The sequence below is a fragment of the Castor canadensis genome, chromosome 14 (genome assembly GCF_047511655.1).
Source record: "Castor canadensis chromosome 14, mCasCan1.hap1v2, whole genome shotgun sequence".
NCBI lineage: Eukaryota > Metazoa > Chordata > Mammalia > Rodentia > Castoridae > Castor > Castor canadensis.
In genome coordinates this window covers 64,873,718-65,121,594 of record NC_133399.1, presented here as the reverse complement: position 1 = coordinate 65,121,594, position 247,877 = coordinate 64,873,718, and the positions used below count along the sequence as shown (strand labels likewise).

Sequence of the window (247,877 nt, the reverse complement as noted above, 5' to 3'; positions counted from 1 at the left end):
CTTCCCGGGACTGTAAATAAACGAGACGGGCAGGCCGGAGAGGCTCTGGCGGGAGCGGGGCGCGCCAGCAACCAGGAGCGGGACGCTTGTGAGAGGGGGGAAGACCCACTTCCCACGTGAACTGTAAATAAACACGCAGGCCTGACAACGCGGGGCAGTGTCGCCTTTCCCAGTGCTTGGAAAGGGAAAAGCCTGTAGCAGAGGCCCCCCTCCCCCGCACAGGAGAACTCTGAGCAAACAAAGCCTGTGGGACCAGGTGAGTGCTAAGCTCACCCCAGAGATCTGCATAAATAACGCCGCCAGCTACAGGCTGAGAGCAGCAGGCAGGCAAGCCACAGTTGCAGATACCACTCTCAGAACTGTCTCCAGATGCTTTTTTTTCTTTTTCTCCCTACCTTTGATGAGAGAACAACCGAATTACACCTGCAAGCCGAAAAACTTACTGAAACTATTGCATTTGAACTGGGGACACTTGGTGGGGCTTTTTTTTTATTTTTTCTTCTGTGTGTGTGTGAGTGTAGTTTTGTTCTACTTTATGCATCCCCTTTGATGAGACAACTACAGAACAACATCTGAGGCACCAACTCCAGGACTGGAGATTAAGACGGACATCCAAATTATTAAGACTGAAATTGCATTGCATATAAACTTGGAAGTTTTTTGGTTTTTTTTTTTTTTTAATTTCCTATTTTCCATTTTATTTTAATTCATTTTTATAAATAGATATTACTTTCATATACTTATTTTTTATTTTTTTTATCTTTGATTTTCAATCCTCTCTCTGTCTCTCTATTGTCTGTTCAGCTTACTGTCGATTAGTACACTAACACTCCCTGTTTATACCTTTGAAACTCTCTTGTCTGATACCTTGTTCTGCTTTCTCCCTCTTGTCTGTATATTTGTTTTCCCCTTTTCTTTAACTTCTTGCTTTCCATCTCAGCTCACTCTTCCATTCTCAATATTACCATTGTTATTATTACAAGCTAGAAAATACTTAATTACACACAGTACAGGGACAGTAACAACACCAAGGACAATGACAGGAAGACAGAAAAAACAAGGAAACCAGTTTCCCCACAGCAAAAAATTAGTACAGGAACCAGAGGGGAATGAAGAGAACAGAAACTCAGAGCCAGACTCCAACAAAATGAAGATAAACTATGCCAAAGGACCCAATGAAGCCTACAAGAATAATTTAAAAGAAGACATACCACAAGTACTCAATGAGAATTTTATAGAGATGATACTGGATAGGGTCAACCAAAATGTACAGGAGACACTCAAGAAATTCCAAGACAATAAAAATAGAGAATTTGAAAAAGCAAAAGAAGAAATAAAGGAAACCATAGAAGCACTGTATAAACACCAAAGTGAAAGAGAGAACACAATGAATAAACGGATAAATGAACTCAGGACAAAAATAGACAACAATAAAGAAGAAAACAGCCAGGATATGGAAAACCTCAGAAAAAAGAACGAAACAGAACTGCAAAACAAAACGGAAAGCCAATCCAGCAGAATAGAACAAACAGAAGACAGAATCTCAGAACTTGAAGATGAAATGGTAATTAAAGGAAAAACCGAAGAACTATTAATTAAACAACTGAAGACCTGTGAAAAGAAAATGCAAGAACTCACCGACTCCATCAAAAGACCAAACTTGAGAATCATGGGCATCGAAGAAGGAGAAGAGGTGCAAGCGAAGGGAATGCGTAATATATTCAACAAAATAATAATGGAAAATTTCCCAAATCTAGAGAAAGATATTCCCATACAAATGCAAGAGGCCTCCAGGACACCAAACAGACCAGATCAAAATAGAACTACTCCACGACATATCATCATTAAAACAACAAGTTCAGAAACTAAGGAAAGAATATTGAAGGCTGCAAGAGAGAAAAAACAAGTAACATACAAAGGTAAACCCATCAAAATCACAGCAGACTTCTCAACAGAAACATTAAAAGCAAGAAGAGCGTGGGGTGAGATCTTCCGGGCACTGAATGAAAATAACTTCAACCCCAGGATACTCTACCCAGCAAAGCTATCATTCAAAATAGATGGAGCAATAAAAGTCTTCCATGATAAGAAGAAACTAAAACAATAAGTGACCACAAAGCCACCATTACAAAAGATTCTGCAAGGGATCCTGCACACAGAAAGTGACACCCAACTTAACCATGAAAAGGCAGGCAGCACCAAACCACAGGATAAGAAAAAGCAAGACAGTAGAGAGTAACATCAAGTTAGGTACACACAATCAAACCTTCAAACAACTAAGATAACTAAATGGCAGGAATCACCACATACCTATCAGTACTAACACTTAATGTCAATGGACTTAATTCACCCATCAAAAGACACCGTTTGACAAAATGGATTAAAAAAGAAGATCCAACAATTTGTTGCTTACAGGAGACTCATCTCATCGACAGAAATAACCATATGCTTAGGATGAAAGGCTGGAAGAAGATTTACCAAGCTAATGGCCCCCGAAAACAAGCAGGAGTAGCAATACTTATCTCTGACAAAGTAGACTTCAAACCTACATTGATCAAACGAGACAAAGAAGGACATTCCATACTAATAAAAGGGGAAAGAGACCAAAAGGAAATAATAATCATCAATCTGTACGCACCCAATGTCAACGCACCCAATTTCATCAAACATACCCTAAAAGACCTAAAAGCATATATAAACGCCAACACAGTGGTTGTGGGAGACTTTAACACTCCATTATCATCAATAGATAGGTCATCCAAACAAAAACTCAATAAAGAAATCCAAGATCTAAAATATGCAATAGATCAAGTGGACCTAGTAGATGTCTATAGAACATTTCATCCAACCTCTACACAATATACATTCTTCTCAGCAGCCCATGGAACCTTCTCCAAAATAGATCATATCCTAGGGCACAAAGCAAGTCTCAGCAAATATAAGAAAATAGAAATTATACCGTGCATACTATCTGACCACAATGCAGTAAAAGTAGAACTCAACAACAAAAGTAAAGACAAAAAACATGCAAACAGCTGGAAACTAAATAACTCATTACTTAATGAAGAGTGGATCATCGATGCAATAAAAGAGGAAATTAAAAAGTTCCTGGAAGTCAATGAAAATGAAAACACAACCTACCGGAACCTATGGGACACAGCTAAGGCAGTCTTGAGAGGAAAGTTTATAGCCATGAGTGCATATATTAAAAAGATTGAAAGATCCCAAATCAATGACCTAATGATACATCTCAAACTCCTAGAAAAACAAGAACAAGCAAATCCCAAAACAAATAGAAGGAGAGAAATAATAAAAATAAGAGCTGAAATCAACAAAATAGAAACCAAAAAAACCATACAAAGAATTAATGAAACAAAAAGTTGGTTCTTTGAAAAAATAAACAAGATCGATAGACCCCTGGCAAACCTGACTAAAATGAGGAGAGAAAAAACCCAAATTAGTAGAATCAGGAATGCAAAAGGGGAGATAACAACAAACACCATGGAAATCCAGGAAATCATCAGAGACTACTTTGAGAACCTATATTCAAATAAATTTGAAAATCTAAAAGAAATGGACAGATTTCTAGATACATATGATCATCCAAAACTGAACCAAGAGGAAATTAATCACCTGAATAGACCTATAACACAAAATGAAATTGAAGCAGCAATCAAGAGTCTCCCCAAAAAGAAAAGTCCAGGACCTGATGGATTCTCTGCTGAATTCTATCAGACCTTTAAAGAAGAACTGATACCAACCCTCCTTAAACTGTTCCATGAAATAGAAAGGGAAGGAAAACTGCCTAACACATTTTATGAAGCCAGTATTACACTTATCCCAAAACCAGGCAAAGACACCTCCAAAAAGGAGAACTATAGGCCAATCTCCTTAATGAACATTGATGCAAAAATCCTCAACAAAATAATGGCAAACCGAATTCAGCAACACATCAAAAAGATTACCCACCACGACCAGGTAGGCTTCATCCCAGGGATGCAGGGGTGGTTCAACATATGAAAATCAATAAATGTAATAAACCACATTAACAGAAGCAAAGACAAAAACCACTTGATCATCTCAATAGACGCAGAAAAAGCCTTTGATAAGATCCAACATCATTTCATGATAAAAGCTCTAAGAAAACTAGGAATAGAAGGAAAGTTCCTCAACATTATAAAAGCTATATATGACAAACCTACAGCCAGCATTATACTTAACGGAGAAAAATTAAAACCGTTCCCTCTAAAATCAGGAACCAGACAAGGATGCCCACTATCTCCACTCCTATTCAACATAGTACTGGAATTCCTAGCCATAGCAATTAGGCAAGAAGAAGGAATAAAAGGAATACAAATAGGTAAAGAAACTGTCAAAATATCCCTATTTGCAGACGACATGATCCTATACCTTAAAGACCCAAAAAACTCTACTCAGAAGCTTCTAGACATCATCAATAGCTATAGCAAAGTAGCAGGATATAAAATCAACATAGAAAAATCATTAGCATTTCTATACACTAACAATGAGCAAACGGAAAAAGAATGTATGAAAACAATTCCATTTACAATAGCCTCAAAAAAAATCAAATACCTAGGTGTAAACCTAACAAAAGATGTGAAAGACCTCTACAAGGAAAACTATACACTTCTGAAGAAAGAGATTGAGGAAGACTATAGAAAGTGGAGAGATCTCCCATGCTCATGGATTGGTAGAATCAACATAGTAAAAATGTCGATACTCCCAAAAGTAATCTACATGTTTAATGCAATTCCCATCAAAATTCCAATGACATTCATTAAAGACATTGAAAAATCTACTGTGAAATTTATATGGAAACACAAGAGGCCACGAATAGCCAAGGCAATACTCAGTCAAAAGAACAATGCAGGAGGTATCACAATACCTGACTTCAAACTATATTACAAAGCAATAACAATAAAAACAGCATGGTACTGGCACAAAAACAGACATGAAGACCAGTGGAACAGAATAGAGGATCCAGATATGAAGCCACACAACTATGAGCAACTTATCTTTGACAAAGGAGCTAAAAATATACGATGGAGAAATAGCAGCCTCTTCAACAAAAACTACTGGGAAAACTGGTTAGCAGTCTGCAAAAAACTGAAACTAGATCCATGTATATCACCCTATACCAAGATTAACTCAAAATGAATCAAGGATCTTAATATCAGACCCCAAACTCTTAAGTTGATACAAGAAAGAGTAGGAAATACTCTGGAGTTAGTAGGTATAGGTAAAAACTTTCTCAATGAAACCCCAGCAGCACAGCAACTAAGAGATAGCATAGATAAATGGGACCTCATAAAACTAAAAAGCTTCTGTTCATCAAAAGAAATGGTCTCTAAACTGAAGAGAACACCCACAGAGTGGGAGAAAATATTTGCCAATTATACATCAGACAAAGGACTGATAACCAGAATATACAGGGAACTTAAAAAACTAAATTCTCCCAAAACTAATGAACCAATAAAGAAATGGGCATGTGAACTAAACAGAACTTTCTCAAAAGAAGAAATTCAAATGGCCAGAAAACACATGAAAAAATGCTCACCATCTCTAGCAATAAAGGAAATGCAAATTAAAACCACACTAAGATTCCACCTCACCCCTGTTAGAATAGCCATCATCAGCAACACCACCAACAACAGGTGTTGGCGAGGATGCGGGGAAAAAGGAACCCTCTTACACTGTTGGTGGGAATGTAGACTAGTACAACCACTCTGGAAAAAAATTTGGAGGCTACTTAAAAAGATGGACATCGATCTACCATTTGATCCAGCAATACCACTCTTGGGGATATACCCAAAAGACTGTTACTCCAGAGGCACCTGCACATCCATGTTTATTGCGGCACTATTCACAATAGCCAAGTTATGGAAACAGCCAAGATGTCCCAGCACTGACGAATGGATTAAGAAAATGTGGTATCTATACACAATGGAATTTTATGCAGCCATGAAGAAGAACGAAATGTTATCATTCGCTGGTAAATGGATGGAATTGGAGAACATCATTCTGAGTGAGGTTAGCCTGGCTCAAAAGACCAAAAATCGTATGTTCTCCCTCAGATGTGGACATTAGATCAAGGGCAAACACAACAAGGGGATTGGACTATGAGCACATGATAAAAGCGAGAGCACACAAGGGAGGGGTGAGGATAGGTAAGACACCTAAAAAACTAGCTAGCATTTGTTGCCCTTTACGCAGAGAAACTAAAGCAGATACCTTAAAAGCAACTGAGGCCAATAGGAAAAGGGGACCAGGAACTAGAGAAAAGGTTAGATCAAAAAGAATTAACCTAGAAGGTAACACCCACACACAGGAAATCAATGTGAGTCAATGCCCTGTATAGCTATCCTTATCTCAACCAGCAAAACCCCTTGTTCCTTCCTATTATTGCTTATACTCTCTCTACAACAAAATTAGAGATAAGGGCAAAATAGTTTCTGCTGGGTATTGAGGGGGGGGGTGCGGGAGGGGGTGGAGTGGGTGGTAAGGGAGGGGGTGGGGGCAGGGGGGAGAAATGAACCAAGCCTTGTATGCACATATGAATAATAAAAGAAAAATGAAAAAAAAAATAAAAATAAAAAAAAAAAAAAAAAAAAAAAAAACCAAATGACTGGGAAAGACCACAGATCAAACAGCCCTGCTGAAAGAGGTGCCTAGTAGGGACCATGAGGGTAAGCAGAGCATCCTCAGCTTGAAGCACTGCAGCATGGAAAGTCTAGAAGAAGGTGAGTATTAAAGTAGTTGGAAAGAAGAAATAAAGGAAACCATAGAAGCACTGTATAAACACCAAAGTGAAAGAGAGAACACGATGAATAAATGGATAAATGAACTCAGGACAAAAATAGACAACAATAAAGAAGAAAACTGCCAGCATATGGAAAACCTCAGAAAAAAGAACGAAACAGAACTGCAAAACAAAACGGAAGGCCAATCCAGCAGAATAGAACAAACAGAAGACAGAATCTCAGAACTTGAAGATGAAATGGTAATTAAAGGAAAAACCGAAGAGCTATTAATTAAACAACTCAAGACCTGTGAAAAGAAAATGCAAGAACTCATGGACTCCATCAAAAGACCAAACTTGAGAATCATGGGCATCGAAGAAGGAGAAGAGGTGCAAGCAAAGGGAATGCGTAATATATTCAACAAAATAATAATGGAAAATTTCCCAAATCTAGAGAAAGATATTCCCATACAAATGCAAGAGGCCTCCAGAACACCAAACAGACCAGATCAAAAAAGAACTACTCCACAACATATCATCATTAAAACAACAAGTTCAGAAACTAAGGAAAGAATATTGAAGGCTGTAAGAGAAAAAAACAAGTAACATACAAAGGTAAACCCATCAAAATCACAGCAGACTTCTCAACAGAAACATTAAAAGGAAGAAGAGTGTGGGGTGAGATCTTCTGGGCAATGAATGAAAATAACTTCAACCCCAGGATACTCTACCCAGCAAAACTATCATTCAAAATAGATGGAGCAATAAAAGTCTTCCATGATAAGCAGAAACTAAAACAATATGTGACCACAAAGCCACCATTACAAAAGATTCTGCAAGGGATCCTGCACACAGAAAGTGACACCCAACTTAACCATGAAAAGGCAGGCGGCACCAAACCACAGGATAAGAAAAAGCAAGACAGTAGAGAGTAACATCAAGTTAGATACACACAATCAAACCTTCAAACAACTAACACAACTAAATGGCAGTAATCACCACATACCTATCAGTACTAACGCTTAATGTTAATGGACTTAATTCACCCATCAAAAGACACCGTTTGACAAAATGGATTAAAAAAGAAGATCCAACAATTTGTTGCTTACAGGAGACTCATCTCACCGATAGAAATAAGCATATGCTTAGGATGAAAGGCTGGAAGAAGATTTACCAAGCCAATGGCCCCCGAAAACAAGCAGGAATAGCAATACTTATCTCTGACAAAGTAGACTTCAAACCTACATTGATCAAACAAGATAAAGAAGGACATTCCATGCTAAAAAAGGGGAAATAGACCAAAAGGAAATAATAATCATCAATTTGTACGCACCCAATGTCAACGCACCCAATTTCATCAAACATACCCTGAAAGACCTAAAAGCATATATAAACGCCAACACAGTGGTTGTGGGAGACTTTAACACTCCATTATCATCAATAGATAGGTCATCCAAACAAAAACTCAATAAAGAAATCCAAGATCTAAAATATGCAATAGATCAAGTGGACCTAGTAGATGTCTACAGAACATTTCATCCAACCTCTACACAATATACATTCTTCTCAGCAGCCCATGGGACCTTCTCCAAAATAGATCATATCCTAGGGCACAAAGCAAGTCTCAGCAAATATAAGAAAATAGAAATTATACCGTGCATACTATCTGACCACAATGCAGTAAAAGTAGAACTCAACAACAAAAGTAAAGACAAAAAACATGCAAACAGCTGGAAACTAAATAACTCATTACTTAATGAAGAGTGGATCATCGATGCAATAAAAGAGGAAATTAAAAAGTTCCTGGAAGTCAATGAAAATGAAAACACAACCTACCGGAACCTATGGGACACAGCTAAGGCAGTCTTGAGAGGAAAGTTTATAGCCATGAGTGCATATATTAAAAAGATTGAAAGATCCCAAATCAATGACCTAATGATACATCTCAAACTCCTAGAAAAACAAGAACAAGCAAATCCCAAAACAAATAGAAGGAGAGAAATAATAAAAATAAGAGCTGAAATCAACAAAATAGAAACCAAAAAAACCATACAAAGAATTAATGAAACAAAAAGTTGGTTCTTTGAAAAAATAAACAAGATCGATAGACCCCTGGCAAACCTGACTAAAATGAGGAGAGAAAAAACCCAAATTAGTAGAATCAGGAATGCAAAAGGGGAGATAACAACAAACACCATGGAAATCCAGGAAATCATCAGAGACTACTTTGAGAACCTATATTCAAATAAATTTGAAAATCTAAAAGAAATGGACAGATTTCTAGATACATATGATCATCCAAAACTGAACCAAGAGGAAATTAATCACCTGAATAGACCTATAACACAAAATGAAATTGAAGCAGCAATCAAGAGTCTCCCCAAAAAGAAAAGTCCAGGACCTGATGGATTCTCTGCTGAATTCTATCAGACCTTTAAAGAAGAACTGATACCAACCCTCCTTAAACTGTTCCATGAAATAGAAAGGGAAGGAAAACTGCCTAACACATTTTATGAAGCCAGTATTACACTTATCCCAAAACCAGGCAAAGACACCTCCAAAAAGGAGAACTATAGGCCAATCTCCTTAATGAACATTGATGCAAAAATCCTCAACAAAATAATGGCAAACCGAATTCAACAACACATCAAAAAGATTATTCACCACGACCAAGTAGGCTTCATCCCAGGGATGCAGGGGTGGTTCAACATACGAAAATCAATAAACGTAATAAACCACATTAACAGAAGCAAAGACAAAAACCACTTGATCATCTCAATAGATGCAGAAAAAGCCTTTGATAAGATCCAACATCATTTCATGATAAAAGCTCTAAGAAAACTAGGAGTAGAAGGAAAGTACCTCAACATTATAAAAGCTATATATGACAAACCTACAGCCAGCATTATACTTAACAGAGAAAAACTGAAACCATTTTCTCTAAAATCAGGAACCAGACAAGGATGCCCACTATCTCCACTCCTATTCAACATAGTACTGGAATTCCTAGCCATAGCAATTAGGCAAGAAGAAGGAATAAAAGGAATACAAATAGGTAAAGAAACTGTCAAAATATCCCTATTTGCAGACGACATGATCCTATACCTTAAAAACCCAAAAAACTCTACTCAGAAGCTTCTAGACATCATCAATAGCTACAGCAAGGTAGCAGGATATAAAATCAACATAGAAAAATCATTAGCATTTCTATACACGAACAATGAGCAAACAGAAAAAGAATGTATGAAAACAATTCCATTTACAATAGCCTCAAAAAAAATCAAATACCTAGGTGTAAACCTAACAAAAGATGTGAAAGACCTCTACAAGGAAAACTATACACTTCTCAAGAAAGAGATTGAGGAAGACTGTAGAAAGTGGAGTGATCTCCCATGCTCATGGATTGGTAGAATCAACATAGTAAAAATGTCGATACTCCCCAAAGTAATCTACATGTTTAATGCAATTCCCATCAAAATTCCAATGACATTCATTAAAGACATTGAAAAATCTACTGTTAAATTTATATGGAAACACAAGAGGCCATGAATAGCCAAGGCAATACTCAGTCAAAAGAACAATGCAGGAGGTATCACAATACCTGACTTCAAACTATATTACAAAGCAATAATAATAAAAACAGCATGGTACTGGCACAAAAACAGACATGAAGACCAGTGGAACAGAATAGAGGATCCAGATATGAAGCCACACAACTATAAGCAACTTATCTTTGACAAAGGAGCTAAAAATATACGATGGAGAAATAGCAGCCTCTTCAACAAAAACTACTGGGAAAACTGGTTAGCAGTCTGCAAAAAACTGAAACTAGATCCATGTATATCACCCTATACCAAGATTAACTCAAAATGAATCAAGGATCTTAATATCAGACCCCAAACTCTTAAGTTGATACAAGAAAGAGTAGGAAATACTCTGGAGTTAGTAGGTATAGGTAAGAACTTTCTCAATGAAACCCCAGCAGCACAGTAACTAAGAGATAGCATAGATAAATGGGACCTCATAAAACTAAAAAGCTTCTGTTCATCAAAAGAAATGGTCTCTAAACTGAAGAGAACACCCACAGAGTAGGAGAAAATATTTGCCAACTATACATCAGACAAAGGACTGATAACCAGAATATACAGGGAACTTAAAAAACTAAATTCTCCCAAAACTAATGAACCAATAAAGAAATGGGCACGTGAACTAAACAGAACTTTCTCAAAAGAAGAAATTCAAATGGCCAGAAAACACATGAAAAAATGCTCACCATCTCTAGCAATAAAGGGAATGCAAATTAAAACCACGCTAAGATTCCACCTCACCCCTGTTAGAATAGCCATCTTCAGCAACACCAACAACAACAGGTGTTGGCGAGGATGCAGGGAAAAAGGAACCCTCTTACACTGTTGGTGGGAATGTAGACCAGTACAACCACTCTGGAAAAAAATTTGGAGACTACTTAAAAAGCTGGACATCGATCTACCATTTGATCCAGAAATACCACTCTTGGGGATCTACCCAAAAGACTGTTACTCCAGAGGCACCTGCACATCCATGTTTATTGCGGCACTATTCACAATAGCCAAGTTATGGAAACAGCCAAGATGCCCCAGCACTGACGAATGGATTAAGAAAATGTGGTATCTATACACAATGGAATTTTATGCAGCCATGAAGAAGAACGAAATGTTATCATTCGCTGGTAAATGGATGGAATTGGAGAACATCATTCTGAGTGAGGTTAGCCTGGCTCAAAAAACCAAAAATCGTATGTTCTCCCTCAGATGTGGACATTAGATCAAGGGCAAACACAACAAGGGAATTGGACTATGAGCACATGATAAAAGCGAGAGCACACAAGGGAGGGGTGAGGATAGGTAAGACACCTAAAAAACTAGCTAGCATTTGTTGCCCTTAACTCAGAGAAACTAAAGCAGATACCTTAAAGCAACTGAGGCCAATAGGAAAAGGGGAACAGGTACTAGAGAAAAGGTTAGATCAAAAAGAATTAACCTAGAAGGTAACACCCACGCACAGGAAATCAATGTGAGTCAATGCCCTGTATAGCTATCCTTATCTCAACCAACAAAAACCCTTGTTCCTTCCTATTATTGCTTATACTCTCTCTACAACAAAATTAGAAATAAGGGCAAAATAGTTTCTGCTGGGTATTGAGGGGGGGGGAGCGGGAGGGGACGGAGTGGGTGGTAAGGGAGGGGGTGGGGGCAGGGGGGAGAAATGAACCAAGCCTTGTATGCACATATGAATAATAAAAGAAAAATAAAAAAAAAATAAAGTAGTTGGAAACAGCACCCTCAGAGCTTGATTCTATTGGCCTAATTGAAAAAAATAATTCAAATACTGTGCACCAGTCACAACAAATGTGATGCCTTTATAGTCACTTAGTACCCTAAGAAAATTGCTGATGTGTGTCTGGCTAACTATTAGGTCTTGCTGGGAGATGTTTGTGTGCATAAGGAGAAGGTCGTGGCACTTGATATGACTGAAAATCCAACATGATTCCTATGGAAACAGAGGGGCAGAGGCCTCCTGAGAGCTGGGGAGAGTAGAAGCCAAAGTAACAAAATGACTGCAGCTTCTCTGCAATTAGCTTTAACTGGGGGAAAGAGGAGTTGGTGGGGTGTCACACTAACCCTCACTATATGCACTAGGCCTGGTCATTTCTATAATTGATGGGCAGTTCATACCAGGCAGAGGGAAGCTGATTAATTTACATTTTACCTCAAAAGTATTTTCAATACCTCAGATACAATTTAATCTCAAATATTTAAAGACTTCCTGAAACAAGAGAAAGGTACACTTTTTTTTTAAAATCTTCCTTACTTTCTGATGGTCACTCCCAGCCCCGACCCCCTGCCAAGTCTCCATTTTTACCCTGACTTAACAGTCCACACACTTAATTAGACCCTCTGTGCTTGGGCCTCTCTGGAGGGAGGCACAGAGCTCAGCTGCGGAGGAGTTGTGTGACTACCTCCAGATCCTGTTGCATTGAGAACAGGACCTGTATGAATCCACTTCTATCAGGTCATGGTACTGGAGCAATTCTCCATGATGAGCAGCTATACTGGGTCAGAAATTCCTAGCTTTTCCTGTTCTATAAGGACATTGGGCACAATCTTGTACAGCTGAGCAACCAGCATAAATATGGTGTTGATGGCAGGTGTTTCACAGTAGATCACGGATTAGGCTTCCTGAGTACCCAGCGGCTGCATCCTGGCACATCCTGTCCTGAGTGGAGTGCATTCCACTTGTAGTCTCATGGCTTCTTGTTTCACATCTTTGCCCATTTCCTTCTGTAGTTTTATTAGCTAGACAAGCACATCCTGATTTGTCAGTCCTCCTAGAGGCCCTGCCTTCCTGTTCCTGGCTGCTGCAAAAGACAGACAAGGGTCTAAAATGGCTCTGCTTACCACATGGCTGGTATTATTGGGGCCAGCTTGGCTATTTTCCTGGGACTTGTCTGGTATTTACCTTGGTTTCCCCACTTTGAGTCTACAAGCAGCTTTCTGTTAGCTCTGCAAAGTTGCAAGCCTCCAGCTAGCTCTGCAATGCTTCCTGTAACTGTGACTGCATACTATAAGGGGAGGGGTGGTATTAAGGCAGGATAAGGGGCAAACTCTGTAGGTATTTTTTTTTTTTTAGATTTAATAATTTAGGTCTAATAGAACCTTTATTTTTTTTTCATTTTTCTTTTATTATTCATATGTGCATACAAGGCTTGGTTCATTTCTCCCCCCTGCCCCCACCCCCCTCCCTTACCACCCACTCCACCCCCTCCCTCTCCCCCCCTCAATACCCAGCAGAAACTATTTTGCCCTTATTTCTAATTTTGTTGAAGAGAGAGTATAAGCAATAATAGGAAGGAACAAGGGTTTTTGCTGGTTGAGATAAGGATAGCTATACAGGGCATTGACTCACATTGATTTCCTGTGCGTGGGTGTTACCTTCTAGGTTAATTCTTTTTGATCTAACCTTTTCTCTAGTACCTGTTCCCTAGCTCCTGACACTGATCGGGGCTCAGGGCTTTCAGAAATTATTACCCCGAGTCCGCTAGCATAATAAACTCCCTGCTTCCTGTAAAAATGGTCTCAGTGACTTTGTTTCCCTCATTGTTCCCGCAACATTTCTGGTGTATTGGCAGGGAACAGGAGAGACCAAAGTTGGTATTTTTGCCTCCCTGAATGTCAGTCCTGTGGCCCAACTCCTGGGGACATGACCCTGCCAGGGCGTACGTCTGGACACTTAGTCCTGATGGCTAGGGAAGCCTCCCACAGAGTCTGAGGTCTCAGGTCTGTACACAACAAAAGAACCTGAGTAGAGACCTCAAGAACTAGGAAAATTTGGAGTGGTGCCCATCCGGAGCAGGTAGGACCAGGTCCATCAAAATAGGACCGTCCATGAGAGGACAGAAGAGGGGCTTGATCACACCCTAGGTATGTACCAGTACTCCTGATTTTGGTTTTTTGGTTTTTGCTTATTAAGGAGGAAGCTGTGATACCTTCCAGACTAAGTTTGTTAGGCTGGATGAATGTGTGTTGTGTAACTGAGAGCATGAATAAACTGTGACTTTGGTCACCATATGGTGTGCAGGGGTTTGTTCCCAGAAGCCAGGGATGCTCTCATTGGATCTAGGGTGACCCTCCCTACCCCTTGGGGCACTGGTCTGGGGCTTATACAGACTTGCTATGGTCAAGAGGCATCTGAAAGAATGGCTAGGGACAGACAAAGTGAAAGTTGTCTGTCTCCCCTTTATGTCGGAAATTGAGGACCCACTCATTTCCAAACTCCCTGATCCTCTTGTGCTTTGTCTCAATATGGATGGGAACCAGAGTAAACTGACTCCTTTATAATGCATGCTTGACAACTTTAAAAAAAAGATAGGGACATATAACTTGTGTTGTATGTTAAACATCAAAAGTGTTGTTAACTTAATTCCTCTTTTATATGCTACCTTGCCCTATGTTGAGAGGTGCTAACTTAAGCTTTATTAAATGGTAGTTTTATGTTTTGTTATAGCCTGAGTACATATTCTTCACAGTTCAGATCTGCATGTGGTCTAATTTTCAAAACACTATTTATAAGAATAAATAAACATAAAAAAGAATATACAGGTGATTATGAGGTAAAGCTCACACCCCAAGATCTTTAGAAATTCTGTCAGATAGATTGGGTGTCCTTTAAAGTGGAAAGGCCTTCCAAGGGATCTCTAGATCGAGAAACCATTCATAGGGTTTATCAGATAGTTACGGGGTCTCCAGGCACCCTGACCAGTTTCCCTGGCTTAGGAAGTGATTTGAGGACAACTGTAAGATTCTGATGGCTAAAACAATGACTACTGGTACTGTTAAGAAGAAGAAGAAGAAAAAGAGGCTCTTTTTTTTTAATTTGTTTATTCATATGTGCATATATTGAGTCATTTCTCCCCCCTCCCCCGCCCCCCTCCCTGTCCCTCCCACTCTCCCCTCGCTTCCAAGCAGAATCTGTTCTGCCCTTACCTCTAATTTTGTTGAAGAGAAAGTATAAGCAATAATAAGAAAGACAAAGCATTTTTGCTAGTTGAGTTAAGGATAGCTATACAGAGAGATTCCTAACATTGCTTTCATGTACCCATGTCTTATGACCCATGTTGATTCATCTCTAACTGATCTTTACACTGCTTCCTGATCCCCTTCTCATGTTACCTCTGTTGCTTTAAGGTTTCTGTATTAGTTCCTCTGGAGTGGGGACATTAAATGCTTTCATGTTTTGGGTTTTCTACCTATCCCCATACCTCTTGTATGTGCTCTCCCCTTGTCATGTGACCCAAGTCCAACCACATTACTGTATTTGCCCTAGATCTAAAGTCCGCATATGAGGGAGAACATACAATTCTTGGTCTCCTGAGTCTGGCTAACCTCGCTCAGAATGATGTTCTCCAGTTCCATGCATTTACTTGCGAATGATAAGATTTCATTCTTCTTCATGGCTGAGTAAAATTCCATTGTGTATAAATACCACATTTTCTTAATCCATTCATCAGTAGTGGGGCATCTTGGTTGTTTCTATAACTTGGCTATTGTGAACAGCACTGCAATAAACATGGGTGTGCAAGTGCCTCTGGAGTAACCTGTGTTGCATTGCTTTGGGTATATTCCCAGGAATGAGATTGCTGGATCATATGGCAGATCTATGTTTAGATTTTTAAGATGCCTCCAAATTTTTTCCAGACTGGTTGCACTAGCTTGCATTCCCACCAGCAGTGTACGAGGGTTCCTTTTACAACCACATCCTCGCCAACACCTGTTGTTAGTTTTTAGTGATGGCTATTCTAACAGGGGTGAGGTGGAATCTTAGTGTGGTTTTGATTTATATTTCCTTTATGGCTGGAGATAGTGATTATTTTTTTCATGTGTTTTTTGGCCATTTGAATTTCTTCTTTTGAGAAAGTTCTGTTTAGTTCAGTTGCCCATTTCTTTATTGGTTCATTGATTTTGGGAGAGTTTAGCTTCTTAAGTTCCTTGTATATTCTGGTTATCAGTCCTTTGTCTGAAGTATAGATGGCAAATATTTTCTCCCACTCTGTGGTCCTCTCTTCAGTTTAGAGACCATTTCAAAAACAGGCCCTTAAACTATGAAATCTTGAGAACTTGCCAATCTGCTTGGAATACCCCTTTACAGCCAGTCCAAAAGCCAGGCACCAATAATTACTGCCCAGTGCAAGATCTCTGAATAGTCAATCAAACAACAGTGACTTTGCACCTGGTGATTCCAAACCCGTACACTTTTTTGGCCCTGATATCAGGAGAAGCAACCTACTTCTCATGTTTGGACTTAAAACATACATTCTTCTGTATCCAGTTGGCACCTGTGAACCAACCCGTCTTTGCTTTCCAATGGTGGGACCCCCAGTCAGGGGACAACAGAAATTAACCTGGATCCATCTGCCACAGAGCTTCAGAACTCCTCAGCTGTCTTTAAAACTGCCCTGGCATCTGATATGTGAGCATCCCCAACAGAGGAAGCTGGCTGCTCACTCTTGCAGTATGTAAGAGGTCTTGCAAATGACCTCCTTCTTGAAGCAACTAACCACTGGAAATGTCTTAAAGGGACAGAAATTTTCTGCCATCTCTTATGGGAGGCTGGATACAAAGTATCTCAAAAAAAGGCTCAATTCTGCCAGGACCAAGTTAAATACTTGAGATTCCACATATCCTAAGGCCAGCAGAGCCTTGGTACAGAACAAAAGCAAGCTGTCTTCTTGATCCCAACCCCAACCACGAGAAGATAGATCCATGAGTTTTTAGGAGCAGCTGGGTTCTGCTGGATTTGGATACCTAATTTGTCATTGCTAGTAAAGCCTTTGTATAAAGCCAAAAAGGGGGACAAAAGGGAACCCTTAACCTGGGAATCTAAACAACAACAGGCTTTCCATGTCATCAAGGACTTTCAGATGTGAGAAGACTTTCTCTACGTGCATAAGAGAAGCAGCATGACAATTGGAGTACTGACTCAAATTCTGGGCTCATGGCATCAGCCGATGACCTATCTTTCTAAGCAATTGGACTCAGTTGCAAAGGGATGGCCTCCTGCCTGTGAACTATGACAGCTGCAGCCTTGCTAGTATCAGAGACTAGCAAGGGAGGGGAAATAACTATCAGGGTCCCACATTCTTTTGTGACTTTAATGGAATACAAGAGACAATATTGGTTGACAAATACCAGAATGGTCAGTTACCAGAGTATGCTATGTAAAAATCCCCAAGTAAAGTTAAAACCTGTCTGGACTTTAAACCCGGCGACCCTCCTTCCATCAGCTTCAGGGTCCCCAGACCTTAACTGTGTTGAGGTGTTTAATGAGGTCTTCTCAAGCCACCCTAACCTCTGTGAACAACCCCTAGCTCAGCCTAACCACAAACCTTTCACAGCTGGGAGACTGATTACTTCAAGAAGAAAAGACAAATACCTTCTGGTTATTGTGTACACCTTTTCTGGGTGGGTAGAGGCTTTCCCCACCTGAACAGAGAAGGCCTAAAAAGTGGTCCATACCTTATTAAAGGAAATAATTCCCAGGTATGGGATCCCCATCTCCTTTGGATCAGACAATGGACCAGCTTTTGTGACAAAAGTTGTTAAACAACTGACAAAGGGACTAAAAATAACCTGAAAACTTCACACAGCATACCGGCCTCAGAGTTCAGGCAAAGTTGAGAGGATGAATCAGACACTAAAAACTCTGATGAGTAAACTCTGTCAGGAGACTCACTAACTTGGGAACAGATCTTGCTATGAGCTTTACTTAGGATCAGGTACAGCCCCACCAAACAAACTAGGTTATCACCCTATGAGATTCTCTTCTAAAGGCCACCCCCACTATAAAAAGCACTAAGTGAGATATAAAAAAAAAAAGAAGAAAGAAAAGAAAATCTAACCTTGTTCTAGCAGATGCTCAGTTTGGTAGAAGTGCTCAATTACCTAGACTATCATGTTCAAGAAAAACTCCCAATCAGCTTAACCACTGATGTGCATTCCTTTAAGCCAGGTGACCAGGTTTAGATAAAAGTGTAAAATCTTTAGCCTCTCCAGCCTCAGTGGAGGGGACCCTTTTTGGTAATCCTGACTACTCCCACGGCAATCAAGATGGCAGAGGTCACCCTGTGGATCCATCACACTCAAGTAAAGAAAGCAGATCCCAAGTAGAAGAGTCAGCTGGACTCTAACAATTTCCTCAAACTAACTCTGAGAAGGGGACCTTCAGCCTTGCCCTAGTCACAAACCAGAAGCTGACTAGTCAACAGGTAGCAGGAAGGAGGATCAGAAGAAAACAGTCTAGGCCTGAGTCCTGAGAAAGTAGCAGGGAGATAGGGATGGCATAGCAGAGAGATAAAACCTGAGAAATCTGAACATGAGGAAGGTCACGTAGCACCAGGCAGGGGAATTCACATAGCACTAGGGTAAAGTAGCCAATAAAATTAAATATAACCATATATGGATTAGACCTTGCTTTTTGCTTCTGTAGCCTGCTTGCAAGGGTATATAAGGGGAGACCCCTTTGTTCTCGGGGCTCAGCCTTTGGACATGAGTTTGCTGAGTCTGTGCTGGCACAATAAAACATTGCTTCCTGCTAATTGCCTCAAGAGTCCCGTATCTCAGCTAGCAAACTCCTGTAACAAACACATGGCAGAAGCTTGAGGAACCAACTAAACAGACAATTAATAGACTATTGTTTCCCATAGTTAGTATTCTGTAGTGATACTTAAGTTCTGCCATCCCTTGCCTATCTCTATTCTTGGTATTGTAAACTTGCTTTGCTTTGGTCAATAGGAATAGCAGTAACTGCCCCAATGGGATAAAGCCAGATCAAAAGGCTTTCTCTGGCAGTTTTCTTTTTCTCTCCTGCTAACAGGATGTGGTATTGTTTTCGGTTGCTTTTATTCTGGTTCCTTTTGCAAATCTGAACCCCTTGTCCTATGAGTTGTGCTTACGTACTACTCAGACTAAAAATGTTATACAGAAAAGATAATGAAGAGATCACAGATAAAATAAAAAATATTGCTCATGTTCCAGTTCAGACTTAAAAAGGGTGAAATCCTGATAATTTGCTTGGAGGATGGTTCTCTACAATACGAGGATTTAGAACAATTTTTGGGACTGTATTAATTATGGTGTTAGGCTGTCTATACTCCCATGCTTGCTGCCACTGGTCATGAGGTCCATATCAACCCTGATAGAGGCCATAGTGGAATGAAAAACGGCCACACAATTGTATCTATTACAAGGTTATCAAAGAGTAAATTACATCCCTAAAAAAGAAAGAGATGATGCATTTTGACAAATAAAATGTCAAAGCATCAAAGGGGGGATGTTAGGGCCAGCTTGGCTATTTTCCTGGGATTTACTGTGTCTGGTATCTACCTGGGTTTCCCCACTCTTAGTCTATAGCTTTCTGCTAACTCTACAAAGTTGCAAGCCTCCAACTAGCTTTGCATGTTTCCTGTAACTGTGACAACATGCAATGGAGGGGGGCTGGGAAGAGGAGGATATTGAGCAAACTCTGTAAGTATTAAACTCATCTCCTGACACTGATTGGGCTTCAGAGCTTTGCGAAATTATCTACCCTGAGTCTGCTAACATAATAAACTCCCTGCTTCCTATAAAAATGGTCTCGGTGACTTTGTTTCCCTTGTCATTCCTGCAACAGTATGGGCACTGATGTTGCCGCCCTCGTGGTCACTTTGATACTGAGGTACATGTGCATGGGCTCAGTTAGTTGAGCATCAGTACAGCCTACCATGCTGGTGAAGTCATCCAGCTCAGGATCAGTGGTCCCAATACTGCTGCCTCCTTGATCTTTGCTGAAACACAAGGTAGCTTCATCATCAGATCTATTCAGTCCTCATAATTCAGTTCCCAATACTTGATCCTCCCTGCATGTGTTCATGCAAGGTTACTTTCACAGTTGAGAGCTATAATGGCTGCAATGAGCTGAGACATGTGGTGTAGACTGGTTGGAAAGTTGTCCGGCATGGTGACCATATGAGAAGGAGAGAGCTGCCATCTTTTCCCACTGTTTTGTTTGTTTTTATTCGCTAGGCATTTATTTTAGTTTTTTAAAAAAAATTATTGTTGTGCTGGGGATACATTGTGACATTTACAAAAGTTCTTACAATTTATCATAGTTGAATTCATGCTCTCTATCATTCTCCTTTAGTACCCTTCCTCCATTCCTGGAATAGTTTCAGCAGGTCTCATTTTTCCATTTACATACATGTGTATACAATATTGGCACCATATTCACTCTCTTGCCATGTTGATGGCCTGTTCTTAGGTATCAGGTTAACCAATATGTCTTTCAAATTTGAGGAGGAAGGACTGGTACGTTGGGCACCAAGAATAAGACAAGATTTCCCAAGAGCTGGGAGGACACAGTGAGTTAAGCCATGGGAGGAAGGGAGGAGTGGGAGCTTCAGCAAAAAGAACCATTCCAACAGATGAACAGTGTTCTTGCAATATATATTTTTTAATTTTTAAAGTATTTAATTTTTCTTGTAATACAAATTTGACTAAATTTTACTTCTTATGGTCAATTCAGACCCTAATTAGGGTGAGTCCACCCCCTCAGTTTTGAACATAGGGATTAAAATTATTCCCCTCCGAAATTGAGCAAAATAAATACCAATGTCTTACCAGTAGTGGAGGTTAGTTTTTTTTTTTTTTTTTTGGTTAGTTCTTTTTGGTCACAAATGCTTCTGTGTGATGGTGTGACAGCCATGAGAAATGTGCCTCTCATATCTCCTACTGCAGGGAGGATAATTAAGCAAAGGCACCAGCTGCACTGCTGATTTCCATCACTGTGCTCACGCCAGGCCTAGCTTCCCCTGGATTGGGTGCTATTGACGGCTCAAGGCAAGTTACTAACACAGGCCCATTTCTGGAACACACAGAACTTCTTGGAGGGGCAACTTTGGCTTGAGGACCTCCTCTCAGCTTTTCTGAAACTTCTTTGAACAGGGCTGCAGGTTGAGACCTTCTTCTCTCCTTCATAGAGGTCAGATCAGCATCATAGTCTGATGTCTCACCCAGCCTCTTTAGCTGTCCATTTTCTCTCACTAGCATTTGCCCCAGTAAAACTCATCTTGGCTTTGCTTCTCAGGTGACCTGGCCAAGTAAAAGTAGTACCAAGAATGAGCCAAGAAAGTAGGTGGTAAGATGACAATCTGGGATAGATCCATTAACTGTTCAGTTGGTCAAGAGTTTGTTAGCTTGCTTAATAAGTGAGGAATGGATGGTCCCTAGCATAAGTGGTGAGTTAAATGCAAAAGTGATGGTGACTTGTGAAAGTATCCTGACTGAGAAGAAAAATGTAGATGTGATGTCTAAGGAACCTGAAAGATGTGGAGAGAAAAACATCCTCAAAAACAGTAGAGTTGGCTGACAACTGCTAAGTTGAATTGATGCCAGCAGAGGGATAATGAAGGCAGTTAAGCAAGCAGTTAATAACTAACCATGTGATGTACAAGATCTCCTCGGTGACTTACAAAGATGTCCTTACCTTCAGAGAAGACACAGATGAATGGGCTGAGGATCAAGTAGTTGGAATTGTACAGTTCTCTAGATGTTTGAATGTTCAGCCAGGAACAGAGTAAGGAGATCTTGGACCCTGGGAAAATCTGGGACCCTGAAAATTGGGATGAGGGCATGCAGATGGATGGCCTGGAATGAATCTGTATTTTAGGCAGACTCTGCATTCTTTCCTAATCTTCTGGGCTTGAAAAGGGATCTCATCCTTTATCTTAGTATTTCTATTGGGCATAAAGGTACTGCATATACTTCTCCCTACAAGGCAAAATATGCTCCTCTCTGTAGCTGCTTTTGTTTCTTCTCACCAAGACCAAATCTGGGTGTGTATATGTGGGAATTAAGAAAGACACGAGCTTCTAGAATTAGCCAGCATGCACTGACAGAAGCCAGAGGAGTACACTTTGTGATGCAGTTTAAGAGTGTTTGATCAAAGGGCCTGGAATTCAACTTTCTCTGGATCTGAGATCTAGTATTTTGGCAAGTAACTTAGGAAATAAGGGAAGCTCATTACTATGGTGGTCCTTGAAGTCTGGAAAAAGCAATGAGAAACACTCAATGCAGTGGAGATTTCTGAGTTGCTCCCAACAGGAAAGAGTTCTGCAACAGGTCTAGATTGCAGTGTAAGCAAAAGTGATCAAAGGAAGGAATAAGGAGGTTAAGGGAAGTGGGAGCTCTAAAATGTACTTCATGAACATTCAGGATCTTACTGTTTCAGTGAAGTTTTCAGGAGGCCCAATAATCAGGAGCATGCCAGGACAAATAGGTGCATCTCATATCCTTCTATTTTAAGAAAGGTAAGCATCCTGGATTTGGGAGACAAACATATTGCACAGATAAGAATATTGTTTTGGCCCATATACTGTGTGATTTCCTATGTCATACAGTGCTGGTGGGTGTCTGAGACTATCTCTGTCACACAGTAGGGTTCAGAGCAGAAAAGGATTCTGTAGCATATGCAACACCCTACTACTTGGTCCATATGATTGAACTGACATTTGGCTTTGGAGGTGCCAATATAGGAAAAGATGCAGTGGAAAAGGATGGAGATGGGCAAGTTCCAGGGAGACAATGCAGGCTTTGGGAATCTGGAATAAGATTGTGTCAACCACTGCAGAGAATTATACACTTTTTGAGGAGTAGCAGTTGAAGTGCTACTGGGCTCTTCTGGAGATAATGATTCTGGACTATGATTACAGAATTACCCAGTATGATTTTGGTTCTACTGAACTTCATAAAGTTGGACAGGCCTCATGGGAGTCCATGATTGCATCCTGAGCAGGACGAGAGACTATGGCTATCCTGCATCATGAACAGGCTGCCCAACCTGCTTTATCCTTATCACCCTCAAGAGATACACCATCAACCCTCTCTCCTCTCATATTTGTGGGAGTTCATATGACCAGTTGAAAGAGGAAGGGAAAGCCTAAGCTTGGTTTGTGGATGAGGTGACTAAGTACGTGGGAGCAAGCTAAAATGGAGGGTGGCCTTCAAGGACAGTGGAGAAAATCTTTTCAATTAGCAGAGCAGCAAGCTGAACACCTAGCCATCCACTTTGTATTTGCAGCTCCTGGACAATGGTCAATGGCCTGGCTACCTGGTCAGGAGCCTAGAAGGAAAAGGATGAGAAAGTTGAGACAGAAGTCTGGAGTAGAGACTTGTAGCTGGGCATATATAAATGGGGATGAACTGTGTAGAGTTTTGTATCACATACTGATATTCACCACGGGAGAGACACTGAATAACAAAGTAGACAAAATGACTTAGCCAGCTCATAGGACTCATGGTGCCCTTGACCGTTTCAGAATTGGCATGCTGGGCACATGAACAGAGAAGCCATGGTGCTAGAGACAGAGGCAACCGACCAGAGGGTCCACTTCACCGCAAAGGAGATGGATAGGATAGGCCTATAACACAAATACCACACTATCTAGAAGCCAGCCTCATAGAAGGCAGAAATAGCCTATGGGTCAGTTATGGTCTCTGTACTAGAAAGTCTGAGAGATGCATTTTCTTGGCCACCATGATCTACATCTCCACCTAAATTACCCACTGACCCAGCTGCTGTGCTTTGACATCTATCACAACATTTGCTCTGAGAGTGTGCTTCACCTAGGCTGTGCCTAGTCAGTGACTAAGTGTGACAGGGATACTAAGCAGGCTGGTACCTGCAAGATGCTGACCTCCTCTAAGAGGCAACTTTGGCTCAAGGACTCCCCATAAACCCGGCTGAAACTTGCTTAGCACCACATTCGATTTAAGAAGTAGCTTTCTTCTTTCCATCTCTCTTTCTTCCCTCCCTCTGGAGCTTCCTTTCTCTTTTTCACAGGGGACAGACCTGCACCATATTCTGATGGCTTCTTCATTAGTTCCTTCTCCATTTTCTCTCATTGGCCCTTCCTTCCGTAGATCTCTTGCACATCTAAGCTCATCCTGACATCTGCTTCTTGGAGGACCCAGACTCACACAGACAGCTTTGATATGTCCTGGTGGTGTCTAAGACAGAATGGCAAATATGTCAATCTTGCACATTAAGTATGGTCAACTGGCCACAAGACTGCTGTGTTGAGAAAGATTCTGGAGCTGTATCTGGTCTAATGTAATGAATGTCATGGGCTATTGGAAAGGTCCATCATGAGAGAAAAGGAGTGGAGTCTTGTTTTGATCTTTTATTAGTCACTACTGCTGATTTGAAATGTTCCCCAAATCTTTATCAAGGATATTGGTCAGAAAGCTATTCTATGTGAAAATTTTGTAATGATGAATGATATACTTACTGGTAGTGATTGATTAATGATAATGATGGTTAATAAATAATACCATTATTATAAAATGATTACTTAATTATACAATAATGTGATTATCTAATCATAGAGTAATAATAATATTTAATGGCAATTCTAAATGGTATTATATCACTGAGGATCCTAAAGTGATATAAATGTAAGAGAGTGCATGGCTGAATTATATAAGCAATAATATCTCAACGATGGTGAGTCACAAGGAATCTAGAAAAAAAGGTTCAGAGCATAAGGATTTGTTTGCATCTCTGGCTTGGAGTGGTTGTGCTCTGGTGAGCTGAAGTGATTATTCCTGCTTCCTTGGCAGGCTTGCATCACGGAGCCGGTCATAATAGGATGCTATTCATGACTATTATTCATTCTCCTTTGTCTGATTTTATACTTGCCAAGCCACATTCTGATGTTAATCAAATTTTAGAAGTAGATTTTTCTACTGAAAAAATATGCTGTCTAGTTGATAAAGGTATTCTAGGTTATCGAGTATGTCTTTCTTTCCTTAAAAAAGTCACTAAAAAATTTAAAAATAATATGGCTCATTATAAAATAATAATTAACAAGTATAAAGCAAAATTCAAAGTCCACTTCTTATATGCAGCTTCTTTCCATTCCTGCTCTCTAGGAGTAACACTTTATTTCTTGTAAAGTAATTGGTTTCTCCATTGGATATCTGGCGCTCAAGATGTTTCTTTGTGACCTGGTTTAAAAGGAATCTCTTGTGAATTCGTTCATTTCTAAGTACACAAAATTGAGGTCCAGTCCTTTCATTCAGAATTTTATCTTAATGAGCTATTTTTTTGTTAAAGTCTTTTATGACAGCAAAAGCATAAGTTTTACCTACCTTTCAGACAGACCAGTTGAAAGAATAGTGCTGAACCTAATGCATTTCATAATTCATTCAGTCCTAGGAACTCTCACTCATTTATTTTTACTTGTTTTCTGGGAGTCATTTCACATTCCTCTCCCCCAAGGATAAAGTAAGGGATAAGAAAAGTAACTTTTCTGGAAAAAAATTTGGAGGCTACTTAAAAAGCTGGACATCGATCTACCATTTGATCCAGCAATACCACTCTTGGGGATATACCCAAAAGACTGTTACTCCAGAGGCACCTGCACATCCATGTTTATTGCGGCACTAGTCACAATAGCCAAGTTATGGAAACAGCCAAGATGCCCCAGCACAGACGAATGGATTAAGAAAATGTGGTATCTATACACAATGGAATTTTATGCAGCCATGAAGAAGAACGAAATGTTATCATTCGCTGGTAAATGGATGGAACTGGAGAACATCATTCTGAGTGAGGTTAGCCTGGCCCAAAAGACCAAAAATCGTATGTTCTCCCTCATATGTGGACATTAGATCAAGGGCAAACACAACAAGGGGATTGGACTATGAGCACATGATAAAAGCGAGAGCACACAAGGGAGGGGTGAGGATAGGTAAGACACCTAAAAAACTAGCTAGCATTTGTTGCCCTTAATGCAGAGAAACTAAAGCAGATACCTTAAAAGCAACTGAGGCCAATAGGAAAAGGGGAACAGGTACTAGAGAAAAGGTTAGATCAAAAAGAATTAACCTAGAAGGTAACACCCATGCACAGGAAATCAATGTGAGTCAATGCCCTGTATAGCTATCCTTATCTCAACCAGCAAAACCCCTTGTTCCTTCCTATTAATGCTTATACTGTCTCTACAACAAAATTAGAGATAAGGGGAAAATAGTTTCTGCTGGGTATTGAGGGGGGGGAGCGGGAGGGGGTGGAGTGGGTGGTAAGGGAGGGGGTGGGGGCAGGGGGGAGAAATGAACCAAGCCTTGTATGCACATATGAATAATAAAAGAAAAAAAAAAAGAAAAGTAACTTTAGTTCTAGTGTGAATGCACTCACTTCAACAGTTTAAACACACACACACACACACACACACACACACACACACACACGAAGACAAACCTGAAATGGTGTAGATTGGTTTTTTTTGTTTGTTTCTTTCTTGAGATGATTTTAATTTGGGGCTTTTTTCAAAGTAAAGCAATTTCTTTTTTAAAAATTTTTATTTTATTCATATGTGCATACAATGATTGGGTCATTTCTCCCCCCTTCCCCCCCCTCCCTCCCTTAGCCCCGCTTACCCCTCACTACCCAGCAGAAACTATTTTGCCCTTATCTCTAACTTTGTTGAAGAGAGAGTATAAGCAATAATAGGAAGGAACAAGGGTTTTTGCTGGTTGAGATAAGGATAGCTATGCAGGGAGTTGACTCACATTAATTTCCTGTGCATGTGTGTTACCTTCTAGGTTAATTCTTTTTGATTTAACCTTTTCTCTAGTTCCTGGTCCCCTTCTCCTATTGGCCTCAGTTGCTTTGAAGTATCTGCAAAGTAAAGCAATTTCTGATGAGAAAAATTAGTTACCTAAGATGAGTAAAGTGAGGCTCTCAGAATCAAAAAATTGATTCAAAAGATTTTCCTCAGTGGAGAACATATGGATCTTTTGTGAAAATGGTTTCTCACAAAGATTTAGGGAAAACACCTTGAGCTTAACATCTCTAAGGGAAATCATTGTTTCAGTATCAGAAAAGACAACTTAATAAAATAATGTTTAGAAAACTATAAAGACATATAAATATACAATGTATTAAAAACTTAAATCACTTAAAGAGAGACTAAGCATATTCATTTTATAAGGTAGATGAGTTTTAACAATTATTTCCGTACATTTTTTGAGAATTAAATTTTTATTTCATTTTTGTGTCAGAAATATTCAAAAGTTAGTATGATAATGAGATAAACATGCACTGACAAGAAACACTACTGTTATATGAAATTACCTTGATAAAATAGAAGAGGAGAAATCAATGTTTTCCATGAAAAATCTTAAAAGAACAAAAGAAAAGGATGTCGCAAATTATTTTCACATTGTCGGTCAGCATTGTCTTTGCATGGGCTTCTCAGGGTGTTTCACAGCCACTTGGAGTCCACCACCTCACAGAGAAGTTTCTGTTTCATTGTCACCTAACATGGTTTGATCACTGAGCAACAGCCCTTCTGGGACACTGAATCCTGTGTCAACATCAGTCCTGGTATACAGAATAACCATCTGTGTAATACACTGTCAGCACACAGGATCTTTCTGGTCATTAATTGTCCATCCCCAAAGAGATATCCCCAAAAGAATGTCTTCTTTTAAGTCTCTTAAGTGTTCAGGTGTGTTCCCCCCAAATAAGACACTGTGGTATTTGAGAAAATAGGAGAAGCAGGAAAGTCACTCTGCTTTTCCTTCACCCTTTTCTTCTGAAGCCAGCCAGGAAACCTTCATTCCAGACTTGCCCTCCCTCTACCTGGAGGAAAGACATAGGGACAACAGAGAAAAATGTGAACAAACAAGCTTCCTGATTTCCCCCAGTTCATGACCACTAAGTCATACCTCCTTTTTTAGTCTTGCTTGCACATGGCTGTCCACTCTTTATCAGGTTAGCAAACAATGCAATAATCACTCCTTACCCATAGCTTTGTTTTCCATGGTTTAAATTACATCAACTACAGTCCAAAAATGTCCAATGAACAATTTCAGATATAAACAATTCATAAGGTTTAAATTTCATGCCACTCTGAGTAGTGTGATGGGATTCCACACCATTTTGCCTGGTGGGATGAGAATCATCCCTTTGTTCTAGTGTGTCCACACTGTATATGTTACCCTCCCATTAGTCACTTATTAGTTGTCTTGGTTATTAGATCAACTGCTGTGGTGCTTGTGTTCAAGGAACCCTTATTTTGTTCAATAATAGCCCCAAAGCACAAGAGTAGTGGTTCTTGATTGTTATAATTGTTCTATTTTATTATTATAATTGATTGGTGAATTGTTATAATTGTTTCACCTTGAATGTTATAATTATTCTATTTCAGTATTAGTTTTTGTTGTTAATCTTTTACCATATCTGATTTATAAATTAATATTTATCATAGGTATGTATGTATAGGATAAAACATAGTATATATAAGGTTTGGTACTGTCTGCAGTTTCAGGTATCCACTTGGGGTTGGGGGGAGTCTTGGAATGTATCCATTGTGATAAAAAAGTAATATGCACAGGTTTCTGTATTTCTTTGGGTCTCCATTTTTGAGACTCCTTATTACATAAAACTTTCATAAGATAAATTAGTATGCTTTTCTCTTCCTAGTCTGTGTTTGTTTTGGGGGCTCAGCTATGAACCTAGTGATGGGGAAGGAAAGACATTTGTTTCCCTTATATCTCCTACCACCATGGAGGTCATTCTATGATTCTCTGTGCATCTAAGAATCAAGTTGGACGCATATGGACTGAGTGAATCAGAGAAAAAAAAGGGTTAATAACATGAAAGAAGTTGGTGTCAGAGGCATCTCAAGGGATCAAGCACCTGTCTAGTAAGCTCAAAGCCCTGAATACTGAAAAAAAAAGTGTCACTTCACTTGTATGAAGATATATATATATATATATATATATATAATTTTTCTTTTAGGATGAGAACAGTTCATAGTGGACACAGGATTTCGGGAGGTTTTCTCAATTACTTCTGTCATAAGTGAGAAAGTAATATTTCTCCTTATTAAAGGCAGAACATGAAAACCCTCACCAGTACCTGTGCATTACCCTCACAAGGATGCCCACGGGGAGATAAAAACACCATCAATCGCAACTGGCAGCAATTGAAACTTCCCTCCACCCATAAAACACACTGCTTGATTCTGTTTCTTGTTTCAGCTACATGAAGCTTGCAACCTGCAATCCTCCACCCACGAGGACACTGGTACTTTGTGGAGCCCAATGCTGTGTTACAAGGGAAGCTTGGACTTCCAGACCCTGCTCTGTCAAACTCTGGGAAAATGGCTGACCTTGTCCTCTGAGAACAGGGAAGTTCTCTGTGTTCAGTAACATGTCAACAGTTGAGGCAGTCTCGGAGGGGGTGGAGAATTCAGGACGGGCCTTTCACTGGCATTTTCGGGATGAAGGTTGGTTAGCGGGCCTGTTTCTGAACATAGCAGGAACCTGTGGAACAGCTCGGCTAAGAGGAACACAAGAGCTCCTGTTGCAAGGACATGTGCAAATGATCAATAAGAGGTTTAATTGTCCTTGAGGAAAATAGGGGAAGAAACTCTTTCCTCCCTTTTCTTGCAGAATTTCCTTTTTATACTTTTCAAGTGTATGTAAGTCTGTCTAATGACTTCCCAGCTTTATAGTTCTGGTATTGTTTCCTCAAGGACCTGAGAGACCTGTCTTTAAAACACCATTATCAAGGAAGTGGAGTTGTAACTGAAGTCCTAGACCAGAGACAGCCACTCCTTGGGAGAGTTGGGAAGAATACATAGGACAAATACCCCCATCTCCTGTGATGAAGAGGATTTCCTCTCCCTCAGGCTGGAGAAGGTTGGAGATCCTAGGAAAGGATGAGGGACTTGGGCCAGGGCTTGAGGGCTGATTGCTCTGGTGGGAAGCCTCTCTGGTCCTTGGCTGTCATTGCTTGGAAGTTAGTGTCTTTGCTGTGTCTCAGTGGCAAGGGCTGTGTCTAGACCACAAGTACTGAGAATTAATTTTTTTAAATGGCACAGACATTATGGTGACCATTAATATGGAAATCTGCATGACTATAGGGTTAAAATTAGAGATCTTTTCAAATTAAGATTAAGATTTCTTCTTCAAAAGCAACAGATTTATTCTCTCCTTTCATAAAATTAGAATTTTTCTTTACATTATCAGGCAAGATATTACCATAGAAATAAAGACTACCTACTTTCTCTAATGTGGAATTATTTTATAGCACATTTATTGTTCACCAATTTTCATAAAATGGTGTAAATGTAGTTCAAAATACACGATAGAAATATCTCTAGGAGAAGGTATAATTCTAGATTACTAGATAGTAATTATCTAGATTTCGTTCTAGCTCGTCAAAAAGAAGTTAAGCCTAGTATCTACATTGGCACTATTCTCTAAGCTTCATTTTCTGGTGTCAGACATGATTTAATAACATGTGAGACAAGATTAATATCCATAACAAAGAGCCATAGTAGTAAAGGAATGCCATTTCAGTCATCAGACCCAAAAGATTAGATGGGTAAGTTTGATTCCCTTCTGGTGAAGGTCAATGATTTTTGCTTGAGGAGCTTTAATACATTTATTTCCACTATTTCTCTTCTTTTTAAAGTTTAATGTTTCCTGTGGTTAGGCAAGATACCAAGGCTGGAATACAAATTTGCATGCTGCCTTGAATTGAATGCACCTCTGGCTTGTGAGAACAGCACTGCATCCTCATGAAGCAGCTTCGCTTGTCCTACTGCTGTGATTCTTACCCTAGATGGTGAAGTGTAAAATCCCATAAAACCGTTGCCACGAATGTATCTATTACAACATTCTCATGTTATCAGTTTGTTCTGGAAAATTACAATCTATTTTTCAAATCTTATTTTCATGTATGATGAGTGAAACCTTATTTTTTACTTATGCGTTGTGGAACTAGAACTCAAGGCCTCATGCTGTTCTACCATCAGCACATCCCCAGCCCTAAACTCCTACTTTATGAGCCTGTAGGAATGGTCTCTTCAGGACTGTCTCAGCTGAAATAGAGATTCTGAAGGTACACTGTTGTCATGCAAATGTTATATGTTGGCTCAACTGATGACAAAATAAAGTACTAAAATAGACAAAGGTACCCTACTGGCACATTTTTAGTCTTCTCAACTTGTTTCTAGATCTGATAGGGCTACTTTTTATAGATCTTATCTAAACATGACTTTAGAAGTCAGACCAACTGGGTTTAAATTCCTAGACACAACAAATCTGAGGGCACAAATGAAATAAAAAAATAAATACACATTAAGATCAACATTTGGGCCCAGTAGAACTGAAGTGATTTCTGAAAAATAAGAATACAAACCAATTACACATATAAACAAGTTTATTAGATTGTCAGTGATATTTTTGAGACAAATTCAAGTTATTTTATTTTACTTCATATAAACAGAGGAAGGGAGGAAAGTTTTAAACTTCAAGCTTTGTTCAGCATGTGTGCAGTTAGCATCCACAAAAGCACCATTGGATATGAAGGAATTAGCACCACAGAATTTAGGACCTAACTGTTAACATGCATCACTGGAAAACTTGGAACATGAAAACTGAAGTAATACATGGTATGGTCTATTATAAACAATACAAGGCAATTTATGATTTCTTTTCATACAGTACAATACAATCACAGCCAATGAGAACCTTTATAAGTACAATATGGGACAAAAGACACCTTGTACCCTGTTAACACTAAAGCAGTTACAGATTTAAAAAAATGTTTCTTATTAGAGGCAGTGGATTGAAATGATTCCCTCCCAAATTTTCAGTTCAGAGTGATATAGTTACATGATCTCTTAAGAAAGTATTTTCAAATTTATATCTTCTACCTCAATGCTGACAAGTGGTGATTTGAAAACTGAAAGGCTTGATGAATTAAACAAACAAAACCCTCAAACCCAAACCCAGGAGAGTCAAGAAGTATTCCAGAGTGGTGGGTGGTTTTCCACACGAGGTCAGTGTGAAAATGAGGCCAGTGACGTTGACCCTTGTCTTCCCTTCTGTGGAGGAATGCCAAGTATGGGAGCCTTGCATTCACGGTGAGCTTCATTCCTTTCACCAAATGCCTTTATTCTGAAGTGTAACACAAGAGATTTATTCCTTATTCCTCAACTGTTTTTGTAGTACCATACAGCTGTTCCTTATGCTTGGTTTGACAACAGTGAAAAGGGTTGATATTCTCTCTGGATTTAGGGTAATTTGTGAGCTAAAGAAAAAATATTAATTTAAATTTAGCAAATATGAAATTGTAAAGGGAGTTCCACTATTTTTACAGTACAAACCTATAGTAAATATCACTGAAAACCTTTCTATTAGAAAGCATGTAACAAACCCTCAATTTTCACTTGTGCCTAGGCCAATTTTGGCATATGAGAAGATCCTGTATAAGAAATGTGCAATAAGAATTGATAGACACGGGTATATTCAAATCTCAATGCATTGTTGCCAAGGAAAAATACTTTTACTCACCAAGAGAAGAATATACCTCGAAGCATCTATGCAGACACATGAATCACTCATGTATCTGCCCAACTTCTAATTCTGGAATAGTGCTAACAGGGTCATTTAGGAAAAGTACTCAATTACAGAACAGCAGCAATTTTATATTGTCTATATTTAACAGTGAAACACTTTTGAAAATAGAATCAGTACTATATGGCAAGTTTACATTTCACCACTTCTATTCTTGTAATACATGCATTTATTTGTTTTCCAAGTTTTAAAACTCCCGTTAGGACCGACATCTTTCAGAACAACAATCTAACATTAAACAAAACTTTCTAAGGAAAATATTTAGCATCACAGAGATCTGAGAAAAATCTGTTACTCAGCATCACACAATACTCAATTAGATCTACATTTAAGATTGTTCATGCCTTGACATTACACACCTTTGGGTTAATATATCTTATTTAAAAGGGAAAACAAAGAAACAAACAAACCAAACAACTGGAATGATATTTGTCTTTAGTCTTTTCCATGGTAAGAACAGAGCTCATAATGATGACTCTGTCTAGGAAACTGCATTTTCATTTAGTAAAACACTTAAAAATAGAATAGAAATGGGCTACACAGACAAAGACTTAAAAATAAGTAACATTATGAAAAAATGTTTTTTAAATGCTTTTTTTCCCAAAGTCTACTACTCCCAAACAAAACTGGATAAAAGTTAGCTTATCATTAAAAGTCAGATGTTAAGTTTGACTTGGGAGGGTTGAATCCTTTTGAAAAAAATTATCCTGGGCTTTTTCTGCTGAATTAAGTCCGTTGTATACGTCAACCACCAATTTCCTGGAAAGGAAACACTATACACAGTCACACATCTATGTGGATGATTTAAATTTGATAGTTTACCAGGCATGGGTGACTCCAGCAAAGAAGAAACAAAACTGAATTCTTAAATGCCTTATGGTTACATTAAAAAAAAAAAACCTCATCTAAAGCAAAACTGAGTTATGACAGGCTAGCTTAATAATTTTGATTGCCCTTACATTTGACTAACATTTCACGACAAGGTACTAACAATTAAAAACAGAATTTAAAAATAAAAACTGTCCAAAATTGTTTGATACAAATGTTAAATTTTACATTTTAACTTCAAATGATTACAGACTTAGACAGTTTTGCCATCATCACATATACTTTAGTTACTATTTTAATTGTTCATTGGTTATATTATGTAACACAATTTTTATTAAATTAAAAGTTTGATTGATCACATTATAATCTAAGTGGCTTTAGAAAAACATACATGTAGAATAAATTTATAAAAGGATAAAGACTATATTAAGGAGTTTTAGACAATTTCTGTACAGACAAATAGCTAGTTCAAGATAATAAAGTGCCTTTTTTTCCAGATAATTAACTTTTCACTAAAATATTTTAAGGCTTTACAAGAAACCCAACATTATCTGAAATTTGATAGGATATGGGGTTGCATTATTAATTAGCTTTCTTTTGTATTTCTATGCCATTTAATTTCTCAAACCATATGGTGATATTTAATAATTACCCATTTAAAGTTATAAATCTGAGTTGCCAATTCTGAATTTATCTTGTGGAGAAAAGGAAAAGATGGGTCACTTCTAATTGTGATCTATACATAGACTCACATTTTGCTTGTGAACAATCTGGTTTTATCATAATATATAGCAGCCAATATCTCTCAAAAAAGTCAATAGAATATTTGATCCTATGGCAAACAAGGCCATCATTTTGTTCATTCATTCACATATTCTATTGTCTTCACATTTAAACAACTGTTCAGCCTTAAATGAAAAAGGCCACAGAAAACTGACAGCAAATTCTTCAGATACAGGCACAATGAATCCTTTTATTGCAACAGTTTATGCATAATCTGTATTGATGCCAACATGTAATGTTAAGCACTTATGCTCACTTTGCTTCTAATACCTATGGGTATGTCACAGTAAGATACTGGTAACCTAGTAGAAGTTCATCCAAATAATAGTCATAACCATACGGAATTCTGCCTATTACATATTTTCATCAGTTCTCTTTGGGAGATGGGGTGTGTTTTAAGCACACATTGATGGATCTGGTCATTTGGGTAGGTTTAGCTCTTAGAATAAAGTATGTCTATATTGACATCAACTACTCAATTAACAAACAAAAACTAATACAGGTGTCTGAATATTTGTTTTCAAGAATTTAGTCATTTTTATGAGAAAATTACTTAAAAATTAGGCACAAGACTAAATGCCTGTAACTAAAATGTTTTTTCTGATTATCACTGGATTAATTTAAAATGTTCCTTGAGTTAAAGGTTTTGAGGTCTGTGTAGAGGAGAAAAGAGAAAACTAACTGAAAAGAATGGTTTAAGTGAAATGTTCCATGTAATTAGAAAATCAGGAATTATTAGTAGGAAAAAAGTGCTAGTCTTGGATTTGGTTTCAAATCTAAAGCCTAGTAAGAGTAATGCCAGGGTTCAAAAAAATTAAAGTGGAATAAACCTTTATAATTGCACATTACATGACCAAGGTGCCACAGTTACCAAACATTTTCCTAAAATGCATGATTCTACTTTTCAAAACTAAATACATATACAGTTTTTACCTTTTTCATACTAGTATAGTACAATTTCATAAACTTAGCACAAATATAACCAGGAAGATGAATTACACCTTTCTAAAAACAGTATAGTGTGTGTTTGTGTTTAAAAATAACTGTTAAGAGCCTTGGTCATTATGAAGATTCAAAACATTCCACAAAACCTGAAAATGTCAGGGAGAGCATGTGTAAGCCAGTTTTGTAGTACTCTGCCATGCAATGCACAGAAGTCATATGGTTTTAAAAACATACTAGTTTAGTTTCTGGTTTTTATCTATTTCACTACATAGTATATTTACTCTCATCAATCACTGAAGTGACAATATTATCTAATAAACAAGTTTTGAAGACAGTATTATATACTGAGGTTTCTAGCCTTAATTGCTCATTCCTAAGAAGTACAGCAAAAATGTTTGGTGCATGGGTTATTGATTTTAATGCTTCTATCTCTTTAATCTAAACGGAAATACTAAATGGAAATGTATCTCTATAGAGATAATATGATAAGGACAAAAGGACAATAGAGTTTAAAGACCAATACATGAAACAAATAAAAAACAAAAAGTAAGCAACTGCATGGATGTTTTCTATATTATTGAATTTGGTTAATCAGGGAAAGATAAAGATGGAGGCCTCTTCACAAGTAAAAATTGTATTTATATGTATTCCAAATAAACAGCACACAAATAAATTTAAATTTTGACTATTTTATCATTTCTGAGTTCAATGAAATCAAACTAGGAAGTGTCTCATTGTAAACTGAGACCAAAGCATCATACTGTTCAAGGGAGAGTGATGATGTAAGGTCAGGATTCTTGATGGCAGATCATCTGGGCTCTGTTTAGCCTGAGTGCAGGCCAGGCACAGGGGTTTACTGCCCCCTTTAATTAGAGTGCAAATGCTGGTGAAAACAGAAGAAGTAACGTTACAGTTAGGATCGGTTCATAGTAACAGAACACTAAATGGATTTCAAAAAAGGATCCCTTCCTTCTCCTCCAGTTTGAGAATCTCAATCTTAGATACAAGAATGACTTTATAAAAGCATTTGAAAGAAATGCCAATCATATAAACTCTTCATCTTTTGAGGATGTACAATGGATATAAACTGATATAACAGTTTTCTAAGGAAATTAATGAACTTTAAAAATATAAGTGATATCAGAAAGGATCAGGCATGATAAACTTTCCCAAATTCACATGCTGACAGCTATTCATGGATGGAGAGATACTCATCCACAGAGCATTCTGAGTACAAAAACAGAATTCCTTGTTGGTAAAAAATAAGCTTCTGTAGTATCAGCATTTAAAATTTGTAAAAGAAATACTTCAAATAAGGATCGAACTGCAGGAGATTCTTAAAAACCTGCAGATATGGAACTGCCATATTGTATGTGATATTCCAAACTTGCATAAGTCCCAAAATAATTTAAGATCTCATAGTCCTTCCTGCTAATTCACACAGCTATTTTCTTGACTTTGCAAAAGCTAAGGAATTCTATTTAGTGAAAATAGCTTTTCTGTGGTAGTAGACCTAGAGTGTTGACACAAATACTACAAAAACCAGTCCAACTATATTATTAATCTTGTTTTTCATTATTCAGCTGCTTGTAGCACTTTCATTTACAAAATGCCTCACAATAGTTGTGGTAGTCATTTCTCATTATGTCCTGATGAGGAAGGCAAGTTTAGTGAGCTGCCTGTGCAATGGTGGAACTGCTTGGAGCCTATAAAGGTCTTATGTGGCTTCTCTGCTCTGTAGGCAGTTACCTGGCAATGGTCTGTGTTGGGCATGCTGCATGCTGGGCCAAAGACTGGATCTTGCTGTCTAATCTAATATTTGGACCCATCAGAGTGTTTAGCTCATCAAGTATGTAAAATAAATACCTGTTAATTTAATGAATAAGAAATAGGACAAATTTAAAAAAATAACCTCAACCTAATACTCTCCAGCTCTGACTCCCTACACAAAGTCCTGCTGGCCTCCTTTTGTTTCTCCACTACGATAGGGTAGGTAGCATTACTTGTCTTAAATAATAGGGTAGTAATACTCATTCTTTATTCTTTCTTTTTTATGCGGTACTCAGGATTGAACCCAGGGCCTTGCACATGTGAAGCAAGCACTCTACTACTGAGCTTCATCAGGAGATCTTGGCTTTTTGAGACAAGAGTCTTGTTGCACAGCTCAGGCTGGCCTTGAATTTGCTATGTAAACTAGGCTGATGACCTCAAACTTGAGGAAGGTTTTCCTGCCTCTGTCTCCCAAGTGCTTGGACTATAGGTAGGTACTACCATGACTGGCAATTAGCTACACTCATTCTTGAGGCTCTATGGCACACTCATCAAAATGTATTCTTTACAGTACCAGTGACACCCTTGGTTGTTACTACAACTACTCCTATATCTCTGAATTTCTCTTTACCTCTGCCAGGTGTTTGAGTTACAAGTTGTGCTTCCGCATACAGTAGACAAATCTTTTCTTAAACTGATGCAGGCATAATGAATTGAGGAAATAATACTAACAGCTGCAATCACTAGCACGAATATGGAGACCATCAAAGGGGAATGAAGACAGCTACACATATGTAGAAATTGGGATCTGAGGACTAGTAGTTGTTGTTCAATTTTTTGGAAATTAAAGCAGGGAAGCTAAGATCCTGGAGAAGGTACTGATTGTGTTGAATTGGGGAATCTGAGGAGATTAGGCTGGATGATATCAAGTCTTTTCCAGTCTTTATTGTGCTAACTGGGTCTTCCTCTGATAAGATGAGAAGATTCAAATACTTCCAACAGTATTCAAAAATCTATTATCTTTTTGAGAAAAAAGGATGGTTTGATGTTTGGAACTAAAAATCTGCTGTTTTGAAGCTTTCAAACAATTCTGAGAATTAAATGTTTTATTTAAATCACTGTTACTCCTTTAGCAACAATTTCACGAATAGCCTCTTAAATCCTGAGTAACTCCACTTAAATTACATCAGCATAATGTGGATATTATAATACTTTATGTTGTCAGCAAAATTAGTATCTAGGAGTTTGTTTCTAGTCCTAAGCACTTTACATGAACTTGTCACCTAAAGAACAGGTTGGATTTACCAACGAAGAGCAATTCATTTCCCATTTTAAAGAGATGAAGGTGAAATGATTCCTTGTAAAGGTCAGAGTTACAGTTTCAAATAATATCAGTGGAAAATTCTATGGCTTTGATATTAAATTGAATCTTTAACTTAAAATACTACACATGTAAATAAAGGCAGCATTTTTAATAACAACTTTTTGACTGAGAAGTAACAGAAAACCTTAAGTCAAAAACTAGTAAATAAAACTTGTGTGTTCCCCACCCCCAGCTTTGGTGCTAGGTATTGAACCTAGGACATTGTGTACGCTAGGCACACATTCTCCCACTGAGATACACTCCTAGTTCCCTTAAAACCTAGTTTTTGTAGTCTAAGTAGATGGGAGAAGGAAAGATGATTTATGATCACCTTTAACTTCTGCTAAGCTAGAACTTTTCAAAACCTTTCAAGCAGAGTATGCTTACCGAGAAATGAGGTTTATAAATTATTTAACTCACAACCTAAGATCTCTTTACCTTTCTAACATTTTTCATATTCAAATGAAGACATGGGTCCTATATTCTTCTATCTGGCAAGAAACATAATTGGCAGTTAACTAAAATTAATTACTACAACCAAAATGATGAACTGTTTAGAGAATTCAATTTATGCATACTGCTGAAAAGAAGTCATCAGTCTTTAGAGTTGAGAAAATACATCCTGAGGCTTTGTATGACAGCACCATAGATTTTCCTCATGGGTTAAATTAAACTAATGAGGTTCTCTTGGTAATTCAAATTTAACTGCCCTTTTATGAGAAATAAGATGCAGGCCAAATTTTACATGAAAGTAGGTCATGTTAAAGAGAAGTTTCATTTCAGGTATTGCTGGAATTATCAGAATGAAATATGAGCATAGTAAAATGAATTAGAAACCAGGAGAAAATAAGTGTAAGGAGGAGAAGGAAAGTAGGGGTATTTAGTGTTAGGCAGGAATAACTGGAACCTTATTAATATCCTCTCAGTACTCTGGGTAAATTTCTGATTTCATTTGGGTACCCTTTACCACAGAAATGAGATATGCACTTTAGTACTATACGGATATCTTTCTCTTGCTCAACATGATAATGAAAATGATACAGTAACTTTCCATACAGGTAAGAAAGTGCTGTTGTATATGCTGTCAGTATGTGACAATGTTTTGCATTCCCTTTGTATTCCTGGAGAGTCTCCAAAGTGCAGGTGGTTGAGGATGTGGGTGAAATAGACAGAGGTCAGTCAATCCTCTCCTTTAGTTAGGTCAAATTCAGCTACCTTTTGGGTACAAATAGAAATCTCTTGAAAAGACAATAGCAGTAAGTAAATATTCAGCCTTTACCTCTATTGAGGCACAGTATAGTACTACAGCTCCCTAGAATCACAGTATCATAGTTGCTTAAACTTATCACTGCTGCTTCCCAGGATCTCAATGAATCTTTTCAGAAAGAGGCAAAACTTAGGATTTTCAGCAAAACACAAACGCAATCTGGATGTTGATCTTACTGTATCTACTTGTCTTTGATTTATATCTTTGCTAGGAATTACAGCTCAAATTTGAGTTTTTAAATAATAAAACTGAGTTCATCAGGTACATATTATATGGTTTTAAGAGGTCCTAACAGTTGCTGAAGCATCACTAACTTGGTAAACAAAGAAAGCATTTTGTCCCGCATGTTTTAATAAAAGAGAACTATAAGAAGTGTTTCCTCACCTGGGAATATTTTTCAGTTATTTTCTGAAGTCACAGCAGAACTACAAAGTGAAGGGAACTGCAGTGCTATGGCATTGCAACTGCTGAAGTGTGCTCACCCAGTGTCTCTGGTTTTTGTAGAATAGTGTCTTCATGAGAGCATTGCTGATCCATAATTAAGGTGGGAGAGCTGTGTGAATATTAGGAGTAATGTCACTTAATATTAATATTTGAGGGTATGTTCTCCCCCTGCATTCTTACTGTAGGTTTGCTGCCATGGCTTTAACAGTAGCTATATGTCATTTAGATAATCAGTGAAGAGCTTTCTAAAAATTATCATCTGCAATAGAAACTGTCTACTGTTAAACTCAATAATATAGATAACCTAAGAGGCTGAAGGAAAGAAACCAAGTACAAAAAATACACGTTAAATGAAATTCCAGAATACGTGAAACTAACCTGTGGTGATAGAAGTCAGATCAGAGGCTGCCTTTGGATATTGGGGTGGTTGTGGTGGTGGGGCCTGTCAAGTGGGAAGGAGTACCTGGGAACTTTCTGGGATAAGAGAAATGTTTTGTGTCTTCATTCTGGTGAAAACTGGTTGAATGGTAAATTATAAATTTGAGTTTTGTACTATGTAAATTATATCTTGATAAAAATGTTAAAAAGTAGTGGGGTGCTGGTGGCTCACACCTGTAATCCTAGATACTCAGATTAAGAGGATTGGAGTTTGAAACCAGACTCAGCAAATAGTTTGTGAGACCCTATCTCAAAAAAAAAAAAAAAACTCATCATGAAAATAGGGCTGGTGAAATGGCCCAAAGTGAAGGCTCTGAGTTCAAATTCCAGTACTGCAAAAAAAAAATTTAAAAAGCATTACGACTAAATATAAGCATTAAAAACTGGTTATCATTTGGCATTTTTCCTATTCTTTTTCATTTCAAAATGTTTCCCTTCAAACTGTTCCTCAGAGAGCAGCATACCCTGGAGTGGAGTCCAGGACTAATTCTCTGTAGATGACATGGACTTTGTGTCAGGGACTCCTGGTAGAGTGGTGGGATGCCACTAGTACAGAAAGGAGACTGATTCACTTACTGTGTGTGGTTGGGAGGAAACAAGATTTCACCTTTTGCCAGTTGGTACATTGTCAAGTGTGTACACAGTATTTCACATTTTAAAACTATTGTGTGAGTGCCAGTGGTTAGGGCCTAATTTATGATTACTTCCACCACTCTAATGGAATGAGCCATGTGTTCATCAGCTTTAACAAGATTACATTCAGAGTTACATATCCAACAAATGCCTAGTTTCCTATAGAAATAACCTCATTACACTATCTAAATATCCTAAAAAAGGATAGTGAGATTATATTGCTTCTGAGAAGGCAGTAATGTATTGTGATGCTAAGTATTCATGTAAAGTTATAACTGTAATTAAAAGCCAATTATTTCTCCAACTTATTTCTTTTTGTAATTTCAGTTAAAACCTATCAAAAGCTTATGCTATCCGAAATCCACATGTCATACAAAGATATCTAAAATATGTAATTTTAGTACTTGTTATCTCCACCTAAGATTAGAGGAAAAAGTTAAATGTTCCTGCACAATAACTATAAATATTTGTTGAATAAATGGTCTCATTTCCCTTAAACTGACATTTCTTACCTAACATAGTGGCTTCTAACTCAACATTACAAATTCAGATTGATTAAAAACCAAAAATTTAGGCACATACTTAAAAAAGCCAAGAACCCATTAAACCAAATTATTACCATGGCTATTGCTATAGTTAACATAAAATTATATAAATATACATTGATACAATTATAAAAAATAAATAAATACAAGATAGCATGGGCTCTCAGCTACAAAATAATCCTTTTATAAGCTCAACTAATGACACATATTTGCCTCTCTAGAGTGAACAGTAAGAACCAATGCAATCAATAGAATGGGTATTCATGTGATGTTTCATGTACACACTTTTGAAGGGAAGAGGTTTAAAGGTACATAAATATTTTAAAAAGAGTGCTAGAAGATCAAAAAACATAGTTCAGATATGAAAGCAGAAAAGTTCAGTATCAGTATCAAGATGATGACCTGTAAGATTCACTTTATGATAGTCACTGGGGTTCAAATTATAATGGTTCCTTACTGCTCCAAAGCCAAGAGGTTACAGCATTTGCTTTCAAAAGCTACTTTTTTTTTTCAGAATCAAAATCACCAGCAAACAATCTCTTGTAATAATATTTTCGACTTTAGAACAAAGAGGTATGAAAACTCTTTTAGGTGAGAGATGAAAATAGAAATATTCCAAATGAAGCCCACGTACTTCTCACTGATTTTGAAGCAAAGTGGTAGAGAAGGAGATATTGGGTAGTGGAAGAACCACTTAAAGTCTAACTCAAGTTCTGAAGTGAGTAATTAAGTGATTTTGAAAAGGTCACATGGTATCTTTAAGATTTTTCCTATCCAATAGAAAGAATGTTCTTCAACATAATAAATGTTATATATATGACAAACCTATAGCCAACATTATACCTCATGGAGAATAACTGAAACCATTCCCACTGAAGTCAGGAATAAGACAGGGATACCTGTTTTCCCCATTCCTATCCAATATAGTTTTGGAATTCCTAGCCAGAGCAATAAGACAAGAGCAAGAAATAAAAGGGATTCAAACAAAGAAGGAGGAAGTCAAACTATCCCTATTTGCAGATGACATGATCCTCTACCTAAAAGACCCTAAAAACTCCACCAAAAAACTATTAGAAATCATAGACTCTTTTGTCAAAGTAGCAGGATACAAAATTAATATACAAAAATCAGTAGTTTTCCTATATACCAAAAATGAACAGAGAAACAATCCCATTTACAACAGCCTCAAAAAGAATACAGTACCTTGGAATAAAATTAATGAAGGAAACCAAAGACCTTTCCAATGAAAGCTATAAATCACCGAAGAGAGAAGTTGAAGAAGACATCAGAAGATGGAAAGCTCTCCCATGCTTGTGGACTGATAGAATCAACATGGTAAAAATGGCCATACTACCAAAAATAGACACATGTTCAATGCAATCCCTGTCAAATTCCAATGACATTCTGCTCAGAGATAGAAAAATCAATCCTAAAATACATACAGAAATACAAAAGACCTCAAATAGCCAAAACAATTCTGAGCAAAAAGTTCAATGTTGGAGGTATCATAATACCCGATGTCAAATTATATTACAGAGCCATAACAATAAAAACAGCACGGTATTGGCACAAAAACAGACATGAAAATCAATGGATCAGAAGACCCAGACATAAACCCATGCATGTATAGCCAAGTGATCTTTTTTTTTTCATTTTTCTTTTATTATTCATATGTGCATACAAGGCTTGGTTCATTTCTCCCCCCTGCCCCCACCCCCTCCCTTACCACCCACTCCGCCCTTTCCCTCTCCCCCCCCCCAATACCCAGCAGAAACTATTTTGCCCTTATTTCTAATTTTGTTGTAGAGAGAGTATAAGCAATAATAGGAAGGAACAAGGGTTTTTGCTGGTTGAGATAAGGATAGCTATACAGGGCATTGACTCACATTGATTTCCTGTGCGTGGGTGTTACCTTCTAGGTTAATTCTTTTTGATCTAACCTTTTCTCTAGTACCTGTTCCCCTTTTCCTATTTAGCCAAGTGATCTTTGACAAAGGATCCCAAAACACACAATGGAGAAAAGACAGTCTCTTCAACAAATGCCGCTGGGAAAACTGGATATCCACATGTAGAAGACTGAAACTACATCCTTGTCTCTCACCCTGTACCAAAAACAACTCAAAGTGAATCGAAGACCTTAATTTAAGGCCTGAAACTCTGAAATAACTACAGGAAGTAGTAGGAAAAACAGTGCATAGATATGCATAGGGAGCGACTTCCTAAGCAGAATAGAAAAGGCTTAACATCGAAGAGAAAGAATGAACAAATGGTACTGCATCAAACTATAAAGCTTCTTCATGGCAAAAGAAACAGTTACTAGACTCAAAAGACTCCCCACAGAATGGAATAAAATCTTTGCCAGCTATTCATCTGATAAGGGACTAATGTCCAGAATCTATAGGGAACTCAAAAAACTCAGCCCAGTGAAGAAATGGGCACATGAATTAAACAGGGAATTCTCAAAGGAAGAGGTACAAATGGCTAGTAAATACATGAAGAAGTGTTGAACTTCCCTGGCTATAAAAGAGATGCAAATAAAACTACTGCAAGATTTCATTCCACCCCAGTTAAAATGGCCATATTCAAGGTCAATAACAACAACAAATGCTGGAAAGGATGTGGTAAAACAGGAACCCTTTTACACTGTTGGTGGGAATGCAAATTGGTATACAACTACTATGGAAAGCAGTATGGAGATTCCTCAAAAAGCTAAAGTTAGAACTGCTATACGATCCAGTGATACCGCTCCTAGGCATCGACCCAAAGGAACATAAGTCAGAATATAATAGAGACATAAGTACACCAACATTCAGCGCAGCACTATTCACAATAGTCAAGCTTTGGAAACAACCCAGGTGCCCTACAACTAATGAATGGATCAAGAAAATGTGGTATATATACACAATGGAGAATACTCAGCCATAAGGAATAATGACATGTGGTTTGAAGGTAAATGGATGCAATTAGAGGGCATCATGTTAAATGAAGTAAGCCAGGCTCAGAAAGATAAAGGCTACATGCTTTCTCTCATACATGGAAGATAGATCCAAAAGATAAACACATACACAAAAACAAGCATGATCATATACAAACTCATATGTCGAATATGTTTGTAATAGTGAAACTGTTCTATGGAACTTGGGGAAAGAGGGAAAGGAAAAGAGAATGATGGAGCATCAACAATACCATAAAACATAACATCTCTGAAGGTAGAGGATATAATGATATGTATTGAAAGCAGTTGAAAAATGGGGGGGTGGGAAATAAAGGGTAAGGGAGGGTAATGGAAGGAGTCGAATGGACCAAAGTAAAGTATACTCACAGGAGGGATACATTGAGAAAACCTTTTGAACATTGACTTAAATATTAATAATGAAAGGACTGTAAAATAGGTACAGTGTGTGTGGGGGGGGAGAGGGAAAATGACGGAGATTAAGGTGAGGATATATGGTTAATTGACTTCATATAGTTATATGAAATAGAACAATGAAACCTCTAGCAACTGCTTTAAGTGGGGGCAGGGAGGGGGTTGAGGGGGAGAGATGGTGGGAGTGATGTAACCAATGTACGATATAAGCTCATTTGGAATTGTTACTATGAGTCCCCCCTGTACAATGAATGCATCCTAATTAAAAAAAGATTTTTCCTATCTATTATAAATGAGAATGGAGACTCATTCAGGAAAAAAGTTAAAATTGAGGGCAGATTTAGACAAGAAAATCTTAGGTTGTCAGCACACGATGGATATTTGCCAATATTAGGAAACAGGTGGATGTAATTCTTTCAGTGGCTGGGCAATTGGTTCCCAAATCATGCTAACTACCTATGATCATATTTCAAAAAATGGAAATAAAGCAGCTCTGATTTCCTACAGGGATTAGCTATATTTTGATATTTTTCAGTCTGTGGATATTGATTTTCTTACTGTGTCTTTGGATGAAAAGAAAATTTAATTTTGATGGAGTCAAATATATGTATGTATGTGTGTATGTATGTCTATCTATCTACTTGCTTTTGCTATTGTTGCTGGTACTGGGGTTTGAGCTCAGGGCTCTGCACTTGCTAGGCAGGTGCTCTACCATTTGAGTCACACTCCAAGTCCTTTTTGCTCTATTTTTAAAAATAGGGTCTCATGTTTATGCCCAGCCTGTCTGTATTTATATCCTCCAGTCTATGCTGGGATGATAGGAACACACCATTGTGTCCATTTTTTATTGGTTGAGATGATGATTTGAAAACTTTTGCTCACCTCGAACTGTGCTCCTTCTACTCTTCACCTCCCAGGTAGCTAGAATTACAGACGTGAGCCATTGTGCCCAGCTTAAGTTTTGTCTTTTACAGTCAGTGCCTGTAGTTTCTGTCCAAGCAGTTACCTCTTATGCATTCGTGTTCTATTACATCTGACTGAAAACACCTTCAAGAGATTTCAACTTGCCCCACTCCCTTGCCACTGCTATACCTGGGTGGTATATACTTGTGGTAAGTGGGGCCCCTTCCAATTTTGCATAATTTTGTTATGCTCTCTGGAGAATCATCCATTTTATGGGTTGGGAAGAATTAATAATGATATCAATGTTTCTTAAATGCCTATTATGTGACAATTTGCTAACTATTTCATAAATCTTAGGACATTTAATTTTCTTTAAGAGAGTTTTGTTGATCACAGGTTGTATGAAGGTAAAGAAGCTTGTGCCTTGTTACTGGTACAATCCCCTGGACTTAGAAGATTGCCCAGCACATAGGAAGTGATTAATTAATTACAAACTGAATGCTGAATGAATAAAATTTCAGAACTCTCTAAATCACCTCAAATGACACAAGTGATAGAGCTTGGACTTGAATCCAGGACTGGCTGACACCGATGTCTGTTCTATTTACTACTCTGTACCAAGCCACAGAGACAGTCTTATAAGTCTGTTGGATCCTAGTACCTAAAAATATAGCTGAAAATTACAGTTATTGCTTAAGGAAGTGGAAGATGTATATTTATAATTATTAGCTATGTTCCTCATAGTAAAATGCAAATGTGGAACTTCCATTAAGTTCTCCCTTGACAATACGAGGCATATTGGTCTTTTAATATTTATAAATATATAATTTATAACTATATGATACTTTTTGCAGATCGATCTGCCCATGAAACTTTAGGGCCATAAATAAAAGGTCAGAATAGTTCACTGCATGCAATAATTTAGAATTCAACCACTAATTCCTCAGTAATGCTACAAAATCATGGTTAACTGGGACTGCCAAGGATGAAGGTTATTGACTTAATGTAATTTCCTAATTAGAGCTTTAACCATAATGCTATTAATCCCACTGAAATAGAAAACTTTCTTATATGTATTGTTTTGATTTTTCTGCTTTAATAAATAGTACATAATGAATAAAGTTGAACTTTGTGTGCATGAATGAGAGTACTGGAGTGCTCTAGAGTCTTCATTGTTAATAGCTATAATCACCGTATATGATAGAAACGAAGAAGATGCAAGTTTTGACTTAATTTGATAAAAACCTGGAACATTACTTTCAAACAGGTTTTTGAAAAAGTCTTCTTTCAACTTACTACATATTTCTTGCTCATGAGAATGTATGGAAGAGGTTGGCTAGTTGATTTTTTTCCCCCCTTGGGTAAATTATGTGACTTCTCTGAGTTTCAGCCCTACCTGTAAAATGGGCTAACATCTAGTTGATTTTAAATTAACTGAACTTGCAATGCAACTAAAGTCATTAAATTCTCTTATAGAACTTTTTGAGGGCTATTCTACAATGTAGGTGCCATGACAACACACCTGTGATAGCAGGCCAGAAAGGGAATGAATTCTGAAAGGCTAGTCAAGAAGGGAAACTCAGGCAGGTGGATTAAAGCATGCAGGGTCAAAGACTTAGTCTGATGTGTAGACAGTCAGATGCAGTCAAGGACTTGTGCATGGAAATGAGTACCACTGTGCTTTTCACCAGAGATCAAACTAAGTGTTCATTGGGTACAGAACTGAGCCTAGAGAGATAGAAGGACAAGCTCTAGAATGCATTAAAAAAGCCTCGACATTTGCTATCAAGACATGTTTCAATTTACCAAAATTTGATTTCAAGTTCACCATTTTAAATTTCTATAGCTTTATTATGAAGGCTTCAGTCAGCAGTGGGCTTGTTAAAATCCTGATTTTTTTCAATTAAATTTTAGTTTTATTATTATCTAATTCACATAAGAGTAAAATTCATCCACAAACTCTGGTATTTTATTAGGTAGTTAGGTGTTTACAGCAAATCATTTCACCTGCTGGGCCTTGGTTTTCTTTATTTGGTAAGTAGTGACAGTGATATGGAACTAATCTAAATCAATTGTTTCATCAGGATGAAATGAGATTTAATATGTGAAATAGCTTTGGAAATAATTTCAAATTATGTGAATTATTGTAATTTAAAGTCCATGTTCTTTTTACCTTTAATTTAATTAGAAATATTTCATAATTAATGGCCAGCTGTTGGGGAAATTTTAGGACAGCTATCTTAAACCTGTAACTAATTAAGTGAATCTACCGCTGGTCCTTATTGCAATTTTTTTATACTGAGAATGATCACAACTGTTGATTTACTGAAACAACTAGAGTAGAATCAGGCTTATTCTATTTGAATGAGACACTGATGAGCTAGTCATCATAGTTGAGAACACTGATGAATTTTTATAAATCTAAACATGTGAGAAGAGAAGGAATCTGTGAATATATTGTGTATACAATAGGGGAAATAAAATTAAAGTGAGGGTGAATATAGAAGCCTAGGGTGGAGAGGGAAATTAAGTGATATGTATGGTCACTACTCTTTGCCTTCCTCATTTCCTCCCCAACTCAAACCCTTATCCACATACAGAACTCACAGCAGTGTTTTATGATAAACTTGCATGGGACTTCTTAATCATCTCCAAACTGGGGGTTCAGGAATGAACTGGGTTCATGAGATGACACAGAATTGTTATTTTCATCCTAGGACATCAAGAGAAATTTGGAATGGGGAAGACAAAATTACTGTTTAAGATAGTATCCTTGTATTTCTCTAAATCTGCATGAATGAAGTATATCTTAAGCACTCTGACAGAACGTAGATTATTAATTATATTCAAAGAATAAACTGCTAAAAGGAAAAGAAAATAAAGCTTTTTATAATAGCATCAAACACACTTCTTATATATACCAACACACTGCCTGGCATAGGATAGATAAAGGATATATCTGTTGAATGACAAGTACAACAGTTTGACTACGTTTCAAAGGCTGTTTGGAATCAAATAGCTTTGGACATGACACACTTAAAGCTAATGGCAGTGAAATATTTGTCATTTGCAAATAACCGTACCTCTAATCCCTAGCACAGGACCTGGCAGAAAGTAGCCACCCTACCTCCATTGGATCAATAGAAGAACTGCATTATTTAGTAAGCAAACAAAAACTTTTCTGAAGTAAAGTTCATCCCATATTAAACTGCACTGTAATTTGTGAGTCACCTTTGAAACAAAAATGACACAATAGTTATCAAGTTTTTAAATGATCACTTTCATTACTACTTGTCACCATTTAGATTTTTCTGTTTTTTCAGAGGCAGGAAAGGAACAGGAAGAGGAACAGTGGTGATTAAATGAAGAGAGATGATTTAAGCAATCAGCACAGTGCAAGGTGTAGAGGGGAATGCAAAGGAGGAAGAATGGTCTCTGGTTTTAAACTTAAATTCAAGTTAAGGAGACTGTTTAGGATTTTCATATGGGAAACTAAGTTTAAAAATATCTTTAATGGTCAAGTAACTTTTCTGTTAGTTTTAAGATACATGCATACATTAAATGGAAGGTAATAACAACTGCAACTGTGCAAGTCAGACAGAAAAACAATGTACTGATACACTGTAAAGCAGCCATAAGAAAATATGAAGGGTGGTAAGGATGGGATGGTCAATAAATGTCAGATGGAACAAAGAACAGCAGCAGAAAAATGAGAAAAGGCCATAGAAAGAAGTTGAAGAGAATTGGAAGAGAGGTTTCCCTAACCAGGGATACAGCCATTGAATGGGTTCTTAGAGGCACATATTCTGCACCAATTTTCTCAACTGGTGAATAAGCAAGCCAAAACCCACAGGTTAAAGGACTTGCCCCAGGCCAGTTTGAAAGCAGAGATCTGTGGTTTCTGAGCAGTGCCCTTATCTCTATATTACACTATCACACATCAAGAGGTCAAAGGCAAGACTGAAAGAATTCTTTTAAATTCCATGAATGCTTGAATAGCCCAAATAATACACAATTAAATTTTCTGGACTAATTACAGCAAAAACATAGTAATTTAACATTTGTATGCATTTTAGTTTATAGATATCTTGAAATAAATTTACTAATACTGACTTGTCATTTAGAATGAAGTTATTAAAAATCCATGTTAAGGGCTGGGGTGGTGGTATATGCCTGTAATCACAACTGCACAGGAGGTTCTAGAGTTTGAGACAAGCATTTGCAAAGTCAGTGAGACTCTATCTTCAAAACAAAATATAAGGCTAGGGGTGTGGCTCAAGTGGTAGAGTGCATGCCTAGCAAGTGTTAATCGCCAGTACCAAAAAAAAAAGAAAAAAAAACTAGTTTAAGAATCAAGTTTAGTGTTTACCTAAAATTATTTTTTTCCACATAACATAGAAAGTATTTCTAACAAATAGTATAGTAAATTGTATATAATGGTCTCAAGTCAGATGCAAATCACCTTAATGGAATGTAGTGCTTGAATTACATCTTGGTGTATCTTTAAATGTAATATCTGAGCCTTTAAAAAAATGTGTCAAACAATAAATGGTGACTACTAAACCAAATCACAGTTATCTAATAAACCGAAGTTTCTCTTAAGTAGGAGTATAGTTTAATAGTACTTGATGAACAATAATGCAAATGAGCTTTAGTTATTGTAAATAACTAAAGTCTGACAGGCATTCTTCACTCTAGGTAAATTTTATATTGTAAATGATAAGGTAGGTGAATAATTGTGAAACAAGAACTTAGAACTTGGCATTTTCAGACTAGAATTCACTGTGCTGTATAAAGCTTACTATTGGTAAAGTACCAGTGCCTACCTTATGTTAGAGACTACCAACTGAGGGGAGTTAAGTTGGGTGCTGGCAGTTTGTGCTCTCAGGAGTGCAGGACACTGAGTGAACTTCTGTGATTTATGGGTGACAATGATGAATAGTGAAGAAAGATCTTAAAATAGTGAGGGAAGCACTGAAAAGAAAAAAAGAAACTGCTTAGTATGTTACAGAACGGGCCCCACCACAGCTCCTTTACTCAATCTTGTGAACTCAAGGAATTGTTTTCTCCTTATTTAGAAAATTCTTCTAATTTTATAAAGGAAAACAAAGGAGTAATAAAAAAAAGAAAACAAAGCAGCAATGAAAGTTCATTTTAAAGAACTTTCTTTGAAGTAAATCAACAGATCATTAAAGAAAAGTTTGAGTGCTATGAAAATTATGGAAACATTAAAAATGGTTCTAAACAGAATCTGAAAAACTCACAAGATAGCACAGATACTATGAATTTAAAATTCATAAATGAATGATTCAGTTATCATTACCAAAGAGTTTTGATCAACTTAGAATGTACATAGGAAAAAGACACAGAAACTCTAGTATGTAAGCCTAACTGCTCTGGCAACTCTATAACCTCAAACCTGCAACAAACAAATAAACAAGCAAGCACAAAGTGTCCATAAGGAATCACTTAGGTCTCAGGAGAATAAAGGCTTACTGTCCCAGTAAATCAATGGAAAATCTTCCAAAACAAAATATTGTTCACTTATAGTCACAAAGATTATAAGGATTACTTTAATATGAGCACAAATTGCTTTTTAATTGGAAATCTATTTGCCTGTGAGAATTATGAGTACAAGAGGTAAGGTATACTTGGAGATTGTAATGACAACAATTGTAAATATATTATTGACAGGGGATGGGTTAAGAAATCATTTTGTATACTTAAAAAAAAAAAAAAGGCTTGAGAAGAAAGGATGGTAGTTGCCAGGGTTTGGGGCAGGGGGAAGTAGGGAGTTTTCATGGGTATAGGGTTTCAGTTTTGCAAGACAAAAGAGTCCTGGAAACTGATTATACAATAAGGTGTTGAACACTTAGGAATGATTAAAATGGTAAGTTTTATGTTATGTATTTTTTGCCACAATTAAAAAAAATGGACAATACCAGAATTAAGGCATTCAAAAATCGACTAAAGATATTTGCCTACTCTTACTATTTTTTTTTTAAAGGTTGAGAAAATTCATCATTTGAGCCTTAGAGGGTCCACTTGTGAGAGCCTGGAAGACCAATCACCTCAGGCTGGAGAGATTTCAAAATGCTTGTGTTGTAAAATCAAGAGAGTGTGCTGCCAGTTTGAACTTCCATTTAGGAGATGGGGGAGAAAATGGCTTTTTCAGTAATCAATGACTGGCCCAGAAAGCTAACCAATACAATAGGTATTTTATTTAATCTAAGATTAAATACCTGGACTTATGATGTTAGCCTCTCCTTGTTTAAAGTCAGCCTTAAATCTTATTTGCTAATCTTGTAAAAACAACAAAACAATAACAAAATCTTTGTCCCATGGTGTCATGTTAATAGTAATAAAATTTAAGTAATCTCAGTTGGAAAACTGATATGGAAGTCAAAGTCCTACAGTTTAAATCCATGGCAAAGAATGACTTCTACACCATTTATACTAAAATAGGCAAGGCAATTAAAGGTGTCAATTTCTGAACCTCACTCTTGACCAACTAGATCAGGATTTCTGGTGATGAGGATCAGAACTCACATTTTTAATATGCCACGTGCACTAATGTCTGAGCATCACTGAACTAAAATTTAAAGGTAGAAAGTACTGGTATTTTAATGATGTTTATAACTCATTAGAAACAACAACTGAATTTAATGCTCAAAGGTATCCTAGATGATATCATCATGGCCATAATATTTATAGATATTTAGAGGCCTAGCAGAGGTTCTGTGCTGTTTTAAAAAGGAGTTCTCTTTGACGCATTAGAAAAGATACATTCTAGGTGAGTCACATAGTAGTAGGATGTGCTGCAAGTGCCAGCTGTCTGGCTAAACTTCAAATTTTTAGAGTTACAATGAGAACCTTTATAGCTTTAAAGCAAATAATATTTACAAATATTGATAAATAGCCAATATCTGGCATGAATACTCTTCTCTCCCTATAGATGCAGACACAGTGGTTTAGGGCAGCAATCAATTGTAAGTAATAAGCAAGAAGAAATGAAATTTACCATAACTGCATTAGGGAAGGTGGGGACAGGGTTGGCCTTTATGACTTACATAAAAATCATACATATATATGATGCATGTATAATATTTGTGGTGAGCACTTAAATATTTAGAAATATGTCACAGATATGCTTTATAGAACTTGTTGTAATGCATTTCAGCCTATTCAGATCTTTCCACAAAAGGCACTATTATTTGAATAGTACCACTTGAAATAGTGTCCACTTGAAATTTGGAAATGTTACAGTATGACAAGAGAGCAACAGACAACCAGATGAACTGACAAGAAAACAGTGAACAATGCCATGGAAAACTTAGTTTCATACTGGATCAGTCTAGATTATGGATTTAGATATTATGTCTATCCTTTTGCACTTCACGAAGGCTTGAAACTCTAGCAGAGAATAACGTTATTTGCGGTAAAAATTAACTTACTTGGAAACATGTTCTCTAAAGCAGAAAATTTAAGATCAAATCTGTAAACTCATTCTTTCCACAGGTACTTTGGAAAGAGTAATATAAGTATTAAATTTATTCTTTCACATAACTCTTCCTGAAAAAAAAGATTAAAAGTGAAAAATTTTGTTGGAAAAATAAAACAATTTTTCATGAAACCAATTTTAACTTATTTAATTAATAAAGTTCTTGAAAACTAGTTCTTATGTTGTTTTGCAATAACAAGGGGGTGAAAGGAAACAATAAATTTGTTTGAAATGTTTTCAGAATAATACTAGAAAATTTGAAATCATACTTCCTTATCCAATCTAGAAAACCAACAGGTGTCAATGCAAAAATTCCAACTATCATTCCTAATAAATTCTGAGTTTCTTCAACTTGAAAAAAAATCTTTGAGGTAGGAGCAATTTAATTATTTTCTGACATATTAATTGCTTTATGCATACTACATTTAGTTTAAATCTAATCTCTGCATTAAACAATTTCAGATCAAGGAACTATCACTATTCTTGAAGTTTGTCCTGATGTTGAGCTACTATAAATCTATATTCTGTCTGAAGGGTACGTGGATTAAAATTCTAAGACTTAAAAAAAAATTTTCAATCTAAAATTCCCATTGTAAATTGGGCATGGTAGAGGATGCCTGTAATCCGGCACTTGGGAGGCTGAGGCAGGAGGATTGGCAATTCATGCCCACTTGGAATACACAGAGAAACTCTATCTCAAAAAACCTTTACATTGTAGCTATAATTCAAACCAGGAGGAGAATTTTAAAATGTTATTCTGTCTATAATAATCCCTATCTATTATCACTACTATCTCTGTTAATCTTGTTCACAATTGGGGACTCATTCAGTGTGAAGGAGCACTAATTATTGAAGGATAGTAGCTGGAGAGAGAAACCAATGAACCTGCAGAACTGCCAAATTAACTGCCAATAAAGTTAATATTTCCAATAGGATGTGATCCACTAGAATAACAGCTATTAAGAGGCTTATATGTGGTTATATATATTAGTTATATAGTTATCATACATAACATGATTTATTTTGATCAACACATTATAGAACATCTATAAGGATGGTAAATGTGGAATTAATAACATGTTTAAATGCTAGTTATGTTTTGAGATATGCTCAATAAATCCTCAGAGGAAATCTCTCTAAATTTAAGGCAATGGGCCCAACTGTTAACCTAGGAAAGTTTCTTAAATATACTACAGTGTGCAGTTCCTTTACCCTGCACACAGAGTGTATGGGAAGATGATAGGAATACTGAATGCTTTTAAAGGAAATGAATGTATTTCTTATCATTTATATATCTCAAGAGACAGATTATCAGTATTTTAAGCTTTAGCCTTTAAATAGTTTAGTCTATGAATCATTTGGACTACATGATACATATCACAAAATGCAGAAAACAGACTACAGTAATTCCAAGGCCTCTTGAAGGTCTAACACTTAATATCCACTAGGTTTGTTAGTAACTCTTGGGTAGAGAAATTATTCTCTACCCAATTTATATACTAGAATTATTAATAAATTAAAAATACTCTCCATACATTTGAAACATTTTTCATGTAAGTCTTGGCTTTATAATTAATATCTGCCAGACTTACCTCAAGAAAAGAAAACAGTGAGAATTAGAAATGTAATGAAAGAATAAAAAGGGAAGAAAATAATTTTTTTTACCCAAATGCTATTCAATTTATAAAAAATTGTTGCTTAGCATTTGTAAACACCTTTCTACCTAGATAGTATAGTCATTTAGACTAAATTTTTCCTCTACTATCTTTTGTAGCTCAGGTAAAAATCTCATCAGCCTAGAACAACAGTTCTTAAAGTGTGGTCCCCAGATCTGTAACTACTCTCCTGGGCATGTGTTAGACTTGCATATTCTTAGACCTTTCCCTACCCTGTCAGTCCTATGAACAGAAACTCCAGCTGGGGGTCAGCAATCTGTTTTAAAAAACCCTGTATGTGACACTTATTCTCACTAAAGTTTGAAAACCATACTCCTAAATAATGGAGAAAAATACTGTAAATGGAGCAGTTATCCCAATTTATCCTGCTGGAATTAAGGGAAAGAAGAGGAAACTTGGTAATTAACTTTGAAAAGGAATTGTATGATGATGAAGAGCATGGCTGGAAGGGTTGTGAGAGATCAGAAAAAGTGAGAAATAAACAAACCCCTCAGTAATATTGATAAGATTTATTTCCAAACTAATTTAACAGTCAGTTATTTTCAATGCATGAAAATGAAATTGTAGACCCACAGTGAATAGTATTTGTTTTTTCTCTGCTCTTCGGTATAAAATTAGGAAGCTCCTTCTAGTCTTATCATCTAATCACTTTGAAAAATTACCAGACACTTATCTGAAAGAATAGATCAGGATTAGAAATCAAATGAATGGTATTTATTAGCAACAATTTCAACCAACTGAATAAATACTCACGTAAGCAAATGTCTCTTGGTGAGACTAATCCCATACACAGTGGATATTTTGGATAAAATAACTCCCGGTAATCTGAGGCAGATTCATTTTGAGTTAGGTGAGACAGGTTATATGGGGGATAGATTGTATTGTATTTTATTATAGTTGGGTGAGATTAGTTTGACAATAAGTCATACTGGTAGCCTGGCCTAATAGAATGAGCACAATCTTTGGTTTGGGTATCAATTTGGTTCAAAAATATTAGTTATGAAATTCCCAGTCAGTTTCTAAACCTCTGGAAAATTGTATGAAAATGAGGATTATAGTAGGGTTATATAGATCAGAAACAAAAGATGTAAGTCCCCCAGCAGTGCCCAATATAAAGTAGGTATTCCATAAGCAGATTTTTAGTACTAATAAATATTAATTGACTCTTCCTTTTATTACTACCTTCTCTTTAAAAATGGCCCGAGTGCAACTTATCTAGAGGTTAAATTGATTTCTGAAATCACCTGCCATTCATGGTAGTCAAAAACATTTTCTGAAGATTCACTGTTTATTGAGAAGTTGCAGTAACTGACCTTTCCATCTCTATTATCCCAAGTGAAATCTGTTTCCTACTCATCCTAAACTGTTTTATAGAAATATGGCAAGAGTGCTGAGATTAGTGAGGTAGCCTCCCTTCTTTCTTATACTTTACAGATTTAGCCCACAGGGCAATTTAAAAAAATGTAGAGAGCAGCTCTGGTCTTTATCATGTTTCAACTGTTATCTGAAAAAAACAAAAGGATTAAAGTGGAACAATGGTGGCAGTGAGAAATTAATGCCCTTACCCCTCCAATTGAGTACAGTGTATGGAAGGGAAAAAGGGAAGAACATTATGACCCAATAGAATTTTAGGAACCTATTTTCATATCTGATTATAGCATGGGATAGCCTTTTGGGATTACTTACTGTGGTAGATTTTATACCACTAGAGTTCTAGATTGTCAAATCATTGGTATAAATCACACTGCTAGTCTAAAGAATCTAGAAATGAAATCCCAAGAGTCTCTGGATTAAATTAGCAAATGATAAGGAATGTTTTGAATCTAGGTGTGTACACATTTTTTATCTTTACTCTTAAATTGTAATCTTATGATTCTGTTGTTTCAATCTGCTGTGTAGTTTTTGCATTTAGGTGTGTTCTTTTGGTAAAGTTGCTTGGAATGTTTGATGGGAAGCTGAGAAAAATGTCTAAAATGGTGAATGCAAAGAATTAACAAATTTTAAACTATTTTCTCATATTCCACTTACAGTAGATTCCAAACACCACCAAAAGAGAATCTAAATTATATCTGCTTTTTTTGAGGAGAGGGAGAAGAGAGAAAACATTTTCTACTACAGTCAATTCATTCTGTATAATTTGTTCAAAATAGACCAACCAATTTGCTATTGTGAACCACGACCAAGCGGAAGATTGTTTATCAGATGGAATGTTTGGTAACGGAATTTATGTGCACAGTATTTTTGAAATGATCAAAATATGTATGTGCACATGCACTTCAAAATACACTCTTAACATTGTGTTTGATAAACAAATAGACACCATGAGAGGTCTGTGGAGAAAGGAGTCACTCTTTTTAAATTCTCTTTATTGGCAGGGGTGGTGGCACCCCACAGTAGAGGACTAGGATGCCTAAATAAATGCCTCAACAGAAAAACCTGTGTGCTGCTTCTCTTCTCCAGTCATCAACCTTTGCAGTTTCTCAAGGTTTAAACAACAAACAATTAAGATGTTTAATCTTTGCACACCCTAGTAGTTATAGGTCCTCTAAAACAGAACTGTAATGTTCACAGGTCTTTCCTTCCTGGTGTTCTTTGTTAAATGGCATCATTTATAGTGCAGGATATTCAATATGACCAAGGAAAAGAGAATCAAAGGCAGTTATTGATCCTTAGGGACCACTCCAGTGACAGTTACAGTGTTATTTAGCAATTTGTGGTTAATTTCAGGAACAACAGCTTAGTTAAAAAATTTCTTTGCCACATAGAATATAAGGAAAAATTACAGAATGTGGAGAAACAAGTTGTGCTTCTTCCAAAGAATGAGACTATAGATAATAAAAATATTCCCTTTAAAAATTAAAGTATAAGTTATGTAGGTTTGTATACAATTTGGTTTTAAAATAAGGACTAGAAATAAAATTTTGTTTTGTGTGATTAAAGACATAATATACATATAACAGAACTGACATTGCCCCATAGTTTTTTGGGTATCATCACAGGTTGCTACATTACTTTAGTTGCTTTTAACATAAAGAGAATCTTCTATACTTTCTAAAATGGTATTCATCTTTTTTTTTCTTTTACCCTCCACTGATGGAGCATTTAAAAAGTTTAAAGTAGAAGGGAACCTTACCTTTTAGCCTAACTTTATTCTTTTTTTTAATATGAAAAAATGACCTAACAGAAGTTAAATTCTTTCCTCAATATGGTAATATATTGGTAGAATTTATGTCAGACTTTTTTTCTCATACTTTTAAAGAGTAAATAAACAGGGGTTTAGAGAATGTGTTACTTCTCTCATTTCTGTTGGACTGATTCCTTTTGTAATAGAAAAACAGTCACTACATTTCTCTTGTTTGCTCTTTTCTATTTGCTACTTCTGTGCAACAACCTCAACAAATCCATAACAAATAATAAATAAAATCCTAAAGAAGAATATTATTCTACAGAACCATTTTCTTTAAGCAAAATACCAAATATTTCTCAATAGTAGCTTCAGATAAAAGAAATCCTCACTTTAATCTGATTTCAAAAAATGAGATTTATACCATTAGTTTGATAAAGACAAAAATTAGGGCTGGGAGTATGGCTCAAGGGGTACGAGCATTTGCCTAGCAAGTGTAAGGCCCTGTGTTCAACCCCCAGTACCTCAAAGACAAAAAACAAAAAACAAAAAAAAGACTATCAGAAGTCTTTTTTCCTAGTCCAACTTTTGAATGCTAAAGAAATAAGTCAACAATATTATGATGCTAAACTCACTTAGATGAGTTATTTTCTTCATATTCAAGTAACAAAGCACCCTCACTGCAGCAGCACTGATTCATCATGTTTTACTGCCACTGGCCTCAACAAGAATAAGAAATTTTCACAAGGGATACTCAAAAGAAGTAATGTTTGGAAAACAATTTACCAGAAAGCACCAAGATGGGAAACTCTTCAATTAAGGATGTGAAATTGCTAAATGTTTTTGCCTAGAAGGTAAATTTACCTTCCTTTTTGATTCTTTTAAAATAAGGAGTAATACATATTTATACTTGATGTTAAGCTTAAACAAGTGAACATATGGAGGTCTTTGCCCATTTCATAGATTCAGTAAAGGCCAACGAGCTGTTCATCATTGAAAGAATCAACTTCTTTTATGCATAAAATATATTTAACACTTCTCTCATTTTACAAACAGAAAATCACCAGTCATGGAAATATTATTATAAAGCTTAAACCAATGTTTAAAAATTTTTATGTAACACTTTCATAAAATGTACAGATATCATCAATCCATTAGAAATTCTTTCTCAACCCATATTTTAAAAGATATTTCTAATTGAATTGGATCTTTTACTACAATTACTTTAACTCATAAAACTGAAGGTTCAGTACGGGATCATTTATTTTTGTATAATTTTTTCCTGGTGGTCAAACAGAAAAGAGATCTTAAAATGCTCACTTGATGGAAGTGAATTATGACTTTTTCTGGGGAGAGATGGGGAACTATTACAGTAGGTTTTCCATGGATCATCAGGATAGTAATTATACTGACATTATTTTAAAATAATGAAAAGATGTGGCTGAGTTATCCTTGTGATATCTTAGCCTCCCAATTTTTACTCTTTCCCCACGTCATTGCAATCCCAAGGACTTCTGACAGACTATGAATCCTTCAACAAAAAAACCAATGCTGGGTCTGGCAAAATGGATTAAGTGGTAGAGTGTCTGCCTAGCAAGTGTGAGGCCCTGAGTTCAAACCTAGTACCACCACCACCACCACCACCACCAAAAAAAAAAAAAAGAAAAAAAAAATCAATCATTGAAGCAATTAGGCTAGTGTTACCTCTTTCTGTAGACTTGGATTTGATGAAGTTGTCAAATAAATCTTATGCCCTTCTTATTATAAAGATAAAAGCTTCATGTTGATCAATCAAAAGATTTCAACAGTCATAATCTTTCACTATAGTTTTCATACTCATTTGCTCTTAGAATGAAAAATAATAGCATCAGAATTGGTAAAAAAAATCAAAAGTTTTAATTTGTTAAAGCTTTTAAATATCAGTGTCTTTCATTAGTGAGCACAGTTAACTCTAAAAAACACTTGGTTAAAGTATTTAATATCCTGCTACTCCTGAACTATCTTACTTCAGGAAAAAAAGACCAGTATTTTTTCTTTTTTTAGGGAAGAAATAGGCGGAATATAGAAAAGCAGGATGGTTAGGAATATGGAAGTGAAGCTAGTAGGATAAACTGAGTATTTGCACGCATTTAAAATTAATATATACATATATTTGTAATTCAGTAAATACCAGTGATGTTCCCTTGCTGTAATAATATAGCATAAAGTAAGTGATGTTAAGTAGATGCAGTATGTTATTTAAATAAAAGGAAAAAATATCCCTAAAATGCTAGACTAATGTTGCTGCTATTAGGTATGGAACAGAGTATATGTTTTCATTTGTATGTTTTAAAAGAAAATACATCTATACCTGTTTGTATATGTAGAGAAAGTCTAGAAGGATACACAAGAAATTGATAACATTGGTTGCCACTTTTCACTGTATACTCTTGTGTATCATTTAAATTTTGTATATTTTCCCCTCTTTACAAATGTTAAAACCCCACCAAAATAAATTTAAATGATTTAAAATTTGTTAAATGAAGAACAAAGATTGATTTTCTATTCTACAAGAAAATATACTAACACATTATTATTCTAAGATCTACCTACTTAAATTTGTATGTTTTCTTTATGACAGTTATTGTGATGTAAAAACTCAATGTTCATATGACATTAAATTAGGAAACACATTTTCCCCCTTACTTCACTGCTACAGTATTGTAGGCTATGGATTGTCTCATCACCATGTTAACATCCTTATTCTCTTCTTATGGGCTAGACATTAGCCACCATTTCTCTATGAAAGTCAAGTTATCTTGAAGGAAATTTCAGAAAAGATTCAAGAAATCTCATGTGGCAGTGGTAAACAGTACATCTGCATTATTCTGAAGCCACAGAGCAGTGTTAACTTCTGTATGTTAAAACATCCTGCCAAAGATGTTTGGTGTTCTGGTAAAGACAGATTTCAAACTAAGTGGTGATTAAGGAAAACACTTACATAAAGCTTGGAAGAGAATTTCATAGTTTCAATGAAAGTCATTTGGAAATATGAAGGAAAAAAGTATCTCACACAGTAAAAAACTTATTTTCAGACAACCAATTAAAATTCAAATTAAGCCTTGTTCATTTAAATATGAAAATAAACTATAAAGCAAAATTTAAAGGAATGACAATATGTACATCAATTTTCAACAGTAGCTGCTCATTAAAAATGAGTATCTAAGGGTATATTCCAATTTCATCCTCTTAAATTGTGCAGCTCAGATAAATGTTTATTTTACTGAAAATATTTGCAAAATTACAATATAAATACATGATTATATCAAGATAGGATGCTTATATATAATGTATTCTTATCTATAGATATAAAATGCAGTAAATATAGCACACTCTTGATGAATCGTTAGTACACAGTGTTTCTCAGTAAAGCACATACAACCTGTTATTAAGCAACAATTATCTAGATTTCAAATGTACATCTTAGGAAATATCTAGGATGGAAGGATACATTAAATCCCCCAATACCCTTTTTAGTTGGTAAAGGTTAGTACTTTTGCAAATTTTGAAACATCATATTTATTTCTGCAACCTATTAGGCTCTTTGTATTTCCTCAACTTGAAGCTATTTCTTTAGTTTGGGTATTTTTAAGATATCAGCTAACCATACTTTTAATTCTACTGCAGTACCACGTACTGTCTTTTTATTAGTTACTTAAACAGATATCAACAATGAAATGGAATCATGAAATTTTTTTAATCTAGACAAATTCTCAAAATTAACTTTCAGAGTATTATGGGGAATCTCAAATAGATACATTATCAGTTGTAATACTAATCTGAATTAGAAATAGTTTTATATATATTCTAGTTTTTAAGAATACAAATATGAAGTCTATTTTAAAATTCTTTGTTAAGTGCATTGGGATTTGTTTTAAAAGCATCTTCTACCCCTCTCCATTACACTGGTTTAATGGAAACCTGTTACAGTAACAGTTCCAACACAAACATTTGCATGCAAGAGTTCACCCTACAGATTCTAACTACATAGTTATGGAAACACATCTCACCTGTCAAGTGGCATTAATGTACATATTCTATATACAAAAGGTAAAGTGCATTATTAAATTAGTGAACTGACAGATTGTCTGCCTGGACCATATAGCTTTCAAATAGACAAATGTGAAATTTTCTCATTAGAACCAATTATTTCAAGAGGTTCCAACTAGCTTTTCCACCCTGTCATTTGTTTTTTTTGGCCATGCTCTTTAGTGCAAATAAGTTTGTGTTTGACTCAAGTTTAAGGGACATGGCAGTATGGGGCTTTAACAAGAAAAATGATAAAATGTGGCAGAACATTAATACTTTTATAATACATTGCATCTTTTGCATATAAGCAACAGATTAGTGCTGCTTTCAATTGCTAGGAGCACACTGCCGACTATTAAGAGAACCCGTTTCCAGATTTCATGCTATTAGCTTATATTATTACAGTTTGAGTCTGTACCACGTTATGCTCGGATTACTATGTGCAAACACCATTGGTGTTTTAGCATTATACATGAACTAGTAATTTTGGTTACTAACTTCAATGCTCATTTTTTACTTCCAACATCCAGTTGCCTTAAGAGTTTAATGTCTTCAAGGCAAGGATTCTGTTACTTTGAAGAATATCACATACACTTGCAGCTCCATTTATGTCACAACTGACAATAAAGAAGATGTATATTGCACAGATAAAAATAGTAGCTTATTTTATAAGATACATGGCAATATATGTCCTAATACCAGAGGTTTGAACTGGATATTTAATTATGGCTAATGAATTCTTGGGAATTTTAAGTATCAAAAAATCATAGCATCATTCCATTTCTCAATGAATACATTAACTTTGAGAAGATAAAACAAAAGGACTCATAGAAGCCTTAATGATTCTACAGTATATTCATTCAATTGCCTATATGCCATCTGCAGCTTGGCGATGGTAAAAACTCTGAAGTATACACACAAGGTAGAAAATTTGGTTGCTGCACTAATTCTTTACTTAAATAATTAATGCAAAATTAAACTAATAATAATTATAGACAATGAATTAAAGATATTTATCTTTAAGTCTGACAAAGTATTGCGTGTGTGTATATATAGATAGATAGATTGTATATATACACACACTCAAACTAAAAACTAAAAAAAATTATTTAGTGCTAGTGGATATAAGTATTTTAAAAAAGGTTTTAAAAGAGCATACACTCATAGCAATAGTAATAGGAACAATCAAATACTGGAATATTCACAACTCCAGTTTGCCAAAATCTTGACAGGTTGAGTATTCTTTATAGGCACTATGATAGGCAGCAGTAACAATCAGTAGTACAGTAATTCAAGTGCACATCACTCCTTCATATACCAAAAACTACTTTTGAGCAAGCCTACATAGTTATGTTATTTTACAGTTAGGACTGTTTAAAAATCCTTGCTACTTTTAAAGTCTCAACACCCACCATGTGCTATTAACTCTAGTACTAACATTATCTTCTAGCCTTCAGTTGGTTGTTCCACAGGGATCCAGATGGTCCACAATGATAAGGAACTGAGATTCCTTCATACTTGAGGAAACGTGAAATATCATCTGCAAACCAATACCAGTATGTATGTCTGTGTTACTGATAGCTTGTTCTTAAGTAACATAAACCAATGACATTAAGTTTCTTAATTCATTACATAAAGTTTTCTTCATGACCATACTTTAAATGTATCTGGGGACAAACTTCTGGAAGAAAAAATTTTCAAATAATTTTGAATTACTTATAGCGTATCAGAGAAGAGCTACATTCTGATCTCAATCCATGCAGCCAGCTCTCATCAATAAGAGCTATATTTGGGGGGTTGAAATCAGTGTTCTGGCTCTTAAACATGAATATATGGATTTACAGCGAGGGAGGTAAATGAAGCCAAGATAAAAGACAATTTCATTCAGAAGAAAATGTAGTTCAACAGATGAAATTTCAGTCAGTTAATACAGGGTGACTGGGTTGGTACACACATACACTATATCTACTTGTTTCAAAAATTGCTTAGGTGTTGAAAAACTGATGTAGTATTTCCTGGAAAGTAATTTTTAATGCAGGTAACTGGGTGAGTCTTGTGAAAAGTAAACTGCTTTAAGTATCATAAGGAGCACCTTGGAAAATGCCTAATGTTACTTTCAAATGCTTATAATCAATCTTATCTTTAAATAATATTTTTTCAGAATGAAAATTTGTATTCTAAATACATTTTTAGGAAAATTTTTTTTCTGGAATTAAAATATCTGTAAAAGTTAGGTTTGTATTGGAAGTTTGTCATGGTTTTAAGGGCAGAAATTGCAAAAGTGCTACTAAAATATCTAGTTATAAATATATTTTCAAATCAGTTAATTGGTACACTGACCCCTCTGAAATTGTGTTAAAGTAGAGGCATAAGCTATAACACCTTGAGTCCATGATATAGTTTAGGAAAAACCTATCACAATCTCTAAATCACCACGAAATGCTGAAACATCAAGATTTCCATAGCAAAGCCATTGGATGAAGCCTCCCACTCAAAAGTGATGTAAAGGCGATTCCTGAAACTTCTGATAGTCAATAAAAATATATGGTATAATAAACAAAGGTGAAGATGGGATTCTAAGTAGCTTAGAAAAACCAATTAAAACTTTCCCATGACTTTGATATGGCAACCATACACTGCAGGGTTACCACAAAATTTGAAATTATAGAATACTACAGTAATTCTTAAGAAATATTATGATACTGCATTTAGAAGATTTAATTATCTATTAAGATTTGATATTTTAGTGCTACTATTTTATATTAAGGTATTCAATGGACAATATATTTCTACTTGTACTTTTATAAATAAATATACTATACTTGAGGTCAATTTCTGTTTCTGTGGTAACTGTCCTACAGGAAAGCTTAGCAGCTTTTAATGAAGTAGGACTGGAATACTTGTTTCGGGGATTTGTTAAACAGAAATTCACACTTCCAGATTAAGTACATGTGTCTTTTTTCAGGATTATTCTCAGGATTATGTCATAGTGCCTTGTAAATCTTAGTTACGGTATTTAGAATGTCAGAAGGTCACATTTTGTGCTGATTTGCATACTTCAATAGTCTGGAGCAGGTGAAACAGCTAAACTATTAAGCTCTGGGAAGGGTGGAATTCCCATGAGAATTATAATGAGCTGTGTGTAACACAAGGTAAGAATCAGACTTCTTGAAGTATAAACTACTAGAGGTATTACTAACAGCAAAGGGCCCAAAAAAGAGGAAAAACTTCTTCAAATGGTTATGGATCAGTACTTTTAGCCAATTAATGATTTCTAAATTTTGCCTGATGGAGTTCAATTTCACTCTAGTCGAGGCATTCTTGTTCTTCACCACTGGCCCTTCTGCCATCCATTCTCTTTTCTTTATGGCTGTTGCAAATTCTCCTCATCTCTTCTTCATACTTGATAAAATTCTCCCCAAACCTTGTCCAAGCTTTGAATGGAACAGTAATAGTATTACGGTAAGGTGGCCTCACCTCACTTACCTTCAGGAAAATTCCATATTTATTAGAGCCCACATCAAAGTAGAACCTTTTATTGTCCACTCTGAAAGAGGTCCCCTCTGGGAGTTCAAGTGGGTCATCGTCTCCACCTCTTCGTTCTTCTATATCCCCTTCGCCATAGTCTTCAATCAGCTGAACCAAGGCATCACGAAACTCAATCATTCCTTGTGCTGGGAGGACAATAGTCTGTTCCTGGCCCAAATTGTGGCCAAAATAACCTATCATGCCAGTGCCCCGCATCATGGTTTGTCTAATCCTTAGAAAGCGGCCCCGCTGATTTTCCTTCAGGTCTAGGTAATACTTCCTATTGTCCCTCTCTATATAGTCTGTTTTGAGGACACTGTGAGGATGCTCTTCTGACCCCACTGAGATTGGTGGGGAGGGTGCTGAGTGCTTCTGCCTTCTTCTGGAGCCTTGCTCTTTGCTGTGGCCATGCTCTTGCCTGTGGCCTTTGAGGCCCAGGTGGGCGTAGTGCTCAATGAAGTCCCCTAGACAGTCCTTCAGCTCCGCTGCCACAGACAGGGAGAGGGTCAGTTTACTCTTTCTGATATTGTCCTGCCGGCCTCTCCCTATCCAGACTTCAGCTATCTTTAGGAAGCGGCCCCGGGAGCTCTGCTTCACGTCTAGGTAAAACCTCTTTTTCTGGATGTCCACTCGTTTGGAGGCCAGCTCCTGGATTTCGGCTGCGCCCCCAGCCTGATTAGGGGTGGCTGAAACGGCGTAGTGGGGGTAGTGGGGGTGCTGGGCCTGGGGATACAGTCTAGTCTTGCTTAGGCCAGGGCCCCCTACATTCTTGCCTCCGCGGCCGCGGCCGCCGCCACCGCCTCCCCTTCGCCTGGCTCTTTCCATCTTCAGCTGCAAGTGACAAACAGACACACGGGGTGGGGTGGGGGAGGGGTGTTGAGAACAATCGCAGACGCCCCTCGGCCTGCACTGCCCCCGCTGCCGCCGCCGCCCGGAGCCCGCACGCCGGCCGGGCTCGCACGGCTCCGGCCTCTGCCGGACCGGCGGCGGCGGCGGCGGCGGCGGAGGGTCCCGGCTCTGCACCGCGCACGCAGCATCCCTCCGCCGTCCCCCCCGCCTCCCGCTCGGATTCCCGCACGCCGCCGGGCAGCCCACCTCGGGCTCGGCAGTCCTGGGATTCCCAGTCCACGGACACTCACATCATCTCTGCTGTCATCGCCACCGCCGATGCCCTTCACGACCACCGCCGCCGCCGCCAGTTCTCGGCCCCTCTGCTGCAGCCGCCGCCCCCCCGCCTCCGCCCCCGCCGCCGCGCGCACTGCCCCCTGCCCGAGCAGCGGGGCAGGGGCATCGCCTGCGGCGCCCACCGCCGCCGCCGCCCCGCCTGCGGCCGCTGCCTTGATTCGGGCACCGACACCCGCGGGGAGGGGAGGAGGGAGGCGGGGAGGCTGACGGCGGGGGGCGGACGGTGGACCCCGCCTCCCCGGGCAGCCCGCTAAAGGGAAGAGGGCTTCTCCAGCTCTTCCTCGGGGCGCGTCCTGGCGGAAGCCCAGCGCAAACACGAAGCCCGCGTGCGAGATGACTGTAGCGGTGTGAAGATGAGAATGAGGACCTAAGTACTCTGACTTCCCGGGATTCCGCCGGGATGAAGGACTCAGGCGGCTAACTAGCACCTGCGCGGCGACTACATTTCCCGAACTACTCAGCGGCTGCCAGTTTCAGCGCATGCGCGCAGCGCCGCGTCGGCCCCCACCAAGTGGGTCACGGTGGGAGGGCTGGAGTCCTTGCGAATTGCAAGCGGGTCGGAGGCGGGGCCGGAAGGGCGCGAAAGGGCAGCTTCCGCAGCGGATGTGTACAGAGTGCCTTCGAGACGCTCCTACGTGTCTTGGACAGCGCGGGAATAAACAGGGTTGCCTTCGTGCTCAGCCTGACTGCCTGGGTTGCAGGCTCTGGTGTTGTGGCGCTTCACCGGCCATCCAGCTGAAGGAGAAGACCAGCCGAACTGATTGCTTTCAGGGTAACGTGGCCTTCCGCTTCTGCGTCCCCCACCTCGGGACCCTGGAACCTTGGAGGCGCCAGGGCTTGGAAGCATGTCTTTGTGCTGTATCTGGGAGATTCCTTAGAAACGGGTCTCCTTCCTCCGCCAGACCACCGGAAAGGGGCTCCGGGCCTTTTCTGAGCTCTTTCAGTCAGAAAGTCTTCCCCCCCCACCCCCTTCTTTTCGTCTTCGGCTATGGCGACCGCAGGTCTATGCACTACTCTTGTGGCCTGTTGTGGAAATTGCACAGCAAAGAATAACCTGGTGTCTCTGTTGGGTTTCTCGAGTCCAGGACATTCTATCAATGCCTTTTTTTTTTTGAATCTGAGTAGTTCTATGGATAGGTAATAGAATCCTTAGGATACTAATTTGGGAGTCCGAAAATCAGAGTAATTTAGGCTTTGTATGGTTTACCAGAGGGGGTTAGAGGGCGAGATGGGTAGGGAAGTTTCAGGTTTTGATATTTTGATGTCATTGAACAGTAATGTCTACTCATTTAACGGTGTTGGAGATGAAACCCAGTGTTGCAGGCCGGTGGCGAAGGTTCTTGCTTTACTAGCCAAAGAATTGGCCAGTGCGAGAGCAAACTGACTTACGAGACGGCAAGGTCAGCACACAAGTAAGATTTATTATAGAGGAATAACAAGCTGCCCTTAGAGACAGGGAGCCCGGAAAATCGGTAGCTCCCTGTCATTTACAGAGGGTTCTTTTAAATTTGGTCTTTTTTGTTGGGGAGGGGAGGTGCAGGAGTCAGGAGTGGAGTGGTTTGTTATCATCTCTCTGCAGGAACATATGCACAGTTCTGCAAAAGCCTCCTGCTTATCAGCCTTGTGGCATTTTGAGGCAACCCCAGGAGGCCATAACTTGTGAAACCGTGCATCTCTTTACAGGATGTGGGGCCCACGGTGCTCTCACGGGGCATTGAGACATTGGCTCATTTTGTCTCCTGATCACCTGGACTCAACACCAGGACCTCCCGCCTGCTGGGCATGCCCTCTACCACTGAACTGTATCCCTAGATTTCTCTGTTAGTTGGAGCTCTGCACTAAGCGCTAGGAATATCAACAAATGAATAAGCACCCCCAGATCTCTTCTTTTAGAGCTAATTTTAGTGGAAATGTAGATTTTTAGTGCCTCTGGTTGGTAAGAGTATTTACCAAGACAAGCAAGCCAGGAGAAGGAGAAGTTTATTAGGACACAGAGAAGCAGTGGGCAGCCGAGCACAGAGTGCTGCTGCTGCTGCTGCTGTGCTGATGTGAGGCTTGGGCAGGTTTATTTAAGTAAAGCAAGCGAAAGCAAAGCAAATGTGCACTCTCAACGGGAGGTGGGCAGACTTAAGAAGGGGAGCTGCCTTGCTGGAGGTCCCAAGACCTCAAACTTGTATTGGGATCTGCAGAATGGGGTGGTCATTCCTTGAAAACTGGGTTACATGTCACTAACTCTGAGACTGGGCTATGTGGCATCAGCTTCTCTCACTTGTTGGGCAGGGGAGTTTTGGCCTTAGGTGGTCAGATGGGTCTGTTACTCTCTGTGGGCTTCTGGGGCTGCCAGTCAGCAAGACCCTGCTGTATGTCACAGGCCAGTCTGTTAAAGTCAACTGTCTAGGATGTGATTCCTTACCAGCAACCAAGCCATGGATCTCAACCATCAGGTTTCCTAACTCCCTGCTTAGTCCTCATCAGACATGGAAAAAGTCAGTGTAGTATGTCAGGAGGTGCAAATCCTATGGAGAACAATAAAAGAAAGGAATGATGAGTGGGTGGGGTGGAGAGCTATAATTTTACAATAGATGTTCAGGGAAGCCCTCACGGAGAAGCTAATTTGTGAGTCAAGAATTGAAGGATGTGAGGCTATCTGAGGGTAAATAAAGTATAAAGGCTTAATGAGATGGGGTCTCTGTAAATTTTTTCCTGGTCTCCAACTGCAGTCCTCAGCCTCTTGAGTAGCTGGAATTACAGTTGTGAGCCACTGCACTCTGTCTTCCACTGTTTTTTTAATTTTGTTTTTGAGTCAGTTTGGCTTCCTTAGCCCATTCTGTCCTGAAACTTGCCATCCGCTTGCCTCTTTCTCTGCAGTAACTGCCCCCACACCTGGCTCCTAATATAACTTTTTTTTTTTTTAAGTAACAGTAACAGTAAAGTTAATTAGGAGAGTAATATGCTTTCAACAGGCTGAAAGCTGGTTGTCTCTAGAGTGAGAGCAACGGGAAAAGAGAAGCATTTTCTATTCTCCACACGGGAAATGGGAGCAAAGACTCAAAATGGTGGTCCCCAGCTCCTAGTTTTATAGTGGAGAGCACGTGGTCAGAGGTACTAGGTTTTGGTGGAGGGGGTCACCTTCCCAAATCACACCCAATCACATGTACTCAGCGACATTAACTACACTTACCATCTTGTGCAGTCATCACCACTCTTTCCAACTTTTAGTGTGTGTGTGTGCTAGATATTTGTTCCAGGACCTGGTGCATGCTAGGCAAGTGCTGTGCCACTGAGCTACTTCCCCAGCCCCTGGAATCTCAGTTCTGTCCCATGGATCTGCCTTAACTCTAATACTACTCTTGATTACTGTAGCTTTGTAGTAAGTTTAGAAATCAGGAAGTGTGAGTTCTGTTAGGAAAACACCGCACATTGCACACAAAGGAGGCTCACAAGTGGTATCTCATGTCCAAAAGTTTAATAAGCAGGCTGGCTGGCAGAGAAAAAATGGTGCAGCAGCTTCTCTTCGCGGGTCTGGCCTTAAGTAGCATTTGGGAGAAAGCAAGGTCTAGGGGTGGGCAAAGGAAGGTGGCGGGAGATAAGGAACAGTGGGCTTTGTTCTGCAAGGGATGAGACCAGCTGCGGCTCAGGCAGTTCTTATCAAGTTCTCCAACTTAGTTTTGTTTAAAGATTATTTTGGCTGCTTGGGGGGTCCTGTACGATTTTGTATGAATTTGAGGATTGGCTTTACCATTTCTTCCAAAACGGCTATGAGACTTTGATAGGGATTGCATTGCATTTGTAGATAGTTTTTTTGGGGTGGTGTTGACATCTTAACAATGCCTTCTTTAATTTCTTTCATCAGCATTAAAAAATGATTTTTTACATTTTTATCGCAAATAGTTTATTTCCACATTTAAATAGTTGTACCCCACAGATAAAAATATAGAGAATTATGACCAGTCTTTTTGTGTGAGTCCCATCAACAGGGAAAAATGTGTGATATGTTTATAAATATACATACTGAATTATCAATATATTCTGAGAAGAAGAGAACTCACTTAAGTAGATGTCAATGAGCACCAGATCTTCCAATTATAGTTTGTACCATTGTATGTTTGGAAGAATTTTTCCCAAACCAGTTCCAGGCACAGTCATGAAAGTGTAGCCATGAATAGTAGTTGAAAACTATTTCTACACCAGGATGTCTAATAACCATATGGAAGTAACTGATTCTTACTGATAAATCCTTCTAAAGTCAGTGCAGCCCAAACTCAATTTTCCCTTAGTCAGATCTCCAGAATGCCTTCAGCAACTCCAGACCCACCTATATGCAAGGAGAAATAAAATAGAAAGGCCTTCTTAATGGAATGAGATGGCTGTCTCAGCCAATACTGGCTAATAAAACACCTTGCTTTTAGTATTTTACAAAAACATAGCCACTTGGACATATTTCAGCAGCTTTTTTGTAGTTTTCAGTGTAAATGTTTTTCACTTCCATGGTTAAATTTATTTCTAGATATTTTATTCTTTTAGATGCTGTTCTAAATGAAAGTGCTTTCTTAGAAATTCCTTTCATATTGTTTGTTTGTTGTATATAAAAACATAGCTGATTTTTCTTTGTTGATTTTCTTTTTGTGGTACTGGATCTTGAACTCAGTGCCTCGGGCCTGCTAGGGAGGAGCTCTACCATTTGAGACATGCTCCCAGCCCCAAGAGTCTTTTTTAAAACAAAAAGTAATTTAAGGGCTGGGGGCGTAGCTCAAGTGGTAAGAGCGCCTGTCCAGCAAGCGTACAAATCCCAGTACCACACACACACACACACACACACACACACACACACACACACACACACACACACCCCACACACAGTTATTTATTTTGGCAGTACTGGGGTTTGACCTCAGGACTTTGCATTTGCTGAGCTGTACCACTTGAACCACGCCCCCAACCCATTTTGCTTCAGTTATTTTTTGAATAGGGTCTTGCATTTATCCCCAAGCAGGCCTGGACCAAGATCCTCTTATTTATGCTTGCCATGTAGGTGGGATGACAGGCATGCATCACCATGCCCAGCTTTTTATTGGTTGAAATGGAGTGTCACTATCTATTTGCCTGGCTCCTAGAACTGTGTTCCTCTGGATCTCTACCTCCTGAGTAGCTAGGATTATAAGTGTGGGCCAGTGTGCCCACTTTTTTTTTTTCAAGTTGGGAGGGATTGTAGTATTTTTATATATACATGAGATTTTTCTGGTAGACTAACAGAGAGGGAAAAATTGATGATGCAGGAGAGAAATAAAAAATGTCCTTGAGTAGGTGGATTCTGTAGTGTACCTGCATCCATGGAGGGGCTGAATTTAGTTTATACATGGCTACAGAAGAGAAAATAGATGTATTGTGGTTCTTCAAAGAAGCAGAAACAATAGAATATCTGTATCTATCTCTATATCAGGACATTTACTAGGAAGGCACTCTACCACTTGAGCTACTCCACCAACTTTATGTATCAGGGTATTTACTATAAGGAATTAGTTCACATGAGAGAATATGAATGAGAGAATGAATATCACGCTTGTTGAGAAACAAACTAGCAATATTGAAACTTCTCTTTTGTATACCTGACCTCAATCCTAGCTTGTTCTCTATAGGATGCCCTTTAGCTGCTACATATCCTCTTGAATTTGGATTCAACCAACTGTGTATCAAAAATATTCACAAGTTTTTTCTTTGTGTTTGTACTGAGCCGTTTTTTCTCGTCATTATTCCCTAAGAAATATAGTATAACAGCTAAGTAACATTTACATTGTAATCTAGAGGTGATTTAAGTATACAGGAGGATGTGTGTAGGTTATATTTAAATATTACACCATTTTATATTTGGGTCTTGAGTCCATATAAAATGTCTGAGTAAAGTCCTGGAGCCTGTCCTCCATGAGTCCTATGGGGCAACTGTACACATAATTTTATTTTATATTAAATTTTAAATGATAACTACAACTGATGCTTAGTTTTTCCATTGTTTCACTTAGCACATATCTTAGAGAACTTGTCTTGTTAATAAATACATTTTTTTTTTTTTTTTGCTTGTTGGGGATTGAATCCAAGGTCTTGTGCATGCTAGGCAAGTATTCTATCATTGAGCTATACCCCCAGGCCTTTTAATACATATACTTTTATTCTTTTAGTGGCTGCATAGTATGTAATATTATGGCTAGGCCATTGTTTGACTATTAGTTTACTCTATTTATTGCTTCCAGTATTTTTGCTATTAAAAACCATGGAATGAACATCTTTTACTTACTTTTTTATTCATATGTTGCCACTTTTTCCATAGGATAGCTGTAATTGCTGGCTTGAAGGTTATATTGGTTTAAAATTTTGATGTCTTTTATAAAACATCTTTCAAAATGGTGGGACCAGTTTCTGCTGTCTTGCAAATTCTATGAATGATCAATCTTAAATTTTTGCTGATAATGGTATGTCAAAATTATAGCCAGTTTTGTTGTCCTCATTTATTGAATAATTTGTTACCTAATAATTTGTTTTTATTTAAGATCAGGGATTAATGAAAAGGCTTGACTGTATATTTTTTCTTTTCAGTTGTATATGTGTATTAGTTAGAGTGCAAGTGCAGCAAACTTGATTCATGTAGGTTTAAAAAGGAAATTTAATATTAAAATAGAACTTGATGGCTAAGATATATTTCTCTGAGGTGAGGACTGGTTTAGTTCATTGACTGTGGCTCTGTTTCTCAGCTTTGTCTTCTATGTGTTGGCTTTGTTCCTAAGTTAGCTTTGTCCTCAAGCTGACTTTTGTCATGGGGGCGAAATGGCTGTAGAAGATCTGGGTTTATTCTCAGATTAGAGGACATTTCTTCTGGTAACTTTGTTTCTCTCTCTCTCTTTTCCTCTCCCTTTCTTCCCAATCTTCCCTTCCTTTCTTTTCTTTTTTTGTGGTGCTGGAGTTTGAACTCTGGGCCTCTTGCTTGCTAGGCAGGTCCTCTACCACTTGAACCATGCCCCCAGTTACCGTTTGGCTTTTTAGTTAATTTTCAGATAAGATCTCATGTTTTTGCCCAGGGCAAACCTTGGACTACCATCCTCCTACTTATGATCTCCTATGTAGCTGGAATCAGACATATGCCACCAATGCCCAGCTTGTTCGTTGAGATGGGGCCTTGCTAACTTTTTGCCTGGATTGGCCTTGAATCATGACTCTATCTACCTTTGCCTCCTGAGAAGCTGGGATTACAGATGTGAGCCACCATCTTTGGCTCTTCTGGTAGTTCTCTTACAAGAGCAAGACTTTTAATCTTAGAAAACTTCCTAAAGACATCCCTGTGTCTCATTTGGCATGAATTAAGTCATGCATTTTATTCTTAAATCAAATGTGGGGAATTGCTTTGAGTATAAGCCTAAATTTCTGAGTCTTCATTGTGGCAAGGGGACTGGGATTACCTTTAGGCAATTTGGGTCCACCATGGGAACTGCAAGTGGGATAGCTTCCCTCAAGCATGTTGGTTTTTTGGGTAACTGGTCATTATCTGAATTAAGTTTATTAATACTATGAAAAGGGTAGTATTGTAGAATAGATGCTGGTTGGGCAACCATCAACATCCACTTACTAATGAATCCTATAAAGTTTCATCTCTGAAGATGTGAAGTAATAGTAATAAATATGAAAAGAAAATTAGACAATCTAAGCAAGTTTTTAATTGACTTTCTTGAAAACTTCCTCTGCAGTTTCCCTGTTTATAAAGGTTGATTTTAGCTGACTGGCTGTAGATACTTACAGAACAGGGGAAATTCGTTAAAAACAATGAATTATTTAGTTGGGTAGTGAAGTTCAGTTATAAAGTATTTTGCTGTGTCATGGATTTCGTTCAGGTGAAGTCCTGTTCATGGTTTATGGGCAGTGCTCCTCTTTACCTTGACACAGCAGAGGGAGGCTTTTATCTTTTCTCCTGAGGCTAGTATTGTAATGGCATTGTATTGTATTTATTTGATTGATTCCATGTATACTTTATTTCAGCTGGCTTATAATACAAAATTGTGCTTTATGGAACATTTGTCAGTTAAAATTTGTTGGGTACCTACAAGAAATAGGTCTCTGAGAAAAATCATCCTTGGTTACTCTGTTTTCCTCCATCCCTTGTTATTGCTATTTTTTGTCAAAATAGAAAGGAATTCTTAAAAATTATACAGGAGAACACCTTGTAAATGATACCTTTTATAATACATTATAGATTATGTATATATATACATATATATACAATAACATAAAAACTAGATTATAAACTAATTGCTAGTATGCTGACAAGCATAGATAATATGTATGATCCCATTTTCTGGAAATAAGTAATATAATAAATTGCAATGAATAAAGGCCAGAATTTTTAAAGTTCATTGCATTGTTCATTAGATTTGAAAGACTTTTTGACTGGAAGTTGCCTCATTTAAAATAATGTAGTTGGTAAAATCCAAACTGTCTAACCAAAATTAGGGAATTGATAACAAAACTGAGTTGCTGAAGCATTTAAACTGCTCTAGTTTTATAAGCTTTCTGTGTTAGACTATTTGAAAATACTAGTCCAGTTTTGTAAATTTATCAGTCATTGAAATTCCTTTTATTGCATCCCTTTCTACATGCGTGAAAAGCTAGATGTGGACTGTTGTCATTATAGTGTTGTTGGAAACCTTAAATACTGTTTATGTATAGTTGAAGAGCAAGAGGGCATATGCATGTTGAAATTCAGTACTCATTGACTCAGTATCAGTGGATAAGAATGAAGTATTGTATTGGATAAATTTTTGACCCATGAAGCAATTCAGTGCATAATTAATTGTTGATGAGTTTATATACCTTCTCTACTTTGTATGGATTTGGTGTATCAAAATGTATCCACAGATTCTTTTTTTGTCTGTTATTTATTAACATGTATTAACTTAATCATGGTGTATGATCTTTTTAATGTGTTGTTGAATTCAGTTTTCAAGTATTTTATTGAGGATCTTTACATCTATATTCCTCAGTCTAATTGTTCTGTTTGTTTTCTCTTTTTGTTATATCTTTACCCAGTTTTGGTGTTAGGGCAATACTGGCTTCAGAGAGTGAGTTTGTAAGTGGTCTTTCTCTTCCTATCTTTGGAATAGTTTGAGGAGTGTTGGTGTTAATTCTTCTTTAAAGGTCTGGTAGAATTTAGCCATGAATCCCTATGGTCCTGGCCTTTTCCTTGTTGGGAAATTCTTTATTATGGCTTTAATTTCACTGCTTGTGATTGTTTCAATTTTGTTATATCATATAAATCTAGAATTTATCCATTTCTCTAGATTCTCCCCCATTTATTGGAATATAAGTAAAAACATTCCGTAATAATCCTCTAGTTTTCAATGGTACCTGTTGTTAACCATCCCCCCTTTGTCCCTAATCTTATTAATTTTGGTCTTCTCTCTCTTTGTTTAGTTTTTCTAAGGGTTTGCCAATCTTGTTTATCTTTTCAAAGAGCCAGCTCTTTGTTTCATGGATCTTTTAGTTTCCATTTCATCAATTTCCATATTGATCTCCTTTATTTCTTTCCGTCTACTAATTTGGCTTGCTTGTGTTTTTCTAAGAGCTTGAGGTACATGATTAGATTCTTTTTTTTTTTTTGAGTTCCCTCCCTCTGATATTGTAGTGTAGACACTGATATCTTCCCTCTTAGAAATGTCTTTGGTGTAATACAAAGGTCTGGTAAGACTTGTTTTCATTTTCATTTGGTTCTCAGAAGGTTGTTTTTATTTGTTTTTGGCAGTACTAGGGTTTGATGTCAGGGCCTTATCTTGCCATGCAGGTAGGTACTTTACTACTTGAGCCATGCCTCCAGCCCCTTTTGCTTTGGTTATTTATTCATTTATTTTTAACATTTTCATTAGTATATAATAGTACTTTGGTCATTTTTGAGATAGGGTCTTATGTTTATTCCTGCATTGGCCTGGTCGTCAGTCCTCCTGTTTATGCTTCCTGCATAGCTGGAATGATAGATAGGTGCCACCATGACCGGTGTTTATTGGCTGTTGCGGGGTTTCATGAACTTTTTGATTAGGCTGGTCATCATGACTGCAATCCCCAGTCTCTGCCTACCAAGTAACTAGGATTACAGGCTTGTGACACCAACACAGCCTGATTGTAGGAGACTTTTAACTTCTTCCTGATTTCTTTAATGATCAATCAAGTGTATTGTTCAATCTCCATGTGTTTGTATAGTTTCTGTAGTTACTGTTGCTATTGATTTCTAGTTTTATCTCATCGTGATCTGATACGGTATAAGAAGTGATTTCATTTTTTTTTTTATTTGTTAAGACTTGCTTTATGGCCTAAAATGTGATCTGTTTTGGGAAAAGTTCCGTGGGCTGCTGAGAATAAAATGTATTCTGTAAGTGTTCAATGAAATATTCTGTAGATGTCTGTTAAGTCCATTTGCTCTGTGGTAACTCTGATTTTTTTTGTTGGGGCAGGGAGGCTGGATGACATATGTATGATGGGAGGGGGAGTTGATGTCACCCACTGTTACTGAATCTTGACCTATCTGTTCCTTTATGTCCAGTAGTGCTTCCTTATGAAACTGAGTGCACCAGCATTCAGTGCACTTTACATTTACAGTTGTTATGTCTGTTGTTGCTGCAATACTGGGGATTGCACCCAGGACCTCCCACATCCTGTGTAGGCGCTCTACCCTTGAGCCACACCCTTAGCCCTTGTTGTGTCTTCTGGTATAGCCCTTTGTTAATATACAGTGCCCTTCTTTCTTCCTTTTGACTGTATTGGCTTGAAGTTTGTATTATTAGTTATGAATATAGCTATTCCTTCTTGATTTTGGATTCTGTTGTTTGGAATATAATATCTTTGCCACTGAGGTGAGGTCCTTGTGAAAAGCGAGGATTTTTTTTGTGGTAATAGTGGCATTTGAACTCAGGGCCTTGTGCTTTCTGGCGAGGTGCTCTATCACCTGAGCCACACTGCCAACCCTTTTTTGTTGTAGTTATTTTTCACATGGGGTCTTGTATATTTGCTGAGGGCCAGCCTCAGTTTGTGATCTTCTTACCTATGCCTCTGTGTTTCTGGTATCACAGGCATGTATCCCCAGGTCTGGCTTGTTTATTGAGATGGGGTCCTATTAACTTTTGCCTGTATTGGCCTAGAACTGTGATCCTTCCAGTCTCTGCCTTCCTTGTAGCTGGGATTGCAGGTATTCATACCATGCCTGGCTTGGAGCTTGTTTTTTAATCCATTGAGCCAGTCTGCGTATTTTAATTGATAAGAGTGTACACATTTAGGGTTATTATTGAAAGGTATGTACTAATTTTGTTCTTGTTCGTCTTAAAGGTTTGCAGGTTTATTGAGTTAAATTCTTTCCTACTTGTCATTTATCTATTTTTTTATTGAGATTTATTTATTTAGTTTTTGGTGGTACTGGGACTTGAACTCAGGGCCTTCACCTTGAGCTACTTCACTAGCTCTATTTTTGTGAAGGGTTTTTCAAGATAGGGTTTTGCAAACTTTTTTTTTGCCCTGGCTGGCTTCAAACCATGATCCTCCTGATCTCTGCCTCCTGAGTAGCTAGGATTACAGGCGTCAGCCACAGGTGCCTGGCAAGATTTATTTTTTTCTGAGTTCTTATGGCTATCTTTCTTTTTTTTCTATGTATAGTATTCCTTTAAGTGTCTTTTGCACTGTTGGCTTTGTGGTCATGAATCATGAATTGCTTTAGTTTATGCACATTGTTGAAAGTGCTGCTTCTTTTTTTTTTTTTGGTTTTAAAGGATAGCTTTGCTATCTGTAGTGATCTTGTTTGGCATTTATTTTGTTTCAGGACTTGAAATACATCAGTTCATGCTTTCCTGGCCTTTTGTTATCACTGAGATGTCTGCTGTTGTTCTGATAGATTTTCCTTTTTTGTAAGTAACTTGGCACTTTCTCTCTGTTAGCCTTCAGTATTCTTTCTTGAGCTATACCTTTGCAATTTTAACTACAATGTTATGTGGAGAGGTTGTTTTCTCTCGTGTCTATTTAGGATTTAGATGCCTCCTGTACTTTGATGTCCCTTTTTTTCCTTAGACTTGGAAAGTTTTTTGCTGCAGTTTGATTGAGTAGATTTTGTGTGCCTTTAGTCTGAATTTCATTTCTCTCTTCTATACCACAGATTTGTGGGTTTGGTCTCTTAATTGTGTCCCAGGGGTCTTTAATGTTGTAGTTATGGTTGGCTATTATTTTTTCGTCTGCTGTCTGAATGTAATAATGTCTCGTTTTTCAGTCCCTGATACTCTCTTTCTCCTGTTCTAGTTTCCATTGAGGTTTTTAAAAATTTGATTCATTGAACTTTTCATTTTCAAGACCCGCCCCCCCCATCCCCCGAACCTCTATCTCTTTGGTGAATTTCTCATCCAAGTTGTTGAATTCCTCATCCAACTCTTGAATTTCCTTTTCTCCTTCACTTATTTATCTTTCTTTGAATCCTCTTTGAGGTTATTGATCTAGACTTTTGAATTCTTTGGCATTTCAACCATTTTAATATCTGGGTTCAGTTTTTAAAGAGTTATGAACTTCTGGAGGAGTTACATTACCTTGCTTTTTCTATTTTTTGTGTTTCTGTTGCAATTTCCACATCTGGTGGGATTGATACCTCTTCTGGTTCTATGTGGGTGTCTTAGTGAGCCGCTTTCTCTTGAGGGCTCAATTCACAGTAACACTCAGAGGGGAGAAAATAAAGTACTGCTAACAACACTGTTCATGCTGGTGCCATATGCAGGCTGAGGGTCTGTCTGGCAAAAGGGCATTACAGTGTCAGGGCTGCATTCACTTTACAAGATTTCCTTCTTTGAGTATGGCTGCTGGCCCCAATGACATTTGTGGGCTGGACAGGTTCCTACTTCCTTCAGATGTCTCTCAGTTTGTGCACACATGGGTGTCAAATGTCTATACCAAAGGCATCCCTCAAGTGCATCAGAGAGTGGGGAAGCAAACAGAGAAACAGTACTGAATTCTGCAGTGGAGAGGGTCCCGAATCAACCTGGCACTGGGCCTGCTGCTCTCAGTGTTTTCAGATACTGCCTTGCTGTTTAAATCAAGAGATTAATAAGTTCTGGGTTCAGAGCTCTTAGCCCCACTTGTCAGCAAACCACAGGGTACAAGGAGACAGCTCTGGAGGCTGAGCTATCCTTAAGACTTGTGTTCAGAGTTCTCTGTCTCCGCAGTAATCCACAGGCAGTGAGGCTGGCTCCTTACCACCAAGGGGATGGCCTCTGACCCCTGTTCCCTCCCTATTATGAACAAGCTCCCTACTGCTTAAACTTCCCAGCAGGTCTCTTGTCCAATTCTCTTCTTCTCCATGACTGCCTCTTGTGGATGCCTCCCAGACTTTGTGGCAGGGTGTCCCCTGACTTGTGATTGTTCCTTGTTTTGGGGTCCCTGGAGTAGCTCAGTCTAAAATAATAGGCCCTCTTTGAAGATGTTTCTTCAGTATGGTACTCTGAGATATGAGATATACTGCATTCTTCTCCAGTCCTTGTCTACTATGCAGGAGAAGTCTCTGTCAGACCAAATCCCCTTACTGACTTAAGGCTTTCTTGAGAACCGTGGGCTTCTCCTGGGTAAGACTGCCAGTCTGTTGTCACCAGGGCTGCTGGCATTCTCCAGGCTTACTTTGTGGTTATGTATTTGAGATCATTCCTTTTTCTCTCCCAGAGCTGGGGTTGGAATTGCAGACTATTTCTACTTTTCTCTTCATTGCCCTTCAGTTTCTCTATGCTTTTCAGCCGGTCACTTCTGATTTCCAGTGCTCTCCTTTCTTTTCTCTCTTTGGAGTATAGGAGTATAGTCTCTCTTTTGTTACCCTGACTATTGTGATTCACAGTGTTGCTTGGAGGAAATTTATAATCTATCTTCAGATTCTTAATCCTCTCAAAGGGATCCTAGTATACAGTAGCAAATGAGATACAGTAGCAGTGAAAGGCCTTTAATATTCTAACTCAGGTAAGGCATGGTGCTGCATGTTTGTAATCCTAGTACTTAGGAGTCTGAGGCAGGAGGGTTATGAGTCTGGAGGCTAGTTTACCTCAGGCTGGCCTGGAACTTGCTATGTTTTTTTTTTTTTTTTCCTATGTTTTTGAGCCTGGTGTTGAACTCTTTTTTTTTTTCTTTTAAAGTGGTGCTGGGTTCGAACTCAGAGCCTCATGCTTGCTAGGCAATTGCTCTACCAGTTGAGCTCCAGCCCCAGCCCAAGGGCTTATGCTTTTATATGATGTTGGAAGACATCATGTCTTTTAAGTTGTGATTAAATTTTCTGACACAAAACAGGCTACCTTTTCTGACTCCAAGTTCAGATTTGTTTATACTTTACTTCCCTATTTCTTTATACTATGATTTTTAACAGTAGAGCAACCTGCTAACTTGTGCAAAGTCAACAAGTCTTTGTTGTTAGTTTTCCTTTGTCGACAGTGAAGGTGATAGAGATTTCTTTCTCATAGAATCATTGTGAAACAAACTGGGTATGTGTGAAATTTGAATAAATGTGCAAAGTTAGAAATTGAAACATTGTGGCTACTCTTTTATTATGTTTTGTTAGTAAATTTCAGAGTAATTGTAAACATTCTTTTATTTTTCATTCAGAAAAAAAGTATTTATAAAATAGTACATTTCATCAGATTAGCCTTTACATATTTGTAAGAAAACAAAATTGAACCATTTTAAGTAATTAGTGAAAAATTGTTCATATTAAACAATATAACTATCAGAGTTAAGTGATTATTAATAATAATTTTTTCATGGACTTGAAATGGTCATCTGCCATTTTAAGTGTTTTTTCCTTGTATTTAAAAGTATTGGAATACTTTGTTCAGACTTGCTATTGTAACTGTAGGTATTAATTTCCTTACCATAGTCAGAGGTTAGAAAGAAAGAAATGTTTGAGCTCATCAGTGAAATCCAACTTTCTTTTGATAATGGTGGTGTCCATTCTCTAGAAGATGACTCTATTCTAAGTGGAGAAATGTGTTCTTGAGATGAATCTCTTTTCTGCCATTGAGGTAGTGTAGATTTAAAAACTAGATGATTAAAAAGCCATCCCTTCTTAGTTCATTTCGAATGTGATTGGCCTTAATTTTCCTAAATTTGTTCTAATTTAAATTGGAAATCTTATTGATGTGATATCTATTGACACGAACTGGAGATGACTTCAGCAGACAACTTCTCTTACCATTTCATTGCTGTATAGTATAATCACTTTAAGTTGGATTTCTTCAAAACATACTTCATAATTTTGACATAATCTCCTAACACCTAATTGGTTAATACTATCAGTCTGTACAGAAAGTCACCTCAATTATTGATAACATTTTGTAACTAATTTATTAAAAGGTTTTACCAAATTGGGCATAGTGGCATATACTTGTAATCCCAGCAATAGGGAGGCTGAGGCAGGAGGATTGTGAGTTCAAGGCCAGCTTGTGTTGCAAAGAGACTCCATAGTAGGAGGTGCCAAATGGCTACTGGGCCACATTTGATTTGGTACTTGTTTGTGTACTAGGAACTAAATGGTTTTTATATTTTTATGTGGGTGAAAAAACTCAAAAGAAGAATATTTTGTGAAATTTGTTTGAATTCAGGTTTCAGTGTCCGTAGATAAAGTTTTATTGTAATGTAGTTATACTTACTTCCCAAGAATTATTTATGGCCTTTGTGTTGTAATGGCAAACTGTGTAGCTGTGAGAGAGACTCTTACGTCCACGAAACCTAGAATATTTACTATTTACTCTTTAGAGGAAAAGTTTGATGACCCTTGTTCTATAGTATTAAGAAATACAGCTTCCCCCACCCCCATTGTTCACATTTTTTTTTTCTGGTACTGGGGTTTGAACTCAGGGCCTTGAGTCACACTCGTAGGCCCTTTTTTTGGTGTTAGTTATTTTTTGGGTCCCATCTCAGATTGTCCTACTTACAGCCTCCCACATAGGTGGGGTGACAGGCCTGCACCACCGCTCCCAAGCTTACTGTTGATATGGGGTCTTGCTTTTTGCCTGGGTTATCTTCTAAATGAGATTCTCATTATCTTTGCCTCCTGAGTAGCTGGGATTACAGATGTGAGCCACCATGTCCTACCCTTCATTGTTCATTTAAAAAAAATCCTTTATGCCTTTTATTGACATACTTTTACTCTCCGATTAATAAAAGGAACCCATATTCTAAAAGAGTATTTATAATGTATAGGAAAGTATAAAGAAGAAAATTAAACACCACCAATTATGAGATAATCACTAATATATTAGTACATTGCTCTAGACCTTCACACACACACACACACACACACACACACACACACACACACGCTTGAAGTTAAATTTAATTTTTTTTTTTTGGAGGTACCGGGGCTTGAACTCAGGGCCTCTGCTTGCTAGGCAGGTATTCTACCATTTGAGCCATGCTTCCAGTCCTTCTTGCTTTAGGTTATTTTTAAGATACAGTCTTTAGTTAACTTTTAAATTATAGCCAACTTAATCTAGTACATAAGCTTTTGGTAAGTTTTAAGACCTTTCTAATTTGCATTTTGAGATAACTTAGAAAATTGTGAATTTAGACATTGTTTCTTTTCCCAATAAAATACTCTTATTAGCCTTACATTTTAATAATAGACCCAGAGAGAAAAGCAAATTAAAGTATTTCTCTATATAACAGCAATTTACAAAACACATTTGTCGATAGATCTTATCATAAAAGAGTTGAATGCAAATCATACTTATTACAAAGTGAAACAGATTAAGGTTCATAGTGTCCTTTTCTTTTGTCCTAAGGCAGAGGCTCATTCTTGAATGCCTGCATTTTTGTTATGCCTAGTTGAAATAAGAACTTTGAAAAAATTAGTTTTCGTAAAATGGCAGCAGAAAAGATAGGGGAGAGAGAACAGAAGCAACCTCTACGTAATCTTGACAAAGATTAGTCTTATAAACAAAACTTCTTTTAGATTCTTATCCTGAAAGCATCTAAATCGACTTTTGTTTTCAAAAGAGACAAAAGACAGCTTATATAAAAATTAGATACTTCAAGTTGAAATGATTTTAGTATTATACATAGTCTTAAGTAAGAGTTACTGAGGTTAATTTTTGCTTTGACAGTATAAATGAATTACTTTAAAAATCGAAGATTCTGTAGTTGTTTATAGATTTTGTATTACCTGTTGAAAGTTTAGTTTTTGGCATTTTGCCTGTGATCTATTCTGGATATACTGCAAATTGTTTTCTAGGTTTATAAAAGCATATTTTACGATTAAGAACATATCATATATTTACAATATGGGATCAACTTTTGGCTTATATTAGGAGTTTTGAATTTGTGTCAAATATGAACTTGTTAATCAGTGACGTTTATAAATACTTTATAATTTATAAAGCTTATATACTTTACAAATTGTTATCTTGCTACATATAAGTAATGCTTATGGCAACACCAAATGTTGAGTTGTAAATATTTGTTTAGTGAATCATAGATCTTACCCAACACCAAACTTTGCTAATGATTCAAAGAACACAGGCAAGCACTAAGTGCAGATGGAATATTTTCTTTATTTGTAGGAGTCCCAAACTGTGAGAAACATTTAAAAATGTCCCATTCTTCTGCATTATGGGACATTATGGCTTTGGAATAATAATACTAGTTTTGAGCAATGTGTGGAGCTTTTGCCTGAAGGAAGTTGTTTTGTTTTTGGAACTTCTGTTTTCTGTTCTCATATTTACACAACTTATTTGACTACTCCTCCATTTCTAGCCATAAGTTAATAAATCCATAATTCCAGTATTATAATAAATAATTTAGATAGTTGAGCTCTATTTTGTTAATCAGTTTTCTAGATAAGGGACTCTGGCATTTTTCTTCTAGTAAAATATAGTACGCTATCTCTTAATCGTAAGTAGTTGCTGGGTTTTTTTCAACATTACCATCAGGTTTCATCATGAGACTCTTCAATGTATTTAAAACTCTGCCCCCTTATTACACATTTGAGACGATAGGAGCTAAAGTTGAGATTTTAGATATTTGCTGAGACCTTTAACACTCTTTCAGTTCAGTATAAGTCCCATCAGGGTATGGATTTGTTTTGCAGTTAACAAAAAATATGTTATGATTCTCTTACTCATTGTTTTCTTTATTCATACTTGAAATTTGATTTACAGTTCAGAGAGCCCTTAAAACTAGAAGTAAATTTTAAAAAAAAATCTTCTAGGAAGCTCTTTTTTTAGGAAAACTTGAGCCCTGAGCATAGTAAAAAATTATTAATATAGAAGGGTTGTTAATTTGTCTTCAAAATTGAATCTGCAAGTCATAGAGTAATAGAATTTTGAAATTTTAGAACCTTAGAACTCAATTAAAATGACCAAATAGTTTTAAAATAAAGAGATACTTAATGTATATTTACTAAATCTCAAATACTGTGTCTTTAGACTCCAGTTCTTATAATATACCTGAACCTTGATGTTATAACTTGTTTTAAATCTGTATGTTTAGTTTTCAGTCCTATTGATAAGACTGTCTCTGAGTTTTCTTTCATACATTTGTTGTATTTTCTCATAAAACTATTGTTTTTTTTTTTCATTTTAAAACTGGGACATCAACATTAAGATGAATGAAAAAAAACTGGAAACAACCCCATCACAGCGGAAATTTCCTGAGTGGATGTCTCCACAGAATAATAGATACGCTGTAGAAGAAAGAAAGGTATATTATTCTGTGATTCTTCTTTCAAATGGGAAATTTAATTTCACTTAGACTGTACAGTGAGTCAAAGTTCACTTGCAAACTGCAGGTCATTACTTAAGTTAGCATTTCTGTTGTGTGAATAACTCAAGATCTAGATGGTGAATATACATAGGCCTTAATCTTAATTCAGTTTGCAAAGTGAGAATTCTTGCTGTCTTTTTATATTCAGTTTGCACGGTTGGCCTTACTAGGGTGTTCCAGTTAACAAGTTAGACAACACTAACATTAATGAATTTTTTGGTTAAACCAGTTTAAGTCCTTATAAATTTAAGATCTGGTAATCAGGCATCAGCCTTTTATGGCCACATTATTACATATCAAATAATAATAAAATATTGGAAACTTCAGGGTATTAAATGCTTTCATGAAAATAGGATTGAAAGTTTGAAATAGAATGATTAAGAAAAACAATTTTATAATGGAATGGTTTTATCATTGTTAAGTTGACCTTATGACTTTATTAGTTTATAAGGCATTAAAACTTAGAACTATAAATTGAGTGCTTCAGTGAAGTTTATTTCAGCGAATATTTATTATAATAGGAACCTTGTGTCTGTTTTGAATTTTATTTAACTTAAGGCGTGTATACAGAAGAGTGTTTTTGAAGATGACCTCCCCTTCTTAGAATTCACTGGATCTATTGTTTATAGTTATGAAGCTAGTGATTGCTCCTTCCTATCAGAAAATATTAGGTAAGAGATTTGCATTTCCTAATTTCATTGGATTAACCCTTATGAGATAATATTATATCTAATATTTGTAAGTATATTGAGTTTTACAGTTGAGGTGTGTTCCCACTGTAGTTATTTCTACATAGATTATCACTACATTCTGTTCTCCTTTTTAAAGAAAAATTAACATTACTGAATTAAATTTGTAATATACCTGTCTGTTCATTAATAAACTTTTCTATTACTTTAGTTTTTTTTACTTTTAATACTTAGGATAAAATATATAGAACATACTGTGTTTTTTTTAGCAATGTAGAAAAATGCAAGTATTACTTAAGTGATAAATACACCTTTATTTCTTGCTAAAAATACCAATATTGAATAATGGGTATGACTGGCTCTTATTTATTTAGTGATTATTAACACCAAATGATTCTTAACAAGTAATTAGAAATGACAGTTAATACTTTTAATAGTTGCTCTGCATCTTAATTTGTTTTCTGTTGCTATAGCAAAATCACCACTGACCTGAGTCACTTACAAAGGAAATAAATTTATTTCTCATACATTTGGAGGGTAGGAAATCCAAATGCATTGGTTTGGCATTTGACAAGATCCTGTATTATAACATGGCAGAAGAGCAAGTAAACAGAGATATAAAGGGCAAGAGATGGGGTGGGCTGATCTTAAACCCACTCTCTCAATAACTGACCCATTCCTTTGACAACAACATTAATCCATTCAGGAGGCAGAGCCCTCATGATCTTATTACCTCTTATTGTGCCATCTCCCCCCTATTCTTTTTTTTTTTTTTATATATATCTCTTATTCATATGTGCATACAATGTTTGGGTCATTTCTCCCCCATTCTCCCCTCTCCTTCCCTTTCTCCCTGACCCCTCTCTCCACCTCCCCCCTCCCCCCGCACCCTTGGCTTTCAGGCAGAAACTGTTCTGCCCTTATCTCTAATTTTGTTGAAGGGAGAGTATAAACAATAATAAGGACAAAGCATTTTTGCTAGTTGAGATAAGGATAGCTATACAGGGAGATTCCTCGCATTGCTTTCATGTATATATGTGTTACATTCTAAATTGATTCTTCTAGAACTGACCTTTTCTCTAGTTCCTGGTCCCCTTCTCCTATTGGCCTCTGTCATTCTAAAGTTTCTGCATTAGTTCCTTTGCATTGAGGACATCAAATGTTATGGTTTTTTTAGGTTTCTTACCTATCCTCATACCTCCCTTGTGTGCTCTCGCCTTATCATGTGACCAAAGTCCAGTCCCCTTGCTGTGTTTGCCCTTGATCTAAAGTCCACATATGAGGGAGAACATACGATTTTTGGTCTTCTGAGCCTGGCTAACCTCACTCAGGATGATGTTCTCCAGTTCCATCCATCCATTTACTTGAGAATGATAAAATTTCATTCTTCTTCATGGCTGAGTAGAATTACATTGTGTATAAATACCACATTTTCTTAATCCATTTGTCACTATTGGGGCATCTTGGCTGTTTTCCATAACTTGGCTATTGTGAATAGTGCTGCAGTAAACATGGGTGTGCAAGTGCCTCTGGAGTAACCTGTGTCACATTCCTTTGGAATCCCAGGAGTGGGATTGCTGGATCTATGGTAGATCTATGTTTAGATTTTTAAGAAGCCTCCAGATTTTTTTCCAGAGTGGTTGTACTAGTTTGCATTCCCACCAGCAGTGTATAAGTGTTCCTTTTTCCCCACCCTTGCCAACACCTGTTGTTGGTGGTGTTGCTGATGATGGCTATTCTCACAGGGGTGAGGTGGAATCTTAGTGTGGTTTTAAATTGCATTTCCTTGATGGCTAGAGATGGTGAGCATTTTTTCATGTGTCTTTTGGCCATTTGAATTTCTTCTTTTGAGAAAGTTCTGTTTAGTTCAGTGGTCCATTTCTTTATTGGTTCATTAATTTTGGGAGAGTTTAGTGTTTTGAGTTCCCTGTGTATTCTGGTTATCAGTCCTATGTTTGATGGGTAGCTGGCAAATATTTTCTCCCACTCTGTGGGTGATCTCTTCAGTTTAGAGACCATTTCTTTTGTGGAGCAGAAGCTTTTTAGTTTTATGAAGTCCCATTTGTCTATACTTTGTCTTAGTTGCTGAGCTGCTGGGATTCTATTGAGAAAGTCCTTGCCTATACTTATTTCTTCAAAAGTGTTTCCTGCTCTTTCATGTACCAACTTTAGAGTTTGGGGTCTGATATTAAGGTCCTTTATCCATTTTTAGTTAATACTAGTACAGGATGATAAACTTGGATCTAGTTTCAGTTTTTTACAGACTGCTAACTAGTTTTCCCAACAGCTTTTGTTGAAGAGGCTATCTTTTCTCCATTGTTTATTTTTAGCGCCTTTATCAAAATAAGTTGGGTATAGTTCTGTGGATTCATATTCAGGTCCTCTATTCTATTCCACTGGTCTTCATGTCTGTTTTTGTACTAGTACCATGCTGTTTTTATTACTATTGCTTTGTAATGTAGTTTGAAGTTGGGCTTTCTGATACCTCCAGCATTGTTCTTTTTTGCTGAGTACTGCCTTGGCTATTCATGGTGTCTTGTGTTTCCAAATGAATTTTAGGGTAGATTTTTCAGTCTCTTTGATAAATGTCATTAGGATTTTGATGGGAATTGCATTAAACATATAGTTGCTTTTGGTAGTATGCCATTTTTACTATGTTGATTCTACCAATCCATGAGCATATCTCCCCATATTCTTGCACTGAGGATTAAATTTTGACATGTGAGCTGGATGAGATATTCAAGTCATATTTCAGAGTCATTGTTAAATCAGGACTCTGCAGTATGCAATGCAAGGCTTTTGAAGCATTTTACAATCAGAAGCAGTAAGGAATTAATTCAGATCTGCTTAGCCTAACAGATAAGTACATTAAAACTCCTCTTATAAATATGCTAAATAGTGAAGCACAGTGGCTTATGCCTATAATCTGAGGTAGAATGAGGAGGATCACAGTCAAGGCCATCCCAGACAAAAAGTTAACAAGACCCCCATTTGAGTAAATAAGCCAAGCATGGTGGCATGTGTCTGTAATCCCAGTTACAAGGCAGGCATATTACCATCTGAGGCACCCCAGGCAAAAACAAAAGACCCAATTAAATAATAACGAAAGCAAGCAAGGACTGGGAGCCCTTCTATCCTGGCCATGGTAGTGTGACCCTGTAATCCAAATTATGTGGGAGGCTATAGTAGGAGGATTGCCCCGGCAAAAATGTGAGACCCTGTCCAAGAAATAAATAAGGCAAGATTATTCAGGGGGCGGGGCCTAGCAAGTGCAAGGCCCTAGTACTGCTAACAACAACAACAAAACATCGAAATGTAGCAGATGCACCATGTGTGTTCTCTTGCTCTTCTTTCCCCTGTGCTGCTCTGAAATAACTTTTCAAGAGATTAGTGTTTAGCATCTCCTCACATGGTTTTTTATTACTTTATAATTTTATGTCCAAATACTATTATTGTTCATTTAAAAACACTTAAAAATGCTACCAAACTCTATGTGTACTCTGTAACTTACTTTTTACTCAGCCTTATGTTTTTGAGAATTTTTGTTTTTGATATGTGTAGCTCCATTTTAGCTTTTATATGATATTCCACTGTTTTAGCATGCCACAATTAGTCTGTTTTCTTGATTTTTGTTTAAAATTTTTTCCCCAATAGAAAAAGTTTTACAGTAGACATTCTAAAATGCTGTCTCTTTGTCTACATGTATTTATGAGAAAAGCTACCATGGTGGTCATAGTGTTTATGCATCTTGCAGTTAGACAGTGTTGAAGTTTTTTCTCCAGATAATTTCCCCAAGTTTTATATTCCTCAGCAGTGAGCAGTCCCCCTGATAGATGTCAGTACTTGATATTGTGAACCTTTAACTTTTGTCAAATCAGGTAGATATTTATTTGGATATATTGGGCATTTGGATTTCCTTTTGGGAATTATTGATTGCTGTCTTTTTTCCATTTTTGTGCTAGGTTATTTTTCTTAATGATTTTTTGAAGAACCTTTCATATTTTCTGGCTATCCACTAAAAGTTGTATGCATCACAGATCCCTTGTCCCAATCTTTGGTTTGTCTTAATTCTTGAATGATGTCTTTAGTTCTGCAGAAGTTTAAAATTTCAATGCATTTACTTTATACTTTTTTCTCCCTTTAGCATGAATCTGTCTGAGGGAGAAGTGATAGGATTTGACATGGAATGGCCACCCATGAGTAATAAAGGGAAACCAAGCAGAGTTGCATTAATTCAGTTGTGTGTGTCTGAGAGCAAATGTTACTTGTTTCATATTTCTTCTATGTCAGGTAGGTATCTCTTCATTTCATTTGTATATGGCTGATAATTGTAGTATATCAACTTTATCCCTCTAAAATGTTCTTTCATTAGGTAACACTTCTGAGTATTTATGTTTCACCTGATGACTTATGTCTAGTATTCTATTTAATTTCATAATAATGCTGTGAAGCATTGATAGTTTCCTGTCATAGAGAAGAGAAAAATGATGTTTAGAGGATGTAAATGACCAGAAATACACTGCTGGTACTAGCAGAGGTGGTACTCAAACTAAATTTTTTTTTTTTGTCACTAGTCAGTAAGAACTTTTTGCTTTAGATTAGGAAAAGAAATAGTTAAGGTGAATGTGTTTCTAAAGTTAATGTAACATAAACACACATTTAAAAATACATGTGGTGTTTATAAGCAGTAGAGAGAGCAGGGCTGGGGATACAGGCCTGTAATTCCAGCACTCTGGAGGCTGAGGCAGTAGGATCACAAGTTCCAGTCCAGCCTGGGCTGAATGGAGAGACCCTGTTTCAAAACACAAAAACAAACAAAAAGAAGTAGACAGTAAATCCATCATCCTTAAGAGAGCATATGGAAATAACAATTTAATGTTACAGTTTTTCCACAGGGATTAAAATGGTTGCTTGAAAATAAAGCAATTAAAAAGGCAGGTGTAGGAATTGAAGGAGATCAGTGGAAACTTCTGCGTGACTTTGACATCAAATTGAAGAGTTTTGTGGAGTTGAAGGATGTTGCCAATGGAAAGGTAGAATAAGACATGTATTATTTCCTATGCAACGCAATTGTGTTTCACAGAAAACGCTGTTTATCTCAGTATTTGAGGTTGTTGTTGTTGTTAAAAAAACCAGCTTAAGCTATACACTGTTTTTACGGGAATACAGGAGTGCACAGTTAATGCTCCATAATGAAAACCTTTGGTTCTAATTCATGGTTTTGCATACAGTTTTCCGAAGCAAGCATTTTCTCTCCCTTTTGTAATTTTTTGTATATTTCATTTTATTTCATACATTTGCAAATTTAAATGTATTTTAAATTTATCTTTTCAATGCATTTATACCAAATAGTTTTTAAGGAAGAGAATAATGTAGCTATTGTGTCATAGTCTGACCACTAATGCCATCTTCCATATTTTACATATCTTATTAATGAAGTTATTAAATTAAATTCTCATTTTTAGCCAAGTATGTATGTGGCTGGGAAGTAGAAGATGTACTAAATTATTCTACTTTTTTCCCCCATGAACAATATTTTTTAAAGTCCAAGAATTTTAATACCTACATTTGGAAAATTTTGGAGTTAAATCTTATAACATAGACTTCAAATAAGGTTTGTGGTGACACAAAATTTATTCAAACCATGTCCAGTTTTATATGTGGTCTTGTCATTTGGTGGTATTTAAGAATATCTAATAAGAGAAGGAAGTCACGTTTATTATGTTGCTTTTGTATTACTTCCAGTTAAAATGTACAGAGACCTGGAGCCTCAATGGTTTGGTTAAACACCTCTTAGGTAAACAGCTTCTGAAAGACAAGTCTATCCGCTGCAGTAATTGGAGTAATTTTCCCCTCACTGAGGACCAGAAGCTATATGCAGCTACTGATGCTTATGTACGTACTTAAAGATTTTTAGGTTGTGATTTTTTTTTTAAACTTTATCACAAATTTCTTTAGAAAAATTTTATGGTGGTCTTGATATAAACTCAAGTATTTGATATTATTTTGGCATTAAAAAATGCCTAGGAAGGCATCAAGTGAGATTTTTAATTCTCCATGTTAATTAGTAAATACCAATCAACAGATTGTTCAGTGCTAGTTATTTTCATTGTTAAGAAGCCAAAATAATGTCCAGTTTATGTGTAAAAAAATGTGAACTTGCTGAAAACATGAGAGGCTAATAAATTCAAGCCTAGCAGGCACAAATGTTATTGATATATTTGATATGTAAGCAATTTAAAAGAAGAAGTCTATTGCTTTATTGAAACTGGCCTTATTCCTTATATTTATATCTAAAATGTGGTGAAATTTAGAAAAATTGCCTCCAAATTTAGCTTGCTGTTTCTGTTAGATATATTTTCATGTTTGATAGTTTATTCATACAGCATAAATTTTAAAACTTTTTTTTCCTTGTTTGTGGTACTTGAGTCTGAACTCAGGGCCTTATGCTTACTAGGCATGCACTCTACCAGTTGAGCTACATCACCAGGTAGTTTTTGGATTTTTGAGACAGGGTTGCTCTTATGTAGCTTAGGCTGGCCTCAACTCCCTGTTCTCCTGCCTCAGCCTCTCAAATGGTAGGATTATAGGCGTGTGCCACCATACCTGTCTTGAGCTTATTTTTATAAACAGCGTTATTGTGTACGTTTACTTTAATTTTAAAGAACTATATTTTACTCCACAGTGAAATTTTTTTCTCGTAATTCATACTTTTACTTATTGATGAAGAAAATCTTCTTGTTTCCCATTTTGCAAATTTTTTGGAATGGATACTCCTTTATTTTATAAATGAAAAAAATTTTGTCATGGCAGTAGGGTGATAATTTTCCTTTTAGAAAAATTCCAGAACTTGGTGAGACTAGCACAAATTCTATGATTCTGTATTCATGAAAAGTCAGTGTGATGTGACTGTTCCTGTAATAGTTCTTAATAGGACTGTTCATACACTGACCAGTACTCTCAGCTGCAGGCCAACAGGTTTGTCTCGCTAGATTGTGTTTTGATAGGTGCCATTTAAAAGTTACTTGATTTGGATACTTTTAATACTATGTGGTAATAAGTGAAAATTTTATTTTAAGGCTGAGAGACAGCTTACTTCCTCCATTCTCACAACTGGAATGGTGATAAGATGAAGACATAGATCTTTATGTAACATAATAGGCTGAATTCAGCTTTTTGGGTGCTTTAAGAATCATTCTTTTGGATTCTTTTAAAGGTGGGACATACAGGTTTTTTTGTGTGGGAAGAGAGGACAGGGCTGAGGTTTGAACTCAGGGCTTCAGAAGCTTGCAAAGCAGGTATTCTACTGCTTGAGCCACATCTCCAGTCCATTTTGCTTTGGTTATTTTGGAAGTGGAGTCTTGTGAACTGTTTCTCCAGGCTGTCCTCAAACCTTGATCTTCCTACTGTCAGTTTCCCAAGTAGCTAGGATTACAGGGGTCAGCCACTGGCGCCTGGCCGTAGTTTTATTTTAGTTATCTCTAATGTGTTCCTTACTTTTCTGGTTTTCTACAGGCTGGTTTCATCATTTTTCGAAAACTAGAAAACTTGGGTGGTGCTATGCAAATTGTTGCTACAAATAAAGGTATGTTATGATCTAAAAATAAATGAGAAAATGTGAATTTGCTTTTTTTGGCGGTTATCATCAAAAATACAGTATTCACATACTTTCAATGCATTTAGTATTTTTACAACTTCTTGAATGTTTGAAAAGTGTTGCTGTTAAGGTAAGATCCATCAGGATCAACAATAAAAGCAGGACAATAAAAGCAGGACTTAGTGCTTTTATTTTGTTGCATTGCTATTCTTTAGGCTTCTAGAGTGGGACTTAATGTCTTTGGTAGCATTAGTGAGGCAACCAGCTTTTCCCTACACTGGAGATGATACATCCTTCCTATAAATACTTAGAACACTATGTATTTAATACTTTGAAATGTTTAAGATATTTTATAGTGTTCTGGTTTAGATTGCTAGATACTTTTCTGCTTTTTTTCTTCATTCAACTTCAGTGTCCTTGTCAGATGACTTGACAGGTCAGAACTTGCAGAAGGATTCAAGTCATGTAGTAGATGAGTATGAACTGTTGTGTTACGTACACCAATGGTTGAATCCTAACTGGTGACCTGTTTGGAATATGCATAATATGATAATATCTAATAGAACAATTTTAAGCATTAAATGAGAGAAAATATTCAAAGCACATATGTTGAGATATAGAGACAGTTGTTAATACAGGTTGATCATCCTTAATCCTAAGTCTGAAATGCTGTGAAATCTGTAACTTTTTGAGTGCTGACTCTGCATATATCTGTTCAAGAATTATTGGAGAATGTGATACTTAAGAAAAGACCTGAAATAAGAGCAGGCATTACCTAATTGAACAGTAAGGGAAAAGTGTTGTTGGCACAGAAAATAACAGGTACAAAGTTTGAGAGGTAAGGAGATCATGATATCTACAAGCAATTGACAGTTGTTCAGCATAGTAAATGATTCATTGAGTAGGACAGAGTGAGTGATGTAAGAGAAGCAGAAAAGAAGGTGGGCTGTGTTATGGAGTTTGTGTTTTTTCCTAAGAGCATTGAAGCTATTGTGGGTTTTAAATAGGGGACTGAAGTGCATTATATAGCAAACAAACTAAAACCAGAAAACCCCTTGAGCTATGGAGTAGAAAAAGAATTGTAGTAGGGCAGAGCCACTGTGGGAAGACCTTTCAGGTGGCTTTTATAGTAAACACTGAGAAGTAATGGTAACGATGAGAGGCATGTGTCAAGATCATTCCTGTGTTGGCACAAATATCAGGGATGAAAAACATTGATGAGGCAGAACAAGGTGTAGGGATGAGGAGTCTTACAGTTGATTTTAGGTATGTTAAAGGAGAGAAATGTCCATGATAGCAAGGGTGAGGTAGCCTGGATGCACTTATATGTCTGTTGTATCTCAGAGGACAGTTTCTGAGAGGTAAAGAATAGGGACTAAGAGTCCTGAGTAACCCTCAGTGTCTAATGTTTGCATGGAGGAGGGGATACCACAGGAGCTGCCATAGGCCTGAAGGAAATACAGGAAGTATGTTATGCAGAAGGTCAAATAAAGAGCATGTTTGAAATAAGAGGGTGTTATCAGCTGGTTTAAATTTTGCTGTGAGTTTGAGAAACTGAGTAGGTTTGGTAATGTGGCAGTCATTTCTAACACTTGACTGTAGTAGCTTCAGTGTACTAGAAGGTGGTCGTTTGGGACATGTACTATTAAAACAGAAAAGGATCCAGAGACTTTGGTAACATGAATGTACTATAACCACAGCAAGAGCGGTGTAGTGGAATGATGTGGGTAGAACTTACATTATCGTGAATGAGGGAGTAAGTTAAATCTAAGGAATGTAATCATAAGTATAAACAGCCTTTTTTAATTTAAAGAAGCTTGGTTTGGAACGGGAATATATTAAGTCATATAACACATGTTTGCTAAGTATTTATTACATGTCAGGCACTATTTCAGGGAGCAAGCCATATGGACATCTAAAAGGAGAGGCTAGCATTCTTAGAGGAAAGAAAATTCAAAGCCTCTGAGCGTGATTGCTTGCTTTGTTTAAGGAACAGTGAGGGTAACTGACAAGAAAGAATAGGAGTATGAGTGGTAGGAAACAAGGCTAGAGAATAAGTTTGGGCCAGGTCATTTAGGACATCATATGCCATGAATATGACTTCATATTTTATTAGTGAAAATAAATATGGTGATGGATGATGGGAAACCCATCCATGTTCCACCTTCTGTGGAGCAGAAGAATGATAGGATTAAAAGCTTATTTTAAAAGGATTTTTTTTGGTTCTTGAAAGCAGGCAAGTGTTTGATAGGGAGTTAGAGGGCTAATTTCAGTAGTCCAAGCAAGAGATAATGATTGATTAGGCTAATTGCAAGAAAGGTGGTGATATGTGGTAGGTTTTGTAGGTGATTTGAACGTATACATTGTGACCAGTCTGTGGATGAATTCTCTGTCAGGGGTGAGATGGAGATAAGATATTTTGGTTGAATCAGCTAATGAACTGAAGGATCAGTTATAGCAGAAGATTATGAGAAGCATAGGTTTTGATGAGAAAAATCTAAATTTCAATGTTGGACATGATAAATTTAAAGTTTTTTTTTGATATCCAAGAATATGTTTTACTTGGAAAGGTGGTTCTCGAATCCAGGTTAAGGTTGGAGGTGTATGTTTGGGAACTATATGCATAAAGTGAAACTAGATGATAAACTAGGCAGTGAGTGGACTAAAGCACAGACGGGATATGACATCGAGGGCACACCAACATTTAGAGGTCAGGAAGGTGAAAGAGCTGTGAAAAGAACTGAGAAGGGCCACCCATGAAGGAAGAAAGAAATATAGTATTCTGTGGCTCTGCCTGTAATCTCAGGTACTTAGTTGGCAGAGCTGGAGAGGAGGATCGAGACAAGCCCTGGCAAAAAGTTAGCAAACCCCCTCTCAACAAACAAGCTGTATGTGATGGAGCGAACCTGGAATGGGAGGATCATGGTCTGAGGCTGGCCTTGGGCAAAAGTGAGACCTTATGTGAAGAAAATATTAAAAGCAAAAAAGGGTCAGGGGTATGGTTCAAGTGTTAGAGTACCTATTTATCAAGCATATGGCCCAGAGTTCAAGCCTCAGTACTGCCAAAAATCAAAAACAAAGAAGAAATCAGGTGAAAAAAATGTTTTAAGCAGGAGGAAGTTGTCAGCTGTTTTAAATCTGTATGAGTGTTTGATGAGATGAGGATCTAGGATTAACAAGGTTTGACAATGTGAAGGCCAGTAATAACCTTCCCAGAGGCAGCTTTGCAATACTCATGGAGTATAGATGGGGCAGGGCAGCAGAAATGGGATAATAAAACAAATGAGCAAAAGAACAGGTGCAGTGCCTCATCTGGACATATTTACCAAATACTCTGCTTCACAAATAAACAGTTGGTACAACTGTTAATTGTCCACAGCTGTCTCTTTGCCCAAACCTAAAGGTTATGTACAGGCTTCATCTACATCTCCTTATAGTTATGTCTGATGCATGCATCTCCCTTTAAATTTCCATCTTGGTTCTGAGGGCACCTTATTACATAAAGCTATTCCTCATACTCTGGTTCTTGGAAAAGCCCTCACATATCTTAGAAAGACCCCATAATTATGTATGTAAAACTAACATCCACTTTCCATCAGCTCATTAAAAATGCTTGAGACCTGAGAGCCAGGGGCATTTGACTGAATAGTCAGGTTGCCCACTCTCATTCTATTTTGAGAGTGTACTTTAACTTTTGCTTCAGTAAATCTTGCTCTGTTAAAATACCTCTGTGCGTCTGCCCCTGAATTCTTTCTTCTGCAAGCCCAAGAACCTCCTGGATCCCAGATTTTTGGATCTCTCAGATCCGGTGACATCTTTTGTCGACTGTGGCAGGACCTACTTGAGGAGTTGCCAGTTCCACCAGAGGTGATTGCTTCCCCGGAGGACCTGGTAGGCCAATTTCTAATGTTTTACTTTGTCAGTTTAGCATAGAATTTCCTCTCACTTGTACACGCCCAAGTCTTTCTTTCTCCTGAGCTCAAAACCAAACTGACATACAGTATGGACATAGGTTGAGCACTTAAATGTCATAAGAATACTCACTGCTTGAACACTCCTGTGACAGGATAAGGGGGGCATGGAGTGGGACCAAGTGGCATTAGACCTTCCTGTGCACAAGTTAATCACTGTGCAACAGTATAGGACAGTACACTGTCATGCACATCCAATCCCTGCAGCTTACACCCATTAGGATTTTGCCAGAATGGATCTTGCCTGTTTCCTGACTTTTTCAGGTCTTTCCCTTGGATGTCAATCCACCTTGTCTTGCATCAGTTTATGTGTCTCATACCTATTTTGCTTCTCTGTTTCTGTAGTAGTGGAAGACACTATGTGATTATTTTTGCTCTGAGTGGTCAGGCATTTCACTTCAGGGCAATACTCGATTTATGTTAGATATTTAAATACTTTATCCCAACCATTTTATTCACTGTTAAAAGATCTGGAGAATAATGATCTCCTCTCATGAACTTGTCTCATACATCACATCACCTGATCTCTTGTCACACATACAAAAATGTGGGACTACCCCAGTTAGCTTGACTTGGACTGATTGTAAACCTCAAGAGATCCAAGCCTATCAAGAGATCAGAGAGAGCCCTGAAGGGTCAAATTCCTTCCCTAGTGACACTAGCTTGTTTTCAGGTGGCATAGATGAACTTTAATTGGGGGTCTGGGACCATATAGGATCTTGGAACAGAAAGCACACTAATCTAGTGGACTTCATTCGGGGCTTTCTAGGATGGAGGACTCAGGAAGGCTTCACAGCTTGGAGTGGCTACTGTCTGGTTAGGGTATAGACTCTGGGATGCTGGAGTCAGCTGTGTCTGGGGGAGGGGGGGGTCACTTCTCACTTTGACAAAGACAAGGCAGGAAAGAGGCCCCAGGATGCTGGATCCTCTCCCAATACTTTCAAGATTCCCTGAGGAGGAATCAGGTAGTCCGCTATTATCTTTTTTTCTTGTCTTTTACAGACCATGGAAGGTTTCCAATCAGTCCCAATTGATTCCCCCTTGGGATGCATTCTCAACCACTGGAAGCACCTATCTACGGACTCCCTTAAAAGAAAGGCCCTAATCCATTTTTGTAATATTGCTTGGCCTCAGTATAAATTGGAGGATGAAGAAATTTGGCCTGAAAATGGAAGCCTAAATTATAATACCATCCTCCAACTTGACTTATTTTGTAGGAGGCAAGAGAAATGGTCTGAGATTCCATATATCCAGATCTTTGTGGAATTAAGATCTAAAATGGACACTTACTGGCCTTGTACAATTGGAAAATGCCTACCCATGTCAGGACAAAACCCAAATTCCCCTTTGATCCCCCACTATATCCCAAAGGTGGAACAATTAGTCCCCAAAGGGGAAAATGCATCCCCACCTAAGCATCCACCATGTCTGACCTTGTCTGAGGAGGACATCCCACCTTCTCTGGCACCACTCACTTCTAAACCCTTAATGAACCCTCTCCAGGAGTTAACAGCTGCAGGGAGTAGAACTGTGAGAGTCCGTGTCCCCTTCTCATTGGGGAACCTCAGACAATGTAGAGATAGACTAGGCAGCTTCTCTGACGACCCAGGTCGATTTATGCAAGAATTCCAGGACATACTTGTAACCTTTGATTGTACTTGGAAGGATTTAAATGTCCTTTTTTCTCATTGTTGCTCTCCTCATGAAAAACACCATATTTGGGCCAGTGCCCAAGAATTTGCTGATGAGCAGCATGCCATTGATGGCATGTTTCCCATAGGAGCAAATGCAGTACCTAATTCTGACCCCCTCTGGAACTATCAGCCCAATCAAGGAGGGAGTACACATGTGTTAACAATGATCCAGTGCCTCCAGGAGGGCATGAGGAGGTGTGCTGAAAAGGTTAACTATGATAAGGTGTACAAAGTAACTCAGGGGCCAAATGAAAATCCAGCACTCTTTAAGAGCAGACTTACAGATGCTCTTAGAAAGTATAGTAGCATAGATCCTGATTCTCAAGCAGGCCAAATACTTCTAGCGACCCATTTCATTTACCAGTCGTCCCCTGATATACGCAGAAAACTCCAAAAGTTGACTTGTCCGTGCCTGACTTCTCCATACAAAATGATGGAGATTGCCTTCCAAGTGTTTAACAACAGGGACCGGATAGAGAAGAAGCAAAGAGATAGGGAATGGAAACAAAGGCAAGCGCAATTTTTGGCTGACCTTCAAGATGCCCTAACATCTCTGGGCCATCCAGTTAGGGTCCCCCAGAAAACACCAGGTAAAGGAACCTGCTACAACTGCCAGCAACTAGGACATTGGAGCCGAGAATGTCCTCGAGGACGACAGCTGCCAAAAACACCATGCCCCATCTGTAAATTGAAGGGACACTGGAAGAGGGATTGTCCCCAGGTCCAAAGGAAGCTGGAATCAAGCCCTTAAGGGGAATAAATGGCCATGTCTGACTTGAGGCTACCAAAGGCCCTCCATGGCCCCCCCTACAACCTCATCCACGTACTGGGTGACTCTGGACATATCTGGTAAACTTACCTGATTTCTTGTCAGTATGATGGCTGCCTTTTGGGTATTGCTTTCTCTCTATGGAGCATTGTACTTTAACTCTTGCTCTGATGAGAGTTGAAGGTAAACCTTACCAGTGATGCTTTATGCCACTCCCTTCTGCTTCTTGGGAAATTGAATGATCGCCCTCCAATTCTTAATAATGCCAGAATGTCCAGCTCCTTCTAGTAGACCTTGGTGGCTCTGTTTCTCTACACATCCCTATAAGAGACCAAAACAAATTACTCCTTGCTTGCTTACATGTAAATATCTCTGAACCTGAGTTCTATTACCACTGCTGAGGTTTTTGAGAGAGTAGTTAAGGCAGTTTCCCGGAAAGTGCCTGGCTGTGCTATTCACATAAATCCTGTTCAAATATCTGTAAAACCTAGAATACCTTTCTCTCACAAAAAACAATATCTTATCAGACCTGAAGCAAGAAGTGGTTTAAAATCCTTGATTAATTATATTCTCCAAAATGTGTTACCCAAGCCTAGAAAATACTTTCATTCTGCCTATACATAAGCCAAATGGGGACTATAGACTGGTATTAGATCTCTGCACTGTCAATGAGTCTGTTCCTCTTCATCCAGTAGTACTTAACCTTATACTTTTCTTATTTGAGTACCCACTGATACCAGTGGTTTACTGCTTTAGATTTAAATGATGCCTTCTTTTGTATTCTTGTGCATCCATACTCACGCCACTCATTTGCCTTTAAATAGGCTGATTCTGAAAGTAGGTTACCCAACTTGGATATAGATAGTGCTTCCCCAGGGATTTTGAGATAGTCTTCATATTTTTGGTAATGCTCTGGCAAAAGAGCTAGGGAAATTGACAGAGACCCTAATTGCTATATGTATATGATCTCCTTATCTATAACCCCACAGAACAGGCCTCTCAGGCAAATACTATCTCAGTACTAAACTTCCTAGCTACTAGAGGATATAAGTTTTCTCCTATGAAATCCCAAATTACTTGACAACAGGTCCATTATCTGGCATTTATTCTAACACTGGGCTGGGGATCCCTCTTTCTTGATCTAGTTCAAGGAATTCTCAGTATCCCCCTTCCACAAAGAAACAACTGAGAACCTTCCTGGGAATGGTGTGTTTTGCAGAATGTGGATTCCTATTTTTGGGGTCCTCACCAAGCCCATTTTCAAGCCTTAGAAGAAGAACAAGGACCTTTTATATGGGAATCAGCACAAATAGATTTTGATAAGTTAAGGGGGACTTTTAAGTTCTGTCTCAGCCCTGGAATTGCCAGACCTAGAAAAACCATTCTCTTTGTGGCAGAAAGGTAAGGACTGAGTGAAATTGCCTTACCTATGGCTATTTCTCTAAATAATTGGGCCCAGTGGCACAGGGATGGCCTGAATGCCTTAGCATATTGGCTGCCACTGCCTTGATGATGGAGGAGGCTACCAAATTAACTTTGGGACAAACCTTAGAAGTCTTCATTCCATATCAGTTTCCAGCTATATTAGGAACCAAGCACCATCAATGGGTGATGGGTGGTAGACCAAATATCAGTCATTGCTAGTGGATTCCCCAGACATTATTCTTATGTCAAAACCTTAACCTAGCCACGCTCTGCACCAGATGAAGATGCACCAACTCACTCCTGTATAGAAACTATAGAACATGTGACCTCCAGGAGACCAGACTTAACAAAACCCAGATCTGAGCTGGGTTATTGATGGGAGTAAATTCATAAAGAATGACCAGTCACTTGCCAATGGCTTATACCTGTAATCCTAGATACCTGGGAGGCTGACATCAGGAGAATCACGGTTCAAGGCCAGCCCAGACAAATGGTCATGAGACCCCATCTCCAAAATAACCATAGCAAAAATGGACTGGAGTTTTGGCTCAAGCCTTAGAGCTCCTGATTTGTAAGTGTGAAGCACTAAGTTCAAACTCTGTCCCACCAAAAAAAAAAAGCAAAAAGAAGAAAGGACCAAAGACACACAGCACGTGCAGTGGTTGATTCCAGTCAAACTATAGAATCAGGACCTTTGTCACCAGCAAATTCTGCCCAAAAGGCAGAACTTATTGCCATTACTTGGGCCCTCAAATTGGCAAAAAATAAAAGGCAAATGTTTACACTAATTGTAAATATGCCTTCCTACTGCTATATGAACATGTGGCCATCTGAAAGAAATGAGAAATCTTGACTTGTAAAAATTCTCCCATTAAATATAGACCCGGGATCCTGAACTTGATTTTGACAGTTCAAGAACCCAAAGAGGTGACTGTCATCATTGCTCGGGCACCAGAGGAATAATTCATTTTAAAAAATTGAAGGAAATAATGTGGGTGACAAAAGCACTAAAACAGCAGCTCTCTCATTAGAACTTGGGAGCAAAGAAATGGTATTGTTTTCCTCCCATTAGGATTTATCTACAAAGCTTGAGTAAAGCTCCTCAAGAGTACAAATAGGTTCAAGACAGGATTTGTCATAAGTTCTGTTGGGTGGCTAGAAAAAGAAAGGATCCTCTTACTCCCTGTTTCTTCCAATGGAAGATCATTAAAGGGCTACATGATTCTTGTCATTTAGGCTGAAAGACATTCTCAGCCAACTAGAGGAGTTTTCAAGACCCTATCAAACAGGTGACCATGACTTGTGCTGTGTGCCAAACCAATAACCAGGGACTATCCTGAAAACTTTCCTCTTAACCCCAGCTTGTACAAAGGAGAGGGACTTTTCCAGAAGACTAAAACTTTACACAGTTCTATTCTTGCTGGGAAAATAAATATCCTTTGGTCTTCACTGATAACATTCACTGGATGACTCGAAGCTTTCCTGCACTGAAAAGACTGCAGAGGCAGCTGAATGTCTACTCAAAGAAATTATACCTAGGTTTGGACTGCCAAGAGTGATACAGAGTGACAGTGTGTCTGCCTTTATGTATAAGGTCATCCAGTCAGTTGCCCAAGTGCTCAGAATTACCTATCACTTACACTCAGCCTCGAGACCTCAATTGTCTGGGAATGTAAAATGAACCAATTGAACCCTAAAGAAAACCTTAGCCAAGTTATGCCAGGAAATTCACAACCATGGCTTAGAATGCTGCCCATCACCTTGTTGAGGGTAAGAATTGCCTAAAACCAAATTGAATCCAAGGAAAGGCTTTAGAGTCATTCAAAGAAAGCTCTTGCAAAATGATTTTTTGGATAAATATTACTAGGTCCCCTATTTATCATCAATATCCACATTTTTTTCTTTCATGCTAGAAGATAACCTTATTCTTAAATAAGGACCACCCTGATATCTGTCTGGTTATTGGTTACATGACTTGCCAGCTTTTTCTGTAAAAAACTGTTGATAACGCCAGTTTGTTACCTGCTTAGTTCAATGACTTAGCCCTCAGTAACTCTCAGGAGAAAATGCTTTGGGATTCCCACCAGTGAGCACTTTTGTATGAGCTAGACATTTCCTGCACAAGTATGCTTGTCTCCTCTAACAGGAATGGTTATGGCAGCCAGCTCCTAAAATTTCATTGCCAGTTTCTTTTCATTTATGGGGGAAATGATGGAAAAAACTCAATTTACTGTAAAATTTACTATTTTTCTATCAGCTAAGGGATTTATTTATTAGGTAAAAATAATGTCCACCTAACTTCCTTGGCATATTTGTCTTCCTGGACACACCTCCATCTCCTTCCTCTAACGTCTTCTTTTTTGGCTTCCTAACCTCACACTAGAGTTGTCCATTTCATATCTTTCTTTGTTGCATTAGAGATTACAATGGACATTTCCATGATGGTAGCAGGAACAATTTCAGCATTGATGGTGTATTCCAATTTCTCAAGGGAATTAAGCCTCAGAAACTTGTAAATTGCTGAGGCCCCATTGACTTCTTAGTAGGGACTCTCCTTCAAAATTGATGGGCCCTAGTTATGCTTACAGCAGCTCAAGGTGGCACTTTCCTCTTTTTCTAGGAAGACTGCTGCTTCTGTGTTAACAAATGTGGCATGATGTGATATAATATAAAAGGTCTACTAGCTTAAGTGGCATGCCTAAAGGAATAGGCTTCTGTGGAGCGGTCATTTTTGGGATTGTCCTGGAACAGCTTTAAATGGCTTCTCCCACTCGTGGACCCATATTGTCACTCCTCATAACATTGGTTTTTGGCCCCTATCATTTTAAAGTGCCTAACCTTTTTCATATCTTCCAGGTTAAAAGGGTCCTATTTGCAGTTAGTGGTCCTTCAAGGATTACTGCCATTTCCTCCAGAGGAACAAACACCAAGCTGTAGTTCTTTGGACTAAGTTGTCACCACATTTTACTCTTCAGCTGGCTCTATCCCACCCAATTAGTTAGCAAGGATAATGGACCCCACAGGTAGGGTCCACGCCCATTTTCAGCATGAAGAAACTACAGAAGAAGAGACCTTCTTACCTTTCTTCCCTTGTAAGCTTATAAGGGTCCATATTCCTTGAAAGGGGAATGAGATGGGACATGCAGATAGAAAGGGAGCAATAATAATGAAAAGGAGCCAAAGAACAGGTGCAGTATCACATCTGGGTACATTTTGCCAGACAGCCTGCTTCACAAGCAACCCTGAGGCTACTATTGACCTATTTTTTTGGTATGACAGCTAATAGTTCCCACTGGGACTTTGCCCAGTCTTCAAAGGTTAACTAGAGGCCTCATCTACATTATAGTTGTGGTTTGATGCATGCACCTCCCTTCAAATTACCATTCTGGTTCTGAGGGCACCTTACTAGGTAAAGCTGTTCCTTATCCTCCAAATGTTGGTAAAGCCCTCCGATTTCTTAGGAAGATCTCATAATGGTGTATGCCGATTTCCTCTGGTCCATAAAAGTGCCTAAGATGTGAGAGCTAGGGGCACTTGTCTGCTTGGTTGGGTTGCCTGCCCTCATCCTATCTTGAGAGTGTACTTTCACTTTTACTTCAATAAACCTTGTTCTGTTAAAACTCCTCTGTGCGTCAGCCCATGAATTCTTTCTTCAGCGACACCAGTAACCTACCAGACCTCAGATTCTCAGATCTCTTATTAGATCCAGTGACAGGTAAAAGATTAGTTGGTTTAGGAGAAAATCATAGCAAAAAAAGAAAAGAAAAAGACAGTGACTATTTGACATTTATCTTAGGAAATTTTGCTATGACTATAGAGTAGCACATTGAAGGATAGGAAGGTGAGATAGTTCTGCTCTTACTGTTCCTATTTTCAGTGAAAATTAGAGATGTAAGCTGTTGCCTAGATAAAAGGAGAGAGCAGATGTTAGGGGTTCAAAGAGAACTGAAATGATATGAAATGGTCATCAGAGTGGGAATTGTAGAATTAGTAATTCTAAGGGTTCATATAAGATTTGTGTCATGAATTTAAAGTGAAATGAGCCATTATTATGTTTTATTTTCAACTATATTCAACTACTTGGATTTATTCATCAAGTAGGTAAAGAAGCTGAGTTTAATTAGATTAGGGTTTTCCACAGATAAGTACTATAGAGTGGGGGAAGAGCAGAAAAGTTGAGTCTGTGTATCAAAATAATGATTACCATAATGTGAGTAAGAAGGGAAACTTCAAGACACGGGATAAGAAGGGAGGGTACTGGGTAAGGAAAACGTGGTTGGTCCAATGGATTTGATTATGAAAGTATAAAGTAATTGTATTGGTAAAAGTATAGTGGAATGAATGATGGTGCTTTGAGGGTAGAATCTTCATAGCTGAACTTTTGAAATGGTTTTATTGGGCTCGTACAAGATCTAGTGTGTGATTTAGGATTGAGGGGCTCAGGTCAGTTGAGGAAAAGATTGTTGGAAATAGGGGGAGGGTGTGGAATGAAAAGGCTACCTTAGCATCTCTGGATGTTGAAATCACTAGAAATGGTAACAGAAATAACACTGGAGGGGAAGACACTTGAACCAGGCTCTAAAATCTTTAATGAATAAAAAGGTATGATTTTAAGATCACACAGTAACTGTAGCAATCAGTAATAAAAGTTTATATCATCCTATGTCATAAGCTTCAGAGGAGCTGGACATTTAAAAGGGCAAGAGAAATGATGATAAGGAAATTCTAAACAAGGGAAGGGCTTGGGAAGAAGGGCAGATTTTGTGCTACTAATGGAGCATGATGTATCAGCCAGAATAAAGGTGAGAATTTGGAAAATGGTCACTGATTGAAAAGGCTTGAATATAATTTTACTTTGCATTTTATGAGCCCACTAAGAAGTGACTGTTGGGTAAGTTTATATTTGCCAAGCTACATTAACTATCAGTCCACATTTGTCTTGTATTAATTTCTGATTTTGAAACAGTGCTGATGGGTATAGATTTTCATTTCTGCCCTCTTCCTAGATCAGTAACAACTGTGTTGTAGTAATTTTGAATGAAGACCATTTGGAAATTTTTGTTTGTTTTGTTTTGTGGTACTGGGGTTTGAACTTAGGGTCCTGCACTTGTTAGGCAGGACCCCTATTTGGAATTACTCTAAAATTTAAACAAAAAAATTGAAAGGGAAGTAAAGTGGCAGAGATGATTTTGGTATTAAGTAAGGAAGTCTTTCTTTGCAGTTCATTTAAGGAAAGAAAATGAAATTCTGAGCCCTAATACTATTTAATGAAGTGACTTAATAAATACCTCTACTCTGTAGTTTAAAAAAATAATACTGACTTTTTTTCTGCCCAGAAGATACAATACTACCTATTGAAATGAAGAAGCAGTTGACTTCAATCTCTGAAGAGGTGATGGATCTGACTAAGCATTTCCCGGAAACTTGTAGAAAATTAGAAAATCCACAGAGGTTAAATATTATGTTTTCTTTTGTTTGTATCCATTCTGTTCTTGTATATGAAGAATTAAGTGTTAATTAAGGCAGACTGATATAAACTTGCTTTAATGCACAGACACAAACTGGTGTATAAATTTGAGAAATATCTTTCCACTTACTAAATTATACATCCAAAGGTTCAAGGCTTTTCTGTCTGCTTTAAAGGATGTTTTATCAAACAGATTTTTTGGGGGCAGAACTGGGGACTGAATTCAGGGTCTTGGCTTACTACTAGAACCTTGTCCTCAGTCCTTTTTCTTTTGGTTTTTCACATAAGGTCTTATGCTTTTGAGGGTGACCTCACACTGCAATCCTCCTTCCTTTGCCTCCAGAGTAGCTGGTTTGCAGACGTGTACTACCATGTTTAATTGAAATGATATTTTAAAAATTGTATTTACATTGTAATTTTTGACAAAGCAAAATAAGTGTATATTAAGGAAAATATTTAAAATGCAAAATTGTCCTTTCTGGTTTGGAGTATATTTCATTTAATTGTATTCAGAGTTTGGTCACTTGAAATTTGTAAGTAGACTTTTTTACTTAGTAGCTTTATGTTTTGGAGGGTTATCTATTATTACTTAAGAATCTTACCTAGTTAAGTATTAGAACAAAAGGTGCTCAAACTTAAAAGAACTTTAATAGCTAAATCACTTGAGATATTTGGGTCAGATGTTCTATACAAATTAGTAGGCTTTGACTAAAGGTGTGTAGCTAACTATTTTTGGAACCATGATCTTCCTAATCTCAGCCTCCCTCATAGTTTGGGATGATAGGTGTGTACTGCTGTTCCCAGCTCTTGGTTGAGGTTGGGTCTTGCTAAATTTTTGCCCAGGACTGGCTTAGAACCCTGATCCTCCCAATCCCTGCCTCTCAAGTAGCTAGGATTACAGGCATGAGTTACAGGCATCTGGCTTAGTTTGAGATTTTTTGCAGAAGGAAACAACTTAAGCTTTAGTGGACCTTGAAGATATTGATATTTATTTAGCATTGCTTAGTCATGATTTAATTTTAATGTTTATGTGTTGTATTGTCAGGTACATGACAATGTGCTGACTGTTGATGCTGTCTACAGGCAACTGATAAATAAATAATCCCAAGAAAGAAGGAAAAGTACACCGTACACCTGCCTAGCAAGCATGAGGCCCTAGGCCCTAAGTTCAATCTCCAGTACTGCCAAAATTATATAATAAATAAAATGATTTACAAAATTTTGAAATGTTAAAATCAATATGATTTTAGTGTTAGAATTTAATTTTGCTCTTCTTTTTGTGTTAGTGTAGACTTTGCCAACTTAAGCTTGAACCTAACTTTGGAGTATTTATGATGTAGTTTTCAGTGTGGAATTAACTAGCACTTAGTGATAGTTCATTCTCATGAAAGAGCCCATTTTTACTTGAATTATTAATTAAAAATTTTAAAATCCTGTTAGATTTCATAAAGTATAGATTTTAAATATTAAAAAATTAGAGAAGATATAACCAAAAGCAGTAATTATATAGTAAAACATGTCTTTGCTCATCATAGTCTTTATTTTTTCTAATCTCCCTACTTTTTCTAATTTCTGCTTTTATGAAGTAACTAAAAATTACTTTAATAAGACCTACATCTCATAGACAAGATAGTGGGCCTCATTTTATCCAAGCAATGGTTTTCAGTTTTAATTAATCAGATTCGGTGATCATATAGCCAATTAAAGTCACTCATTAAAATGTTATCCATTAGCAATTGCAGTTGAGTGAAATTTAATTCTTACTCATATACATCTTATCCATGTTTTTTCACTTGTTATATTTACCTACTGGGAAGTTTTCCTTTGTGTTTCAAAGAATGGTTCTGTTAAGACTCTTACATACTACCTTTGAGCTAGTAATTGATCAGTGAGTTGCAAAAGTTAGGTAAAACATGGAATCCCAAATTGTCTTTTAACTTAACATATTAATGTATGATTGTTTCCAGTTGTGTGGTATACTTCAGTAGGCCTGGTGTTTGGAGTGCTGTAGAGTGTTTCTTGTTCAGACTAACCCATAGTGTGTCACCTACAATTTAAATTTCATTTTCTTTAAAATGGAGTAAAAAATTTAAGATATTTGAAGTAATGTGAGTGCAGAGTCCTTGGAATTTTTATGATTTTTCTTCCAAACTTTTAGTTATTTTGACTATAGTTTATTAAACAACTTCTTAAAAATAATTTTGTTAGATCTTCAGGTATTCAACCCAGAACTTACTGAAATAGTCACATATAATTGATTTAATTAAAATTTTATTAAATTAATTACCAATAGAAAAGTATAGCTGTCAAGCAAGTTTGGAACTGAGCATGGTAACTTTTAGTGAGCACGAAAATCAACTGCTGGATGCAGAAGTACTTAACTGTGTAGTGAGGACCTTCCAGTGATAATCACAGATAGACATTAGGGAATGAAGAGTAACCTTAATCCAGTGGTCTTCGAGGGGAGTTCAGTTTAGAAAGCTTTGATTGAGTAAAAAGCTTTAAAACTTGACATAGTTAGTGTAATTGAAGTTGAATAATCTTTCTTTAAAACTTTTTAGGGTTTCTATAATATTGAAGAATATTTCAGAAAGTCTGTGTTCACTGAGGAAAATTATATTTGATTCTACAAAAACTGAGACTGAACTGAGACCCACCAGTGGTTTTAACTTACTGTTGGAGGATTCAGCTGTTGGTAGAGAACAACAGAAACAAATTGGAGAGCACAAAATTTTTACTAAAGTTAAAGAGGAGCCATGGGACAGAACACTTGACAATTTCAATAAACATAATGGAGCTGATGTACCTGTTAATAAAGTGAAACTAGAAAAAGATGGATTCGAAGATGGATTAGAAGACAATAAATTGAAAGAAAATATGGAAAGAACTTGTTTGATGTCATTAGATATTACAGACTATGAACTCCAAGTTTTGGAACAGCAGACAGAGGAAAAAACTCTTAAGGATAATTTTTACCAATCTGCTGAGGTACTGAATAAAGCAGAAACTTTTTTATTCATTAGTAGGAGTTAGATAACTTTGTTCTATAATGGGACACATAGGAGCTATTTTAGGCTTTATGTAGCTAACTAGTTCTGCCAAAGCAGCCATAGACAAATGTAAACAGATATGCCTTATGTGTTTCAACTTTTATCTACCAAGACAGTGGGTTGACTTTAGCTGTGAGTCATAGTTCACTGCTTGTAATTTAATATAATAAACATCATTGTTTTGTGGAAAAATTGTATAGTGTTAATAGGCACTTGCTTTAATTTGCTATTCTATTACTCATGCCTTTTATATAATATCTCTGCTTTTTGTGGATTCTTTACATATCTACTAGTGTTTACTCTTCCGAGCTTGATTTTTGGAGATAGTTTTTATTTCTGTAAAAAGAATTTCTTTCTAGTGTTGGGTTTTTGATGACTATCTGGTGTTTTTGCTCAATAGTAGTCTTTATTGTCATCTGGAGACTTAATAACCTATTTTTTAAAAACTTAATTTCTAACTTCTTTTTCATTAGTTTACAGATTACTTAAGATGCCTGTATTTCCTGGAATTTTATGCATTTTTTGCAATAAGTTTTTAGATTTTGAGGCCAGTGTAGGATTATTTTCCCGATGCAAATGAAAGTCTCGGTATAGAGAAATTTCCTGTATTGTTACCTGATTTAGTAATCCTTTCTATTGAATATGTAAAATATTTGTTTTAAAATCGTTTTCAGAATATTCTCATTCCAATCATTGTGAATAAGGTTTCCCCCATAGGAAAATACCATATTTTGTAGAAAATTCTTACTAGATACACATCTTAAAGTGAGATGTTTTCATACAACATAGAATTGCGATTATGATTTCATGTTGTGGCTGGCATCTTCTATGGCAGTTTTCCCCTTCTTATTGTATAATTATGATTTCCTTTTTTCATTGAAGACACTATTTAAAAGTTGACAGAACTTTTCTAGTAAAAAGCTTATTGTAAAATCTTTTTTTAGCTTAAACTGTGTTTAAGGCTGTATGTCCTTTTCCCATCCAAATTTAAATATTGACATTTTTGTGGGGGAGGTCCTTTCTCTATATTTATTTTCTGAGTTTCTCTTGTGTGGAATCCCTTTCTGTTGAACACTTGCTTCCTTGGGATTGCTAAATTATTGTAAAGAGTTTTCATGACCAAACTTCAGCAGCAAACTTAGTAAATAACATACCTGACAGCTTTTCAAATTCACATAGATGTTCTTTGTAAAACACTGATTGATTTAAAGATACTGCATGTAATCTTTTTTAAAAACAGTGAATATAAAAGAATGATTGCTGTTCTTGGTTTTGTACAGAACTTTTTTGACATTGTGAAGAGGTTGTTATACTCAAAAATTTTGGAGACAGTTTGACATTGTTTAACCAGAGGTGTACTTTTCACTTTGTAGTCTCATTTAGAGTGGAGAGTTTATTTGAAATTTGTTAATCTAACATGTCTGTCTTTCTAACTATATGTTTTCTTTCTCTTATATTGTTTGCTTTTTTGAGTCGTCTTCCCCTTTTTTACTTTCTACCCATGAGCAAATGAATATACCTCATACATTTATCTATTAGAAAAGAGGAAGGTGTGTGAAGATGTTTAGTGTATAGGAACTTTATTTTGTGATAAAGTGGGTATTTATGGAAATTAATGTTTGAAATACTTTTTTTTAAAGTATTTATCTCCCAATGATAATGAAGAAGATTCATCTTATATAATTGAAAGTGATGAAGATTTAGAAATGGAGATGCTTAAGGTATGTTTAACATCATAGAAAAGTCACTTCAAGTTCTTTCCAAAGGACAATTAGTTTCCAATTCATATTTCTTCATATGGTTTATGAGTAATGTTTTAGAAACTGTATACTGATTTTTAAATACACATTCTTTCTTAAAAATTTTCTTTTGAGGTATGAGGGATTGAACCCAGGGCCTCACACATGCTAGGCAAGCACTCTTATCAAGCACTACTTATAAAAGTAGTCTTATTTCTTTTACCTAGGCTCACCTTGAAGTGGAGATACTCTTTTCTCCTCCTTCTGATATTTGGAGTTATAAACTAGTGCCACTATGTCCAGCCTCTGTGTACTTTTACATCATTTTATTTTAGTCTTTTCCTGTAATTTGGGTAGTGATTAATCTGTCAATTATTGGAATTGGTTTCCTTTTCTTCCTATCCATGTTTGTCCTCTTTTATTTGGATGTTCTGTTTTTAACATTTAGTAATCTGTATTTTATTTGGTATCACTTACATTTGCTTTTTTTTGTGTGTTGTTTTTTGGTGTGACTGGGGTTTGAACTCATTGCTTTGTGCTTACAAAGTGGGTACTCTACCATTTGACTCACATCTCCAGTCCAGTTTGCTTGGGTTATTTTGGAGATGGGGGTCTCGTTAATAGTTTCTCTGAGTTGGCTTAGAACTGTGATCCTCCTGATCTCAGCATCCCAATGTAGCTAGGATTAGGATACAGGCATGAGCTTCAGTGCCTGGGTTTCAATTGTTTTTACATACTGGTTTTATATAATTTTCTAGCAGTTCAATTTTAATCTGTTTTATTGTCAGATTTGATAGTAGTACTTAGTATTTTTGAAACTTTCACTCAGTTTCCAGTTTGTTAACTGTTGGAACCAAAGATGGACAAGAAAAACCAGATAGGGGATATAGTATGTGCTTAGTATGTGCAAGGCTCTGGGTTCACTTTGTAGTATACACATGACGTGTACACACATAAACACACACACACACACACACACACACACACACACAGATGTTGATTTAGACAAATTAAGTGAAAAGTGAAGAAAAACCTAAGTGTGCTGTAGGCATATTTTTTACTCCCAAATCGAGATCAATGTGATTTTTTTTTTTAAGCAATGGGAGTGACTTCCTGATTCCTCAGTTTTGAGCTCTAGTAGTGGCAATTACAGTGATAATTAAGAATGTAGATTATGAATTTACATGTATCCCTCCTCCGCTTGTTAGCCAAATTTCTTAGCCTCTCTGAAACTCAGTTAACTGTTACAATTATTATTGAAAGCATTGCTTAGAGCTTAGCACAGAATCTGGCATTCAGTTAAGTGTTTAATAAATATGAACTAAATCATAATTCCTTTATTTATTAACCATTTCTCTGACAAGTACTACTCAAATAGTGCATTAATACAATACTTGTGGACTTGCGCAAACATATATATTGAATCTCTTTGATAGCTGCCTTGATGCCCATATTAGAGAATTGTATTTTTATAGTGTTCTCTGAGTGTTTGTGACCTTTAATAAAAGAATCAGATACAGAATCACATTTTTTCCCCTCTTCTGGGCCTAAAGCAGGTATACTTTTTAAAAACTCTTGAAGTCAAAATATTAAATTGGAGATTTAGTAAAGAAAGAAAATGAGACTGGGTGTGGTTACTCAAGCCTGTAATTCTAGCTACTCAGGAGGTGAAGACCAGGAGGGTTGTGGTTTGAGGCCAGCCCAGGCAAAAAGTTTGTGAAACCCCATCTGCTTGAGCTGATGTGCTGTTGTGGACATAGAGCAATACCATATCTCAAAAATAACCAAAGCAAAAAGGGCTGCTGGCATGTGGCTCAAGTGGTAGAATGCCTGCATAGCACGTACAAGGCCCTGAGTTTAAACCTTAGTATTTTCCCCATCCCCTTGTAAAAAGAGAGAAAATGAGACTGTGGTTTAATGAAGTCTTCTCTGTCACTTAAAATGTTTTATCGATGAAGCAATTTTGAAATATCTTAATATTCTTGAAATAGATAATCTTTTTTAGAGGAGAAAACCAGATATTATAAAGGTGTAATAATTATTTCACATGTGATAATTCCTTCATAAAATTATTTGAATCCTGTCTTTTCTTTTGACACTTCCAAAAATACATTTATTGCTTACTTATAATTTAAGTCTTACTCTTACTCAAGAAGAGTATGACTGACATTGTGATACAGACAGACTCGTTACAAAAATAATACTAGAATTCACATTTACCACTTGGGAACTGAAAGTACAATAACAAAAAATGTTTTATTCAAATTCAAAATTTATGACATTTTTCTCCAGAGCAGTTTACTACCTGATATTAATGCATTTGTTCATGCTGGAAGTGTTCCATCTTTGGCCTTGTGCTTTGGAAACTATTCTTGAGTACATATTTATAAAGGAGCACACATGTTCTTTTGTGGTATTGCTTGCACATCTGCCAGCTTTGAACAAAATTAACTGTTAATAATATACTCCTTTGGTGTTTAGTGAAAAGGATACCATATAGTTAGTGGTTTTGCTTAAACATTTCTTTTAAACTTTCAGTCTTTAGAAAATCTGAATAGTGGCACGGTAGAATCAATTCATTCTGAATGCTTAAAAATGGAAACAAATCTGAGTTTTCCTACTGAAGATGATGAAGATAAAAATGAAGCTAATGAAGAAGAAGATGATGAGGAAGGTAAGCACTGAAATATGTTTGAAATGACTCACCTTCATTACTTACCATTGATTCTAGGGTCCAGGTTTTAAATGTTTTGTAAGTTATGGACTTGGTGACATATAGTTAATCATTAGAGCCATAAGCTTGTTAAATTCCTTAGCACTCTTGTTTCAGTAAAGCACAATCTTACTACTTATAAAATAAATAATAAAGTGTTATGTTGTTCAGTGAGTGTGGTAGTGTGAAACTTTACCCTGAGTTGTATGTTTTGTTTGTGTCTAATGAAATTCATAAAGTAACTTGCTAATTACTTATCTTGAAGATCATTATAAACAACACAAATATGTAGTATATGCTTATTAGTTAAGTAGGAGCTTATTATTCAAACAATCACAGTGTTGAAGACCTTTACTACAGTAAAGCATGTATTAAAGTGACTTTCCCTTTAGTTGTAATCAATCATGGTAGTTGTGGGGTCGTCTTGTAAGACAGACTTCATCATTGACATCGTGTGGAAAAGTTTTAACACTTCACAAGTAGAAAGTATATATGAATATGTTGATAAAATGTTTTCCTGTATTATATACAGGCATGATTTATCTAAATCTATTTGGTTTTCTATTTAGAATTGTTAAAGTTGAGAACATACATGCCCATTTTATTTTTATTATAATATTAACTTTTATTTGTGTAGTGATAAATTATCTTGATTCTTTGTTTTTCTCTTTCTTAGCTACTTGTGAATCTTTCAACCTAAGACTGGATAATGACAGTTACTTGAGTATAGCTAACACAATTCACTTGTGCTGTGCAGTTAGAATTATGGTCAGAGATTTAGGTAGCTATGTTTATGTAACTAAATTGGATTTAGGTAACTAAAATTATTTTTAAACAACCAAAGTAATGATTTTATCTATAAGACTTTATAATACTAATATAATTTGTGATTACCACTAATTGCAAAATGGTTATATTATAAAATTTGGATTGGTATGTTGCTTGCTGTGAGCCATTCTCAATGTTAGATCTTAGAAGTATTGCTGGTTCCACAAGAAAATTGCAATACTTCAGTAGTAGTCAAGGTGTTTAGGTGCAGTCATAACTGATACCCACAGGACCAAATTTGATTGAAACTAAAAGAATGCAGTAGTTTCTGGTACCTCTCTCTATGTTCTTTAAAAGAAGTTAGTAAACCTTTTCGTCCTCGTATCTAGTATCTTGCTATTTGAACATAAATGCCTGTTGTACTTTATTTTAAGAACATTTGTTGCCAGAACCCAACACAAAGCAAGTTATTTGCCTCAAGACCTACTTTGGCCATTGCAGTTTTAAACCGTGAGTATAATGCCAGTCAATTAATTACATATTTAGTATTTTCTTCACAAAGAAGAAAAAGCTAGTAATCCATTTTTTTAACAGTAGTGGCAGAATCTTACTACAATGATACATGTCATACTGTGTTTCCTAAAAAAAAAAAGTGATTATGAAATTATTTCTAAGTAATAATTATATAAAATTTATTTCTGCAAATTGTTTTTATAAACAAGAAAAAAATGATTTTCCTTTATCTGAGTGGTTCTGTTTAAAGACATTAATAAATGAGTTTTTATTTAATGCTGATTTATTTTTTAAAGTACCTACTTTAAGCAGTATACTTCTCAAACTTGCTAATGTAATAGAAGTTTTTAAGACAGCACTTTAACAGTGATAATTTTATTCATTTTAACATACCCAAAATGTATATATAATGGGTACATTTATGAGGGTAAGAATGAGATGAACAAGTAAATTTGAATGAAATTAGTAAGGTAAAAATATAGATCAGGTTTTGTAGTTTTGAAAATTTAGAAGTATTGAAGAAATTATTTATTCTTTCTATCTAAACATTTTTTGTATTTAAATATATCCTACATACAGAAGTGCATGTAGTTATATGTCAATGAAATTTGATAACTCTTACCAATATCTGCATAGCAGAAGACCAGCTCTCCAACCTCTCCAATTGATTTTTATCTGACATTTTATTAAGAAAAATTTCTAAGATAAAGTTGAAAGATTTTTGACCCCCTGTGGATGTCTGTATACCTACCACTTAGATTCTGTAAATAAGATTTTACCACATATCCTTCTATCCATCCATTGTTCCACCAAAGTTTCATTTTTATTATTGTTATTTTTCATGGTGCTGGAGATTGAACCCAGGACCTGGTGCAGGCTAAGCAAATACTCTTATCATTGAGATATACTCTCAGACCCCTTCATCACTGTTTTAAGATACACCTCAGGGTCAACTGTAGATATCATTACACTTCACCCTAAGCACTTGAGCGCATAAATCATTAACTACAGTTAAATATTTATTTACACTCATTTCTTTTGATGTCAGGTTTGTATACAAGTAAATGTACAAACTTTAAATGTATGTGTGCAAGTCTTAAGTGTATATGTACACAGTCATGTAACTTAAATTTTTACCAAGGTACAGAATATTACCTTCACCTCATAAGGTTCCCTCTCTTCAAACCTGGACCCTTTCTTTGCTTTCTTTTCTTTTTTTTAAGAGGTGTTTAGTAATATCTTTTTATTGTTACTATTAAATTAAGACAAAATTAAACTAGGTTTTCTCTTCCCAGTCCATTTTTTCTCCTCTGTCCCTTCTCTTACACTTAAGTTCCTTCATTATACTCTTTGACACAAACATAAATCTATTAAAAAGAAATAATACTTTTATCTTTTAAGGAGGTTAAATAAAATTATGTGCTATGTATTACTTTGCAACTTGTATATTCCATGCTCATGCTGTTTTTTTAGATCATCCTTTATTTCTTTTAAGACATTGATTTTTGGGGGTGACTAGTCTGAAGCTTGGAATTTATTTCATACTTGAAATATTTGTAATAAAATTAAATACATATACCAGATGGAAACTTATAGTTCTTCATCAGCCTGAATGGGAGGTTCTTTGTTTTAAAGTCCAAGGGTTTGCCATATTTATATAGGAAGCTCAGTCTAATAAAATAAATTTTATTAGAGAAAGGGAAATTGTACAAGGGTTTTAACTTGTACATCGATTGTGCTTCTTATGAATAAAACAATATAGTTCTTTCTTTTTTACCTCCAAGGCTCCAGTGGAAAGTTATTCATTCTGTATTGGAAGAAAGAAGAGATAATGTTGTTGTCATGGCTACTGGTAAGCTATAGTTAAATAAATAAACTTAATCCTTTAAAAATAAAACTTGAATGGTCTTATTTTTATTTATTTTTTGGCAGTACTGGAATTTGAAATCAGGTCCTTGTGCTTGAGCCAGGGTGGGGTTTTTTTGGTTTTTGTTTTTTTTTTTTTTTTTTTTTGGTGGCACTGGGCTTTAGTTAATTTTTGACTAGGTCTTGTGTTTGTGGCCCGGTAGGCCTGGATCACAATTCTCTTATTTCTGCTTACTGAGTAGCTGGGATGACAGGCATGTGCCACCATGCCCAGCTTTTCATTGATTGGGAAGGGAGTCTAAGGAACTTTTTCCCCAGGTTGATGTCAAAGTGTGATCCTTCTGATCTCTCCTTTGCTGGGATTGTAGGCACGAGCCACAGTGTCCAGCTTAAAAGGTTTTAAATGCTTAATCTTTCATTAAAATGCTCAAAATTCAAATACAGGGCTGTAGCAGTGGCTCAAATGAGAGAGTACCTGCCTAGCAAGCTCAAGGCTTGAGTTCAAACCTCAGTGCTGCATTTAAGAAAAAAAAAAAAGAAGAAGAAAGAAAAACAAAAACAAACGGTGTAAAATATAGAAGAAAGTCAAAAAGGGTAGATGCTCAAATTCATGCACAAATTTCCTTTTGGAAGATGGTATATTAGTACTATCATGCTACACAAGTATACTGTAAGAAGAAATTAAAGTATCAGGGTTTATTTTTATTTCTATGAATTTGTTATTTTATTTCAAGGGTATGGAAAGAGTTTGTGCTTCCAGTATCCACCTGTTTATGAAGGCAAGATTGGTATTGTCATATCGCCTCTTATTTCTTTGATGGAAGACCAAGTACTCCAGCTTGAGTAAGTAATGTTTTCATTCCCACATCTTGGGCCTCCCGCCCCCAACTTTTTTTTTTTTTAATTTTTGTTTTATTCATATGTGCATACAATGTTTGGGTCATTTTCCACCCCCTGCCCCCACGCCCTCCCTTACCATCCACCCTGCCCCCTCCCTTTCCCCCCCACCGCCTCGATACCTGGCAGAAACTATTTTGCCCTTATCTCTAATTTTGTTGAAGAGAGAGTATAAGCCATAATAGGAAGGACCAAGGGTTTTTGCTAGTTGAGATAAGCATAGCTATACAGGGAGTTGACTCACATTAATTTCTTGTGCGTGTATGTTACCTTCTAGGTTAATTCTTTTTGATCTAACCTTTTCTCTAGTTCCTGGTCCCCTTCTCCTGTTGGCCTCAGTTGCTTTTAAAGTATCTGCTTTAGTTTCTCTGCATTAAGGGCGACAAATGCTAGCTAATTTTTTAGGTGCCTTACCTATCCTCACCCCTCCCTTGTGTGCTCTCGCTTTTATCATGTGCTCAAAGTCCAATCCCCTTGTTGTGTTTGCCCTTGATCTAATGTCCACATATGAGGGAGAACATACGATTTTTGGTCTTTTGGGCCAGGCTAACCTCACTCAGAATGATGTTCTCCAATTCCATCCATTTACCAGCGAATGATAACATTTCATTGATCTTCATGGCTGCATAAAATTCCATTGTGTATAGATAACACATTTTCTTAATCCATTCGTCAGTGGTGGGGCATCTTGGCTGTTTCCATAACTTGGCTATTGTGAATAGTGCCGCAATAAACATGGGTGTGGAGGTGCCTCTGGAGTAACCTGTGTCACAGTCTTTTGGGTATATCCCCAAGAGTGGTATTGCTGGATCAAATGGTAGATCCATGTCTAGCTTTTTAAGTAGCCTCCAAATTTTTTTCCAGAGTGGTTGTACTAGTCTACATTCCCACCAACAGTGTAAGAGGGTTCCTTTTTCCCTGCATCCTCGCCAACACCTGTTGTCGGTGCTGTTGCTGATGATGGCTATTCTAACAGGGGTGAGGTGGAATCTTAGTGTGGTTTTAATTTGTATTTCCTTAATTGCTAGAGATGGTGAGCATTTTTTCATGTGTGTTTTGGCCATTTGAATTTCTTCTATTGAGAAAGTTCTGTTTAGTTCACTTGCCCATTTCTTTATTGGTTCATGAGTTTTGGGAGAATATAGTTTTTTAAGTTCTTTATATATTCTGATTATCAGTCCTTTGTCTGATGTATAGCTGGCAAATATTTTCTCCAACTCTGTGGGTGTTCTCTTCAGCTTAGAGACCATTTCTTTTGATGAACAGAAGCTTTTTAGCTTTATGAGGTCCCATTTATCTATGCTATCTCTTAGTTGCTGTGCTGCTGGGGTTTCGTTGAGAAAGTTCTTACCTATACCTACTAACTCCAGAGTATTTCCTACTCTTTCCTGTATCAACTTTAGAGTTTGTGGTCTGATATTAAGATCCTTGATCCATTTTGAGTTAATCTTGGTATAGGGTGATATACATGGATCTAGTTTCAGTTTTTTGCAGACTGCTAACCAGTTTTCCCAGCAGTTTTTGTTGAAAAGGCTGCTATTTCTCCATCATATATTTTTAGCTCCTTTGTCAAAGACAAGTTGATTATAGTTGTGTGGCTTCATATCTGAGTCCTTTATTCTGTTCCACTGGTCTTCATGTCTGTTTTTATGCCAGTACCATGCTGTTTTTATTGTTACTGCTTTGTAATATAGTTTGAAGTCAGGTATTGTGATACCTCCTGCATTGTTCTTTTGACTGAGTATTGCCTTGGGTATTCGTGGCCTCTTGTGTTTCCATATAAATTTCACGGTAGATTTTTCAATCTCTTTAATGCATGTCATTGGAATTTTGATGGGAATTGCATTAAACATGTAGATTACTTTTGGGAGTATCAACATTTTTACCATGTTGATTCTACCAATCCATGAGCATGGGAGATCTCTCCACTTTCTATAGTCTTCCTCAATCTCTTTCTTCAGAAGTGTATAGTTTTCCTTGTAGAGGTCTTTCACATCTTTTGTTAGGTTTACACCTAGGTATTTGATTTTTTTTGAGGCTATTGTAAATGGAATTGTTTTCATACATTCTTTTTCAGTTTGCTCATTATTAGTGTGTAGAAATGCTATTGATTTTTCTGTGTTGATTTTATATCCTGCTACCTTGCTGTAGCTATTGATGATGTCTAGAAGCTTCTGAGTAGAGTTTTTTGGATCTTTAAGGTATAGGATCATGTCGTCTGCAAATAGGGATATTTTGACAGTTTCTTTACCTATTTGTATTTCTTTTATTCCTTCTTCTTGCCTAATTGCTCTGGCTACAAATTCCAGTACTATGTTGAGTAGGAGTGGAGATAGTGGGCATCCTTGTCTGGTTCCTGATTTTAGAGGGAATGGTTTCAGTTTTTCTCGGTTAAGTATAATGCTGGCTGTAGGTTTGTCATATATAGCTTTTATAATGTTGAGGTACTTTCCTTCTATTCCTAGTTTTCTTAAGCTTTTATCATGAAATGATGTTGGATCTTATCCAAGGCTTTTTCTGCATCTATTGAGATGATCAAGTGGTTTTTGTCTTTGCTTCTGTTAATGTGGTTTATTACGTTTATTGATTTTCGTATGTTGAACCACCCCTGCATCCCTGGGATGAAGCCTACTTGGTCGTGGTGAATAATCTTTTTGATGTGTTGTTGAATTCAGTTTGCCATTATTTTGTTGAGGATTTTTGCATCAGTGTTCATTAAGGAGATTGGCCTATAGTTCTCCTTTCTGGAGGTGTCTTTACCTGGTTTTGGGATAAGTGTAATACTGGCTTCATAAAATGTGTTTGGCAGTTTTCCTTCCCTTTCTATTTTATGGAACAGTTTAAGGAGGGTTGGTATCAGTTATTCTTTAAAGGTCTGATAGAATTCAGTAGAGAATCCATCAGGTCCTGGACTTTTCTTTTTGGGGAGACTCTTGATTGCTGCTTCAATGTCATTTTGCGTTATAGGTCTATTCAGGTGATTAATTTCCTCTTGGTTCAGTTTTGGATGATCATATGTATCTAGAAATCTGTCCATTTATTTAAGATTTTCAAATTTATTTGAATATAGGTTCTCAAAGTCGTCTCTGATGGTTTCGTGGACTTCCATGGTATTTGTTGTTATCTCCCCTTTTGCATTCCTGATTCTACTAATTTGGGTTTTTTCTCTCCTCGTTTTAGTCAGGTTTGCCAGGGGTCTATCAGTCTTGTTTATTTTTTCAAAGAACCAACTTTTTGTTTCATTAATTCTTTGTATGGTTTTTTTAGTTTCTATTTCGTTGATTTCAGCTCTTATTTTTATTATTTCTCCCCTTCTATTTTTTTTGGGATTTACTTGTTCTTGTTTTTCTAGGAGTTTGAGATGTATCATTAGGTCATTGATTTGGGATCTTTCAGTCTTTTTAATATATGCACTCATGGCTATAAAGTTTCCTCTCAGGACTGCCTTAGCTGTGTCCCATAGGTTCCGGTAGGTTGTATTTTCATTTTCATTGACTTCCAGGGACTTTTTAATTTCCTCTTTTATTTCATCAATGATCCATTCTTCATTAAGTAATGAGTTATTTAGTTTCCAGCTCTTTGCATGCTTTTTGTCTTTACTTTTGTAGTTGAGTTCTTTTACTGCCTTGTGATCAGATAGTCACATGGTATAATTTCTGTTTTCTTATATTTGCTGAGACTTGCTTTGTGCCCTAGTATATGATCCGTTTTGGAGAAGGTTCCATGGGCTGCTGAGAAGAATGTATATTGTGTAGAGGTTGGAGAAAATGTTCTGTAGACATCAACTAGGTATATTTGATCTATTGCATAGTTTAGATCTTGGATTTCTTTACTGATTTTTTGTTTGGATGACCTATCTATTGATGATAAAGGGGCGTTAAAGTCTCTGACAACCACTGTGTTGGCGTTTATGTGTGCTTTTAGGTCTTTCAGGGTATGTTTAATGAAATTGGGTGCGTTGACATTGGGTGCATACAGATTGACGATTATTATTTCCTTTTGGTTTATTTCCCCTTTTATCAGTATGGAATGTCCTTCTTTATCTCCTTTGATCAGTGTAGGTTTGAAGTCTACTTTGGAAGAGATAAGTATTGCTACTCCTGCCTGTTTTTGGGGGCCACTGGCTTGGTAAATCTTCTTCCAGCCTTTCATCCTTAGCCTATGCTTATTTCTGTCGGTGAGTTGGGTCTCCTGTAAGCAACAAATTGTTGGATCTTCCTTTTTAATCCATTTCGTCAAGCGGTGCCTTTTGATGGGTGAATTAAGTCCCTTAAAATTAAGCCTTAGTACTGATAGGTATGTGGTGATTCCTGTCATTTAGTTGTCTTAGTTGTTTGAAGGTTTGATTGTGTGTACCTAAGTTGAGGTTACTCTCTACTGTCTTGCTTTTTCTTTTCCTGTGGTTTGGTGCTGCCTGTCTTTTCATGGTTAAGTTGGGTTTCACTTTCTGTGTGTAGAATCCCTTGCAGAATCTTTTGTAGTGGTGGCTTTGTGGTCACATACTGTTTTAGTTTCTGCTTGTCATGGAAGACTTTTATTGCTCTATCTATTTTGAATGATAGTTTTGCTGAGTAGAGTGTCCTGGGGTTGAAGTTATTTTCATTCGGTGCCCGGAAGATCTCACCCCTCGCTCTTATTGCTTTTAATGTTTCTGTTGAGAAGTCTGCTGTGATTTTGATGGGTTTACCTTTGTATGTTACTTGTTTTTTCTCTCTTACAGCCTTCAATATTCTTTCCTTAGTTTCTGAACTTGTTGTTTTAATGATGATATGTCGTGGGGTAGTTCTATTTTGATCTGGTCTGTTTGGTGTCCTGGAGGCCTCTTGCATCTGTATGAAAATATCTTTCTCTAGATTTGGGAAATTTTCCATTATTATTTTGTTGTATAGATTACGCATTCTCTTCGCTTGCAACTCTTTTCCTTCTTCGATGCCCATGATTCTGAAGTTTGGTCTTTTGATGGAGTCGGTGAGTTCTTGCATTTTCTTTTCACACGTCTTTAGTTGTTTAATTAATAGTTGTTCAGTTTTTCCTTTAATTACCATTTCATCTTCAAGTTCTGAGATTCTGTCTTCTGTTTTTGCTATTCTGCTGGATTGGCCTTCCATTTTGTTTTGTAGTTCTGTTTCGTTCTTTTTTCTGAGGTTTTCCATATCCTGAGTGGTTTTCTCTTTAATGTTGTCTATTTTTGTCCTGAGTTCATTTATCTGTTTATTCATCATGTTCTCTCTTTCACTTTGGTGTTTATACAGTGCTTCTATGGTTTCCTTTATTTCTTCTTTTGCTTTTTCAAATTTTCTGTTTTTGTTGTCTTGGAATTTCTTGAGTGTCTCCTGTACATTTTGATTGACCCTATCCAGTATCATCTCTATAAAATTCTCATTGTGTACCTGTAGTATGTCTTCTTTTAAATTATTCTTGTGGGCTTCATTGGGTCCTTTGGCATAGTTTATCTTCATTTTGGTGGAGTCTGGATCTGAGTTTCTATTTTCTTCATTCCCCTCTGGTTCCTGTACTAATTTTTTGCTGTGGGGAAACTGGTTTCCCTGTTTTTTCTGTCTTCCCGTCATTGTCTTTGGTGTTGTTACTGTCCCTGTACTGTGTGCAATTAAGTATTTTCTAGCTTGTAATAATAACAATGGTAATATTTAGAATGGAAGGGTCAGCTGAGATGGAAAGCAAGAAGGTAAAGAAAGGGGGAAAACAAATACATAGATAAGAAGGAGAAAGCAGAACAAGGTTTCAGACAAGAAAGTTTCAAAGGTATAAACAGGGACTGTTAGTGTACTAATTGACAGTAAGCTGAACAGACATTAGAGAGAGGATTGAAAATCAAAAATAAAAAAAATAAAGATAAGAATAAAAATAAAAAATAAGTAAATGAAAGAAATATCTATATATAAAAATGAAGTAAAATAAAATGGAAAGTAGAAAATTAAAAAAAAAATACCAAAAAACCAAAAAACCTCCAAGTCAAATGCAGTGAAGTTTCAGTCTTAATAATTTTGGTGTCTGTCTCATTCTCCAATCCTGGAGATGGTGCCTCAGATGTTGTTCTGTAGTTGTCTCATCAAAGGGGACGCATAAAGTAGAACAAAACTACACACACACACCAAAAACCCCCACCAACCTCCAAGTTCAAATGTAGTACAGTTTCCGTAAGTTTTTAGCATGCAGGTGTAATTCATTTGTTCTCTCATTAAAGGTAGGGAGACAAAGAAAAAATAAAAGCATCTGGAGACAGTTCTGAGAATGCTATCTGCAGCTGTGGCTTGCCTGCCTGCTGCTGTCAGCCTGCTGTTGCTGGTGGCGTTATTTATGCAGATCTCTGGGGTGAGCTAGCACTCAGCTGGTCCCACAGGCTTTGTTTGCTCAGATTTCTCCTGTGCAGGAGGCTCTGCTACAGGCTTTCCCCTTTCCAAGCACTGGGAAAGGTGACACTGCACCGGCTTGTCAGGCCTGCGTGTTTATTTACAGTTCATGTGGGAGGTGGGTCTTCCCCCCTCTCCTATGCAGTTTTCCTACCACTGCCACTTTCACAAGCTTTCCTGCTCCTGATTACTGGGCGGTGCTGCTGCTCCTGCCAGCCGCCATGTTTGTTTACAGCTCATGTGGGAAGTGGGTTTTCCCTCCTGTCCTGTGCAATTTTCCTCCCTCTGCCAGTCTCACAAGCTTCCCCGCTCCTGGTTGCTGGGTGCGCGCCCCGCTCCCGCCAGAGGCTCTCCAGCCCGCCCGGCTTGTTTATTTACAGTCCCGGGAAGGATTCCGTTCCCCCAATCTTCAGCGCTTAGGGCACCCCACCGTCTTTCCCACGTGTCTTTATTCTTATTGCTTATTACTCAGTTTCTCTTTTTTCCTGGGGTGGGGGTCGGTCTGTCCAGGGGGCTATGCTGCTGTGGCCTAGGCTTGTCTGTGGGAGTATCATGGTGTATCGCGAAGCTCACCTGGTCTGCGTCTTCCCAAGCCGACTGGACGCAGGCGACTGGTGGGCCGGGCTCCTCCTGGTTTCTCTGTTTAACATGAAGTGGAGATTCTCTGTGCCGGCTGGAGGTGTGGAAGGATCAAAGTTATGCCTCAGTGATTATGCCTGCAAAGTGTGTCTCCAGCGTCTCTCCAAGATTTCACTATAGGAGGCTCGCTTTCTGCTTCCTCCCTCTAGCCGCCATCTTGGAATCCTCCCCTTTTTTTTTTTTTTTCAAGTTAGGTTTTTGCTGTGTAGTCCATGCTGGCCTCCAGTTTGTACCTTCCTGCCTCAGCTTGCAGAGTTCTGGGATTACAGCTATGTGCCACAATGCCTGGCTGTGCTTTTTTTTTTTTTTTTACCTGTAAATAAAACATCTGATATAAAACATAGTTCGTAACTTATTTCTGGAAGTGGTACTTTATCTTCATTGGTAATAAGTGATTTTTGGAAGAAATTTCTTGAGTTCTCTGTAGTTCAAGTCTACCAAGTAGCCCTGATAACATTTTCTTAAAAAGTATCGTTACTTTATGCTGTTTTATATTGGCTGTCTCAAAATTCTTGTTACCATGTTCTTTAACTTGCTATGAAGTGTATATATTGCAATGTGTTTTTTAAGTATGAAAAAGTTTTCAACATCTCATCCTGAGCTTTCTCTTTTTTTTTTACCTTTTTAAAAAAAATTTTTAGTTTGAAATAATTATAGATTCATACAAAGTTGCAAAAACAATAGAGAGAGACCCAAGTACTCTTCACTCAGTTACCCCCAGTGAGGACAACTTACATAGCTCTAGTACCAGGATATTGGCATTGGTACAACCCACCAGTCTCATTCAGATCCTGAGTTTTCAATCTTATTAAAAGACTGACCTTAAAACCTGCCTTAAAGACATCCATCAATTTATGAGATATAAAAAGACTGCAAAGAAGAGGAATAAACATTATTATATCTCTTTATTTCTTTTTACTTCAGAATGAAGTTGATATTTCTTTAGTGTACATTTTTCTAGAATATTTGTTTTTCTTACAGAATGTCCAATGTTCCAGCCTGTTTCCTTGGATCAGCCCAATCAAAAAATGTTGTAGAAGATATTAAATTGTGAGTAACTTATATGATTTTTAATCATGTGATCAAATGTCTAATTTGAGGGCAAAATTTTGTGTGCAAAAATTTTTTATTGTGCTGGGTGAGGGTACATTGTGGAATTGACAAAAGTCCTTGCTGTTTGTTAAATATATCATCCTTGAATTTACCCCCTCATCATTCTCCCCTTCTCCTATTCCTGGAGTAGTTTGAACAGGTCTCAGTTTTCCATTTACATGTTATCAGCACCCTCAGGCAGAACCTGTTCTGCTCTGCTATTCTGTGATTTTGTAAAAGCAAAATAAAATAACATTTTTGTTTGTTTAAGATAGCTATACAGGGAGTTTCCTTGTTATTTCTTTGTATACATGTATTATAACCTGAATTGATTTGTCTTCTCTATTTTTCTTTTTTTTTCTGTATTAGTCCCCTTCTTATGGTGGCTTCAACAGGCTTAAAAATTCTATATTCATTCTTGTATAGCCTTCTTAACTTGACTTTCTTAATTTCCTTCTTTTATCCACCCTCTCGTAGCTGATCTCCCATTAGTGTGACCTGTTTCATAATATTGCTGTATTTGTATTAGGTCTATCTTCCACATATGAGAAAGAGCTTGGCCTTCTGAACCTGGCTAACTTCACTTAAGATGATGTTCTCCAGTTCTATCCATTTACTTGTAAATGATAAAATTTCATTCTTCTTCATGGATGAGTAAGATTCCATTGTGTATAAATACCACATTTTCTTAATCCATTTGTCAATAGTGGAGCATCTTAGGTGTTTCCATAGCTTAGGTATTGTGAATAGTGCTGCAGTAGTTTTTTGAGCTCACTGTATATTCTGGTTATTAATCTCTTGTCAGATGTATAGCTGGCAGAAATTTTCTCCACTCTTTGGAGTCTCTTCAATTTAGTAACCATTTCTTTTCTTGTACAGAGGCTTTTTAATTTCATGTAGTCCTATTTGTCAATCCTTTCTCTTAGTTGCTGAGCCATTTGAGTTCTATTTAGGAGGTCACTGCCTATGCCTGTTAATTGCAGTGTATTCCCTGCTCTTTCTTGAACTAGCTTTCAAAGTTTCATGTCTTTTATTAAGGTCCATAATCCACTTTGAGTTGATACTTGTACAGGGTAACAAACATGGATCTAGTTTCAGTTTTCTGCAGGCTCTTACCCAATTTTCCCAGCAACATTGTTGAAGAGGCTATCTTTTCTCCATTGTATGTTTTGGCACCTTTGTCAAAAATCAGGTGAGTGTAGCTGCATGGATTCATATCTGGGCACTCTATTCTGTTTCACAGGTGTTCATATCTGTTTTTGTGCCAGTACCATGCTGTTTTTATTGCTTTGTCTCTGTAATATAGTTTGAAGTCAGATATTGTGATACCTCTAGCATTGCTCTTTTTGCTCAGAAAAGTATTGTCTTGGCTACTTGTGGCCTTTTGTGCTTCTAAATGATTAGGGTTGATTTTTTAATTTCTATGATGAATGTCATTGGAATTTTTATGGAAATTTCATTGAACATGTAGATTGGTTTTGGTAGTATAGCCATTTTCACAATATTGATTCTACCAACTCAGGAGCATGGGAGATGTTTCCATCTTCTGTAGTCTTCTTTAGTGGTTTATAGTTTTCCTTGTAGAAGGCTTTCACATGTTTATTGAGTTTATACCTAAATATTTTATTTTTTTGAGGCTATTATAAATGGAATTATTTTTCCATATTCCTTTTCATTCTGCTCATTGTTGGTGTATAGAAAGGGTACTGGTTTATAAATTGATTTTGTATCCTGCTGCTGTGCTGAAGCTGTTTATGATGTCTAGGAGTTTTTTGATGGAGTTTTTGGGTCTTTTAGGTGCAAAATCATGTTATCTGCAAATAGCGATACTTTGTCTTCTTCCTTTACAATTTGTGTTCCCTTTATCTCTTCCTGTCTTACTGCTTTCACCAAGAATTCCAAAACTATGTTGAGTAACAGTGGACACACTTGTCTAGTTCCTGACTTTAGAGGAAATGGTTTCAGTCGTTCCCCATGTATGATGGGGAACAAGAATGTATGATGTTGGCTATAGGCTCGTTATATATAGCTGTTATTATATTGACGTACAGTCCTTTTATTTTAGTTTCATTAGAACTTTTACCATGAAGTGTTGTTGAATTTTCTTGAAGGCTTTTTCTGCATCTATTGAGATGATGTGTTTTTTGTCTTTGCTTCTGTTAATACGCTGTGTTACATTTAATGATTTGCATATGTTGAACCATCCCTGCATCCCCAGGATGAAACCAACTTGATCATTGTATATGATCTCTTTGATATGCTTTTGGATTCTGTTGGTAAATATTTTTTGAGGATTTTTGCATCTGTGTTCATATAGAGATTGGCCTGTAATTCTCTTTTTTTGTTGTGTCCTTGTCCGGTTTTGGGATGAGTGTAGTACTTGCTTCATAGAATGAGTTAGGCAGTGTTCCTTCTCTTTCTGTTTCCTGGAAAAGTTTGAGGAGTGTTGGTATTAGTTCTTCTTTAAAGGTTTGATAGAATTCAGCTGAGAATCCATAAGGTCCAGGACTTTTCTTTTTTGAGAGACTCTTTATTGCTGCTTCAATTTCATTATGTGTTGTAGATCTATTTAGGTTTATCCATTTTTTTCTAGATTTTCAATTTATTTGAATATAGGTTTTCAAAGTAGTCCCTGATGATTCCCTGGATTTCCTTGGTGTTTGTTCTTATCTCCTCCTTTTTCATTTTTAATATGACTTTTAATCATGTGTTCAGAGGCCTGTGTTATATAAGGGCATTTTATATACCAAAATTTTCATTTAAATTTAGTATATGAGTACAATGTCCATATTTGAAAATGTAAACTTTTTTGGGAGGTGGTACTGGGGTTTGAACTCAGAGCTACATGCTTGCACTCTGCCATTTGAGCCACATCCCCCAGCCCTTTTTGGGTGTAGTTTTTTTTTTTTTTTTCAGGTGGGGTCTTATAGCTTTGCCCAGAGCCAGTGTCAGACTGTGATTGCCCTGCTTATAGCCTACCTCATAGTTGGGATTGTAGGCTTGTACCACCATGCCTGACTTATTGTTCGAGATGGGGTCTTGCTAATTGTCTACCTTGGGTGGCTTCAACCTCTGCCCTCCTGATCTCTACCTCCTGAGTACATGGAATTATAGGTGTATGTCACAGTGCTCCCTCTCCCAAAATGTCCTTTCTTTTGTAATACTTTTCATAATACAGAAGAACTATTAAATCTTTTAAACTTGAAGAAATCTTTTATTCTTAGTTTTTATGCCAGAAGACTAGCATTGTAGTCATGAAATTATAAAATTTTGCTTGGAAGAGAACTTGAAGAGTCTCTATATATTATTTTACAGATGAGAAAACTGAGGCCCAGAGGCAAATAATTTGCCCAGAGTCACTCAGTGAATTTGTGACTGAATTCTAGGTCTCTTATCTCATGAATTCTGTGTCATCTCAGATATTCACAAAAATATATGAAGGAATAATAAATGCATGCATGACATCTGAGTTTTGAGAAATGCATGCAAATATGTGAACCAAACCCCATTAGGATTATATGACTGTCACTAGAACGGTCCTTCATGTTTCTTCCCAGTCTAGTTTTCCCATCCTCCATTCTGAGATAAACCATTGCTCTCATTTTTTTCTACCACAGTTTAGTTTTATGTGTTCTAGAATTGCATGAAGAACTCTTCTGTGTAAGACTTCTTCATTTAGCATAACGTTCTCATGATGTCTACATGTTGTTGCATGCCTCAATATGGTTTTTAAAAAAATTTTGAGTAATATTTCATTGAAGACTGTACTGTAGTTTGTTTTAATTATATTTTCTCATTGATAGAGGCTAGAATGTTTCTAGCTTTGTGCTATTACTGCTAAAGCTAATGTAGACATTCAATGTAGACATTCTCTAGAATGTCTAATAGTCTTTTTGTGAACATCTGTTTTGGTTTTTCAAACATTTTTGTCACCTTTATTGACATAGAATACATTTTATACATCGAAAATACCTCGTTTGATAAGTGTTGATGTGTGTGCATTTACAAAACTCACATTACAATCAGGATGCAAACATGTATATCCCTTGCAACTCAGAACTTTCTTTTTTGGGGACAGTACTGGGGTTTGAACTCAAGTCCTCATACCTGCATTCTACCACTTGAGCCACTCCTCTATTTCTTTTTTGCTTTTTAGTTATTTTTCAGAATGAGGTCTTAACCTTTTTGCCCAGGCCGGTCTCAGACCTCAGTCCTCCTCCATAGTATCTCCTGCACAGCTAGTACTACTCATTTATGTGCCACCTTGCGTGGCTTATTTATTAGGATGGGGTCTTGCTAATTTTTTTTTGCTGGGGCTGTCCTTGAATTGTGATCCTCCCAGTTTTTGTCTCCCAAGTAGGTGGGATTACAGATGTGAGCCACCAGGCCTTTCTGAATCCATTCCTTCTTGTTTCCCTGCCTTTCCTGCTGATAACTGTTGATCTTCTTTCTGCCAGTATAAATCAGTTTGCGTTTTCTAAAATGTTGTGTAAATGGAATCAGTCATGCACTAAGTGTTCCTCTTTGGTCTGGTTTAAATGAGGCAGCATAATTATTTTGAGGTTTATTAATAGCCATTCCTTTTATTAGTAGATTGCAATCTGTCCATTTACTTCTTGGTACTTGTTTTCATTTGGGGCTGTTAAAAATAAAGCTACGATGAATATTTGTACGTGAATTATTCTATGGACATACTTTTTAATTTCATTGTTGTATACTTAGGAGTGATCAGGCTGTGTGTTTAATTTTTTTTCCAATTGAGGTCAATTCATATATATTTACATAGCCATTATCATTATCTAATCTCAGAATTTCATCACCCCCCCCAAAGTATTGCCATATACATTCAGTAGTTATATTTTTTGTTTTTCCTCTTTTCTCCTCTTTTCCAACCACTAATCTATTTTGTGTGTCTGTTTAATATGCCTATTTTGAACATTTCGTATAAATGAACTCACACAATATGTGCTGTTTTGTGTCTGACTTCTTTCACTCGTTATAATGTCATCAGTACTTCATTCTTTTTATAATTGAATAATATGACGGTGTATAGACATTCCACATTTTGTGTATTCATCCTTTGTTGATAAACATTGGTTTTTCCGCTTAAGGTTATAATAAATAATAGTGCTTTTATTATTTGTATATGACTTATATTTTCAGTTCTATTGTGTATATGCTTAGGAGTGGAATTGCTGTGTCATAAAGTAATTTCATGTCTAACTCTTTTTTTCGAGTACGGGGGCTTGAACTCAGGGCCTTCACCTTGAGCCACTCTGCCAGCTCTTTTTTGTGTTGGGTATTTTCAAGATATCGTCTCGTGAACTATTTGCCTGGACTGGCTTGGAACCACGACCCTCCTGATATCTGCTTCCTGAGTAGCTAAGATTATAGATGTGAGCTGCCAGTGCCCGGTTTATGTCTAGTTTTTTAAGAAACTGTTGAACCTTTTACATCCACACTGATAGTATCTGAGAGGTCCAATTCTTCCCTATCCCTGTCATTTCTTGGTGTTAAAACCTGTAATTTTAGCTATTTTAATATAGCCTCATTGTGTTTTTACTTTGCTTTTCCTTAGTGACTAATTATGTTGGGGATCTTTTATGCACATATTGGCCATCTGGTGGTACTAGGATTTGAACTCAGGCCTCCAGCTTTCTAATCAAACTTACTACTTGAGCCACACTCCAGCTTATTGGCCATCTATACATCTTTTCTGAGGTAGTATCTATTGAGATCTTTTGCCCATTCTTTATTTTTCCCTTATTGTTTCTGAATACCAATCTCATTGATTGATAACTCAGTGAGATTGAAATGAATCTCATTTCATTTTATATATTCTTTGCAAATGTTTTCTACTAGTTTATCACATCTCTTTTCACTCTTCACAGTAGCTCTTTATTTTAATAAGAGTCTACTTTGTCACTTTATTCTTTATAGATTTTGCTTTGGGTGTTTAATCTTGAGAAACCTTTGCCTAGCCCAGAGTCACAACATTTTATGTTTTTTTCCCCCTGCTTATGTATCTGTTTTAAGTTTTACACTGAGATGTATGATTTTTTTTATTGTTACTTTTATTTTTTGTGGTGCTAGGGATTGAACCCAGGGCCTTATAAATGCTAAGCAAGCATTTTACTATTAAGCTACACCTCTAGCCTTATGATCCATTTTTAATAAAATTTACATATCACATGTGGTATTGATTGCAGTTTATTTTTCACATAAGAATATTCAAATTTTCCAGCTGTATTTGTTTTAACTACTATCTTTTCTCCACTGAATTGCCTTTGTATCTTTATCAAAAGTAAATTGACTATATATATGTGGATCTATATATACTTTGTATATTTATTTGTCTGTCTTGCTTGATGTCTTGATTACTATGCTTTATTAAGAAACCTGAAATCAGGTAATACAAGTCTTCTGGTTTTGTTCTTTTCTTTCAAAGTTGTTTTGGTTATTCTGGTTGCCTTGTAATTCCACAGCATTTCAGCATTACCTATTCAACCAAAATTCCCACTGGGATTTTGGTTGGGTTTACTTTGAACCTAAATATCTTAAGAATTAACTGTCTTGATAATTTTGATCACTGTTTTACCTTGAAGAACCTGTGCCCCCTAAAGTTAACTAACTTGCCTAGGACCCCTTTGCTTGTATGAAGCTGAACTGAGTTCAAACCTGGGTTGTCGAATGCCAGAGCTTATTTATCTTGTTTCTTGGGTTATTTAGACTACTGTATTTGTTTCCTGAAGTGCCAGCACAACACTAGCACATAATAGACCCCAAATATTTGTTGAATGAATGGATTAAAACCTTTATTTTATATAGAAAATTAAGTTTCATCATATTTAACTTAATCTGTGTCTTCATTTGGTAGAATGAAGATATCATATAAATGTTTTGCCCATAGTGTTTGTTACAAACTTCATCTTAATAACAGCTCTATCTGTCCAGAATAGACATTAACATAGCTAGTGTAAGCAAATACTCAATTTTAAATTAAAGATAAAGGAATGTCTCATAAATAAGATAGCCAGTTCTTAATTGGGTATGGAATATACCACAGGCTTTCTTTTTATCTAGTCTCTTATGTGTTTCCCTCCTTTTCCTCTCTGAAGAGATAAGCATTCTCAGCTTTTCCAGTCATAAAACAGAAAATGGCTTCTCTGCAACTCCTTGTCTTACATGTTGCATTGACTGGTTGGTTCTTGTTTAGATTTCTATATTCGAGGACAGACTAATTGACTTGCCTTTGGCATTGGCTATCCCTGGTCCAGTACGTTGAAGTCAAGAGAGCAGAATACGTAGAATAAACATGGATGTTGAGGGCTTACTCATGGGAGAGCCAGGGCACTGAGTTGTAGTTCTCAGAGAAGGGTGGTATGTGGATGGAATAACATGAAAAGTTTGTTAAGGATTAATTATTTGGCTCAGGCACTTTAGTTTTGGTACTAGACTGATGGAAATGAGAACCTGGCTTGTAGTGTTACCTTAGTGCATTGTCACATTTTGGTGTTTTCAAGAGAAAACAAAGAGGTAATACATGTGAATCTGTATACATATATAACATTTATGTAGTTTTTCACAAGTGGCATGATGTATTATTTGAAAGTTTATCAGGTATTTTGATTGTAAGTTTTAACTTCTTTTTTTTTAAGCTTTAACTTCTTGAGATGATTGTTTTCTTTCTCGTTTCTCTTTATTTTTCTTTTTTTGGAAATACTGGTGACTGAACCCAGGGCCTTGTGCATGCTGAACGAGTATTCTGCTACTTGAGCCAAGGCCCCACTCCTGTTTTCTTTATTGTGACGTGTTTCCTTTTCTGTTTCTTTTTTGTTGGTGTGTTTGTCTTTACAGTGGCAAGTACCGGATTGTATACATAACTCCAGAATTCTGTTCTGGTAACTTGGACCTACTCCAGCAACTTGAGGCTAATATTGGTAAGTGATAAAGTAGAGTTAAACCTGTGGTGGATATTAGATTTCACTTCTTTTGAAGCTTATTTTAAAACATTATCACCTCCAGGAATTTTCTGCTTATCCAACTTGGTGTCTTAACTCATTCTACCCTGTAATTCATTTTGCCATAGCAATTTGGCTCCTATAATATAATTATCTGCTTTATTTTGCTAGATTATAAACTCTTTTAAAAGAAAAATGCTATTATTTATTTATATTTCCCTAGCGCAGTGCTTGGCATATAGTTATATATTTAAAAGATCATTGAATGAAGGTTGAATCCTAGATTCTATGAAATTACAATTTATCTTTTTTCATATTCTGGTTCTAAATTAAATCAATATAGTTGTTTTTCATCCTTATTCATGAAAGTCACCCTTCAAAATTTAGAAAAATGTAATTAAACAGCCTCCAACCTTGAAAATTCTGACTTCACAGGCTTGGGGTGGAGCCTGCATCTGTAATTTTTCAGAGGTGGTTCTGATGTCTAGGCAGGGCTGTAAACCTCAGTACCTTTGGTTACAAATAAGTATGACTGATTACAAATTTAAAAAATCTGAAAACCAAATCTAAGTTGAGTTTGTTTCCTAGAAAATGTAAACACAGAATTTGTCAAAAGCTGATGCCACTTTTTTTTGGTGTTTAAGATTTTTGTTTATTATTTTCTTGTTGGTTGTTAGGCTCAGTGACTCAAGAGTTTGCAATCATGACTTCTACTGCAAATGCTGCCCATATTTCACTTGAATTAACCAAACTTAATTTCCCAGAATGTATGATCTCTTTGAATAATCATGTATTAAAATAATTCCAGATAGGGTTAAGCTTGCAGTATTGTAGCATCTCACTTAATATTGTATACAAGGGAAGTACTGAACATTTTTTTCTAACAATACAGTGAAAACAAACTTGTGTTTTTTAGTATATGATCAAACCGATAAAAGAATGAGGGCACAGATTAACATTTGAGTAAATTTATTATCAATGAGTGCATACATCAGCTGTTAAACTCTCTCATTGGTGTTTTATATTTTTGCTTTTAATGGAAAATAAATATGATATGTTTCCTATTGGGTTATATGAAGTTTCCTGTGAACATTTCACTTTGTATTAACATTTCACATAACTATCATATAGATAAATTTCATCATTTTATCGGAAAAACTAGAATCTGTATCTTTAGTGGTTTAGATATGTTTTATTCTAATTTAGTATTTGTTTTGTTTTTGTTATGGTGAGAAATGAATAATTAGCTTAAGTATTTAAGTGATGAACTTAAGTATTTAATACTTTTGACAAGTGGTTTTTAACTTCCTACTTTTTGTAATAGATAAATTATGAATACTGCAGGGCTAATATGTAGCTCAGTGGTAGTATTTGCCTATGTGCTCCAGGCCCTGGGATTAATCCCCGTTATTGAAAACAAAAAAGTTGTACGTGCTGGGCATGGTGGTGCACACATGTCACCACAGCTTTAGGGCAGCTGAGGCAGGAGGATCACAAGTTTGAAGACAGTCTGGGCTTCATGGGGAGTTTCAGGATAGCTAGGACTACATAGTGAGACTATGTCTCAAAAAATAAAAAACAAAAACAAACAAAATGTTAAACAACCCTCCTTCCCGATTATGAATACTATAATCATTAGGGCAGAGTTCTTTGCTTATGATGGATGAAAATGTTTTATTTGGGTGACTGTCAGTGTTGAATTAAAAGGGGTAATTTAAATGAAAATTATTTTTGAAATATTTTCTTTTGACTTTAGTTGCAGGAAATTGTAAAATGCTTGCAAAAATATACTCAGGATATTTTTATACAGTTGTCTGACATCTAGCTAATCATATTTATCATTTTTAGGTAAATGTTAAATTATTTAAGTCTTCTGGATTTATAAAAGAAACAGCAAATATATTTTTATGTGGACATGTCTTGCCAACTATACTTATAATTATCTTTTAATGTGGAAATAAGGCTTAAATGATTGGTGTGCTAAAATACAAGATAAAATATGGATAGGATCTAGGAAGACACTTGAACTTGTATATTTAAAGTAAATGTTGGCAAAAGCTTGCCTGAACCATACTGGAAGGAATAGTGTTCAACTTCTTTAAAGTTTGCAACTCCTTGCAGTTTGTCAGATCTGCAACTAAGACTTTTAAATAAAGGAGGACCATTATCTTGTTTTCACCTATTAATTTAAAATCTGGTTGATTTCATTTCTAAAGCCAACATTAGTGTAATGGTAACATTAGAATTCTCCCAATTACTTGGTAGTAACCAGAGAATTTTGGTATGGGTCAACCTACTTTGCTTATTTTTAGTATATTTCTTAATTTATTTTCTTCCTCCTGCTCTCTTGGGGCTGTATTATAGTTCTTGATATCAATGAACTGCCATTGTTTATTCTGTCCCTCTTTTAGAATTATGAACTCCTCAAGGTTATGGATTGTATTTTATTATTATTTTTATCCTTGGAGAAGGATTTACATCAGAATGACCATTTGATAATTGTAATAATAATAGTATTCTTTTGTTAGATTTTTTTTGTGTCAGGCTCTATATTAGCACTTTATGTAAATGATCTCATTTAATCTTTAGAGTAATAAATGTTAGGTGCTATACTATGCACATTTACTTGTGAGGAAACTGAGACTTGGACAGCTTTGGTAATTTGTGTAAGGTACCACAGATGGTAAGTGGTGGAGTATACCTCGGCAGTCTTGATCCAGAGCGTGTTTTTACTCACCATGCTAGCAGAACATTGTTAAAACTGAGATAGAGGAAACAATTGTATTTTCTCAAGTATTAATTTGATAAGTGAGGACAAAGGCCATACCAGTCATTACTTTGAAATATCTGAGGATATTTTAATGGATGGTTATACAGTGAAACTCTTTTCCGAAATGCATCACAACACACTATTGATCCTGTTTCAGTATGTGTGCATGGTGTGGGACAGAGTGAAGAGGTTGCGAGGGAGAAAGAACAAATTATATTCCCTACTTATTCTGTACATAATGAGATTTAGCTTTTCCCATACCATTTACATTAGACAATGCAGATGTTATCATGTCTTGTAAGAATGGCATTTCAGAGTGACTTTCTGGAATATGATATGTGATTAATCATGTAGAGTGATGTGCTTAATCTCAGTAGAAGTGTGCTGACTCTATCTCTTTTGAGGGCTAATTCATGAGATAAGATTGAGGGTATTATCAAGAGAAACAGAACAGTTCTATTTTTAAAGACATTGGTGCAGATGATTCATAAGTGATAGTTTTGGAGGCAAAGTAACAGTAAGCAATTCATTTCTGTGAGGAATAATGATGGAAGCTGAAATATAAATATGTTGTTTGAATGAATATATAAATATTTTCTTTGTTATCCTAATGCCTTTTATCCATCTATCTTCCCTATTTTCCCAATCACAATTTCCGATGTTATTAGTATTGTTTATGGTTTTATGAAAACCAAATAATTTGATTTGTTTTATTCTTTTTTTTGGCGGTGGTATTGGGGTTTGAACTCAGGGCCTCACTCTTGCTGGGCAGGCATTCTGCCACTTGAGTCACTCTACCAGCCCTTTTTTATGTTGGTTAGTTTTGAGGTAGGTTCTCTTGAACTGTTTGCCAAGGTTGACTTTAAATCTTGATCCTCCTAATCTCTGCTTCCTGAGTAGCTAGGATTATAGGCGTGAGCCACTGACACCTGGCTGTTCTTTATTTTTAAGATCTGTATATTTTACTTGAAGAAAACAATATTGATTTAGATGAGCATTTTCTTTTTGGACTTTTTTTTCCCATTCATATATTTTTCTTTTTTGTAGGTATCACACTGGTTGCTGTGGATGAGGCTCACTGTATTTCTGAGTGGGGACATGAGTTTAGAAGTTCATTCAGGACATTGGGCTCTCTAAGGGCAGCACTCCCATTGGTAAGATTTGCAAAGCTGAATGTTTTGAAATGACATTTTTGTCAAGCACAGTATTTAGGACTGGAAAGTGGCCAAAAAACTGAAGACTTCTTTATGAAAGGGCAGATGGGTGATGCAAGCAGGGGAAACATTTTTTTTTAAATTCTAATGTTGGCTTCCTTCCAAAGTTGGCATGTAATTTATTGAGGAATACTCTAGAATGGGTTTGGCAGACCTTTTCTGAAAAGATCAGCTAATGACTGTAGTAATTTCTCCTTATCAACCTGGAATACTCAGTAGATGCCTGAAACAACATGTAGTACCAAACAGTATGTTTTATTCTTTCTTACACATACATACCTATGACAAAGTTTAATTATAATTTAGGCACAGTGGGAGATTAGCAAAGTAACTAGTAACGAAATAAAACAATTATATCTATTATTATAGTGATGTTATCATTGCCACTACTCTTGCTCTTTGGGGCCATTATTAAGTAAAATAAGGAGTACGTGAACACAAGGACTGCTGTAGCTTAACTGTTGATCTGATAACCATGATGACTACTAGATGAATAGCCAGTGGGTAACATATATAGCATTCATAATGCTGGGCAAAGAGGCTAGTCTATTTTGTCTTTGTGTACTTTGTCATGTGTTTCTCTTTCTTTCTTTCTGTAAGCACCCTTTAAAAATGCAGAGTGTTCAACAAAAGAAATGGTCTCTAAACTGAAGAGACCACCCACAGAGTGGGAGAAAATATTTGCCAGCTACACACATCAAACATAGGACTGATAACCAGAATACACAGGGGACTAAAAAAACTAAGCTTTCCCAAAATTAATGACCCAATAAAGAAATGGGCAAGTGAACTAAACAGAACTTTCTCAAAAGAAAAAATTCAAATGGCCAAAAAACACATGAAAAAATGCTCACCATCTCTAGCCATCAAGGAAATGCAAATCAAAACCACACTAAGATTCCATCTCACCCCTGTTCAAAAAGCCATCATTACAAACACCACCAACAACAGGTATTGGCGAGGATATGGAGAAAAAGGAACCTTCATACACTGCTGGTGGGAATGCAAACTAGTACAACCACTCTGGAAAAAAATCTGGAGGCTTCTTAAAAATCTAAAATAGATTTGCCATATGATCCAGTAATCCCACTCCTGGGGATATACCTAAAGGAATGAGACACAGGTTACTCCAGAGGCACCAGCACACCCATGTTTATAATAGTACTATTCACAATAGCCAAGTTATGGAAAACAGCCAAGATGCCCCACTACTGATGAATGGATTAAGAAAATATGGTATTTATACACAATGGAATTTTATGCAGCCGTGAAGAAGAATGAAATGTTATCATTCACAGGTAAATGGATGAATTGGAGAACATCATTCTGAGTGAGGTTAGCCTGGCCAAAAGACCAAAAATCGTATGTTCTCCCTCATATGTGGACATTAGATCAAGGGCAAACACAACAAGGGGACTGGACTTTGATCACACGATAAAGCGAGAGCACACAAGGGAGGTATGAGGATAGGTAACAAACAAAAAACAAGATAGCATTTGATGTCCTCAGTGCAAAGGAACTAATGCAGAAACTTTAAAGTGACACAGGCCAATAGGAGAAGGGGACCAGGAACTAGAGAAAAGGTCAGTTGGAGAAGAATCAACTTAAAATGTAATGGGAAGAATCTCCCTGTACAGCTATCCTTAGCTAGCAAAAACCCTTTGTCCGTCTTATTATTGTTTATACTCTCTCTTCAACAAAATTAGAGATAAGGGCAAAACAGTTTCTGCCTGGAAGAGAGGGGGTTTGGGGGAGAGGGAGGGGACAGGGTCAAAGGAAGGGAGTGGGGTGAAGGGGGGAGAAATGACCCAAACATTTTATGCACATATGAATAAATGAAAAAAAAATGCAGAGAATTATTCTTCTCTTGTGGGTCGTAATGAACAGGATGTAGTCGTAGTTTACTGGCTGCTGCTTTAGAACCAGGGTTGGACTCCCATATCCTCTTGTGATCCTCACATTTTTTTATTCTAGGGTATTACAAAGTATGGTTACCCTTTAGATATCATATTGAAAACCTAGAAATAGAAATATTCTGATGGAATATTTTAAGCTTTTAGAATTAGAATTCCACTTTCTTCCCTAACTATAGAGAATAGCATATTTTTACATGAACCTTCCACACAAATGGGATATTTTACATGAATGCCTTGAAAACTCATAGTATTGGTAACATTTTGTTTTGAGAAATTATAGATTCACTGGAAATTGTTAAAAATGGTATGGAGAGGTCCTATGTATATTTACCCTGTTTCTCAAATGATAATGTTGTGCATGACTGTAGCTCAGTATCGAAATTAGAACTGTGACATTTGTAGATATCTAGAGTTTAATCATAATTCACCATTTTTTGTAAGTACTCATTTGTACGTTTGTGTATTGTTCCGTACAGTTTTATCCTGTATGAAGATTTGTGTATGTCCCACTGCAAGTGAGATAGAGAACTGTTCCATTATCTCAAGGCACCTTGGAAGTATCCTTCTATAGTCACTTGCATAGTCCTTTCCACCCCTAATCTTAGCCCCTGCCAACAACTTATGTGCTCTCCATTTCTATCATTTTGTTATTTTGAGAATGTTGCATAAATGAAACCTTGCAGTTTATTACCTTTTGGAATTATTTTTTTCACTTAGCATAGTTCCCTTGAGATGGATCCAAGTTGCCACATATTTCAAAATTTTGTTCCTTTTTATTACTACATAGTATTCCATAATATGGATTGACCAAAGTTTATATAACTATTCACCTGTTAAAAGAACTTTTCGATTATTTTCCATTTTGAGGCTATTATGAATAAAGATTCTGTGATTATGTGTATACATGTCAAAAATCCTTCAATAGATCAGTGGTTAAATGACCTGTGAACAGAAGTTTTTATTTCTCACATTATTTCATTTTATAAATGCCCAGGATGCTGTTGCTAGGTCCTATGGTAAGGTTGTGTTTCATTTTTTTAAGGCCCTGCGATAATGCTTTCCAGAGTAGCTATACCATTTCACATTCCCTTCAGCAGTGTATGAGCAGTAGTTTCTTGTCATCCTTGCCATCGTTTGGTCTTCTGCTTTTAATTTTAGCCATTTTGATAGATGTGGAGTGATATTGTGTGTTTTAAATTTGCATTTCTCTAATAATTAATGATGTTGAACATCTTTTTTGTACTAATTTGCCTCTTTGGTGAAATGTCTGACATACTGGATTGGTTGTTTTTAGGTTCTTTTTCTGTCACATTTTAAGAGTTTAAAAATATAGTTATGAGTCATTGGTCAGATACATGGTTGGCAAAAATTTTCTTTCAGTTTTGACTTGCCTTTTCATCATTTTTATGCTGTGACTTAGCAGATAATTTAAATTTTGATGAAATTCAATTCATCAACTTCTTTTTTCTTTTGTGGATTGTGCGTTTTGTTTTGCCCTAGATCTTGATGATTTTCTTCTGTGGTTTGCTTCCTAAAATTTCTGTAGTTTTAAGTATTTAACATTTTGGAATGTGATCTATTTTGAATTTAGTTTTGTATAAGGTGGGAGGTTCCGGTCGAGGTTGCTTGTTTTCTCTAGTTGTTTCAGACCATTTGTGGAAAAGGTTGCCCCTCTGTTGAATTGCTTTTGAACCTTGTTGAAAATCAGTTGAATATATTTGTGTGGCTCTATCTCTAAGTTTTCTAATACTGTGTTAATTTTGAGTGGCTAAACATGGTTGGCAGATGTTTAGAGATCACTGGTAGTAGCAAGGCACTGGTGCCTTCTGAGCCCCAAATTTCAGTTGAATGAGTAAACCAAGAAAAGTGTTAGAAATTGTATTCTTTTGGTAAGATGGTCTCTTTCAATCTCATTGCTCATAAATCTTGCATAACAATAGCAAATTTAGAGCAGTCTTTAAAATGGTGGGCTTCTCATAAAGATTTTGTCAGAGCAGATATTAGAAACTGATGACAACAACAAACAAATGTACCAGCTAGCAAGTATATATAGGAGAATCAAACTAATGTGGTTTGAGCACCACCTGTGTCACTGGCCTTGTGTCAGGTGGTGTTGTCTTGGTTAGCTCCAGTGATCTACTTCTTTCAACTAGGCCCCACCTTTGAATTTTTCTATCACTTTACAATAATGCCATCAAATTATGAATTTATTAATGTATTAAACCATTGTTCCAGTCACCTTTCAGTGACTGGATTTACCTTCTGGAGATTGAGCCTTTTAACACGTGAGCCTTGTGGGGGATATTTTATATCTACACCATATAGCAGGAGTGATTTTGGGGTGTTTGGTTTATATAATCTTGAAGAGTATCTGGCTAATAGTAGATGCTTAGTAAATAATTGAGTGAATGAATGAATTCTGATCAGAAAAGCTGAGAATCAAAAAAGAAATTTCCCCATAGAAGTATTTATGAAAGAGTTAGGCAATAAATAACCACACCATAGGACATTGTGCTAATTTCTAAAGGAAATGATTTGAAAGTGGTATGAAACGTAGTTTCTGCCTTCAGATAAGTCATAATTTTGTAAAGGAGTTTAGATCCATATCTGTAAAAATAGAAGCAATAGTACCAAATAATTCATGGTGTATGGAGTGATACAAATCATACAGGAAGATTAATAATGTTCATAGTATATGTGATAGAGAAGGGGATTTCTGATGTGACAGTTATTAGATACAGTGCTCAAGAGCAGTGATTTCCACTAGTTTAGAATGGATAAAGATAAGCTTTTGGAAACTAGGAAGATTGCTTTCTGTAATCCTTTCCTAGGCTTTTGTTTCTAGAAGGATTGACTTAAAGGAGTTTAAAATACATTATGCCAGTCTTAAGTTTTTCAGGTGGAATTAAATCTGTTGTGTTTGAGTGTGGGCATGATTGGATCATTTTCATTTCTTGGAGTGATTAACTATAGCATATTCCTTATGTCAAGCAATGGCTAGGAAACTTTTTCCCTTAGTGTTTTCAAGAATCCTTTGTATTTGGTAAGGGTTGAAATGCCACCTGTTGGTTTTAGGGCTATCATTTTTTTCACTGTTCTTGGTGTTATTTTTCTAATTCTAGTTACACTAAGACAACTTTTTTTTTTTTTTTTGTGTTACTGGGGTTGAACTTAGCCTCATCCTTGCTAGGTAGGAGCTCTGCCACTTGAACCACTCCTCCAGCAGGACAGCCATTTTTAAACTCTTCATTTGGAGGGACTCACCAAAGTGAGCCTTGAGAAAGAGAAGCTAGACTAAGCAAATAGACTTAACATTCAAATAGGAACTGTGAGGATCACGAGACAAGTTGGTTCTTGCTTTTACTTTTCTCTCCAGTGCCCATGAAAAGATCAGCACATAATAGACACTCAACAATCATTTAGAATGAGGGAATGAATCCATAAATTCTGTGTGTATTGTGGAGTATAGAGTTAGAGTTAGCAACTGACCCAAATTTGGAAGTAGATGGCATAGTTATAATTCTCTCAATCTTTGGGTGCTACACTGCTGAAATATGTGATAAAGCTCTTCCTAAATTTATGATGTCATAATACTAACTTATATTTTATTGTCTATTTTGACAATCGTGGTGCCTATTACCAATGCAATCAAGACTTGCAAATTTAAATAATAAATTTCGTTGAGTTAAGAACTTGTTATAACTAGGTGACAGTATAATTCAGTATCAACCATTTTGCTTCTAAAAATTGAAAAGTTCAAACTGTTAAAAATTATGCTGTGACTACAAGCATGGCCTGGGAGTGGCCCAGCCCACAAGCATGTGCGGTCACCCTTCTAATAACCTGCCTGTGATAGTGTTTAAGTTTCACCCTTGTTTATACATTTTTAACATCGTAAAGTAAACATAGGCTCTATGTTTTATCTTTTACTTCCTTTCTTTTGTGGTAGTAGGGTTTGAACTCAGGGCATTGAGCCTCCAGGCAGGCATCACACCACTTGAGTTGTGCTCCAGCCCTCTGTTCATTTTTGAAGTGTTCCTTGTTGGTTTTTAGTTGAGACACAATTTTGTTATCCTAACCTAGACTGGCATCAAACACACTTTCTTCCTGCTTCAACTTCCTGAGTGCCAGCATTACAGGTATGCACCACCATGCCTGGCAGGAGCAGCAGTCTTAACTGTGACTTTCTAAAATATTGTAAGAGAAAGAGTTAATTTATAGTGATGTTCACTGTTAGCAGGCTGTTGAAATAGGAAATTTCTAAGCAAAATGGAAGTAATCACATAGCTTTGTCCAACTCATGTTTTTGATAATAAAACTTCCACATTTGCCAAAGTCAGTGACAAACCTGCCAGTAGTGCCTACATCTCTGCAGCCCCTGTACAGAAATCTTCTCAATTTTTGCAGTAATAGTATTACTAATAATTGAGTACTTGCTATGTACTGTGTGCTGTGTTCAGCACTTCACATGTTTTGATGTTTTGTCTCATTTGGTCTTTACAGCAACTTGATGAGATTGGTGGTGGTATTTTAATCATTTTATACAGAAGGAAATGGCAGCTTAGAGAGTTAAATATACAGCTCAGTCCCACATCTAGTAAGTGGTAAAGGCATGATTTGAACTCAAGCAGTCTGAGTCCAGGTTAGATTTGTTTCACTACTGTGCTGTTCTTTCTCTGACTTCTTAAAGTTGTGTCATGTTTCATGATTACCCCCTCCATTTCCACTCAGACATTCTATCTGCTTAGAAGCAGATTCAACACTGTGTCTGTACATGCAGTTACACACAGATTTTATTAAGTAAATTCATAAATTGTTTGGTTATCACTTAAATAGATGAAAATGCTCTGCTGTTATAAGGGTTATAATGTGTATATTCTAAGATCTTCTAATTTTTATTTCTTCTTATTGTTTGTTTTTTTAATTTACTTATTGTGGTACTGGGGCTTGAACTAAGGGCCTTCACCTTGAGCCACTCCACCAGCCCTATTTTTGTGAAGGGTTTTTTGAGATAGGGTCTCTTGAACTATTTGCCTGGACTGGCTTCAAACCATGATACTTCTGATCCCCACCTCCTGAGTTGCTAGGATTAAAGATGTGAGCCACCAGCACCCGGCTATTTTTTGAGACAGGGTCTTGCTATGTAGCTGAGGCTGGCCTCAATCTTGCAATCATTCTGCCTCAACCTTCTAAGTGCTGGGATTATACATCTAGTTATTAAATGTTCCGTGTTCTAAACTTTATATTTGTTAGTATCTATATGTTAACATAGATAGATTTATATCAATGCTTGGCTAGAGAAACTAGTTTCTTCAAAAACTGGGTTGTTCATCTACAAGTCTTTATGTATACATTCTAAATTCATAGAACAGTGTGATTGTAAACCAGAAATCAAAAAAATTAACTTCGGGGTTGCATTTTAAAATATCTCAGCAGAATTTAAGAATAAAGAATGTACTGTTTATCTGGTCACATTTGTTTTGATTTGATTTTTTTATTTGAGAAAATTTCCAAACTATTTTTTATGTGACTTTTAAGATCATTTTTACTTCAGTAAAGCTATATTAATTATAAAAGTAGTTTGTTAATTAGTTCTAGTGATCAAACCCAGAGCCTCACACATGCTAGGTAAGCACTCCCTCTGAGCTACAACCCTAGCTCTTAACTATACTTTTCTGTGTGTGTCATTAAAAATAAGGTGTATTTTTCTAAACTCATGAAAGTCATGCCAGGTTTGAACAATGCTTGAAGTTTTGTCAAATCTGTTATTATTTTTATTCATAGTAGTTATTGTTTGTTGAATTTTTTTCTTTTTAAATTAGTGTATATTTATTGTGCAAAATACTGGGTTTCATTATGACAATTTCATACATGTATGTTATGCACTTTAATCATACTTATCCCCCCAAAAATTGTATCTTGTTTTAATTTTGAGTTAAACTCATTTCTTTGCAAACTGGCAGTTGTGCATACATTTTAGCATATGTAGAAGATATTTTTGTAAGCTGTTTTATAAGGTAACTGTAATGTATCTGAAGAACTGTTTCATGGGGATATTGTTTCCTGTTATAAGAAAATTGTATTCTTAGCTGTGGAGCACTAATAACTTAGGAATACTTTAAGATTTAATTCCATTTTTTTCCTGATTATGATATGAAAGCAGAGTTGGGTATAACTTTTTATTATAATAGGGATAAAAATATGAAATTTAGTTTTATGGGAAGCATTTTTTTTCCTTTGAATTTCTGAAAGTTTACATGTTAATGTTTTTCCTGGTACCTTCTGTGCTGTTTATCTTGTCAAGAAGTCTTTGCTAGACTGAAAAGAGCGTATGACTTGGTTGCTTAATGAATCAATTAGTAATATATGTTTTACTTTATATATATTTCTTATATATAACATGCCACTGATTAGCTTAGTATAACTGGGCAGAGGTTCATCTAGGTCATTGGGAGCTTTGTTTCTAGCTCTGAAAAGCAATAATCCAGTATATTTAATATGAGACCCCTCCCAAAATACACTTTATATAGTTAGATTTTTCAGTGAATTGAAGGGTTTCTAATTTGTGAATTTTATAGTGTTAAAAATAAGGCATAATATACCCCTTGCCGATTAATAAATGTTAAGAATAAGGTAGCTATTTCGCTAATAAATAGACTTAATTGAATAAGACAAGATAAATTGCATTGGAAACCTGATGGCTTTGGTTTCTTAAATGATTTCTGATTTTTTTATTTTTAAAAAGTAAATATTGTATTCAGAAGGTTGAGAAACAAGTAAGTAGGGAGATATCTTTTCTTTTTCTAAATAATATTTTAGCTTGTGGTGTAGCTCAGTGATAGAGCATTTGCCTAGTCCTGAGTTAGATCCCAAATACTGAGCAATATATACATAATTCTGAAGTTGTATTTTTGGCTCTTACATCTTATAGTTGTTAAGAACAATCTCTGTCAAAATCATTTGCACTTCATTTAGGTTCCAATAGTTGCACTCACTGCCACAGCAAGTTCTTCAGTTCAGGAAGATATTGTACGTTGCTTGAACCTGAAAAACCCTCAGATTACCTGTACAGGTTTTGATCGACCAAATCTATACTTAGAAGTTGAACGAAAAACAGGGAATATTCTTCAGGATCTAAAGCCATTTCTTATAAAAAAGACAAGGTAAGGATTTAATGGTTGATGAATTTTGGTAACTATTTTCTTTTTAAAGAGCTGATTTAATTTTATTTATTTATTTTTAGTATTTCTTTGTGATACGTGTTACTGCATTTCAAGTTTTACCTAGCTTTGGTTCAAGTCAGGTATATTGTTACATAGTCAATTCAGTGACTGAAGTGTATTTTTGAAGGCAGGAACAAATTCTTTTATTTTTGTTTTATATTTCTGTATTGTTGCATAAATAGGACATAGGCTCTTAATGATGGAAAGTAGATTCAAAAAAAAACAAACCAAAATGAGCCTTTCATCTGAATTCTGTTTACTAATTACCTAATTTCAGTTTAAGGCATTTTTAGAAAGGCCATCCTGTAAATATGTTGGAGCCTGTATCATGTTCCAAGGACTGCATCCTAGACACTTACACGACTGAGCTAGTTAACTCCTTCTAACTGCTTTGTAAGCTACACATTATTTTACTGATGAACTTCACTGGAACTTTTCTCTGTTTGTTTTGTTATTTTCCATGTCTGCTCGGTGAAAAGCTTGTAATATTTTCATGTTGTGGAATGTGTTCTATAGTTCAAACACATTAGAATAATGTTTTTCCTACCAATATAAACACAAAACAAATCCCAGGCAATGGCGTTTAAAGAGCATCATTAGTGTTTTTCTCTTCTGGAAAGGGATAAAAGTAAGAAAAGATAAGTCCTAGATTAAGGAAGCCCTATAGTTATTCCTGAGCACCTTCAGGAATAATTTAAATGTAGGACTTTGTCGTGTCTTCAGAACAGAACAAGAATATAGTAAGTATACTCAGGCTGCTCTAGTGCCCTTATGTTTTTGTTTGTTTGTCTTGTTTGCTTTGTTTTGGGGGAGTCTGCTGTCTTCCTCCTCACACTCCCCAGTGCTGGGATTGTAGAATGCGCCACCATGCCTAGCTTACTTTTGACTATTATAGTTTGGTTATGAATATTGGTATTCATGTATCTTTTGTAGCTATACAAGTATTTTTATAAGGTAGAGTCTTAAAATTGAAATTGAATCAATTTTAATTTATAATTAAATACCCTTTAATATATCTTAAAATAGTACAGTGTTTTTGCATTGATTCAGTCAGCTTAAATGAGTACACTCATGTAAATGTATATATTGAGGAAATAAATGTTCTTTGAAAATCAATATTTACACTTTTCACAAGTAAACAAGTTTCTACAGTAGACATTTTAACAAATGTTTTTAAAACATTCATAGTCTCAAGATTATTAGTAAATACTTCTTTGAACTTTAAAAGCAATCTTTCAATAGTATAAGAAAATTTTTTGTTTTTTAGTAAATAGATGTATCAACTTAACTTTATGATCACAGAGAGAGTAAGGATCCATGTAACAAATGTTATGTATACTCTTCTGTAAATTGTTCATTTACCTTTTATGGAAATCAAGACTAGTTGTTAATCCAGTGCATTACCTTCCCGGAAATATTTATATTAATAGTTTAGAAGTTTTTAAAAACTGACTTTCTTTGTCTGGTTTTAACTTTAATTTGTATCAAATCTGAATGCAAGGTTATATTTGGCTCTCCATGATGTTTTAGGTTTTCATGCAATTAAATATTTTTTTTAATATGCTTTATCCTTTTAGTCTTTTACTTAGAAATAGAAAAAGGAAATTAAGTAAAATAAAACCCAAATTGTTCTGAAGCATACATATAATATATGTTTGGTTTTTGTTCTTTTTTTCTAGCTCTGACTGGGAATTTGAAGGTCCAACAATCATCTATTGTCCTTCCAGAAAAATGACAGAACAAGTCACTGCTGAACTCAGGAAACTGAAGTTAGCTTGTGCGACATACCACGCAGGCATGGATTTCAAAACAAGGAAAGATGTTCATCATAGGTTCATGAGAGATGAAATTCAGGTCTGAGGATCACCATTACTCTGTATGCTCCATAGGGAAAGCAGATATTTCTCAAACATTTAGGTAGAAAATATTTATTGAGCAATTATTTTTGTGTGTATTTAGTATAATGCAGTCCCTCCTATAGAGGGGGATTTGTGTGTTATGTGAAAGGTAGGTATATGAATAAACTTGTTGCACAGTTGTGTAAATGGTAAACTGTACACAGAGGATGGACTAGCTCTGTCAAGGTAGGTTTTATAATGGGATTGGCCCTTCCAGGAAAAGGCAATTTGAGTAGAGTCTGAACATGTCATTAGAAATTTGCCAAGTTTCCCAGGCTAGTAGTTGATGAGTGCAGATGACTTGGTTTACAATTCTAGAAAGGAATAGCAGGTATAAAGAGTTCATTCTGGGCTCAGGAAATCATGAGAGACTTGGCATGACTGGAAGAAAACTGAGGGTATCAGTAGCACAAAATATGGATAAAAGGACATGAGGAACTCTTAGAGACTATAGGAAGAATGTTGAATGTGTTAGTTGGACAGGAGCAGCCTGGATTTGGTGTCATATTTCTATATTTTTTACTGACTACTTTAGCCTTAGAAGTTTTAATTTAAATGAAAATTTATCTAATAGGTACAATAGATTAAAGTAGAAAAAATTCTGGTTCATGTGAGGGAAAAGGGGTCTGGGAGCCTCTCTATCTCTAAGACAGTCTGTAGGTATCTTTTAATACTTAAGAGTGCCACAGCTGGCGGCTCAAGTGGTAAGAGCACCTGCCTAGCAAACATGAGGCCCTGAGTTCACATCCTTGTGCTGCCAAAAAGAAATGAAAAAACTTAGAGTGCCACAGTTTTCGTGATGGACTGGCATTACAGAATCATTGTACTGGCAACACTGAATGGGCTTGATTTCACGAGTTGGAAATGATGAAATTATTATAGGTGATGTCACTGTGATGTTTGCCTGGCTCAGTGGGTGTTACAGAGGCTCTCTGGGAGGATTTAAATTCAAGTCACACAAGTAGTTTTAAGTCAATAACTTGACACTGTTAGCATCATATCCACTCTTGTCACAGTAAGCCTGTCTCCTTTCAAATTAAAAGATGAACTTAACTTCAGCTCTGTCGTTTTCCTCGCTATCCATCCCTCCCTGTGACAAGTAGTTGTTAACCACCTCAAGCCAACGTGGTCCAAACAGTGTTTCTCCTAAGTGTGGCTCATATCTACTGTTTATAAAGGTCACTATGCATAGGTATGCTATAATGCACACTTGCCCAAAGAGGCATTTCTCTGCCCTCTTTCCACAACTAGGAAGAGCTATCTTAACTAATTAGAGATTTTATATTGATTTGTGAATTAATTTTTTTACATTATCTCAGGATTGAAAATTGTCAGGTAAAATTTGTTAGCTGCAGCTACTAAATCTTAATGATCTGTCTTCAAGCCATTAGTGGACTTACGGTTTCTTCTGTCTTAAAGTATTACTAATTACTCATTTAGACTAAAACATCTCCCAAAGACACAAGAGTACAGACTATATCTGGGTTGCATTTTGATGAGAAACTTTGTATGCATCTGATTGTCCTGTTGATATATTACCTCATTAAAGCAATATTTTGAAACATGACTTGAAAATCCCCAGTAATCTTTAGTTATACCCAAATTGAAGAGGTATGTGTATGTGAGTGGTGGTTGTAGAGTGTGTGTATGCACATGTATGTGAGAGGGAGAGAGAGACTGAAAGACACAGAGAGAGAGAAATTGAGAGAAAGAGACTGTTTTATCTATATTGAACAGTTTGGTCTTCTTTGAATTGATTACTTGTTATTCAGCATTTATTGAGTACTTACTGAATGCATAAATGTGCTGAATTTTAATTATTCACTTTTTTTTTAAAAGTGGATTTATACTTTACTGTGGACTTAAAAGTAGAACTGAACTCCCCAGTTCCTAATATCTTAGATTAAAGCTTTCTATTTTATAATTTCAGAAAAAATTAAGCATTTTCTTTCTCATTTTTATAACAAAATCCAGCCACATTGGGATATGGATTTGCATTTTTAGACTGTGACCATTCTTAAATTTCATCCTGACTCTTGATTTTATATCCTTTTGTATTTTTATTTGCCTTTTCAAGATGCCATAAATTCTTTTCCTTCTGGAATGAGGGTGTGAATAATTTATTTGATGAAATATCTTTATTTATACCTGAAAGCTTATAAGCATAGTTTGAAAATTAAGCCAGTGCATTGTTTGACTTTATATGAAAATAATATGATTAAAATTAGAATTATTATTCTGTACTTATTAAGTTTTTGTCTAAGGAATTTATTTTATTTGTAGTAATCTCTTTCCATTTTGACTTATTAAGTGCCTCATCTTTGTCCAAATCTTATGCTCATTATATTCATTTAAGTATTTGTTTCATGTATTCACTTTGTTCTTATCTTTTTCATGCATCCTTTAACTTGTTTGGCTTTTACTTTCTCCTCATCTTTCCTTATATCCTTTCTTTTTGTCTTCCTTCTCCTGGCATATCTTAGTCAATGTCTTTTTTTTTTTTTTACCAATGGTACTTTAATTTTTAGCAGTTATACATGTAAATAGTTCTATCATGTTTTCAGTGAAAGACTTCAGCCCCTCATGCCTTCCCTTCTTCTCTTTCCTACTACCAGCTCTTTTTTAGCTAAGTCTTTAGGTTTACGGCTGTATTTTGCCTTAATTTGTGAATACTGCTATTTCAGTGCTTGTTAGTTTTAAGCTGGATTGACTTCCCACTATGAAAGTTAAAAGTTTACATCTCTTCCATATAGCTCACTGCTATTTTCCTCACCCTGTCCATGTGTTCTAATCCTTTTCCTCCCAACTTTATATCATAATTTTAGTTAGATATTACTCAAGTATTTACATAATTGTTACTCTAAATGCTTTTACCTTTAATTCCTTACTACATTATGGCTATTTTTCTTTTTGCATTTTCATACAAATACTTTTTAAGATAGTTTTTAGTTTTCTATATACTTAGCAGTAATTCTTCCTGAAACTTTCTCCCAATAATGTCAGTTTTATCTCAAATACTTATACATATTGGGTATTCATATCTTTTATCATCTTAAAGATGTAGAGATAAAATCATGTCTAACTGCATCATCTATAATGAGAAACTTCCATCTTAGAATAATGTAAGAATAAAATATTCTGTATTCAAATGACACTTGAAACTTCATATAATATTTAATATAAAAATATTTTAAATATTTTGTCTCATTCACAAGTGTTCAGAGAAACTACTTTCTTGCTACTTTTTATAGAGAATGAACAGAAATCCCATTTTGTGGTTGCTAATCCTTAATATGTAAACCAGAAAGATAATCAATGTGTAAGTGATTGGTTGAGATTATATTAAATTCAGTTTTATGCCAGGGACTTTAGTGAATGATTTTCTTAAAAAGTTTCATACTGCTAAATAAGTTTGTCAAACTATGTTGTCATTTATTCTCAGTGTGTCATAGCTACTATAGCTTTTGGAATGGGCATTAATAAAGCTGACATTCGCAAAGTCATTCATTATGGTGCTCCTAAGGAAATGGAATCATATTATCAGGAAATCGGTAGAGCAGGCCGTGATGGACTTCAAAGTTCTTGTCATTTACTCTGGGCTCCAGCAGACTTTAACGTAACTAGGTAAAAACATTTATTGCTTTGACTTTGTAGATTTCTTTCTGTCTTTACAAGAAAGTATTTGAGTTAATTTCAAATTATTAGCGAATTTAAAGCTCTTCTTTCTAGGAATAATCAGTAGATTTTGCTTCTTAACATACAGACAATAAAGCCATCCTCTTATACAGAACAATTCTCATCCTCTTTTTTTTTTTTATACCAGTCACAGTAGTGGTGCCAGAAAATCTATGCAATTCTTACTTGGTATCCATGGAGTGGGTTGGTTCCAGAACCCCTGGATACTAAAAACCAAGGATGCTTGAGTCCCTTATATAAAATGGTGCAGTATTTATATTCTGTGTACATCTTTACATCTAGTTTAAATCATCTCTGGATTACTTATAATATTTACTATAAAGTAAACACTATGTAAATAATTGTTATACTGAATTATTTAGGGAATAATGACAAGAAAAATATCTACACGTTTGGTGCAGATGCTACAATTGTAGGCCAAACTAGGTTTTTGATGGATGTTGAACCTGCGTGAATAGTGGGCCAAGGACTTAAAATTTTAGTGTAGATAGGTGATTCTTTGTATCAGTCCTAAAGAAATGATAACTACAGGGTAAGTCAAGATAAAAAGAATAGAGCAAGGATTGAGGATGGATTTGTTTCATCCTGTTGAGAAACCTCTTCTGGAAGGAAATAAATGAAGTTGCTAGCTCTCAACTGAAAAGGTCATTGTGACTACAAAAATTTTAGTCTTTGGGGTACTAGGAATTGAACCCAGGACCTTACCCTTGCTAGGCAAGGCTCTCCACTGAGTTTTATAACCTCACTCCCCATTATGCAATTTTATACTTCTTTATCATGCACTTTTATATTATTTATTGCAGAAGCCATACCACAGGCAACGTCCCAGTGGCCACATTTACTGCTATGTTAGTTAAACCCTACTTATGCTCAATTGTGATTATCTTACAAATTATTGTCTGGTTTTTTTAAAGACAGTAATTTGTAAAATAATCCCAATAAACTAAATCTTTGGCTGTAAGTGATTTCTGTTAATAGTGTTTTTTTTTAGAATTTTTTCAAATTGTTTTTATTCTGTGGAATATTATACTTTAGCTATTTTTATAATTTCAAAAGAACAACGAATATTCATTTGATTGCTGACTTGTAGTTTCTTTTTCTCATATTTGTTCTGAACACTGAGGAAATTAGTTAAATGTAGGTCATCCAAACCATATTTATGAGAGGATTTAGTTCTGAGGATTTGAGTTTTTGTTTTCTTTATTCATTCTATCTCAGGAGGAAGAGTTGGACTAAACAAAACAAGACAAAACAAAAACCAATAAAATAAGACAAAAAGGAAGGATTTTTTTTTTTGCCCTTGAGCTAAAATAAATGACATTTGATGGTTAACCTAGGAACTAGTGTCAATGTGGTAGTGTCTAGTGACAAGAATATTTTTGAATAACAGATCATTTTTGCCTTCAGACTTTCTAGAACCCCTTGAATTATACAGAGATATTTTGATCAGTCAGAAGATTGGAGAGTCAAAGTTTTTTATTAGTGAATGAAATCCATTTTGATGATGGTCAGTATTGTCACTTAGATGTTATAGGTTAAATCATTGTGTCCTTTTTCGGTACATGAAAATATTCTACCCAGGCTATTATTTGTTCTTGGAAACAAGTGTAGATCTATTTGGAAGATTCCCATCATATGATATATTTGATATTCATGGAATTTATGGTGAGAATGAGTTACAGCAGTATTGATATTTAAAGAAAAAAGGATCAGCCAGCTGGGGACATGGCTGAAGTGGTAGAGTGTCTGCCTAGCATGTGCATCGTCCTGCGTTCAACCCTTAGTGCTGTGAAAACAAAAATCATAGTTTTCATGTTATTTAACAGTTTTAAGTAAATTTAGTTTTATGGCAGAAATATCAGTTATAATGTATTGAGAAGGAAAACAGTTCTGATCTCCAAGTACCTCATAGTACAAAGAGAGGCCCAAGAAGTCCTCTGCAGAGCTGGAAGGAATGAAGGCTCATATTAGAGTGATGAGTGTCATCTAGTATTCCTTATGTAGATGCTTTTAGTTTAATATTTCATATATATCTATTTCTTGCTAGAAACCAAAAAATGTGTGGCATAGAAATCAAATGCAGAATTTTATAGGGTAAATAGTAATTTTTCAAAATCAGCCAAGGAAGTTATACTTGGATGTAGAGCGAATTCTTTAAAAAGCAATTTTTATGAAAATCATAGATGTTTGCCTTTTGTTGGGGGGCACTGATTGGGAAGGAATACAAGAGAACTTTCTGGAATAATAGAAATGTTCTTTATGCTGATAGGAATGTGTAGGTTATGTAATAGTAATAAATAAAATAATAAATTTTTAATTCAGTTTTACATATTAATTGACAGGCACCACTTTATTGAGATATGTAATGAAAAGTTTCGATTATACAAATTAAAGATGATGGCAAAGATGGAAAAATATCTTCATTCCAACAAATGTAGGCGACAGTATGTATTATTTATTTTGCATTAATTTAGAGGATGGGCTTATGGATGCTGAGTTTTATTTCTATTTTTTTCTGATTTATTTATTTTTTGTTGTGCTCTATTTTCTTTCACTTATTTATTTATCTATTTATTTGTTTATTATTTTACTGGGGGTATACTGTGACATTTACAAAAATTCTTACAATATATCATAGTTGAATTCACCCCCTCTATCACTCTCCTTTATCCCCACTCCCACCATTCCTGGAACAGTTTCAACAGGTCTCATTTTTCCATTTACATACATGAGTACATAATATTTCCACTACATTCACCCTCCTCTACCCTTTCCTTGTATCCTCCCCAATCTCAGTGACACCAACCCCCCCCAGACAGGACCTGTTTTGCCTTCCTGTTCTCTGTTTTTTCTAGCTATACAGGGTGTTTCACTTTGTCATTGTGACGTTTCCGTGTATATATGTATTATAACCCAAATTGGTTCATCCCCTCCTCTGTTTTTCTCCTTTCTACCCTAGTCTTCTTTTTATGGTGATTTTAACAGGTTTAAAAATTCTATATTCATTATTGTAGAGGGTGCTGATTTTTTTTAAAAAAATGTTTTGCTAAGCAATTGGAAGTATTTTGAAAGAATATTTTGTTGATGTTATGTGTGCTGAATTTTTAAGGCAACTTTGTGCATTAATAAACTGAAGTCAAATAACAAGGCTCCAGGTAAATCAACTAACAATGATTTTTATTTCATTTTAGCAGTGCATTTAGCATATATACATATATATTTGTCCTTTTATATTTAATTAAAATTTTTCTCTTGGACAGAATCATCTTGTCTCATTTTGAGGACAAAAAACTAAGAAAGGCGTCCTTGGGTATTATGGGAACTGAAAAATGTTGTGATAATTGCAGGTCCAGGTAAGGCTTTCTCCTTGATGGACATTCTAAACGTCTTTATTACTCTTTCTTCTCAAATCAAGTTGAATTTAAGTTTTACCAAATGATATGTATTTTAGTTTTTTAAAGTAATGAATATCTATTTAGAATAAAATGAACAGTTTCAAGCATTTTGGTTTATGCAGTAGATATACCATAAAGTGGTAGACCTAAATCTAAACAATAGTTTGTAAATATAAATGGAAATGGAAATGGTCAAAAATACCATATATACATACAGACACACACGAGAGAAAATGTGGCAGGGGCAGAAAGGAAGATGGAGGAAGAAAGAGAAAAGAGAAGAAAGAAGGGAGAGAGAAGAGGAAAGAGTGATGGGGGAAATTATTTTAAGAAATTGGCTTACACAGTTGTCAGGTCTTACAATTTGTGGGGTAAGCCAGTAGTCTGGAAACTCAGGCAAGCGTTGATATTGCAGAGTTGAAGCAGAGTTCTTCCTCCAGCAAACCCCAGTTTTTTCTGAAGCTTTCAACTGATTGGATTAGACTTAACCACATTATTGAGGATAATTTCCTTTACTTAAAGACAGCTGCCTATAAACACTAATCACATCTACAAACTGCTTTTGCTGCAACAACTAGATTAGCATTTGACCATCGAAGCACCACAGCCTAGCCAGTTTTATACATAAAATTAACCATCATAACCAGGAAGACATAATCCTAAGTATGTACTTAAAAGAATTTCTAGCACTAAAAGAGAAACAGAGGAATCTGTAATTACAGTTGGTGACTTCAATGTCTTTTCTTAGCAACCGACAGAAAAAAATCAGTAACAAGATAGAACAGGACTATCAGTAAACCGGATCTAATTATTTTTATAGAATGAGCCACCCAAGAGCAACAGAATGAATACACATTCTTTTAATCTGGTAGGTTAAGAAAATTTGGCCAACACAATAATAAGTGTGATTTTTGAGACATGTAGCATGTAGAACCCTATACCAATCAACTAGAGCAATGCATAACGAGTATTTTTACTCTGTGACCCTCATAGCAAATGATAATTATATGTATAGCACACTGGACCAAGTTGCAGATCCAGATTCTGCCTAGAACTCCAGATCTAAAGTAATTAACTTTTGTGCACACCTACAGTCTGTTTGTAGTGTACTGATTGGCAAACGCTGAATCTGTAGTTCTCGGCATACGTGGAGTATTTATAAATATTGACAATGTATTAGAGCAGCAGACTATGGCCTATTAGGCTGACAAACTATGGCCTGCAACCCATATCCACTTGCTGCTTGTTTTTTTGTAAATAAAATTATCTTGAAACACAGCTGTGCCCTTTTGTTTATAGCTGGAGTTAAGTAGTTGCCTACAAAGCTTATTATAGATCACAAAACCTGGCATATTTCCTATCTTGCCCATTAGGAAGTTTTCTGATTCCTGTATTAGAGTGTTGCTTGTCTCAACAATTTCTAGTTAATTGGTATCCAACTCACCATATTTTCTGACCAGAATGCAGTTGGTTTCCAAGTAAATGAGAGGATTAACAAAAAGTTCTTATGTATCTGGAAATTAAAAATAATTTTAGGCAGATGCAGTGGCTCATGCCTGTAAGCCCAGCTGCTTAAGAGGTGAAGATTAGAATAAGCAGGGTTTGAGGCCAGCCTAGGTTAAAAAAGTTAGTGAGATTCTATCATAACAAATAAAATGAATATGGTGGTACACAGAGATAATCCCAGCTACACAGGAGTCATAGTCAGGAGGATGATGGTTATAGGCCATCCTGAGCAGAAATGTGAGACCCTGTCTGAAAAATAACCTAAAACTAAAAGGGCTGGAGGCATGGCTCATATGGTAGAGCATTTGCCTAGCAAGTGCAAAGCTCTGAGTTCAAACCTCAGTACCACCAACAAAACAAAACACCCCATACCATCCCAACAGTTTTAGATAATAATGAAGAATTAAAATTTTTCATTTAATTTATAATTTTTAGAATTTAGTAATAATTACAATAATACATATATTTAAACTGGTAAAATGAAGTGTAGGTCATACTTTATGGGAATTAGAGCCTTTTAAGTACTCGGAAGAGAAAATGAAGTAAGGATTCCTACTTAGGAGGTTAGAACAGGAGAATAAACCTAAGCATAGTTTCTTGGGTTTTTTTTTCCCCTCCAAACACATTATTTTATCTGGAATATTGAATGTATTCTTATGCTTTACAAATACATTTATTATAAGGAAAATAATTGAATTAAGTAATTGATCTGTATTTGTTGATTGTCTCCAAGGATTCCTTTCTTCTCAACCTAAAGAATTCTCATTTGCATTAGTAATAGTTTCAAATCTGTCTGAAGGATGACTTAAGAATTTAACTGATGGGGGCAATGTAAATACTGTGCAATATAAGTCTCATTGGAATTGTCACTATGAATCCCCCCTATATAATTAATATATCCTAATAAAATTTAAAAAAATAATTTGCTAAAGGGAAGGTTTATAATCTTTGTGTGTCTTATAGGCACTAGAGTTTAAGCCAACAGTTTGTTGCATAGGAGATTTTATTTTAAGTTAAAACTGTTTTTTCCATCTCCAGCATAGCAAAAAGCAAACAAACCCCTGCCCATTTTCTTTTCCATTTTTTCTCTTTTTTTTGGGCAATAACCCTCCCTGCCTTTTTTCCCAACAAAACACATTAGTTCAGTATTTATATAATCAAGTGAAGCTACTCTAGCTGTGAATCTGCAGCTGTGCTTTGTTGAACTGTTTTTGTCTTCTGAGGTCTGGAGCACTCCTATGAAACTTGGCTTCTATCACACTAGAGGGAAACAATTAGCATAGCATCCGTGATGCTGCATTATGAATTATTTTTTATGTTTTAGATATTTCACATGCACTTGACTATAATAAACTTCATTTGCAGTTTCTGAAGCAGTTAGCACATGAGATACTTTTTATGTGGTTATTACACTAAATCTTTTTATTTCCAAAGGTTCATGCTTCCTCTTTGCTTTCTTAATGTGTTGTTATTTTCATTTAGATTGAATCATTGTTATCCCATTAGTGACTCAGATGATACATCACTGGACTTTGGTCCGCAGGCATTGCTGCTGCTATCTGCTGTGGATATCTTAAAGGAAAAGTTTGGAATTGGAGTTCCAATTTTATTTCTCCGAGGATCTGTAAGTGTATCTGTGAATAACCTTCATAGTTCTTTTACTCCTCTGACACTTTTCTTGAGAGGTTTGCTGTATTATGATTGTAGCTTTGGCTTTAGCGACTCTGAGTCAGTAGAAACTCAGTCATATTAAGATCAAGCTAAACGTGGCTTTCAATACTTTTGACAATACTCGTATGTATCATATCTGTTGCTGTTTTGATATTCCAAGCTGTTGTTCAGCTCTGCACCTAGAAACACTGGATTAGCTTATCACATGGAAGTGAGTAAATCCCTAGACTGGTCTTAGGATAATTAAGGAAAGTTAACTATCATTGTACCAAGGGACTGGTAGAGCAAAATTGTATCTTTGGGTGCCCAGAAACTGTTAAATTCTTTGTACTAAACTTGAGTTTCAGGGATTATTTTATAAATGTCTATGTTCAGTAACAATACATAGCAGCCCATTCTTTCTTTCCTCCAATTTCAGAAGTTAAAATTCTAAGATAGCTTTTGCTTTTCGTTTTTTCTACCTTACCATAGATTAGCCACTTCAATTCCAACTGCTATTGTTTTTTTGAGCTTTTAGTGTGCTAGCATTACACTAACGAATTGCATGTTGAATTGAAGTTGAATTTAGACCTGAACCTTACAGTCAAAGAGCTTTCCCTGTACTTTATTTGATTTTATTTCTGACTTAGAAGTCTGTAAAACAAATTTAAGTATTGTATGTTGATACAATTTAATAAATCAAGTGGAAGATCGGATATCTTGCAAATATGTCTATTAAAATGTACTTTAATATATTAAAAATTACTCTAAAATATACTTTAGAGATTAAATTTCTCATTTTGTATGTAAAAATTTAAAAACTCATTTAGGTATGAGTTTATTAAATATTCAAATGCTTCATGTGAATATTTTTTTGTTGTTGTTGTTGTTTGTATTTTTGTTATTCAGTTGTTTGGGCTCCTTATATATTTTGGGTATTTTCCCCTTGTCAGAAGAAAATATTTGTAAATATTTTCTCCCATTCTGTAGGTTATCTCTTTTTTTTTGTACAACTTTTATATTTATTGCATAATAACTTCATAAATGTTTTGAGTAATTTATACTGACAACAAATATAACAATTTCAACATGATCTCATCATTAGTCATTTAATTTTTCTTTTATATTAGTGATAATAAAATTATGTTTTTTCAAACTGTTTTAATTGCTAATGAAACTGGACATTTCTCATATTTCATTATTAATTTCTCATTGAATGAATTAAATTACATTCTTTGTTCATGTCTTTGAAAACTTAGTATTAAGCTTGTCACTTTGTGTGAACACTTTTTTTTTTTTCTTGCTTTATTATTCATATGTGCATACAAGGCTTGGGTCATTCCTCCCCCCCTGCCCCCACCCTCCCTTACCACCCACTCCGCCCCCTCCCTCTCCCCCCCCACCCCCTCAATACCCAGCATAAACTATTTTTATAAGTTTAAACTATTTTTATAAGTTTAAAAAGGAACTTGCTAGTTAATTGAAATATTTTAATGAAATATGTTAAATTTATATTAAAATTTCAAGTAGTGACTTATTAGATGCTGAATGAATTTAAAAATTTTGTTTTTAAATTGCAAGCTTGATTAGAAATTTAGTAGAAGTGTTGCCTAAGGAACTTTGTTTTTAGCTCCTATGTGTGATACTCTATTAAGAATTTAAATTTGTAAGGAACAGCTTGAATATAATTGAAATCTGTAAAAATTTCTTCTGTCTTTGTTGCTCTCAAAACCTGTGTATTCCATTTGAATGTATAATTTATTAAAATTATCCTTTTTTTACTGTGGTATAACCCAGCAGTATCCAGTATCAACAAATAAATTTAAGTAGGTTCCTACACAAACTTGAAGAGGTCGCAAGAGGGATCAGGTTTCACCTGTTATTTGAAAACCAAGTCAGACCGCTTAAACTGACAGTGTCTTCTGGGACTCCTCAAATTAACAAGTTTATTCTTTGTGAAATTTTATACTACCCTTGCTAGATAAAAGTGTAAAACTTTTTAAAAAGTGCCAGTTAATGAAAGTTTGTAGACACTAACTGTAGTGAATATAAGCAGTTCTCTACTCCCCCTCCATTTTCAGTGATCTTGATATCTACTGGGATATTGTTTAAAATTTATAAATGCAGTTCCTTTGAGAATTTTGCAAATTGTTTTCCTTAACAAATTTAGGACAGATTAATACCTTATAGGAAATTTTGATATGTAAAATGTGTATTAAACTGAGAACTATTGGGTTTTTTTTAAAAAGATACTTATGTAAAAGAAACATAGTTTCAGCAGTAATTGATTCTGTCCTCTTACATAAAGTTTTTCTAAAAAGTATGAATAGTTATACAGCTTATCTATAAATTTGGTTTTTTTTTCCCCCACCAAACATGTCTTCAACCTCTCTAAAATAGAATCTCTATTTGTTTATTCACATGTGCATACATTGGGTCATTTCACCCCCCTCCCCCCTCTACCCCCTCCCTTCCTCACTTCCAGGCAGAACCTGTTCTGCCCTTATCTCTAATTTTGTTGAAGAAAAGACATAAGCATAATAAGGAAGACAAAGCATTTTTGCTAGTTGCGTTAAGGATAGCTATACAGAATATTCCTAGCATTGCTTTCATGTATACATGTATTACAGCCCATGTTGATTGATTTGTAACTGATCTTTACACTGGTTCCTGATCCCCTTCTTATGTTAACCTTTGTTGCTTTAAGGTTTCTGTATTAGTTCCTCTGGAGTGGGGACATCAAACACTTTCATGTTTTGGGTTTTCTACTTATTCCTGTATCTCCCGTATGCTATCTATAAATTTGTGAATGGAATTCAAAATTTTACTTTAAAGCACAAGTTTGATTAGTAATAATTTTGGAACTTTGTTTTAAATGACTTAACAGCTCACCATGTAAAAATCTTTAATCACCCTGTGTGAATATGTGATAAGATACTCAGTGACTTTAATTTAATAGATTGCAAAATAGTCGTTAATTTGCATAACCGAGACTAAGTGAAACATCTTCCCAAACACATGTCAAAGTACTAAACTTTATCATAGCCCCAGCATCAACTATCAATTTTGAGAAAGGATGATTTTGTTACTCAAACTGGTGAGGCTCCAGAGAGCTTTACAAAAGGAAGGTGGCCTCTATCCTGGTCCTTGGGTGCTGTATTCAAGACTGTTGGTGCAGAGCAGAATTTTAGGACACATCAAAGTAGAGACTAAGAAAACTTATTAGTAAAGCAAAGGAAAGGATAGTGCACAATCAGCTATGGGTGCAGGGACACCTAAGAAGGAGGTACTGAGCGCTCTAACATGAAGGGTATTTATGGTGAAAAAGTGGGCTGGGGGTTTGGTTTAAATTTGCCTTAGGATAAGTGTATCTCTTTGTTCTGGACACCTGATGTACATTTTATCATTCTTGCTCTTATACTGTTTTGACATTATCATTTGTACCCAGAGATACTTGTCTGATCTGTTCACTAAATTTTGAGTCATTGTGACATGTTCTTCTTGGTCGCCCCTTTAAACAAAGGATGGGTTTCAGATGCTCCTTTCAAGACAGTGTCCTTTCTTAAGATAATTTTTTTTTCTTTACAAACCTTTTGTGATCACAGTTGTTTGTTTGTTTATTTATTCATTCATTTTCAGATAGGGTCTTGCTATGTAACCCAGGTTGGCCTCCAATTTGTGACCTCTTGCCTTAATCTCCCGAGTGCTGAAACATATACCACCATACCTGACTATAATTGTTGGTAGTTTTAATCACCCTCTAAAATTTTCAAAGTACCTAACAGGAGAGGGCTTTCTATTTAATTTTTTTGGGCAAGCTGTTTCATTTGATTGAAATATATTCCTAGAGATAATTATTACTACTTTATCCTTTGATGTTATTTTGCGCATAGAACTAATAGCTCAAAATGACTTTCTGAAGTGGCAGTTATGAGCTTCTTGTAGGAACTAGGAAACAGGCAAAAATGAAGTAAAGAAAAAAGAAAAGTATTTAGCAAAAGCTATGGGCTTGTTTTGTCCTCTAAGAACTTAGGACTTTAAACCTTTGTGAGTTGAAGTTTAAAGCTATTTTTCCAGTAGTTATTATATTTTTTTGTATAAGGCATATTATATTTTCTAGTGGATAAAGAACTGAATTAGATCAGAGTCACCATCTACTATAGAAGGTGTTACTTGGGCAGAAATAAATGTTATGTATTATAGAAAGAGATAAAGGACATACTAGTAGGTATGAACTGTTATTGAAATGCAAGCGTGCTTAGGGGAATTAGAGAAGTTTGTGATGGCATTGCTGGAGCTTTCTATTTTGTGGGGGCTACTGTAGATTTTGGAAAGGTATAGTCAATTTGGACATTCAGAGATGGAATAAGGGAAGAAGGATAGGAGAAACTGTCATTCCCAGTAGAAAGAATTACTATAAGAAACATTTTGATTCTTAAAGAAGTTAATTTGGAGAAAAAACAAGGTTTTTTTCCCCCCTCCTCTTATCAGATACTGGTACAAAGATTTTGCTTTTTATCAGAAATCTATACTTTGGGTGGTGTATTCTAGCCAGTTAGTTTTCTTTATTCTTGACCTTGCTCATTAAATTTGTAGACCTCTGCAGTCCATGATATATCAGTTTTGTTGACCCTTGTTTTTCCAACCTGATTTTTAAAGGAAAACACTAAGTTGAAAATTTCCCTTTTTGAGTTTATGTCCTATAGAACTATAGGCTCTTGGGGCTAAAAGAGGCAGAAAGACTCTTCAGCCCTATTACCTTTCTTTACTGTAATTGAAACTGAGGTAAAATGAAAGTTAAATGACCTGGTGTAGGTCCTACTTGTTACTTTGTGTCAGAATCAATACTAGTGAGCAGCTTTTCTGACTCTTAGCCTAGTGCCTTTTTCTGTTTATTCTGCCGTTATCTGTAGTTTTAAATTTGTATTTTTAAAGCAAATAATCTAGAGCTTATAGAATGAAGGTTTGTGGTTGGTTGATAAGTGAGGTGTGTATAAAGTTGTGTCTTCCATAAAAGCCAATATCTAAATCGCTGTATTCTCTCTACAGCTCCACAGCGTCTCTTATCATCCTAGGAGTTTTGCTCCACTGGTGGATAACCTAGAAAGTTAAGTTAACTGGCACACTTACACAGTTAATAGAGGATCATTTGCTCAGAGTGAGAGATAATTGAACATTTATTGAAAATCCTTGGAGTATTCTGTTTTAATTCTGTTCTTTTTTAAAATGTTGCTTGGTTCAATTTGTGTTTCTAGTTGAAAGGGAATATGATTCCTTTAAAGCAAAGATGCACTGTATAAAAGAGCAAAGATATTTCATTTTCTGCATGGTGATTACCATGGTAACAAGGTAATGTAAATTTTATACAGTATTGCAATGATTACAAAGAGACAGTTACCTCTAGTAATTAGAAAAAGCCTCATTGCCTCATACAAGTAAGTGTGCACATTCACTTCAGGTTTTTTCTGCTTAGGAATGGAAAAGCGAGGAGAGTGATTTTTAGTTTCTAGAGTGCAGATAAGTGCTAGTTGGACAACTTAATACCTTTAGTGTTATTAGTTTCCAAGCAAGAGAATCTCCTACTGCAAAGGTAAGCGTCCAGCAGATATATAGGACTATTAGCAAGTGTTCCAGGGAAAACTGACTAAATACTGTGAGGTTAAGAAATTCAGATTGAGTCAAAGAACCAGCCGTTAACTAGTAAACACAAAGTTAATATTACTAAGCCAGGCTTTGTCCCAGTTACTCAATCTTCACAATAGCCCCCAAGAGATAGAAACTGTTAAAATACTTGAATTATATGTCAGGTGAGGCAGTGGCAGAGCTATGACTTGAACCTAGGTAAAGGAGCTCAAAAGCCTGTATATATATACACATATATGTGTGTATATATATATATATATATATGTATATAAAATATTATATATATATTATATTATATTATATATATAATATATATATATGTAGTTTTGTTTGTGTGTGTGTATGCAGACACACAATCCCAATAAAGTGTTAAGCAGTTGTCTGGGGGCCTGTGTTCTAATCCTAGTGATAGTGCAAATTCATAGTGGAACATTAGGCTATTATCAACATCTTTGACTTATTATTTGTTAGCAATATGAGTTAAAAATGACTATGAAACCACTACATCTGTCCTTCTAGCCTGGAAATTCTGTGATTTAAAAAAAATTTTCATTAGGATATGTTCGTTGTATGGGAGGATTCATTGTGCCAGTTCAAAATAAGCTTATACTGTACATTGGTTAGATTGCCCCCACCATCTCTTCCCCTCGATCCCCTCCCTGCCCCACGGCAAGATATTTCTTTGTTCTATTTCATATAAGTATATGAAATCCATCAACCATACTCCCTCACCTTAATCTCCTTCTTTCACCCTCCCTCCCTCGCAAATACCCCCCCACACCTATTTTACAGTCCCGTCTTTCATTATTAGGATTTTAAGTTGATGTTCAAAGGGGCTTCTCAGTGTATGCCTGCTATGGGTATACTTTACTTTGGACCGTTCAACCCCTTCCATTATTCTCCCTTACCCTTTAACCTCCCATCCCCCCTTTTTAATAGCTTTCAATATACATCCTTATATCCTCTACCTTCACAGATGTTAGTTTTATTATATTGTTGATGTTCTATCATTCTTTTCCTTTCCCTCCTTCCCTGAGTTCCATTAGAGTAGTTCCACTGTTACAGCCATATTCTACTTATAAGTTTGTATATGACCATGTTTGTTTTATGTATATATTTATCTTTTTGATCTACCACATATGAGAGAAAACATGCAGCCTTTGTCTTTCTGAACCTGGCTTACTTCACTTAACATGATGTCCTCCAGTTGTATCCATTTACCTTCAAATCCCATGGTGTCATTCTTCTATGGCTGAATAAAACTCCATTGTATGTACATACATTTTCTTGATCCACTCATCAGTTGTAGGGCATCTGGGTTGTTTTCCATAGCTTGGCTATTGTGAACAGTGTTGCAATAAAAATCAGTGTGCCTGATTTACATTCCTTTGGATGCCTAGGAATGATATCTCTGGATCATATGGCAGTTCTATCTTTAGCTTTTTGAGGACTCTCCATACTGCTTTCCATAATGGTTGTACTAATTTGCATTCCCACCCACAGTATATAAGGGTTCCATTTTGTTTAATCCTGGCCACATTTGTTGTTGTTTTTTACCTTTCAAGATAGCCATTCTAACTTGGGTGAGATGAAATCTTAGTGTAGTTTTGATGTGCATTTCTTTTATAGTCAGAGAAGTGTTTTTGAGGGGAGGGTACTGGGGTCTGAACTCAGGGCCTTGTACTTGCTATGCAGGTGCTCTACCACTTGGGCCCCACCCTCACTCTTCTTGCTTTAATTATTTTTTTAATAGAATCTTGAATTTATGCTTAGGCCCACCTGGACTGATCCTTATATTTACACTTCTCGTGTAGTTGGCGTGACAAGCACACACACCACCACACCCACCCTTTATTGGTTGAGATGGGGCCTTGTGAACTTTTTGCCCAGGCTGACCTCGAACCACCCAATCTCTCCTTCCCCAGAAGCTAGGATTACAGGGATGAGCCACTGCACCTGGCTTAAATTTATTTTTTTACATAAAATTTATTGTGTAATACTTGTACTTAAGGTATACATCATGGTGTTATAAAGTACCTGTGTAGTAAAATGGTTACCATAATGAAGCAAAGCAACATGTACATCATCTCACAATTGCTCACTTTTGTTTGTTTGGTGGCAATAACAGGTAAAAGGTGTTCATTTAGCAGGTATCCCAGTACACTATAGTTTTATTAACTTTGGTCTTGGTTCATACTAATATATGTTTGATTTTAAACTTTCTATTCAAATCTACTGCAATGAAGATTAGCATAGGTTAATAAGGAAAAAGGTGCCATGTTGTACCTGTATGTTTGTTTCTTCAAATCTTGTTCTAATAACATTTTTTGTAACTATAATCATCATGATACTAAAATTCGTTGCTTAGTTAACTTAAGATTTCATAGAGAGCAGATTACAAACTGTGTTAACTACTCCTGTTGGAAATCTACATTTTCAACATAGTTTCCAGGCATTGCTGCCTGTGTTTTTGATGGGAACCTATCGTATGTGACCCAGTTTCATCCTAGCTCCCATTTCATGAAGGATCAGCCCTATTTAGGCTGTTTTGGAAATCTGTGCTTAGAAATAGTAGTAAATGTCATGTGCATTAATGTATATCTATGATGTGATTTATCTTTGTTTTCAGGTAGGGAAAGAGCTTGGGAAGATCTTTAAATATTAAATCAATTTGTCTTTGAATTTCAGTATGTCCTTCTTGTTCTATGTGTTTTAGAATGCTTATATTTGCATTTTTAGTTTTCCAAAATGATAAACCTATGACCATACTGTTCTATCAATTGAATAAAACAAGTGCATTCTTATAGAGTCTTATAGTTGATCCCTGGATTTTTAAGGAAATTAATTATTAAACCTGAATTAGGGTACAGATGAATATTAAACTTGCCTTGGGGTATAGATGAATTTAGATTTCACTTTATCCTGAAGTTTTTAGAATGCAGTAATCTCTTGACATATTCAAGGGATGAATGTTTTTGAAATATGTATATTACCTAAAATACATCAGTTATATTAGAAAACTTATGATCATTCTAGCTAATTTAAACAGAAAGGGCATTAAATGACATATTATTACTGACACGATTGTATTGCAAAATAGTACAGTAAGGAAGCAGTTGCCTCTTTGATGATAAAGAAGATATCTGTCAACTGGGGAAGCTGCTGCTACATCTGACCCCCTGCTGCACAGAGTAGGGAGCTGTAACAACGTCTGCTTGTTCTGAGACCCACACTGTGTTTGTTATAATCTCATCAATTAAAAAGGATATCTCTTTGTACTTAACAAAGCTAATAATTTTTGCTGTGTTCTTTGCTAACTTTCATAAAACACAAACCCTCCATATTCATGCATGTTTGTAAAAATATTAGAGGAGAAAACTTGCCTCACATCCTGTTTGTGCCTGTCATGCAAATAGGCATCTAATTAGCAGAACTTGAATCACATCCAGAATCCTCACTGAAAGGGAGTTTGAGAAATAGTGTTTGTGACTTTCCAAACTGTGCAGCAGAAGTTGCAGTGGATTGAAGTTAAGAGTGGCCCTTGAATTACAGTTCACCATGATCACCCCAAGTACATTAGACAGGAGTAATTTTCCATGAAGCCTCTATTCATGTACTACACATGGTAGTATATATGTAGATTGAGTGAAAGAGGAAGAGGATGAAGTGAAAGGTACAGTACTTTATCGAGACTAGGTGGGCAGAGTACTCTCCATTACGAGAGAATTGCACATGGAAAACCAACTTTCCTAATGGTTCTAGAACTTGGTGGCTATGAAGAGTCTCATAGGAATTCTCCCTTCACTTAGGAAAGCTACCTTTAAACACCCACTGTTTCATATGTACCTTTTTTTCCTGGCATGGCTGTGAAGCAGCTAAATCATAAATGATTTAGTAAACTTTTAATGCATTATGAACAAAGACAATAAAAACAACCAGGTAGTGGAGGCTGTGAATTGTTACATGACTATTGGATCACTCGTGGTTCTAGACTTGAGCTATAGGTTATAATCACTTTTTAACGGTGTTAATCAAAGGTCTAAATTGCAAAGATTAAATATTCCAAACACATATCCAACTTTACATTGGGAAATGCATCCAAATTATATGTGAGTGTTTCTGTACTGTTTACTTCTGATGTCGTTCGTATTTATTTGTGAGTTGAGTATTCACAAACAAGAAGGATGGGCGTAAACTTTCTGTCAGTTTTTAAAGCTGAAATTTATTGATAAATAGATGGGTTTGTGTTTTACCTAGCCTGTTTTAATTGAATAAGCATTTTTAGAGGTTCATTAATTTTTATTTTCAATTTTAGAGTTCTCAGCGTCTTGCAGACAAATATCGCCATCACAAGTTTTTTGGCACTGGCAAGGATCAAACAGAGAGTTGGTGGAAGGCCTTTTCCCGTCATCTCATTACTGAAGGATTTTTGGTAGAAGTTCCTGGGGATAACAAATTTGTAAAGATTTGCACCCTTACCAAAAAGGTAAGAATTGTAGAAATCTACCTGTTTGGTTTAGTTTTTTTAACTGTGCATTAAGGTTATTCTTATTTTCAATAGGGTAGAAATTGGCTTGATAAATCCAATACAGAATCTCCTCAGAGACTTATCCTTCAAGCTAATGAACAGTTGTGTCCAAGGAAGTTTCTTCTGCCAAGGTTTGTTTTTTTGTTTTTTTTTTTTCTGTTAACTTCTGGTTTTTTTGTTGCTGTTAAGTTATTCATATTATACCAATTTATAGATGCCACAAAGATAAAATTAGTTGCCTGTTTGTTTTTGCATACTTTAGTCGGTTTGGGGAAAGGAAATGATGGGTAAAAGATAACACTTTGATAATTGATGGGAAGTCGCTGACTGTAATACTTAGAAAGCTTTTTTCACATTAGGGGTTGAGATGAGTATTGTATTCATACACCATGTCTCTTTCTTACATGTGAAGGCGGAAAGGTAATACACTGAATGCCTCCTTTTTCATACCTTTGCATGTTGTCAATCATGTATCAGTTCTTTCTTTCAAACTTCTTTCTTTTCTGGGAAAAAAAATCAGTTTTAAAAACTGTCAGTTCTTAAAGGATTATAATCTTACTTTACTTTTCTAGAGGGGATATGATTATTCATGGATTGGAAACTACATTTTGACATTGGAGATAATTTAATTTTAATTTTTCAGTTCGAAAACTGTATCTGCAGGCATTCAACAGCATTCCTCTAATCAAATACCAATTGAATTAACTGCAGTGAAGAAGGTTGGTTTTGAAAAGATGGTCATTATTTATTTCATTCTTCATTGATGCACTTCCTATTTTAAAATATTTTATTTTAATTCCCCTCCAATTAAAAAATCATAAATTGGAAAGAAGTGGTATGAATAGAATAATAAAACATGTGATACACAATTTCTGAAGCTAGTAGACAAATTGTGTAAGATAAGTAATTTATTTTGATTCTTTTAAGCCTATTTTGTTACTCATTTGGCTAGGAACTTTTTTTCATTATTTAGAAAATTCTTTTATTAATTTCTGTAATCAAACCCATGTAGATAAGTCCTTACTTATTTAATTCAGTGCGTTACCTCTGTACAAATGGAAAAAAATGAAGTTTTAAATATAATATTTATAGTTGATTGAAAAATAAGCCTGATTCCTAAATATTCTCATTAAAGCTGTACACACACACACACACACACACACACACACATGCATGCATACATGCATACATACATATATACACATTCTTTGTTAGGATCTTAGGTAACTGTTATAGGATTAGTTTTTACCCATAGGCAGACTTTAGCCAATTAGAACATGGAAAATGGAGAATTAAAATTTCTGTTGTGCTTTTTCTGCTTTATTAAAGTATGCAGAGTTATAAGTCAGTTATATAATTTGGGCTCTTACTGTGTCCAAGAATATTCTTTTGATCATTTATATTTATAGTTTTGGGGGGAATGGGACATTGGGTTATATTTCTAACAGTCTTTAGAATCTAAGAGTTGATAATTCACGACCTTATTTTCAGTTGATTTATTTGATGACCTTGTTAGTCAGAAGAAAAATTGCTGTTGTAAGATCTTGTATCCTATTTCTTCACATTTAAATAGTTTTTGAAACTTTTTTTTTAATGGACCTTTATATGTTGGAAAGCAATCTAACTTGGAGAAGATGTATTTTTACAAAGCACTTGAGAAAATTTCTTCTGGAAATAACATTTCTAATAAAAGGTACAGAGCTTCCGATTTTTATTTTCTGTATTTTTTTACATTATTAGTTTTCTCTGTTTTTCTTTCTTAAAGACCTATCAGATGTTGGGCTGTTTGATTGACAAAACTTTAAGGTTAAATCACAGTCTTCCAGGACTGTAATCATTAAAGCAGACCCATATAGCAATTGTTTTAGTATTAATTTATTATCTAGCACTTTTGGGTATTACTGTTTGCCATGTTCTATGTCAAATGCTCAGCACTTCATATGTAAAAGTTTCACTAGATTCTTACAGCAACCTATGAGTTAGCTACTATTATTTATCTCTGTTCTATAGTGTAAGATACCCAGGGTTAGGATGGTGACTTAAGTTGTTCACAAGTGGATAGCTAATGGCAGAACTGGCTTTCAGATCTATGTTTGTATGAAATACATAGTCCACTCATTTTCAAAAAAAAGGGGAGACACTATCTGAAAATTAGCTAAAGCAAAAAGGGCTAGAGGTGTGGCTTGAGTAGATAGAGCCCTTGCCTAGCAAGGATGAGTCCCTAGTTCAAATCCAGTGCCACAAGAAGCAACTACCACCACCACCTCCCATACATTTACTCTGTTTTTACTAGCCTGCTTCTTAGTTCCAGGCACCAATTTAGGCATTGGGGTTCAGTGGGGAATATTAGAGCCATAGTCACTGGCCTTGAAAGACTTAGTACTCAAGTGGGTTCTACAGGGAAGGGAACATAAAACTACAAGCCAGGTTATAATATTTTGGAAGCAATAGAGGCTTAAGCAGGGCTTTCCAGAAGAAATGATAGTTAAGCCTTAAGTAGAAGTTAGCTAACTGATGTGAGGGGAATTATTCTAAGTCATAATTCATCCATATACAATAAACTGAAAGCAAGAGGAGGTATGACAGGATTGAGGAACTCAACAGGATGGCTAGAGATTACCCTCCTTGATAGCAATCCAGGATGTAGTAAACTTGAACCCTAGAGAACATGTCCGGAATAACCAGTTTCTTCCAAGCACACAACTTGACCACAAAAGCATTTGGGCGCTAAGGAAGTATTTTCAGAAGAGTGACAGTATCAGAATTCTAATTTAGACTTTAAAGAATCAGATTGGAAATTGGGAGTGGTAGTTGTATGGGGTTTTGAACTCAGGGCCTCTGGCCTGCTAGGCAATGCTATACCTTTTTTTTTTTTTTTGCTTCTAGTTCTTTTTCAGATAGAGTCTCAATCTTTTTGGTCTGGAGCCAGCCTTGGATTATGATTACTTTCCAAGTGTTGAGATTATAGACGTGAGGCACCATGTAAATATTTTAAGCATTGAGGGCTAAAGCCTCTCCTAACTGCTTAACTTTGGTGTTGTAATCTCAAAATAGCCATAGATAATATGTAATAGAGTGAATTTAGCTGTATTCCAACAAAATTTTATTTATGGACACTGAAATTTGAATCTCATGTAGTTGAACATGCCATTAAATATTCTTCTTTGATTTTGAAGAAAGTTATGAATGATTTTGGTAAATTCTTTGCTAATGTTCCCTAACAACCAAAAATCAATAATTTCACAGCAGAATCATAGATTGTATCTCTGTTGGTTAAAAGACTGTTATCTTCAATTTGGATATGGAGTATTTTCTGTCAAAAATTGCAGTCTTAACTTTATTATCATGGATGTATTTGATTCAAATGCTTAAAGTCTGGACTGTTGTCATTTAAGTAACAAATGATCTTACTGTAAAGAATAAATGTTAACAATGACTTGAAAGATAGTTTCATTTTAGAGGCAAAATAAAAAGTAAAGTAGTAGAAAGCAAATCTTTCATTATTACTTTGTTTTAAATATTTAGTGTCATGATTCAGTCACCAAGAGAATCTTACAGTTTCTCAGAACACGCTATTTCATCCCAAGAGCAAGAGGCTCAGGTAAGCCTTTTGTAAAACGGTAATTAGTTTATGAAAAGGTAGTTAGTATTCTTTAAATGCTCAAAATTCTGTTGCCAGTATTTCAAAAATTATTCTTTAGCTACGAATCTGAGATAGAGTTAAGTTTATTTTCATTTTAAAGGAAAATGTAATATCTGAAGCTCTAAAAATAAATACTGAAATTTTCGAAGTACAGTTTAAAAGTGTTGATTTGTTTGTTTGGTTTTTTTTCCAGACTGTGTTATATGGGAAATTGGTAGAAGCTAGGCAGAAACATGCAAGTAAAATGGATATTCCTCCAGCTGTTCTGGCAACAAATAGGATACTGGTGGATATGGCCAAAATGAGGTAAACTTTTATATTCTGACATGATGGATTTGTAAAGTGTATCATTAAGTAACAACAGTGGTCATGGCTTCAACTCTCATGTCTGTGGGGTGACTTCCAACAAACCTTCTGTGCGGCCATGCTGATCTTGGCTTAGGTTTCGGATCACATTTCTACTAGATGAGTGAAACCAGCTGTTTTCAGCAGTCAGGTTCAGTATATATAAAACCAAACCATTATCCATTCACATATACATGAATTTCATCCACATGCCAAACCTTTGCTCTCTGTATTCCTCATTTTATTTAGTTACACTACCATGTTTCTAATCACACGTGTTTAAACCTGTTACTATTTTCACTCCTTTAACATATATCTCCTTCTTCCTTATTTAAATAGTTTTCACTTAAATGCTTTTGTGTATATCTATTTATTGCCTTTCTGCCTCCTCTTAATGATACCCTGTTAGTTTAGCTTGTTTACCCTTCACCTGTTGCAGAAGCCTCTAACTGATCACTCTTCAGTCTCTCTTGTTTCATCTGATATTAGAGAAATTAATCTTCCTTTATCATGTTAAACTTCTATTCAAATGGTTTCTCATCATCTCAACTTCTTTAGCTTAGAATTCAAATCTGTCCATTTCCAAAGAATAGGTATTAGGTAATTGTGTTTGTCTTTGTGCTTCTTTTATTGTTTCTGGGATTTCTTTTTTCCTCCTCTGGTATTAAGGGTTGAACCCATGGTCTCACCCATGTTAGGGAAGTGCTCTACCACTTGACTTGAGTAATCTACCTCCCCTAAGCCCTGCCTCCCCCACAGCCCCTTAATTTTCCCCCTGTGGTACTAGTTTGAGCTCAGGGCCTGAAGCTTGCTAGGCAGGTGCTCTATACTTGAGCTACACCCCCAGTCCTTTTTATGCGTCAGTTAATTTTCAGATAGGGTCTCAGTTTTGCCCAGGGCCAGCTTGTATGGTGATTCCCTTATCTATGCTTCCTGCATAGTTGGGATTACAGGCATGTACCTCCATACCTGGCTTATTTCTGTTTCCAAATGTCATTCAATAGATGTTTCTTTAGTGCAGGATATCATAATGATATTACACAGTGCTTATATCTGTCAATAATTGTTTTGTTAAAAAATAAGCATTCTAAGACCACACTTAAATATTTTTCAGAGAAGATAATTAAGGAAAAAAACTCATTAGATTGGCTGAGTTTTAGAAAGGAAATGTCATACAGTCTTAGGTATTTGACACAATATAAAGTAAGGAGCTGCATCATTCAGTAGACCACTGTTTAAGTATTAAAAAACCAGCATACAGTTTGCATCATAATAAAATCATTAAAAAATTTAAACACACTGGTAGCCCAAGCTACTAGTGAATGAGACTTTCTTCTGAGAGTTTGTTAGACTCTCTCTTAGTAGTCTTCAGAGCTTCAGAGTTTCCATTTTAATTTCTATAAGTAATAATAATATCCGCAATAGAGTAGATGTAAGATGTTAGCCTGCTCCTTTCTTATAATGGCCTATTTACCAATTAAAATAGGTGCTGTGTTTTTGTGATGATGGAGGTGGTTTTATTTATTGATTGTTAAAATAGCAAATATTTAAGTAGAGAAAAGCAAAGAAATTATAAGACATGACTGCTTATATAGTACATTGTTTTCGATTGTGGGAAAATATACATTTACTGAATACAGTATGAAGCTGATTATCACCTGTGTTGCTGGAGTGATAGTGCCTCAGTGTTTTCTTGATCTCTCTCTCTCTTTTTTTAATGACAGACCAACTACTGTTGAAAATGTAAAACAGATCGATGGTGTTTCTGAAGGCAAAGCTACTATGTTGGCCCCACTGTTAGAAGTCGTCAATCATTTCTGCCAAGTAAATAATCTTCAGGTAAAATACTGTGGTTTGTAGAAGTTCTTGGAGAATAACCTTTTTTTTTTTTGACTGTTGTAAAAAGCAACATTTTCCCCTTTATTTGCATTTTCTTACCAGACACTTAGAAAATGAATTCAGATTGTTTTTACAGTAGATGTAAAAAAATTTTTAAAAAGTACTAGTTATCTACTTTTTGTTGTTGTTATTTGGGAGGTTTTTTTCAGAGATAGTCTTCACTAAGTATCCAAAGCTGGCCTTGAACTCTCCATTTTCCTGTGTCACCCTCCCCAGAGCTGGGATTACAGGGATGTGCCACCATGCTTTTTTTTTTTAATCTACTTTTGAAGATGATAAGAAGTTGTAAAAAACAGCTAACAGCTATTTCATTATGAAGTTTTAATTTTAAATTCAAATTAGTGTCATACTTTTGGTTGATAAATTCTAACTTACTCTCAAATGTGGTAGTTAGAAATTAAAGCCACACTACTATCTTTGCTGTTAGTTGATAAGGAACTCAGCCATTGTGTCTTTCTTATTGATTTGCATATTCCCTAATTACCTTCACCTTCCAGTAGTGCTGCCTTTCGATATTAAGTAGATTTCATTTTATTCTCTTTAGTTTTCATAGTGTTTTCTTCATATCCCTTCATTATTTCTTATTGTACTATAAACGACTATTTCCACAAGGGTTGTTCTTTAAAAATCCACATGTATACCACAAAATATACTTCAGCCCAAAAGGTGAGACCCCTTGAGGTTGTAGAAAGACTTCTGGACTCTGGAGTAATGGAATCTGGATTTCAAGTCTTTCATAGTTTATCTTGTCAACTGGAACATGTTCCTTAACTTCTCCTGGTCTCCATTTCCTCACCTACTCAGTGGAAATTATGCTTACTTCCCCATACAAGGAAAAGGCTGGAAGAGTTCAAACCACCCAAGGCAGTAGGTAGGGACTGTCTTCCTTTGTAAGCTTTGGGCATGCATAGTTGGGTCCTGCTTTAGGAAAATCATTCTCCAACTCTAGGTAGAAAACTTCTCTGTTTTTTGTATGTAGCATTTCCTTTTTTGGAATAGAATGTCTTTAGCAACTTTAAATTTTCTTTTTCATATTTTTATTCAAGAGTTCTTGTGAAAATTCCTTACATTTCCTATTAGGTATTTTGAAAATGAAATTATAGTGTCTTAATGATTTGATGAAGAATATCCTATTTGTGATAATTGAATAAGCTTTCTCTTTGGGCACTTGATGGTCATATCTTATTTCATGAATTAGTGGTATTATTTAATAATGAATGAGTTATTCCACCCAACTCCCCTTCAAATGAGGAAACTAAAGTATGATAAAAAGGTAAATGCCCCAAAGGGTAGAAATAAAAAGGCTTTCTGAACCTTCTGTACTGAGAAAATGACTGCTCTGTTTCTATAGTTAGGTATTATGCCTGGATTATTCTGCAGATTGAAGCCATTTATTAAAGAAATAAACCACCATTCATTTTTATTAAGCCAGTTTGTTATTTACTACTTTTAATTAGCTTTTAATATATTTGCTTCAGATTTTAAAATAGATCTTGAATATTACCATAATACAAATCTGAAGTTATAAATAGGAGTTAGGCATAGTGGTACATAGTTCCAAATACTCGGGTGGCTAAGGCAGGAGGATCCTTGAGCCCATGAGTTTAAGACTTACCTTGGGTAACACTGTGAGATCCCATCTCTAAATAAATAAATAAATATTGAAAAGTAATATTATAATTATGACATGGGTATTAAACCCATTAAGATGTCCTCTTTTTTTTGTTTTCTACCCTCCCTTCTTATAAGTTACACTGGCAAATCCATAAAAGTTTTAAGATTTCTAGGATAAAATGATATTGAAACAGGTTAAGAGGTAGAGAAAACAGGCAATTAGGGCACGGCCCTTGGTGATAAATCAAAACCTACAAGACATTTGTGTTCCAAGGTGTCTGGAAAACAACAGGCATGAGAAGCCCCAGGTTTCTGTGAGAAAGCAACAGGTATGAAGATTCCTGAGGTCTCTGTGGCAAATAATAGTCATGGAGACCCCCCTCCCCAAGGGTCTCTGGGAGAAAGCAATAGGCATGGAGGCTCCCACAGTTTCTGTTGGAAAAGTAATAGGCATGTTGACTACATGACACATGACTCACTCATTTAGAGGAATGTGGCCAAAACTCTTCAGGAAATCCTAGCCATTGTCTGACACATGATCAGAAACCTGATAGGACAAGAAACATAAATAAAGCATGCACATGCCTGGTTGACCCAAGAAGGCAATCTGAATGGTTGCCAGGATGTCTTTGTCTGAAATTTTTTTCTTGCAACAGTATAAGCCACTAGACAAAGACCTGCTAGGGGGTGACCCTCTCCAACCCTTTCTTGGGACCCCTCCCAGCTGTGGGAGCTCTGCTCTTTGCTTTCTTTCCTCAATAAACTTTCCCACTTTGCTCACTGTTGTCCATCATTTCATTCTTTGAAATTGCAAGACAAAGACCCCAGGCTCAGACAGAGAAAGTCCATTAGTATATCATCTGTAAATGTGCAACTGAAGAATTTACAAATATCCAAGACACTCAGAAAAATAATCCAAAGTTTTTATCTCAGTAACATTGGGTTAGAATGGGATTGTAGTAAGCAAAAGTCTAATCAAATTATAATCTATGTTGTTAAAAGTATTTGTGAACACAGTGGTCATGGGAACATAGGAAAGGCATAAAGCCTACTCAAGCACTTTATGGATCTGAAGACATTTTGGCTAACAGGTTTTGAACATTATAGTTTAATTGGCAAGACTCACCTACCTTTGTTACTAAGAGACTAAGAAGACATTGTCAGAAGTTCCTGCTATGTTCTAAGCTAAGCAACTTTCAGGTAGGCTGGCTTTCCATATAGCTTTTCTTTAGGACAGATTGCAGTGGTTGAGCAAAGTGAAACCTTTCAGTGATAAATTAATGAATTTGCTTTCCAAGTTATATACTTATATTTATATAAACACACATATACATTAAAGCAAGTTGAGAGATGAATAATGCAGTTACTCCCCAACACACAACTATTCTGTAACAAGACACATCAGATTTTTCAGAATGCAAGGATGTGTTCTGAAACCCCAGCCTAGAATAAGAAAATGCCAGTCTGGGAACCAATTGGAGCAGCCAGCTCAGTTTCCCTAGAAAGTACTGTTCTGTCTTGATGCATGCTTTCTAAAAACTGCACAAAGCAGTTATCCTGAAGCTTTAAAATAGAAATAGAAACATATGGCAACTGGCCCTGTTTTATTTAAATTTATATGCCCAGAACACCAAATCCCTACCCTTAGGGTTATTTGGTTGAAATTCTCTTTTGTGTTCATGTGGGAATATAGCTGTGAGATTCTGTATGCAAAATGAAATCCCAAAAAGGTTTGGAAAACACATTTTATTTCCTTGGGCCAGGTAATTCAAATTCTAAAATTAGTTGTCATATATGTAATAAGGAAAAAAGTCAAAGAAACATTTATATTTCTCAACAAATAGTATTAAGCCAAAACTCACCTAACAATTTTTTTAATTGAATTCACTAAAGCACATGATATTTGGAAACAAAGTAAATTTCTTATCCAAAGAAAGGCTCATAAATATTCCTCCTCAAATCTGTACATAATATAGCAGACTATAATGACCATATCAAGATGGTGCCAGTGTTATTCATTGAGACTTGACTCTTTAAATTATTAAACTGTCTTGTTGCTGGTTTTGTTATGACAAAATATGCAGTATGCTGGTTTTGTTTTTGTTTTTTTATGTGTGTGACCAGGGTTTGAACTCAGGCTTCATGCTTGCAAAGGAGGCACTTGACCACATGAGTCACATCTCACTCCAGTTTGTTCTGGTTATTTTGGAAATGGGATTTCATGGACTATGATCCTCCAGATCTTAGCCTTCTAAGTAGCTAAGATTATAGGCATGAACCACTGGCACCTTTTTTTTCTTTTAAACATCTCTTGAAGCAAATTTAAGATTTTACATAATGCTTAAAGGTCATTGTGATGTATCTTTATATGTGTGTGTATTGCATATATGCATATATGTATGTATACACATATATAGAGAGATATAGTTAGGATATCTATCTTTATATTACCCACTTTCATAAGTATAGTGTCTGATTTTGAAAATTGATTCTATTCATTCATTCAGTGTTCACTTCTTGAGGATTAGGGGATTAATTTAGAGACAGAGTGATTCACTTTGCAGTTCCTTTTTATTCTTTCCTTATTGACTAAAGACTAGGAAAGTTTGTTATTATAAATATTTTATTAAAATTTATGCTCTCTAGCTTACTTTACCTTTTTAAGTTAATATGTAAAAAAAAATAATTCAACTTGTTTTGAGCTTCCCACGAAAACTATTTGTTCCTTAGAGGTTCTACTTATGCTACTTTATAATTTGTATAACATTTTACTTTCGCAGATAGATCTCTTTTCAAATACAAAGCCTCAAGAAGAACAGAAAAAAAGTCTGGAAGTGAAAAATAAAAAATGCTCACTCTCCCAGTCTGCAGCTGTTACATATTCTTTATTTCAAGAAAAGAAGATGTCTTTGGTAAGGTATTTTCAAAGAATTTTTTTAGTTCATTTATCTACTTGTGTTTTATCAGCTTTTCAGTATTCACGCTGTGAATTGGGGTCATTGTCTTCTAACTCTACAGTAAGTCTCCTTTTGTGTTTAATTTTAAAATAGAATGGCATTTTCTTTTCTTTTAAGCCTGTCTCTGTCAATGAAGTAGCAACAATAAGAATAGTTCAGCCATGATTATCTTACAGAGTTTGCTTCAGGGTTATAGATAATCATATTTATAACTCAGGGATATTGTAACAGCAATATTTTAAAACTAGTTTTTAAAAATGGAACTGAAAAAACAATGCTAATTACTTCAGAGCAATACTAATAGTTCAAAAGTGACTGTATATGTATTGTTAAGATATAACCTCTTGGGTTATAAGCTTAGTGATAGAATTCTTGCCTAGCATGCTTGAGGCCTTGGATTCAATCCCCAGTCCTGAAAAAAAAGCACCAAAAACCAGATGAAAAGCAGATCTGTAAATGTGCATGTGTCATGCGTGCATGCGTTATATTCATGTGTGCTTGGATAGTCCAAGGTACACGGGAGGTCTCTGCAGGGATATCCAGAAGGCTGGAAATAGCTTTTAAAAACTTTCTTCTCACTCTGTAACCTCTAAGACTGTTCTTTTTTAAAACTATACCAGATAGTCCTTGAAAAAAAAATTTAGTTACTGTAAAAAAAAAAAAAAGACCATATTTAATATTTCTTTATTGTTCTAACATAAATCTGAAAGGCTATTGAATTTTTTTGTATACAAAATGTAGCATATATCTTAATAGAATAAGGGCAGTATGAAACTTCCAGCTAAGTTTAATAGTTTGAAATTACTGTCCTCTTTGACATTAAATTGATTAGGAACAGATTGTGTAGTCCAGAGTCTGCTTTTCTTATTCTCTGTGCCCCTATCTACCAAGCTACGTTAAACACTTTTTATTCAAGTTAAGGTCCAATGTAAGTAAGAATAAACCCATAACTTACTTTACACTTTTAATTATCAAATTCCTCAATTAAAAGTATAAGATCTATTCCTCCAAAAAAACCAAATAATTCTATTATTTTTTAAGTAAAACACATGATAAATTATGAATTTTAAATTGAATTGTTATTTGAACCATAACTTATGGTACATGTTAAATATACTTATTTGTACGTGATTTGGTTGTGTGTGTATGGTAGAATTGAATGTAGTTACTAAGAGTAATTGTTATGTGCTCCACATTTTCTCAAGAAAGTGCATTACTAAACCATAATATGGGTTCCATATACCACATTTGATGATTACACATGTGAAGAATGGTCTGCCTTCATTTATGTCTTTTGGTGTTATTTGGTGGTATCTCACCGTATAACATGGTGACTAATTATCTGTACCTCCCTGGAGTCCGTGAGGGTCTTGCCAGTTAACCACAGAATTAAACGTGCCAAAGGAATAATTAATCAGGTGCAATAATACAATTAGTTTGAGGTAATTTGATGCCAAGTATCAAATAACCCTGACATTATACACACATGGTACACACTTTCTAGTAGAAAAGGGTAGGTGTTTAATGAAAGTAATTTGATACCTACCTTTAAGGATGAAAATAGTGCCTTAATGTGAAAGTGTCAACATTCACAGAAATAGTCTAAATTTAGACTTTTGAAATGCATAGAAAGACAGTATCATGAAATATGCTAGAACTGAATGGCTGAGGCTCTCTGTTTAAAATAATGTTTTACCTAATATATATCATAAATATATTTGGAGTCACATTTGTTTAAAAAGCTTTATAAATATAAAACACCCTAAATTGAACATAATTCATGTTAAGTTCAGTAGTATGATAGTGGTAACAGTCCTTGTTAAAATCATTGTTATTATTTTATGAATGGATCCATTTAAAATATGTATTAAAATTTTCCAAGAGCCTTTTATAGAGTGCATCTGGTATCTTATGCTATCAGTAATTATTTTAGGACTTATCTTCTTGGAAGTTCATGTAATTAAAGCACCATATATTGTATTTCAAGTGTATTGAATTTTAGAATAAAGTTTTTTATGTTTTTAAATATAGACAGTGATTAGACTTACCATAGAATGAATTTTCTCTACCTCTAATAGTTTTTTAAAGTAAATAATTAGAGAGGAATGAGGATTGAATTCTTGGCTAGAGTTGGGTGACTTTGTTTTTGTCCATATAATATATATAAACTAGAACCTATGTGGATCTGTAGTAGAATTAAAGAAATAGTTAAAATAGAAATTTTAAGTAAAGGTTTAGTCCATTGTTTATTTGTCAGTGAATATTTATACCTGCAGGTTTTGGATACTTTGTTTTCATGAAGTATAGCGGAAACTTTTGAAAACTCACTGGTTCTTTTGTTACTTTGTCTCTAGCACAGCATAGCTGAGAACAGGATTCTGCCTCTTACAGCAGTTGGCATGCACTTAGCCCAAGCAGTGAAAGCTGGCTACCCTCTGGACATGGAGCGAGCAGGTCTGACTCCAGAGGTTCAGAAGATTATTGCTGATGTTATCCGAAACCCTCCCATCAACTCAGGTGATCAGTGTTGCCTTGCTCTGCAGCCTTAATGACCCAAGTCACTGAACTTTGATGAAGTAAACAGGCCGACCTCTTAATTTTTCAGTTTAATAGCGTTGGACCCGTTATGCTACTGTGGAAACTTTGTGTTTGTAATTTTTTTTTATTGTTTTAGACAGTCTAAATATTTCTTCCCATTATTACCTGGAGGAAAGTATACTGAGAAATTCTTCTTTTCCTTTTCGGCTTTAGGTTATAATATCCCCACCCATTCTAAAAGAGCACTTTCACCCTGTTGTAATTTCTACCTCATCACTTGAAAATAAACACACTTTTCAAGCTGGGCATGGTGGCATGTGCCTGTAATCTTAGTACTCCAGAGGCTGAGGAAAGGGGATTGCAAGTTCCAGGCCAGCGTGGGCTTCTTAGCAAGTTTGATGCCAGCCCGAACAACAGACCCTGTTCCAAAAAAACAACATAAGATACATTTCTCCACATTTGTTCTCCAATTTTTTTTTCTCTGAGCCTCTTTGGTTCCTTGTCATTGGTTTCTCTTGAGTGGCCTCTTTAGTCAACTCAGTGGCATCAGACACTATGACATGGGCCACGCTCTATAGCCCCCTCTTGTGCCTGTGAGGCAGAACCTCAACTGGAAGTCAAGCCCCTTTGCTTGTCCTGCAGAAATTTTTAAGTAATGATCCATTTTTTACAAAAGTAAAGTTGAAGTGCATCAGAGGATTTTCTTCTTATATGCACAAATATAAAGTTGGTGTGTTATAACTCAATAAATCTGATCAAAGTTTCCAGATTGTTAGAATAGAGTAGCGACCATACAAAATTCTTTATCTGCAAAGCTGTGTGAATAGTTACTTTTTATTACCTCAAATTCTTTCCCACATGGAAACAACTACAGTGTTCTCTCCACTCTCAGAAAGCCCTATCAATAGTGTACATAATTGAGCAGAACAGAAGTAGTCAAGTCACCTTAAACAACAGTATTATTTCTAGGCTTGTGGAAGGTGTAAAGAACTGAAGGTGAACAAACACCTCTATTACTTCCACTGATGAACAGTGGAAGCATAAGACAAGGAGGGGCACAGACATGTTTGGTGTGTGCTCATTTAAGATCCAGGGATGAAGGAATGGTGGTGAGTGAGATTTTAATTATATGCAGGCCTGTTGATACATTATGTCACGTACTTAAGAAAGACCCTTTACAGTAATTGTGTTTCTGTATCACTTCCTAGCTTTCTGGTTATAATTTGATTTCCCATGTATATTGCACCTATAGGGAAAGCATGCTGTAGTCATGTTAATTTGAGTATCTAAGTGATAATTGTGTATTCCTAATTGTAGTTAATAAATTGATACTTTGTGAACTTGGTCATTGTAGATCTGCTAAGGTTAAATTAGGTTTCTGAATTCGAAGATGTGAAAGCCAGATCCTGGACTGTGCAGTAATATATTCAAGGCAGTTCAGCTATGAACCATCTTTATGAGAAATCTACATAACTCTTCTGGTCACATTCCAATCTTTCTAACATTGGCAGCCATTTTACTAGAAATTAAGACAGAGGGAGGAAAATCGTAATTGTTTGGTATGACTGGTTTCATGAGTCTCTTGTTTCTTTAGTGCAAAATGACATGGTGTTTTAGGGAAATCCAAAGATTGAACAGTCTTCTTAATTTTAGTACTTCGGAATTGTTTTTCCCTTATAAATGTCTTAGTACTCAGAAAAATGTGTCTTTTGATTAGATCGTAAAAGTTAGGCAATAGTTTCTAAAAAAGAGTTTGTACAGCTTTCTCCTTTTTTTTTTTTAAGTATTGACAATTCTGAAGACTGAAAGATGGATTAGCCTAGTCAAGGAAGAGCAAAGACTCTGGTAGCAGATTCAGATCTTGGCTCTACCACTTCTGGTTATGTGACCACTGATAAATTACCCAACCTCCATGAGTCTTAGATTTTTCTTCTCTAAAACAGAGGCTTAATATTGCCTCTCTTACAGAATTGTAGAAATAAACTAGGTACTACACAGAAAGCCCTGGCATGTAGTAAAGTGGTGAGTAGGCAGTGGTGTTGGTGAAAGATGATGATTGAAGAACTAAGATAATATTTCATAGCATCTTAAAAATATTAACTTTCATTACTTTCAATCTCTGCCCTTTTAAATAGCTAATTAATAATATCTGAAGTTAATGTACACGCCTTGCAAGCACAAAGCCCTGAGTTCAACCCCAGTGCTGCCAAAAAACAATGTATGAAATCAATAAATAAGTATATAAGAAGGAAAAATTTTAAAACTGTACAGTCATCCCTCAGTATCTATTGGATTCAAGATTTCCAGAGGATATAAAAATCTGTGGATACTCATATAAAAGAATTTGCTTATAGCTTATACACATCCTGGTATACTTGAAATCATGCTTAGATTACTTACAATAAATACCTACTACAGTGTAAATGCTATGTAAATAGTTCTTACATTCTATTGTCTAGGAAATAATAAGAAAAAAATTCTGTACATGTTCAGTACAGATGTGATTTCTTTTCCTTAATATGAGAGAGTCTTGCTTCATAGCCCAGGCTAGTTTCAAACTCATGATTCTTCTGTCTCAGCTTTCAAAGTGCTGATGTTTATAAGTGTGTGCACTGCCATGCCCCACGATTTCTTTTTTCAATCCATAATTGGTGAACCCATGGTGCAGAACCAACAGATACCAATGGCCAAACTGTATTTTATAGAAAGAATTAACTTTCACAATTCTGGCAGGTTGTAACGATCTTTTTTCTGTATATATGTAGTAAAGAATTCTTGAGCAATATTTTGAATGATATAAAATGAGTGTTCTCAATTCATTATTGAGGAAAATAGTAAAGGAACACTTAGGATTATATTATTATAACAAAATATTGATAAAATTAGTTTTATTTGGCTATGATAAAGAATTGAAGTGCTGTTAATTTCATTTCTAAATCATATAGTTGTAAAGTTACAGAACTTTACATTCAGAAAAGAAAATGGAAACATTAAATTTTCCCTTTCCCACGCCCACTCTGTTTCAGAGATAGGAAAGTGAGTCCTATATAGTCGTGACATTGTTTTAAATCACGTGTAAGATGGATTAATGATGGATCATGTTTTTCTTTTCAGTGTTCATTTTACGTTGTACTGCCAACCAACTTAAGAGAAGGGAGTATGCAACTTGTAATTCTGGCATAGGATTCAGGTTTATCAATCACCTAACTTGAATAAAATAAATTAATGTAATTTTATCCAATTTAATAATATTTTTGTTAGTCATTTCATTTTGATGTTAAATGACTTTTTAAATCAAGCAGAATATTTAACATGAAAAATTCTGTATTTAAAGTAATTCAACAAATACCAGAGAGATGAGAAAACATTTTGTAATCATTAGTGAGTAAAACATCTCTTTACCACTATATACAGAATGTTGTATTGAATTTTTACGCAGAGCTACATTAAATTGAAATTAAGGTACAGAATTTTTAAAAATATGCTTATTAAACATGTATTTTTTCCTTCCATCAATACAGTGTGTGTAGGTTGAACATATAATATGCAAAGTGTGCATTTTTATAGCTTAACTTCTTAACTGCCAAAGCCAAAATAGAGGCTCCAACTTTTATTTCTTCTGCTAGTACCTTTATTTCTCTGTCAGATATCATACATTGATACGAGATTTTGCTTTTGGATTCTTGTTTTTCTTTGATTAGATACTGTTTGTTCTCCTACTGCAGAAAGCATAATTGTTATAAATGATAACAAGTAAAGATACACATACTATGTTAATGATTCAGATGTGTTATTTTCATCTTTTATCTGTAGCCTATTTGCATAATTGGTGGAATCTAAAATTTTGCACAATCCTGAATTGAAAATTTTTCTTTTTTATTATAACATTAACCTAAAAGTAGAGTATTTGTGAGTTGAAATCTTATTTTCACACATTGTTATTTTCCAAATAGACTTTGACTTTGTGACTCTTAATGTTTACAGTTCTGTTCTTTATTGTTCTTGTTTTCCATGTTTACATAATCTTAAACTTCTTTTTTTAAGTTGGGATTCTAGCTGTGCTTAATAATAAATTAAGACAAGCATTTAATGAGGTACCTAGATAATATTTTGAAATTTTTCTTTGTCCCATTCTTTATGTTCATGTAACTGGAAAATTAAGGGTGGCTTCTAAGGGACCTGATATGGAAGTAGGAGTAACATGATCTCTCTTAAAGCACTGAAGGAATATAGCTAGTATTATCATTTAATTCTCCAGTAAATACTTTTAGCACTTATTTATTTACAAAGTATAGTAAGACGAATCTTTAAAGATCTTAAAGATAGATACCAGTTATTTGCATGTATCTAATGCAGGTAACTTTAATATAGAAATATAAAGGTACCTACAGAAATGTGTAAAAATATGAATTTTATAATTATATCTAAAAATTAAATGAACTTTAGACATGTAAAAAATTGCTGTGAGTAAGCATCATAAACAATTGTTTATATATCATAATTTTATGAAAAAATGACATTCTAATTTTATTTTATTTTTTTCACAAGGATACAATTTTAATAGTGACATATTAAGATGCAATGTCTGCTAAATTATAAAAATTGCTTTAAAAATATATCGACTCAATTATACTCATTTCCTTTCCATTATGTATTGACATTTTTCAAATACTGCATAATAAATAAATTCAAAACATGATCATTACAACATGTGGCAAATCATTTCACATCTGCCTAACATTATTCCCAAATTTTAATCTAATGCTTAATGCATTAAATTTTATTGATGAAAATGCTACATTCACATATTTCATAAAAACAGAGCAAGGGGCCTTAGAAAATAATCACACTTGCATGAAATGCTGACAAATAATTTATGTATCATTTCTACAGAGCATTCTGTTCACACCATGTATATTTGACATTACCAATTATAATTGCAGATACACTGATGTTGAACTTACAATTTTAATACTTAAAAATCATTGTTCCTGTCCATTGACTAATGAATGGATAAACAAAATATGATACACATTCATACAATGAAATATTATTTAGCCATAAAAAGGAATGGAGTATTGATACATGTTACAACATGGATGAATCTTGAAAACATGATACTAAATGAAAGAATCCAGAAACAAAAGGCCACAATATTGCATGATTCCACATATAAAATGTCCAAAATAGGCAAATCTATAGACAAATTATAATAGTAGTTTCCAGGAGCTGAGAGAAGTGACTGCTAATACACCTGGGGCTTCTTTTCAGGAAGAGAGAAATGTTCTGAAATTAGACAGTCGTGATGATTGCACAACTTAACGAATATACTAAAGACCACTGAATTGTACAGCTTAAAACGGTAAATGTATCTTGACTTTTTAAACTGAAAAAAAAGTAATGTTCCAATAAAGACCATCATGGTATCGATATGACCATAACTAATAGAATAAGAACTAGGTTCTCAATCATGAGGATGTCACATTAGGAGAATTACTGGCCAAAGTCAATTCTGATGACATATTTAAGGGCACATGAGAGGATAAAATTGCTGTTGCTATTAAAATATGTAAAGTAGATCTTTCCAGGGAACCAAAATTAAAATTTTTACACGAAGCCAAAATCCTCAACATAATTATCCCAATGTATATTATCAAACTTATAGGAGTTCATACACAAATATATGTTTATATATCATAATTTTATGAGAAAATGACATTCTAATTTTAGAAATAAATTTATTCTAAGTGAAATAAAATACCCTTTTTCTTTTTAAAATAACAGTCTATGACACTATGATAATTCAATATAGGAATTTTTCAAAAAAATTTATTTGTAAGTATTACATTTATAGTATGAAGGCATTAAGAATGTAGTTTATCTAATTTTTAACCCATAGAATAAAATGAATTAGCATACTGTAGTTATATTAACTGATTATAGAGTGTGGGAAAAATTATATGATTTTTTTTCTACAGTAGCACTTTCTAAAAGAAATATGAGTCACATATGAAATTTAAAATATTCTGGTAGCCACATTAAAAAGTAAGCCAGTATTATTAATTTTAATAACAGTTTAACCTCAGTATATTCAAAATGTTATCATTTCACCATTTAATATAAAAATTATTGACAAGACATTTCATGTATTTTTTGCTGTAATAAGCCTTTGAAATCGGGTAAATATGTTTACAACATACATATCTTCTAATGCTAAAGGTTAATTAGAAATACTTGACATATATTTAGCTTTCATAAAATGTACAATTGAACAAAGTAGGTTGAAATACTCAAGTTGTTTCAAAAGACTTAAGAGTTTTCTAACAAGTAAACCAAGTGTCAGTTTTAAAATTTAATTATGAATTAATTTGAATTACTTAAATCTAAGAATTTAGTTCCTATTTATATCAGCCATGGATGATTACACAACAGTTCTAGGGATAGTTTGGCAATGTACATTAAAGCACTAAGTGTGTTTAGTCTTTGTACTACCAGTCCCACTTATAGGAGTCTAGAAGTATGGAAAAATACATGTTACAGGATGTTCCTCAGAGCATTTAAAAAGAACAAATGAAGACAAATGAAAGGGGACTCAAAGTAAATCCTTATGCACACTCCTCAGACATTAAAATGGATGAAGTAATAAAACTGGTGGGATTTCCATGGTATTTAGGATGGTCTAGTATCCAAAGGAAAAATAAAATTTTCATTTGATTGATAACTGTGATAATCACATTGCTTTTATTACATGTAGAGGTGATTTATCTTAAGACTATGCTTAGCACCAGTTTTACTTCTTAAAACCTAATTAGCTAAGGTAACCCAGCCCACTGTCCTATTTGCTATTAGCTATGTATCTTTTTTTTTTTTTTTGGTGGGTTTGGGGTTTGAACTCAGGACTTTGTGTTTGCAAAGCAGGCACTGTAACACTTGAGTCATATCTTAACTTCATTTTGCTTTGGTTGTTTTGGAGATGGGGGTCTCACAAACTATTTGTCTGGGCTGGCCTCGAACTATGATCTTCCCTGTCTCAGCCTCCCAACTAGCCAGAATTACAGGCATGAACCACCTGCCCGGTTCTTCCTGCCTTTTAAAAAAATTTCAGTATTTGGTGGTAAGTCCTGGAGTAAAAAGCTAAGATCTTTGGAAGAAAAGAGAACATATAACTGAAAATTATAATAGTTTAAAGGGTGGCATTTGAAGAAATGTGTTGTGTTGAATTGAGTATCAGCAATATTTGATATGTTTTGTAAATTACATGAAGATGAGTGAGTAGGTTTTAAGTTGCTTGGTTTTACTGGACTCTAGAGCACTGCAGATAACTACTCTGTTGGAATGAAGTGCCTGTAATAGAAACAGTGCTTTATTTATAGGAAATTTCAACATAGTTAATATAGGGTATGGAGAGATTGATCCTATCTGAATTAGTTCTGTTGAGAAACAAAAAATTTAAAGTTCCTAGATTCTGAAAATGACATACTTTCCCAGAAAACTCATCTAGTCATAAGCATTTTAAGTAATTGCTATGTTTTGTTATGCTATAGTAACCACTGAAAAGATTCTTTTTGTAGGAATCTTACTTACAAATATCATTAGCTTCTATTTTAAGAATAAATTACTTTTAAGAAAAATTAATTTTTACTTGATATTTGGAATTTGAAGCACAGTATTCTTCAGAGGCAGTCCTGTGACTGTTTTGGTTCTCTGGGCAGCCTGCCTAGGACAGTCTGAAGCATGGCTGGGCTCAGGGCCAGGATTTAGGTGATGCAAGAGTGAAGGGGACAAGTTCTACTCCATTTCCCTTCTGGACGCCCCCTGTTCACAGTAGATACCAGGCACAGGACCTGGGCTGAGCTGTATGTGGGGTGGTTTACTTTGTCTCCTCTGTCTGTGCAGTTAGTGTAAGAACACAGCCTGTGCTACTCACCAGAAGGCCAGCTACAGGCATTTGAAAGAGAAGGATTTTCTTTGGTAATCTTCCTTCTTTCCTTTCTACAAAATGTTTTGCCATTTCCATGTGTAAGTTTTCTGAAGTGTTCTGCATTGTTTGTTTTTCAATCCGTCTTTCATCTTTTACAGATATGTATAATATTAAACTAATTAGAATGTTAGTTCCTGAAAACATTGATGTGTATCTCATCCACATGGCAATTGAGATCCTCGAGAGTGACCATGACTGCAGATCCTCAGGCCAGTCTTCATGTGATTCCAACATGAAGAGATGTTTTCCCAACTCGGAAGAGACCTATTCAAGCTCTAAGAGAAGCAAGGAAGAAGTACTCACTAATACCACCAAGGTGCTAATTATATGTAGAATTTTCATAAAGTGTCAGTGTGTTCATTTTGCTATGTTTTTGGACCTTTTATTCTGATATAAAGTTACTTTACTTGTATGCTGTAATGTTCTTTGCTTTTCAAAATATAAGAAAAGTGATTTTTAGGAAAACGTTAAAAGGGGAACATAGTCTACTGATGTAGTTTATTGTGTAGAATGTCACCTTAAAGTTTACTTGTATTGGAGTTATAGTCTGGAGAATTACACCTTCTTTCAGAGGTGTAATTAATGGAGTTAAGTATATGGCAATTTATATGGTTAATGAAAATGAAACCAAAATCTGTTAAAAATCTCACCCCAAGTTGGTCATTCATCTTGCTTTATTGCCATTATACTGAATATGTAGGATAGAAGGAAAATTATTGCTTATAATTCCGAGTGTATCACAAGTTAGTAATAATTAGAGAAAGACTACACATTTACCATTATGTTAGATGGTACATTGTGTTAAAACAAAGTGCTTTGAAAATTATTACTCAATGTATGAGATAAATAAATATTAATTAGTGAATAATTATTCTCTGGCAAGGTGACACTATTAAATGATTGCATAAATTTGAAATTTTGACCTGCAGTATCTTCCAGTTCTAAAATTACATGACTTCATGATAAAAGTTGTTGAACTTTTAATAATTCACTAAAAACAATTTTACTTCCTAGATGATAAATTTAGTGTGATAGTAGGTGGTTAATATTTATATTAGAAGATTAGGGACTCCATTTTAATTCTACTGTAATCTACATAGTATTTCCAACAATTAAACTCTTCTCAGTAGCTTAAAAATAAGGGGAGTTGGCCAGGTGCTGGTGCTCATGCCTGTAATCCTACTCAGGATGATCCAGGTTCAAAGCCAGCCTGGGCAAATGTTTGGGAGACCCTACCTTGAAAAATACCTGACACAGAAAAGGGCTGGTGGAGTGGCTCAAGTGGTACAGTGCCTGCCTAGCAAGCCTGAGGTCCTGAGTTCAAACTCCAGTACCATCAAAAAAAAAAAAAGGAATTGCAGAACTGGTCTTTTAAATTTTGTACCTCAGTTAGGTTTATTCTAGATAACTGAATAAAATTTAATTACTTGGAAATGTTTATATTTTTTATAATTAACTAGCCATAGAGGGATATTAAAGAAAATATATTTGTGGTAAATTTAATGTAATTTACCTTCTGTGCTCTGCTTTTCATATCTTTAATCTGTACTGGGCGCCTAACTAGGCCTCCCATGTAGCTAGAATGACAGGTGTGTACCACTGTGCCCAACTTATTAGTTGAGATGGGGTCTCACTAATTTTTAGTTCAATCTGGCCTCTGATGCTCCTGATCTCCACTTACCGAGCAGTTGGGATTATAGGCATGAGCCATTGTACCCCACCTAAGAAAGTCTTCTTAAGTCTTTTAGTATTTCGTTCCATTGTGTTGTGTTGTGTTTCTTCTTCAGGGACTTCTATGGTGTGTATGTTGGATCTTATTTACTAGCTCAATATTTGTTACTTCTCATGAGTCCTTTCTATTAATTTTTTTACTTACTTTTTTCTTTTCCACCTTTCATTGCTCTTTGGACATAACCTGTTAGGTTTACTACTGTCTCCACATAGTTTAGTAGTCACGTCAAAGTTTTTTCCGATTGTTTCTTGAGTTCCCCCAGTTTTGAGTTTTCTGATTTTGATTTAAGGTTGTTTTTCCTGTCTTGAATAATTTCCTTCATATTTTTAGCTCATTTTGAAATGTTACAGTTTTATTCTAAATCTAAGCAAGTCTGTTGTTAAGATGTGACCTGGATCCTTTCCTGTTCCCCATTTCCATGTGAAATTAGTTCTTTTGCACCATCAAAATAAGGCTTTGCCAATTTCATACAACTCTCTAATGTTGTCTGGTGTAATGTCCAAAATGTGGCATATGAGCCGCACCTCATGTTTCTATTTGGCTTTTTTCCTCTGTCTGTTTCTGTTGTACCTGTCCTCCCTGATTTTAATTTGACTGCAGTAGGTTCTTCTGAGTGTGGGGCCTTTTCCTGGATGGCAGCCGTGGCTGGTCACAGAGTTCATTGGAGTCAGCTGCTATAACCACTTCTGACACCAGTGGGGAGTTTTACACTCACCTGTTATTGGAAGGGACAAAAGCCCTCCGGTTGCCCCATCTGTTCTCCCCATCTGTTCTCACATTTCTCTGCCAGGCTTCCCTGTGGGGTTGTTTTGGGTTCTTCTGTTCACAGACACCTGCTGCTTGTTATCATTTCTCCCATACAAATGTACTTATCATGAAGGTCTTTTTGTATTTTGTGGTGCTGGGGGATTGAACCAGGGCCTGGTGCATACTAGCCAAGCATTGTACCACTTGAGTCATACCCCCAGGACCCAAAGAGGTCTCGATGGCTGTTGGTTTGTCTTTACCTGCTTGTAGTTTGGGTTTCACCTTCAAACTTAGTTTCATTGTAAATATAGACAGTGAGTTTTGGTCTTACCATCTATTCCACCTGTTTCATTACTGGAATTCAGAGATATTAAAGACTGGCTGCTGTCGCCACCATTTTCCCAGTACCTTTTCCTCCCTTATCACTTTTTCCCCTTATTTTTGTTGACTGCATGAGAGAGAGTGTATACTTCCTTCCCTCCCACTGGGGTTTATTATAAATTAAAATATGCAATGTTATTTGCAAACTATTTTAAGATACTCATAAAAATGCCTTGTGAGTAATACTATTATGGTCATGATTATTAAAATTTAACACTTCAGAATGCAGAGGATTTTCTTTTAAGCTGTGATGTTTTAGTCATAGTTTTTTGGAGTTAGGTGGGGGCAGTGACTAAGAAGATAGTGCACAGCATAACTGTTTTGTATTTCATGAAAAACTTAAAGGTTCATGGAACACATCCTGATAATTTTTCACTGAAAGACAAAGCTCAGAAAAATTCACTGAGACTAGCTTCTTGGAATCAGCCAGACAATGATCCAGAGATAGAAGATTTATTTTCAGATTCTCATTCACAGATAAACTTGATTTACAAAGATAGTTATCATGATAAATACATCAGGCTTGATTTTTCTTATAGATGAAATTATGAAAATAACATTTCTTTTTTATTGCCATATTATTGTACTGGGGGTGCATTGTTACATTTACAAAAGCGCTTATAATATATCTTAAATTCATTCCCTCCCCCCATTACTTCTTTATTTGCTTACATATGTGTGTGCACATACAATCAGCAAATAGTTAATGCTTCCTGTTTACTAATGGCAGTGGTAGTCACTAATGGAATAATTATGATTGCTGGGAATTTTAAGGAAATAGATCCTAGAAGGTAAGTAGTCCTCAGAATTAAGTTCTCTTCAGATACTTGGAACTCAAAAGATAGGCTCAATCAAGCATTTCCCCCCTTTTCTCAGTAAAGTGAGATCACACTATAATTACATGATAAACTTCACATGATGCTAGCTACAAGTACCAAGAATAAATCAGGATGTGTTTTACTATTTTGTGTACACTCTCATTGAGCTTCACAAGATCCATGGACATTAGACTACTATTCCCATGTTCTCTGTAAGAAACTGAGGTTTAAGTAACATTCATAGCAAGTAGCTCAATGAAAATTCAAACTTTGTTCTTTCTGGTTTTAAAGTCTATACTTACTCCACTGTATTTGGTTTCCAAAAAACTTAGGATTTTTGTTTTTTTTTTCCCCCGCTGTTCTATTACTGTTTAAATGGCTTATTCTGTTTCACTCTTTGACCTCATTTCAGTTTTAACTGCCCACTCCCAATGCACTCAGGGGTTCAAACTCTAATTGAAGCAGTTGCAGTTGTTTATTGCTATAAGGGATTTTGCTCTTAAGATCCTCTATGAAAAATACATATTTCTGAGTCTTTCTTTTTTCTTTGCCTTTTTTTTGGGAGGCTCGCCGCAGATTGAACTCAGGGCCTTGAACCTGCCAGACATGTACTCTATCTCTTAGCTCTGGGCCTAGTTTTTCACTTCCAAAATGCCTGTTTCTATGTCACTTTGTATCCCTAATACTTGTTATTCCTAATCAAATACTGTAGTATCTTTCAGTGTACAAAAATCTCTGTTTTCCTGTTCCTTTGGAAATGAATATCCAGGAGCAAAGTTGCTGTCCTAACCAGTTCTTTTCTTTAGCTTTTACAACAGTGTCAGTAGTCTTTTCTTTTACACTGGATTTCTTTGCTTATCTGAACCAGGTAACAGCTTTTAACTTTTTTTTTTTAATGTGAAACTCAGCCTTCTGCCAAAGGTCTTTTGCTTCTCCCCCCTTTTTTAAGCATAATAGGTGTTATTTTTGTGACTTTATATGTTATATTTTTTTCCTGAAGATTTCACTACATAGCTAAGAAGAAAAAAAGTAAGGAGAGAGATATTGTATGTGATTTAAATAGGTGTCTTAATTTTTTTTCCAGATTGTCTATAATGTTTTATTTTTTATGATTGTACTGGGTGGGGTTACATTGTTGCATTTACAGCAGTTCTTACAGTATATCAAATATATCATACTTAAAATTTACCCCCTCCACCACTTTCCCCTTCTTACCCTTTTTTAAACATTGAAAATATAATAAAACATAAAAGCAGTTGGTAAACAGTGTATAGATAAAGTCATCATTCATGAAATAGAATAAATTACACCATTCTTATACCTTAGGCTGACACACACAATGTATGTGAGGATATCTTGTTATAAAAGTCTTCCAAAACTTCCAACTGAACTCTGCTGCATTCCAGGGAGTGTTCTTGTTAGAATGATTTCTGACATGTTGTTCTGAGGATCTAGAAACTCATACGGAGCACTCAAATTTATGCCATTGCAGGGTATAACATTTACCTGCTTACATTGTCTCAGTGTTTTCACGTGCAGATGCTATAATACACAGGCACTGCCTTTCTGTTTTTAAATACTTGTTTTTGGTGACTTAGAACCTGTGGTTCAATGGTTTTCTGGTTCATGAACCCCTAAAATTGTGTGTAAAGTCTTATACATGTATATGTTTGTCTTATTTCTCTTGTTTTTCTGGGAAGTAGATATGTGGTTGTCAGAAGATTCTCAAAAGAGTCTATGAAATAAGGCTCTTTTGTTGTTGTTGTTTCTTCAGTGAATGTTTTTGAGTATCTGCTACATCTTGGCCATTCTGCAAGGTGCTGATAATGATTGGACTACTAATCTTTCTACCATTGTAGATGTTAGAAGTTACATTCTTTCTCACATGCCTAGTACAATTTTATACATGTGTGCATGTGTGTGTATATATACCTTCCTCAGAACATTAATTGCATCATTTTTGTCAAAGAAAATATGCAGTGGAAGATAGATCTCAAATACTGTCTAATTTTTTACTTACCAAATGAGTGTCTGGAATTGAATGTCTAAGAGTAGATGATGGATGGCAACGAGTTGCCTAAAGGAATGATGTAGTGGTTTCTTTTCCCTTTTATTTTTTAACTTTTTGATTCAGAAATAAATTCTATAGATAGCATTTTGCTTGCTTTGTTTGGTTGTGTGTGTGTGTGTGTGTGCGCGCGTGTGTGTGTGTGTTGGTGTTGTGTGCGTTCAGGAACCTGTTTTACTTTTTTGCTGCAGCTGATACACATTTTAACTAGTGAAAATATTTCTTTTTCTTTTTGTTTCCTGTAGATTTCATCTAAAACTTCACCACACAGAAAATTACCTGAGTGGTTTGCCAAAGGAAATGAGACCTTAGCTGATACCAGCAAGAAATCAATGACAAAAACAAAAAAGAAAGGTCTTTTTAGTTAAGATGACAATCGCAAGAACAACTTTGTATATTTTACTGAATTGTAAGAGGAGATCTATATTATTTCTGAAAAGAGTAAGGAATAATATTTTAGCTTAAAAATTTATTCTGATTACAAAGTAAAACATGCCTCTGTATTGAAGGACTGGCATCCTAAATCAGCCTTCCACAATTCAGATAAAGTGTTTAGGTCTTCTGAGGCCTGGAGTTATCATGGAATAGAATATTAAATTATATTTCCTTTAAGATTGCTTTCAGAAACCATGTTCCTGTTCTGTGTTCTAATCTCTATACTTATAGCAGTTGTAAATTTGGAAAATGTATGGTGTGTTGATTTGCATAATACTCTTAACAAAATTCTGTCTTATAAATGTAAGAAAGCATAATCATTTTTCAAATTGCCTTTGCTATCTTTTGCAGAAGCTCTGATAAGCATTGTTAGACAGTGTTAGTTGATCAGACCAGTAAAAGTGAAACATTTTGGGTTATGTGTGAGTGTGGAAAAAGAATGTAATAAAGATTCCAATTGCACTAGACAACTATACACTTTATGTTTTCTATACTGCTTCTCTTGTTTTTCAAATAATAATACCCTTCATAATGAATATTACAAAGATGTATTTTTAAAATTTCATTTACTTAATGACTGAGTGCCTGTAAAATTTGAGGTGTCAGAATTTGTTTCACAAACAACTTAAACATCTAGAACTCATACTCTGATACAGAGTAAGGTAAACCATGGTTATATAACTATAAGAAAAAAAAACCCTAGGAAATCGAGATAAGTAAAAAAATAAATAAAAATCAAAACAGTTCATAGTTCTACTGGTAATCAGTCAACTCCTTTTGTGTATCCTGCCAGAACTTCTCAGATTCACTTGTTTTCTTAGTTTGTTACGTGAATAATGCATGAATAAATTTTCATTGTGAAACATTTGAAGTATACTTAAAACATCAAGCCACCAGAAGGTAGCTCCTATTAAATAAGTTGTACCTGCTTCTCAGGTGTCTTTTCTGCATTTGCAAGCCTCTGTGTGAGCATCTGTGCTTCACAAACCAGTGCTCTGCACAGTGTTATGACGCGTGTGCATAAGGTACTTCCACGCCTCGCGAGGCCTGGAGGTCATCTCCAGGAAAGCACTTATTTTATTCTTTCACTCTGAACTCAATTGGATGCTTTTTTGGTTTTTTTTAAATGGCTGGGAAAAAGTGAATGAAAGAAAACTATGGTTGATTATTTAAACTTGGTTATTTAGCAGGCATTTTCTCAAGATTGAAGGAAATCAGCCTCTCACTTCAAGGAAAATAACCTACTGTATTTTTGATATTGATAAAATTTATAATTTTGGAAAGCTTTCGTCCTTCCCTGGGAACTTGCCAGTTTCCCTCAACTGAGAGAATTTCTAATGAGAAGTATAATTATTAATAAATGTAATTCTATATTGCATAAAGATTTTACCTTTAGAAGATTTGTGTTGTTCAGTGAATCAGTGTTTTTTGGGTGTTAATCAGTCATGCATGGAGAAAATCTATTGGGAGTAGAAAATAAACCAATGGTTTTTGATATAGCAGAGTGAAGGAGTTCATTGGTATAGTTTCAGATTGCACACTGCAACTAATCTTTAAGAAACTACTACTTGTCCAGTTTTAGTGTAGTTTTGAAAGAAGACTGTCCACTGTTGTCTGAAAGGACTATTAAAATACCCTCCCTTGTCCAACTTGCTTCACTATGTGATGTCAGATTTTCTTCATAAACTTTAGCCAAAACAAGTCACAGTAGATTGAATGCAAAGCGCATCTGAGAATCCAGCCACTTCTATTAAGCCAGTGAGATCTGCAAGAATGAAACAGTGCCATTCTTGTCACTACCTTTTGAAAATACGATTATTTTTAAAAGATAATACTTGTGTTAAGTATAATGGGTTACTGTTGTACTGTGATTTCTAAACATATTAATAAATGTTTTTTAATGTTTCAGTTTTAAATTTCTAAAATGGTAAATAGTGATGGATAAGCCCACATTAACAAAAGCTCTTTAGGAACCTCAACAACTTTTAAAGGTACAGAGGGGTCCTGTTACCTTTAGAGGTTGAGAACTGCTGGTACAGTGTTTTATTTTATGTATATCATACTATCATTTACTTAACTGACTTCATATTGGACATTGAAGTTGGTTCCATTTTTTTCTTCTATTTTAAACATCATTACTTTAAACATTCTTGAAACAAAATATGCTATAATCTTGTATCAAATACATAAACAGAGAGAGAACTTATTTCTCTTAACATCTCCAGTGGACTTTGTCTTCTTAGCATAAATTCTCTCATTCCACATTTCCCATGGCTCTTGGTTTCTGTGGGGGGTTGGTTATAAGGAGGATAAACCAATCTGAATTTGAGATTGGATCTATGACTCTATGCCAGTCTGTGGCAATAGCTTTTGGATCAGGGTTAAGGCACATGGCCTGAACTGTTCCAATCAGAGTGACTTTCAATACTTTCATTCAAAATAAAAATATGACGCAAGTATGTTCTTTTTTCTCCGATGGTACTTACGAAGAGGTCTTGGGGCAATTTTAGGACCACGAAGAATCATCAAAGCTAAAACATGAAAACAAATCAGGTTATTGGAGATATTGCTGAGCTGGTAGGTAATTTCAGAAACATGGGCATTAACTTCTCTTTACTTAAGGTAAACTTGTTTGAGCACTTTTTTTGTTTCGTTTATAACTTCCAGTGGCGTCTATTTGCTACAGCAGTACAGTGATTGATAGAAAGTGGTTGATGGATCCCCAACAGACACAAGAGACTTGAAGTTTTTTATGACAAAGGATGTGGAATCTCAGAGTTAAACCAAGTAGAAAACAAAGTAGCATGCTCCCAGGTGGGTGCAGAGGCTTCCTAGATCTCCACATAGTCCCGGAATTCTCTCTTGCGTTTTTGTGCCTTCTCAACTCCCCTCCTTTCATTTCCACACCGAGTGTGCTTTGGAGGCTCTGGCTGTGTGCCTCTGAATCACCAGGCATAAGTAGTTGGTATAAAACAATTTCAGCATTTAACACTGAATTTGCTGTAAGAATAGGTTGGCTGAAGGAAGGTTAATTCCCTAGGTGTAACATCATTTTTCAACAGTCCCTGACCCCAAGTTCGCCTCAGTTTCCTTCTTAACAAGTTTAGCTGGATGCAAGTGGCTCACACCTGTAATACTAGTTATTTGGGAAGATGAGATTGATAGGATCATGGATGGAGGCCAGCCTGGACAAAAATTTAGCAAGCCTTTTGCTGTCTCCTTCAAAAATCATTAACTGCTTTTCTTGTGTTATTTGTCATTTGACCAGAGCATTATGGCCACAGAGTCAGGAGAAGCCTGAAAATTATTTAGAATTCAAAAAAGCTATAGCTCTACCAATAGTTAGAATGTAGAATTCTTCCTATTCAAATTGCATAGAATTGATGAAAAGCATGAAGGATACAGTGGAATGACCTTCAAGTTTTAGTGCTAAGTGACATTTAACTCTCAGGGGAGACAGGGAAGTGCAAAACCACACAAACACTGAAGAAGGTTGACTCCAATCTTGATGGGAGTTGCCAGATTCAGCAATCTGTTATTCAGGAAAGGATCCCTAGATTTTGGTTGAGAAGACAACCCAAAAATCTTTAGGTAACATTCTTCATTTTCTTACTGGGTAAATATGTTTGGACCTTTGGAAAATTTAGAAATAAGCAAATGTAGAGTAAATTGAGCCCTTGGTAGTAATATCTTAGAATTAAGCAGTAATAAGTATATATTTGATATTTAGTCATTTATATGATACAATTTAAATGATCAATGGATCATTTACCTTACTCAAATAACACCCTGCTCTTGGGACTCCAATGCCAAATGTAGTGCTGAAAAAAAAAACATGCTTGTGATTCAAGTGGAAATCTTACCATGTTTGAAATATTATTGGAATATTTAACATAAATGTTTAATTTTGTTATTGCATAAAAGTATTAGCATTAACAAATTTCACTTGCAAGAGAATGAAAATATTAAGGTCACTGTTGATATTAAGGTTAATGTTAATTAATACTAATGTCATTAAACCCGGAGTTATAATTATTTCTCAGAAAAAAATTAATAAAATTTTAGCCTACGACTGGTGAACTGACTCAAATGGTAGGCAACTGCCTAGCAAGCATGAGCCCCTGAGTTCAACCCTCAGTGCTGCCAAGACAAACAAACAAACAAAACTTCAGCCTCACATCCAATTTCATTTTCTGACTCAAAAAAAAAATTGAAAGTATATACTGTCTTCATTCAATAAATATTTACAATTATGCAGGACAACATGTTAGTCTCATAAAAGATGGACTAAATGGAAGAAAATGTATGAAATCCCATACTTAAGAGAGGGGAAGATTTTGACATATCAAAGAACACCTCTCAAAAATATTTCCCTATGGGAAACAAAGCATTTTTAAGAACATTTGCTTCACATAGTAACGTTTGCTTTTTTGTCTCCATTCCCATATTCAACCTCCATCCATCTCTCTTGAGCATTTTTTAATGGCCAGGACTTGCAGATGAGCAGGGCCTTAGAGTGCTCTTTAGAGGGTGGTTATGTCCATGGGCTGATCCTGCACCAACAGTGCAGAATTCCAAGGAATCTGAGAATTTGTGATTCAGATCTGACGTTCCAGATTGTTAGATATTTGTCTGGATAGGAGGACAAAACATATTTAATGGTGTTTAACATTTACATTTATATATCATATTTGGCCTACCACTTGCCACTTGCTCTTTTTGCCTTAAGTCCCAAAAATAAAAGTGGGCCTATATTCTCTTGGATACAAGGACCTCAGCAAGCTTTCACTACGCTCTGCAGTTTCCACCTACATACAATTTTATTTCCTTTTTCAAAACTATATGAATATGTGATTTTAAGTCCATAAGCAGTGGATTAACATATTTTGCCATACCTTTGTTTTTTCTTGCAGTCTTCATTTTGCTAAGTTTTATCTGACTTTACAGCTCACCTATCAGTCATTTAGTATCAGCTCCTAACAGGTGGTCTTAACCACCCAGTGGTCTAGATTGTCATTCATAAAGCAATGTTTTTCTCCATGATAAATGTTAGGTTATTACAAAATATCATGAATATGCAGTTTTCTTTATTACAAAATATCATGAATATATGATTTTCTACCTCTGAGAGGGAGATCCCCATTTATCCCATTAAGTACTCAGTTGGTGTCTATTTCACAGTGTGAAACTTTGCAAAAAGTAGGCAAAAGAAAAAAATACTGCCTTTATGTGGTAGATAGACTTTTAGTATCTACAAATTCAAGATCCAAAAATGTTGCTTTTGCTTTCCATAACTGATTTGTACGTGTGTGTGTCGCTGGGGATTGAACCCATGGCATTGATCTTTACTAGGCAAGCAGCCGTACCACTTAAGCTACACTTCCCAAGTAGCTGGAATTACAGGCATAAGCTGTCATGCTGGTTCAAGAATGTCTTGTTTTAAACCCCAATTCCTCAGGATAGCACAAAATGTAATCTTTGGGGTAGGCTTTGTGTCCTCAAGGTTCTTGCTCGTCCTTTTCCAGAAGCTTGCAAAGCCTGTGAGTTCTGTCCTTGTGACTTCTCTACTGTGTTGCTCTCCCTCCAACTTCCTGTGCCTACTCTGCTCCAGCCACATGGGGTCCAGTACTGTTCCCCATAACACTAGGCCCACAGTGCCTTATGGTGTTTATATTGACTGTTTTATGCTCTAGGAAAGCCCTTCTGTTAACGTTGGCAAGTACTTCAACTTCTTGCATTCTGTTCAAATGAACTAAGGCTGGGGATGTAGCTCAGTGATAAAGTACCTGCCTAGCATGCTTGAAGCCCTAGGTTCCATCTCCAGCACTGCAAACAAATGAACTCTATCCCAGCTAACCTATTTAATACCTCAGTACTCTGTCCTGTTCTCTTTACCTGTTCCAGTTCTCCTTACAGTACATCTTATCTTCCAAAACGTTAGAAAATTGAACTTACTTACTGCATTTATGTTTGAGCTTCCCCATTAGAATATAAACTCCACAGGGGTAGGAGATTTTTGTCAGTTCTGTTCACAGCTGTGGCCCTAGCACCTAAAAATGAGTGTAGCACACAGTAGGAGCTCAGGAAATGTTGGTTGAGTGAATGAATGGGAGTATCCAAGTGCTGTGGGATTCTGGGCAAAACTGGCAACTGGGGAGGCATATGGATCTACCTTCAGTGCAGACATCCACTGAGATCTACAATCCCATTTGCTCCATCTTCTCAGTTCTCTTTAAGATATCTAGGTGAGCTGGGCATGGTGAGGCACAGTTGTAATCCCAGCACTCAGGAGGCCAAGACAGGAGCAGAGGACCTCGAGTACAAGGCAAGCTTGGGCTACATAGTAAGACCCTGTTTCAAAAAAGGGGAAAAAAAAAAGATGCCTGGATTATTAACATTTGGTCTCCAGTTAGGTGGACCACAAACCTTCCCTTTATAGCTAGATCTGGATGCCAGCAGTCAGCCACACATCCAGTAAACTCTATAGCTCTGCCATCTACTAGTTGCATTACTTTGGGTTAATCATTTAGGCAATGAAAACCCCATTTAAACATTTTGTTACAGAGATGTTGCCAGGGTTAGACACAATGAGTGTAGACCACTTAGCAAGAGTAGCTGCAGAAACACTAACAGAAAGCATCAGTGGCTGGTGTTCAGAGCCAGGCAGTGTGTCATCCAGACCTTCCTGGGTGGCACTACTTGGTGAAATCATGGTCCTCAGTGGACCCCTTACTGTGCTTGGTCAAGAATTTCAGTGTCAGCACCTGAAATGGAGCCCTCTCTCGAGGGCAGATCTGGCTCTGATTATCTAAGTCAAGACTGAAGCAAATGTACAACAGATTATGTCCTGAGTACTTAACTGTGTGCTTGGCACTCTTAAGTGCTGGGGATATGTAGTGAACACAAGAAAACAAGTAACGTTATCCCTTAGATGGAGATGATGCTAGCAGAGCAAGACAGAGAAGAAGGTAGTCTTTCATAGTGGGGAAGGGGAGATCTGCTGAGGATGTGAGAGCCCAGCTCTGGAATTAGCCTGAGTTTGACAACTTGGAACGGCAACCTTGAGCAAATCAATCCACCATAAATCTCTTTTATTCAAGCCACTTTGTGGAAGAGGAAACAGGCTTAGAGCATTTGAAGAATTTAATGAAGTGCAGCATTTAGCACAATTCTTACTGTGCTGTAGGAATAATAGGCATTGGCCAGGCTCGTTCTTTCTGTGGGAAAGCTATAGGGGAAATCACAACAATCAGAAGGTCTTAAGAAAGGCGAGCTAGATAATTTCGATTTTTAGGGGGCACCAGGCTAGATTTCCCAGTGTATCAAAGTAATGCTTACTTTTCATTTAACAAAGACTACAAAAAGATGACATGACAGAAGCTTTAAAGAAACTAATTGGAACACTTAAATACTTGCATGAAATATTTGGGTTAATGAGTCGGTTGTCTGGTAAATCACAATCTGAATACAAATTAGTTTTAATTTTGGAAAATCTTTCTATAGCTGATTTAGGGTAGGGATATGTAAGCTGGGAAGGGAGCACTGAACAGAAGGGAGACAGGCATTTTCTGAAACACTGTAAACCTTAGAGAAGTGGGATTTGACAAGTCCCTGCCCTCTCCCCATCCTTTTTGCTTTGAGTCCTAGCATGGGAAGTTTATTATTTTTATTAACTCACTTAACTTTTACATTGTTTTAAGCGTCCTTCAAGAACCTGTGTTTTTTATTTATTTATTTTTCTTTTGCTTTGACTCATCATTTTCACACCAAGAGTAACTAAAGGACCATTTTATCTCACTGGTTCAAGACCACCATCTGCTGGTCAAATTTGGTAATTTCAAACTATATAGTGCATAAGAAAAATCAAAGACCATCTTGTTTGGTTTTAGTTAATGTTTTCTAGGTACAAAATAGTGTGGAAATTAAGAGGGTACGAGGGTGCGAGTGCTTCTTTCTGTCATAGACAATGAGGAACTCAGAATTTTAAGCTTCTTAAAAGAATTTTAAGCTTCTAATATGTTAAATGGTTCAGCAGACATATCGTGGCAAGAGCTGGCTGGAAAAAAGTAGATCTGCATTCTCTTCTAAGGTGGGTCTTCTACATAGATGGGGTGAACATTTTTTGGCATTGCAATAGGGTAGGCATAAATGGCGAAACAGGAGGTGGCTCAGATTGCTTAGGATAGCTTCTGGAAGAAAACACCAATCTCACCTGCAGAGACATGGCAGGCTTCTGGAAGAAGAGGCCTGGGCACTCCAGGAAGGTAAATAAGAACCAGCCTGGTGGAGAACAGGGGAATGGCATTTCAGATGCAGGGAATAGCCAAGCCAGCACATGGAGGGCTATGTGAGGGAGTGACATGATGTTTGATTTTTTATGAAAGGGGACAGCAAGCCATCCACTGGGTGCCGTTTGTCAGTCAGCAGACTGACTCAGCCTTCCACATGTTCACGTCTTGGCCTTCTTTTTCCTCATTGCTTCCTTTTCATTGCTTCCATGCTTTCTTTTCCTCATTGCAAATGTCCCTCATCCAGAGTCTAGGTCTACCAGCCTCATCTTTCCTTGGTCCACAAAACTTAGTTCAATAATGAAAAAAACTTACAATCGATCTCGTCAGTTCTTGCAGTTTATTGTGTTAGACTTTGCATTGTTGACAGAATGCCTGATGGAACAATGTAAAAGGAGGAATTATTTATTTTGGCTCATGATTTCAGAGGTTCCAGACAATAGTCCTTGGCTCCGTTAATTTTGGGCCCAAGGTCAGGCACAGCATCATGGCATTAGGAGCCTGTGGTAGGAGCTACTTGCTTCATGGCAGACAGGAAGCAGAGAGAGAGAGAGATACAAAACAAGGGGCCAGGACAAGATACACCCAAGGACACTCCTTAGTGACCTACCTCCTGCTAGGTCTCACCTCTTAAAACTTCTACCACCTCCCCAAAGAGTACCACCACGTGGGGACCAAGCATTTAATACGTGAAACTGTTGGGATATTTTATATTTGAACCATAACGGTTATTAAATTTTTTTAAATGTGCAATCATTCAGGCTGTTATTCAAATGTCACCTTTCTAGAGAAGACTTCTTTGACTACTATATCTAAAATGGTCCCCCTGTCATTACCCTCTATCCCAGCCCTGCCCTCTGATATCCTGTAATGATACTACATAATTCTGTGCTGCCCAATACCACAGCAACTAACCACATGTAACTATTCAATAGTCATTATTAAGTACTATATATATATTGCTAGTGCAACTGAGAAACTGTAATTTAATTTAATGCAATTTAAATTAATTTACATTTAAATAGCCACATATGGCTGCTGGCAACTGTATTGGATGGTACAGCTCTATTTCTCTCGCTAGAATCTAATTTGATGAGGGTAGGAATGTGAACAGTCCTATTCACAGCTAAACACCCATCACCTAACATAGTGCTATAGGTTGAATGTTGGTATCTCCCCCAAATTCATGTTGAAACATTATCCTCAGTGCATCAGGATTAAGAAGGTGGCACCTTTTAGAATGTGATTTAGGCTAAGAGGGCTCAGGCCTCATGGAGGGGGTGAGTTTGCCCTTCCATGTGCTCCACCCCCACCCAGGATACAGTAACAGGTGTCATCATGAAAGTGTGAGTTGAAGCACTGTGGTCTTTCAGAAAGGTTAGATCAGGATGGAGTTGGACTAACAGGATGAGGAACAAATGCAGTCTTTGCGACCCCTGGTGGTAGATTTTGGATCATGACTGTCGTCTCCCAAGGCAATACAGGAGTAGGAAAGCTGCCTCTTAAAGAGGGTTTCTCTTCTCCCTCTTTCCTCCTCCTCTCCTCTTTCTTCACTTTCTTTTCTGTTTTTGTGGTACTGCAGTTTGGACTGGAGGCTTTGTTCTTGCTAGGCAGGAGCTTGAGCCATGCCTCTAGCTCTGGTTATTCTGGAGATAGGGTCTCACTTTTTGCCCTGGGGGGCTTGGACCAGGATCTTCCTATTGATGCCTCCTGCAATCCCTGAGATGACAGTTTTTCTCTGCCCCCACCCTTGAGATGGGATCTGACAAACTGTTTTGGCCTGGATGGCATGAACTGTGATCCTCCCTATCTCAGCCTCCTGTGTCCCATCACCCCACACAGCTATTGGTTGATATGGGGCATGATAACTTCTTGCTCAGGCTAGCTTCCAGCTGCTGTCCTCCTGATCTCGGTCTCCCAAATAGCCTAGGAGTCCAGGTGTGAGCCACTGCTTCCTGGTCCAAGAGGGTTCCTTATCAGGTAGTGAATTAGAGTTAGACTGCAATTATAAAAAGATAAAAGATGAATGTTTGTGGCTGGATGCCATGGCTCAGGCCTATAATCCTAGCTTCTCAGGAGGCATAGAATGAAAGAACTATGGTTTGAAGCCAGCTCTGGCAAAAAGTTAGCAAGACCCCATCTCGACCAATGGCTGGATGTGATGGCATGCATCTGTCATCCCGACTATGCTGGGAAGCACAAATAGGAGGATCACAGGCTGTCCCAGGCATAAAGCAAGATCCTATCTCAAAAATAGCCAATGCAAAAGGGACTGGGGGAGTGGCTCAATGGTAGAGTCCCTATATTCAACTCCAAATACTGCAAAACAATGAAACAAAACAGGGAGAATGGTGCTCTGAGTCCTTGCTTGCTTTGGGATAGTGACTCCTTTTTATTCTTGAGCAAAATGTTCTCCTTGATAATTGCAGGCTGATAACTCTGAATGGTTCAGATTCATTCTGTTGTAGGATTCTCCAGTGATTGGCATTGATTGGCATTTGTGGATATCTCTGTGTGTGTCCCTACCTGTGCACACATGAAGACACACACACACAAAACACACTCAGTCCAGGCCTTGGGGAAATCAAATTCATAGATGCCTGTGTCTATCTTTGTTATGTTTCAAGGATTCTGACTCTTTCTGCTTATTGTGCTATTCACATGTGGGTAGGATACGAGATAAAGTTAATTTATTGATTTGTGGGGAAAAAGAAAAGTGAATGCTTCCTGTTCTAAGACTGTCTCAGCTTGTTAATAAGTAATTTTGTTTTTGAGAATAAGGAGAGGCAGCTTAAAGTAGTGTGTGATTAAAGACAATATTTTCTGCATAAAATGTCTTCTTTGCATTGACAGAGGCATGTCTAAGGACCCCAGAGCCCGAGAAGGGTCTGGGCTTCAGGTGTGTGGAGAAAGGAGTGCTGTTCACCAGTTTCTATCCACCATAGCGGAGCTGGAGACTGTTCATTCATTTATACAGCATCAGGAATTTGAAGCTAACTCTGTCCATTGGACTCTTTGGGCAGGCATAATTGGATTTACTTGTCTGCTCTCATTTGGAACTCTTCCTTGACCTGTACTGAGAAAATTCTATGGCTCGCTACGGCTCAGAAAGTTGCTTCTTAAGCTAGGTATGGTGGTGTGCAGCTGTAATCTCAGCATTCAGGAAGCTGAGGCGGGAGGACCAAATGTTCAAGGCTAGCCTGGGCTACATAGAGACTCTGTCAAAAAAGAAAGTGATAGATGATAGATAGATCGATAGATGATAGATACTTCTTAAACTTTCCTTGCTGCTGCCCGATCATAGAGAAATTAACCCAAAGCCTCACAGGCAGAATGAGAGCAATGCTTTGCCCTTGTTTAACAAATCTCATGATTTTGTCTAGTTTCCAAACCTAGTGCCTTAAAGAAAGAATCTCACTTCTGGAGAGAACATCTTGGAGGGGCTCTAGCACCACACTACCTTGTGGCCACCCATCCCCTGGGGTGATAACTGCAGTCCCAGGACCATCCTGAATCTCAGGCTGATTTGTGCACCTCCCAAATTCACGTGTGGACGTCTTAGGCTCTAGGGCCTTTAAAGAGGTAATTAAGTTAAAAAGAGGTCATTAGCGAGGCCTTTGGACACAGATAGATACAGAGGGAGGTCATGTGAGGACTTAGGAGAAGGCAGCCATTTGTGCCCCAAAGAGAAAGAGGTCTTAGAAGGAAGCAACTCTCATCCAGGCCTCTCAGCCTCTAGAATTGTAGAAAAATAAATTTCTGTTGCTTAAGCCACCTGGTCAGTGGTTTTTGTTATGGCAGCCCTGGCAGACTGATACACCCTGCATCTCCCATTGTTCAAAATTGTTCTGAAAAACAGACTAAACAGTATCTGTCTGAGCAGTGGTTTCCCTTCACACATTCACTCTGTGGAGTCTTGAGAATTCTAGCCTGGGCTTATTTCTTCCCTTGTAGAACTGGGAGGTGCTGAGCTCAGCCTTGGCAGAAGAAAGGAGAAATGAGGAGAAGCAAGCCAGGAGTGAATTCTTGATGTTTGTCAATGTCCGGGCTGCCTTTTTAAAGGCTCTAAGAACCTTTTGCAGGGAATGCAAGGCCTTTTGCAATTTAGCACCACTTTTCCATATATTAAACTTACAAGCAAAGTTACAAATATAGCATAAAAATAAATATAATTTGAAAAAATAAGTTCCTATAATATATCCACTCTGAATGTGGAGTTTGTTTTCTTTTTTGATAGCAACCTTAAAATAAATTTCAGCATCTCATTGTGCCCACATAATTTTATGGCTACATAATATTCTGTTGCATGAGGCACTGTGCTTTATTCAACTAATTTATTTTTGGAATATTAGGGTACTTCTATTTGGCTTCACTATTATAAATAATGCTTTAATTGACATCATTTTAAATCGTTTTAAAATGGAAATCACTTGGTATGAATTCCTAGATGTAGAATTGCAGGATCAAAATTTCCCATTTTAAGGCTGTCAGTGAATATTACTGAATTGTCTTTTGGAAAGTGTTTTTTCCTTAGCCTCATCAGTACCAGGCACTGTCATTCTTTTGATTTTTTGCCAACCTGATGGGTAAAAAACTGTTGCTCACTATACAATAGTACACAGTTCTAATAGAATTTGAATTTCTTTATTATCATTGATATTATTTTAATGATATTAGTCATCTCAAGCATTTTAAAGACTCATCTTAAGAGTTTATTGGAATCATTAAAATTTGAGTGTTCTTTCCAAAAGTTATAAAACTATAAACGCTTTTTTGTTGGCTAAGTGTATTGACTCCTTTTGTGTGTACGAGTGTGTACGGTGCTGGGGATTGGATCCTGTGGCCTCATGCGCACTAGGTAAGCTCTGTACCACTGAACTATTCCCTGAACCCCAAAATATTAATTCTTTCTTTGTCATACTTATTTCTAAATTCTGCCAGTTTGACATTTGCCTTTTAATTGTATTCATTGTATTTTTCACAAACGAAAGTAAAAATATTAGAGAAACATAAGCTGCACTTAAAATTATTTCCATCTGGAATTTATGTTAGGGTAAGTTTTGAGGTATCTGATATCCAGTCATTAGTCAGCTGCCCCAGGACAAATTATTGAACAGCTAATGTTTTATGGTATTATTGGGTGTGTTTTGTACTTTCTATTATGTTCTATTATTCCAATCCTGTATCATCGCTAAGCTGTTTTAAATATTGCAATTCTGTAATATATATTGATACCTGCAAGCCCTTCCTTATCACTTTCAAAGATTTTCTGGCTATTCTCCTAAGCTGTCTCATTTAAATGAATTTAGAAGTATTGTTTTAAGTTCCAAAAATTTCTTTTGGAGTTTTGATTAGAATTGTATTAATGATATAAATTTGTTTGGGAGAAAAATCAGGTAAAACATTATCAAGAATTTCCTATAGGGAACAACATTTATATTTTGTTTTTCTCAAAAAATTTTTATTTCTTGCTCAGTAAATCTTTGCAGTTTCTTAATGTGGGTCTTATGAGTATCTTAAGTGTGTCCTTGGTGTTTTTGTTATTCCTGTTTCTACCATTCTCAATATAAACCTTTCCCTTACACCGTTAGCTGGCTGCAGTAATAATTGTCCAATTAAATTATTGAGCAATAGGTGTTAACTATATAAGAATTCCATTGAATCTCTATGATTTTCCAGGGAGAATATCGTATGTGCTCCAAATGGAGATGACGTAACTATGTACTATGTGCATCTATTAATTCTCCCTTTCTAATTGCATTTGATAGAACCTTCAGAACAATGTTGAATAATTGTAGTGAAATAAAAAATACCTTATTTCTGGTAATAATTCTGTTTTACCATTGGTATTTATTTATTTTTGTTGGTTCTGGGGTTTGAACTCAGGGCCTCATGCTTGCTAGGCAGGCACTCTACCACTTCAGCTACTCCACTAGTCCTTTTTGTGTTGGTTATTTTCGAGATAAGATCTCACTGTTTGCCCAGACTGGCTTTGAACCACACTCTCCTGATGTCTGCCTTCTGAGTAAGCAGGATTACAGGTGTGAACTGGTTATATTTAATACTGTTTTTTTTTTCCTTTGTTAGAAACTGGTGTTTATTTTCCATCAATCTTCTTTCCATTTTGCTGAAGTGTCTGCAGAAGAACAGCTGAAAACTGCTCAGTGATTGTTCCCATCCCCTCAGTGGCCTAAACAGGGAACAGCCTATAGGCCAGTCCTCAGTGGTGGACTGGGTGCTCAGTCTTTAGTAGGGAACTGCTGGATAGGCACAGATCACACTTGTACACTTTTGAACCAGTCTGTGACCTCCAGCTGAGTAGCAGTGAATTCAGGTGCTGGTGTAGTCCATTCAAGGTGGAACCCTGAAATTCCACCTTGGTTCCATCCTTTGCAGCTGTGGCCTGTTCTTCCTTACAGATCTCTTCAGGATCTCTGTAGAAGTAGAGATTGGGCCTGGACTCTCATGGATGTTCACAGAACTTCCCCGGGTCAGGGACCAACATCCCGCCACAACAGACCCACTGAGTGAACTCTCTTGTTGTTGCACAGGATGGCGTTGTCCACATAGCACAGAGGGGAATCTGTGTTCCACCGAGCAATGGCAGGCAGGTTGACATAAGACAACTCTGTGAGAGTCTGGTGCTTATCTCTGGGATCAATCACCATCAGGACCTGCAGCTCTTGGAAAGCCATTTGGGTCTGGCTAGTGAAGGATCCAGAGGGAAGTGGCTCCAATGGCAGGGGAGACTTCGGCACAGCCTGCTAGCCAGGATTCCTGGAGGATGGGTCGCTGACCTCAACAGGGTTTCCAGTGGGGCAGCAATGACAGGATCTTCTCCCAGGTCCTCTTCAAATTTATGATGTAGCTATCATTGCTTTTCCTTGTGTAGATGCACTGATCCATTTAGAAATCAAGGTTAGTGCCACCTAAGTGGGTTCCTGCTGCAAGGGATTTGAGGACATCTTCCACCTTCATTTGCAGGACCTAAAGGGCTCCAGACATTGTGTTAAAGTTTCCTTTTAAGTTACGATGGAAATCAAAAACAATGCCGTGTGGTCCCCCCTGAGTAGCATGGAAAGTTAATAGTGATTTCTGTTAAATACTTTTTCACTATAGCTAGGAGTTTCTTAAGTTTTTAAATTTTCTAGAATGGATATCCTATTTTATCAGTTGTCCTCATTAGTACCTATGTTTATGGGCTCTCATTTTTACCTTTGGTTTGTGAAGATGATGAATTATTTACATTGGCTTTCCTAATATTTAATACTTTTTGTTTTCCTGGTAGGTCTTCGTTCATATTTACTTTTATATTATGTTCATAAGAACCATTCATTTACTTCCTCCCTCCCTACCTCCCTCCTTTATTCCTTCCCTCTTTCCCTCCTTTTTTCCCTGCCAGGTTTCAGTAAATGACTATCTTAGTTCCATTAAAAATTGAGATATTTTTCCTTTTTTATTTTCTACCTTTTTGGTTTCAAAAATAGTTTAGTTTCTTCTGTAGCTGACTTTGAATATTTATATCCTTATAGAAATCATCTCATTTACTTTTAAAATTTGTACAATTGTATTATCTCATAGTTGAAATTTTTCCTCTATAATTTGTGTTTGCATTCCATTTCTTGATTCTTGTGTTTTCATTTCTTCCCTTTTGATTTGCCTGTGGGTTATGCCTATTGCTGATCTTTATGAAGAACTACCTTGGTAATTATTTGCCCTGTATCTTTTTAATTTCATAATCAATTAATTTCTTCTTTTGCCATAACTAATTCTTTTGTTCTGTTTTCATTTGGTTAACTTTGGGATCTTTTTTAGTTTATTCAATTAATTTATTTTCACTTTTTAAAAAAATGTAATAATAGAAATATTTAAAGCTATTTAATTCTGAGTACTCTAGGATTATTTCTGTGTGCTTTGATATGTATTAGTATTATTATAATTGGCGTAGATGCTATCATAGTTCTTACTTTCCCTTACATCCAGGGATTAATAAGAAGACTAGTTTTAAGTTTTCAAGGACTTTGACTTATGAGTGCCCGGACACTCCTCACTTTTGGTTTTTTTGCATGTTTTTTTACTTATTTAACTGATTTTCAGTTCTTCCATTTTTCTCTAGTAGGACTCAGGTCTCGCTGAGGGAAGTAAACTATGCAATTATAATTGCTCAGTTTTCTAGTCTTTTTGACTCAAGTCATGGGGTGTAGTTATGACCAGGGATATAAACTCAAGTCTCTAGAGACAAAGTTCCTTTCTAATCAAAAAGGTAAAGACTTACCTAAAGAAAGCCCATGTACTCGTGTGCTCTTTCCCCTTCCTTATAGCTAAATTTCCTCATTAAAATGCAAATGTGATGTCTGAAGGTCTGACAGGAAAAGTCAAGCATAGTGTTAGAAAGGAGCTGAATTAAGACTTCAGCTTTTATAGGTCAAATAAGTACCTATTCTGCTGATGCTTGTGTTTCCTTTACTTGCAGCTGAATGCATTGCTAATAGATACATTGGCTTGCCAAAAGTCTGCTTTCCTATATTATTGTGATATGCTAATTGCTGTAGCCTGTAGATTGCTCAGTGTAAATCACAGTGGTCCTGCACTATTTGTTTAGGGGTGAAAATGAAGCTTTGCTCTGACCAGTCACACAACAAGAGATTCAGTTTGGTGGGGGGTGCTTATGGGCAAGAGGATTGCAAGGGAAAAGTCCTTTTCTGTTTCTTTCTTTCTTTTTTTTTTTTTGGTATATATTTTGGTGTGTAAGGATGTGAAGCCTAGAAATTGCTGAAGCCGTCTGGTAAACTTGAAGGAAGCAGCTGACAGTCCCTGGTGTAATACAATGATGGAAAGGATTTGGACTTGCTGACATGGTTGAGGGGCTGCATTATCTTCTTTTACTGTGAATCAGTGAGGTCCTTTACTATTTAAGCCTTCATATTATTTGAAGAGTATTTTACCTGATATTTTACTGTACCATCTACTTCATTCTCTCATTCTGCAATTCCTATTACAAGTACGTTTATATTTCTGGATATCTCATTGCCAAGAGCATCCTCATTTTCTCCCTTCCTCCCTCCTTCCCTTTCTCCCTTTCTTCAGTACTGGAATTTGAACTCGGGGCCTTATGCTTGCTAGGCAAGTGCTCTGAATCACTCTGCCAGCCTGGCATCATCACTTTCATCAGCACCTCCAGCAGCATCACCAGAAACACAAAGTATTTTCTAAATGCCAGGTCCTGTGCCATACTCATGTACATTTTCTCATTTAAATCTTATAATGACCCTATGAGTTTGATGCAATTATGGATCCTACTTTTAAAGATAAGGAAAACAAGGCTGAGAAATGTTACATAATTCCCTAGAGGGCCTGTGTAGTCAGTGGCAGAGTGAAGATTGAATCCCAGCTCCAGATGAGTCTTGGACTATGAGACCACTGTGTTATGACCTACCACAGCTCTTCGTTTATCTGTTGCCACAGTATCTTTTTTCTCCAAGTGCTGGAAAAGTTTCTTACGTTGGAATTCTAGTTTTCTACACTATTATCCTGTGATATCTTACTAAGTTTACAGCTCCCATTATATTTCATATAGCCTATAGTTTCCTTTGTATCTAAAACTGATCTATCCCATATCTTAGATGTAACATCTTTCTGGATTATAGCAATAGTACAGAAAGATATTTGGAAGATTTCCTTATGCTTCTTATAGGAAAGTTATTTTATAAAGGGAAACGTACAGTATTTCCATTTCCTAGGTCAGTCTACTTCTTTGAAACCAGGAATCTGGTAATTTCCCTTTTATGTTAGTTAGCTTTCTATCTAAGTAACTTACCTGAGTTGCTACCTGAGAGAAGCAACTTAAAAGGAGAAAAGGTTTATTTTTGGCTCACAGTTTTAGAGGTCCCAGTTCATTGCCTTTGGGTGTCTGGTGGGGGTGCTAGACTGGAATGTCAGGGAGCATGTGGAAGAACAAAGCTAGTAACCTCATGGCCACGGAGTAAAGGAGATAAGAGGAATAGGCTGGGGTCCTGCTATCCCCTTCATGGACCATACCTTCAAGACCAAAAGACCTCCCACTAGGTCCTAGTTGTTACAGGTTCTACCACCTCCCAATAGGGGCAAGCTGAGGACTAAGCCTTTAACACATGGGCCTTTGGGGGACACGCTAGAGCCAAATCATAGCACCCTTTTAGCTTAATCTTGCAAGTAAATTAATTTCCAGTGTTAGAATTTGAGTTTCAAAGACATTGTGAGTCTCTGTTTTAATCTTTCAGTCCTAGGAAAAGAAGAAAGAGGACCATCTGTCTTTTATATGGTTTTATTTTGATATTTTAACTCCTTCCTCCCTCCCTCCTTCCTTTCTTTTGTTCTCCCATTTTCTCCCCATGTGCAGCCCCTTTCCCTTTCTTCATTGTGGTTCTGGGATTGAACCCAGGGCCACATAGATGCTAGGCAAGTGCTCTATGTCTGAGCTACACTTCCAGCTTTAATTTTGTTTCTAATTGATTGTGAGAAGCCACAAGGTAGCAAGGTGGTGGAATGGCCCAGAACTTCACAACGGAGCCTAGTTGTTTCTTTCCATGTTTATTGTGGCAGGAAAGGTCAGCAGAGCCTCCTGCTCCATTGAACTGGCCTGGCCACCCTCATTATGAGCCTGCCATGGCAACACCCCCACTTGGCCCATGATAGTTGAGGTGGCAGCACGGCTCTCTCTTTTGTACATGGACCCACATTTAATTTTCTGAAGTTGTTTGTAGGGCCAAGCTTTGTGTTCTTGTTATCACCAACGAAGCTCCCACCTTTCTGGATCAGAGGACATTATGTGAACCTGTTGGCAGACAATAAAGTCACAGACATTAAGCAGGGAACTTTGGTATGGTGGTAAGTATTTTCTGGATGTTACTGATTTTCTTTCCTTTCACTTATCAAAGGTTGCCATTTGCTTTTCTGCAGAGTCATACAAAGACTAGGTTGTCATGTCTCTGACTTTCCTATCCTGGAACTTGTGCTGCAGGTCTTATCTACTCTGTTTATACAAGTTTTCAGCCAGGAGAATGGGCTAAAATCCAGGGAAGGTGAGCAATGGTTCAATTCTAGAGTTGATTTCCTGTCAGAAGAACTGCTAGGTGACTGGCTAATCAATTGTGTAGATTGTTTTATAAACAACATAGTCTAATCTACACAAAGTAAACATACTTATTAGCAGGACTCTGACTCTGCCCTTAGGGATAATGGTCTCTGTTAATCACTCAGTTTTAGTGTCTTCTTTGTTTATCAAACACAGTATTAAATATGATGAAATTCCTTTACTTCAGGGTTTCCCAAAGGTGGAAAGGTTTTTTTGACTTTGGTTCAAATTCTTCCCTTCACATGCTGTATATCAGATGTCAGTTGCTCACCCCCTCTCCTACCTTCCCTCAGTAATTTTGGCATTGTTAGCCTGTCCTATCTGACAAGAGAATTCTGGAAAAGTCAAGAACTCTCTCCATGACATCTTTCCCCTTATCATCCCAGGTTCTTTTAGTGTACTTTTTTCCTGTGGCAAGGCATGAGCTCTCTGTCCACCTCCCACTCACATCAGTCCAAATGGAGAACTTACTGCCCCGCAAAAGCATGTATTCACACAAGAATTTAAGAACCGTGTGACTTCCCTGAAGATTTCAGCAGGGAGGTTGTATTCATGTATAGGGTTTACACTGAGTGTCCAACAGGAAGCGATCCCATCTCCTGGATGGTTCTGTTCTTCCTAAAGTCTACTTAAGTTTGTACATCTCTAAGGCTGTGTCCTTATGCTGTGCCCAGTTTCAAGACTCCTGTTCTTCCTCTGCTACCCTAATTTTTCCTGGGAACTTGGGTTTTTTCCCTGAGCAAAATGGACCCTCCCTCCTTTCCTTGACCAAGGCACTAGACAGACCAGTGGAGGAATCTCACATTCTACCTGAAGACTTGTCAAGACATTATCCCAAAGAGAGAGTCAATTTCTTCAGAGAAATTGAAATGAATAAAATTACCTCTGTTTCTTTAATCTTTTTAAGTTAGCACACGTTAACAGTGCAAGATATGTGTATTCTTTGAACAAGTTTACCTCCTCTATTCTGCTAACCTCCTTTCTCCTCTCCCCTTTCAAACAGTATTTGGTGGATTTCATTATGCTATCTTCATACGTATGTAACTTACTTCAATTTTCTTCATGCCTCAGTATCCTTTCTTTTCTTCCTCTGCCCTTCTGCTAATCCCCCCAGACAATCCCCCTTTTACATTCATATCCCATAATTAATACCTAGATTCTAGAAATGAGCAAAAACAATTGATATGTAGCTTCTTGAGCTTGGCCTATCTCCCTCACCCTGATGATCTCCAGTTTATCCAGTTTCCTGCAATGACATAATGTGATTCTTCTGTACAGCTGAATTATACTCCATTATATATACCACATTTTTTAAATAAGCATTTTATTTTATTTTTTGAAAGATCATTTTTATTTATTTATTTTTCTAACCAATAATTTGTATTTGTAATTTATTTTTTTAATTGTTTATACATTCATATGTGTATACATTGTTTGGGCCATCTCTGCTCCCTGTCCCCAACCCCTCTCCCCTTATCCTCCTCGCTTCCAGGCAGAACTTGTTCTGCCTTCTTCTCCAATTTTGTTGAAGAGAAAACATAAGACATACTAAGAAATACATAGCATTTTTGCCAGCTTGAGATAAAGATAGCTATACAGAGAGATTCCTAGCATTGCTTCCATGCACATGTGTATTACAACCCAAATTGATTCATCTCTACCAGACCTCTTCACTAGTTCCTGGTCACTCTCTGATAGTGGTCCCTGTCAGTTTAAGATCACTTTATTCACTCCTCTACAGTGGGCATATCAAACACTTTCAAGTTTTAGGTTTCTTTCCCTTTCCCTATTCCTCCTGGACATGTTCTCCCCTTAGTGTGTGACCCACGTCCTATAATAATACTGCATTTGTTTTAGATCTGTGATCCACCTATGCAGGAGAACATGTAATTTTTGGCCTTCTGAGCCTGGGTAACTTCACTTAAGATGAAGCTCCAGTTCCATCCATTTACTTGAGAATGACAAAATTTCATTATTCTTTGTGGCTGAGCAAAATTCCATTGTGTATAAATACCACATTTTCTTAATCCATTTGTCAATAGTGGGACATCTTGGCTGTTTCCATAACTTGTCTATTGTGAATAGTGCTGCAATAAACGTGGGTGTGCAGGTGCCTTTGGAATAACCTGAGTCACATTCCTTTGGGTATATCCTTAGGAGTGGTATTGCTGGATCATATGGCAGACCTAAGTTTCGTTTTTAAAGAAGCCTCCATTTGTTTTCCGGAGTAGTTGCACTAGCTTACATTCCCACCAGCAGTGTATGAGGGTTCCTTTTTCCCTGCATCCTTGCCAACACTTGTTGTTGGTGGTGTTTTTGACGATATCTGCTCTAACAGGAGTGAGGTAGAATCTTAGTGTGGTTTTGATTTGAATTTCCTTTATGGCCAGGGATGGTGAGCATTTTTCATGTGTTTTTTGGTCATTTGGATTTCTTCCTTTGAAAAACTTCTGTTTAGTTCAGTTGCCCACTTCTTTATTGGTTCATTGATTTTGGGGAAGTTTTGTTTCTTGAGCTTCCTGTATATTACAGTTATCAGTCCTTTGTATGATGTATAGCCAGCAAGTATTTTTTCTCACTCTATATATACCACATTTGTTTTATTCATTGGTTGTTGTGCACCTAGGCTGATTCCATAACTTAGGTAATGTACTTGTCTAATAGGATTTATTCTTTTCAATGTCTTCATAGCTTGCTGCATTTTTCTTCCTCTTCTGTATATAGGATTTCTATAAGTATCTTCTTCAGTGTTGGTTTAGTAGTCTCGAGTTCCTTTAGTTTTTGTTTATTGTGGGAGGTTTTTAATTTCTCCTCCAAATATGATCAACAGCTTTGCTGGTATGTTAATCTAGGTTAAGAGTTGGTTTTCACGGCTTGGAATACATCATTCCATGACCACCTTGTTTTTAGAGTTTTTGTTGAGAAATCTGCTGTTACTCTGGTGGGCTTGCCTTTATATGTGACTTCTAGCTTCTCTCTTGCAGCTTTCAATATTCTTTCTTTGTTCTGTGTATTTAGTGATTTGAGTATAATATGTCTAGGCATATTTCTTTTCTGATCTTGCCTGTTTTGTGTTCTGAAAGCTGCCTATACTTGGATGACCCTTTCTTTCTCTAGATTGGGAACTTTTCTGCTCTTCTTTTATTGAATATATTTCCTATGTCTTTAGCTTGTACCTCTTCTTTTTCTATGTCCATGATTTGTAGATCTAGTATTTTGGTGGTGTTTCAGAGATCTTGCATGTTCTGTTCTTATTTTCTTAGTCATTGTCTGATTTATCTAGTTCCTCTAATTTTCCTTCAATCCCTGATCTATTTTCAACATGGTCCACTTTATTAACAAGGTTTTCAACTAAGTTTTTATTTGGGATATTGATCCTTTCATTTCTGTGATTCCAATTCAATTATTTTTCAAGATTTCTATATTTTTATTGAATTCTTTTATAAACTTCATTGTCTTCCTTATTTAAATCAGTTGTTTATATGAATTCTCTTTGAGTTATTTCAGCAGTGTATTTGTATCCTTTTTTATTTCTTTCAGGTACTTATAGATATCCTCATTAATTTCATTATCATTGTTCTTTTAATTTCATTGTATGAAACTTTATCTGCTTTACTATTGTTCAAGTCCTTTATTGTGGAATTGTTAGCTTTTGGAGAAGACATTGCTTATTTTTTATATTACTTGTATTTCTATGTTGGCATTTACACATCTGAGTCCAAGTTTTTTCCTGGAGTTTTAATATCTTATGCCCTTTGCACTGGAGTTTTCACACTGTTAAGGTAAGAGTGGGTAGTGACTGGATTTGATGTATTTTCTTGTCAGTAGACTGGGGGATTGTGGGTCAGTAGTCAAATATTTGCCCATAGTTCTCAAGATATGTTCTCTCAGGGAGAGGAAGCTTAGCTACTGAAGGTATCACAGTTGATAGCACCCACCATGATCATACAGCAGTCCCTAAGAAAGAACAATTATCACCACTACTCCAGTATCTTTACATGAGCAAGGATGATATTTTGTGACCTAGAAAGACCTTAGTTAATAAGTGTGATGTGGGAAGGAGATGGGGGGGTGGGGAATAATGCAAATGAATAGTACAAGGTATATGGCAGTATATGACTGGAAGGGGCAGCAGGGTTCATAGAAGGGGATAATAAGAAAGTGAAATGAGATAGGCAGATAATATCTAGCTAAGATATACTGAGAAAAGAAAAAAGAGAAAAGAAGAAAAACAGACAAATAATTTTTTAAAAATCTGGCACCCTATCTACCTGCTAAAAATATATGCCACAAAGAAGAATGTGGACAGGGGAACAGAGATCAAAATAAATGAGAAAGCTGCTCTAATTGTAGATGGGAAGAATGAAGAAGTGGGAAAGGGTGATAGAAGAGGGAGGATAAGGTATGAGTTTAAGATTAAATATTGAAAGGTATGTGGCTCACATATAATGACAGCAAAAAAGGAAGGGAGTAAAAAAAGCAGAACTAAAAGTAAGATCGAGAGGAGAAAAATACCCAAATCAAGCATACAAAAAAATAAAAGAGACAGTGACAAAAAATATAGTCAGTGATTTCCCTTGCTCTACAGTACAGCTGGTTTTTTCCCCCTCAAAATCTGAAAAGTTTAGTCCAGTAAGTGACAGCATAGTTGGAGGCTTAACTCAGTGTAGCCTGGCAGGTTTTCCAGCATAAGGGAGTGGACTTGTAGACTTGGAGTGCTGATTGTTATCTCCAGTGAAGGTTTCTGGAGCTCTCAACACCTCAGTCCCCACTCACTTCCCACTTAACATGTGGCATCCTCCTTCTCCTAGGTCCCCGCCAACTCACAGTGTGTTGTTTTCTATACCAGTGCCCTTTGGTTCCCAGGGCTGATACTGGGCTGTGCTCCAATTTGCTGGCATTCTTCCTACCCCAACACTTAGGTCCACATTGCTGAGATTTCCTAGGTGGGGTTGTGAGTAGTAGAGATGCTTGGCTAGTCCTCAGGGCTCTATCTTTTGTCCTGCAGGGATTTCTGTGATGCAGTTGGTGTGGGCTCCCCAATTTCCTCTGCAGGCCACCTGCCATTTCTCATCACTGGCTTTTCCCCTACCTCCTTGGAGTCCATGAATGGGTCCAGGCCGGAGTCCACAGTTTCATGCGGGAGGGCAGCTGCCTGTGAGCTCATGGGATGTTAACGGAATCAAATCTACTGCCTGTCTCTTTAATCTTGACCACAGCCCAGTTTTAGTTGTCTGGAAGGGAGAGCATGTTTTGGGGCTTTATCTCTTCTTGCCCTTCCAAACATCATCTTGAGAGTTGATGTGTAGTCCCTGCTGTCCCTCACACAGCCTCCAATCTCTCCAGCCCTATGACTTAGCATTTCAGGGATCTATAGTCCTTTCCACCCCCTGCCAGGATTCCCACTTCTAATTCCTGCCTTTATGCATTCAAAGTCAGAGAAGTTGGGTCTTCCTTTACCTTGATTCTGTCACACTTTATCATTCAGGATTTCAGAAGTTTCTCCATTCTAGTAAATACCAGACTATATACTAGAGTTGGTAAAGTTTCTGCCAACTCTAGTATATAGTTTTTTATATTCGAAAGGGAGTTTAGTAAGTGGGCTTCTAATGCCATTTTAAAGTCAATAACAACTTCTTTTTTGTTTAATTCTCATTTTTCTCCATGAACTCTCTGTCACACTGGTTGGCTACGATGCCGGGAGTTAAGGCTGCACTGCTTTGAGTTGTTTGGAATACCCTCTTTCTTCTCCACCTCTTTAAATTCCAGCATTCTTCACACACCAACTCAAATTCTGCCTCCTCTATTAAAATCTTCTGAAGTCATTCTATTCTAACGGGGTATGATATATGGGCCTTCAAATTAGCAGTACAATGTTAAACATCTTCGTGAAATCTTTACTTTTCCTCTGGATGAACGATTCTTTGGCAGTTAATCAGGGACTTCTGTTAGTCTCCAATCTATTGTTATTTACCCAACATATGTTTTAATTTTGTTTCTGCACCTATATTTTACACTTATCAAGGGAAAGAAGTGCCTTTATACATTTAGAAGTACTCAAAAAATGTTGGATTTTGTATATTTTGATTTATTTGGCAATAGTTACTAATTGTTCATCGGAAAAAGTTGATAGATGAAAATAAAATGAATATAATACTTTGATTTAAGGTATGGGTTATTCTTCAGGTAAAAGGAAGGAATACAGTCATAATTATAGCTATAATAATTATATATGGTTACTTGGAGCTAGGGAAATTAATTCCTTCTAGATTTATCCCAGCTTAGAACCACTTTCATTTCCTTTCTATTCCCCACAAGAGATATTGCATCACCCAACTATTCTCATTCAGAGTGTCCAGAATCAATTTCAAAAAGTAAGGTGGTGGTGGTGGTGGCAGCGGAGATGGTGATGGTGGTGGTGTTGATGCTGTTGGTGGCGGTGATGGTGGTGGGGGGTTGGGGAGAAGGTGATGAAAGGGTTGGAAAAGGATTAAAGAAGTGATGCCAACAATAGAGTTCTGGGGGACTAATGAGCAGCTGGAGTTAATGACTGGGGACAAAGGAGGTAAACAAAAACTGAAGTTCTTAGTTTTCCCAGATTATCATCAATTCCTGAGATGCTCTGGGTTTGCACTATAGTTTTCTAATTAATTAGATGAATGATGAACTTCAAAACAAATATGATGAGATTGTCATATTCTTACTAATTGATCCTGCTATATGCCTTGGCAAGTCTTCTCCATAATTCATGCACAAGTCTCAGCCTGTTTGATTAATCAATAAGTCTGCTCGCAGTTCTGTCAAGTGAATGTGTAAGGGCTCAAGTTGCTTTTGCTGAAAACAGACTCCTTCCTTGAGCCCACAAATTAACTAAAAACAGTATAAGCCTGGCATCTTTGCCTTCATTTTGTATCTGTCTTTGCTCTAAACCATTCTTTCTACAGTCACTTTACAATCACCTTGGATTCCAAATAGGACAAAACTGATGATATCTTTATGACAATGAATTGGGGCCCCAGGTTGGGGCTGCCACCTCCCAGTGAAGACAATTATCCCAAGAATCCTCTCAAACAGGAACCATATTACTCCCTCCAGGTCATGACTTTCCAAAACTGGACCAGACCATCTGCCTGACAGATTGCAGGCTCTGCCAGTCAGGAACCCACCAGACAACCTGCCTGACCAAGATTGCTGACCCCACCAGTCATGAGACCAACCAGACTACACCTATGACTGGACTGTTTAACTATGCATAACTTTGTCCCCTGCCCCCAAATCTTTTGTCTGTTTAAACCTATAGCTCATGTCTGTACCACAGAGATGGCTGAGGATGAGCTGAGTGCTTACTCTGCCTCTTCCCATGGCATGTCCCAAGCCGTGTAATAAACCTCCTTTTTCTCCCTTTACCATGCCTCTTTATTTGGCATTTAGGGGCAGGTGGCCAGATCTAATGTGGAATCTCAGAAATTTGGGTTTAAAACTTTGGTTTCAAGTGGAGATATCAATTTATAAATAAAATAATTGCTGCCTGGCTTTGATGATGTTAAAAAGGTAACCAATTTCTCAAGAGTGTGCTAATTCAATATGAAATAATAAAGAAAATTACTTTGCAAGATACACGATTGTAGAATCTACCAAATAGCCTGCTTCCAAGAGTTCAGTGTCTATAATAGAGAACTTATTTAATTTACATGGCTCTAATGTTGTGGAAATATTTTGACAGATGAGAAAGTAAGTGACACTCGGAGGAGTGGAGATCTCAGATTTTATTTTACACCAGCGGGCTCAGATGTGTACCTGTGTCTGAGCCCTGGACAAAGGATTCACAGGATATTTAAAAGGCAGTGCAGGGCATCAGGTTACAAGGAATGTGCTCTCCCATCAATTAGAGGATAGTAGTGGGTTAGAGACCTAAGGTTTAGATAACAGCAGGGGAGTCCTGCTTTGGAAAATTTATTTACAAGTGGAGACAAAGGAATGCAGGAATGGGTGCTTATCTCTGCATGGTGCCCTTTACCTCAATCCTGAACTCTTTGCACGGCTCTAATTCCTCATGCTTTACAGCTCTGTCTAAGGTTACAGCTTTTAATTGACAGTTTACCATGTTTTACCACCCTGTTTCAAGGCTATCTTCCTCTTCACTAACCCCAATCTTTTAGTGAAAAAAAATCAACTCTATGTATTCAGAAACTACTAGTTTTCTAGATATTTACTTAACCTAGATAAATTTTCTGGAATAAGAAGTCAAAGCTGGGCATCCATGGCTTACACCTGTAATCTTATCTACTTGGGAGGCTGAGATTGGAAGGATCATGGTTGGAGGCCAGACTGGGCAAATAGTTTGTGAGACCTCATTTCCAAAATAAGCAGAGTAAAATGGATTGGAGGTGTGACTCAAGCAGTAGAGCACCTGCTTTACAAGCACAAAACCTTGAGTTCAAACTCCATTCCCACCAAAAAAAATTAGAAGTTGTCTTTATCATTTTTGCTGTGGTCTAATGCCTGATTGTGTGTGCATGTGTGCTTGATTACATGATTATACAAATTCTTGCCCACCAAACTCTTGAAACAGGTGAATCATGAATGTCAAACTTGACACAGCCAGGTTAATTTCCTGAATAATGACTTAAATTACACGTTCATAATCATTTCTTAAACTCTAAGCCAAATCACTTTTAAAGGTTTAAGTTTGATTTTATTTATATTTCTTATTTTTCATTTTTGTTTTCTACATTCTCCTATCTTTTCTCTTTCACTCCTTAATATACCAATTTCTACTTTTCCTCTCTTCATTGATAGAGCAATAATGTCACCATTTATAAATCAGCAGCCATGTTATCCTCAAACCTCACTTGAGAAACTCCCAAGGACAGCCCTGCCCTTAACAGAAATTCCCATGCTGTAAGACAGCCCCACCCCCACCAGAGACTACCGCGCATGCGCTGACTTCCTTAACCTTCCTCTTCTATAAAAGCCATGCCTGGCCCAGATTCGCTCCTGTGCCATCTTTTCCCGGGCCAGCCTGTCAGTTTGGGCCTGCCATTAAACTTTGCTCTATAGACGTGAGACTTTTCTCATAAGCTTTCTTTGTGAGCAGCGTTTTTCCTAACATTTGGTGCTGTAACTCGGATCAGATTGTGCTCCTGGCACTGATCTTGCTCTCCCGGCCTCCCCCACCCCATTCCTCTCTCTCAACTCCCATTCCCTTCCTCTGGGATCTGAGTTGTTTTACCGGGACCCCAATCCTAAAAAACAGCACTCCCTCATTAGCTCACAGGGAAGTTCCTCTGCCCCAATGTGGCTCCAACTGCCATCCACCACCGGCCAATCTTTCCTCAAGGTCCTCTCTCTCTCAGTGAGTCCTCCTCCCACGCAGAGCTGTGATCTCTCTCTCTCATTCCCTCAAAACCCTAGCGCTAGTTCTCAGCTCACTCTCTCTCATCCCTGGGAACTGGGTTCCCCACTAGGGACTGTGGGCCCCCCATGGTGAAGATGTTCCCTCTGGGTGTTCCACATCTACTCTCTCCTGAGGACCTGATATCTTGGGGATGCCCGCCATATCTCTCCTCAGGTCAGGCCTCACTATGGGAGTTGGACTGTCCCACATTCCTTCAGACTCCCCATTGGGATGTCTCCTGGCCAATTTTGGGCCTCTCCACCTAACACCTGATCTTAAGCCATGAAAGCCCATTTTTCTCTATAATCAGGCCTGGCCCCAATACCCATTAGACAGTGCCTCCAAATGGCCACTTAATGGCACTTTCAATCCCAATATTTTAAGGGACTTATACAATCTCTGTGAGTGTGCTGGTAAATGGAAGGAACTTTCCTATGTCCAATCCTTTCCCTATCTCTGCACCAAACCCTCCCTCTATACTTTCTGTTCCCCATGCAGATTTTATTAGTCTCTAAACCAGTTTCTAAGTCAACCAATTCCTCTCCCGAACCTCCTCCTTCCCCATATAAGTAGACTTCCTGCACTGCTTACCATGCCTGTCTCTTCCTATCTTCCTGAGAGACTTTCCCATCATGGTGTTAAACAAGCCACTCCTTGCCAACTCTGGCCTCATGGCGATTCTGACTCTGGGGAGCTCATGCTCCCTCCCTGTGGGCTGAGACCAAGCCCAAGATTTATTCAGGTATGCCTCATGCTACGTTGAGGGAGTCCTGTATACCTCATGATATGTTGGGGGAGTACTATTTGATTATGGCATCTGAGGACTGCTTCTCTTTCCCCCCCTCCTGTCTAATGTCCCTTTTTCTTGAGACAGCCATCGGAGAGTGGAGGTTTCATGTTGCTGAAAGTGTTCCAGTACCAGTCAATGGGAGCGACATGGAGGCACAGGTGATCCCTAATCCCTCAAGCATGTGTCATGCCTCCAGACTCTGCCTTCCCCTCCCTTACCTAAGATGTCAGGACACCTTTTCTGCTCCCTCCATGGTCTTACTGCATGTCCTTTGTCTCTGTCTGCCTTCCCCTCCCTGGGCTTACTGGGACCCTACCTCCCATGAAAAACTTGTAAAATGATACCTTATGACTTAAATTATTCCAACTAGTTTGCCAGGCTTCTCAGTCTAAAGTAACTTTAAATCAGCTGCTTTACAAAAAGCGCTTACAAAAAACTGCGGCTGCCACGCTCACACCCTAACTCTGCCCTCACAAGGGGAGGAGGGAAAGCAAACAGATGCGCTCGTGCACAGGATGCCAGCTCCTGGACACAGCAAAAATGCCCGCCATAGCTAAAAAAATCCATAGAGAGGACCCAGCACATCCTGGGCTGCCAGCCACACATGGCAATGGCTGCAGCCCACCGTCACTTCCCCTAGAATAAATGCGCAGGAAGGGGGAGGGGCGACAGGCCGCAGGATCAGGCCTAGGCAGTCAGGCTTGCTTGTCCCGGGGGTGTGTGGAGGGTATTGATGCCTTGTGCACACCCTGCTCCCAGCCCCACCTCACACCTCAGAGCACCAGACCCAGCCCTTGTAAGCCAATTGTTAACTCAAGGTTATAGTCCCAGAAATAGCACATTACTGCGGTCTCTAAACTTCTCATTTAAAATTTTCTGTACTTTTGGCCTCAACATAAGATTTTCCCTCCAAATATTAACACTACTTGTCCCATATGGTAGTGTTATTGGCCTAAAATGCTCTCTGAATGCCCTTCTCTAACTTTACACATGATTTATTCCTTTGTTAAAAAAGTAGCCTTTATTAAAGAGGCTGCCTGCTGTTAGCTAAAAGACAGGAACCTAATGTTTTGTTCTTTCTAGATGGGACCTGCACCTTCCAGTCTTCTGGCTGGTAGATGTTAAAAGCTTTGTACTGAGGCCTGGCCTCAGTGTGCCTTGGGTGACCAAGAGAAGTGGCCTTCACAGGATTCCTTAAATTACAATACCATACTCCAATTAGACCTTTTCTATAAAAGGGAAAAAAGTAAACTGAGGTCCCCATACAAATTTTCTTTCATCTCAGATTGGCTCCACAGTTACTATTTAGATACTCAAACACTGGCCATTCTTTGTAAGCCACAGGATAAACATGAAAAGGAGGACCAGAAAAGCCCCTTATCAATGACAAGGCCCACCCCTACTGCTCCACCCTCTGCCCTACCTTCTAAGCCACCCCAATATCCAAAATGTCCTAATGGGTGGTTCCCCCTTCAACAGGTAATGGTAAAAAGAGGGCAAATCTTATGTCCAATTCCAATTATCAGATCTAAGGGAAATTAAAAAACATCTGGACAGCTATACTGATGCCCAGACAAATACATTCAAGCCTTTATCTCTGTGATCCAAACCTTTCCAATTGACATGAAAGGATATTATGCTTCTACTAGACCAGACTCTTGTCTCATTAGAAAAGCAATGGGTTCTGGCCCAGGCCACTCAGGTTGAAAATGATTACCATTTACAATGAGCCCCAATACCCATGGCACCTGGAAATGTGGAAATAAATGTGCCTACTTACAGGGGCACAGGCAGTCCCTATGACAGATCTGCACTAAAAGGGGCTGGTGATATGGCTCAAGCAGTAGAGTGCCACTTTTCAGGCATAAAGCCCTGAGTTCAAATCCAGTACAGCCAAAAAAAAAAAAAAGATATTTGGGGCTGAGAAAGTAGCTCAATGAAAAAAATGTCTGCCCAGCATGTACAAAGCCCTGGGTTCAATTCCCCAACATTACTAAATAAAAAAATGGTGAGGAGGATAAGTGGCATTAATGTCACTTCAGCCATCTCATAGTGGAAGAAAGTAGTTTAACCTAGACCAGATCCCTCATTCTTCAAGTGAGGAAACTGAGGCCCAGAACAGTTCAGAGACCTGCTCTCCAGAGTGTCAGGTGTCAGTGTAAAATAACAACTTTGCTTTACAGCAATGTCCTGAAGAAAATCCCCTTACCTTTCTGCAGCATCTTAAGGACACTATCAGAAAGCATACCACAGGGGACCCAGAGTCACAGGAAGGAGAGGTTCTCCTCAAAGATAAATTTCTAACAGTCAGCCTCAGATATTTGTAGAAAACTCAGTCTGTGGCTTAAGGAGAAAAGTCATTGGATCAAAACTAGCCATGTCCGTATATTATAACCGGGACATTACTAACAGAGAGAAAGATAAGAGACATGACCTCATTACTGCCCCCACCTGACTGGGGCCTACATCTTGAGTTTGCTACCATGGTGGACAGGAGGGACATTTCTGCAGAAAATGCTTAAGGGGAGACAGCCCAGAAGACAGCCCTGCCCCCCTCCGGGACCCTGCTCTCTCTGCAAAGGTAACCACTGGAGGTCTAAGTGCCCTTGTCTCCAGATGGAAGGTGAGGTGCACTACCTCCTACAGGTTGATGGGTCCCAGCCTCCTGTCCACACTCCACTTCTTGGCATCCATGTTGAGGAGCTGGCAGAAAAGGGAAAGGTCATTTTCCTGTTACGACAGTGGAGCCTGTTTCTGTTTTACCTTTTTCTCTGGGTCCCCAGTCCAATGACAAAAGTTATCATTCAGGGCAAATCTGGCCAGCCCCTAGAGCGCTAGTTTACCTGACCTGTGGCCTGCTCTTGGGGAGACCTCCTCTTCTGTCACTCTTTCCTCATAGTACCTGAAACTCCAGTGTCCCTGCTGGGACAAGATTTACTCTCTCAACTAAAAACCCACATTCTGCTCCCCTCAGGCAGCTATCTCTGCTGCCCTCTCCTTCAGAAACAAATAGATCCCACAATGTGGACTGATGAGATGAATGTAAGGTAAGCCTGGATGGCCCTCCCTATTCAAAGAAAACTCAAAAATCTGTCACAATTTCCACACCCAAAACAATATCCCTTCAAGCCCCTCTGAGGAATGATAAGGCCTTATGCCTATCATAAATTCCTTAAAAAACAAGGGCTACTAACTAGTTGCTCCAGCACATATAATAAATTAAAAATTCTTATAAAAGTTAATTTTAAAATACAAGTTACAAAGTAAGCAACTGGAAAGGATATAGATAGGTAGTGAATGTATTTTTTGAGAAGTTAAAGGAAAAAGGAATGTTTTTTGGATGAGAAAGGATTTTGTAAAGAAGGGTTTGTCCTAAAGATTATTTCAAATAGGAGGGATAAAGACAAGACATCAAAGGGTTTAATATGTTATATAAAGGTCTGAGTAAGTTTTAAAAGTATATAATAAAAAACTTTGATGTGTAATAAAGCTACAGTTGAGTATAAACTAAGAGTTCCCTAAAAGATTTTTAGGGTCATGTCAAACTAAAATAAAATTCTCTATGTCTATAAAATAACAAGGTTATCTTAATTTTGTTCTGCTCTGAGTAACATCTACAAAAAAAGTTACAGAGAAAGATTTTATCAAAGAAATTATTTGTGTTTTCTGCTGATCTTGTCAAGCTTTAAGTAATACTAAATCAGAGTTTATTTACATATTCACTTATGTGTCTTAAATGACCACCTTGTAACAGTGTTGTGTCTATACTTTATCCAAATATGGTACAAACATTTACAAAGTTATATACAAAATGAGCTAAAACTCTCTTTTATCCAAATGTGTTACATTTAACCTAAATCCTGACAGCCCCTGCTTCTCATAGGTCACCTACCTAGGTGTGGCCTTAAAGGGACAGACTCACTCCCTGAATCATGAGTGCATCACCCCAATCATCCGTTTCCCTCTCCCCCACACCATAAGACAGCTTACAGCAAGCTTGGGAGTTACAGGATTTTGCAGAATTTAGATCCCTGGGTATGCAGTCCCTTAGCAGACACCTTTTTATGCTCCTAATATTCCTATTTGGGTCTTAAATGTTTGGCCACCCATTTCTCTAAGAAAACTTGCCTCCAACAGACTCTGCTCCTCTGGCTGACTACCTGCCTTACCTTAACCTTCTCAGGGAACTTCTCAAACAACATACAGACCAGATCCTGCCCTACCCTATAACAATTTCTGTTAAACCAGGGAATCTTGTTCTCTTAAAGGATCTTCTACCCTCTCCATTGGGACTTCGGTGGACCAGCCCTCATCTGGTCATTCTCACAACACCCACTGCTGTCAAGCTCAATGGGATCCCCCAATGGTGGCACCTCTCAAGGAACAGTTAGAAAAATGGAGAAGGGAATTGGAGGACTCTTGAAATTGTCTAGAAAAACAACATTTCACAGTGGTTCTCCTGGCCAGTGCCCATCCTAATGCCTATGTTTCTTGCTCTCCTATTCTTAAGCTTCCTCCCTTTTATCATACCACATGTCTGCTATTGCTAATCAAAAGTTTAACCAGTTGTACCTCCAGGGATATCAACCTCTCCAAAACTGTCCAGAGGACTGCTATGAGGGCCCCCACCAGGACACAGGAGCCTGAGGATCCTGCCCCATACAACACCCCCTGTCAAAAGAAGCAGCTAAAGAGACAGATGCTTTGCCCCAATTTCTGATCCTCAGCCCCTACCCTCATCATTATTAAAGAAAAAATGGGGGAATGATAGAACAAAAATGTTGCCATTTATAAATCGGCAGCCATTTTATCCTCAGACCTCACTTGAGCAACTCCCAAGGACAGCCCCACCCTTAACAGAAATTCCCACACTCTAAGACAGCCCCACCCCTACCAGAGACTACCGCGCATGCGCTGACTTCCTTAACCTCCCCCTTCTATAAAAGCCATGCCTGGCCCAGATTCGCTCCTGTGCCATCTTTTCCCGGGCCAGCCTGGCAGTTTGGGCCTGCCATTAAACTTTGCTCTATGGACGTGAGACTTTTCTCGTGAGCTTTCTTTGTGAGTGGCGTTTTTCCTAATATACATAATTAAAGCTAACTATTTTTTTGGCCATACTGGTGTTTTGAACTGAGAAGTTCATGTTTGTTAGGCAGGCACTCTACCACTTGAGCCATGCCCCCAGGCCTTGTTTGCTTTAGTTATTATTTAGGTAGGTTCTTGTGTTTTTTGCCTGACCCTGGCCTGGATCATGATCCTCCTATTTATTCCTCTCACTTAGCTGGAATGACAGGTGTGTACCACCATGCCCAGCTTTTTTTGTTGAGATGGGGTCTGGCAAACTTTTTGTCCAGGATGGCCTCAAACTGTCATCCTTCTGACCTCTGCCTTTCAAATAGCTAGAATTTTAGGTGTGAAGCAGCACACTCAGCAAAGCTAACCATTTTTGTTTCTGTCGTATTCTTTCATATTCACTCATTTATTTAATAGGCATTTATTGAGTATACTGGGCCTGGTGCTGAGAATTCAGTGTTGAGCAAAATCCAGTTCCTAGCAAAGATGTATCAAATTGTGATTAAATACAACATAAATAAATGAATAGGCTGCAATGACAGAGATGGGAAACTGTGTGTGTGTGTGTGTGTGTGTGTGTGGGGTGTCTTCAGTTTTAGACATGTGAAGGTTACGAAGCCTTTGGGCATTTTGAAAGATATTAATGTATTTTAGATGCTAGCAGTTGGTTGGATACATAGTGTGCAAATATTTTTTCTCAACGTGTACCTTGTCTTTTCATGTATGTTAAGGCTTAAGTTTGCATTTTATTGTGTTTTCTGTTTCTCCTTTTTTTTTTTTCCTGTGAATTAGTTGAACATTTTTTAAGGCTCTATCTTGACTCATTCATAGCATTTTAATACATCTTTTTGTGCAGTTTTAGGTAGTGGATGTTTTGATCTATCTGTCAATTTATCTATCTATTTATCTATTCACCTGCCTATCTATCCTATTTGCAAAGTGTCACATTCTGCTGATATCACTGTTTTCCCAATTCAAATGAAGAGCAGAAAACTTGCCTTCATTTAGGCTTCTTTTCCCTTTCTTCTTTTAAAATATATTTGTATCAAATATTTCCTCTATGTTCATTGACCACATAACAGATGGTGTTATAAGTTTTGCTTTAGCTGTCAAGTATAATTTAAGATACTCTTGAATTTTAGGATAGGTTATTATTTTTACCCATTTTTTTTACTTGTTTTGGTGTTCTTTCTTTTCTGAAGATTCAAGTATTCTTCTTTTAATATTTCCTTTCTGTCTAGAGAAATTTCTTTAGCTATCTAAGAAGGATGAATTTGCTAGGAATAAATTCTCAGTTTTTCTTCATCTGAGAATGTCTCTCCTCCATGCCACCCCCCCCTTTTTTTATAGTGCTGGGATCCAAACCAGGGCCTCACACCTGCTAAGCATTTTACTCAAACATCACAGAGCTATATCTGCAGCTCTCCTTCCTTCTTGGAGGAGATATTCACTGCTTACAGAATTCATGAGTGGTAGTTCTTTTTTTTTTAAGTATAGATTCTTGAAAAATGTTGTGCCCCTTTTATTCTGTCCTTTGTGGTTTCAGAAGAGAAATTCACTTTCATTCTAACTGCTACTTCACTTTAAGTCATGCATCATTTCTCTCTGGCTGCTTTCAAGATGTTATCTTTAGTTTTTCCAACTTTGATTATGGTATGTTTCACTGTGAATTTCTTTGGGTTTATCTTACTTGCTGTTCACTGAGCTTTTTAAACTGGTAGGTTTATATCTTCCACCAAATTTCAAATACATTTCAATCAGACTTTATGCCTTTCTCTTTATCTCTACTTTGTATTCTAACAGAATACAAACAGAAAAAGCAAACTACCCCCAGGGGAAAATCAGACTGGCCCTTGATCTTCTCTGTGCACTCCTCCTCATATTTAATCCTAGAACATAATGAAACCATGTCCGTAGAATTCTGGGGATGAATTTTTAAATAAACTGTTTTAATTGAAACATAATGATTGTACATATTTATGGGGATACAGTATGATATTTTAATGTATATGATGTAAATGATCAGATCAGGGTAACTGGATACCTATCATCTCAAACTTATTTGTGTGAACATTCAAAATCTTCTCTACTAGCTTTTTTGAAATATAAATTTGAAATATAAATATAAAATTAGTTATCAGCCAGTTTCCCTACTTTGCTAGAGAGCATTAGAAGTTATTTCTCCTGTCCAGCTCCTCTCCTGTGCCTCTTAACCATCTTCTTTCTATACCTCTTTCCCCCACAACCTTCCTAAGGTCTGCTAACCACTATTCTACTTCTTTGAGATCAATTTTTTTAGTTTCCACATATAACTGAGAACATGTGGTATTTGTTGCTCTGTGGCTCACTTATTTCACTTCATGTTATATGTTCCAGTCCCATCCATGATGCTGCAAGTGACAGGATTTCATTCTTTTAAAGGCTGAATAATATTCCATTGCATACAAATACCACATTTTCTTTCTCCATTCATTCATCAGTGGACACCTAGGTAGATTTCATATCTTGGCTATTGTGACTAGTACTTCAATAAACATGAAAGAACAAATGGTGACATAATGACTTAATTTTTTTTGGATATATATCCAAAGTGGGATTGCTGGATCATCTGGTAGTTCTAAGACTAGTTTCTTGAGGAACCTCCATTTTGTTTTCCATATGTTTGTACTAATTTATATTCTGAGGGAAGAAATTTTGAGTCAAGAATGTTATACCCAATAAAGATGTCCTTTGACTAAAGATCTCTGCCATACACTAGCTGATATAAAGGCAGGAGATACAATATCCACAACTGTTTTTGCAAATTAATCTAGAAAAGTAAGAGTTGAATAAAAATAAAGAATACAGAAGCTGCAATGACATCTCTAGGACATGCATTAAGTCCATTTAAATATAGATTTCATACCAACCCCCCTAAGATCATGCTTAGAGAATCAAAGTGAATGGTGTAAATCTGAATAATATAAAATACTATAACCATGAGAGAAGGTGTGAGAACACATATTTTTTATAGCAGAGATATGTCTAAAATTAAAACACTGAAACAAACAAAAAATAAAATGACTGAAAACTGTTTTACTCAATCCTTTTTTCTCATCCTTTGAAAGTTATTTTAAGAAATAATATCTTGTGAAGAAAGAACATTGATTTGATGTTCACAATTCCAGTTTTCATTCTGTTAAATTCAAGTGAAATAAAATTTAATGCATTTTATTAAAATGGCATGATTCCATTTATGTAAACAGCATTTATTCTATCTATCTCTCTACCTGTGCATTCATCCAAGGATGGATATGTGTGCACAGATAAATGTCCCCTTTGGAAGAAGGGAAAAGGGTGTTCTTTTCTAACTCCAGCATGTGGGGCCTCCAAGGGGGCCAAATGTTTTGGGAGGCACAAAAGACAGGCCTAACAATGGTACAGGAACTGGAGAGGGTGGGAGACAGCCTGCTTTCTTAGAGTTTGTCATGGAAAGGGATGTAGGATGGTTTCCTGTGGTCATATCTGAGCCAAGTAGGACAGAGATCTGGTGTTGGGGTCTCCTTGGGGCCTGTTGGCTGGTAGGGAGAAACTGCCAAGAGGTTTCCTGGGGTCATGGAAACTCCAGAGAACTTCTAAAGAACACGTGGAAAGTACCTTCATAATTCATTGGTAATAGAAGCCAGACCTGAGATTTCTCCTCATTGTCAGTCCCTCTTTGACTCTTAGGGATATCTTAGTCTGTTTTGTGTTTCTATAAACAAGATACCTGATTCTGGATAATAGATAAAGAAAATAAATTTATTTGACTATTTTGGTGACTGCAAATGCCAAGCAGCATGGTATCAAGGGCCTCTTGACTGTATCAAAACTTGGTAGATAGGATGACATAATGGGAGCAAGAGGGGTGGGAGAGGAGGGAAGGGATAGAAAAGGAAGGGAAGGGGGAGAAGAGAAAAAAAGAGGGTAGGGGAGGGAAGAGATCATATTGAGAGTGAAAGATGAGAGAGGGAGAGGGAGAGAGAAAGTGAGAGTGCCCAGGGAGGAGCCAGGCCTTCTCTCACTGGGACTAATTCACTCATGGGAGATCAGCATTAATTCCTTCACCAGGATGGCCTTGACTCAGTCACCTCGCACTAGGCCCCCCTCTTAAAGATCTTACTACTGTTCATTGCATTGAAGACCAAGCTTCCAGCAATGAAACTCTGGGGGACAAGTCACAGCAAGAGGCATTAAACTGGCTTTCCAGCAAGGGAGGAATAAGTTAAGAGAGAGAAGAGGGCAGAAGAACCGCACACCCTTCCTTAACTCCTAGAATGTTGTCTCTTCAAGGCCCAGTTTCACCGTCTTCACCACGGGGAGCCTTCCTGGACCTAGTCCAGTGGGAACTTAGCAGATTCCTCTGAACAGCCTCGGCACTTTGGTTATAATGTTGACTTTGCACAAATCCTACCCAGCATTTCACCAAAGTCTAATACCCAGAACAATTTGCTAAAGTAAAACAAACCAGTTCTATCTTTTGCATCTGTCAATCTGTCTGCACTCATGGGAAAAGTGAAGCACTATCATTTCAAAACTTGATGCAAAAGTTAATTAAAGTTTTAGCCCAAGGGCATGAAATCATGAACTCTCATCTTCACCATGCCAGCAAGGCCCCACGCCTCTATGCATCTGGCATTTATAAAGCAGGGACACAGCTAAAGTGATAATTCTTCATTTACCTTCCTGCCTGAGACAGGTGGCACACATCGATTTAGCCTGCTTTTTCTGTGGAGCTTTGTTCTTCTTGTGATGTGTGTCTCGTTTTATTCTGGGAGCCCCTCCCTGCCAAGGGATGTCTGCCAGAGGATGCATAATATTGTACAAATGGATCAAGTCATAGAAACAAGCCATATAAAATTTCAGTACCTTGCTGAGGTAGAGAAGTTTCTGCAGTGAAGAGATCCCAGTGACTATGAAATCCCAGGGTCCCAGAATGTGGATGGATGTTCTGTGGTGGCTGGGGACTGGAGCTGCCTAAGGGAACCTGCTTTTTACATTTATGGTAGTAGTCACAGTATTGTCATCTAAAACTAAAAAAAAGAGAAGCAAATGTGCCTTTTTTACAAGATGACAGTATCATGCCCAGCAGAGGCAGACATAGTGATGGTGTTAGAGAAATAGAGTTTGGTTAAAAAAAAAAAAGAAAGAGCTGGTGGAGTGGCTCAAGCAGTAAGAGCATCTTCCTGGCAAGTATGAGGCCGTAAGTTCAAACCCCAGTCTCACGCCCCCTACCCCAGAAAAGAGAAAAGAAAATAATGTCTTTTTTCCCCTCCAGTGAGAACTTAGGATGTTTTGTTGGCTAAATGGTTTAACTTTTCAAATTTCTTCAGTGAAATTTCCAGTTTATGTCTGTAAAAAGAACTTCAATGACTAAAAATAAAATCCCAAACCAAACAATAATAGCAACAACATAAAATCAAAGATGCCCTGGAAAAAGGAAGAATAGTCTCTCTAACATCAAAATAAAGAGAAGCAAAGCAAAAACCTCCCCTTGGAAGTAAGCACAATTAACAACTTGGTATAAATTATGAATATTTAATTGGTTACCAAATATCTATGTCATGTCTTAGTTACATTTAATCATTAGAAGGGTCGTTAATACATCCTAGGCTTCTACAGATAGAACTGCCAACATTAAAAACAGGACGAAGTTCCATTGCATAAAACAAGAGTTGTATGTTTCTCCTATACTTTACATCCTTCCAACCTAAGAGTGGTTCAGGTTACTTAAGTTTTAGCTAAGTCTGTGTAAGAATGGCATATTAAAAATTAACATGGGGATTAACTGTGTAGTAAATCAAAAAACAAGTTTCCCAAACTTACCTCAGTTTAAGTTTAGCTGTCTGAGCCAGCAGGAGGCCAGGAAGCCTGGGCATTTTGCTAAAAGACTTGTGAAAAGAGTAGAGGAATCCAAATTTCAAAATAGCTGTCTTTGGAATGAGTGTATGCTTAGTATTCTAAAGAGATCCTTTCGGTGTGATAAACAGGAGGATTTTCCATTAGGATATTTAGATAATCTAAGCGACGTCTTTGTCAGGCTATACATCATTTGAAAGTAGCATGCTTTCTCCCACAAATGGTTTTTTGTTTTTATGGGGGAAATATTTTGGGAAAATTAAAATCCATCCATATATGAAGTTTTAAAGTTACTTTCTGAACCGTGTAGCATTTCATTTTGTGCTTAACACTTCTAGACAGAGAAAACTGCTTGAAAAGTAGAAGATTCCCTCTCAGTCTGACTTTCGGTGGGAGTGGAGAGAGTGCTTTCAGCTCTCACTACTCAGTCATTTTGGGGGGAACCCGCTTCTTCTGGCTTTCTCTTCTACTCATCTCCTAAGGGAGGACCGTCTGGTTTTGGTATGTGATTTGTGTCTTTCCGCAGATTATCAGCTACGTCACGGAAAGTCTCAGTGGGAGGATTCTAGTAGGTAAAATAATGCTTAGTTTTCCAGATAGAGAACTAACCTTGGTAAGTGGGGAGAAGAGCTTGCGATCTCGACAGAAAGTTACTCACAAAGCCAACTTAATGTTAGACTCATGAAGATGAAAGAATCATGGAATGTGTTCTAATCTGTCACCTGTGCTCAGGAGCTGCATAAACAGCTTCCCACTTTTTGCCTTCTTTTCCTTCTTTTCTCTTTCTCCCACCACCTTCTCCTCATGGAACTTTCTCAACCTCTGTGCTATAGTTTGGAACTGAAATGTCCCCAAAGGCTCATGTGTTGAAGGCTTGGTCACCAGCCTGTAGGGGTGGGAGGAACCTTTAGGGAGTAGCTTCAATGGGAGGAATTTAGGACATTAGGGGTGTGTGACTTGAAGACATAGTCATCGGGACCATGGCTCCTTCCTGTCTCTCACTTCCTGGCTGTCAGGAGGTGAGCAACTTCCCACCACAAGCCTGAAGGCAATGGGGTCAAAGGATCATAGATGAGGTCTCTGAAGCTGTGAGGAAAGTTCCTTTTAAGTTGTCGGTCTCAGGTATTTTGTTGCAGTAGCAGAAAATTGGCTAATCTAGACAATCCTGAGTTAGCCAGAGTTCAAGTCATAGGATGCTGGATCATGGATTTAAATGCAGAGAAAGTAGAGGAGATGCTCTTTAATGAAAGCATAAGCAAGCTACACAGAATGCAAAGGGACAAGTCTACTAACCCATGCTCTAGTCTAATTTCAGCTCAGGAACCAAGTCTCAAGCACTGGTACTGCTGTCTTAAGAAAACTGCAGGGACTAGTGGAATGGCTCAAGGGATAAGAGTGCATGCTTAACAAGCATGAGTCCCTGAGTTCAAATCCCAGTGCCACCAAAAAAAAAAAAAAAAAAGAAAACTGCAAAGTTTGTGGTATAAATGAAGTTCAAGCTGGGAAAAAAGCCAAATGTCACTCCATTCTCCCCTACCCCAGCCATTTTGGGGTTTGTATTTCTGTTGGCTCACTCCTCCCAAACATTGCCATACCAGGACTCAGGGATTGTTTCTTACTGGCTCCACCACTTTTACCTTAGCGTAGCCAAATATACCACTGCCAGGTAGTATATTTTAGTAGTTTCTGAGGAGTAATTTCTTACAGTGTTTGTGTTCTGATAATGACATTCTCAGTCCATAAACTTGTTCTGTGCTTATTTTCCTTGGTCGGTGCTGTAAGGGTGACTCTCCTTTGGGGCAGAAGGAATCATTCTGCAGCTTCCGGGAGTGTGGTCAGAAGACAGCCTCAGCCGTCAGCTCCCTCTGGAAATTGCCCCTGATGGACTCTTTTGGGGCTGGGGGGAATAAGGCCAGGCACCTTGTGGCATTGCAGAACAACCTTGAAGAGCATCCTAGCTTCATTGTGGCTGGTGGAGTTAGTCAAGGCCTTTACTGGAGCCATGTCACAACTCAGTTCTCTCTTTGCTCAATTCTGTTTCCTGCCTCTCCCTTCTACTGGGTTTGACCCCCAAAGCATCCTTTCACAAATTTACACTGTACACTACACCTGTGTCACAGTCTGTGTCCAGAGAACCCAACCTATAAAATTTCTCCCTTGTTGTCTTCCCAGGGAAGATAATCAGAAATTAAATTTAACATAAGAAACAAACAAAATAACCTCATAAATTATTAGCATAGTAGCACATTACACAATATCATACTTTAACATACCAAGGACATGCTGTCATCCTCTTTGGTCAGGCCACAAAGAAATTTCTGTAGGGTGTGGTGGCTCACAAAGACAATATTAATGACAGCTTTCCCAATTTTTGTCCCTCCTTCCAATTTAGGGCCACCAGAAGAAGTCACATACACTCCCTCACAAGGTTAAGCTGGCTGCAGCTTCTCTGTGCAACAGCATCCAATAAGGGCACCAAAGCCTTTCTTCTCTTTTCTTCATGTAAAGCTGTCACTTCTTTGTCTGCCTTTGAATCTCTGCTAAATGCAGTGATGGCGAGTGAATAGACAGCCTTTGCTTTCCAAATTTGGCTATTTAAAAAAATTTCCACAGTGTGTTGCAATGAGCAAATGTGTTAGCATTTTTAAACCACTTAGAAACAGTATCTAGCATATAATCCTACAGAAATGTTTGTTTAAAATAAAATAGCAGTTCATGCTTTAGAGGTCATATCATGCCTTATCTTCTTCCTCTTAGACATTTCATTTGGTATTGTATCCTTTTGTTTATTGCAATAATCCATTTTTATATCTGGTAGCTCTTAATTTTTGGAAGTTCTCAAGTGGAGAAATCTACCTACATGGTATAGAGAGGGTTCTGTAGAAGTCACTAAGCCAGACCAGGCTTTATAGTGAGACCCTGTCTCAAAAAACCCCAAAACAACAAAAACAAAAACCCATCCTGAGTCTTGGGATTACAGGCATGCACCATCACACCTGGCAATATTGGGCTTGTTTTTCTGAAACTACTGTCAAAAACAGGAGCCTTGTGATGAACCTGGCCTATTGCCAATGAGCTTGACTTAATATTGCCTCTAGAAGCTCTAGGCTATGTTTGGACTTGAGACCATTAGGATGGTAATAGAAGCAAGGAGGCCTACTGGAATGAATTGTATGCTGGTTGAAGAGGAACTTAATTGCGTACATGAGCAATCTATGAAAGGCCAGCTGACATCAAGCTTGGACTCTGAAATTGAGGTAGTAGACTTGGCCTTTGCTCTCTTTAGTCAGCCAGGTTGCCCCTTGGGAAAAGGAGCTCCATGCCATTGAAGGGAGATTGGTGTTAAGAAAAGAACTCTAATAATAAGTGAAACTTGATAGTTGAAGCAAGAGGGTGAAGAGCAAGCTCCTGTGGAAGGAGATAATTAGAAGCAATTTAAAGGGGGTGAGAGTTTGTCTTGAAAGCTGCAGAGTCAAGGGCTAGGGTTTGACTGTGAGGGAGTTGGGCTTCTAAATATATTCCAAACTCTCCAAGAATCACCAACCATTAGGGAGTGAGCCCTTCTTCACAGAGGCCTGGTGGAGCCTCCACTCATGTAGAATCAGGTTGATTCTTCAAATCAAGCAATTGGAATGGCCATATTAAGAAGAAAGGATGCTCTGTTACTGACAGCTGACAAGAAAGTTATAGACTGAAGGACTATTTAACAGAACAGGAAGCCCTGTCATCAAGAAAAAGATTAGCTGGGTGCTAGTGACTCACATCTATAATCCTAGCTACTTAGGAGGCAGAGATAGGGAAGATTGTGATTAGAAGCCATCCCTGGACAAATATTCCAACACCCTATCTTGAAAATGCCCAACACAAAAAAGGGCTGGTGGAGTGGCTCAAGTGGTAGAGCACCTGCCTACCAAGAATGAGACCCTGAGTTCAAACCCCAGTACTGCCAAAAAAAAGAAAGAAAAAATTAAATCATATTCTATAAAATCTAAGAAAGAATAAATCTATGCAATGCATTTACAGAGTTAGATTATTACAAAGAATCTGAGAAATAACTTCAGTAACCTAGAGAATTCACTGAAAGGGCACATCATTTTTCATTGTGATGAATTGTTCAGAGGCCAGGAAGAAAATTCCACCAAACTAATTCAGGTGAAAAAGCAAATCACTGGAAGGATTCTGGGCTTTCTTATGGAAAGAGGGTAATAGGTATGGTTGGGCCTCATGGGTACTGAAAACATGAATTAGAAAGTCAGGAAAAAGATTTCATTCTTTTTCTTTGAGGCCATATATTCTTTCTTTTTCTCTTTATACATGCATCGTTAATCTTCTTGTTTTCAGATCAGCACTGTCTGTTAGTATGCACATGGCTGTCCCATATCAGCTTCATGTGTCTTTCTAGATCTAGATCTTGATAAAGCCCATCTAGAGTCTTGTGCCTTTTGGCTCTAATTCTCTCAGAACACAATCTGATTGGCTAGTGTTAAACCAATAAATTAGCTCCTCTTAGGTCATGTGCCCAGCTGTGGTTCAATCAGCTGTGGTCATAGGAGCAAAATTACTGTAAGAGAAGTTTTATTCATTCATTCAATAAATACTGAGCATTTAAAAAATTGGTTGTTTTGGTGAAGTACTCTGCTAAGCAGCAGGAATTCGATGTTGAGCAAAACATACATGCATGGGTATTGCTGCCATGGGCTTAGGGTATAGTGAAGAAGACAGATTTTTGTTTTTCAACAACAAAATTTCATTTCTCTCATATGTGTTAAAAATAAGACCCTTGAAGACCACCAGAGTCACAATCGAAGACACAGAAATGGAGAATTGTCTCAGCAAGGCAAAATTTACTTCTGTAGAAGGGCACAGCAAGCAGGAGCAGCAGAACAATAGGTCCTCCTTTTTATTTGATGCAGTGGGGCCCTGCCCCTTTACTCAGATTGGTCCATCTGTGGTGCACTGTCTGTTCATGAGTGGCTGATGTTACACTTGGAATCTGGGGGTAGGGAAGATAGTAATTTCAGTGGGAAAATGGAGCTCAGTGAACAAGAACCCAGAAGTGCAAGTAGCTAAGATGGCGACTCACTTTGTTTTCCTCACACATGTAAAAGTTCAGATGTAGGTAATCTACAGTAGATATATAACTTTGTTCCATTAGGTCCTAGGGGACCCAGGCTGCATCTGTCATTACAATTTTCCTGCTTCTGGCAATAAAGGACTCGCAGAATGAATTCTGTTTCCTAAATCACAAAAGCATGCTCTCTGGGCTGACAGTAGGACAGAGTCTAGCTTTCTGCTCTGCCAAACCTTCATGACTTTGTTGTTGGATTTCCAGATTTCATATTCATTTTTCAGTAGAATCCTGGAGAAAAGGGCAAGAGGTGTGTATCACTGCTGCTGCCGCTAAGTTTCTCTGGTGCTGTTACAGTGTCGGCATACGTTCCACTGACCCTGCTGAATCTCACAGTATACTTTGCTGCAAAAGGATGCTGGGAAGTTAGTCTTTGTTCTGGGAAGCCATATGTCCAAAAAGGAGCTCAAAAGTCTATTATGATGGAAAACAGGACAACTTAGAACAACTAAGAGATTGTTCTCTCTTAGTAGAGAACAACTTAGAGATTCTGTATTTGTTTTTTTTTTTTTTTTTTCAGATAAACACTTGGTAAATGAACCTCACCAGTGGCTTTATTAAAGAGAATCTTCTGAAAGCATTAGGTTTGGAGATCAAGGCCAATTAAGTACCATCTAGTGGGTCTTTCATATGTTCTTTTTTTTTTTTTTTTTTTTTCATTTTTCTTTTTTTTGATTCTGTATTTGTGATGAAGCCATTTAGTTCTGAAATTTCTAGAGCAAACTACTCTATTTTCTCTAACCTGCTGCACACAATAGATCTAGTTCAATGTTGAGACTATACAAACTGCTCAGTTTGCTGTAGCAACTTCAACAGCATCTTCTGCATTCCAGTTTATCTCTCCTTTGTCCTGGAGAACAGCAGAAATCCAGGTACAAAAATGTTGAAAAGAAAGCAGCTCAGTAATCAAAGAGAAACTGGCAACAAGGTGACCTAATGGTGACAGAGTCAGGCTTCATTTTCTTTACTCCTAAGCATGGATTTATGAATTGGAATATGCACATTGAAATTGGAATAGAAATATACATAGATGCATAAATTGATATAATCAGTATTTTCTTCAGAATGCTTTATTTTTAAATATGAATAAAATTTATATCAGTTGCTCTTGGTAAATAGAAGATAATAAGTATTTTATTTAATTTTGAGAAAGATCTTTCTACTTATACAACTGTTATTAGTTATTTATTTTTTATTATTGTTGTAATGGGGGTACATTGTGACATTTACAAAAGTTCTTACAATATGTTGTAATGGAATTCACCGCCCCCCATCATTCTCCTTTATCCTTTCCCTCTATTCCTGAAATAGTTTCAACAGGTCTCATTTTTCCATTTAAGAAGACAGATATTAATGAAATATCACCACACACAAATGTGTCAAAAGATGCAATAGGATGCTGAATCATTTTCTCAGTTTGATTACTGAGGCTAATGCTGAGGAAACACAACACCAAGCATTTTGCATTCTAAACTTGGAGGACTATCATCCCACTGGACCAGCCACACTGCTCAGAGCTTCCTGAGAAGCACTCATCGAGATGGTAGCTCTCCCTCAACACTCATCTCTGTTTTGGATATAAGCAGGGTCCTGAGAGATGCAAGGAGGGTGCCTCCATTTGAAAGAGGGCAATGTGTATGATGTGACGCTATGCCTATCATTGTCCTTCCCATGGAGGACCTTCTAAAGCTGTGACGTGGAGGCCCTGAAGAGAAATACTTAGAGTGGGGAGATGGCGTTTCATTTTCTGCTCAACTGTCTGTTTTTCTAGCAGAGTTGCTGGACTGCTGCTGAGTTGGTGGAGAAACATCTGTGGTGAGGCCTGTCAAGTGAGAAACAGGTCAGTTTCCTTACCTTAATTTTCAGGTTATTGCTAAGGAGGGCAAATCCTATACGGACCTGCTTGCTGAAGAGTTGAATATGATGGAATAAGAGACTGGAGCTACAGTAGGGCCTAGACCTGCTGTAGTCTGGAACAAAGTGATTCAGGTACAAAAACCAGCAGTATTTGGTCAAAAGGATAGCCAAGGAGATCCCTAAGAGCCATCTTCCAATCAGGAATGAGCCCTAAATACCATCATCCAGTTAGGAATGGGTCCTTCCTTGGAGGAGCTTGCTGGAGCGTCTACATGTAGCTGAGCCCAAAGACAAAGATGTAGAAATGTGGTTATGGCCTTTGGGAGAGAACACCAAGTTCATGATTTCTCCTTTTCATTTCCCAACACCAAAGGAGCAAACATAAGGAAGAGAAAGGAGAGGTGTGCAAGAACAGACCTCAGAGCTGGCCTGTTATAATACTCTCTACCCTTTCACCCTCAGCAATTGGAGCCACAGAGGAGAGGAATATTTTGTTGAATATTGACCCAAATTTTAAAATGGACAGAACTGAGCCTTTAAGAAATGTTCTTAGAACTGAAATGAATGGAAAATTCACTAAGATTACCATAGTATGCAGTGGAAGAGGGATTTGGAATAAACATGAGATGATGTAAATGATCCAGAGTTTTGAGGAGGAAGGGAGACATCTTGATTGTGTGGTAAGCTCCACCTGCCCAGAGAACTAAACAGACAAGAAATTAGACTGTGTTAAGTGAGTTTCCTCCAGAGACAGACAGGAGTGAACATGAATTAGAAGAAATTTTGGTGTGTGGCTAGAGGATCGAGGCATTTTGAACTAGATCTCTAGTGTAACTTTCATTTACAAAGAAGAAAAATAGGCCCAGGGAGGTGAAGTGGCTCTCTTATCCCACGCAGCTGGTTGTAAGACAATGGCTGAGGCTGGAACCTGCTACTTGGCTGGTCATATGTTCCTGTTCAATACTCACTATCATCCCACAGGGAGTGAAGAGGTAGGAGTCTGTGATGCTCACAACTATCTCTTCTCATGTTGCAACGTTCTTTGGTTGGTTCTGGCTTTTTAGATCCCAAGATCAGTTACAATTGCTTAGAATCCCTGGGAAAAATGTGTTGTCCCTTTTCTGATCTGATCATTAAGATTAATGAACTGAACAAAATTTGTGTGAGAGCATTGGGATTAATTGACTTTAACAATTCCCTGGTTATTTCCTCATATTTCTGGGTTTTATTATAAATAACAAAAGTAGCACTAATTTCAACCTATTCAAGTTTTGTTCCTAGGTCATGTACTTATCCTCAAAGCTTTGAGACTTTTATAACTTATGGAGAGCCAACCATCCATTGAACAGCTTACTAGAAAATGTGCTTTTAGAAAATGTCAACCAGGTAGGTGTGTGAAGAGTTGATTTAGGATGACAAGACTAGAGGCAGTGTTTGCAGCTTGGCTTATTTTTAGTAAGTCATTTATATTCTCTTTATTACCAAAGAACTTAAAAATAGTTTATAAAATATAGATCAACAAAGACTTTTATGAAGAAATTGGAGGTAGGTATAAGTATAGAGAGAAAATAAATGTGGAAAGAAGAATCTTGGGGTAAAATTATACCCTAAGTGCATGTCACCTGAGTAGAGTTGGGTTACTTAATCTTAGTATTGATACCTATGGAGAATGGAGTGTGTTGACATAGAGAATAGTGTTCTTAACAACATCATAGTAATAAAGACTGACTCAAGGCTTATGGGCTCACTATTTCTCTGTGCTTATAGGAGGGCTATGTTTCTCAACCTCTCTTCTAGGTATGTTAAGGGGCACTGGCTAATGAAGCATTGTGGAACCGATGGAATCTACTTCAGTCTTTGCCACTAAAAATATCTCCTACATCACCAAGCTCTCTCTTCCTCTTATGCATAGACCTGGGGAGCCATATGTTCTCATTTTGAACTTTTCAGGAGAGAAATTAACCCTTATGTTAAGTCACAGGTATTTTGGAGGGTTATCTCAGCTTCTGATTAATAAAAAGCTTTATTATAAACATGTGTATACATCTTTGGGAAAGTAGAGGTAAATTAAGTTTTTGAGTTGTTAACACTAATTTAGTCAGTGCCAAATAGGGTTGTTATAACATGATTCCTGTGGAGAGACATTTTCCTACACCTCCCACTGATAAAGTCTTGTCTGTTCCTTTCAAATCTTTTAGAAGTCATGGGAACTTTGGATTCTTTTCTTGTGGTTTTTAGTAGATCCTAAGGTGAGGATCATTCTTCACTTTAAATGTGAAAGTACTTTCAATAACCTCTGCTTGCATATCAATCTTTTTCCTAAATTTTCTTTTCTGTTTCTTAGAAAGTACCTCAAGATGTAATGAAATTTGCTCTGTTAACATCCAACGTTCTTTATTTCTTTGAGAACTGTTGAGCATTGGCACATGGACAATTTTCATTATGGTCAATGCTATTTTATTTATCAGAGCACAAAATAAACAAGAGAGCATTTCTGACACCAAGATGTCATATTGCAGAAACCCACCACATTCCTGTGTCTCCATAAGGCTATAAGGAAAGGTGGGCAAGTTAGTAAGCTGGGGATGGGCACCAGTAAAAGAATAGGCAGCT

General features: G+C 36.8%; 2 protein-coding genes, 1 long non-coding RNA gene, 1 other non-coding gene and 1 pseudogene across 18 annotated transcripts; 1 reads left to right on the top strand and 4 right to left on the bottom strand.

Moving 5' to 3' along the window:
• Nucleotides 1–26,850: 26,850 nt before the first annotated feature.
• Nucleotides 26,851–67,179, bottom strand: Purg (purine rich element binding protein G). Of its 8 annotated transcripts, none has more exons than XR_012441460.1 (5): nt 67,092–67,179; nt 50,882–66,783; nt 48,663–48,768; nt 40,110–40,278; nt 31,553–32,443 (listed from the first exon to the last, which is right to left on the bottom strand). XR_012441460.1 is itself a non-coding variant. In XM_074054688.1 (3 exons), exons 2-3 carry the CDS (start codon nt 66,775–66,777, stop codon nt 27,917–27,919), a joined length of 927 nt encoding a protein of 308 aa, XP_073910789.1. In that variant the 5' UTR covers nt 66,778–66,783; nt 67,092–67,179; the 3' UTR covers nt 27,379–27,916. The 8 variants fall into 8 exon arrangements, 2 of the variants coding, with proteins under 2 accessions (XP_073910789.1, XP_020036302.1); XR_012441462.1 differs by having other exon boundaries at nt 31,553–40,278; nt 50,882–63,964; nt 65,911–66,783; XR_012441463.1 differs by lacking the exons at nt 31,553–32,443; nt 40,110–40,278; nt 48,663–48,768 and adding exons at nt 26,851–27,010; nt 27,467–27,976 and having other exon boundaries at nt 65,911–66,783.
• A 453-nt stretch (nt 67,180–67,632) lies between these two features.
• Nucleotides 67,633–199,141, top strand: Wrn (WRN RecQ like helicase). 8 transcript variants are annotated; one of them, XR_012441458.1, is made up of 34 exons: nt 67,633–67,909; nt 85,765–85,860; nt 86,482–86,594; nt 90,757–90,902; nt 91,497–91,645; nt 92,358–92,507; nt 94,128–94,197; nt 107,405–107,519; nt 110,097–110,523; nt 112,226–112,306; nt 114,863–114,998; nt 116,240–116,315; nt 118,103–118,170; nt 118,919–119,027; nt 127,073–127,141; nt 135,041–135,123; nt 138,962–139,068; nt 148,020–148,207; nt 149,947–150,121; nt 153,608–153,789; nt 156,204–156,305; nt 157,122–157,214; nt 160,245–160,386; nt 170,371–170,541; nt 170,617–170,714; nt 171,227–171,302; nt 172,200–172,276; nt 174,109–174,184; nt 174,420–174,532; nt 176,296–176,410; nt 180,865–180,996; nt 183,396–183,558; nt 188,851–188,941; nt 191,659–191,791. XR_012441458.1 is itself a non-coding variant. In XM_074054682.1 (34 exons), exons 2-34 carry the CDS (start codon nt 85,765–85,767, stop codon nt 197,672–197,674), a joined length of 4,236 nt encoding a protein of 1,411 aa, XP_073910783.1. In that variant the 5' UTR covers nt 67,635–67,909; the 3' UTR covers nt 197,675–199,141. The 8 variants fall into 8 exon arrangements, 7 of the variants coding, with proteins under 7 accessions (XP_073910784.1, XP_073910783.1, XP_073910782.1 ...); XM_074054682.1 differs by lacking the exon at nt 188,851–188,941 and adding an exon at nt 197,552–199,141 and having other exon boundaries at nt 67,635–67,909; nt 107,408–107,519; nt 191,659–191,876; XM_074054681.1 differs by lacking the exon at nt 188,851–188,941 and adding an exon at nt 197,552–199,141 and having other exon boundaries at nt 67,635–67,909; nt 191,659–191,876.
• On the bottom strand, nt 191,383–191,515 carry LOC141417117 (small nucleolar RNA SNORA51). The gene has a single exon (XR_012441735.1). It is a non-coding gene; the product is annotated as a small nucleolar RNA SNORA51 (small nucleolar RNA).
• Nucleotides 199,142–207,905: 8,764 nt separating the features above from the next.
• On the bottom strand, nt 207,906–213,034 carry LOC109697230 (small ribosomal subunit protein uS2 pseudogene; annotated as a pseudogene).
• Nucleotides 213,035–216,335: 3,301 nt separating this feature from the next.
• LOC141416434 (uncharacterized) lies at nt 216,336–238,312 on the bottom strand. The gene is made up of 3 exons (XR_012441159.1): nt 238,247–238,312; nt 237,290–237,453; nt 216,336–216,842 (listed from the first exon to the last, which is right to left on the bottom strand). It is a non-coding gene; the product is annotated as an uncharacterized lncRNA (long non-coding RNA).
• Nucleotides 238,313–247,877: the final 9,565 nt, after the last annotated feature.

What these genes read in the sequence shown, in the direction of transcription:
- Purg (XM_020180713.2), bottom strand. Translation starts at nt 66,777, where the DNA reads ATGGAAAGAGCCAGGCGAAGGGGAGGCGGTGGCGGCGGCCGCGGCCGC. An exon ending in AATATGGAATTTTCCTGAAG is followed by an intron (nt 32,444 to 65,910) that starts GTAAGTGAGGTG and finishes TTTTTTCTTTAG; the next exon opens with CTCACAAATTACCCTAAATC.
- Wrn (XM_074054681.1), top strand. Translation starts at nt 85,765, where the DNA reads ATGAATGAAAAAAAACTGGAAACAACCCCATCACAGCGGAAATTTCCT. An exon ending in AGGAAGTTTCTTCTGCCAAG is followed by an intron (nt 170,715 to 171,226) that starts GTTTGTTTTTTT and finishes TTAATTTTTCAG; the next exon opens with TTCGAAAACTGTATCTGCAG. An exon ending in AAGAAAAGAAGATGTCTTTG is followed by an intron (nt 180,997 to 183,395) that starts GTAAGGTATTTT and finishes CTTTGTCTCTAG; the next exon opens with CACAGCATAGCTGAGAACAG.